The 288,358-nt window shown below is 40.9% G+C and overlaps 2 protein-coding genes and 2 long non-coding RNA genes across 7 annotated transcripts; 1 reads left to right on the forward strand and 3 right to left on the reverse strand.

The window, feature by feature from the left end:
- Positions 1 to 25,210: 25,210 nt before the first annotated feature.
- Positions 25,211 to 28,804, reverse strand: LOC119255349 (uncharacterized). 2 transcript variants are annotated; one of them, XR_008553454.1, is made up of 5 exons: positions 28,739 to 28,804; positions 28,252 to 28,319; positions 26,302 to 26,466; positions 25,583 to 25,714; positions 25,211 to 25,400 (listed from the first exon to the last, which is right to left on the reverse strand). It is a non-coding gene; the product is annotated as an uncharacterized LOC119255349 (long non-coding RNA). The 2 variants fall into 2 exon arrangements; XR_005127446.2 differs by having other exon boundaries at positions 28,252 to 28,804.
- A 3,030-nt stretch (positions 28,805 to 31,834) lies between these two features.
- On the reverse strand, positions 31,835 to 120,948 carry TTC17 (tetratricopeptide repeat domain 17). Of its 2 annotated transcripts, XM_037522432.2 has the most exons (25): positions 120,751 to 120,948; positions 100,791 to 100,880; positions 97,077 to 97,246; positions 96,545 to 96,656; positions 96,183 to 96,314; positions 92,418 to 92,527; positions 91,202 to 91,346; positions 90,658 to 90,797; positions 89,077 to 89,237; positions 87,557 to 87,669; positions 85,550 to 85,696; positions 84,095 to 84,210; positions 83,774 to 83,939; positions 82,613 to 82,690; positions 82,253 to 82,477; positions 77,454 to 77,640; positions 62,693 to 62,863; positions 55,546 to 55,805; positions 55,291 to 55,444; positions 51,352 to 51,472; positions 49,070 to 49,229; positions 47,747 to 47,830; positions 36,208 to 36,327; positions 34,575 to 34,718; positions 31,835 to 33,000 (listed from the first exon to the last, which is right to left on the reverse strand). In XM_037522432.2, the coding sequence occupies exons 1-25, from the start codon at positions 120,907 to 120,909 to the stop codon at positions 32,869 to 32,871; spliced, it is 3,597 nt and encodes a 1,198-aa protein (XP_037378329.1). In that variant the 5' UTR covers positions 120,910 to 120,948; the 3' UTR covers positions 31,835 to 32,868. The 2 variants fall into 2 exon arrangements, with proteins under 2 accessions (XP_037378329.1, XP_037378330.1); XM_037522433.2 differs by lacking the exon at positions 62,693 to 62,863.
- Positions 120,949 to 121,009: 61 nt separating this feature from the next.
- On the forward strand, positions 121,010 to 123,214 carry LOC129146577 (uncharacterized). The gene is made up of 3 exons (XR_008553455.1): positions 121,010 to 121,084; positions 121,547 to 121,744; positions 122,189 to 123,214. It is a non-coding gene; the product is annotated as an uncharacterized LOC129146577 (long non-coding RNA).
- A 2,397-nt stretch (positions 123,215 to 125,611) lies between these two features.
- On the reverse strand, positions 125,612 to 150,001 carry API5 (apoptosis inhibitor 5). 2 transcript variants are annotated; one of them, XM_037522434.1, is made up of 14 exons: positions 149,800 to 150,001; positions 144,731 to 144,892; positions 143,728 to 143,821; positions 143,184 to 143,249; positions 142,532 to 142,683; positions 141,103 to 141,309; positions 140,329 to 140,433; positions 138,846 to 138,935; positions 137,727 to 137,908; positions 136,334 to 136,427; positions 135,236 to 135,292; positions 131,882 to 131,958; positions 131,227 to 131,363; positions 125,612 to 127,726 (listed from the first exon to the last, which is right to left on the reverse strand). In XM_037522434.1, the coding sequence occupies exons 1-14, from the start codon at positions 149,866 to 149,868 to the stop codon at positions 127,644 to 127,646; spliced, it is 1,575 nt and encodes a 524-aa protein (XP_037378331.1). In that variant the 5' UTR covers positions 149,869 to 150,001; the 3' UTR covers positions 125,612 to 127,643. The 2 variants fall into 2 exon arrangements, with proteins under 2 accessions (XP_037378331.1, XP_037378332.1); XM_037522435.2 differs by having other exon boundaries at positions 125,612 to 127,721; positions 149,800 to 150,000.
- Between the last annotated feature and the right edge of the window lie 138,357 nt (positions 150,002 to 288,358).

The raw sequence follows: 288,358 nt of genomic DNA on the forward strand, positions 1-288,358 counted from the left end.
CTGCTCCCGCTCCGCTCGTGACTCTGCTTCGTGCTGGCAGAATTCCGCAGCGTGCACTTGGGGTGGGGCCAGGGGGCAGCTTGGCTCCTAGCATTGCCCCCCCTGAGCATTGCCCCCCTAAGATTGCCCACCCTCGGGCGGGGGGCCAGGCTGCCGGATACCCCCCCTTACCTGCCTCCTTCCCCCAAGGTCAGGTCATTCCCAGGCCCGGCCCATTGCACAGGACACTGATTTGGGTCTCCATCGGGCACCTGGCCGGACTGGGAAGGTGCCCCTCGCTCCCCCTGGGCCTCCAGACCCTCCCTCAGGACACCACATGGGTGCTGGCGGCTGGGGGGCATGTTGAGGGCAGTGGGGCAACACTGAGTCCGTTCACATGGCCCCTTGAGCGGTGGGCACCCTGTTGGAGCAGGGCAGTGGAAAAACAAACAGGAGCTGTGCGGGAGTTGGTGGAACTGAAACCCCAGTTCCTTTCCAAACCGACCCCCTCAATGTTGATCACCCAGCACGTGCCCGAGCCCAGGGTAGATATTGTGGTTTGGTTCTGCTCAGCCCTCAAAAGACACGCTCGCTCGCTGCCCCTGGTAACTGGGCACGGAGGGCGCTTTCTTCTGGGGGATGCAGTGCTGCTGACGCAGGGTCGCGATAAGGTGGTGTGTGGGGGGCACATGGAGAAAGGCAAGGTGAGAAAACAAACAATATGAAAGCAAGAGAGACTCAGAAATCAGACTGTGTCTGCCCAGTTGGTCGCACCCTGCACTCGAGGGTGTGGACGTCCTCCTTTGTCTGAGGGTGACAGTTGTGTGGATTCTCCCCTAGACACAGACCTGGGTCCTCTCTTCCAAGAGGCAGTTGCCTGGCCTGAAATTTCCCCTGGAGAGAGGCAACAGGGATGGATGTCTGAGCTGGGTGTTGACAGATGCAGGCTCCAGAGGTAGCATTTATCTAAGAGCTTGACCTGATTAGACTCTTTAAAACTGTCTTGCCAGCAAGTTCCATCAGCCCCCAAAGAGAAGTCTGAGCAGATGACTCAGTTTCCCTGGGTCCCTGCTGTGCTGCAGGACTCCATTGACTTTCAACATTAGAAACTGGGAGAACATCATTCAGAAATGATATTTCTGAATCATTCAGGCCATCTGCCCCAGAATTCCTCTTACTCCTGACAGCAGTTTTGCAGCAGCGTTTTGAGTTAAGTTTGTCACCTGATACCACCTTGAAGGATTTATGTAAATGTCCAGTTCACTGACAATAGTCAGCATTAGCCAGTTATTGTTACAATAATGCTTCATAACAATCCACCCCCAAACTCAATGGCTTACAATAATTAGCATTATTTTTCTTTTTCTTACTCATAACTTTGTGGGAAGGCTGGGGCATCCCTGCTTCAAGCCACTGGTTGACTAAGCCTGGTTCCAGGATGTGGGCTAGATTCAGGTCTAATCTATTTTCTCTCATCCTCCTAGAAACAGGAGCCACCTGGGGCACAGTCTTTACGGTGAATGTAGGAGTGCATGGGAGGGAGCAGAAACACAACACACTTTTTAAGACCTTGACTCAGAACTGGCAGACTGTTAGCTCTACCCACATTCCTTTGGCCACAACACTCACAGACCAAGTCCAACATCAGTGGGGCAGAGAAAAGCCCTGAAAAAATAATTGAGCTTACCATAGTATCCCCAAAAGTGAGGTCAACAACAGGACTAGGGGGCTCCCTGGTGGCCCAAGGGGTTAAGTCTCAGCACTATGAAGCAATCTGCAGCCACTGCAGCATGAGTTTGATTCCCCCACAGGGGAGCTGACCCACTTGGCACAGCAGACTTCTCCTGTACCACCCGCTGCTTCCCCTCAGCAGTGTATTTCAGTCAATCCACCTGTCTGTCCCCATTCTGTCTTTGGTGAATCCTCTCAGCCCCCTGTACCTCTGGCCTACAACCCAATTCTTGTATGCATAAATAAATAAATCTTAAAAAAAAACCAACTCTATAGGATTAGAATGGTCTGTTCCAAACTCCATCCCTGTGGATTTGTTCACATTTGGCCCATGTTCACATGAACATGTGTGAAAATCTTCTTCAGAGAAAATCACTCACAGAGGGTCTACTGCCGGCCTAACTTCCCTTCCCCTGCACCTGGCCTTCAGGTTTCCTCTAGATTTTCTTTCAGCAATTCCGTGATTCCCTTTACCTGTGTTTGAGACTGCAAGGGAGTTTGGGTGTCAACAACCCATGAATGCCCACCTGCCTGGAATGTTGTTGAAGGTGTTCTTGTGTGCGGGCCACTGGATAAGAAGAGATGGCTTCTTGGGCCTTTTCCCATTCTATAATACTCCAACCCTGGGTATCCTATGTCACTATCTGACTTATGTTGCTGTATTTTAGGATATAGGGTGTGACCTGTGAATCTTTCATCTGTGTGCTTCCAGCGTTCTCAATCTGGGATCCATTGGGACTTGAGACCAGAGCAAGCTCATCCACCTGGAAGAGCTCAGTTCTGTAGATGCTGGTCTTCTCTCCAGGGGGAGTAGATGTTGGAAGAAGGCAAGCTTCTCACCAGCCACATTTCTTTAAAATTCTTGTCTTTGCTTCTGGACAGCTTCAGAGCCATTCCAGAAACATTCATCTCCCTCTTCTTCCTTCTTTCTTTCTTTCTTTCAAGATTTATTTATTTATTTTTGGAGTGTAGGCCATGGATACGAGGAGGGTGAGAGGTTCACCAGAGACAGATTGGGGAGCAGAACAGGCGGATCTACTGAAATACACTACTGAGGGGCGCAGCGGGCAAGACAGAAGAGGTCTGCTGAGCCACATGGATTAGCTCCCTGGCCAGGGATCCAACTTAGTCTGTTGGGATGATAACTCTGAAACTTAACGACTAGGCCACCAGGGAGGCCTTTCTTATTTATTTATTTATTGTTTGACGAATCTCTAAGAAAGAAAGCACAACTCTACATTCTCTAGAATAGTCACCCAAAGTCCTCAACCTCAGGAAGTTCCGCTTAATGTCTAACTTGATTCACCATGCTAAAAGGCCACCCTTTCCCCTTTCTAATCTTTTACATCTTTGCATATGGTGGAATCCATCTCTAATGTTGGTGTTATGAAGACCTGTTTGCTTTGTGGTTTCAGAAGAAACAACTACTGCTGTTTCACATCAACAATTACTGAATGAGCGTGATTGTCCCTGTGAGCATGCAGTGTTATGAGGATTGCCTATGGAGCCAGGATATCCTTGTTCCATATCTGGCTCTGCCACTTACTAGGTATGTGACCTTGGACAACTTATTTAGCCTCTCTTGTTCACACTCTTTGTCTATAAAACGTGGTTATAATAGTAACTCTCACACAGGGTTCTCATAAGGGGTAAATGAGTTAATACATGTAAAGTGCTGAGAATAGTGTTTGGCACATATGGGCTCAATAAATGTTTCCTGTTATTGAGATGTAAGACTTAACTGCTGTCCTCAAAGAACTCAGACTCCAAAGGGGAAAATGGCACTGACCACAATGGGGTGTAGCTGTTGACTTGTCTAAGATGGTGAGGGGATGTGGGTGGTTGTAGTAATAGAGTGAGCGAAGGTTACGTGGAGGTAGATTTTTATTTCAATCAAGATCTTCCAAATAATTATAATTTATTAATAAATCAGTAAGTAATGAGTTTCCCTGCCCCAGACAAATCCCAAATACCATCCAGATAGATGGTACATGAAGTTCTAGAATTTGAAGAATAGATTTTGCAAATGAGTTGTCTATGGGCTGAATCTCACCTGCAAAAACTTTGTTTGGGCTGCAGTGCATTTTTCAGAAATCCCAATGAGTCACCAGAAGATCGGGAGATTTTTTGGTAAGCAATGTAGATTTGGAGCTTTTCGTTTCTTCTTTCTTTCTTTCTTTTTTTTGCATAGAGTTGGAAGATCTGGTAACAAGTGAGTCTATAATCCTGCATATCAGTCTTGTCACTGGACTGTGCCTCTTCCTTAAGGTACAGCCTATTTTACATATAGGTATGTCTTCTGCCCTCTTCTGGGACCTCCTCTTTCACTATGGAACTAACTCACCTGGTTGCTGCATGTTTTGGCGTTACCACCTGTTGTAGAGGGTTTGACTAGTGGGTGGGAGGCTAAATCTAATGAGATCTCCTTTAGGATGACCTGATCCCATGAAATCCCACCTAATTCTGAGAGCCTATACTTGTGTAGGACAGAGATCTGACCCCTGGCACTCACCATTCATTACACAGGCTCTGCACACCTACTCCTTGCTAAGCCCTGTGACTCATGCTAGGAATGCTAGAATACTAAACTGGACTTCAAGGGGTCCTATTTTAAACATTGACAGGGAAACACTTGTTTCTTTTACTCACTGTTCACTGAATACTTTTCACACCAAATGTGTAGATTTTTTTCCCCCACCCAGCGATTATTCACCTCTCTGGGCACCAGCTAGGTGTCCTACAAGTCAACTCAGTTCTGACACTAACTGTGTGTAGTTAGCACAGGCCAGAAAGATTAAGAGCTCAGGTCACAAGACTGCTTTCCCCTCAGCCTCCATCTGCTAGTCCAGGTTGGCACCTGGGCTTCTAACCTTCCAGCTGTTACAGAGAAAAATCTCCATAAAAGGGGAGTGCCATGTTTCCAGCCCCACCTAATAAAGGGTGGAGCTGAGCCTCTTGGGGAGAGGAGAAGATTTGGAGAGAGACTTGGAGCAGAGAGACATGTGGAGAAGGGCCTGCTTGCTTCTCAGCTGGGACATGCACCAGGGACTTGGGGGATATGGAAGGAAACATGCAGTAGAGAGATGTAGAGACGCTTGGAAGAGACATGTGGGTGAGGGTTCAATGGGGAGACTGACAGTGGTGGTCTTTTACTTTTATTTGTACTCTGATTTTGCTCCTTTCATTCCAGACTTGCCTGGCCCCTCTTGCCTCTTTCTTATGATTCCCTGCCAGAAGGTGCCTTAGACTTATGGCCATCTTTGAGGCCTCAGCAGCCCTGCTTCAAGCTGACCCTGTTAGGCTGGACATGTCCCCATGAGGGGATGGGTAACTTTGGGTGTTTCAATGGGAAACTATATCCATTCTCTTTTTCCCACTCAATGCACAATCATTCTATTAAAAATCTTTCACACTAAGAGTATGCTTTGGGGCTTCGCTGGTGGCGCAAGGGGTTGAGACACAGCCTGTGAAGCTGCCCGCAGCAACTGCAGCACGAGTTCGATCCCTGGCCAGGGAGATGCCACAAGGTGTGGTGGGCCTCTCCTGATTCGCCCACTGCTCACCTCAGCAGTGTGTTTTGGTCACTCTGCCTGTTCTGTTCCCTGCTCTGTCTCTGTTGAATCCTCTCACCGCCCCCCCACACCCCCCCAGCACCTCTGGACTATACCCAGCTCTTGTATGCATAAATAAATAAATCTTAAAAAAAAAAAAAAGAGTATGCTTTGTTTTTATGTGGCAGATAGCCACATAAAAGAGTGAAAGTTTGGGGGTCCTGGGGTACCCCTCAGTGTGCCCATTAACACAGTTATGAAAGGTTTCAGTCAGAAAGTGCCAGATGTAAGAGAGCCTGGGGCAAGTTTATGTGAGGGGCTAGGAGCTTCCATGCTCTCTGCAGGGGTACTCCTTTCCCAGCACCCACATGTGTTTGGCATCGTGGACACTCCCAGAGGCCTATATGATTGCATTTTTATGGAGGGTTCATTACAAAGCACAATGAATTAAATCATTGACCTTTGGTGATTAACTCAACTTCCAGCCCAACTCCCTCTCCAGAGGTCAGGTCTGGACTGGAAGTGCCAACTCTATAATCACGTGATTGGTTCCCCTGGCAACCAGCCCCCTTCCAGAGGGGCTTTCCAAAAGTCACTTCCTTTACAAAATCAGGTGTGGTGGAAAGGGGCTTACTATGAATAACAATAGATCCTTTAACCTTTATCTCTCTTATCACTTAGGAAATTCCAAGGGTTTTAGAAGCTTTGTGCCAGTGGGCTGAATATGTATTTCTTATTATAAATCATAATATCACATATATATTTGATCTTTTCATGGTAAAATATATATAACATAAGATTTATAACAGCCATTTTTAAGTGTATAATTCAGTGGCATTAAGAACTTTCACAATTTTGTGCAAGCATCTCCACTATCCATTTTCAGAACTTTTTAATCCCAAACAAACTCCATGCCCACTGAACAACTCTCCATTCCCTCCTCTCTTAGCTCCAGCCCCCAGCCATTTGTAACCTCCATTTGACTTTCTTTTTCCACAATTTGCCTGTCCTATGAGCTTCAAATACAATATTTGTCCTTTTGTGTTGATTTGATTTAGTGTGATGTCTTCAAGTTTCATCCATGTTGCAGCATGTGTCAGAATTTCATTCCTTTTTATGGCTGAGTAATATTCCATTGTACATATATGCATTTTGTTTATCCTTCATCTGTTGATGGACAATTGGGTTGCTTCCACCTCTTGGCTATTGTGAATAATGCTTCTGTGAACGTTTGTGTACGCCTATCAGCTGGAGTTCCTACTTTCAGTACTTTGGCATATATATATATATATATATATATATATATATATATATGGTCCTATTATATACCCCAAAGCAAACAATAGACTTCCACCTCTTTTTTCCTCTCAGGGCTTCCTAATGTTAGGGGGAAAAGGATGTCCTAAAGCTGATTCCATACAGGCTTTGTGGACTCCACCCCCACCCCAGGCCAAAGCCAAAGACACTGGGAACTCCAAATGCCATCACCACCAAAGGGAAGGTGGCTGGGACCTGAGGGTGGGGTTAAGCAGCCAGGTTGGTATAATGGCAGACATGTGGGCTTTGGAGGGGTCCCCCATTTTGGCTCTCCGCCAGCTCGCAGGGTCCGGCCAGCTCTGAGAGTGCCTTTGGGTTTCCAGGTCGTCGGATCAGGTAGGACGCATTAAAGACTTTATTTCCCTATTTTCTCCCTGAGTTGTACATTTTCCTTATTTCCTTTTCCCTTGTAAATAAACCTTTTATTAACCTTTTGTGTGTGCCTGTAGTGGAGTATTCATAAGTCCCTTTAAAGCGCGTGGGTGAGGACCCACAGCCAGGCAACCCGTTCAATATTGGGCCTGCCCTATAACACTAAGGCAACACAAAGTGTCCAGTATTTCCATTTTATGGATGCAGAAACTGAGCAGGAGATCAGGCCTGGAAGCTAGCCCTGGAAGCTAGGTCCCTGGTGTATAGTCTTTTGCAGTAGACTGACACCCCAGAGAACAAGGTTGTGTCTGTTATCCCTGATGTGGTCCCAGGAAAAGTGACAGGATGCAGTGCTTTCCACTGTAGCAGAGCCTCCGGAACAACAAGCTCCTGGTGTCTTGTAATACTTCTTCCTCTCCTTTCCCAAATCTCCCTCCCAAAGAACTTGGGCAGAGAAGGTACTTCCCATGCATCCTTTCTCACAAGACAATTTCCACCAGGGTCAGGATGTAATAGGGTGGTCCCGGCTGCCTCTCTCCCTGTCCTGTAACAAGAACAGAGCAAGGCTGTTTCCCAAAGTGCCTTCTTCCATCCACAGCCCCACAAAGATGACTTTCCCTGCTTCCGTGTGAGGCATCATTGAGCTTCCCCCCAGTTTGCTGCAATTCAGGGAGCAACTGGTTCCAGACGGGTGTGTGAGACCCGCGGGGTGCCTCTGGTGGTGGTGGGGGCTGGGTGGGGTGGGGGGGACATGGGGCTATAACCTCTTCCAGGGAGGTTTAGTCAGAGCTCCTCACCCTGCTGTCTGAGAGCAGGTCATCTTTATTCCTCAGTCCGTTCCTGGGGGTTGGCAACCTCACACCAAACTCCCTTTCAATTTTGTTTAAAAATTGAGAGCAATGTCATTTTCATAGCGGGGTGGAAAGCCTGCCCTCGGTCAATGATTTTGGCATTTGCTTTAGAAAATGGGGGCTCAAAAGGATCCTCAGAGGAGCCTCGCTTCGGGCTCACCGAGGAGGGAGGGGCGTGGCTTACACCATCTGGGGTCCTTTGTCCACTCGCCTCCTGCCCACTGCACAACAAAAGCTGTGCTTAATGGCACCGAGACGGGCTGCAGAAGGCGCCCCGACTCTCTCGCTGGTGGGGAGAGTCTGTGGGAGCAAGAAGCACGTGAGGGGCAGAACACAGAAGCCCCCGGTCCAGGTCCCCAAAGCAGTCGAGCCCACCTGGGGTTCGGTTTCACCCGGGAGGACACACCCCCCCCCCCCCCGTGTAGGAAGGAGATGCTGAGACAAAAGATTTGGTAGGGGCAGGGAGGTGGGGGTGGAGGTGAGCTCGTGCAGGTGCAGCAGAAATAGAGCGCTCGGCCCATCTATCTATAGTCCGCCCGAGGCCGCGGCCACCCTCGGGGCTGCAGGTGGGCAGGGCGGGCGCGCGGGCGGGCGAGCCGAGGGCGGCAGCTTCCCGCGGGCAGCGGAGGGTTAACCGCTCCGGGCGCCCAAGGACGTCAGAGCCAGCTCTTGTCTGTGGCTTGGATCGAGAGCTTTTATCCCTTGTTATTTTTCCTCATGTCTTTGCTTCTTATTGTGTTTGGATTTTGAGATGTAGCCTTTTCTTTTTAATGTTTAAAATATCTAGAGGGGAAGAAAAAAAAAATTACCCCAGGAAAAGGATAGGAAAGCCAGCAGGCTGGAGGGTGGGGTTGGGAGGGATCCTAGGGAGTCCCTGATTGAGATGAAGTGCAGGGGAGCCATTCTAATCTGGTGCCCTCCCTGCCCTATAGTCCCTGAACCCCAAAGCCCTCAGCCTGGGCTAAGGGGCTTCCTGCTGAGGGGGCCCATTTGTTCACTCGTCTGCTGTGAGGACAGCTGTTATTAATAGGGAGCACGACTCTGCAGGCCCTCCTCCCAGACGCACCGTCCTCTTAAAGAGCAGTCTGGGCAGGGAAGCAAGGCCACCCCCTGTCCCTGAATCCTTTCTCCTCTGCTGATCCAGCAGGGAAGGGCATGGGAGAGAAGGACACTGTCTTTCAGTCTTTCAAAGCGGGGAGGGAAACGAAGCTGCCACTGAGGAAGATGGAGATCAGATCCCAGAAATGAGTTCTTCAGCAACAGTTTAGAGCTTCTTGACAGGCATTTGTAAAAGGAAGTGTTAACACTCAGCTCAGGAGGACATATTCAGAATTTTCCATAGCCAGCAGTCTTCAAGTCAGAATTGTTGGTCTCAGGCAAAAGGCACTGAACTCCAAGGTCAGGTGAGAGGAAGGTCAGTTGGCCTGGCCTGGGCGTGGCAAAGGGGAGCCAGAAACTGAGACCGAGCCCCTTGGATCCCAGAATCTTGGAGATGGAGGGGAAGCGTGAGAGTGTCTAGGGAAGACCAGAGCAAGAATTGGGTTGGCCTGTTGCCTTGAAATGGAAGCATCCAGTGGGCTTGAGCCCTCGGGAGGTGAATAATGGATGCTTCTCAATGGAATTTTGTAATTGGGAAGCCCTGGAAAGCCACAGGGATTGCAGTGGGGGGAGGTGGGAGCTCAAAAGGCAAGACCAAATAGTTTGCATCTCATACACTTGCATGTAGTAACTGGGAAATGATCAGCTAGTGTCATAGAACTGGGTCTTTCTGAATGAAGACATGCTAAACTTGGACTTCCTACCAAGGACAGAGTCCATCTAAAGGGGATCATGTCCATGGTGCTTTGCAGGAGAATCTCCCACCTGATCAATGTAACTGAAAACTGACATTTGAGAGAAAGAGGGAGGGAATATAGCCACATGCAATGGAAACTGGGTATTGCAGAGAATGAGGTTGACATCCTGAACATTGAAACAAAGGGTCTCAGGTAAGTAACAATGTTGATATAGTCTCAGATTTGAGCTGGATATCATCCCTTTCTGGTCTAGGTCCTCTCTCCAGCCATTCACCATTCCGCTCTGTGTCCTGGAAGTCTTGTCTTTATGGATGCATCGCTGCTCAGGCCCTCTGGACGCCTTTGAGTTCAATCCCGAAGAGACCACAACTTTCGTCAGGTGGTGACAGGCTATAGGAATTCTCTTTAGATTCTGGTGTCTATTCCTCCCACTGGGTCTTGGAACAGTAACAGCTCCCCATAATTGTTAGTTCCATTCCTTGCTAGTTTTCCCTTAGCCCTGCCATGCTGTTTAACCAGCCCCTTTACTAAGGTCTCAGCTACCCTGTCTGAGAATACACCCACCTTCTGCTGAGCTGGGTCAGTGCAATAACCTAATTGTACCGAGTATCTGTGGCGTGCCATACACTACATTAGGGACGGCAGTCAGAGGTGGGTAAAACAGAAGCTAATCCAGCTTTGAGTCTTTGTAATCTAGTAGGGGGAGAAAAGACACTGATCACAGAGACGAAAATGTAAATGTCCAGATAGAAAGTAGGATTAAATCTTGGCAAGATAACTACACGTTTCTCTGAGAGGATCTAACAGGAGGCTACTAAGGGTGGAGCATCAGCAAAAGCTCCTTTGAGGAAGTGATGGTAAAAGACAAGGGAAGGGAGAAGACCCTATGTAGAGGGGAGCACGTGGACACGATCCTGAGGCTGGAAGGGTCTCGCTGGTCTCAGTGAATCTAGGAGGAATCTCCACAGCAGGTTGAGATGTGGCTTTAAGTTTAATGGGCAAGCATTCAAATTTTTGAGCAGGAGAGTAGCATGATTTAATGTCCTAAGTGCCGGTGGTGATACTGTGGGTGATGATACCACTGGTGGGGCTGAAGGAGGAACAGGGGATGTTGCTTGGCCTTGGCCACCAGTGTTGTGATGCTTTTCTTGTCCAGGAAATCCTGACTCTAGCTTACACGCAAGATTTCAGCTGGACTCATGGGTGCAGCCATTAAGTGCCCTGTTTTGTCATAAACATTGTAGTGGATTAAACTCTTCACATGACACTCTCAGACAGATGAGAAAGCAACTTGGGGAGCTGTTATTTGGCACCTAATTCTGACAAGCAAGGTAGAACTTGTTGGTAAGGTGGAAATGTCTGGAGGAAAAGAGAAAGTTCATGGGAGCAAAGAGTATGTCACCTTACGGGGGTGTGGGTAAAGAGAGAAAGAGAGAGAGAGAGAAACAGATATGCTAGAGAAACCAACCTTACAGACTTCTGAAACCAAGTGGGATTACTGGCTTACGGCTAGAGAGTCAGAGAGAGAAAATGACCTAACAGGCACAGGAAATATGGCTGTATTACTTCTCCAGAATGCCATCACAGAGTATCACAGACTTAAACACCAGAAACTTACTGTCTCACAGTTCTGAAGTCTGGAAATCTGAGAGCAAGGTATCAAAAGTGTGGGCTCCTTCTGAGGCTGAGGGAAGGGTCTGCACCAGGCTTTCTCCACTAGGCAGTAGACAGCTATCTTCCACTTTTGTCATGTGTGTCTTTCTGTGTTCCCAAATTCCCTCTGTATATAAAACAGTAGTCAGGGGCCTCCTTGGTGGCTCAAGGATTAAGCGTGAGCACTATGAAGCAATCCACAGCTACTGCAACGCTAGTTTGATCCCAGCCCCAGGACCCACATGGCGCAGCAGACCTCTCCTGTCACGCCCACTACTCGCCTCAGCAGTGTATTTCAGAAAATATGCCTGTTCTGCTCCCCGCTCTGTCTCTGGTGAATCCTCTCACCCCCCTGCATCTCTGGCCTACACCTTAGCTCTTGTATCCATAAATAAATAAATCTTAAAAAAAAAAAAAACACTAATGGGGCTTCCCTGGTGGTGCAAGGGGTTAAGACGCAACCTATGAAGATATCAGCAGCCACTGCAGCATGAGTTCAATCCCCGGCCAGGGAGAAACCCACATGGCATAGCAGATCTCTCCTGTCTTGCCCCTGCTCCCCTCAGCAGTGTAGTTCAGTCAGTTTGCATTCACACAGGTTTTCACTTGAGTAAAACATCCAGTAGCCATTTTCCTGTTGTATCAGGTTCTTGCTATGTTCCAGGGTTATTCTAAAAGTTTTACTTACCATAAAATTCATTTTAGCCTCACACCTACTTGAGAGTGTAGATACTGTTACTTTTCTGATTTTAAGAACTGGGAAACAGGGCCTCCCTGGTGGTGCAAGCGGTTAAAATGCAATACTATGAAGCTATCTGCAGTCACTGCAGCACGAGTTCAATCCCCAGCCAGGGAGCTGACTCACATGGCTCCGCAGACCTCTCCTGACTCTTCTGCTGTTCCCCTCAACAGTGTATTTCAGTAGATCCCCTGGCTCTGCTCTCTTCTCTATCTCTGGTGAATCCTCTCACCCCCCCCACACCTCTGTCCTACACCCCAGTTCTTGTATTCATAAATAAATAAATCTTCAAAAGAAAACAATATTCATATTGGCTTATCCTAATGACCTCACTTTATATCTTGACACTCTGTAAAGACCCTGCCTCCAAATAGAGTCACCTTTTGAGGTACAGTTTTTAGGGGACCCAATTCAATCCAAAACAACTACTACATAAAATTCAAGCAGAACTACTTATCCATCAAACATACACCAGGTATTTACTCTGTGCTGGGCACTGCTAGGTGGGTGGCTTTGGCGCCAAGGGAACACCTGAACTTGTAGGAGCCTGACACGCAAAAATCATGTAATATAGATACACAGAAGAGAGGTCATGCAGTATTTGTCTTTCCTGTCTAACTAATTTCATTTAGTATAATGGCCTCCATGTTCATCCATATTGTCACAAATGTCAGGATGTCCTTGGGTTTTTTTTTTTAATGGCTGAGTAGTATTTCAGTCTGTCTACCTATCATCTATTTCTATATCTACTATTTACCTTTTTATTTATCATCTATCTATATCTATCACCTCATATCAAAGATTTATAGATGTAGCTATAGTTACAGATATACACACATCATATTTTCTTTATCCATTAATCTGTCAATGGACATTTAGGTTGTTTCCACATCCGAGGTATTGTATATAACATACATTCATCATCCATCTACCCATCCATCCATCCATCCATCCATCCATCCATCCATCCATCCATCCATCCATCCAACCATAGTAGGCATCAGAGGGTGTATTGTTATGGTATAGTAAATGGACCAGATCTAGAACAACAACTACAATTGAAGTCACAATCTCCCATCATGCTCCAAGTTCAAGATATATCTTCACCAACCAAACAGGTAAGTTCAATGAGGCCAGGATAGGGATCACCCATGGTTGCTGGTAAACTGGTTCCCAGGAAGAAAAAACAATCCTTAATTTGTGGTGTTTGCCAATTTCCATGTTTTAAATAGTCCCACCATGACCAAGGTCAAGCTACTGAACTGATGTCACTGACAGAGAAGTTGTGTGATAAAGGTAACAATATCATCATAATTCTCATGAGCCAGTACAAACTGATTCCAACACCAGACTGGGTCACTGACCTTGAATATATCAAGTCTTCCGTGGTGGCATTCATCTGTGATTCTTCTAGAAATGTGGTGTTGGTTTTGGTTTTACTTTTTGTTAGGGAGGCTTCAGCAGGAGTTTTCACTTGGTCCTCCTGTCTTGACAGACCTTGACCCACTGGTCAGGCAGGACATTCTGCCCATCACCAAGCATGTCTATTCAGCTACATTCGGGACCTGGAGAAGTAACAACAGGGTGACTATGAATCCATTTGGCCAAACTCCATTTTTTTCCCTGACTCCCACTAATTCCCATTCAACCCATGACCAGAAATTAACATTAGCCCAGAGCTGGTAATAAGCCCTGGAAAGTCTAGTGTTTCTCTTTCCACAGTATATGCTCACTCTACTAAATGACCGATTCCCTTGGGGAAAATTGGGCGAAAGATTAACAATATAAATTTGCAATGTCATATGGTACAGAGTACACAGTTTTTCTGTTCTCCCATCTTGAGTCTGGGAGTTTAGTGAGAACCTATGACCCTCTGATGTCCTGAGACTTTGTCAGCTTTCTAAATTTTTCTTTTTATTCTACAGATCCAGTAGGACCTTATATTTTTGCCTATGGTGTGCATGATCAATTAGGCATTACCAGAGACCCTTTTGTGTCCAAAAAAAAAAAAAAAATGACATTCTGACTGACATTCTGGCCCTGCTAACTTCTATGTCCACTTCTATGTCTCTAAGTGTTCCTGCAGAGCCAATCCTGGGATCTTATTATCCCCATTAAAACCCAGAAACACTTTTTGATGGCAGTCTCTTCCATCATCACCCCAGTATGTAGAGGACTGTAGTACTGTTGAAGGGCACTGAGGCTCTCCTCATCACTGCCTTGGTGAAGAGTCCTGGGGTCTCTCTCAGGGGATGGGGTTAAATCATGGACAAATCAGTTGCTTGATGAATCTACAGCAAGGTACCTAGCACTTTAATTCTCTGGCTTTCCCCTATATTACACCTAAGAATTTTTTGGCATCTTCCTTTCCCTTGATCATCACTGAGTCCTGGCTTCAGTTTACCAACTGATGTAACAATAGAACTTTTATCAGATGCTAGAGCAGGCACACCAGCTGCAGAGTCTCTAGTAGGCACAGCCATGCTGATAAAATCACCAAATGTAAAATTATTTTCTTTTCTCCCTACTCTAGCATGGTTAGAACCTATTCTTATGAATACTCCCCAGATTACATTGATGAATAAATTTGCACATTTGGGCATTTAAGCATCTACTAAGTTCAACTTTATAACTGACTTCATGATTGCCCAGAGATTGTCTTTAACCACAGATCTAGGGGGATGTGTTGGGCTGTGGTGGTGGGGGAATAGTTGTAGGGTCTCCAAGCCAGTCAGACCAGCCTGCTTAGATGGGGCAGAAGGGATTGTTTCTACTGGTGAGAGAATCTGGTGGAGTTATAGGCATCAGATTCTTTAGACTTAACTGGGTTCTCCTAAATATCACCATTCTAACTTGGGGGACTCTGGCCTTTCCTAATAACTGCCTTAACTTTCACATAAGAAACCTGATGAGGGCCTCCCTGGTGGCACAGGCGGTTGAGCGCCGCACTGTGAAGATATTCGCAGCCTCTGCAGTTCAGGTTTGATCCTGGCCTGCTGGCGAGAATCGAGAATTCCACATGGCGGGGCAGACCTCTCCTGTCTCACCGCTGCTCCCCTCAGCAGTGTATTTTGTCAGTCTGCCTGTTCTGCTCCCTGCTCTGTCTCTAGTGAATCTTCTCACCCTCCCGTGCATCTGGCCTGTATCCCAGCACTTGTATAAATAAAATAAATCTTAAAAAAAAAAAGAATTAAAAAAAAGAGAAACCTGCTGAGACTGAATTCAATCTATACTGTAAATCAGCAACCTCTGGGAGAAGAATCTATATCCAATTTTTGGGCTACATATAACTCACTAACTATAAGAGATAAGATATTCTTTTAGGGCAATCATAAAATGTTCTCTTAGGAGAACATCTTCCCTGACTATATCTTGAGCCATGAACTTGGAACCCTGAGCTTGTTATTCTTAAAACTCTCTTGGGTGATTATAAGCAACCGGCCCATCTCAGAGTTCTTATATTCCTATCACATTATAGTATGGGCTTTGTCATTTGTTCTGCCAAAGCCATTCCTTCAAAAGCCCACTTTATTCCATGTAATCATCGATGATAAACTAGGACAGAAACTACCCATGAATAGTGAGGACAGAATTCCAACTTGACATTTAGTGGTAAAGGAAATAAGAGAGTTAGGCAACAGTATGATTTATGAAGGGCTTTTAGAATAGAGATATCCTAATGATAGCCTAATAGAATGGAAGAGATGAAAGAGGCAAAGAAGCTGAAAAGTAATAGAAGGAACAAGTCCTCAGAGGGAACTTTGAAAAGGAAGAACAGTTCAAATGGAGAGATATGGGTGGATGGTCTGGAGGGCGGAGGGAAAATATCATGAAATCAAGGAGCAAGTTCAAATGGAGTGGATGGATAATGGAAATGAAAGGCTAAGTCATTATATGGGAGAGGGATATTGGGAATCTGAGCTCTCAGGGGCAGAGCAGTTCTGAAGGATGACGAGGTCCTGATGTTACCTTGGTTACCTTGGACTGGCTCGAGCACAGTGTGGATAAAGTATCGATTGGAGCCGAGGCAGTGCAAGCTGATAAGTCCTTGACCTGCCTGTGGAACTCTATGAAGCTGAGAACAGGGCAAAGTGTGAAGATGGATCCTATGAATAAGCCACGTATGCATGTACTGGAGGAAGGTTGGGTCTTCCTGTAGGATGTAGATAACATAGAGGAAGATTGATGACATAAGTGGATGACCTGGTTTATGAGGGGGATATCCTGGCAGAGGAGCCTGGAAGTAGTGATGGGAAGCCAAGAAAGACCCTAACCTTCCTAATCTTTGGCACTGGGCTTAGTGCAGTGACCAAGCGGTCAACCCTCAGTAAATGTTATATCTGATTATCTGATCATCATAATTAATGATAAATGGGAGGAAGAAGAGATTGGCTGATGAGGGTGATAGAGGGGGCAGAGCTGAGTGTAATAAGAGGACAGGGAGAAACAGCACTGACTGTGGTTTTGTCCATCACAGGGTTGACAAAGAACTCTTCCCTTCTACTCCCTCCTCCTCTGCCCGGTCATCTTCTCCTCTTCTCTCTCTCTCTCTCTCTCTCTCTCTCTCTCTCTCTCTCTCTCTCTCTCTCTCTCTCTCTCAGAGTTTTATTATCAAGATATAACCCACAATGTAGAGGATGGCCTGGGCCACCTTACAGTCATCTCAGGTCTGTGCCCATACTTTGACAAACACAGATGGGCCCTGGCCTCTCGCTGCACAGGCTGCTCTGTTCACCTGCAGGGGCTGCTCAGACTGAAGGACAAGTCACTAATTTAAATTATATACCCCAAAGATTTTTTGGCATGTGCACATAGTTGTGCAGCCATTACAACACTCCATTATAGAACATTTTCATCACCTCAAAAAATAACCAACACGGGCATCCCTGGTGGCGCAAGGGGTTAAACACAGCATTATGAAGCAATCCGCAGCCTCTGCAGCATGAGTTCAACACCCAGCTGGCCAGGAAGCAACCCACATAGCGCAGCAGACCTCTCCTGTCTCGCCCGCTGCTCCCCTCAGCAGTGCATTTCAGCCAGTCTGCCTGTTCTGCTCCCCACTCTGTCTCTGGTGAATTCTCTCACCCCCACACCTCTGGCCTGTACCCTAGCTCTTGCATGCATAAATTAAAAAAAAAAATAGCCAACTCGTATTCTTTATTTCTCTTCAAACCTCTAGAAAACCACTAATCTACTTTCTTTCTCTTTATATTTGCCTGTTCTGGACATTTTTTAGGGTGCTTTATATATATATTTTTTTCTTTTTTTAAATTGCATTATTTTTATTGAGGTAACAATGGTTTACATCACTGTATATGATCTGGGGGCACAGGTTCATAACTCTTCAGATGTATGACCCACCACCAAAACATGTGGACCTAATGGGTCTAGATTTGATTCAATTTTTTTTATAATAAATTTTATTTTTATATTCCCCATACAATTGCAACCCCCCCATTCTGACCCCAATCCCTCCCCTCCCGTCCCCCACCCCCCAAAAAGTGTCTCTGGTTCATGGTTGTTTGTTGATTTTGATTTTCACTTTCTTATAGTTATTCATTTTCCTGGTCCCTTATTTAAGTTTTCTAGATTCCTGCTATGAGTGAGACCATCCGGTATTTTTCTTTTTCTTTTTGGCTTATTTCACTGAGTATGATCCCTTCCAGTGCCATAGGGTGCTTTATGTTTTAACTGGAATAATACTTCAACCAGCCTACCTCCTAGCTCTTATAAGCAAAGGAATAAAGCACTAATAGTAGATTCTCAGGTACTAGCAACAAGAGTGAGTAACTGAGTGTGAGAGAGAATGTTTGTGCACAGTGGAGCATATTTGGAGACTCAGATTCCCCTTCCTCTGTGAATAATGCTAGTCAGTTTGTTTTGCCTCTTATAACATGCTTGGAAGGGAAAATGTCAAAAGCTGACCAGCTGCAGAATCAAGGAGACGACCAATGAGTCACCACAGTGACTGAGGCCCTGCTGAGCATTGCACACAGGAAGGACTGGGGGAATCTCTGCCCTTGGGGCTTCCCTCTTGAGGGATAAACCAGCTGACTCTGTGGAGGAACCGGAGGGAATAGACCAACCAGCTGGTCTGGAGGTGGCAGGTGTGGCAGAGAGAGGGACGCCATAGTCGAGCCCACTGCATTGCCCCAGAGGACTGCACAGAGAGGTACCTCCGAAGACCCACCTGTCCTTCAGTCTGAGCAGCCCCTGAAGGGAAACAGCCTGCACAGCGAGAGGACAGGGCCCATCTGTGTTTGTCAAAGTGTGGACACAGTCCTGAGATGACTGTGAGGTGGCCCAGGACATCCTCTACGTAATAGGAAATCACCCACTAAGATCAGTCGCTCCCCCTTTAATTCTCTTTCAAACCCTTTAAATCAAAGGGAAGGAACCAACTTGGTGCCCATGTTTCTTACACCTCACTGATACTTGCAAATTTCCCTTTTAAATAAGAGAATGGGTCTTAGAAACGGGTCCATGGCAGTAATAGTACCTCCTCAGAATTTAATAACCTCGTTTTATTTACAATGGTTCTTCCATTTCTAGAAGTGATTATAAAGTTTCCATCTTCACATATATTTTTAAGAGCTTAATAAATGAGTCAGTTAAAGAAATATATGAGTGAAATACTCACAGGTGGTTGACAGAGACAGCAAAAACGGGGCAATGACCAAAGCAGAGAAAAACGGTGCTGGAGGATTTTATGATCCATTTCAGCTCAGATGGTCTGTGACTCATGATTCAGAACACGAGAGGATGCCATTGAGCTCACCTGGCCACTCCCCTTGGAGTACTCACCCACTGCCCTCCATGGGCAGGTCACTTGTCTGACTATTACATGGAATGAGCTCTCTGCCTTGCTTTCCTACGGGCAGTTCCCAATGCCCAGCAAAGTGCCTGGCACAGAAGAACTTACTTATGGAATGAATGTACAAATGAATGGATGAGTGAATGAGTGTCTTCAGGTTACTGTCAGCACTGTCAGAATGAGTGTCTTCAGGTTACTGTCAGCACTCTGAGTAGTTCACCTGTATAGGTCCATCCATCCATCCATCTACCCATCCACCCATTCATTCATCCATCCATCCATCCATCCACCCATACACCCATTTATCCATCCATCCATCCATCCATCCATCCACCCATCCATCCATCCATCCATCCATCCATCCATCCATCCATCCATCCATTTCTCCTTCACCACATACATATTAGGCATTTATTGTGTGTAATTCACTTGCCCTTAAACTTCCTGGTAGTAGCTTTGAGTCAATAACCAAGCTACATATTGTGCAGAGATGGGGAGAATAGCACCTCTTTTTGACTTAAAAGTGGTGATGTTGAGACGGAGTCCTGCCCCTGATGTCTAATATTTTGGGCACTTGGACCATTTATCTTTTTGGGGTGAGAGTTCCTCCGGTGATGTGGTTTGAACAACATCTAGCAGGCAGGAAGGTCAACCAACCACAGCGAGTGTTGTTGAATGAATGACGTAGAGGCAAGTGAGCGAGGGAATGGATGAGGGAAGGCTACAGCCTACTCCTCTCCCACAGCTGGGACCTGCCTGCTGACTGCAAATTCAGGATGGGTAAGAGAACGCCTAAGGCCCCAGCTTGGCTTAATTAAGCAAAAATGGAGCAAACTGGGTGGAAGCTCTGAGAGCTCGAGAAAACTCCAGAGGACTGTAACTGGGCCCTTAGGCAGGTGTCCCAAGGGACAGATGAGCACTCCCTAGACTGCTGAAGGTCCTGCAGCCCCCGCCCCTCCCCTCCCCCGAGGGATGTGGGCAATGTGATGTTGGCATGGTGACCAGTCAGCCTGTCTCCCCCTCCGCTGCATCCTGACGTGACAAAGAGGCCCCGAGGAGTAGAATGGGGCCCTGCTGGCTCCAGTGACTCAAGAATGGTAGGGTGAGCCGGGTCCAGGAACCCAGCGTCGGGCTGCTAAACTCCAGCGGCGGGAACAATGGAGCCGTTGTCCTGGCAACCAGGGGCGGCCTCTCCCTGGGCCTCTGAGCTGAGTCTGGGAAGAGGTGTCCTAAGAAAGGGAGGTGGGGAGCAGAGGCAGCTGTGCCTGTTCTCAGAGCTGTCTGCTCCCAAGCAGGGTAGCAGGGGCCCCCTGCCAGAGACGTGGAGTCTCTGGGGCCTGTTCTGCAGAGGAATCCAAGATGAGAGCAGTTTTCGCCCTGCACAGTGGAGACCCTGCTAAGGGGCTGCCGACGCTTCTCCGCAGGATCTGATGAGGGACCTCTTTCTTCATGCCCCTCACGCTCCAGTCTCCTGAGGGCTGGTCGAGGGGTCCTGTGAAGTCACTATCTGGAGTCTGAGGGCAGGCGAGACCCTCCAACCTGGGGGTTGTCCTGCAAACTCAGGGACATGTGTGGATGTTGTAGGTGCAGGTGGGGAGTGTGGCCATAGGACTGAGGCCGCCTTCTCCAAGCCTGGGGGTGGTGGTGGTGGTGGTGGTGGTGGTGGGGAGTTTATAAAGGTGTCAGCTTCTGGAGCAAGACTGCCCTGGCTTAGGTTCTGGGCGCCATCTCTCCTGGCTGTGCCGCCCTGAAGTGATTTAGGGGAGGCTCAGTTCCCTTCATTGTAAAGCAGAAATGCCAGCTGCCTTCTCGGGTTCATTAGGAATAGGGGAGTGGGCCCCTGTGACGCACAGCGGGGCCGCAGAATGACGCAGGGTAGACTCGCTGCCTTCCCTTCCCTCCCCCTCCAGGCACCTGCAGCCAGAACCCTGGAAATATTTCCCCAGCTCTCCATGAGATACCCCATGGATATCAATGCACCCCCATTCTCCCTGAAAGCACCCCTTCTCATCAGCCTCCCGAGGAGCAAGCTCTGTTAGGGCCTCAGGCTGTCTGTGTTCCCCTATTTTGGTGACCAGGCTTATCTCTGAGAACTGCTGGTTGGTTACAGGTGGTGTCCTTTGCCCATCTGAATTTTCTCTTTTTCCTCTTTGAATTGGGTTGCTTGTGCCATAAAGAAAGGAAAAAGTTAAGAGGGGATGAGGCACATTTTATAAAAAACCAGAACTCAGGGGTTAGGGGTGGCCCCCCTCGGCCTGGCGGGGATCCTGGGCCTAATGCCCAATGCCCCACCTGGGAAGAAGCAGGTGGCTGGGGGAGAACCTGCCTTAGCTGTGGCCACCTGAGCCCGGGGCCGCGGCTGGAGGGAGGCCCGGCCCTGCACTGCCACGCTCTGTCCCCTCCGCAGCCAGCGCCAGCACCACCCTGAAATGCGTGGGTGTGGGGGAGAGGGAGGCGGGAGTCACGATCCGGATCCCAGCCAGACGCCTTGTCCTTTCAGAGCAAACGGGTGGGTCCCTCTGGTGGCCGCGAGGCCTCATGGCAGCCCCTCCCTCCCCGTGCCCTTGGCGGTTGCCCAGAGCCCGCCGACAGGTGCCAGAAGGGAGGGCACCCGGGACTGGGGATCTGGCCTGGCCGGGCCCTAAGGCGCCGGATTAAAGCTCATTCCTGACCGGTGTCTCCACCGGCCCGATTAGAGCAGCAGTTCGATTGCTCCTGCTTCTTCCCAAGCAAGAACCTTGCAGAGGATAAAATGCGGCTGTTCTGAGGAGACTGAGGGGACATACTGGCCTCCCGGTTCTCACCCGCAAGGGCAGTCCCAGAGTGAGGAAGAGCTCACAAGTCGTTCACCTGCTGTTTCTGGAGGCTCTCCGGCGCCATAGCCCTGGCTGGTCTCATGAGATGTGCAGGCAGAAGCCCCCAAAGAGCCTGAGGTTCTCAGTGCCAGCAATCTAGTTAGGCAATCACTCCCCACATAAGTTCTTACCTGAGACCCTTTGACTGGCCTCTTGGTCCACAGACTCCCCGAAATTATATGCAAAACATGGGTTCATGAACATTCTTTTTTTTGGAGAGAAAATCCAAGAGTTTTATCAGATTCTCAAAGGTCTTGGAAGAAAAAGAACCACAGAATAAGAACCAAATTTAAGTAAATGAGCCCAGAATGTTCTCACCCAGCCTGTGTGAATGAGAATAGATACTTCCTCATCAAAATATAAAGTGTGTCTACACAATAGTGACTTCAAAATAGCCAACTCTGAGGGGGGTAGATGTGTGTAGATGATACTCTCTGCTTCCGCCCCAGCACCATTGGGGGTGTCCTCAGGGATAGCTTTAAGGTACAGAGGAATCAGGCTTATTTGTAACTCATTTTTTGGCCCCAAAATGGCCCTGCTTGATCACCTACCTTAGTCATCAGCTTTGGAACCACTGACTGTCAGCTGTTTGCACAAATTCCTTAACAAGGCAGAGATTTGTCACCCTCAAGAGTATTCAAGCGAACATGACAGTGTACTGAAGGAGTTCCTGAAACTTCCTTCGGAACTCAGAGTGGGAAGAGTATGGGAAGACATAGGCTTGTGAGCTGACTACTTTGAAGAATCTGATAGGTGACTTGGTAATGATGGTTTGTAAGTATGACAGATGAACTAGCAACACGCAGAAGGGGAGATAAAAGTTCAAAGAAACATGTAGAGGAGGTCAGAGCCTGGAGAAGTCGTGATGGCCGGGTCGTGATGGCCGGGACTGTGCCATCTCTCGCATCATTCCACAGGCATTTGTTGACAACCACATGGGGCCCTGGATGACTAAGACAGGAGTGCCTGGGTAACAGAGGAAACAACCCACAAAGAACCAGCTATCAAACTATGTGGGATATGTTATAACTCGTAACTGGGGAAGTAACTCCTCCAAATTCCACCCAAAGTGGGGTTAGAATTCACCCCCGAATGCCACCAAATTCTTCCAGTGCTGGGGCGGGAACAGGGAGCAAAGAGCAAACATCCTGCTTATCAGGTCTATTGAAAGCTAGACTTGCAAGAAGTTGGTAGTGGACTCTGCCTGGCCCTCGTTCCTCTCCCTGGCCTGTATCCTTCCCTTTGTCATGTGTGACTTACCTGTTCCCCACAGAAGGCAGGCTGTGATTCCCTGCCCTGGACAATGGATATTAGCAGACGTAGTGCAAGCAAAGTGTTTAAAAGTGCCTGCATCTTTAGGTGGGTTTTTCAGTGCCTATGCCATTGCCATGAAAAGAATATTCTGAGCTAACTCATTGGGGCCAGAAAAAGAATGAGAGACATGTGGGGCAGAGTTGCCCTGACTGAAGTTCCCAGCAAGCCCAGCCTAGAGAAGTACCCTCTAACTTACCCCCAGATGCTGAAGTGACCCAAATGAAGTCAGCAGAAACCCTGACCTCCATTTGAGCACAGTCTTTATTTCTAAGATTTATTTATTTATGCATACAAGAACTGGGGTACAGGCCAGAGGAGTGGGGGCTGAGAGGATTCACCAGAGACAGACTGGGGAACAGAACAGGCAGACTGACTGAAATACACAGCTGAGGGGAGCAGCAGGCGAGTCAGGGGAGGTCTACTGTGCCATGTGTCTCCTCCCTGGCCAGGGATCGAACTTGTGCTGCAGATAGTTTCATAGGCTGTCTTAACCCCTTGTGCCACCAGAGAGGCCCCTGAGCCCAGTCTTGATCAGCCTCCATCTAGTCAACCCAAAGACAGAGAAGACAGACTCATAAATGACTGTTGTTTTTAATACCTGAGTTTGGGGTACTTTGTTTCACAGAGACCGTTGACTGTTGTGAAAGTTCCTTCAGAGTTAATCAGTAAATTTTTCCTTGTCTAGGAATCTGAAATGCCAGACACTGATCATAAAGAAAAACATACTTGTCATTCGGTGAATATTACTGAGCTCTTACCAGCTAGCGTGTTCAAAGCACTATGGCAAGTATAGTGTCTTTAAGAAACTTGAAGTCCAGTAGAGGAGATGATGTAAGTATAGAACCACAGAGAAGTTAAAATGTGATTGAAGTATCACAAAAGGGGTTAAGAAGTTTAGAGTAATTATTTCCAGATAGTTGGGAGACAGTGATTGGGAAAGAGATGAGAATTTATTTATTTATTTTGTATAGAAGAACTAGGATGTAGGTTTGTGTGGTGGGGGCTGAGGGGGGGCGGTGTTGAGAGGATTCACCAGAGATAGAGTGGGGAGCAGAACAAGCAGATTTACTGAAATACACTGCTGAGGGGAGCAGCGGGCGAGACAGGAGAGGTCTGCTGCTCCATGTGGGTCAGCATCCTGGCCAGATGGAACTCAGGCTGTAGAGGTGATAATGCTGAGGCTAAACCCCTGGGCCACCAGGGAGGCCCAGAGATGAGAATCTTGAAGAAAGTCTAGGATTTAATAGGCAGTGAGTTAAAGGACACCTCTGAAAACTAGGCCTTGGGAATGGAGGTGATCCCTTAGGCAGGTCATTCACATCTGGCTGTCTAATTAGCTCCTTCCAGAAGCCGTCTACTCCCAGGCAGCAGACTTTCCTTCCAAAAGAACAAATGCAGATGCTGTTCAAACCTCAGAGAAAGGGCCCCTTCAGCTGTTCATTCACCCAACAATCCTTGAACGTACACTGTGCAAGGACCCAGGACTCAGGCATGACAAGAAGAGAGGGATGGACATGGTTGAGAGCACAGTATTATCTCAGTGTTACCAGAGCTGAAGCCAAAGTGGAAATAAGACATTGCAGGAACCCAAAGGAGAGAAAGCTTGCCCTATTGTGCTGGTTGAAGGCAAAGTGGGCTTCCTGGAGGAGGTGACACGAGCACTGAACCTGTGAATCTTGATGAACCTTATTTTCCAGGCAGAGCCAGGGTGATGGATGAGACAAGAAGATAGTTGTTCTCTAGAGCTCTGTCCTCCACCATTGTTTTTTCTTATTTACTTGCATTCCACTATCTCATTAGTCTCCAGCCTTCAACTACGCCCTATAAATGTATAACTCCCCTGAGTTCTCTTTTAGCCAAAAAGTACCAGGGTAGTATCCCATTTCGCACTCATTTTCATCTGGATCCCTAAACCCCAAGTCCTGTCCAGCCTGGAGGAGAAATAATGATTTCTTAAGAAGGAGTTGGTGAGGAGAGGTCTGTTTCAAGGGGCACATGCCTCGGGGCCTTCTAGATGGGTGTTCTGTAGGAATGAGTTCTGCTTGGGGTTCCTTCTGGAGGCTTGGGGTGGGTGTACTTGGAGCTCTGGGTGGAGCTCACTGTCTGGGGCAGTGTTCTTCCATGGAACTTTGTGATGATGGAAATATTCACATCTGCAATAGCCCCGTGTGGCTTGTGAGCACTTGAAATGTGGCCAGGCAAACCGGGGAACTAAAATTTCAGTTTTATTCCATTTTAATGAATTTGAATGTAATGTCCATAGGCAGATTGGTTACCAGACTGGACAGCGTGGGTCTAGGGGCTTCCTGCACCTCCCTCCAGCCTCTGCAGAGGGCTCCCTGATTGTGAGCACCTGGAATGCCATGGGGTTCGCCTCTTGGTTGCCAAGTTTGGTCCTCAGATGCTCAGCCTTGTGTCCAGCTGCCACCTGCAGGATTTGGAGAGCAATGGACAGAAGTTGGCCTGACAGCTTATTCCTGGGTCTCCTGATTCTTTCTAATCTCCAACCCCAAGGTGCCTGACTGTAGAGAGAATGACTGGTGACATGTATGCTGGACACTGTCTCAGAACTCTTTGAGAGCCCTTTGTGGAGAAGCCCCAGGTTCCCACCTGCCATTCTTTTGAAGTCAGCATGTAGTAAGGGTCTGCCTGGGCCTCATTTTCATCAGGGGTCTGGGCTTGTTTTCAAATCATAAAAAAGCTGAACATTCTCAGAGAAGCTGGACTTTCCATGAGCGGCCCCTGCAGAGATTTTGGGGTTGGAGGTCATGGCTTACCTCTGGAGGATATGAACATCAGACCAAAAGGGAGTCTACCCTGAAGCCAGTGTATCTGAGTGCCTTTATCTATTTCAGCCTTTATAGAGGATAAGTCGTGTCTATCAGTAGCAATGCTTCTCACCCAGGTGCTCATGGCCCCTAGGGGAAGGTTCTAGATTTCTTGAGGGACAGCTCATGTGTGGTATAGACCTGCCCCTCTGCATATCCAGCTTTCGAGGCACATGAAACACATGCATGCAACTCCCCTACCACGAACTCCAGCACACACAAATGTAGGATTTAATATTTTAAAATACTGAGTGAACTCAAAATCAAGAAAAATTACTAACTGCTGGCAATAGAGTGGGAACTACTGCAGGCCCCCCATAGGGCCTGTGAACTACTACAGGTCTGAAGAACTATGATCTTAGGCTCCATGTAGGGACTGAAATTAAGCCTCATGGGACAATATAGAGATAGATTTGGTTTCTGTATAAGGAGCCAGGGACAAGACCCAGACAAGAAATTCCATGTTAAACAGGTAAAATATTAGGAACATGAACCTCCTACCTGTAGGAAGGTGGAGCACTCATTCATATTCTCCATCAGTATGGAAACCCCAAACTGAGAGACTAACTTAAAAAAATGTGTTTGACCTATGGTTCCAGTGGAGACCCTCTCAAAACTTCCCCATAGGGAGATGTCCTCAATCTCAGGTAATTGATTGCCTTCATGCTGAATAAGGACAAAAAAATATAAAATACATGAGAAAGTCAAGCACCATCCATCCATCCATCCATGCACCCATTCCAAAGTTTTCTCTGGATATCTACTGTGTACCAGAGCTAGAGAGATATGAGGGTCCAAAACAGACACAAATTCTGTATTGTTATAGCTCATATTCTGGTTGGTAGTGAGACAATAAATAACGTACATAGTAGCCCCAGTAATGATAAGAGTTAGAGAGAGAAGTAAAACAAGAAATAGGATTTTAGGAAATTGTGGATGCAGACGTTACAACTGAAAATATCTTCGTCAGGAAGAAAGTGGTAAGGAAGGGAGCCAAGTAGATATTTGGGGGATGCGTATTTCAGATAAAGCAAACAGCAAATGCAGATGCCCTGAGGCGGAAGCATGTGGGAAGTTTCAAAATATAATCCAGAGGCCAGTGTGGCTAAAGAGGAATAAACAAGAGGGAGATATTATAGAAGAAGAGGTGAAACCAGAGAGGTGAGCTAGATTATTTATTTTTTCTTTTCTTCTCGAAGATTTATTTATTTATGCATACAAGAGCTGGGGCACAGGGCAGAGATACAGGAGGTGAGAGGATTCAACTTAGACAGAGTGGGGAACAGAACAGGCAGACTGACTGAAATACACTGCTGAGGGGAGCAGCGGGCGAGTCAGGAGAGGTCTGCTGTGCCATGTGGGTAGCTCCATGGCTGGCCGGGAATCGAACTCATGCTGCAGAGGTCGTGGATTGCTTCACAGTGTGGTGCTTAACCCCTTGCACCACCAGGGAGACCCCCTAGATTATTTTTTTTGGCAGGTTTTATATGCCTTTGAAAATCACTGGTGTTAAGCAAAGCAATGACATAATCTGACTTGTGTTGAAACAAGGATTACTCCAGCATGTTTTTGGTCCTGATTAGTTGGAAGGAGGCAGTTGCTACTGACTCAGATGGGAAGACCAGGGCCTCCCTGGTGCAATCTGTGAAGCAATCCATAGCCACTGCAGCACGAGTTCGATCCCCAGCCAGGGAGCTACCCACATGGTGCAGCAGACCTCTCCTGTCTTGCCCCCTGCTCCCCTCAGCAGTGTATTTCAGTCAGTCTGCCTGTTCTGTTCCCCACTCTGTCTCTGGTGATCCTCTTACCTCCCCCACTAACACCTCTGGCCTGTATCCCAGTTCTTATATGCATAAATAAATCTTAAAAAAAAAGATGGGAAGACCAAAGTTAGACAAGAATTTGGGGGAGAGATAAGGAGTTCAGTTTTGTACACATCATGTGAAGATATTGAGTAGACAGTAGGATAAATGAGTTTAGGGTTAATAAAAGACATATATCTGGAGTTAGAAATTTGGAGGTCCTAAGCATGGAGTTAGTATTTGAAACCATGTGACTAGATGAGAACCCTAAGGACATGAATGAAATAGAGGATATTTAAAGATAGAGAATGGGGACATTTTCAACAGTATGGAGTGAGACTGTTCACATACCTACCAAGCATAACTTATAATGCAATTTGGAAAGTTGCTTAAAAAGAAAAAAATAGTATCTATAAAACAAGGTGCCAACATGAAATATGAGTAGGTAGATATAATCAAAAAGAAACATAAAGTGAAAAATATTCTTGAAATAAAAATCTCAGTGGGTATCTTCAACAGAGTAGACACCATTGAAAAGAGAATCAGGGGATGGGAAGATAGAACTAAAGAAATCCACCAAAGTGAGACACAGAAAGATAAAACTTCCTCAGATATTTCTTTAAAGTGCTGTCATGGGCAAGCTCCTTACCTTCCCAGCGGGGAATCATTGTCTCAAACAGTCAAGATTTTCAATCGTGGTCCAAAAATGGAAGAAAGCTGTTAACAGAAAGGAACAAGTAATTTATTTCTAGAAATGGAGAAAGATTTGGTGGCAGAATTGAAGCAGTGTGTGCCTGTCCCTGTTCAGATCACTTTGTAAGGATCAGGAGCAGTGAGTGGGAAGGGGATCTTGAGGGAGGGCCTGAGAGGCCAGGAGGTCCTTCTGTTGGTTCAGAGCAGCTTTTCCTTGTGTCCTCTGGAGTTCTTCCTGATTCTCTCCCTCTCCTTTTCAATAGCATTCTACCCCCAGTGTCTTCTCACTAATGATGTTATAGCTTCTCAGGGTATGGCTGGGCCTTTTCACCATTAATTCAGTTGCTCAGTAATTTTTATCAAGCAACTTTTTCCTGTCAGGCACACATGTGGTGAAAGTAGGGGGTATAGACATAGGTCAGACATGGAGCTAAGCAACTGACTTGGTACTAGACACATAGTCAGCTCATTTTCACACAGCGCGATGTCACCAAAGGGGTTATCACAGGTGCTGTAGGAGCAGTGCATTCTGTGACGTGAATAATGCCTCAGAAAACTGGTAGAATTAAATAAGAACAAGTGGTGGTGGCACCCAGGTAGTGGCAACAGCTGGATTCCAGGCATAGGGATATGCAAGTTTGATACATAAGGGAAACACTAAGTTGCAGCTTCAAGTGCAAGTGGGGGAGTGACTCTCCATATCCTTCAGGATAAAGCCTGAATTCCTTAGCTCTGCTTATGATGTCTTTCATGATCCAGCCCCAGCCTCATCCCTCATTACCTCCCTCACCCACTTTCTATTCTCCCACCAAAGATAATTACCCTGCAGTGGCTAGCACTGTACCTGGCTCAAAGTATCCAACATATGTTTGTTGAATGAAAAAGGGAAGGTAGAAAAAAAACACTGGAAAGGTAGGCAGTGCTGAGCCCTGGAAGGTTCTGCTTGTAGTGTCCAAACCCAGGTATGTGCACCTAGGAAAGACCACACCATCCCCGGGGTCTTGGATAGTGAATTCGAGTCAGAGAACTCTGTTTCTGGTTCTTCAACATTCAGGATTCTGTTGGAATGGACTTTGTGCTCTCTCTGTTCTGCTTCAACTGTATTGTGACTCTTTTAGGGCCAAGGGATGTCTAATGTCTCATTCACACTGTTGGACATCAATAGGTGTTAAATTAGGTCTGTTTATAGATATACGCCTGTTACATCTCTACAGAAAGGGAAAACATGAGACGAGATATAGAGAGGCCTTGTTTGACCATTAGAATAACCACAAAAGCTGAAGCCAGAAGTCAGTATCCACTGATGATTCAACCACTGCTTGGAAGACAACAGCAGACACAGTCGTCAGGGGCAGAAGAAAGGGGAATTACACTCCCATATCTGGCTGCACCAAACAGGCCCATGCACTCCTCAGCCTGTGGTGGAGGGCCTTTGGGCAGGAAAGAGTAGACTAGGTTTCCCCTATTACTTGTTATCCAGATTGAGAGCAGGGTATCTGAAGCAGAAGGACAGGTGTGTGTTTCTCTGTGCATTTGTTTGCAAGTTCCACTGCAGAGAAGCAAGATTCTTCGCTTAGAATGGTTTTCTAAAAAATTGTGAGATGGGGGTGGAAAGCCCTCAGAACTCCAGAAAGGAGAGGAACACATCAATGGCACTGTCAATCACTCAGCATCCACTAAGTAATTACTATAAACTAGGAGCCGCATTCAGCTGGGAGACACACATGACATGTGAACACATGAAGGACAAGATCAACACATCTGAAGGCAAATATGAAACAATTAAGAGTGAAGTACTTACTAACAATCTCCACAATGAAGGATAGCAGAGTGGCTGAAAGCATTCACTTAGGCAAAAGTGAGCTTGTTCGAAACTGAACTCCACCACATATATAATTACAAAGCAGTTATTTCACCTGTAAGCCTTGTTTTTCTCATCTGTAAAATAAGAATAACATCTACTCTATTTTATAGTTGTGAGGATTACATGGAATAACTGATGAATTTAATATGGTATTCAGAAGTCCTGGCTCAACAATTAAGGCTGTGTACGTTGATACGTTGACTCTATCACTTCCCAGCTGTGGCCTCAGCCAAGTTACTCAATCATGGTCTGTTTGCCCATTTTTTAAAGATTTATTTATTTATGCATACAAGAATGGGGTTATAGGCCAGAGGTGTGTTGGGGGGACAAGAGGACTCACCAGAGACAGGTGGGGAACAGAACAGGCAGATTGACTGAAACACACTGCTGAGAGGGGCAGCGGGCGAGACAGGAGAGGTCTGCTGCGCCATGTGGGTTTCTCCTTGGCTGGCCGGGGATTGAACTCATGCTGCAGAGGCTGTGGAATGCTTCATAGTGCAGTACTTAATCCCTTGCACCACCAGGGAGGCCCTGCTTCTTGTATCTTTATTCATAATCTCCAAAGGCTAGAAGCATTTAGTGTCCTCCAACAGGCAGAAAAACGATGGGGTTCTATTCAGCAATTGAGTAACAAACTACTGATTCATGCAGCCACAAGCATGAACCTCCAGTGCATTATGTTAAATGAAGTCAGACTCAAAGGCCATATACAACAGAGGTCATTCATAGGACATCATGGGAAAGGACAAACTGTAGGGCTGGTGAACAGCTGAGTGTTAAGGGTGTTGTGTTGACTTAAAGGGTCAGCATGAAAGCTTCTTGGGGGTGATGGAGGTTTTGTACCTTGTTATAGCATCTGTGTGGCTCTATGCATGTCAGCTCTCACAGAACAGTACATCAAAGGGGGAATTTCATTGTAAATTAAAAAAAAAAAAATGCCCCAAACCAGTTTATTTTTTATTTCAGGGAAAACTAAATGCCAAATTGTGGAGAGGTGGGGAAGCAAGGAATACAGGGCACGAATTTATCAGGATCCCCTAATGAGTGAAGGCTAACTTTATTCAGCAAGAGATGAGCTTGTTCTCAGAAATACATCTGATAAAAGTTGTCCGGAATTACTCTAGCTGTGCGAAGGACACTGAGAGCTCGCAGGTAAGTCCGACTGCTCGCCTGCTTGAAGAAACAACATCGCCTGTGCTGGAACCAAATGCTCCAAGTTCAGAGATCCAGTACTTGACACGACTGGTGTCTGGCAGTGTTCTAGGAGCGTCTGCAGACATCCTGTCTTCTGTGGGCCCCCAAGTGAGTGCTCAACTTTATATTGGTCTGATTCTCACCAAGGTTCCCCACGAAGCTTACCTGCACAGCTCTGGATGGGTGCTCACCGGAGGGGACGTGACTCTGTGGCCAGGTTGTTCCTCCTTTTCTGCGAAGGTCAGTTACATCCCAAGCGCTGATCCTCTGCTGAGTGTGCATATTTCCCAGTGAAATGCACCACACTAATGTGCTCATCAACCATAAAACCTAGTGATGGACGGTCTCTCCCCTCACCTTGCTGGTGCGGAGAGAGGTGAAGGCAATCTAAGGCCTGAGATGGTCGGCCCCAGGGTTACAGCCAGGCATCAGAACTGTCCACAGGAGCCCGGCTCCAGAGAAAAACCACACGCCAGACCTATTTTGCTTATAAACAACTTTTATTTTTGTTCTCAGTATGTGCCCTTGAAGATTCCCAAATGTCTGGAGTCTCTGATTCTCCTGGGACCAGAGGTAAAAGCATTGAACGGAGTTGCCCCACACCTTGGCTCATCACTCTCGCAGGAGCTCAGTCTGAAGGCCTCAGAGAGGGAGTTGAGACTCACACCTTATTCCAAGGTGGGTAACACAGTGAACAAAGAATTAGTAAGACACAGACTCAGTCTGTAGAGGGCTTCAAATATACATATTCTATATATAAACCTGTTATATAGGATTTCAACGTATTGGTTTCCTTGTGATTTGTAACTAAAGTACAAACGATATAGATGTTGTACACTGCTGGTGTCCCCTTCTTAGCCCCCCTCCCTCCCCAACATAAATAACGTTACAAAGGTCAGGTGATCCTAAGAGTTTTGTTGTTGTAAATGTTTTGTTTTGAAAGTCATTTCCCCTTCCTCCCCTGCAAACTACCTCTGAGAGCTTGTAACACAGCAGCATGGGACGGACAAGACAGCACGGGGATCTAACGGCGCGAGCACGGAACGTTGCTTCTCACTGACTGGCACCAGATGGGCTTTTGCATTTCCACTGACAACAGAGGCTACGACAGGAAGCAGAGAATGTGCAATGCAGTTTCTGCCTCCGCTGGAGGAGGAGGCTGGCAGGACCACTGAGAAAAGCCCTAAAGGCATCGAGGTTTGGAGACAGAGCACAGCTCCAGAAATGTCTTGGCTCAGTATTTACACAGTATCTTTAAGCTGCATTTTCCTCTTAAGGAATCTGTGTTTCTGAGGTTGGCTGGGGGAAAGAAGGAACTTAAAAACAGAAACAAACCAATTCCCACATATGTAAAAGTCCTGTTAAAAGTCTTACTCAGTTATTTTCACACACATCATTAAAAATAGATACTGACAATGATTGGTTTCTTTTCTTATTCCTTTTTAAAGGGTGGGGGGGGAGGGAGAGAGGAAAGGAGAGAGGAAAGAAGAGGGGGAGCCACAGGCGAGGCGTGCACTAAGGAGAACGCCGAGCCTTCTTCAGCATTAAGTGACACTGGATGGTCTGGATTCGGTTCTTGGCCGGGACAAACTCGGGCTGCAGCTTCAGGGTTGATTCATACCACACCAGAGCTTTTTCAAACTCTTCCTGTGAGGGGCAAAGGGACAAAGACGAGAGGGACCGCATCACCAGGCTGAACATGCCCTGTCCTTTTCTCTTGAGAAGTTCCTCTGTGCTAATGACAATACTGCGGTATTTTTCTCAATGGATCTGAATCTGAGGAAAAGCCTGAGGTCTGGGAGGAAACAGCTGCTGAGATCCCCCAGGTACAACATCACAGAGGCAAGAGGGAGATCAAATTTACCCAAGATCTGCCCAACAACAGGAGTAACTGTGGTGACAACGGTAAGCACTACTGTTACTGCGTACCTGCTGGACGCAGGGCACCATGCTGACTGAGATGAACTTCGCCATTCAACCCTCACAGAAACCACCAGAACTATGCCTGGCACATGTTCATTATGCAGCTGCATGAACTTTCTACCATAGATGGAAAGATGGATGTCAAATCGGCTATCTCACTCAGACCTGCAAATTTTGAAACAGATCTGTGTTCTCGCCAACATTTAAACATAAAGTATATGGTTTGAAAATGGTCACTGCCACAGTGAAGGTGCTGACCTTTTAGACTAATACTCTCAAAGAGTGCAAACCACTGGTTAAACGATTCCTTCTAGCCAAATGAGGGGTAGACGTCCTCATTCACAGTAGCAAATTTCACATTTGCTGGGGATGAAAACAGAGTCTTCAAGTTTAAGAAGCAGAAAGGGGAAATCTGCGTACTCAGCAATGCCTGCCTGGCCAAATTACCCTTCCTGCCTTTGAAATTGAGGATGACACAGAAAACTCACAGCCTGAGGCTGCTTATTCTATCAACCTTTATTGAAGGGTGCCTTGGGAAGAGCCCTATGAGGGACACCCAGCTTCAGATCAAAGTGGATGGTGTGATTCTCATGTTAAATTCAGCTATGACAGCTTCTGGGAGGGCCCTGGGGAGTCTAAATTCTTAAGTCAGTCCTTGTTTCTGACCAGAATGAGGGTGTGGATGATGATTTTGCAGTTTTCTCTGTAAATAGTATTCCATCAAATTGGCAGCATTTCATCATCTGTTAAGTGCTTGGTGAGCACCTACTATGTACCAAATGTGTGGTGTGCTGGGAGTAGGGACATGGAGGAGTCTTTTGCCTAAGGAACTTATTCTAGGGGGAGAGACAAACACTTAAACAAAAAATTGTCAAAACAAGGTGAAAATACAGCATGAGAAATCGGCACAGCACTAGGAAGGCGATGACAGCTCCCGGCCAGCGTGGCAGTGAGCATGAATGCGTGTGCGTGCATGTAGGGCATTAGGTGGGCTTCTGTCCAGGTTATGTCTCCAGAAACTTGTGGGTCAATCTGACTCTACGTTTACATGTTTAAAGTCATGGTGAGGAACTACAGAGTTGTAAATACATGCATTAGAGAAATCTCATGCATTAGAGAAACTCACAAACCCCCATATCCATAGACTCCATCTTTGGGGGAACTCGTGATTTTAGATGCAAGACTTACAGAGAACTGGAGGGCACTGACACTGATGTCAAAGAAGTTTGACATCAATGATGATGAACTGCTAAGAGAAAGAGCTGAGGTGGTATGCCCTGCCCCTGTGCCAGCCTCACCATCGCCACGTAAACGTTGCCCAGGGTGAAGTGGTTCACAGCAAAGTGGGGCGCGATCTCCACGGCCATGGTGGCCACGATGACAGCGTCGTTCCAGAGCTTGGCGTTGTGCAAGATGTTGGCCAGGCTAATCAAAGGCACGTCCTGGGAGAGGAAAGGAGAATGGTGAGGAGGGAAGAACACTGGATTTGGAGCTTGTACCAGAATATTAATCAACACAGTACTTCTTTCATTGAGAAAGTCTTGCCTCATACAACGAGACAAAAATGTCAGCTGAGTAAAGCCTCTGCTGAGACCGTTGGTTTACATACTGGCGCAAGCTCCTTGTCCCACTGCGGGCCGGTGGTACTTTGTGGACTGACAACCATCCACAAACCACTTTGAGTCACAGGGCGGAAGTATTTTCTGCAAGGTCTCCTGTATCATGGGAAGCAGGGGCAGGAAAAGTTCAGCCCACAGGCCCAATCCAGCCTGCCACCAGTTTTTGTAACTTTTTTCTGGAATACAAGCATTGCCCTGCCTCGATGTACTTGTGTGCTGCTTTCATGCTGCCGTGGCAGAATTGAGTGGGTGCGACAGAGGCTGTTTGGCCTGCAGGGCCTAAGTTTCTTACTAACCGGCCCTTTAGGGAAAAAGTTCTCTGACTTCTGAGTTAGAGCCTTGGTCATTCCCTATTGTTTAGCAGTACAGACCACAGAATGATGGGTTGAACTTGTAGTGACATTATTAGTATCATAAATATTTATTCCCTTTAAATGTATCCCCTGAGCAAACTCTGTCTGTTATATTGCATTGGGAGATACAGAAGAAGAAGGGAAAAAAGGACCCATCTTTGTCCTTCTGGACACCCGGGAAGGGCATACCATTCCCTGAAGCCAGAGAGGTTCAGTAACTCACCTAAGGATCCTAACACTAGGAAGAGGCAAAGCTGTGTTTAGAGCTTCCCCGCCAGTGCAGATACTGGCCTTATGAACAGAGGAGACATAAGCCACATCTTTAGGTAGGGTGAGATCTGGAGCTTAACGCAGAACTTAGCACAGAGAGGTATGAATGTGCTGTTTAAAAGTTGGATATTCTCAGTCATCATAACAGTAAGTGGCTTTTTTGGGAAAGACTGATGCTACACAGGGTCAGCTGGTTTTCATTTCTGTGTGTGGAAAAAGTGGAGTCAGACAAAGATCTGGACGGGACAACTTACATGCAGACGGGGAAATATGCTTGTTTCCATGCCTGGAAGCAAGTGTAAGTCAGGAGTATCACTAAAGAGTCTAATGGGCCTCCAGGCCTGGGTGTGGGGGTGGGGGCGATGGTCCACGCAGGCCACGGTGTGCTGGCCCCTGGGTGGCTCCGATAGAGCAGGAGGGATACTAGACAATGTGACATCTGAGAGGGGTTCTGAAGATGCCTTCCCTGCTTGGTGAGGCAGAGGAGGCTCGAGAGTGGGTGAGGTTCACAGGCCTGGAGTGAAATTATAGCGGGGTCATGGGTTCTTCCATTCCCAGCCTCCTGCCACTTTCTCACTGGCTGTCCATGGAGAAGTCTAGTCGGAGAAGTCCAGTTGAAACCTCAGAATAAAACACGGGGCTACGGAAAGGACGAAGATACAGAGATGTGCACCTCTAGTCCCGCTCACCTTCATCTGATGCGGCGCATAGTGCAGGGCCTGGCGCAGGCAGTCGATGGCCTTCTTCCCTTGGCCTTTCACCCTCCAGTAGAGGGCAGCCATGCTGGAGAGGACCCAGGACGTCTGGTTCTGCAAAGGAACCGGCCAGTTAAGGCTGAGGTCTCTTAAATGACGTACCAATTTACTGCCACGACTAAGAGTTCTAACACGAGTTAACCATCACTTACTCCTCTATTTACTAGGTGCTGGCACTTTGCTCCCTGATGACCATCTTCTCCCAGGGCCTAATAACAGCACTGAGAGCCTGACGCTACCATTACTGCCTCTGACAGATGAGAAAGCTATGATGATTCAGAGAGGTCGAGTCCATTCAACAACTACTAAATAGCAGAACAGTATTTGGTGTCCACGTTCAATTTAAACTTAACTTCTCAAACAGTAATTCATTCACGTTTCAAAAAAGCAGAAAGTACACAAAGTCATACAGTGAAAAGCCTCCTTCCCACCCTTGTTTCTACTTTATAGAAGTAAATACGAGCTTTAGTTTATGGAACTTTCTAGATTTTATCCTTTATACAAGCAAATACAAATGCAGACTTATACTCCCACCCCCTTTTTATATGTGCTAACCCTATTATTTATACAAGAGGTAACATTCACATGCATTTTGTTATTTTCACTAAGCAATACACCACAGGGCTTTCCTACTCAGTGCCTGGCTTTTTGGGAAAGTCTCATTCTTTTATTATCAGCAGCACAGTATTTCATTGTTTATTTTACTAGATCCTTATTAATAAATACTCTGTTCTCCAAGTTTTTACTAATAGGTTGTTGGAAAAGTCATGATGCATTTTTGCTTGAAAAACATAAAAAAAATTTACATTATGACTTCCTACAACCCAGTATTACATACAATGCTGCAAACATAATCTTGTGTGGTGTAACTGTGCATATGTGCAAGTGTATTGGTGGACTTGTTATGTCAAGGGGATACATACGAGTCATCTCATAGATACCACCACACTGCTCTTCAATTTAATCTCCTACCAGGAATATAGGAAGTGTCTCTATTTCCTTACAGTCTCAACAGAATTTGAGACTACTATTAAACTACTGAACCTTTTCCAATTTGATAGGTGAAAAATGAGTGAAGTTGATCATCCTCTCATGTTTAACAGTCTTCTGTATTTCTTTACTGTGATGTATCTGCTTTTTTGTTTTTTTCTAGAAGGTCTTTATCTCATTTATTTGAAAAAAACCTGTTTATTAGGGAGATGAGCCCCTTGCTTGTGATATAAATTATAAATACATTTCCCCAGTTTTCTGAAGTCTGCCTTTGGAAGTAGGGTGTTTTGTGTGATATACAAAGTTTTGATTTTACAGTTTGTTTTATTAATTTATTTCTTGATTATCAGTTCCGCAAGGTTATCAAGAAATTTTACTGTTTTTATCTCCAGAACTTTTATAGTTACATTTTTCATATTTCAATCTTTGATTCATTTGAAATTTAACTTGGTGTACAGAAAAAGGTAGGGTCCCAACTATTTTTTTTCCAGATGGCTACTAAATTGTCCCAATGGTTAATGAATAGCTCATCTTCCCCTTACACCAAGAGGCTATCTTTACCTTATACAAAATTCTAGTATCTGATTTAAGGCTACTTTTAGATTGTTCTATTTCATTTGAAACATTTGATAGATGATTTCTAGGCATTATGGATGAGGCAATCAGAAAACGTTGCCTACTTCCTAGTATTTCTATCTTCCAACCTAATTTTTTCGGTTATTTTACCCTTAGATCATCAGGCCATCGGGTATCTTTATCCTGTTTTGTCACCATGTCTCCTACCTTTATTTCATGCAGGTTCTATAGTTAAACACAACCACTGGTCACTGACATTACTTCTGAACTGTGCTGTCTCCAGATTCATGTTGAAGTCCCTACTTTTTGTATCTCAGAATGTGACCTTTTTGCAGATAAGGTCTTTAAGGAGTGATTAAATTAAATGAGGGCATTATGTGGGGTCCTAAAGCAAGGTGACTGGATTTATACAAAGGGTTTAGAGAATAGTTAGAGGAATATCAGGCCCATGTACACACGTGAAGAGGCAGCAAGAGGCCACAGTCTGCAAGTCAAGGACAGAAGCCTCAGAAGAAACCAACCTGCCAGCACCTGGAACACAGACATACTTCCAGAAGTGTGAGAAAATAAATTTCTATTGTTTAAGATACCCAGTCTGTGGGATTTTATGGCAACCTTAGCAAACCGATAGAATCATGTTTAAAACTTTGTTTGCAGCCTTCAGACCGAAAGTAAAGAACATCCAGCTGGAATGACACCCCTGGCTCATTCTTTCTTCCCTTGAAAACTGTGCTGGCACTGCCTACTGCCTCCAGTGTGTGGATGGCTGCTGCAGGCAAAGCTGAAGCTAGCCTGAATTATTCTCCCCTCCAGTGACTTGAATCTTTTGATTGGCTTCCCAAAAGTATTCCTATTTTTTAAAAATTAAATTATCTTTATTACTTGATATATTAGTATTTAATATACAAAATAATATATTTATGTAATTATACATGATATGTAACTCTATAAAACATACACATGCTATAAAGCGTAAAAGAATAAATTTTTCAGAAACAACTGTACTTCTCCAATCAAAAGGCCTTTGGACACCTTAACTCTGATCATCCCACTCTCAAATGTACATTCTCTTTTATGCAGTCTTTCAGTTTAGTCATTTCCTCTAAAATCCCACAAACTATTATTTTCTGCAAACAATGTTTGGGTTTGCACGCCTCTTTATTGTCCTGTTGGCTTGGCAACTCATTTTTGGTCTCAGACAACCTTCTGAGGCCATCAAAGGAAAAGCTCCTTTAGGGTGAGGCTCTTGGTAGGAAACTTTTTCTAGCTCTTTCTCCTTCCAGTTCTGTGTCTTGGGGGCCCAGTACACTCTCAACACCGCGATGTGACTTTAACAGTTGCTATGAAGTAGGCTTTCATTCCAGCCATCATTCCTCTGTAGGAGATCTGTCTTCTCTATCCTGACAAGGGCAGAGATTTTTGTCTACATTTTTCTTCACTGGTTTGTCTCAAGCACTTAGACAATATTCAGCAAACTGTAGGTCATTACTGCGTCTCTGAATGAATGGATGGCTGTTCTGAATTTATTAAGCTATTGTCTGTCAGGTGCAAATCCAAAATTCTGTCGTCTGCTTTGTGATCCTATGCTTGGAACTCCTTGGTGAGCAGCCTTCTTGTTAGGGTCTGCAAAGCTGTGCACCAGGAGATGGCAAGGGAAGGCAGAGAAGGGCTCTTTCCCTCCCTTACATATTGCTCCCATCGATGTCATTCTGCTCTGGCTGCACTGGCGGCTCCAGTTCCTACCAGCACTCCTCTGAAAACCTCAATATCTAGCCTTCTTCTCTCATTCCAGGGGAGGGGAGCTCTTTCCCACCATTGGCATCGCTGGTTGACCTCAGCCCTCCCCAACCATGTAATCAATTCCCAAAATTAAATTTGCTCTTCTGAAATACCCAATGTTTCCCATCCCCAAAAGTATCCTACCTGAAAAAATGCTTTTAGAATTATGTCTTTGTTTTCATAATTTTACTCTAAGTATCTAGATGTGAATATTTTTCTTTCAAAAATTTAATTCGTGTTTTCAAAGCCAACGTCCAGAAACAGTATGGAAAAAATCTGTTCATGACTCAGTTTTACAGAAGTTCCTAATGGAGTGTGAATATTTATTTTGATGTATCCATCACTTATTAATGATGAGGTGGTTAAACTGATGGAATTAAAAAAGTACTTTTTCAGACAAAAACATCTCATTCTGAATCTGCTGCCTGAAGTGGAGCCAGTGGTCACAACACTGTCACTGGCTATGAATCACCCCGTCCCTCTCCAGGGGGCACGCTGGTCTTCCCATTAGGTCATGGAGGGTCCTCAGATTTGGCACCATCTTGGATTTCTCTGTATTTATCCTGCTCGGGATACAGGGTGATTTCTGAAGTTTGCTAGCTTGTCTCTGTAATGTTCCAGGTTATTTTTAATACAAATCTTGCAACTGACTGGCTGTGAATTATGTCTAATCTAACTTATCCACTAAGTATTTGAACGTAAGCGTATTTTTTTATATAAAATGTGTCTATTTTTTAATTTACTCATTTCTGATATTTCATTTGCTCACTCTGAGATCAACTCTTTTAAATATTTTATAATGAAAAATTTCAAGCAGTGTAATAACCGCCCATGTGCTCACCACCCAACAACTTCACTATCAACTCATGGCCAATTCCATTTTATCTAACCTTCTGCCATATTAATTCAAGGCAAATCCCAGATTTCCTCTCATTTCACCACTAAATTTATCAGCGTTTTATCTCTAAAAGATAAAAATTCACATTTAAAACTTAAGTTTAGTAAATTATTCCTTACATATTGAAAAATCTTTAAAAATCTTTAGTATTTGATTATTCAGCTGGTTTTCTTCTTTTTTCCAATGGTCTTATTAAAAGTTTGCTTTGCTTTTATAATTTGAATCAAAATCTAACAAAGTCCTTTCACTGCAACTGGTTGATGTATTCCTTAAGTATCTTTTGATCTCTAGATTCTCTCTTCATCTAAATTTTAAAATTAATTTTTGTAGAAGAAATATGGTTATATATGCAGGTTTCTGTTGACTGGACCCTGCTGATAGTATCTTCAGGGAACCATTTAACTTGCTCCTTTGGTCTCTCTATTGCCCAGAAGTGATAGTTAAGGCTTGACTGAATTCAGAGTTGACTTGCTCTGGGAGTAAGGGGTGGGGGGGTAGGCAAAACTATTTGAGAGCCACACTGTGTGTCTATGATGTTAGCAGCCAGTAAGCTAGTAGTGACCACTGTTAATGGGCTAGGGGCTGCACAGAGGAATATTTTATCACTCCTAGTTTATTAGCTGGAATACCCCTAAGCAAAGAGACCTTCCCTCGTCAGTTATTTGCTTACCCCAAAGTACAGTTCATTTACAAAGAAAGAATTCATGCTTTCCCTTTCTAATTATTTACATTACAAAAAGACAAGCTGTTCTCATACATCCTCCAGGACAAAATCTTCAAAGTGAATTCAGGAATTCGACATATATGTAGTTTAATATATGGGATATGTTTCATTTGTTGCAGTTGTTTTATTGCTTTTTGTTGCTCAAACTGTGCCATCTTTGGCCATTGGGAGTGCATTCCAGTTAAATCAGAGTCCTTTGAACACAGCCTATGCTGTCCTTTGGAATTTCCTTGCTTTTCCAGGCTTGCTAAGAGCTGTTTCTCCAAGAAATTCTGGTTCCTTTTAGTGGAAAATGGCATCTAGAGATCATAATGTGTGCACTAAGGGTGCTTGTTAGTATGAAGCCAATCATTAATTATAGCTTTTCAGTAAATACAGCTAGGAAATGTGTAAATATACTGATAAAATATATAAAAAATTCTTACTAATATTTACAGTTCAAGACTACAGATGTCAACTAACAATATTCTCACATTTCTATGTCCTTTCACCCCATCCAAAATAAGTTGTCAATATTCCCATCAAAATAATGTATTTTTAAATACATATACCTGCAATCTTAGAACAGTATCAATATTATTAACAATAGTACTATTGAAAACATATAAGGTTTTCTTTGTTCTTAGGATTAATCCCATCAGGGATACACACACACACACACACACACACACAAAATGTCGTGAAGTCACGTGGAACAGTTCCTCTTGATGTGCTTATACCAACATTGAATACACAAACTCATTTAACTAGGAATCTCCTAATTTTTTGTAATTATGCTAAAATTTGGTTTCAAAGTAAAACTGAAAAAAAAAAATGTTGATTCAAGGAAATGTGATTCCCTTCCTGTCTCTGCCATTCTATTTCCTTCTTTTCCTTCCCTCTATGGAAACCATTTAAAAATATTTAACGTCAGTCTTCCATTTTAAAAATGTTTGTTTCTCTCTACATATTCTCTCAACCTTGTATTTTAAGAATGGATAAATAATGCAATTTCCCCATCACTTTGTCTTTCTTCACTTTCTATATCCTGGAGACTACTCAAAGAAGTTTACGGAGATGGTTCTCAATCTTTTTGACAGCTGCAGAAGTTTCCATTGTGTGATGTTCAACACAATGAATGTCTTCCACTCCCAATTTGGTTTGTTTCCAACCTGTTACTACAATCAGGCTACAGCAGACAGTCCCATCCATAGGTAGGTTTATAGTACCTTTTTGCCAGTGTGTCTTTAGGAAAGATACCTAAAAGTAGGATTGCTGGCTACATGGGTAAAGATTGTTTAATTTTTCTAGATGTGTGCAATTTCCTCCCTACGGAGATAATTTCGTTTTGCATTTTCACCAGCAAAGTATGACAATGCCTGCCCCCGGCTTCACCAAGAGTATCCTATTGAACGTCGGGATTTTTGCCAATGTGATGGGCAAGAAATAGCTCAGTGTACTATTAATTTGTTCTTTTTCTAACTTTTTGAGGTAAAGGCACAGACCACTGATTTTTGTTTTTCCTTTAACTACTATGTCTATTTAGGTCTAAACTTTCCCTCAAGCACTGCTTTAGTTACATCCCACAAGCTGACCCAGGGATTATTTAGAGGTATACTGCTTAATGTCACCAAAATAGTTCGGGATTTTGTATCTATCCTTTTGTCTCTGATTTTTTTTAAGCTTAATTCCACCATGATCAGAGAGTAAACGATTTCAATGTTTTAATATTTATTTATTTATTTTAAAGATTTATTTATTTATACAAGCACTGGGTACAGTCAGAAGCATGGGAGGGTGAGAGAATTCACCAGAGCCAGAGCGGGTAGCAGAGCAGGCAGAAGGACCGAAGTACACTGCTGAGGGGAGCAGCGGGCGGCAGGAGAGGTCTGCGTGCCATGTGGGACCCTCCACTGGTGGCCGGGGAGCAGCCGGGGATTGAACCAACACTGCAGATTGCGGGCAGCTTTGCAACCCAGCGCTCAACTGCTGCACCACCGGGGAGTTCCCAATGTTTTAGTATTTAATTGAGGCTTATTATTCAGCTTATGATCAATATGGCAAATGTCCCATATACCTTTTTTTAAAATGAGATTTTTTTTCACAGTGAATATAGCATTATATAACTATCAGGGCAAATTTATTAGTAATATATGCTATATTTTCACTTATTTTTTTGTCTACTTAGTTCTAGCACCTTTTGAGATATGTTAAAATGTTTTGACTATAGATTTGTTTCTCTTATTAGATTTGTCAATGTACAATGCTTGCCACACATAATTTGGAACTACACTATTGCTACATATAGATTTACACTTTTCTATGTTCCTATAGAATAACCACTTTGCCATCAGGAATGTTCATTTTTATCTAGAGTAATGCATCTTGCCTTAAATTCCATACAATCTGACACAAAGGTAGACACATCAGCTTTCTTCTGATTGCTGTTTGTATTTTCCATCTCGTTTCCACCTGTTTTTTTTTTTTTTTTGACTTATGTTAAAGTGTTTCACTTGCAAACATCACATAATTGGGCTCAATATTTTAACCCAGTCTGATACTGTTTGTACTCTACTTGGAGTCCTTGATCCTTTTATTTTGTGATTACTGATATACAAGTATTCCCCAGTTTTTGAAAGTTCACGTTACGCCACTTCACTTCCATGAGAGACCTACATCAGTTCGGTCATTCCTCAGTTAGAAGAAGATTGGTTTCAGGATATCCCCAGAACCCGTCAATATGGAGGGCTGACTGTATCTACTTTCAGTGACTGAAAGAAGACTAAAGGGGATTTTTGCTTTCACAACAAAGGTGAAAAATGAAAACAGTACTCAGCATTTGCTTTGCAGGGAGCCATTACAGAGGCAGCACCCCAGGTAGTGAGAACAGCACCGCCAAGCTTCCTCACTAGCTTGTGAAGTACCTGTCATGTCATTCCTGCTCACATTGGATATTGGTATTATTTTGGGTTTTGTGTGTTATTTTGGTATGATTTGGTAGCTTATTTTTCGGATCTGAGAACACTCAAACTTTTCCATATAAATTAATGGTAATTGCTTCTTTGCTTTATGCCATTTTGTCTTTAGAAAGGTTTCATAGGAATGCTGTATTTTCAGCTAGTGGGAGAAATTTGCATAGGGCTTATCATCTTACTATTTGTGTAATACTTCAGCCAGCTGTTTTATATTTCTTTTGTCCTCCTTTTTTGCCTCTTTTTTTTCATTAGTCAAATGTTTTTATTCCGTTTTCCTTTCATTATATATTCTTTGACTTTCCTTTTGGTGATTAGCCTAGAAATTGCAATATACATTTTTGAATTATAGACTAAGACTATAACCTAACACATTGCCCATGTGTATTCACAGGAAATTAATCTCATGTTAACTTTGTAGCTATGTTCCTCTGGAAACCTCATAATGTTAGAACATCAAGCATGTGAGCTTGAGACTCCATGTTTGCGACTCAGTCTGTATCTGATGGGGCGGGTGGTGGGGCGGAGTTGTGCGTCGGCTCTGAACCAAGTTGAGTCCGATATGGAGCCAATCAGTACACAGTAGTGCCTATGAGCCCCCAACCCCAGGCCTGGGAAGTGGGGAACATACATGGGAGTACTACTTTGCACCTGTCCACAAGGTCAAACAGGACTACATGGCAACCTGGATACAAACTGGCTGCAGAAACAACAGCAGCAGTGTGGAACACATCTGGGGCCTTGTGGAAAACTTCTTACAGAGGTTTCTAAGCACCAAGAGAACTCAGCTGCAATTTGGGCACTGTTCAAAAGTTTCTGAAAGTACATATTGATTCAACCCTTAAAATGGAGTATCATCAATATCATCTTCTGACTGTGATAATTAATGGCAATGTAAACTAAAACCTCCCGAAGGGGACAAGTGGGCTTTTGAAGAAATAGTAAAAGATAACGATGTGAGTGTTTTTAAAGTTGAAGCCAAGAAGATAGGAAGAGCCTGTTCTTTTGTGAATGGCAAATGCAAGAGGCACTTTTGCTTTGTCATCACTGCCATTTTTAAGGCAGTGGTTTCAAAGTGTTGCCCTCAGATCACCAGTATCACCTGGGAACTTACTAGAAATGTAAATTCACAAGCCCAACCCCAGACCTACTCAATCATGGTTCTCACCATGTGTCATGTCCCATTCTAGTAGTCTATGCCTGGGGGCTATCATAAAAGACACTGGTTCTTCTGTGGAACTTGATGCATCTGTCCCGGGACAGTTTCCACAATGAATCATTCCCTTGCACATGAACAGTCACTTGGCAGGAAAATGAGGGCTCACCCTGGAGGCACATGCCTGCTTCTGCTTGGCTTCCTGCATCTTTCTGAGGGAAGCTCATACCAGCTAGGCTGACTGCATGGGTGTGAAATGTCTAACTGGGCCAAAGAGTACCCACAGTGCTCAGTGCAGCTCCCCTGTATGTCGCTATATTAAGTGCAGAAGACACTACCATTATTATTTTGTATAAGCATACTCATATCTACTCTAACAGTTGCTCTTCCTGCTGCTCTTGATTCTTTCTTATATTTCTGAGATAGTTTTCCCTCTGCCTGAAAAAAATCCCTTTAGTGATTTTTAGGGCAAGTTTGTTGGTGACATATATCTTTCAGTTTTTAGTGTGTCCTATTACCAATGTATGAGAGTTCTGGTTGCTCCCTCACATCTCCAATATATGTCAATATCAATTTTTTTCATTTTAGTCCTTCTGGTTCTAATAATGCCTTGTTCATTGAAGTTTATTTTCCTGATAGAAATGGAGCTATGACAGTTTTCTTTATAAAATCTGTTTACATAGTATATTTTTCTATTGTACTTTTTATACTTCAATATCCTAATATTTGAAGTGTTTATAATAAGCAGCATATAGCTGGATTTAAAAAAAATCCATACTAAATACTTAAGCTATACATAATCTATTTGTACTTTACTGATATTCCTGAAAATATATTTACTATTCATACTTTATTTTTATGTGTCCTTACCTTTCTCGATTTTCTTTGGATTAATCAAATGTTTTACATTATCCCATTTTCTTCTATTAAATTACATTTTAAAACCATTTTTAGTAGTTAGCCTAGAGCTTAAAACCTGCATTCTTACTTATTACAATCCAATGCAAATGATTACTTTTACTACTTGGCTGATACCAATTAAATATTAGGACTTTTAAACTCCATCTATTTCGCTCCCATCATTTATGTTATTACCACGACTTTTAGTTATATAGAAAATTGAAGGTCCTCAGGGTACCACAGTTATTATTTTTGTGTAATTACTGTTCATTTATATTTTTCTTCCCAGTGTTCTTCATTCCCTCTTGTATGTCCATATTGCTATCTGGGATCATTTTTCTGAAGAATCCCTTTAGTTTTTCTTTCATGACAGACCTACTGGTGCCAAATTCTCTGTATTTTTGTTTGGACACAACTTCACCCGAATTTTTGAAGGTACAGACTTCGAGGCTTAAGTTTTCTTCTTTCAGCCTTAAAGATGTTATTACACTGGCTTCTGTTTCTACCTCTTCTGCTGAGAAGCTGTCAGTCTCATCACTGATCCTCTAAATTCTCAAAGTCGATAAGGGACCTTCCTGAAGAGACCTGTGGGTGCAGCTTCTGTTTGATGAAGTGGTTTATAATTTCAAAGTTTATAATTTTTTTTTTTTTAAGGAGTTGTGTCAGGGACACAGACAGGCAGAAAGCAGACTGAGTAAGTTATTTAGCTGCACATAGAGTATTTCTTATGGAAAAGAAAAGACAGCTCAGAGAGAAGAGCCAAGAACTGAGAAAAGAGATTAGGAAACCAACCACAGAGAACCAAAAAAGGCTCTAATCAAGGAATATTCTCTACCCTGGAATCGGGGGAACAGGCCTCACAGACCAGACAGAGCCAGACCTGCTATGAACAGGGACTGCTGTGCCCCTTCCGCACCCTCTTAAATGGATGCGATTCTCCTATCACTACGGCGCTGTCATTTTTATCCCTGGAAGTTGAGCTGACTCTCTAATCACTTAATACCTCTTCCGTAATATACAGTAAACATGTGGAGAGATTCTCAACCATAAAGTAATTAAATGTACACAAATGTCACACAGAGTTGAGCAGATGGACAGACTCAATGTGTTTCTCATCCAAAACATCATCCAAAACACCACAGAAGCACACCTGACTTACTTCATGCACCCTGGCTCTGCGGTTCACATGACCACCGCCTCTATTACACCCATAATGGAGTAAAGGAGAGAAAACTGCCTAGGTAAGTTTCACCACAGAGGGTGAGCAAAGCAGCCAAAAAAAAAAAAAAAAAAAAAAAAGGACTGGTTAAGAGATGGAAAAAGTAATGGAAGAGTGACTGAAACATTCTGTGTGGGGTTATTCCATGTTCGTCTCTAAGAAGAGTTTAGTCTCTAAGAGCTAGGTAACTAGCAGAAGGGGCGGGAGCCACGCAGCGGCAAATGATCTGGAGTGAGGGATAAGAAGGATGAGGCTTCCAGCTTTCCTGCAGGCGACTTACCTTTTCCAGAACTTTGGCAATCCGGGTGCCAATCTGTTCAAGTGACTGCTGTGGATACTGGTCTTTTCCAAGATTTTGTAATACCTGGTGTAGGGAGGAAGGTGGTAGATCAGAGGAGTGGAAATGAGGAGGGATCTAGATGATACTGCTGAGGTCATGCTGGGTACGACCACACCAGCAGATGGCTTCTCTGGGCCTCAGGCTGTGGCTCTGTTGGCAAGGTGTCTTGTGGAAGACACAGTGTAAGGCCATTTTACCACCTCCTCCATCCTCTTCCACTTAACAAAAATTATAGACATGCAAAACACATTCATTATAGCAACACTGGAAATCAGTGAGGAAAATAAAAACTATTTGCTATTTGTCCTGTCACCCAGACACAAGCACTGTTACTATCTTTATATCATTCAGATACTTCTCTATGCATAGAGAAGTATGCGTCATTTTTCCCACAGAGTCTGGGATCATAGTATTTACTGTCATCTGCATTTTCACATAATTTATGCCGAAAGTTTCTTCATGCCAATAAATGAATTTCTATTACATTTTTCTTAGTGGCTCCATTGTATATTATCTTATATCTCTACTTATATGTGCATATATATGCTTATATGCATGTATATCAGCCTTTAACGAAGCCTCTACTGTTGGGTACTGTGGCATGCTTCCCCGATTCCTCTAGGGACAGTCTTTGCTAGGTATATACTGAGCCTGCCCGCCTCCTTCTCCTTAAGAATGCCAATAGGACAATCAACTATCCCAAGTCTTTTTTTTTTTTTTTAAAGATCTATTTATGCATACATGAACTGGGGTACAGAGAGGTATGTGTCGGGGGTGAGAGGATTCACCAGAGACAGACTGGAGAACAAAATAGGAGGACTGACTGAAATACACTGCTGAAGGGAGCAGCGGGTGAGTCAGGAGAGGTCTGTAGCATCATGTGGGTTGCTCCCTGCCTGGGGATCGAACTCGTGCTGCAGTGGCTGTGGATAGCTTCATAGGTTGTGTCTTAACCCCTGTGCCACCAGGGAGGCCCCCCCAAGTCTTTTTTAAAAGAACCTCTGTCTGAAGGCAAACAGAAAGTTCTCCATCTTGAAGAATGAATCAGAATGAAAATTTACTGGTAATTAAAAAAAAAAAAAGCATGAGCTCTGTCCCAGGACTTGAAAGAAATTAGGCTTGGCCTGAGGTCACCTAGATGACAATGAGCCAAACAAAAGCAAAAAAAAAAAATTCCCTGGCTACTTGGGCTTTCTGCTGTCAGGTGCAACCTAACTATGCGGTTAAAAACCATAGAGAGGCTGAATAAAGTGGGGTACTCACCTCTGTTAACTGACTTTCACCCGTGTAATGCAGGCTGGCTCGGTGGGACACCCCATGCAGGTGGTCCAGGGTGTGCATGCTTGTGGGGAGGTTGCCATTGCAGAGAGGCTCCATTGCTGGCTGCTGTATCGGAGTGGCAAAATCTATGTGTTCTGTGATGCTGGAAAACAGAGATCCCACATTAGCCATGGAAAACTGGAGTGGGTGGAGAAGAGTGAGAGAGAGCGTGTGCATTTACAATCAGTTGATTGTAGTATCAATATATTACAAAGACGGTCTGGAACCTTAGAACCTCAGACTCGGAGACCTCAGATATTATGTAGTCTGATTCTCATTTTACAGGTGCAAGGACTCCAGGGCCTGGTAATTATTTTTGTCAAATGTAAGAAGAGAGGTCAACCCCATGTCAAAGTAGCAGTGATGGGATCTGAGTCCTGAACTTAGTAATTTTCCCTCCTTTCCACGCACCATGGTGTCTAGTTTGCCCACTGCTGCTGGTCACTTTTTCTCACTGGGGTAACTTTAAGCTGGCTGAGTTTTCTTCCAGGGCTTCTTTTTCCAGGGTATATATAGTAATAAATACTATCCCTTTATGCACAGAAGCACATGTGTCCTTATAGACAAAGTCATCTAAAGTTTAGACAGTAAATTGTACGTATTTTATCTGTGTATAAAATATAAGTAATTCCCTTCATGGCCCACTAATGGTCATTTTCCTGCTATATACAGGCAAAATGTTACTTATATACTGACATGACAAATTGGCATCACCTAACTTTATTCCTAGCTGTTAAAAAAAGCTTAACATATATTAGATGCCCATTCATCATTTACTCAGTGCCTATTACAGTCAGATACCGGCTCTAGAATAATTAACAAAACATACCTGGTCCCTGCTGTTATATTGGTCATAGTCTTGTGAGTGATTCAATTACTACTGAGGTGATAAGGTATAAAAGATAAACACACGGTATGACGTCAGTACCCCTGTAGGAGGGTTTATATTTCCTCTGTGCTGACGGAGGAGGGGGGTGGTGAGCGCAGGATTCTTTGAGGAAGAATTATGTTGAGACCAGAAGGAGGAGTACCAACACGAAGCAGGTAGGGAGAAGGGGGTGAGGACACCACCACTGGCAGACGAGACAGCACGTGTGGGCTCGACGGGAGGGTGGGCAGAGCTGAAGATGGAAAACAGGCAGGGGCAGATCAGGAAGGGCCACTATAAATATCAATAAGAAGTTACAAGAGTACTTGAAGAATTTTTTGACTTACATTTGAGGAAGAATTCTGAGTACCGTGGAGAGAATGAATTGAATAGAACAAGAGGTCCAACTCGGAGGCTACAGAGGAATCTAAGTGGAGATGATGGTGCTCTGGTTTAAGCAGGCAGCGTGGAGATGGAGAAAAGCAGATGGTTTTGAAAAATACTCAGAGGGTAAAGTGATAAGAATTGATAAGAGGCTGGAATAGGGGCAAGGAGAGCAGTGGTTAAGGATGACTCCCAGGATTCTGGTCTAAGCACTGCTGGAGCTACTTACTAAGAATAAGATATGGAAACAGACAAAACAAGTGTTTCTTTGGAAGGAGAGTGGGCAAGGAAATTATTTAGTTTTCCTGAGTCTGGGATGCTGAAAGAGATCTAGGCAGAGAGGTCAGATAGATAAGTGGACAGATGGGTTAAGGACCTTGAAGAAAGGTCTGGCTTGGAGTTGAGAATTAGGTTGTTGTCAACATGTCAGTGGGGATAGAACTTCTTGGGAGAAGATCAGTTTGACGAGGAGTGATTATAAAATAAGAAATCTTAGTGGTAAATCTTGGGGAACTCCAATACTTAAGTAAGACAGGGGCCAGCAAGAGAATTAGAGTTCAAGGAGCAGAAAGCAGTTATCAGAGAGACAACGCTGCTTGGCTTGTATTTTGGTAGCTCTAAATCCAGATTTGCTTTGGCTCCTTTTCAAGCATACAATGTCAGTGAGAGACCACAAGCTTTGTGCTTCTGTAGAGAGCATTCCAGTTTTTAAGTTAAGTAAGTTATACAAGACCTCTGGACAGCTTCAAAGGGTGGGGGAAGTCATGAAGAAGTGGGGTGTATTCACTGTTTCAGTGCACTGGGTTGAGTCTCTCTGCGGGCTAAAGCCAGTGGTGGTCATCCTCTGAACCCCCAAACCCTAGAAAGGAAGCGTCTCCTAGTGGCTGCTGACCAAGAAGGGCCTCTCTGAAGTCAGCTGAGGTCCCGTGGATTCCCCGGCACACAAGTGTCATGAGAGGTTTAAGATACTCACTCAATGTTTTTTGAAGAAACTGCAAGCCAGGTACTCACGATGGCTGTCAGTTCTACCCAGCGGAGTTTGACGCACTCATCTGGGCTGGGCCATCCCAGACTCTGGTAGTCACGCTTTTTTCCTGGAAGCAAAGTATGTCATCTATCAGCACAACGGCAAAGGAACAGAATCCCCAGTGCCTTATGCCCTGGGGATGACTTCACCCACATTTGTGTCTGCAGGTGCCAGTCATACTTCTAGACTTTAGAATGTCTACCATCTAGAGAACTAATTAAAGCCTTGTCATTCACAGCAATTTTACTCAAAATCACCTTTGAGTAAAGCCATGCTCTCCAAGATAGATGGTGAAGTAAAAATAAATGAGTTCTTCAATGGATTTAAGGCAGATCAATGCGAGATAAGATTTAAGACATTCTTCATTGTTAATACTCATACCAAACTTAATTTTTACCCTTCTACATTTTGACTTTATAAAGACAACTCTAACTTAGGGAGCAGAAATATCTATCGCCAAGGCAGGTTTCTCCAGCACTCCTCATGCTGCGGGCTGGATGAGACTTTGTTGTGGGCTCTGTCCTGAGCAGCGCCCCTGGCCTCCACCTGTTCCTCGTCAGTAGGACCTTCCTCCAGATGTGACAACCAAAAAATGTCTCCAGATATTACCAAACATTGCCGGGGACGGCAAAATCATCCCCGGTAGAGAACCACTGCTGTAAAGAGAAGCGGCAGGATGGGGAATAACAATGATAATGAAAGGTTTCCATTTATTTTACGAGCTCTCACTTTGTGTTCTGGGGCTAAGTGATTCACAATCTATAATCTCATGAGGCAGGTTTTATTATTTTTAAAAATTTTTTAAAAGGACATTATTTATTTATGCATACAAGAACTCGGTGGGTGGTGAGAGGATTCACCAGAGACAGAGCAGGGAACAGAACAGGCAGAATGACCGAAATACACTGCTGAGGGGAGCAGCGGGCGAGACAGAAGAGGTCTGATGCATCATGTGGGACTCTTGCCAGCTGGCGGGATCAAACCCGCGCTGCAGAGGCTGTGAACAGCTTCACAGTGCTGCGCTCAACCCGGGAGGCCCATCACCAGGCTATTTAAAGTTGGGTTTTTAAAGCTTTGTTTATTGATGTCATTTATAAGCACTCACTTTTATGTACAGATCCCCTTTCCAGTTCCCAAGAAAAGATCAGAACTAAGTCTTGAATGGGAAGAGCTCTCCTAAAGGAATTACAGTGGAATGGACAGGAAGGAAAACTGGTTCTGTATATTCTTTTCATACTGCAGGAATTTAACAACAGGAATTACAGGCAGGGGCTGAGATTTGATCTTGATAAAAAGAAGTTTGGAAGAGTCTCAAGTTAACCCTGTTTTAATTAACAACTTGAAGAACTACACCATAAATTTCACAATAAATCTCATTTTTATAATAAAAAATTCAATTGAAAAAGTTATTGAACATCTATTATGAGTCACTGAGGACTGTGTAAGATGCTGGGAAACAGAGAATTGGACCTGCTCTTGAGCTCACAGCAGAGAGCAAATAATTCCACCGGGAGTACCGAGGAAGAGATGGCACTTAAGCTTGAGCTTGAAGTTTAAGGTGGTTTTTTAGTGTTGTTGAGGCAGGGGGAACAGCATGTACAAAGGCACAGAAGCGAAGCATGGCTGGTTCAGAGCTACCTGGTGGCTAGCATGGACATTTTTACTATGGTCAGATCTCTACTACCTTTGGCACCTGTTGGATGATTTACTTAGAAGAAATGACAAGTAGGATTGTTGGTATATTTTTACATTTTCCTAATACATCCAGTCAAACTATCTCAACATTTGTTTCACTAACATTCTCTGTGTATTATACATGTAGAGACAATTTGATAAGCAAAGAAGGTATCTCACTGTTCATGCTTTGACGTGAGTGAGGCTGAACACTTTCTTGCATATTTAGTGCTCACTTGTGTACAGGATTCTGTGTGTGCATCTGGCAATGAGCCTATGAACATTGCACACATTTTATTGAAATGTTATTTTTATATTGATTTATAGGTGTTCTTTAAATGACTTTGATATCCTGAGTTTATCATGTATTCTGTAAATATATACAAATATTCTGCAAACATTACTTTGTTTTAGTCCTTTGCTTTTCTATTCGGTGATGTTTTCTGGTACCAGAATTATGATTTTTTTCCCTCTTTCGCTCTGATTTATAAGTCCTTCTGCACCTTAAAAGTATGTAGGAATCCATCTAAATCTTCTTTTATGATTGCATCATATTTACTATGCAGTCCATTGGAATTTTCATTTTTATGAAGATGTTTTACAGTTTGAACACCTTCCTCTGCCTGCAGAAGACAGACCTAATAGGGAAAGTGCCATTTCCTATAATCTGTTCACACATGCTCTCTTCCTTAAATAGTAAAATCACTTCATGCTTTTGACTCCAATCATGACAAAATGTCCTTTTTGAAGTCCTGATTATTGTCACAAGTCATGGTTCACTCTGGGATTAGCCAAGCTGATCCCCTTCTTTATATTTTATGCTGTGCCTTCTCTTTCAGCTTAGGTAAATGCTCACAGCAAATTAATAAGACACATTTTATGAATTTACCTTAAATTTTTTAAGTCTGAAGCAGTGGAAATATCCTTTTAAAAAGGAGATAATACTTTTTTTTTTTAATAGAGGCATGTTTTTATTTATTTATTTATTTTGTTTTGTTTGTTTGTTTATACATGCACTGGGTACAGTCAGAAGCGTGGGAGGGCGAGAGAATTCACCAGAGCCAGAGCGGGGAGCAGAGCAGGCAGAAGGACCAAAGTACACTGCTGAGGGGAGCAGCGGGCGGCAGGAGAGGTCTGCGCGCCTTGTGGGACCCTCCTCCGGTGGCCGGGGAGCAGCCGGGGATCGAACCGGCGCCGCAGAGGCCACGGGCAGCTTCGTAACCCAGCGCTCAACCGCTGGGCCACCGGGGAGGCCCCAGGAGATAATACTTTTTAAAAAGACACTCTGTTACTATTTAATTATGGCAAAAGAAAGTCCAGTGGACTCACAGCACTGGGTCTGAACCTGGAATCAAGAGACAGGCTTCAGTCACCTGTGAGCTCTGAAAAGCACACACCAGATTTTCAGGTAAATGTGCTTTTCCAAAGTATTTATGCACAACTTATGGAGACATCTGACACACAGAAATGTCACAGGAGAGTTAATGTTTATTGATCCCTGTGTGTCCTGTTTATTTAAAGCATTTTAGGGCCTCCCTGGTGGTGCAAGGGGTTAAGATGCAACCTTTGAAGCTATCCACAGCCACTGCAACAGGAATTTGATGCCCAGCCAGGGAGCTACCCACATGGTGCAACAGACCTCTCCTGACTCACCTGCTGCTCCCCTCAACAGTGTATTTCAGTCAATCTGTCTGTTCTGTTCCCCACTCTGTCTCTGGTGAATCCTCTCACACCCCACACCTTTGTCCTGTACTCCAGTTCTTGTATGCATAAATAAATAAATCTTTAAAAAAAAATAAAGCATTTTACATGTAGAAATTCACATAATCCTCATAACTACTCTGTAAAGTAAATGATAACTATCCCCATCTTGTAAATAAGCAAAATGAGGCACAGGGAAAAAAATGGCTGAACGGTGTTTGAACCCAGGGAGTGTGTCTCAAACCCACATTTTAACATGTGAAATTGGACTGTTGAGCTAAGAAACACTAGGATATTTAGGTTCAAGATGATCAGAAAATGATTCAAACAGCCTATGTTAGTAAAAAATATCAAGTAAATGTCAAGAAATTTTATACCAATCAATGGCGTCTTGCTCACTTGACCAAATTACCTTCTCATCTAATTTACTTCAAGTAACGAACACATCCTTTGTGAGAACAGATACCATGAAATCTGAAAGAAACTGGCATAGCGAACGTTCAACTTTACCTTGTGGCCCAGGAGATGCCACCTTTGGACCGGTGATCTCTAGGTTTGTTTGGTAGCGATGAACATTTTCTGCTTGATTTGATTCTACCTTTTTCCCAGGTGTTTTCTTATGATCTCCTTTGGGTTTCTTTACACGTTTGACCTGGAATGTGATCTGTGAAACAGAAACAGGTTAGGGATAAATAAGACCAATTATCCAATCTGTCAATGGCTGTGGGTATTGGTGGCTTTAGGAACAAGACTGCAAACTCTCACCCATTCTGTTGCTTCATCATCTTCGCTTCTGCAGTCTCCATAGCAAGAGCTTTTGGCCACTCCATCCTGGGGACCTTTCTTCAGAACCCGTATGCCCTGCAAGTCCAGACGCCGCCCTTTCATCTCTAGTGCTCCCCCAAAGCCTTCCAGAGGCCATGCCTGTTGAAATTCATCCACCAAAGCCAATATCTCTTCTGACATTTTTGTTTCATCTGAATTCTCCATCTCATCAGAACCATTGCTTTCCTCAACCACTGTACCTGAAATTCAAGGGCCGGCATGTTATTAAAAATTACATAGTACTCAGTCAAGTACTCGAGGGACTCCAACATTGTCTTTTTAGAAAAGTTTTGGTCCTGCTTAGAGGCTCTCCTATAGCCCATCTTCATTAAAAAATATAAAAATACAGCATTCTCAAAATTCATAATAAAATTATCATCTTCATCACCTGACAGCAGTTTGAGTATACCACTGGGGAACATGAGGACAGTTAAAAATGTATCTGATATATGCAGCTATCTTATATATGTAAATAGGTATATATTTTGTTTGGAAAACAAAACAAAACAAAACAATCCATCTAGACATAGAAAACACAGATGTCAAAGATGATGTTAATTATGATGTTATTTATGTAGTATGTGGGATTCTTATAATCAAATAGCGTGTGAAATATCATAGTTGCATATCGAGATCTTATAGTCCAATTGCTTTAACTGAATGATTTGTTAAATGGGAAGTTATCTTAATTTCACATGAAGACCTACATTTTTACTAATTGCTAATATAAGAAAATAGCAATATACTAATGTAATTTTTTTCTAAATGGTTATCAAGATATTTGTTACATAGCTCAAGTTCTTTATGTAAAGACTCATAGATTTCTCTCAGTACAATGAGGCAGTAAAAATTCTCTCTGGTGAAATCAATGTTCCCATTTGATACAAGGAAGGTTACGAAAACCCACAAATTCCCCTCTATGCTTAGATAAGTAGGAAATTTAGGGCAAAATTAGTCTGAGTTTCTTAATAGAATGTTTTCCTTTTTTAAATAAATGTTTTACTGCTTAACTTTTGCTATTTATTTTGAATTAATGGCTGAGTTATATTGTGTGTTCCATGAAAATCATCCCCAATTCTTTTTGAAAGTAGGCAGAATACAAAAACAAAAAACCAGAATGGAATATGAACTTCTATGATATGAACCCAGTGGGTAACCTGCTCACAAAATGCCAGTCTACGTTATCCTACTTATGCCAGACCAATAATTTCCAATTGGTAGTAACTGGCTTGCTCAGTGATTTCTAATATGGTATTAAGGAGGTCATGGTCAGGAATATCACATCCATACCAACAAGACCTACCATCATAGAGAGAAACCCATCTTAGAAATGCTTCTGAAGAAGCCTGGGATGTGGAAGATGGATAAAAACAACTTCAAGTTTCGAGTGCGACTCACTGAAGGTCTCATTGTCACTCTTAGCTCTGGTGGCATATCTCCTGTTCCACTTTCTACTCCTGAAAGTGGGACAGTCTATTGTTAAGCTAGGAGTACTACTAGAAAGCTCTATTATTCTTCCTTGAAAAAGTTACAGGGTTCTTCCATTTGTTAATGAGTAACTATAAAATGTATTACTGTCCTTTCAAGCAAGTTCCTTTTAGGTTTTCTGAACCAAACTGTTGGCTTCTATTGCTTAATAATTACTATTAGTAGAGTTCCAAGACAGGCATAAATTAAGATGGCTTGCAAAAGCTTTTTCTTTAGGATATTCAGATAGGAGTGGTGGTTATTTGCCTAAATTGTTCAGCCACTAGTATAAATGTAGGGTTGACAAAGAGTTCTAATTTTTAGTTTCTATCTTATTCCAAATGTCTAACATTGTGTCTGGCACAGAGCAAGTTCAAATAGCTGTAGAAAAAATAGGAACTCAAGAGTAATCTGGTTAGTGAGGTTCCCAAGGATCTGCTGTTCCTGCCTGTGTCTTGTCCTGCTAGTGATCCGAGATTTTTTAAACTCTAAAGTTACCTTGTCATGTATTAAGTTACTGTCACCCTAGCTGAATGGTAAACAACAGAGAGGCAGACGCTCTGCATGCCTTAGCATGGTGTCCAGCACGCTGTATGATTTATAAACTTTTCAACAGCTAACCCAAGAAAGCAGCTGGACATGGTTGCCGCAGAGACCCCAAATAGCAACTTAATTAGAAAAACTGCCTGGCATCTGACTTGTAGCAACAGATCTGTCTCTAGATATTCCTCATGTTAATTTAGCTTTCTCTCCTTCCTTCTCCTATGGCTACCATGGGATTCCTTGCCCTTGGTTCTGAGACGGGAAAGGATTTTTGATAGATTTGGTCATAACCAAGAATATGGGCTTAAAGAAAAGCGGCTTTTGCCAAAGGGAAACTGTAGGTAACTAATTCCCCAGTGTACAGTTAGACCAGCATACAGACGCTGTGTCTGAAAGTCTCATTTCCATTCAGTAACTGCATTTAGAAAACATTGGTGGTGTTCAGTTGCAAAGAGTTCTGCAAGCCCAGTTCCCAAAGTTTAATGCTTCCCTGTGACCTTACCGTATGGTGATATATGTCCTTATTAATAAGTTCTTAGAGAATGGGGCTTTTATTGATGGAAATCAACATTTACATTAAGAGACAATGGAACTTGCTGCAGACTCCCGTTGCCGGCAGCCATTAGACCTTTTCAAAGGGGCTTGGGGTGACACCATTCCTAAAGGGCAATACTAAACAAAGGAGAGGAAGGGGCAGGTCACAGGTGTGTGCTATGAGTTAGAAAAAAACAACCAATCTTTATGTATTTAAAGCCTACTATGTGCCTACCTCCAGGTCATAAGCTACATTATGTAGGTACAAAAAAGCATGTGAACCTAAGCAATGTGACGCTTAAGAATTGAATGTCAATTTACAATTAGGGGCCTTCCTGGTGGCGTAAGGGGTTAACTCTCAGCACTATGAAGCTATCGGCAGCCATTGCAGCATGAGTTCAATCCCTGGCCAGGGAGCTGACCCACATGGTGCAGCAGACCTCTCCTGTCTCACCCACTGCTCCCCTCAGCAGTGTATTTCAGTTGATCCCATTGTATTTCAGTTGATCCCAGTGTATTTCTGTATCCCACTCTGTCTCTGGTGAATCCTCTCATCCCCTATACCTCTGACCTGTACCCCAGTTCTTGTGTGCATTAATAAATAAATCTTTAAAAAATGTCAATTTATAGTCAATTTGGAGACACAAGACTCTATCTGTCAAACGATGAGAGAACATTTATGTTTTTTCTAGAGGAAAAAAAGCACTTGAGTGTACTCACAAAGTGCTTATGAAAGGAAGGCAGATGACCGGAGGCAGGATTTGAACAGAGGGCCAGCAAAATGAGACAAACAAAAGGGAAATGCGTACAGTATAGTTATGTTACATGCACACACATCTAGATACTCACATGTTGGTATCTACTTTTGCGAAAGACTGACTTTTACTCTGAGATCATCACTGTACTTTTTTGACATTTGACAAAGATGTCTTTGTTTTATAAAATAATGGTAAAAGCAGATGGTAGTTTCCTTTAAAAATGAACCTTACCAATGAAAAAACTAAGTTCTAATCTATCAATCCATCTAATCCCTATTTCTGAGAACCACAGGCCAAGGACACAGTACATGGGATGGGAAGACATGAGTATGGAATGAGCTTAGTTATGCCACCTGCTGAATATCTTAAGATTCTCTGATTCTCAATTTTCTCATCCATGAAATGGGTTTAGTAATAATATCTATTTCATAATGTTATTATGTAATTCATAATATTTTATAAATTGTAAAGCATCACAAAAAATAGAGCTTATCATAATAGCTTATGGTTACTGGAGAGGTTTAACTATTTGTATTTAAATTTTTTCCAAAAATAATTTTTGAAAATTCCTATGGTCTATGCTTGACTCTTTATAACTCACTATTTGCACTTAACAATGGAGCTTTTCTGACCCTGAGAACCACATTGTAGGAAGCCTGCTGGTAGGAATTTGGACTTGCTATCAGTATCCAGGAGAATAAGGTACTCCCAGAATACAGACAGTAGGTAAAGAGAATGTGGTACCTGAGAGTAAAACTAATAAGAACAATTATTATACTTTGGGTTAATCAGCAGTCTGCAGAGGAACCCACTCTAAGGTAGTCTGCATGGCCTTGAAGGGCCTGGGCGACACCTAGCCCCACACAAGGCAGCTGTGCTGTGGCCCCAGGATGCAGAGTGAATGGATCTGGGCCGGGGGGCGGGGGGAGACACACACGGTCCTGAAGAAACTGGAGAGTCGGGTTATAATCTGTCTCAGGTGTTGATGTATTCAAAACACAAGGAAAGAGGGGCAAGGTTTTGGTTGGGTTATATTCTGAAGTGTCCTAGAAAAAGACTAATTTGGTGATCACAAGCATTCTGGACACTATGGAGCTATACTGGAATACAGCAGCTTCCATAAACTGAAACAACCCTGACTATACTCAATTTCACTGGTATTGATTCTCATTTTATCAAGCAACCTCATGGTGTACATTTGGTTGGGTGGGAGTCTGATGGCTGATAAAGACATTGGGCTGACAGGCACCTGAGAGGAGTAGCACCATCATTTATGAACAAATTGGCCATCCTGTCTGAGAATCAATCTCTTGAGTTAATAAGTGGGAATGAGTCTTTTTTAAAAATCCAATAATTTCTGGCAGAAATGATGAAACTAATTTTCTAAACCTGCAAAGGTAAAGGTCACAACTCCCCTTTGAGGTCTACTTTGCTTCTCTTACACATCATTTTTTTATATACAAAGCCACTTAGAAGGAAACATAAGATCCTATAATTGCTAAGTATGTTAATCGAACCCACACAGGAAGGCAAATGCCATGTTTCATTACTTTAACAAATATTTACTGTACAGAGGAACAGAAAGTGATATAGGTCATGGTGCATAAGCAGCTCATCATCTGAAGGGAGACAAAGATACACAAGCAATTAATACTGTATGAAATATGCCTTGATAAAAAGTAGGAACAAGACATCATATGAAGCAATTCAATGCTTGGAGACCTTTATGAATGCTTCACAGAGGAGGTGACATTTGAGCTGGCTCTTGGAGATGTATAGGAGTTACCCACAGAAAGCTAAGAGGAAGCATGGGCCATTCCCAGGTTGGTCAAAGACACAGAGACTCAAAACAGTGTGGCATGCAAGGGAAATGTAAAAAGGTTGTACTTCCGCTGCGTAGGGTACTAGTAGTAGGTGGTAGAGGTGGAGAAAAACCAAGGGATGAACTGCTTCATCTCCCACACTATGACATACAAGTAACAGAGAACTACTGACAATTTTAAACATAAGCCACTTACCTGATCAGATGTGATTTTATTTTTTAAAAGATTTATTTATTTAAATATCCTTTTTTTAAAAAAAAGATTTATTTATTTATTTATACAAGCACTGGGTACAGTCAGAAAAGCGGGAGGGTGAGAGAATTCACCAGAGCCAGAGCGGGGAGCAGAACAGGCAGATTGACGAAGTACACTGCTGAGGGGAGCAGCAGGCGACAGGAGAGGTCTGCACGCCATGTGGGACCCTCACCCTGTGGCCGGGGATCGAACCAGCGCTGCAGAGGCTGTGGGCAGCTTCGCAACCCAGCGCTCAACTGCTGCACCACCGGGGAGGCCCTATTTATTTATTTATACAAGAATCGGGGTACAGGCCAGATGCCGGGAGGGTGAGAGGATTCACCAGAGACAGAGCGGGGAACAGAACAGGCAGATTGACGAAATACACTGCTGAGGGGAGCAGCGGGCGAGACAGGAGAGGTCTGCCGTGCCAAGTGGGACCCTCGCTGGCCGGCCGGGATTGAACTGGCACTGCAGAGGATGCGGGCAGCTTCACAGCGCTGCGGTCAACTGCCTGTGCCACCAGGGGAGGCCCTAGAAACAACTCTTTGGACACACAAGAAATTGGTAATGGGGGCTGTACCAATTACAGATCTCTCTCTCATTCTCTTTTACAAGTACTCTGCATAATACACAGACTGAAGTAGGAGGCTAGATATGGTGAACTCAGTTATGAGTTTATTGTAATGGCCCAGACAGAAATGAAGAAAGTCTGAATTCAAGCAGTGGGAGACGCATTAGCAAGAGATTATAGATTCAACAGGTCTTAGGACTGGCTGGCTATTGTAGTGACTGAGGAGTTGTGATGCCATAAACAGTGTAGGAATATAGGAGTTAGAAGCAGTTCAGGAAATGGCAAAATTTGGTATGTTAAATTTGAAATGGCTTGTTGAATATCCTGATAAAGAGACCATTAAAAAAAGTGGAAGTAAGATCTGGAGTTGTAGAGAATGTCTTAGCTGAAAGCAGAGATTTGGAGGTACTGGTATACACAAACGTATCTGAAACACCAAGAAAGAACACAGAGGGGTAAGGAAAGAAGACTGAAGTTAAGATCCTGGGAAACCCAACAAATAAAGGGCACAGTAAGGAATAAGTCAAGAAAAATGAAAGACATTCTAATAACAACAGAAGAGGCAAGAGCAAGTGCTCTGCCAGAGGCAACAGAGGAAGGAGAAAAGCAGCTCAAGAAGTGGGTATTTGTGTACAGTTCCAAATGCAGCGACGTGGTTAAGCAGGATGAGTATTAAAAAGAAGTCATTCATTCTGACTATTCTGAACTGAGAAGTGATCTTAACCAGACCTGTTCAGTACACCATAGTTCAAAATGTGATCATAAAATGGAAGGGCCTGGGAGGTATGCTCATGATTCCAAATCTAAATTTTATTGGGTTAGTTTAAGTACAACATATTTTCCTTTTTTTTTCGATGACTTCAATAGACTAATGACCTTAAGAAAACAGAATTTATTAATTAATAAATTAATCAAATCTGTTCTAGCAAAAGAAGACAGCGAGGTGGAGAAACAAGAAAGACGTGTGAAGAGCATTTTCACATTATAGCTTGTCTTCTGCCTCACCCTCTGAGGGGCACCCTCTTGATTCTGCAACAAAATGCATGACTGTCAAAAGGCGGTATAACAAACTCTTGAAAGTAGAGAAAAGCCTAAGCTTAAAGCTTGAGAGTTGATTTTACCCCAGAAGCACAGCTCAGGTCAAATCAACTTACTTTCAAGTCTAAGGGCATCTGAGTCCCTCCCTGAATTCTCAACAGAGAGTACAGGGTCCTCCACTGCTCCTGTCTCAGGGGGCTCTTCTTCAGCTGCATCCAGTGACTGTGAGTTGTCAAAATATTTCTGTTTGTCATGGCTGTTGTCCAGGGTTTTCACATGACAATTACCTCAATGACAAGAGACACAGATACAGCACATTAGAAACTTCTCTCTGTGTATCCCATAGCTCATGGTCCCCAAGTATCAAGAAGAGCAAAAATGGTGACACTGTTAGTTTTTGTCAGGCAAAATATCCAAAAATCAGTGTGCTGGAGTGCCCGAAGTCAGATCATTATTGTGATTCAAGAATTTACAGTTAAGTTCAAGTTTCACCTGATAGGCTATTGTAAGAACCAAGTATTGGGGGGAGGGGAGGAAACTATACCAAAGATCAAGCCCAAGATCTCATTTCATTCATAATGAAAGACTGAACTTTTTCTGTGAAAGTCAATAACATAAAAAAGGTTACTTTGAATGTGCCTTTCAAAGGTGAGAAATGACAGATCAGTACCTGAATAAGTCTGGAGATAGAAGAATTATAGCAGAGAAATATACCATTCTCACATCATACCTTAAAATGAAAGATACATCAATAGGTAAGGCTTTATAATTTAACACTGAAGGACTTACGAGGGGATGGTGGTGGCAGAGAATCCACATTTAAGACGGCAGTAACACAAAGGTGCTTGCTTTACTTTTGGAAAACAAGTTCTGGTCTAGTAGATAAAGATCTACCAGAGTGTCACTGTGTTTCCAGCGCTCTCTTATACTTTTGGACTATGTACAGGGAGCCTAAACTCTGCTACAATTTTGCCAGTGAGCTGAAGAGCTTGGACCTGTAGGGTCTGTGTGTTTACATGGACACTCTCCAGTTCCACCTGGTGGCCATTCTCCCAGCAGAGAAGTTTATTGTTGAGCTGTTAGGGCTCATGTGGCAGTGATGGGGTAGCTCCCAGGTGTCCTCCTGTTCTCTCACGTTCTGTGGCACTGAAGACACATGCTCAGTGGAAGTCCATGGCTTTTCTATTAGAAGGCAATTCTTTTTGCTTGGTTTAGAAGACAACTCGGTGGATGAAAGTGTATATGAAACTTTCCTCCTTTACCAGAACAGTCAAACATGCCCGAGAAGACTGTTTAGGCTATTGTCTCAAAGACATGTATGCGCTTTATCAGCTCTGCGGCAATGTAGTGACTCCTTTTCAGATTCCAGAAGTTTAAGAAAGCACTTGTCAGGCCATTTCTCTCACTGTGCCAAGAAATTGCAACAGACTCAAAACCTTTCCGTCTTATTGAGTTTAATAAAGGGGGTCACACACAGAGAGTCACTTTCCATTTCTAGCTACCACACAACTGGGATAGCATGTTCAACAAGGCTGCATCAGAATGTAAGAGTCTTTGTTTCCAGAGAGCTTTAGCTCTCAAGCAACTTGGGGAGACAATAAATCTAAGAAAACAGATAATAACGAGGTAGTAATAAATACTTCAGAGTAAGATGTGAAGAGGCAGAACTTAAGATTCTGAAGGGTAGGGTTTAAAAATGGGGAATAGGAAGGGGCTAATATTTGTTGAAAATCTTTGTATTTTTTCTTCCATTTCACCCTCAAGGAAAATTTTGTGAACTATTATTCAGAGAAGGAAATGGATTCTCTGTGAAATTAAGTGGCTTCTTGAGGTCAAAGAGTAAGTGGTAGATCTGGGACTCAAATCAGCTCCATCTTACTACACAGCTTCTTGGCTTTGCACTAGTCAATGCTACTTTTTCAGCAGAAAATGTAGAGAAGGCAGCTTTCTAGGCAGGAAGGAATGATATGGAGCACACAGGAACAGCAACGGGAATTCTCGTTTGCATTTGGGAGGCAATTTGACAGAAAAAGAGACCCCATGTGTACCTACAGAGGGCTAGAGAAAGAAGCCAAACACAATGGTAGCTGCTGTCTTTCTCCAGATTCTTCTGTGAGCAGAGACCGCTGACTTGTCTCCTCCACTTCTACCTTTATCATCTAGCATGTGCGGGTAACGTATCGGGAAAGGAAGCTTAAGAACATTAAAACAGAGCAATAGCGACTCTGCACACACCTAATGGACTAACATTTACGATGAAGATCATACTTCTCAGAACCAATTCCTAATTGGGATATAAGTAAGCATGATTATTAAAAGCAGAGAGGAAATAATGGTGATAATGCTGATAATTTTAAAAAACAAGTAAACAGTGAATAGTCTGCTTTCGGCTTTGGTGAAATTGCCTCTTACGCATTTTTCACCTCGACACGGGATGAGTAAAACTTTATATTACAGGGCCTCCCCGGTGGCGCAGCGGTAGAGCGCTGGGTTGCGAAGCTGCCCGCAGCCTCTGCGGCGCCGGTTCGATTCCCGGCTGCTCCCCGGCCACCGGAGGAGGGTCCCACATGGTGCGCAGACCTCTCCTGCCACCCGCTGCTCCCCTCAGCAGTGTACTTCGGTCCTTCTGCCTGTTCTGCTCCCCGCTCTGGCTCTGGTGAATTCTCTCACCCTCCCGCGCTTCTGACTGTACCCAGTGCATGTATAAACAAAACAAATGAACAAACAAATAAATAAATAAATAAAACATGCCTCTATAAAAAAAAAAAAAATAAAAAAATAAAATCTTTAAAAAAAAAAAAAAAAAAAAAAAACTTTATATTACAAAAGCAAAGGACAAGTCCTGAAGACTGGAACCTGGTGTAGTTCTAGCTGTTTCCTGCAGTTGACTTCCTCCTCCAACCTTTGCATCTCTTATTTTTCTCTCCCACTCTCTTCCCACTATAAAAATTTAATTGGTTTCATCTTTTTAAATGTCTGCAATACTGAAAACTGCTTTATAGGTAATTTACAAGATATGATGTGCATAAGATCTTGACGCTAAAATTAGTCCTCCTGCATGACCTCAAACCCAGACACCCTCTGGAAGCAAGCCTGTGCATTCTAAGAATGTCTTGTCCTCCAACCCAGGAAATCGAGGTCAACATCTCTCAGAGGGAGGGCAGAAAAAGGGATCAGGGAGAACTGGAGGAATAAAAGGATGAATAAGAAATTTGCATTATTTCTTGGAAGCAGAATGAAAATGATGAAGTAAAAACTGCATGCATTAAGATTAGAACTGTTAATATTTTGTTGTGTTGAGTTAAAAACAGACTCGCTGAGAGTGATTTACATAAATAGGCTAAGAATAGAAAGTTGAGTTGCCTAATTTTTAATTAAACCTTCCAGTTGAATGAGGGAGAACTGAAGCACCTTAGAAGGAAAGTTTCTGTTCTTTGGACTACGGTAGTGATACTCCGGCTCAAAAGGGAACTAAAAAAAGTTGCCTATGTGGAAAAATATTACTTGTCTTCTCAGCAGAGGTGCAGATGATGTTCTCATTAAAGAAACACAAGGCAAGGTTGGAGAGGGGAAATGGAAGACGTCATCTTTCATGTATGTGACTATTATTTTTTGCTGACACAAAAATGAGAATATTCTATGCCTTGATCTAACCTTGAAATTACGCATTTTTTACAAAAAGCAACTACATGATTTAAATGAAATGCTTTAGATAACAAGATCCCAAGTGAAAATGGAAATACTTTTCTGTGCTTAATGCTGTGTATTTGCTTGCAAGGCATTTAGCATCTAATTCATTTAGCATCTGGTAGTTTGGTTTTTCTTAGGCATAAGACATTAAAGCAATACCAACTAACGATAAAACTCCAAAGAGGGTATTTCTGATTATGGAATTGCTACGAGATCGTAGACATACCAACATCCCTTTCTGTGCTGAGAGTCCTGTCTACAGAAATTGAATTATTAATATTAACCTGTCTGATCTGGATGTTATGGAAAATAACTAAATATTTAATAATGCTTGTCAAATCATAAGTCTCCTAAGGGATAAAGGAACAATTTATCCTGTGGGTAAAGAAGTTTTCAGAGCTCTCAGGAACTCCTATTATTATTAATAAATAAACATTTATTTTTATCTTCTAACTAGAATTGGGTAACTAATAGTTAGAATTCTTACCCTCTGAATCTAATAAGTTGGTAAGAGATAACTGGTTGGGTATCTTAGGATTCTTTAGGGTTAATTATAATAATTTAAAAAATGCCACAAATAAGTTGAGAGCTACTAGAGTCAATTAAGTAAAATTAACCATGAAAACTAATCACAGGCTCCTGTCATTCCTTTAGTCTAAGAGCACAGTGGGTAAAGGCAAAAACTGGAGTCAGGCTAAGTGAGCTCAAATACTGTTTCTACTGCTTTCTAGGTGTGTGGTGAAGGGCAAGTTATTTTTAACTGCTTTGTGTAGCAGCTTCCTCATTTGCAAACTGAGTGTCATAATAGTGTCCACGTCATTAGGTGTTGAAATTAAGTGCAAAGAGCGATACCATTGCCCAGAACATGGAAAATGGCTATTATTACTCCTGTCTCCCTGAAAAGTTGCAAAGAAGTTATCCCAACATAATTTATTTTAATAAGGCCTTCTAGCTATAGCCAACACAGAATCTCTACATGTTCAACTGGCTCTTAGAACTGATAAAGGTATTAATCTAATTTCCAATGTATGTGTAATGGTAGGGGAGGGGGGATATGCTGGAGGCAGTATACAGTTTATTTCTATCAGTCTTTTGGAAAAAAATAGCAATTAATTCAGATTAAACTTCTCAGCATATCTGTATCCTGAAATATTTAGAAATTATATAAAAATACCCCTAACAAACGGAAACAAAAAACTTCAGTCAGCTCTATGCTTTCTAAATGACATTTTTGGGTACATGGTGTGAATTCATGCCATATACTATGAAAACAGACTATAATACTATGTCAAGTTACATCGACCCTTACCTCTTTTTGTTCAACAACTCCCTTTGGGTTGCTACTTTTGCTTCAGTCTTTCCCCCAAATCTTTCTCTCTCTAGCATACTTTTTTTCATATGACAAATAAAGTGAAATACTCCTATACTGCCTATTATTTAATGAATTCCTAAGACATAAATAAAAATTAAACTGATTAGTAAAGGGAACTAGAATTCAAATTTGCATTTTATTTGCCGAAGGCAAAGGAACAGATGTTAGAAAAATGGTCTTCATGAAAAGTGAAATATTCTAAAGATATTATTGCTGCTCTAATAGGATTGTATTATACTCTGAAGTCTCCTTTCTTCTACCTTTTAGAAAAGTTACCTTATAGGACACATCCTGACACATTCAACCAAGTAGCAAGTACCTGGAGGGAAAATACAGAAAACACTGATCTTTTAATCTTCCTACTCAACTGCACTCAAAATTATGCTCATAATTTTGAAACTAATGTTTTTTGTAAATAGGTAATTTAGAACGAACATGTGACTATGTTACTGTATGTTAATCGTAGCTACCTCATAAGGTAAGGGTATTTCTCCAATGAAGGATAGCTTTAAAAACAGGTAGCAGGGCCTCCCCGGTGGCGCAGCGGTTGAGCGCTGGGTTGCGAAGCTGCCCGCAGCCTCTGCATCGCCAGTTCGATCCCCGGCTGCTCCCCGGCCACCGGAGGAGGGTCCCACATGGTGCACAGACCTCTCCTGCCGCCCGCTGCTCCCCTCCGCAGTGTACTTCGTTCCTTCTGCCTGCTCTGCTCCCCGCTCTGGCTCTGGTGAATTCTCTCACCCTCCCGCGCTTCTGACTGTACCCAGTGCTTGTATAAATAATAAATAAATAAATCTTTAAAAAAAAAAATAAAAACAGGTAGCAAAACAACTCATGAGGTGACCGAAAGTTTCTTTCAGTTGCTCACCAGTGTTTTGCAAAATTTCTTTAAAATATCACCAGAAAGACCTCGCTGGAAGTGCAGGGGTGAAGTCTGAGAGCTGTCAAGCTATTGCCAGCTACTGTAGTCTGAGTTCCATCCTGGCCAGGGAGCTGACCCACATGGCAGCAGACCTCTCCTGTCTTGCCTACTGCTCCCCTCAGTAATATATTTCAGTCAATCCGCCTGTTCTGATTCCTACTCTGTATCTGGTGAATTCTCTCACCCCCTACTTCTCAGGCCTGCACCCCAATTCTTGTATGCATAAATAAAAATTTTTTTTTAAAAATGGAAAAAAGTATCACCAGAAAACTGTAACTGTGGGTGGCATGTGAGACTTGGGTACCACGCAGAATAAGAGGTACCCTTGAGGAAGGAAGAAACATTGCAGGTAAAAGATACCTTTACGATCTCCACCTTCAGAGGTGTGATAGTCCTACAGTAGCCAGCGCAGCTGGCCCATGAGGAACACAGTCCACGGTGTGAGTTCAAACCCTGCCTTAGCTACAGCCTGACCAGTGAACACGGGCAAATCAACTTCTCTGTGTCTATGCTGTTTATTTGAAATGGAGAGATATGCATCGGCCCTACTGTGAGAAGATTCTTGGGATATGCCATTAAGGAAATCAAGGCTACTGTCGGCATATGGAACTAGAATTTGAGTGAAACCTAGGTTCTGAGGTTTCAGGGTATATCACTGTACCCAAGAGACAAGTGAAGATGGCTCAGATCCTCTGCCCTGTGTTGTCCTCTCCTTAGGAGAGATAAGAGGAATTATTTTGACTGAAGTAATGGCTCCTAAGGCACGTTCTCATTCAGCAACGATTGCTCAGTGAAAATCCTTGCAGGAGCCTTTAAAGTCATGGTTATGTAATGATTGACCTTAAAGTACAATGCCAGACAGAAAACAGGCCATACTAAAGGCCTGAAATTGGCAAACTCAGGATGACATCGGCATGCCCTCCTAGTGAGCTGAATCAGTCAGAAGTGAGTTTGAAAGAGAAAAAGAAAATGTGTATTTCCCTTTTCCTACATGTTCTGGAGATTAATTCTATGCCAGGACCACTCTGTTTTCACATGGTAAGGATTCTGCTCTGCCCAGGAACCCAGAGCTGTTCTGGCTTCTATAGATCTGTCTCCTGGCTCCTTTCAAAGGAGAAATAGGTGAACTGGCAGGAAATCTGGTCTCTTTTCATGTGGCCTTCTCTTCAGTGACTAAAGCACAAGGGAGCTAAGTCAGTGCCAGCTGAGACAGACACATGACATGCAGACCGAGCAAGAAAGGACTCTCGTGATGGAATCCACGCTCGTGGCGGCTCTAACTTCCTCTAGGAATGTGAAAAATCAGGCTAGATCTCTAAACAAAGGAACTGAAACATTCACTGAAAGTTTACTCCAACGGATTTCTCCATGTGGAAACTACATTGACCAAGAAAGAAAATTAGGGCCTCCCCGGTGGTGCGGCGGTTGAGCGCTGGGTTGCGAAGCTGCCCGCAGCCTCTGCAGCGCCGGTTCGATCCCCGGCTGCTCCCCGGCCACCGGAGGAGGGTCCCACATGGCGCGCAGACCTCTCCTGCCGTCCGCTGCTCCCCTCAGCAGTGTACTTCGGTCCTTCTGCCTGCTCTGCTCCCCGCTCTGGCTCTGGTGAATTCTCTCACCCTCCTGTGCTTCTGACTGTACCCAGTATAAATAAATAAATCTTTAAAAAAAAAAAAAAAAGAAAATTAACTGTCATAGTGATGGTGGTTATTTATTATTTTTGTGATTTAATTTGAATCTCTGGCTGACTTCAGTGTAGGGAAATTTGTTTCATGCAAAAATGATGGGGAAACAAATTCAACAGATTCTTCCAGAATTACTCACAAATGTAACTTTTTAAGTGAGGGTCAACAATAACATTTGTTTGTAGCTTTTACAAAAAACAGTGCTGATAGGAGGTGAGAAAATCAAGGCTACCTATTACGTATGTCAGCTTCTACTGGATCAAACTACTCCTTTTTCCTGCACCCTCCATGGTTTGGGAGCTATGGACCTTAAAAGTAGATCTATATTTAGACATGTGTGTTGAATGGGCAAGCATTCTGGGTAAACACTGGACAGAAATAAGTTAATTGCTCTTTATTACTAGGTATTCTTAGTAGTTCAAACTCGAAATATCAGCTAATTTGCCATTTAAGTCCAATCTATATCTTAACCATTACAGAGAGCTCAGAGTACGCAGTTAGTCAGACCATGATCATGAAAAAAAGACAGAGCCTGTTGTTTTCCATCTTCTCCTATCTCCAGCACCCCTCCACTCTTCTCTCTCATTTGACAACTCCCATCTTATATCACTAAGAAACAATCAGAAATCTCACCATTCAGCCTTTGGACATGCCCCCACCTATCCTTACATTGTCCCTGCTCCTAGGTAAGGAGTCCTACACGTGGCTCTCATTGCCTCCTATCCAAGAATGCTGCTGCTATAATCAGTTTCTCTTTTCTGCATCTTCAAGTCTCCCTCTCTACTGTATCATTCCTATGGAAGCAGGCTGCAATGCATTTCATTTTTTGAACAACAAAACTGGAAACAACTATCTTCAATCCCACATTTTCTCTGATGACCATCACATTTTTCTCCTCTTCAGTATAGCAAATTCCTGAAAAGGATTGCTGGTCATTCCCACATCCTCACCTGCTTCACAACCCATTTTGTACTGGCTTTTGCAAGACTGCCAACAACCTCCTTGGTCCTAAATCCAGGGGTTTACTCTTTTGTGTTCCTCCGAGTCTACCTCTCAAGATACGTACATATGTTACGACAAGGATTCCATCATTTCCTGAAACTCTTGCTTCACTTGGCTTCTGGGACAAAACATTTGTCTAGTTTCCTATTTTACTGGCTACTTTTTTACTGTCCTTTCTTTTCTAGACTGCAAAATGTTGGCTGGAATACCCTAGGAATTAATCTTTGACCTACTCTGCTTTTTATGCTATCGATGAGGTAACAGCAACCAAGTTTGTCATTTTAAAAACTATTCATATGCCCATGACATACAGATGATCATCTCTAGCCTGGGTTTTGCTGTCCTGTCCATCAGTACACCTATACAGCCAAATGACTACATATCACCTCCACTGAACACTGAATAGGCAAGTCAAAGTGAACACAACCAAAACAAACTTGTTTTTCTCCCTTCCTCTGTGGCTTTCTATTATTACCCCTAGTTATTAAAAAGTCTCATTAAATAACACCTGGTTGCCAGAGTACCAGACTTAGGAGTCACCACCAACTTCTTTAATTTTCTACATGCCCTCTATAGAGTCTCACTGGTTCTACCTTTAAAATATATCCCAAACATGATGACTGCTTCTCACCTTCCCTCCTCCCATGCTGCGGGCACCAATGAAACCACCTTTCAGCTATATGTCTGAAACAGCAACCTCACGAGTCTTCCTCCTTCTGTCCTTACCCACCACAAGCAGCTTCACAGAGCAGCCACAGGCATTCTGTTAAAGTGTAAATCAGATCATATTTTCTCTCCTGCTTAAACCTTTCAAATCATACATCTCTCTCTTAGAATAATAGTTCAAATTATCAGAATGTCTGCAAGGGAGAGACGATGTGGCTCTACCCTCCTCCTATTCATCTCTGCTGTCACTTCCCATAACTCTAGTGCATCCATACAGGCCTTCTTGCTAGTCCTTGAATAAGCCTTTGCAATCACTATTTTCTCTGCCTGAAATGCTCTCGTTCTATATGATGGCATGGCCCACCCCTCACCTTCTCCAAGCATTTGCTCAAATGTCACTTTCTCAACGGGGCCTCCATTAACAAAGCAATTTAAATCTCAACCGATTCTCCCATTTCCCCCACAGCAGTCATCTTCTAACACACAAACATGTTAACTACCTGCTCTCTGCTTCCCTCTACCAGAATGTAGCTCCACAGGGCCTGGAACTGTTCTGCTATTGGTTTTCAGTTCCTAGAACTGTGCTTGGGACACAAAAGGTATCAGTTAAATGAACAAATAAGTAAATAAGTCACACCCAGGTTCCTCTCATTGAAAGAAACAATCTACTGCTTTAGAAGATTATATCCAGTACCAAAGTTCACTTTTCTTAAATAATATTTAGAGAGGTTAACAATCTATAATCACTGGAGGATCACTGTGGCAAGATCTTAGGCAGGGGCCAAGAGGCTCCTTGCTCAAATATAAACAAACAACAATTTCTTATCATCAGACAAAAAGTTCATATTAAAAACCAAGAAGCATTTAAACATATTGGAAATCTTTCAGAGGCTGATGTGTAAAAGCACTAGAAAAAACCATGTGTAAAACCATAACCTATTGCCTCAGGTTGTGGTGAAAAACAAAGTCACCAACCCATTTTGTTGATGAAAGTGAAATGCTGAGACTCTCAAGAGATAAATGTTAGCTGCTGAGCTTACACAAATGTGGCCAACAGGGCCGGTGTGGGTGCAAGGCTGTGTGGCAATCTAGCGATGCAAAATTCGGAAGAGACCAAGGGGACAAGCTAAAGCAGAGAAGAGATCATTTCAGGTGTGCCTTTAGGATTTACTATGACTAACATGATAAGACTCATGTTTTATACGGGGATGTATCAATCTCTCCTGAGGAATGGCATAAAATGTGTAGTGATTTTACCACTTTGATAAAATGCCTCAAGAACCTACAAATTTGAATTCTTTCAGTCATGGCAATAGGATAATTTATGACTTCTTGGGAATAAAAGAATTATGTGTGGGAACCACAATGGCCTTGGAAGACAGAGAACTCAGAAACAGTCTCAGCTCTTCCATGGACTATTCTTGACTTAAGTGAACAACCTTTCCTTCTAGAGTCACAAAACAAGAACTTTTCGTATCCCCACCTCTAATACAAAGAGCTTGTCAGAGGATTATTTGCTAGCCAAATGATGAAGAAAAAGCTCTTTTCAGTAAAAAAATATATATGTATATATATCCAGACATTTATTAATATAGAATGTTACATTTGGCTTTGCTGAAGGATATCCCTGCATTACAGAATTTTGAAATCTATTATAAATGAACCAAAGTTTAAATTCTTTTCATGGAAATAAATGGCAGCAACTTATTAAAAATACTACAAAAAACTGGGTTGTTATAATTGTATATAAATATTTTTAAAGCAGCTATCCACTAATTCTTATGAAAAATGTGATAAATCAAAGGTCCTTAATTGCAGGCAGCATAAGCTGGCTAGCCCACTGGAGGGCAGCAGAATATACAAATTTCTTTCCCCTCCCCTCTCAAAATCTGAACTTCATGTAAAATTGTTTTAACCTACAATTATAAATCTATAGAAAATAAGGTTGAAGAGAGTAAAATGAAACTAGAGACAATGAAACAAGTTATAAAAGGAGATGTGATTTAGGTGATAGATACTTTAAATACAGTAACACTGTGAAAAAACACAGGTCAATTCTTCTGCATATTGGAGCTGACATCAAAGCTCATTTACATGACTTGGAAAATTATTTTTTTCTTAAGTGGTGAAAGCTTCAAAACATGTTATAGAGAAATTTGTAACAACAACAACTGAAAAATGAAGGCTACCCAGATATTGAAGTCTGAGTTCTATAAAACATTTATTCACAATTTCTAAAGATCTGGGTCAATATTTTTAAGTGGGGATGTATCTCAGTGAATTAAGGCCAGTGTTCAGAAATTCTGGGTTTGATAGCTTAAATGCATTTGGTAAATATCAACCCCACTGTTAGCAGCATACCTATAAGCATCTCATGTAAATGAAATTTCACAAATATAAAGCTTACTATTTTTCTTATTTTTTTCTAATATAAGAAAAATAATACTGAATGGAGAGGGCACAATAGACTATGATAGAGGAGTAGGGATGCCTTGGTGGTAGGCGTTGTGTGTGACATACATCTGAATCATATACAGTACTGTAAACCAATGTTACCTCAATAAAGAAAAAAATACTAAAAATAAAGTATAATTATATTTATGAGAGACATAATAGACAGACAATATAGACGTTTAAGTAGTCAAAAATATCTTTGCCAGATAAAATTTTTTAATTTCCAAATAGTGAAGGTGAAGGATGAACGTGTTAGAAAATATTTTTGTATAATAAATGCTTATAAATTTCACTATCATGAATATTAGAGATTAGTATTTTCAGGTTTTGATCACAACAGGTAATTATTATTGTTTCATGAAGTTTATTCTGTTAGCTTTTTCCCCTTTCTTTTCTCCTTTTTAGTGCTGAACACTTAAGCAACCTTGCTTATACTCAAAAAGTATTATACATTTATTTAATAGATCCATTTTACTTTAAAAGCTGTCAAGTATGCCATTAGTGAAAAGCAAGTTTGTTAAAGAGACCCATTCAGTTCTATTTAAGTTAAATCAAATTGCAAAATGCCAAGTTGTGGACAAATAGCATTTCAAAACAGCCAAAATACAATATTGAATCAAAATGAAGCACTAGTTTCTCCAATAAGATTATTAGACTCAAGACTGGACACTTAAAAAAAGTCAACCTATAAAGTTTTCCTTTCCAGCATCCTTGAAATTGTGGTGGCAATAAAAGAAAAGAATTTATTAAATATTATTCAAAGTACATAGATGATGATAATAAACAGCTGCTATAAGAAAATACGCACCTAACAAATGGCAGTCAATAAAGTTATTTCCAGATTAGTAAAAGTTTGGGAAAATTTGCAGATAAAGAATTCTGACACCCCTTTTTTTAGTTATAAACTTTACAAGTAGGAAAATTTTGTGAGTAAAGTTCTTAGGCTGATCAAATCAGTATTCAAAGGTAAAGGTAAAGGAATATATTACCTGTGTAGCTATTCCAAAAAACATAAACTGAAAATCTGTGTGAAAAATTCTATGCTTATACATGAAACATCATGAAATTTTTTATTATCATTAAGTTCCTATCACCCAAGACATATGTTATGGTTGCTATAAATGTAGTTACTAATATGGATCTTTAAAGAAAATAATTTGTGGATGATCAGTAATAGTGGTCAGAAAAATTATTTTAAAAAGATTTTCCAAAGTAGTTTTGATCTTGATGGTATAGAATGTTAATCATTATTCACAAGTTTTTGTCTTTTTGTTTTCATCAACTGTTTAGTAAAGCTGAGAGAAAACTGGAGTAGATGCAATTGCTTAGTTTTCAAATATAAACTCATGGTTTCAATAGAGGTGTTTATTTCCTTCAAGTGTCAGCTTTCAAAGCTGGAACTCAGCAAAGTTAACTGCGAATAAACAAGATTATTGTGGAAATAAATAATGCAAAAACATGGTCAAAGAAAGATTCAATATTGAAATTATCTCAGTACTGTCAATGACTTTGTAAACCCAGAAAATGCTATAGCATGCATTTCCATTAGGAGGTACTAGTATTTATTGAAGGGTTTGTAGACATCGGATTTTTTGCTAAACTAGTTAATTACAAAATAAAAAGGTCAAATGTTTGTATTATCAATGAGCTTTCTCTGAAAGAGGTAAAAGTCAAATTATTTCCTTTCATTGTATCAGAACCAGTAATTTTTGGGACATTGTGGGCTTCATATACTATGACTTTAAGAAAGATCTGCTTCAAATTACTAATTTCCTACACTATTTGAAGTTAGGTTCTGGAGGAAAAATCAAGACAACGGAATTTCCTCTCTTGACATGAGTGACACAAAATAAGGATAAATTTCAAAAAATTGAAACACTAAGCAAAAACATGTAAAATAATACTATGGGAAAGGCATTGTAGAAAGGGGGTACTATATACATACAAAACTCTTCTTTCCAATAACAAAGAAATCAGGAGAGGTGAGGGAGATGACAATAGGTAGAGAAATTAAAAGACTCTACCAGTATAAGCAGCTTGTTGGAAAAAAAAAAAGAAAATCCTGTTTAAAAAGGCTATCTTTATAGACGTTACAAAAATTAAAGAACACAACATACCTTCTAGAATTAAGTAAGAAGATAAAGACCCATAAGACTTAGCACCATATAGTTTGAGTATTTTGTATTCATTATGAATTTCTAATGGCTTATTTTTACTCAACACCTACTGTGTGATAAGGATCTCATTAACCCTCCCAACAAATATATGAGATAGATTTGTCTTTCATTTTATGGACACTTTCTGGGACTGGAAGGGCAGTGAGGGCAGAGCTGGGCTGCAAACATGAGTCTGTGGGGCTCTTGCACTGGTTGCTCCCAGCCTCCACTGCCTTGCTAGAATACTATCTCAGGCCACAGCATTCGTGCAAAAACTCTAGCTTAGACTGTGCAAATTGTTTAGCAAGTAAGTAAATAACCAAACGTCTTGGAACTCTTAGAGGAGACAGTTCTAGTTGAGGAATCCACAAAAGTTTAGATACGAACTTAATTGTTTTTTGACTCAGGTTGATACACTTATGCACATGCATATATACTCCTGGCTGTGGCAGAAAGTAGAAGGCAGCTGAGAGAAACCATTTAATGTCAGCTGACTGTTTTTAAAGGTGAAGAAAAGGTCTGGATCACTTTCACTGAAAGGTAAGGTGCTGTATTTTGGTAAACAAGCACAGAAAAACTGCCTCAAATTTCATTACCGTTTGACTTCATGGGCAGAAAAAAAACATCCTTTACCATTAATATCAGTCATTATAAAAAACACCAAAGATTTTAAGGAGAAAAAAAAATAAATCTCATACTTTTTCAGTCCAATTGTACATATTTTCTCTTAATGAGTGTTCTGGGAGAGAATTAAGTCTAATAACTAAAGACATCTATATAGGAAGTAATGAATTAATTTCTTTGTCTTATATTAAGATTTATACTTATTATATAAAATCCTTGGGGAAGACTGAGAAATTCATTTTCTGCGTTCTGTGGATCAGATAGGAATCTTGGTTGAGCTCATTATTTTGACAGCATTTAATAGCTGCTTACCACTGCAAACAGAAGAGGTGATGTTGTACAGAAAAGGATAAAACTGCATACAGCGAATCAACTTCAGGCTGTTTTCACACTCTGGGCATTTGGTTGTTAATTTCAAAGCCTGTCTAAAGGCCTCAAGTGCCCCACTGATATTCTTCAGAGCAAGGTAAGCATTTCCCAAGCTCAAAAAGGTCAGGGGCTGAAAAGAAAAAAAAAAAAAATCAGCAAAATGTTAATTATTATTTTTTTAGAATTTAAAAACCATTACTGTATATGTCTCTTGGTTGTTTTTGATTACTCCAGAGAAGTTATGGCTAACTGTGCATTTTATTTACATATGCCAATTCTAAACTGCAAAACAGATATAAATCTATTTTTAATTTTTTTAAACAATGATGAAAAATACATAAAATGTATAATGTACACTTGCATATTTATGGGCTTGCAAGGAGGCAAGTGAGGCTAGCATGAATGAATAAAAGGGTGATTTCATGGAGATGAGGTCAATGTACCATGGCCACGTGGGTCCTTCTATACCACTACAAATTCTTGTCTTTCACTGTGAGTTACCTGACAAGTCACTGCAGAGATCTGACCAGACAAATGGCAATATCTGACTTTTTACAAGGATCTTACTGGTTGCTGTATTTTAAACAGACTTTAGGGGGACAAAGGCAAAAAGCAGAGAAATGAGTAAGGTTATTGAAATAATCCAAATAAAAGTGAATGGTGGTTGGATCAGATAGCAGTAGAGATGGTATAAATAGTGGAAAGCTGGTATATTTTGAAACTAGAATCACCATCATTAGCTAACAGATCAAGTTTGACCTGAGAAAAGGAAGGTATCAAAGGATGGTTCTGAAGTTTTGCCCTGAGCTACTAGATTGACTAGTAGGGGAAGACTGAGCAGAACAATGGGAAAGACTGAGAAGAACAAACTGGAATAACATTAAGGAGTTTAGTTTTTGGCCTTTAGTATTAGAGTGTTTTATACATCCAAGTAGACATATTCTTGGATAAAGAAGTCTGAAGTTCAAAGCAACAGTGAGAGGCGATTTAATGGGGAAAGGATGGTATTGTCAAGTCACTGTGCAGGAATGACTGGATAGCTATTTGGATAGAACTTTGATCCCTACCTCCCATTACTAAGAAAATTTAACTTCAAATGGATCATAGACATAAATGTAAAATCTAAAACAATGAGAAGACAACATAGGAAAAGTACAAAAGTACAATTTTGTATATTTGAGAGGCAACTATTTAAACATAAGCCACAAAAACAAGAACAGAAGTAATTATTTTCAGACGTCTTATGAGGCTACTTTAATTCTAGTAACAGAAGTCAGAAGGGAAAAGAGGGTTAAACTTAAAGGTAACTTTTAAAAACTAAGATAAAAAGACAAAAGAGAGAAGATCTTTTGACATAACATGGAATTAAAGGCTATTGTCTAGAGAATTTGTATAAAATAAATTCTAAGAAAACCAGAAAAAATGTATATATATAGGTTTTTTACTTAAAAAGTCCTTACTTCAAAGATAAAGAGTAGTGCCATTTTTAAAAGTAAACTTGTTTTACAAATGTCAATTCAGAGGTGCTGTAACACAGCTGAACAATGTGAGCTCTGTGGCCAGATTCCCTAAGTCCGAATCCAATCTCAATGACTTTCAGCAAGCCTCTTTAAGTGTCTTTATCAATCAAATGGGTAAATCCTATTTCATAGGGTTATTGTGAGGACTACATAAGTTATTACTTGTAAAGTGCTTAGGATGGTGCCTGGCTCTGGTTAGCAATCTATAAAAGTTAGCAGTTATTTTAACTGATCAATTTTGGTGAAGATACAGATTAAACAAATATTTTTAGACCTTGAGTATGACAATACACACACACACACACACAGAGAATTGTTTGGCATTTTATAACAGTCATCAAAAGATTCATTCTCATTCCTGCTTAATTCCACTGCCAGCAATCTTTCTAAAGATAATTTATCTGGACTACAGGAAGGCCTTATACAGAAAACCATCACTGAGAAATAGCTAAGCACTTTTGGCAACCTAAATATCCAACAACAGAGGAGTAGGTTGAAATATATTAATTCATCAAAACTTCCTATAAGCATTTAAATTGAAGGCTGTAAAAGCTATGTATAAAAATTTCTTTATATATAGTAAGATTTAAAACTTACTGGTATAGTAGAGTTGCAACACTAAAATATTTTCATAGAAGGAAAACTTTCAAGGAAATACTTCCAAATGTGGACAGAAGGGATGGGGTGTATTTGGGAATATCTACCGATATCCCACTGCTTTATCTTTTTTTTTTTTTTTAAGATTTATTTATTTATTTATATAAGCACTGGGTACAGTCAGAAGCGCGGGAGGGTGACAGAATTCACCAGAGCCAGAGCAGGGAGCAGAGTAGGCAGAAGGACCGAAGTACACTGCTGAGGGGAGCAGTGGGCGTGTCAGGAGAGGTCTGCACGCCTTGTGGGACCCTCACCCGTGGCCGGGGATCGAACCACTGCTGCAGAGGCTGCGGGCAGCCTCAGAGCCCAGCGCTCAACCGCTGCGCCACCAGGGGAGGTCCCATTGCTTTATCTTTTTATTCTTGTTGCAATACCACAGTATTAAACCACTAAAATTTTCAATATAACTTTTGGACATCAACTGCAGAGATGGATTTGGGGATACAACTCCAACAGCAAGGGAAATAAAAGCAAAAACAAACAAATGAAGCTACATCAAATTAAAAAGTTTCTGTACCTTGAAAGAAACCACCATAAAAACAAAAAGGACTTGGAGAAGATATTGGTACATCACATGTCCAACAAGATGTTAATTCTCAATATATATGAAGAAGTCAAACAACTCCACAATAAAAAACAAATGACCCAATCAAAAAATTGAGCAAAAGGCCTATACAGACACTTCTACAAAGAAAACACTCAGATGACCAACATGCTCATGAAAAAATGCTCAACTTTACTTATCATAAGAGAAATGCAATTGAAAACCACAATGAGATATCACCTCACCCCTATGAAAATGGCTTCTATTGGAAAGGTTAGAATTAACAAATGTTGGCGAGGCTGCAGAGAAAATGCAACGCTCATCCACTGCTGGTGGTAATGTTGAGAGGTCCAACCTCTATTGAAAATGGAATGGAGATTCCTCAAAAAGAAAGGAAATACCGTATGATCCAGAATACCACTGCTAGATATTTACCCAAAGAATACAAAAACACTAATTTGAAAAGATTTCTCTAGGCCTATGTTGCCAGCAGCATTATTCACAACAGTCAAGTCATGGAACTAACCTAAGAGTCCACTGACAGACAACTGGATAAAGAATTATGGAATATATATGCAATGTTCTCAATTATTAAAAAGATGAAATAGTGCCTTTTGGGACAAAATGGGTGGATCTTAAGATAATTATGCTAAGTGAGGTAAGCCAGAAAGTGAAAGACCATTACTAAACAATTTCACTCATTTGCTGACTAAATAACCAAAGAAAAGAAACAACACAGCAAAAATAACTCTTAGATTACAAAATATTGTGGCTACCAGAGGAAAAGGCAGGGAGGAAGGGGTAAAAAGGGGATAAGGGCATTGACACAGAGCTTTGGTGGAGGGTGAGTGAAGCACACACACTTACGGAGATAGGAAGTTGTACACCAAATTACATACTTAGGTAAACAAGAGTAAATCAATAAATTTGTGAAAAAAATTTCAGCCTAATTTTCACATAAAGGCAACTAATCTTTAAAAAAGCTCTTTTTCCTCCAGAAGACTACTGCCAAATTCTCTTGCTGGTGGCAATAGAAAGCAAAGCATGAGAAATATGAAGGGAAATACAGTTGTGCTGAACCTGCCACTTGGGTGTCCACTATCACAACCCATATAAAGCATCTGTTCCCACACACAGCACAAAGTGAGTGCTTGATAAATATCTGATGCACTTCTTTGGCAACTTGGGCTATTGTATAAAAATTGTAAACTTTTACTTAAAATCCAGTTATAAGCTTTTTGTATTTCAAAGTGAACTCTTAATATTACTCATATAATACTCTCTTTTCATACTTAAAAAAATTAGTTTTGGGATGCCACAAATAAAGCATTTGGGCACACTTCTTTTAAAAAGTTTTTTTGAGCATGAAACACAAACATTTAGTTACTAGGCACAAAAGCAATTTACTTACATCTTTATAACTATAGCATTAAACCTTAAAGGTCATCAATTGTAACAACCTGACTTCAGAGATGTTAAAGTGTGAAAGAAAAAAAAGAAGTGGTATCTTAGAAACCATGAAATAGAGCAATTTAATTACCAAATAGTGACCTAAGTCTAAGGGCTGCAAGTGGGAAGTTCATGGCATGATTATCAGTCGAGTGTTGTCAAAACAATCTTTAAACTGTGCTCTGGCTTAGTTGGTATAAAGTTATCTATGAAGTTGTAAAACAGTGTAGTATTAAGCACCATGTATGCTGTCATGAGTAGAACAGAGAAAGAACAGAGGTTGCAGACTGACACAAAAAATTTAGTCTGTTTTTAGCAGCTATGTCATTCTAGTTTAACTTCCTAAAAAAAATAGCAATAGAATTGTAGATTTTACTCATTTAAAGTAACACATCAAAATTAAAACAATACCAAATCTTTTCCAGGCTCTCTTTTAAAATATGCAAATTCTACTCTGAAAAACAAAGGATGAGATTTTCTATGCCTTCCCTAGGAAAAAAACCACACATGGTACTCTGAATCTGAGCTGCCTGGTGTACAATATGAAGCTACAAAGAAACATAAAGCCTCACCTCAGAGCTATTGATGGCCAGAGCTTGAAGTAGCAGCTTAGTGGCATCAAGATGAAGACCATAGTGAATCAAAAGGTTGGCCAAGTTAACAAGAGGAACGTCCTGGTATTGAAGTGGAGCCAAATTCAGAGCCCTCTGAAGACAAGCAATAGCAAAGGTGCTGTTTCCTACTGCTCTCCAGTAGAGTCCAGCTTCATTGAGAATCAGCCAGACAGGAGCATTTGGCTGAAAAAATCCAAACACTTCAGTTAGTAAAAGATTACAATACTTGTTCTAAACACGATTTTTAATACATATTTTTAAACTTTTATTACAATTAGTAAGTTTTCAAATTTCAAATATCTGAAGTAGATGACTTACCTTGTTAATAGCATGAAATAAGAAAGACCCGATTTCTTCTTCTGGAATAGTATAGTTATTAATACGGGAAAGCAAAATCTGAAAACATCAAAATGAAGATTAACGCCATTAAAAATAACAAGAAAGACTTTTGAAAAAAAATTCTACAAAGTAGTCTCTACGCTCCTCAGGAAGAGCTAATATGAACAGATATTTATAATCATGTATGTAACATGAGGTCATCAATATATCAATAGGTGTTAACTTGCTTACATGTATGTCTTAAGACACCTTTAATTAAAAAGTTGAAAGATATATATACCCCCATACACATATCCAGGTGATCTACGAAACTCTCATTAAATTTAGCCTAACCATCCAGAATCCAAGAGAAATGACTCAAAAGACATGCAATACCTGATGGGGTAAAAATATGCCTTTTCCTAGATGGAAAGCCACCAGCTCCTCAATCTAGTTTATGATCTTGTGGCATTTAAGTAACTGTGAGTGACTCTAATGTGGGAATTATGGTCTATATATCTTTGTATTCCTAGCACTCCAAACAGTGCCTGGAACACAATGTTTTCTGCCACAGGAAACGCTTTTTGAACGTTCAGCAACAACAGTTTAGTCTTAAAATGTCGTAAAGAATCTTATTGTGATGGCATGTTTTCTCTGCAAAATGGTCATTTTTTTCCTCATCAGTCTCCTTGAAATGGTATCTATGATAGAATTTATACTTAGTATATAATAAAAATTTCCTGAGAGGAACAGATCCTAGTAGGAATGAAAGAAGACAGTCTAACAATTTATTCACAATGTTTGCAAAATGGTTATCAAATTCATAGAGTCCTAACGATCTTATAAAAGGCCAAAGCAGGTTTGACAAGGCCAGTGAAAGAAAACCTCCAAACATCCAACTTATCCAAACTTCTGGAAGCTTGGTGATGTGGTTTAGGCAAGGCAAATGTGAGCCCAGGGGTCTATGTAAACAGAGAGCCAAGGAACACCCTCCTGGCATGCTTTCAATGGAATGGCAGACTTCTCAGTGACATTCTTTAATCCTATCCTGCATTTTTATAAACTTAAAGCTCAACAACTGCCTTCTATCTAATTTTTGTTCCATCCAAGAGGCGTGTGAGTGAATGGACGGCATTTAATATCAGCCTAAGCGAATCTTACTTTTCGTGCATGGTCATCTGGCATTTTGGCTTTCAGATCCATGCGGACCTCTAATTCTTTGACTAAGTAGGACAGAGTCTGGCTTTTTCTGAAGTCAGTTATGGAACAGTCAGGGGTTTGGCCCTCTTCTTCTGAAGAATAATCATCACTGTTGAGTTCGTGGATCCTGGTACAAGAAAAAGGAACAAGATTCATATTTTCAAAGTCAGGGTGACTTCAAGATTAAGACTTAACCTTTCAAGTCCAAGCCTGGTGTTCTCAAAGACCGCCAGTTGACAATCAAGCAGAATCAAGTGTTTTTCCAAATCCATCAGCACTTGCCTGAGTCCTTTGTTTTCTGGAGGCAGAAAATAAGTTGGCAATTCCCCACCAACAGGGACTCTAGGGTAGCTTTCTGCACAATCTGCTCTTTTAGGCCACAGAATATGCTGTTTGTCCTAACAGAGAAAGAAAATTTCTTTGGATTAAATATTTCAACAAGCTAAATGAACTTTTAAAAGAATGTAAGTATATTAAGATAACAGAACAATTTAGGATTTTAAGACAAATGTAGACACTGCAGGTTCTCTAATATTCTTTCTTTTAATATTCTTTCTGCAAAACTATTAGTCCAAGTCAGTAATTCTACCTGCTTCATTACAGACTTTAAACGGTAGGACAGGCCCAAGCCAGTTGTGTCAAGACACCAGGAGAGGCTAGTTTAGGGCTCTGGGGAAAAAAATCAGTCTCAGTCTCTGTTACATAGGAATAAAAACCATATTGCTCCAGTTGCTGCTGGTTGTCATCTTCTGACCATGAGGAAGATGTACTTTTAGATGAAACCAATACTGTAAGTGGCAGACTGAAGAATAGGAAAAAAAAATGGGCTATGGAACCAAGCAAACCTGCCATTTGCCTCTCCCTGGATTTCCTGTGAGAGGTGGCAAATTTTCTTTTGTTTATGCCAATTTAAGGTAAAGTCTGTGATCTGCACCTGAAAGCATACATGTTTCTAAAACTGATATGGAAAACTACCTTTCCTAAATGAAGACCCTCTCTTTGCCAATGCCAAAATTTAACAATTGTTTCTTGATTTGTAAAATGTCCATATTTATAAATGTAAATAACACATACAAGAGGCTTACTAAACTTATATCCCTTAAGCTTAAGGTACAAAACGCTGGGGAATTTATTGGGTTGTTGGAAAAGTCACGATGCATTTTTGCTTGAAAAATAGAAAAAATATGTCATGACTTTCCCAATCACCCAATATGTTACATATAATGAAACTTAAATGCCTGTATTCATTCTGCAAGATAAAAACTTGATTAAATTATAAAAGTTTAATAGTGAATAAAAATACATGATCTGTGTCCTCATACCTATTGACTAGCATACCATTATTTCTCAGTGAGCCCAGAAATGTGCATTTATTAGCTTGTTTACCAGGGACTTGTATACTAAATTCCTAGTAGCAGCATAGTACAGTTGGGAAGTCAATGAAAGAATGATGATTAAACACATGAAATATACACAAGCATAGACTGAAGTCAAGTTTAGAAACTTGTTAGGGTTCATATCGCCTCTACCTGATTGGAAGGAATAACTCAAGGCAGACCCTTTGTTGCTTATCTACTACCCAGTAGAACGCCTTCCATTTAATAGAAGTTTAATACATGTTTGCTGAACTAAGTAGAACAGACTTAGGAGTCACGTTAATCAGTGATGTTGAAGGTCGCTACTTTAAGAGCTCTTGTCTGTGTGAGAAAACTCCTTCTTTATCCTCTATTCACTTACCCTGTATGCGTCAGAATCCCTGCCCCAGATCCAGAGGATAGAATGGGCTACGGGAGAAGACTTGACCAAGTCACTGACATCACTCTGATTTGCCTGAACATCAAAGTTGACAGACATCATACTGGAGGTTGATGAATCCTCACCAAACTAAAAAACGAAAAGTTCAGTCAAATTGGAAGAAGAAAAGGAGTAGTGACTAAGATTTGACTCAACTCCAACAATGTTAGTGAATACTCAAAATTGGCAGGAAGTCAGAAAGTAGGTTGGTAATGAGGCAATTTAATCCTCCGATGCCACCACCGCATTTTCACACAGATAAAGCACAGTTAGCAAACTTCAGTCAGCTTTGCGATTGGTGAATGAGAGACATGGCATGGGTTGTTTTCTTGTTCTGTATTTGTTTCCTATGATTGAGTTTAAGTGTAATGATTAGCTGCTTTAGAAGTTTGGCTCATTACTCCCTTCCCCTATGTAGGCTAAAATAATCACCATAAAATTAGTGTGTTGTGGGTGGAAGCAAGGGAACTTAAGGATTAATATAGCTGACATTTAGGCATTATATAGACTACTGTCAAATCAGTTCTAAATAAAAGCTTCAGAAGTGAAAGGAGAAACTAGGAGATCACAGGCATACAGACTTTCTTCAAACCAAGGTGAAACAATGCTTGGTATTTTCACAAGATACCAGAGCTCTTGTTTATTTATTTTATCTAACTGCTTTATGTATTTTATCTTGTTTAACCTAGTTAGATAAGGAGATGGAACAGGATGGGAGACAATAGGAGAGACACAAGAAAAAAGGAAGAATATGGTGAACTTGTAGTTTTATGCATTTATGAATAGGAATGGATTCCTCCACTCTCCAGTGGAGATATGGTTTATGGAGATATAATACTGGGAACTACCCCAGTGCGAGGCAATCTTCCAAGTGGTCTGTCTTGAGAGCATAATGATGTCCAAATGTTACAACAAGTTTCAGTCTATTTCATTTCTACACTGTCTCTTTTTCACCTTAAAATGCTTGGATATAAGTCAAAGATCCCAGTGGGTGCCAGTGGGTGCCAGTCTGATCCTCCTTAAGCTTCTTGTAAACTAACCATGGGATATTGCTGGAGATGGTTCATAAGAATCATAGGAAGCTTTTGGTCTCTATTACTACCCTCCTAACTGTTCTCTGAAGTTTGGCTTCTTACTCTTTCGAATGCAGTCTGAGTGTTTTCACACTAAAGAGTTCTAATTTTTTATGATTTTTTTTTTTCTCCTATAGAAGCTATCCTGATCTCTCAATTATTTTAACTGATTACCTTTGGAAATTTCTGTGTTTATGCTTAAGGGTATAATGGGTTACCTTATTTCCAATGTCCTTTTGGATGACAGATGGAATGCTGGTTGTGCTTACTGACTATATCAACGCCAAGTATATGCTATTTGGTATCATTATATTTAAATATTATTTTTTCCCAAGTAGACACCCCAGGTTTGTATGTATGTCTGTGTGTGTGAAAGAGAAAATGTTTGTGTATATGTACATGCATATGTGTGCATACATACAGATTCAAAAACAAAAAACATGCTCACCTTGGTGCTTAATACATGTTTTCTGCTGACAATGATCATTTTGATGGTGTTTTTGGTTGAGGCAACATATATGGACTGATGACTTCAAGAAAGAGCATTGCTACTCTCCCCAATTTTAAATTTTAAGGGGATGGATGTAGGCTTTGCGCTAAATAGTGATAACAGTGCAATTCTAGCTCTCATGGTAAAGAACAGAATGAAATACATTTGAATACACACATACAGAGAGTACCCTGGGAAAAAATAATGCCATTCATGGAGTAACTGAGTGCACTCTATGAAATCTGACTTTATAACAGGTATTTAAAACCTTAAATTGACAGTCACATATTTTAGAATTCAAATATACAAAGAATCAAGCAAAGAAAAGTGTTACTATTCTGAGACATGTGGAAGTTTGTGAAAACTGGAAGAGACTAAGAAAAAGACCTGAACATAGTCCACATTTTCAAAGATATCACCACGATGGTAGCGCACAGGTTGGTCCCACTGGCAATGTAAACTATGCTGCTGGTTGACCAGACGGCATATCTGATGATTCCCTGGAATAAGAATGGAAATTACAATTGTTAAGAAAGAACACTGATGCCAACAAGATTTTCTTAGTTTCAACTATATTCTTCAGAGCCTGGCAGAATATTTACACAGGGGCACTTAAACAAGTGAGTTTTCATTAATGATTAAAGAAATCAAATCATTCTAAAGAAACCTCAGTTTCTCCACCTATTAAACAAAGGGGATACTAGAAAATCAATGAGGTATGTTCTGGCAATAACATTCTGATTGCGATATCTACTGGTTACATAATTTTAACAGACTTTAGCTATCTCTATAGAGAGTACTTGCTTTATATATACCATATTTGTTTCAAATGTGTAAATAAGAAACATGGCTGCATTTCAGCACAGACTGAGCAGTAAATAATCCCAAGGACTAAACATACTCTTTACACTCAAAATAGCAAAGAAAACTTGTTAGGTGCATTTTAAGACAGACCATGGTCACAGTGAAGATTCAAGCTTTCCAGATTCATGTATGCATCAAAGGACACGGGTGTAACTTAAGGGAGTCTATGAATTTATTCTCTGATGCCAACTTGTCAAAGGTTCGACAATTTCAGGTTTAATCAGAAAAGAAACATTATGTATATAACCAAATCACTAATCTTTGGTGACAGTAACTTCCTCCAGAGCAGTGGTTCTATTTTTGGGTTACACAGACTGTAAGAGATTTTAATAAAAGCCATATACCCTCTTCCTACAAAAACAAAAACAAACTATACATATGCCAAATTCTGCATATAATTTTGGGATTTTGAAAGTCCCTAAAATTAACCCATGAGCCTGGTTAAGAATTCCTGCCTGAGACATATTCCAGCCTAAAATCTTACTTCTAAAATAAAGTGTTCATTTTTAAGGGATTAAAAAAACAAAAGGGAATTTTAGCCATATTACCAGTGTTGGCTGAAGTGTCTGGGTGTTTTGTTTCTAGGGTACCTGGCTTGTGCCAGTTGTGCAGGGCTGCATTCCTCACTGTGTGTTTTTAGATCAAACTTTAAATGGGAGATTGTTAGAAAGGCAGAATCTCAGGTGCCACCCTAGGCCCACTGAATTAGAATCTACATTTTAACAAGATCTCCAGGAGACTGGTGTGCATATTAAAGTTGGAGAAGCAACAATACAGGCCACAGAGGGTAAACACAGGAGACTCCTAGGATGATCTTATTTTTTAAGCTTTGGTTTTTACTTTAAAATGTGAATTTAAAAAAGCAAGAGGGACCAAGCCAGATCCCCAGGCCTGCTGGCATACCCACTGCGAAGACTCTAGATTTTACGATTGAGGGAAGTCATAAGCACAAGTTTACACCACTTTATGGTTACAAGAAAGTTATGAAAGTAAGCATGCCAAAAGTGTTTGACTGGCTCCAATTACTTGGGATGAATACATACCTAATTGTGCCTCTTTTGCCATTTGTGTCTCATGGATGATATTTCTTAAGATTTGTTCCTCCTGAATCAGCTTATGTTTTTCTAGGATCTCCTGCTGTCTCAGGTAGTGGTCATGTTGCTTTTGATATTCTTTCAACTCATTCAGTGTTCGCTGGAGGGATCTTAACATTTTTTTTTTATTTTAATACCAGGAAAAAGTTATAGAGCTTTACAATTAGGAATTTTTAAAACCACTTATATGTCTAATTTTCTGGCTCTCGGTAATAAAATTGCTAGGTTTTTCCCTTTTAACATACAGCCACTGTACCACAAGTTCAAGAATGACAGGATTAAATAAATGCTATTGTTTTATTAAAACCTGGGGGCAAAATTCTCCCTTAATTATATATATCTTGACTTAAATGATGTGTTGGACTTTTCAGTGTCAAAAAAGAGAAACAACAACATACTTTAAAACTACACATTTAACAACTCTACTTCCCTCCACAAAGTTTGCTTTAGTTCTACTGACATTCAAAGCCTTTCTACAGACTTTTTTTCCACCTTTCCCTCTGATTCTGTCTAAAGACAACGTTAAGAATAAGGAACATAGTGCCTTGCTTTCTCAGTCTAGATTTTGGGAAAAACCATAGAAACTCTGCATAAAAAGGAATGTTCTCTACTACTTGATATCAATAAATCATCTGCTTGATTACATTTACCTACAAAAATCATTATTGCCTGTATACTATAACACATGGAGATTTGCAATCTGTACAGAATACAAAAGAGAGAATCAAAAAATTCTTAAGAGGTCAATATCAAAAGAAGTTTAGCCAGGCAAGTTTTGATCAGGTATAACTAGGTATAAAGAAAGAAACTGTCATTCTTTTCACTTTATGTTATGGACAGATTGGGAAACAAGCAAATACAAAGTTGAATGAGTTCCAAATCTCCATTTAAAGCTCAAATAATCAAAGCATACTCGAAACATGAAGGCTAATTCTATGAGCAATTCACTTCTGAGTTGTGTGAAGTTTCTTAACTGGCCTTATTCACAGAAGGAAATATCAATATATTTTCTTATGACGCATACTTCAAGAACCAAGTACAACACAATTCCATTACTGCGTCAATGTGGGCCAAATAATGTCTCTCAAATAATGTCACTTAACTGACATAATAGGCCAACTGCAGGAGTCAAAAGGCATAAAGATGAAATATCTTGTGCCGGAAATTTTACTGATTCGTTGTACATAAAGAGAAATGTAATCAATAGCATGAATATATGACAGCACCCTTTCCCCCACTCCAGTTGAATCATAAAAGTAATCAATGGTCAAAATTTTAAAGAGCTAAATGACAGCATTTACTGCAAACATTCTCTAGTTTCTGGAATCCAGGCTTTTAAAGAGAGTCCCCTACAGTGTCACTAAATTGTGCTAAACCTCCTGGATTTGGAGAAAAGGGAGTCAACAGGCAATAATGAAGGGGTGCTTTTCTTAATTCTAAGGAAGAAATCAGAACTGATCATCACCCTACAAAGGTCTAGTCTAAGATTTGATGGTGCTAGTGCCGCAGTGACATTTTTTTCCCTATTACCTATGTTGAGCTTCCAATTTCTGCTCGAGTTTTTGCTGACATAGCACGGCATGCTTCCTCTTTATAGCTTGCTCAAACCCAGGTTTGGCCTGTAAAGCATGGTCGTAACAGAGCACTGAGTGGTTATACTCCCCAAGCATCTGAAGAGACAAAAACAAACACACACATATACACACAGGGGGGAAAACGTTAGCCACAGCCTGGTTACATCTGTCCAACCCCCTAATGGCTTATGAGGTGACATCTACAGCTTACTTTGCACTCAACATTATTTTGACTGTGGACAAATTTCCATGATATGAAGGCATGCATATTATACAGGATGGCTTAGTTGGAAGATGCTGCTATCATAAGAGGTATATGCTGTAGAAATTTAATACTCCTATTAATTTATTTCTTTGTCAAGAGATTAGGTCAATTAAGACATATTATCGTGTTGAGGTTATCTTTCCCCCAAATTCCTTCTTTCTCATTCTCTTTCAGACCAAAAGAGGAAGATAAATAGCAACTGGTTTGACTCATTAAAACAAAAAGTTGCATTTACTGCATATATATTTCCCAGAGTGTAATAGCTGGTGAAGAAGTCACTGTCATCCAGAGCTGCATGGACCACGACAGCAGCATCGGCGGAGAAATGCGCTCTGTGCAGAACATTTGCCAAGTTGACCAGGGCAATGTCCTTATTGTGCCTGAAAGAGCAGGAGAGGCACAATCAATATTAGGAAAGAAAAGTGTCCTTCATGATTATGCATAAGCACTTGACCAGGGAAATTTAAATTCAAGCTTAGTGAGTTTAGGCCTTTCAACCAAAACCACATTCTTCCAATAAATACCAAAGTGGCCGACACAAAGGACAGGCACCTGCTCTATGTTCTTTAGACCTTTTAGAAAACATGCAACTGCTCCTTTGTGAATCAACGAGAACAGTGATAGTGTAGACATCCAGGGGATGGACAGTGATCAAAACGGCATATTACCATGGCGACAGTGGAAGAGTCTATTCAGTTAGCATTGTTGTAAACATTCAAAGGGCAAGATTCTTGCCAGGAGAATTAATGTTTATATTGGGCATGTTAAGCACTCTAAGAGCTAAGATAGCTTCCTGAAACATGTAAAGGAAGCCAAAGAAGGTATGGGCTCAGCTGAAGCACCTGTCCGCTCCACTCAGAGAAGCACACTTGGTGAAAACCAATAGGAAGGAACCAGAGTTGGTGGAACCTGTTCTATAGATACCTGGCATGACAGGTGTAATACAAATAAACGACCCCTGGGCTATTAAAAAAAAGTTACTGAGTTAGGAATACAACTCTGAGTATACGTATAGATATAAGTACATACTAATTTAAGAAAATCATGTTTCATTTTTACACTACTCATGGTACTTAATAAGATAGCTACAAATTTTGTACAAAAATAAACTCTGGCCAACATTTTATGATTTTAAAAATATATTTAGGGCTTCTGTTTAGAAAAACTTTAATTTATCATAATTTCTCCAGATGAGGTCCTTGTATTCATATTTCAAGCAACTGGAGGATGTCCATGTTATGTACTTTTTCCTTAATGAAAGTCTTAAGTATATTACTCAATTATCCCTCTGAATTCCTCATTTTTTTATGATGGGACTCATTTCTGTGAATAAGGATGGAGGAGAGTATAAGTACAATGCCATGCTTTCTTATTGACTTCCTAAGAATTGTTACTGTAACAGTCCTGAGCTATGTGGAAAGCCAGAAGGCCCAGAAGAGGAGGAACCTTACCTGGAAGAGAAGTGAAGTGCTCGCATGGCACATTCCACAACCTGATATGGCTCATTCTTTATTCTCCAGTAAAATGAAGCCATATTATACAGTACCCATGAGGAAGAATTCTAGAAATTAACAAAATGAGATCAATCAGGTATAGTTCAAGGTGGTTTAACTTAGAATGTTCAAAATGAGCTACTTTACTACTCTGTCCCTTCTGAAATTCCAGAAGAAGAGAAGCAAGACTAACTGTAGCAGTGGTTAGGCAGAGGACAAACTACACCTGGCAAGAGTCTCCTGCTCATCTGCTGAGCAAGTGCATGAAGCTGCAGAAACCTCCAATTCTGTGCTATTGCTCTGAGAGGGAAATAAAGCTGAAAACTCCATCAAGTGCTCACAACTCATCAGGCCTTTCAGGACTGTAAAAGTATGGACCTAACGTTGATAGAAGTGTCAGTTGTCCTGACTTAAAATTCTAGAAATTAACATATTGCAAACTTCCTATTAAGTTTGTGAAAGATGAATTTTTATTCATAATTTTTTCATGTGTTTTCACAATCTAATTCCAGTCCTCAAAATGCTAAATACCGAATCTTTGGTATATATAATATTATCTAGGCAAGTTAAACAGAAATTCAAATAGGTCTGCTCCTTTTGTGGCTTAGATTTTTCATCTTCTAACATATACTGAATTTCAGCAAAATAGAGATCAAAACATTAAAATGGATCATGCCCAAAATTCAATGTAAATAAGTTTAAACTCAAGGGAAGGAGGTTTCAAAATCTGCATGAAAAAACAACTAGGGTCTCCCCTGGTGGCGCAGGTGGTTGAGTGCTGCGCTGTGAAGCTGTCCACAGCCTCAGCAGCATTGGTTTGATCCCGGCTGGCTGGCGAGGGTCCCACATGGCATGGCAGAACTCTCCTGTCGCGCCCGCTGCTCCCCTCAGTCTGACTGTTCTGTTCCCTGCTCTGTCTCTATTGAATCCTCTTACCCTCCCGCGCATCTGGCCTGTACTCCAGTTCTTGTATGAAATAAATGAATAAATCTTTAAAAAAAAAAAAAAAGAAAAAACAAGTAGTAAAATTTAAGGTAAACTAGGAAAAAAATATATATGAGAGCCAAAGTTTTATGAAAAGCTCATAACACTTTAAATAGAAAGACAAAAAGCCTTGTGCACACAGGGTCAAGAACACAGAAAATTCAAAAATTTGAAACAGTGGTAACTAGCAAAGGAAATGATATAAAACTTAAAGAACAGAAGTTAAAAAGATAAAATTTTCCCTTTACAAATTGGCAAAAATGTAAAAGAATGCCAATACTCACCATTAGCTATCCTCCATATTAACTTGAGATATTAACTGTGAAAATGTTAGGTGAGTAAAGCATTTCTGGGGACAATTTCCAACATATATGTTAAAAAAAAATCTTAAAAACGTGAGTTCCCTTTGATCCCCACAATTCCAGTATTAAAAATTATCCTATGAAAATAATCAAGTCTTAACTCAAAAGGTGTGTAAAAATAAAAATGCAAAAGATACATTATAAAAACAGCACTGAATTTTTAAATTTAAAATTTCACTTTTCCTTTCATAGACTTAAATGTTTGCATTTTTACAAGGACCAACTCTTTTCAGATGTGATTTTTAAGAATAAACACTAAGTATAGTTCTGCATTAATCATGCTTTAAGTATTCTATCCTCAAGGAGAGTAGGACTTTTGACTGATGCAATTAACAATTTTAGCACAATATGTAGCTAAAGGGGTACGATATTCTTTCACAACAGACATAGGACTTATATTCTATCCTCAAGGAGAGTAGGACTTTTGACTGATGCAATTAACAATTTTAGCAATTTCAATTAACAATTGAATTTAGCAATTAACAGTTAACAATTTCTGTCTCCTTTTTGAGAAAGTTTTCTTTCAAATCAATAAATGCTTTGATTTCATCTCTTATTTTCAGACTTTACATTATTAACTGGGAGAAAGACCAATGAAAAATTCTACATGAAATACAGAAAGCACCACAATAAGCAGACCACTCTACATATCAGAGTAAACTGAAGGTAAGAGAAAGATAAATGTTCAGAGAGAAATCTTTTGTAAGAATTCTCATAAGCACTCCCCCAAATCTGTAAGTGCTCAAATGTCACACTAATTACGCTCTCCTTCTTTTACACACTTTTCTTTTTCCCTTAGTTCTTAGGAAACCACATTTCTGGACACCAATTTTGGTCTCTTTTGCTGGTGCTTGCCCCTCATTGAGCTAAATGTGTGCCCCTCATTGAGCTAATCCAGTACCAATGCTATAAATACTCCCTAAGTATTATTCTTTTTTTTTTTGTAACTATTATTCTTTATCAAATTTAACATGGCCAAAGCAAAACTTTACCTACTCCTCTCCAACCCCAACTCTACTCCTTCAAGTTGCTCAGGTCAAAAAGTGGGGACTTGGGCTGGATTCCTCTTCTTCCCCCAACCCCTACATCAGACTGACCTGACTAATACACACTGAGCTCACTGAGGCTGCAGAGCCTAACGCTCTTCTAAGAGCTTGGACTTTCAGTTCTTTCCTGACATTCAGGTATCTGCTTAAATTTCATATTTTCCAAGAGGAAAACCCCAACTGCGCTGTCGAAAGTAGTCACCCAACTACCCTCAATTTTAGTTTTCTAGGGAGCAGTTACCACTATGATCTATTTTCAATGAACCATTCTCTGAAGGATATTTTAAATACCAGGTCAGTTTTCCCTTACTACTCATTAAGTTCTGGGGATGCAATGTTTTACATTGCCTTCAGAAAAACAAGATGAAGATGATAAATTAGCTACAAAAGCAATCACACATTTTATTGACCATATAAATCTATTACATTATATATGAATAAATTGTATATAAATATTATAATTATAGGGCCTCTCCGGTGGCGCAGCGGTTGAGCGCTGGGTTGCGAAGCTGCCCTCAGCCTCTGCAACGCCGGTTTGATCCCCGGCTGCTCCCCGGCCACCGGAGGAGGATCCCACATGGCACGCAGACCTCTCCTGCCGCCCGCTGCTCCCCTTGGCAGTGTGTTCCGGTCCTTCTGCCTGTTCTGTTTCCCGCTCTGGCTCTGGTGAATTCTCTCACCCTCCCACACTTCTGACTGTACCCAGTGCTTGTATAAATAAATAAAAATGAATCTTTAAAAAAATAAAATAAAATAAAAAGAATTAAAATAAATAAATAAATAAACAAATATTCCAATTATACATTTAACTTAATACTATAATACTGTTTAGAAACTACCTTGCATTTTATGATACTCCTTAGGCACAGAGAAAAGCAAAAAAAAACCCCAAAACTTAAATTTCCTGGGTCCTGTTATATAATTCCCTATTTCATTTTGAAAAGTAGAAATTCCCTTCAAGATTTTATTGTTGGTAGTGATTCTTTTCCTTGTCCAGACAACAATAACCTATATTGTGTAGATAAAACAAAGACATTAACACTGAATTTCCTTTCATACTAAGAATATATCATCTAAACTATAAACCTTGTTTACATTAGTTTACACTTTTTTTCATGAATTACTTCAAATAAAAATCTTTGGCCTCCCCTCCTGGTAAAGGGAACTGATCTATCAAATGTTTCTCCCGCTTTGAACTATTTAGTGTGTGTTAATGGAATCATGATTTAAAAATCACTCTCTACATAGAAACAAGCTGGCAGATATTTTCTGAGAGAAAAATACCCTCTGTTGACACAGGCTCCTGGCTTGTGAAGTCACGGGTGACGTACCTTCTGTAGGCCTTCATGAATGAGGTGACCTATGTCATCTATACTCCTTCCTAATCGCTTAGATAAATACGTGAAAATCGGATCTTCTTTAGGTAATAAAGGTGCAGAAAGATTAATTCTCTCTTGTACACCCTGAGGAGGACAAAATGAAAAACACACAGAAAAGGAGATTGTGAGACAAAAAGAGCATGAATAATTTGATATCTTATAGTATCTACCTTGAAAGAATTTTAATACATGCTTGTAAAATTATAAAGCTGTTAGGAAGGAGAGGAAAAAGAGTATTTATAAACAAGAGGTAAAATAAAAAAAAAAAAAATGCAACCCTCCCCACCTCCCCGGCCCCAAATATCTCTACTTACTCTCAAGTGCTGAAAAGCATGTATACTATATGGAAGTTCTAAAATTTTAGTACAGTCGGGTTGCTCAGGATCTGGAGGGACAGGAGATTCTGTGTCTATATAATCTTCAGGACTAAAATCAAGGAGCAGAAAGAAATAAATGAATGAAAGGTAAAAAATGTCAAATTTATCCCGAATTGAACTATATTGTCAACTTTATCACTAATATTAATCGACATTCATACCTTCCACATAGCTGTTGTTAGTGTCAAATATTTTGGAAGTTCAAATTAAAGGAGATAAATCAAAACAGAAAATAGTAGTAGTTTACAGAACATTAAGATCTAGACTTTTAAAAAGCTGATATGATTCTGCAAAATTTCTTCTAAAAATGTTAAAACAACACTGTTCCACATTAGTATATATTTTAAACTTTTGGATTCTAGTAAACTCATCTGTGATTAATACTATCATTAAAGGAATAATTTTTTATTGATTTGAGAAAGATCTGCTCAGGAAAGTAAAATTTTATTTTTGGAAAGATTTTTTTTACCTGATATCTTTGCTTTCCAAAGTTATATATGTGCCATCGTACAGGTCCAGGTCCCCTAAGGGCACCTTGGCTTTGATGCAGTCTGGATCCTCCTTATTATGTCTCTGCTCCAGCCCTGTATCTCTGTCCTCATTCTCTTCTATATGAATTTTTTGAGCAACTAATTGCTTCTGTTCAAAAGAAAATAAGCATTTTCTTATTTTCAATAGATTTTCTAACAGTCTAGATACCACATAAGATAAAAAAGAATTACATGAATGTTGAAGAATTTATGGACTCCTTGTGAAGGAAGACAAGGATTCTGATATATGCACAGTTAACTTAGTTGACATAAGTAAAAGGTTCTCTAAAATGGTATCCACATACAGAAAGTAACAGAATGTGACATTTATAATATCAGCACATGAGGGCCTTCATAATAGGATGGCTGGCTACCTATAAAGTTGCATTTATCATCTCTGTTCCCCAAAATCAAATGATTCAGTGACTAACCCTACCTTGAACTGTCCAAACACATCATATCTCAGTCCTTCCAGACGATCAGCATGCTGCTGCTGCTGCCTGGAATAATCTCCACTAGTGCCCTGCATGCCAGGTGAATTCCTGCCACTAGTAACCTTTTTTTCAAGCGTATAGAGGAACTACTACATAAATACTTTATTTCTGCCATCCATCTCTATGATACCATATTATGACATTTTGGCATACTCAACTTCCAATTTTTTTTAAAAGGAAAAAAAAATAAGTTAAAGACCCTCTTCACTGCTTTCAAGATCCCTCATCTCCTTTCCCAGAATTACCACTATCCTGGCTTTGTTTATGCATCACTTCTGTGTACATTTTTATAAAATATTATACTTTTTCTCTTAAAATAATACTTTAAATAATTACACACATATACACATAATAAACATACAGTAATAAACATACAGTACTGTTTTTCAAGTTTTAAAATTTTATATAAATAGTATCATACTGTAACATTCTATATATTTTTCTTTTATATATATATATATTTTTATATCATTGTTCCTCTCAGGTGTAATCCCCATAATATTCCATGTATTTTTTTTTAAAGATTTATTTATTTCTATAAGAACTGGGGTACAGGCCAGATGTGAGGGAGGGTGAGAGGATTCACCAGAGACAAAGCAGGGAACAGAACAGGCAGATGGAAGAAATACACTGCTGAGGGGTGCAGCAGGTGAGACAGGAGAGGTCTGCCACGCCATGTGGTTTGCTCCGCGGCTGATGGGGATCGAACCGGCACTGCAGAGGCTGCAGACAGCTTCACAGCACTGTGCTCAATTGCCTGCGTCACCAGGGAGGCCCAACATTCTATGTATTTAAAAAAAGTAATGTTTTTGAGATGTATTTACAGCGGTTGGTTTAGCTCTACATTGATCACATTTAAAGGATGTATAAAAAAGCATTTACCCATTTCCTATAAACCTTTAGGTTGCTTAAAAGTTTTTATTTTTTGCTACCATCAGTGCTTCAACAATCTTGTATTTCCTGTGCATATGTGTAAAAGGTCCAGCAGGGTTAAAAGTATGGGATTGTAAGGTAGGCATATTTTCTATTTTCTTTAGACTCTGCCAATTTACTCTTCAAAGAATTTATAACTAGAATGCTACCAACAGATTTGGTTAATACCCATATCCCCACAGACTTGCAACATTTGGTTTTGTCACACCATTCAAGGTATGCCAATCTGAAGGGAAAAAGATGTTAACTTGTTAAAATTATTGAAGCAAACTCTATTACTACTATTTTACTGCTCTTCCATGAGAGAGGATTATACATTATTGTTCCTGTTTCACTTATATGTGGTCAATATAACTTGCTTTGGCCAACATAATATGAGAGGTGCTGTCTGATTCTTCTGGAGGGATGCATTTTCAGATACTAGGAATGACACCATTCCAGATGGTGCCTCTGTCATGACATGTATATTGGAGTGACATATAGTATGACCATTATTCCCTCATGCCATGAAGATTACTGGGATGTTACTAAATTATGTTTCCAATAATTTGTCTCCCCTCCTCCATATTACATGGCTCTAAGACTCATGATTTGGCCATGAGACTTGCCTGTTTAGAAGTTATCTATTATGCAATATTTTGTTATAGCAGCCTAAAGTAACCAAGACATTTAGATTTTTTTATGTAACTAGAAAATGAATAGTTACCTGGCTTAGCAGGTAGGTTATCTTCTTAGACAAGAGATAAGGCCTTTGGTTCTGTCACAACTTGTTTTGCATAATTAGGCAATTCACTGTCTTTAGGTCTAATTGTTCCCTTGCTTCTAAAGTGAGAACGATTTTTTATTTATTTATTTATTTATTTAAAATTAATAAATTTTATTTTTATATTCCCCATACAATTGCAATCCCCCCATTCTGACCCCAATCCCTCCCCTCCCGCCCCCACCCCCAAAAAGTGTCTCTGGTTCATAGTTTTTTGTTGATTTTGATTTTCACTTTCTTATAGTTATTCATTTTCCTGGTCCCTTATTTAAGTTTTCTAGATTCCTGCTATGAGTGAGACCATCCGGTATTTTTCTTTTTCTTTTTGGCTTATTTTGCTGAGCATGATCCCTTCCAGCGCCATCCATGTTGCTGCAAATTGCATGTGTTAATCTTTTTTGAATGCTGAGTAATATTCCATGGTATATATGTACCACATCTTCTTGATCCAGTCATCTATTTTTGGGCATTTGGGCTGTTTCCAAAGTTTAGCTATTGTAAACAGTGCTGCTGTAAACATGGGGGTGCAGGTGCTCTTTGGAGTTGATGTTTCTGTGTCCTTTGGGTAAATACCTAGGAGTGGAATTGCTGGATCATATGGAAGCTCTATGTTTAGTAGGTCCAGAAATCTCCACACAGCTCTCCATAGTGGTTGGACCAGTTTGCACTCCCACCAACAGTGCAGAAGAGTTCCTTTTTCTCCACACCCTCGCCAACATTTGTTGTTGCTAGTTTTTTTAATATGTGCCATTTAAAGTGAGAATGATTTTTATAATTTCTCTCAGCTCTCAAAGATTCTGATCATATTCTTATTAAGCTTCTTTTACAGCCAATTAATTTTCTAAATCTAATTTTGCAAACGGATTTACTTTTTCTACAATTTATCAAAATTTGGATTCAATTTACACTGTAAATTAGTATTACTCAGAGATTTTGTGAGAGAAAAATCCTAATTCTGCAAATAACTAGTATTGTTTGTTATTGAGCAAAATCAATCTATAGGAATAGGTGATAAACAAAAAAATTCAGCATTAGTATTAATAAATTTAAAGTGTTCAAGGTACAAAGTCATTAATGCTCTTCACCTCAATTGTAACATGATCTTAGTTTTAATACTGGGGAAATAACAAAAATGACATTTTTATAGGGTATTAAAGCCATTCTTCCATTTCAAAATTTACTCAAACTTTGCTGACAAGAATATCCTTAAAGATTCTTCCTTTTTCATGCTTTATGGAAAAACTTACACATTTTGTTCACAGATAAAATGAGTCAAGGATCAGGCATAAGCCCCAGGTTAGAATACTCTGTCTCTCAGATGTCACTATGATAAAATGTTATTTTACAAAACATAATCTAAAAGTAGTATATTCCTATGAAAGTCAGAAGAATCAGGCTTAAGAAACAACATTCTTTAATTTTTTCTTCAAATACAATACCCTTCACATGCCAAGTTGCCTCACCTCCAATTCTTTGAGGTAGTTAACTGTTGTTTCTTGTCTCATTAAAATAACTAAGTCATGGGGATGTTTCAAGTTCATTGGTGAATCCACCTGCAAGCACAGCAAGCAAGCAAGGAAGAATAAAGGTCAGGTATAGTAACATTTGTTTGGCTTGCTAAAGTTTACTTTAATATGCTTTAAATTATTGTTCAATCACCATTATAATCAGTGCTAGGTGTTCAATAAAACTCAAAAGGGTATTTCAGAATTGACCACGAATATTTCAGCAAAGAGAATGCCAGGTTCAATAGCTATCCCTTAACTCCAGCTCGACAGCAAGCTTTTGAAGCAGATTTTATGACTGTATGATATTAAAAGAAATAGTCAAGAAGAGAAGTATTTTTTGGGCAACAAATGATAAAGTAAATTCCTTAAAAGATATTTCATACCTGTAATAATAGTGAAAAAGGATTGCCTTGTCTTGATAGCATAAGAAGCTAGGAAGGGAAATACTAGAAGCACCTATTTTTGAAGGCTATTTGTAGAAGCCATATATCAAAGATAACATAAAAAACCTTGATAGGTATTATTTACAATTCATGTTCACTGTATCATAAACAAGTAACTGTTATTGAAACTGTAAGAAAAATAAACCCTCGAGCTGGAGGCAAGCAGGCTTACAAATTTGTTCTTACTGTTTGGAGGGTCCTTTGACAATATCTATCAAAATATTAAAAGTGCACATATTTTATCCAGTAATATAACTCTAGGAGACTCTCCTATCGACATTCTCAAGCAGTTGGCAAAGACATATATACAAGGATGCTCAGTATAACACTTTAAGCTACAAAAGAAATCAGAAATTAAGTCTGTCATTGAGGGAATAGTAACACCCATTGTCCAAACGAGTAGGATACAGAAAAACTAGATTTACTGTCATGAAAAGATGTCCACAATGTATAAATTAAAAACAATAAAGAATAATAAGCATACTATGACTTTTTATTTAAAAATCACATGTATAGATTTTTATAGATATAGAGAAATACATCTGAATATACACAAAACTAAGAATGGTGGTTTTTTGGGAAGTGGGATTAAGAGAGGCGCATTCATGCTTTAACTTTATACACTTGTAGGTTTTTAAACTGTTTATGATGTACACAAAAGACATTTATAGTAAGGAAAAAACAATATACACATATATACACATGTACCTATGGCTTTTGATTTTCAGAAAAATCAAAGACAGTAGCCATGATACCTATGGGATGCAAAGTTCCTGCTATTCCACAATGTTAGACTGTCAAGTTACATATCAGTCCTTCAGGAATTTCCTGTGAGAAGAAACTGTCTTTTTGTAATTTCTAAGAAAATGACATCAATTAGCTGATTTTAGAACTGGCCCTTTAAGTGCAGAAGATAGCTTTGCTTATTCCCTGGAGAATATGATAACCTATTCTTTTTAAAACTTTAAAAAGAGTAAGAAAAACATGAAATAAACTTGGATGGTTGCTTTCATAATATCCATCTTAGCAAATGGACAGTAGTGAGTGACTACAGGGACAATTTATCTGCCTTTTTTTATTCTACCATCTCAGACGTGCTAGAGAAAAAAATAGATGCTGGTCCTGAGTAACTTCCATCCATATATTGCAATTACCTTTACTATAAAACTGTCATTAAAAGTGGACTCTGAATTTAAAAGGCTCTAAAAATATAATATTGCAAGGCTTCTACTTGACCACCTAACCACCCCAGATTATATATATCTCTACTATCAAACAATCAAACCTAGCAAAGGCCGACATACAAGTAAAATGCTAGGTTTATCTCAATAAGAGAGGGAACATTTTGCTTCTCTTTTCATAGTATTTGCCCTTATTTCCAACAGTTGGGCAGGGAAAACTACCATAATGGATTGAACATGAACTGATTTAACTTCAATGCCCACCAATCTCTTTTTTTAAATAACAATATGACATATTATTTGTGACATATTAGAGCACATAAAATTTTGCAAGTGAAAATGTAAAAGCCACAGCTGGTGGCCAGGGTGTGGAAGAGCTCTACATAAAGGAGGCCAAGTGAGTATGCTTCCCATGCAACTTCATCCAGATCTCAAGAGGCAGCTATTCAGTACATAACTACTGTGCAAGTAGTTTTAATTAAATAAGGCTTTAAGGGAAAAGTTAGGGAAGGAGGAATCTAAGAGTATGACACGCCCATTCAAAATACTTAACCAGTCTGTTTACCTGACTGATATTTGGAGAACTGTAAGAGGAATCAAAGAGACAAATGAAGATTTACAGTAGAAGAATATTTATGTGTAATTTTAGTTTTAGATTTAAAAGATACTAGATAACTGGGGCTTTATTGTATTTGAATAGCAAAGGGTTGGCCAACATTCAATTGTGAAAAAGTACGTTTCATTTCCTTGACACATAGTTCAACAAAGAAACAGCAGCTAGAGGAGATATAAAGGTAAAATTATTAACAGAAGGAAGGGAGTCTACTGACAGCTGCGTGCTTTCTTTCTGATGTGGCAGCAAATGGCAGAGATCTGTGCCAGGTAAGTGTTGGTTACAGAAGATCATAACCTTGTTATAGGACAGGGAGAGGGGCAGCCCAAACCCCGCAAACCTGCCTATTCTAAATGGGTTCTGCCATCCGCCGCATCAACACAAAACACATGAGACTTTAATGGGAAGGAACTTTAATAAAGCTAGGAAACAATACAGGTAAGGCAAAGAGTCTAATTTCTAAATGAAGCACCCAAAGTTACCCGTCCCCTCGTGGGTAAAAGTCCATCCATATGGGGTCGGCCCAGAGCAAGGCCCCAAAGCCTGCCACAAGTCTAAAACATCTTCCAGTGGGGACCCACAGAAAAGGGTCACAAACAACCAGACAAGCCCGGAAGGAAAAGAGCAAAATCAACATCAAGATAAAAGCTTCCATTGTCACCTCCCCACGGGTCTCACCCACATCTGTGTCACCTAGTCCACGACCAAAAGACAAGCGCAGTTTCTTCACGTGTCTCTAGGCTCCATGCGCCTCCTCCAGGTCTCCTGGCTCCATCCTGCTTCCTTCCTTCCTCAGTCTCTTCTGCAGCTTCTCCTCTTCCTGCTCAGCTCCACCCTCCCTTGGGTGGGGCAGGGAACCTCCCCCTTTCCTGGGAACCACCCTGTTGCAACCTGACATATATTTTTTTATTGAGGTAGCTTCCAGTTCTTCAATTTTAAGACTTTATGGTAATTACCTTTAGTAAATGCTTAGCAGCTTGAATTTCTTTCCTGTAGAATACCTCTCCTCCTCAGAGAACTAGGAAAGAGGGTATGTTTGACAACTTTGCAAACACTGCAAAGCATTCATTCAACCAATAAAGATTGATTGTCTGTGAACCAGGTCCAGCAAGGGCAAATTTGAAGCTCATGTAGTGTGAAAAGGAGTGGTACTATGCCTTCAGAGTCTAACATTTTGAAGAGCAAAGAGTGACAGGAATTAGAGAGAGGTAGGTTAAAAGGACAAAACACATACACAAGATCACAGAGAACTTTATGGTTTTTTCATAAGAGGCAAATAACCCTGCATTTCCCACTCCTACCTAACCCAGTAAATGATGCTTACAATGACCGGAGTCAGAAAGAAAGGTGGAGTTATTGTCAATAACAGAAGATAAGGGAAATTTATACTGCAGGGAAAAACTGACCTGGTATTTGGAAATTAGCTATATGAATTCTATTATATTGAATGATTCTCTAAGAGTTCCAGGTAAAATTTCACTGTGACTGCAGCAATTTGTTTTAATAAAGAAAATGAAAAACCATATATATATATTAATTTCTCTTTCCTTTGAATATATAATATAAATGCATGTATCTATATATAACAGCAGTAAATATATCAAGTTCATTTTCATATATTTCATTTACTGATGTCTCTAATTTGGCAAGATATTATTAATATTTATATATCTAACCCTGAGCCCGATCTCTGTGAAATCAGTAAATTCACATAACAGATAGAAATGTCACTACATATGGGTAATTATTTTACTGCCAAATCAGATACAGGGTGAACATTTTAAACTTTACCAACCTAAGGGTATAAACATTTTTGAGTTCTATAAAAGCACTTTCCAATGATTTGAATCACTTTCCAATGGTTCTTTATGATGGGAAATTGAATATTTCTATTGTAACATTAATTCTGCCCTCACATTTGGCTTATTCTTCACATAAGCTGAATATTTGTAAATGATATTCAAATGAATACAGAAAATTAATGAGGAACTCACTCCTCTCCCAACAGCAGTTTGAAAATGATATTATACTGTGCTCATTTTCATATTTTAGTTTTCCCCATGAATAGTTAATATTTTATTGAAAAATAGAAACAAAATCTAGGGGAGTTAAGGAAAGGAATCAAAGATGGAATGTAAAAAATGTCTGTGGTCTCTGTTCCCATATCACACCAAGTTTTGGCAAGGACATGAAGAGACTAGAACTTTCCACACAGTCTTTATGAGAATGTAAAAGGGTACAACCATTTTGGAAACTATGACAGTTTCTTTTAGAAGAGCATACAGAAGACAAAAATAAAAAGTGAGTTCAGCAAATACTAATTTTTTTCCTCAACTATGCTCCAAATTTTTATTGTAAATACAGTTTCTATTACCAAAATCTCCTCCTTAACACGTGAAGATTTCAATTACTACCCCGTCACTAATGATGTCATTTTGGAGAGGTACCGGGTTCAGAAAGCGGGGTCCTTGGGTTACCTCTGAGAAAAGTTTCACCAGAGTTCCCCTTCAGTGGCACAGAGTTTCCCCAGGAGACAAAGGTGTTTACACAAATACAGGCAGGCAAGGTCACATTTTAAAAGGACAGGTTTATTAGGAAAAGGGGAAAGAAAAAGAGAGTCACCTGCATTGTCACAGGTGGGCAGGAGAGCGGCTATGCTCATTTAAAAAATACCCCCAAGTTAGAAACTAGGGACAGAGTATTTGAAATCTTTTATTCAAAATTTTAGATTATTGAAATACTGAGACGATATGATGGAAAACATAAAGAAGAATTTTCAAAGTAACTAAAATTTCACCTCCATCTGAAATGGTCCCACATAGTGGGTATTTGTGATATTTACTATCCAGGTTCTGCAATTCCCTTTTGGGGGCAAGAGCATTGACATGTTTGCATCAGCCTCCACCTGAGACACCATCATCAGTGGGTCCCTTCCCCTTGGTCATGTGATTATTTCCAAGATGCAGTAACCAAGTGGTCAGTTGCTACTAAAGAGACTCTAATCCAGAACTTTAATTTGAGCTATTGGGGGCTAGCCATCCTGCATCCATCCACAGAGGGCCTGAGAATGGTGATAAAGCAGCAGAGAAATGAAGACAGAGAAAAACCTATCCTGGTTAGATTGAAACCTGGATTAAACTGCATTCACAGCACTTAGAATTTGTCCAACATTCCAGTGAAAACTGTCAATACAGAAAGTCCTGATGCTATTTCTAAGTATCTAATTTTCTTAGGCTCTCTACCTAGAATATCTTCTCCTTGTGTTAAGTCTCTGGCCCTTTGCACATGTTAACTCCTCTCCTTGGAATGCATTTCTATCCTTATGCTTTTTCCAAATGACTGGCTAAAAAAACATTTCTTTTGTGAAGTCATCCTTCTCTTCAGCTCCCAGAGTGCTTTATACACTTTAAACATTTATTACATCATTTAGTTACTGTATGTCTTTCAAATAATTTTTTTTTTGTATTTGTTCTATAATCAGTACTTAAACTATGCTTTCAGGTAATGTTGTTTGATAAAGGTGTGTGTTGTCCTAAGGAAAAAAAAAAAGGTGTGTGTTGTCCTTTTTATTAGATATCTCCACCCCCTATGGCTTTATCATTCACTGATGACTATCTGGAAAGAATGTGAGTGGCTGCACCAGGAATCAGGAAAAAGCAAGTCCCTGAAGGTCTGTGTGACCTTAAGCAAATTTCCTACTGTGCCTGGGCTTCATTTCCTCATCTATAATCAGAGGGAACCCACCCTAATGACTTTTAAAGTTCCTTATAATTTTCAAATTCTAACTCTATAAAAAAAAAACAAAACACTATCACATAAGTACCAGCTTAGAACCACACCAAATGAAGCAACCTGATATTCAAATGAATGAAATTATCATTCCTTCCCTATGAAGCTGTACTTGTTCTAGACAGGGACTATTTCCAACACTGCAGTTGAAAGTTCCTTTTAAACTGTTCATTCTTCAAATTACATAACTACCCAAGCCTGCAATTAGCAGTGGTTACTTCTGAGCACTTAAGTTGCTCACGGTATCATAGGCAAAGTTAGCCTTCTGTCCTTAGGGTACTTAATTCTAACAAAGTTCAACCTAAAAAATCTTTTCTGCTTTTTAAGTTAAATATAAACGCTGAAACACAGACAATATGAAATAAAAATTACTTGAAATCTCATTGTCAGAAATATCTATTGTTAGACACATGGCTTATTTTAAGATAACTTCCACACACGTATATTTTATAAAAATGGGAGGATAATACATCTACTACAATGTATCTTTTCCTTCTCCATTCTTTACTCTAAATTTTACCAGTCTTCTTCCCTAGAAAATAGAAAATTAAATGGTCATACTTAGTGGCTAATATATTAAAGTTGCTTACCTAGATTCTTACTAACCAATTTTTTTTTTTTTTTTTTTTTTGTGGGACCCTCTCCGGCGGCCCGGAAACCGGGGAACCAACCAGCGCCGCAGAGGCTGCGGGCAGCCTCGCAGCCCAGCACTCAACCGCTGCGCCACCAGGTCAGGCCCCCAAAATTTTGGTTTTTAATTATTCTCTCTCTTAAACAACAGTGTGATGAATATCCTTACACTTACATTTCTCGGGTAGTTTTGTAATTATTTCCTTCCTAGAAAGAGAATTATTAGGTAAAAGGGATCGTACTTATATGTTTTTTTGATAGCTTTTATCCAGAATAACTGAGTCAACTTAAATTCCTAACAACGATCCATACACTCTTAGGACCCCACCAAAAAGACTGCGTAAAATTTAAACTCTTTGTTGGCTCTGTGTGTTTCTTTTTTGTACTTATAAAAGTCTTACTTCCCATTTTCAAATCCATCTGACAGTCTATATATGATATTTTATAAATGGTGGTTTCTAAGTAGTATTGGTTTATAACATTATATAAGCGTATATATATATCTATATATATATATATAGATGTATATATACATCTATTTGCCACCAGAATTCCAGTTTCCATCTGTCACCACACAGCAGGCCCCTTTTGCCTCATCTATATTTTCTGATTTATGTCACCAGAAAATATGGAAAGAACAATGAATAAAGTAGACCATTTACAATTTTACAAGGAAAGAAAATGAAATGCTGGATCAAGAATCATGGATATTTCTCATTTGTATACTGAAATTGTTTTGTAAATATATTTAGAATAGTCTAGTTGTATAGTTAGAGATGTTTTGCATGTAACTCAGAAGTGACACTCATTTCAATAGTGAATATTTATTGAACACATAATAATGATGTAACAAAGATGTCCATGTCGTAATCCTCAGAGTCTGGGAATTTATTGGGTTACATGGCAAAAAAGGAATAAAGGTAACTGATGCAGTTAAAGTTATTATTAAAATGATCTAAGTTAAGATGTAGAGGATAATCTATATTATCTGGGTGAATCCAGTGTAGTCATAAGAATTTTTAAAAGTGGAATATAGAGGCCACAGGGAGAGCTACGACCAAAGAAGAAAGGTCAGAGAGATACAAGGTTGTTGGCTTTGAAAATACGAGAGGGCCTCCCGGGTGGCAGCGGGTTGAGTGCAGCGCTGTGAAGCTGTCCGCAGCCTCTGCAGTGCGGGTTCTATCCTGACCGGCCAGGGAGATATCCACATGGTGCAGCAGACCTCTCCTGTTGTGCCCGCTGCTCCCCTTAGCAGTGCTTTCGGTCCGTTTGCCTGTTCTGCTCCCCACTCTGTCTCTGGTGAATCCTCTCACCTCCCGCGCCTCTGACTGTACCCCCAGCTCTTGTAAAAATAAAAAATAAATCTTAAAAAAGAAAATATAAGGAGAGAAAGTCAAGGAATGTGGGCAGCTTCCAGAAACTGCAAAAGTCTCTTCCCCACAACCTCCAGAACCTTTTAGCCTAGTAAATTATAGTCTGGACTTGTACCTTACAAAATTTAAGTTGTTTTAAACTACTAAGTTTGTGGTTATTTTTATAGTAGCAACAGAAAACTAATAGCACCCACAAGGTCCCAGGCATAATAGTGATGAATAAAACAGGTATGAGCTTAGATTTTTAGTTAAATGGGTGCTCTGGACTAAACCATGTCTCACCAAAATGCATATGTGTAGAGTAAAAGATTGTCAGGCTTTTCTGCACACCCACCATTAGGATTGATGATGGATCCCTGTGGTTCTGAATGCATGCCTGAGGGGGCACCTGGAGTAGAGTGTGGGCATCTGTAGGTTGGTTCACCTGGGCTGAGACTGGGCTTATAAGGGGGGGCATCAGCAGAAGAGAACAAAAAGAAACCCAGAAGGAGAACCAGCAGAGAATGAGAGAGCAGAAAAGAAAGAACGAGACCACGAGAGAATGCGAGAGAGCCCAGTAAAAAGTGAAGATTCACCGGGGGCTGGCCCCCAGGTACCCTTGCCTGCCATGTACCTGTTAAATCCCACCCAATAAAACCCTGAAAAAGCCACCGAGGGCTCCAAGACCCTCCTTTACCTGTCTGTTTGGGTCATAGAAAACCTGCTCTTTGGCCATCCTGCCACAATATGTTAAGTCCTAACCCCCAATGTGATGGTAATGAGAACAGGGTCTTTGGGAGATAATTAGGTTTAAGAGATGTCATGAAGTTGGGGCCCTCATGATGACATTAGTGTCTATAATAAGAGGAGATACCAGAGAACCTGATTTTGCTTCTCTGCCACACAAGGACACAGCACACTGCAGTTATCTGCCAGCCAGAAAGATAGTCCTCGCCAGAACCCAGCCATGCTGGCACTCTGATCTTGGACTTCAGCCTCTAGAACTACGAGAAAATAAACTTCTGTTGCATAAGCTACCTAGTTTATGGTATTTTGTTATGGCAGCCAAAGCTAATGTAGATTTGTTAATCATATATTGGAAAAGAGACACTAAAATCAGTGCTAGAAAATGAACCTTAGCAACTTTATCATTACTTAGGTGATGACAGGCTCAACAGCCAGAAATTTACTCGATTATTTCATGCTGGAAATTGTTGATTTAAAAGAGACAACTGGGCCTCCCCGGTGGCGCAGTGGTTGAACGCTGGGTTGCGAAGCTGCCCGCAGCCTCTGCAGAGCCAGTTCGATCCCTGGCTGTTCCCCGGCCACCGGAGGAGGGTCCCACATGGCACGCAGACCTCTCCTGCAGCCCGCTGCTCCCCTCAGCAGTGTACTTCGGTCCTTCTGCCTGCTCTGCTCCCCGCTCTGGCTCTGGTGAATTCTGTCACCCTCCCGTGCTTCTGACTGTGCCCAGTGCTTGTATAAATAAATAAATAAATCTTAAAAAAAAAAAAAAAGAAAAGAGAAAAGAGACATTAAGAGACCCTGGAGCAGAAAAAATTAATTAATAAATAAATAAAAAATAAAATAAAAAAGAGACAACTGAATAAAGTTTAACTTGATTACTCATCAAAACAGTACTAGTATCAACTGTGGAGGACAAAAAAAGATCAGCTTGGGGGCCTCCCCGGTGGCGCAGCGGTTGAGCACTGGGTTGCGAAGCTGCCCGCGGCCTCGGCGGCGCCGGTTCGATCCCCGGCTGCTCCCCGGCCACCAGCGAGGGTCCCACATGGCGCGCAGACCTCTCCTGCCGCCCGCTGCTCCCCTCAGCAGTGTACTTCGGTCCTTCTGCCTGCTCTGCTTCCCGCTCTGGCTCTGGTGAATTCTCTCACTCTCCCGCACTTCTGACTGTACCCAGTGCATGTATAAACAAAAACAAACAAACAAACAAATAAATAAATAAATAAACATGCCTCTATAAAAAAAAAAAAAGATCAGCTTGACTACAGCTTTTACTGCAATCCCACCAGTGTGAAATAAACATTAATAACAAAAGTTGAGTTTTCTATGAAGACAACACTAAACTGAAGGTTACATACTTCCACTGATGTTTCCAACACTAGCTAGTGGCAAAAGATGGAATGAACAGTCTTTCACCAGAACTGGATGATTAATCATGGTTTTACATATTCCAAACACTGTTTGGCATTTTCAAACACTCCTGATGCAGTCCTTTAAAAGGACAATTTGGCACTAAGAAAATGAAATATAATGCTTTCTTAGAACCAGGCAATTCCTTTCCAAAGAAGTCATCTTACAGATACACAGAAACATGCAAAGATAAATATACAAGCATGTTTATCCACTACAACATTCATGATGGTAAAGACCGGGAAACTATCCATATATCCATCATGACGGAAGTGGTTAAATAAATTCACCGAATATTGTGCAGTCTTAAAGGAGAAGGGTGTAGCTTTTTCTGACATGCAGTTGTCTAGTGTTAGTGATTGAAAGTTAGTGATGAAACAAATGATTCTAGTTGTGTGTTGTGTGTTCTAAAAAAAAAATCTAAGTTTGCAAATGCATAGAAATGTTTTGGAGTAATACACAAGTAACTCTAAATGATTCCTGTTAAGGAGGACGACTGTGGGTAGTTACAACACTTTTGATTTTAAAACATACAAAGTAGCTTAACATTTTTTTCAGTAATGACCGTGCATTTTATAGTCTTTTTTTTTTAAAGATTTATTTTATGCATACAAGAACTGGGGTACAGGCCAGATATGCAGGGGGTGAGAAGATTCACCAGAGTGGGGAACAGAACAGGCAGACTGACCGAAGTACACTGCTGAGAGGAGCAGTAGGTGAGTCAGGAGAGGTCTGCCTCACCATGTGGGCTGCTCCCTGGCGGGCTGGGGAGTGAACTCATGCTGCAGAGGCTGTGGATTGCTTCACAGTGCTGTGCTTAACCCTTGCGCCACCAGAGAGACCCCATATTTTATAGTCTTATGTGAAAAATTTAAAGGACTTTAAGAATAAAAATTTAAATCTTGGTAAGTCTATAAAAATATTCTCATATTGATAGCAATGTTTAGCACTAGAGAAAAGAGAGCAGAGTTTAGAATCAGATCTGAGCCTGAGTACACAATCTGCCATTTCCTACTGCATGGTCCTGGGCAAGGAGTTTAAACTACATTTAACCTACATTTCTTTAAGACAGAGATCAATACCCACATCTTACTGCAGCTGTATGATGACAACATGAGATAATAAAAAAAATTTGATAAAGTACCCAGTGGAACTCAAACATTAAACTGTTTTCGTTATATAATAGAGGAGCCCAGCAATGGCCTGGCCAAAATGCAAAAACAAGTAAGTGAGTTAGAAGACAAAGCAATAGAATTCAACAAGATAAGAGTAGAAAAGTGGAAGAAGAAGTTATAAAACGAACAACACCCTAAGAGACCACTGGGAATATTCACATTATAGGGGTCCCAGAAGGAGAAAGAGAGAGAGAGAGAGCACGCATGTGCGTGCATGCATGTGCATGTACACATATGCCAGAAAAATCATTGGAGGACATAATCATGGAAAAACTTCTTTATTCTGCAGAAAGAAGCAGACATCCAGATACAAGAAGCCCAGAGAGTTCTAAATGAGGAACTCATAGAGACCCACGCCAAGACACATTATAATTAAATTGGCAAACATTTTCTTCACAGCTGTGTAATACTCCTTTGAGAATATGTGCCACAATTTCTCTACCCATTTATCTACTGAAGGGCATTTGGGTTTGTTTCATGACTTGTCAGTGGAATTGAAAAGTGTGAGTATACTCATATCAGACAAATCAGACTTTAAAATAAGACTTTAATTTTTTTTTTAAAAAGGACATTATATAATGATAAAGAAGATATCCATCAGGAAGCTATAACAATCATCAATACATATGCACCCAACATAGCACCAAAATATATATAAAAAATATAAATGGATCTAAAGAGAAAATGACTGACACAACAGTAGGAGGGGGCATTAACACCCCACTTACATCAACAGATAAATCCTACAGACGGAAGTTAGGAAACATCAGTCTTAAGTGATATATTAGACCACATGGGCATTACAGTGATATACATACAGAACTACTGAACATCCCAAAGCAATAGTACATACATTTTTCTCAAGTGCAAATGAACATTCAGATCTCATGTTGGGATACAAAAAAATCTAAATAAATTTAAGATTGAAATCATAACAAGCAATTTTTCTAACCACAATGAGAAGAAGTCAGAAAGCAACTACAAGAAGAGAAATTGGGTCACTGAAGAAACCAAAATGTATCTGGGGAGGAATGACAGGGATATTACCAGATACTAGAATCTTTGGAATGCAACAAAGTAGTACTAAGAGGGAAGTTTATAGCAATACACTCCCACCTCAAAAATAATCTAACCTTATATCTAAAAGAAACTACAAGAAGAACAAACATCCAAAGTCAGTACAAGAGAGCAAATAATAAAAATAAGAATGTAAATAAAACAAAAAATAAAGAGCAATACAAAAGATCAATGAACTGAAGAGCTGGCTTTTTGAAAAAAATCAACAAAATCAACAAACCCTTTGGTCAGACTTATTAAGAAAATAAGAGAAAAAATTCAAATACATGCAATCAGAAATGACAAAGGAGACATTAGGACAAATGTCATAGAAATACAGAGGATCATCGAGGCTATTCTGAACATCTGTATGCTAACAAACTGGACAACCTGGATGAAATGGACAAACACCTTGAATCATACCCTATCCCTCAGGACTCAACCTTCTGAGTCATGAGGAAACAGAAAGTATGAACAGCCCTATCACAAGTCCAGACCTTAGAACCATAATCAAAAAACCAAAAACCAAAGTCCAGGACCAGATGACCTCGCTGGTTAATCTACCATTCAAAGAAAACCAGACAGAGGCATCTTTCTCAAACTCTTCAACAAGATCAAAAAGGAGGAAACACTTCCTGACTCCTGTCAGGAGCATAATGCTGACACCAAAACTAAACGAATCATAGGGATCTAGAAGAAAAACCAGGAGAGTATGTCCAGGAAGTTATGTAAAAAATAGTTCAAAGAGGTCTGAGGACAAATGCTAGGGTGCTAAGAGGTGAAACAAGGTGCCTGAGAACTGAGAACTGAAAATGACATATGGGAGGGCCTGGGTATCTTGACAACAGCTGTGGGGACAAAGGACTGATTGGAGTGAATTTAAAAGAGGTCCAATGTGGGAGACTCAGTGAGCACAAACAACTCTTTCAAGGTGTTTGACTACAACAGAGCCACACAACAGAGGAAGTCCCATTTGCCTTTGCTTTTGCTATCAAAAACATTTTTTTTTTCATCAGAAGCAAAAAGTGTAGGGAGCACAAACCTAGCCCCCCATATGGTTAGAGTGGAAAGCTGTTCTAATTTTTGACCTGAGGTGTTGGCCTGTCAAAGTACCTGTTGTTCATTTCTACTAGTGTTTCTTCTAATTCCCAACATCTGCTGAACCTCACAGCTGACCCTAACCCCTCTACAACAGTGCAGGCGCCATTGTTCATCTATTTCACCTCTGCCCTTCGGATTCTTTGAAGTCATTTTTTCTTGACCATCGTTGCTTCTCACACTTTTTGATGTCTGTGCAATAAAGGTGACCTTTAAACATAACATTTGCAACAAAGAGGATGACTTCCCTCATATATACAACCTGACTACAGCAGAGAGGCAAGAGTAATCTCTGAAATCATGGCCCTTTCACCTTTCCTGAAGGTCTAAGGGCTGATTCACCCAGGGGCTACTCAGAACTTGAAAGATCTTCTGGAAGTGTGAGGCTTCCTTTTGGTTAGTCTCCAGATGACTATCTCACTATTGAGTACTATAAGGTTTCATTCAGACAAGGTAAACTCCTAAAAGCCAGGAACCACTTCTCACACTTTATCATCTATTCCACAGATAAGTACTGTAGCCTATGTGATTAGGAATGTGAGAGATACTGGAATCTTAGAGAAGAGGAGACAGTCATACGCCCTTCAGGGAGCATGTAGTAATCTAGTGAACAGACACGAATGGTATGGCAAATGCCTTCATAAGGAACCAGAGAAAAAGTCTGGTCATAATAGAAACTTCCCTGAGAAAGTGATGTTTAAGTTGTAGAGAATATGAGTTAACCAAATTGGGGCAATTCAGTAAGAACAAAATGTGCAAAGGCCCCAAAGTAAATGAGCACATATTTAGAGACGTAGACAAAAATTAAGTATCATATGTGTGTATATTTGTGGTGAGGACGGGGGATTCAAGCATGAGCAGAGACAGAGCTAGAGAGAAGAGACAGCCAGATCACAGACATGGCAAAACATTTGGACCATATCCGGGGATATGCATCAAATTGCTAAAGACAGTTTTCTTTGGGGATTGAGACTGGGTAGAGGTGGGAAAACTTCACTTTCTTTCTTTAACTACTTTTGTAATGTTAGACATTTATTTTTACAATGTCATGGACTGGTTCAAAATTTTCATTCAAACAAATCAAAGAAGGTTGCAAGATTACTTTAATTACACCACAGAGAATGGATTAGAAGCCAGACAACGGCCTCCCCAATGGCGCAGTGGTTGGGCGCTGGGCTGCGAAGCTGCCCGCAGCCTCTGCAGCGCAGGTTTGATCCCCGGCCGCAGGGTGAGGGTCCCACATGGCGCGCAGACCTCTCCTGCCGCCCGCTGCTCCCCTTGGCAGTGTGTTTCGGTCCTTCTGCCTGTTCTGTTCCCCGCTCTGGCTCTGGTGAATTCTCTCACCCTCCCGCACTTCTGACTGTACCCAGTGCTTGTATAAATAAATAAATAAATAAATCTTTAAAAAAAAAAAAAAGCCACACGAGACTAGAGGCAGGGGAAACAGTTAGGAAGCTGTGCCAATAATTAGATGGCTGCATTAGAGTAATGGTAGTAGCTATGGGAAAAAAAAATAAGCTATAATTAGAAAGTAAAACTGAAAGATCTGAGGGAAGCAGGGAGAGATAGGATTAAAGACGACATCTACATACCTGACATGAGAAAATAGGTGAATATTGAATAGTGGCATCTTAATAAATTTGGGAAAACAGGGCATGATACAGTGTAGGGTAAAAATAAGTTTAGACTTAGTCATTATGCACCTGAAGTACCTAGAGAACAGTCACATGAAATTAAGGTAATATCGAGGTCTTGAATCTCTGGAGAAAAACTGAAACTCTGGAGAAAAATTTTGAGTTGCAGAAAGAAATGTGGATATTCTTAGCATCTATATGGTAACTTAAATACTGAAAAAGGGTCAGAATGCCCTTGGCAGAGAGTAAAAAGAAAAGATGGGCACAGAAGCTGGAGGAAGAGCAACATCTAAAGCTGAGTTTTTCAGAATGACCTGTGAACCACCTGCATTATAATCTCCTGAGAGTTTGGAGACTCTTGGGTCCATCAACCCACTGAATCAGAGAGTCTGAAAGGCCTAGGAATCTGCGTTTAGGGAAGCAAACCCACTCCCCAGATTATTTGTGTGCAAAATAAAGCTAGAGAACTACTGATCTAGATGAGTACAGGAAAATGAATCCTCCTCACCAAAAAGAAAAAAAAAGGCTAAGAAGGAGCTGTACTCCACTCACCCGTCACTGCTCCCCCACCCCAGGGAAAACAAGAATTTCACATCATAATATCCAGTGGAAAAGAACATACCATCAAAGCAGAGTGAGTTGATGAAATTAGGCAGTCACTAAATATTTACTCAATAAAAAACTGGGGAAAGATTTAAAGTTAGAAATTCCCTACATTCCCAAGCTCCTATATTACCTCTCTACAAGATAAACAAAGTTAGTATCTGGGTATAATCACAATAGTGGGAGATAGCTAAAAAGGGAGGCTGAAATGGGAATCACTTGGATGCCAACAGCTAGGACCAACTGCAAAAATTTAACAGGTACTTAGTGAGTAAGTGAATAACCACCATGAGCCCTCCCATCTAGGGCAATCTCTGACACATACAATCACACACACAGCGCTATGGGATGAAAAGATGTTGAAAACATTGAAATAAAGGTGTCTGCTTCATGACACATATAGATACTCTCGCTCAGATGAACCGTCTCACCAAACACCAAACTAAAGTAAATCACCCCTTCCTTTAAAAAACAAAAGATAAATATTTATCCTGTGGGTCCAAATACATGTGGTATCATTCCTTAGTCATAGTTGCTGAATTAGTCACTTATCAAACAGATCTTTGCCAAAGTGGCCAGGCTTCAGGCAACCAGTTTTGCCGGAAACATCATTTGTTCTGAGCAGTGAAAAGGATCTGTATCTAAAGGCGTTTACCTGAGGAGGAAAAATGATGGGTAGTCCCCACATGAACTCACACCTGCTTGGGACCCTGCCCGGTCCACACACTCCCATTCCGAAGTTACCATATATGCAAAGTGGAGAAGAGAAGAAATTTACTTATTTAGCCCCATTTTTCCTTTATTTTTCTTTCTATTCCTCCATCTGTGCTATGTGAGGGGGAAAAACACTTCAAGCTCACTGAGCACAAAGTGCTCACTCGCAGGTGGCTGCAGATAAATGCATGTTTACTGTGTGCCCGTGTGACTCTGGGTGACTTTCTCTCTTCCAAATGTAATAGTCTATAGTTCTAAGATAGATGAGGGGAACAGCAGTCAAGAAAATAAATGTTTTAATGCTATTAGAGTTTAAACTTTTGAGATCTCTACTTATGAAGAAGGACACTAACCAGAGCTATGAACCAAGTAGTAGAAGTACAAGCTATGAACCAGGTACTAGAATTCTGCTTAATTAAGTCTATAAATAATAAATGGGAATGTTTCAAAAGTTCATCTGATAATTTAGAACAGGAACATAAATTTGTTTTTCAGAGAAAGCACATGATATGAGGTGGTTAGGCACCTAGGCTAACTCACAAAACTTTATTTAACAAGTCCATGCCAGTGAACTGCTGGAAACTTTTTTTTCTTTAAAAGATTTATTTATTTATTTATTTATACAAGCACTGGGTACAGTCAGAAGCGCGGGAGGGCGAGAGAATTCACCAGAGCCGGAGCAGGGAGCAGAGCAGGCAGAAGGACCAAAGTACACTGCTGAGGGGAGCAGCGGGCGGCAGGAGAGGTCTGCGCACCATGTGGGACCCTCCTCCGGTGGCCGGGGAGCAGCCAGGGATCGAACCGGTGCTGCAGAAGCTGCGGGCTGCTTCGCAACCCAGTGCTCAACCACTGCGTCACCGGGGAGGCCCTGCTGGACACTTTTGATTAAAGAAAAAAAGATGGTGCCATTATAGTAATTAATCAAAAAGAACATCAAAATAAAACAGAAAAAAAAATACTGTTTTTGAAGCCTACTCTTTATAATGAAGTCAACCAAAAGACCCACTGACCTGATTACACTGTAGGTCCTTCTATGAAGCAGAGTATTACAGCCCATTCCTCAAGTACAAGGACCCAAGTTAAGATCCCCCCTTTCCTGAATAAAGCGAGAGAGCAGTCACTCGTTTCCAGAGGGCCAGAAGTATGCCAAGGGGGGAGAAAAGCACAGAGGTGAAAAGGAGGAGGGGAATCTTTTTTGGCAGATCCCATCAGCACTATGGGGAAGTTCCGGAACTTAGTGACTGGAGCATCCCTTCATCCCAGCGCCAGGATCCCCTGGCCATAGTCCTGGGAGTTCAGTGGCAGCAGCTCAGTGAACAGTCTGAAAACATGGCAGGCATGCTTCTAGTTAAGGCAGGGGACGTGCAAAGGAAGTACCCGAAGCCGGCATGGGTAATGCAGGCACATGTGTGGCTTTTCTCAGATTTTCCAACTTCCCTTCCCTAGCTGCTTATCATCACACCAGAGACACCAACTTTATTTCTTCTGGTATAATATTTTGTGCTTTCCTGACCTTATCATTATAAAGGTTACATAGCAAAATATGGCCAATTCACTGATAAAGGTCATTTAAAAAGGCATGTGGAAAAAAAAAATCTTGCTTTCCTAACTTTAAGCCTAACTACTTACAGCAGGGGTAACTTGGCAACGATCCTGAAGATTCTTCAGCTTTCTCCCTTCCTGAGGCATATTACTGTTATAGGACAGGGAGAGGGGACTTCCCCCTTTCCTGGGGACCACCCTGTTACATTACCAGTAACCTCTACCTTTCCCATCACACATACACACATATGTATCTCTAATGTGCAAAAGGAAGAAATTAGTCAAGAAACAAAAAGCAAAGAAGATTCTACTTTCCTATTGCAATGTTCAGCATATAAATAATACATTTCTACCAGCTTTCACTTTTCAGATGGGCAACTTTCTCATCTGAGTGGCAGGACACATAAATGGGAAGGAGAAGTCAATGTCACAGAGTATAAATAGCTGTGGCCAAAAACAATATTGCAGAAGAGCCAATGGGAGAAAGGTTCCCAAATTGCAGCAGGAGTGACTTAATTCCATGTCTCCCTTCACAAGGCCTCAGGGAGAAGATCTTCAGGAAACGAAAGAAGGGTGGATGCTACCACGACTCACCTAAGATTCCAATCTTAAGTAGAACTTGCAATGTTTCTAGGGTTTCAGAAATATACACAACACATATGTTACATTTCATCTGGTATGACCATGAAAAGGAATTTTTTCCTAAGGTAAATTAGAGAGAGAAAAAATGCCACTCAAGAGAAGGTCAATCCTTCCTCACATACTAGTAATGATTCACCAATACCAATGCTGATTTTAAAACTATGTTTGTTAACCTCACTCATACCTGAGATAAGATTTGTCATCACATGGCAAATCTCAATTTGAATCTCACATCCAAGTAAACCTTGCATTAATTAGCTTCCTAGGACCCTGCCTTACATACAATCTAAAGGTCCAGGTAGTTTCACAGTGGTTAACTCATCTGCGATCAATGGGCTAACCTTCCTGCAGCACACACTTCACTTTTCACAGGTTTCCAGACTTTTCAGAACTGCTCTCAGGTGTGGAAAGTCATGCCAGCTGCCAAATTTTGTAGAACACACACGTATCCTTCTGGCATCAGCAGCATTCACACAGCGCAGGCAATCATAAAGTTATATAAGAAAAGCAGTCTCTCTCTGAGGAATTAGTTGAGACATCCAAGAATACAAGGATCCAGGAAATCGCACATCCTCTCTGCGGGGCTGGGTCACAGGAACTAGTTACAGAAACAATGCAAAGTACACTGGGAAACCAGGGCGGTCACAGCTGAAAAAGATGCAGGCAACGCCACAGAGGCATCTGCAAGCGCTCCTTGGGAAGGAGGGTGTGTGCTGTCTCTAAAGAGCCCCTGTGGACCTGAGTAACGGTACAAACTGAAAGCACCCCAGCCCGACACGAGTGTCAGCTTGTAGGAGGGGAGGCGAGGGCAAGCGGCATTAAATGACCCACAGCCTGGAGGTGCCGAATCTGTCACCGCCCTGGAACTCGCGCACCCCCGGCACTGCCACCTGCTTTCTACTTGCTCGGGGAGGGCTGGGGACGCGTGGGCCCGAGAGGCACCAGAGGCAGGGATAATGAATGTGGGGTTCCCACAGCCCGAATGTGGGGTTTCCACAGCCCGAGCAGGAGAAACTATCCCCAAGGCCCGACCCCCCGCCGCCGGGCGACCCTCTGCGCGCGGCGCGCGGCCCCAAGGGTGGAAGGTAGAGAACTTGCGGGCGGCGCAGATGAGGGCCAGGGGGCCCGAGGGGAGGGGGCGGCGCCGGGGTCGCCCAGGCCGCGACGCCGGGACCGGGAGGGGAAGGGGGCTGGGGGCGGGATCGCGCGGAGCCAAACAGCCAGGGACCCGGCCGGGGGACCCCCCGGGGCGCGGGTGGGCGCGGGGCAGATCGGGGCGCCCTGGCCGCTACCTGCTGTTGGATCTTCCCGTCCTCCGTGACGACCCAGTGCGTGGTGGCGAGGGCCCCTCGAGCCGCCACGCTCAGCAAGGCGGAGAGGCTGAGGAGCCAGCCTGGGCCGGAGCAAGGCGGCAGCTCGTACCGGCCGCGGACCCCTACTGCCGCCGCCATGTTGCCCCCCCCCCCGGCCCGGCCACTCACACCGGAAGCGGAAGTGAGCCCCCGCCGCCCGCCATCTTGGGGAGGTCGGCGCTGGAAGAGGAGGAGCCGAAAGGCGCTGCCCGCGGACGGCCGCTGTTAGGGCGGCGGGAAAGGCGGCCGCAGGCCCTCGCCCAGCGGCCCTCAGGTGGGAGGACGCTTGTCGGGTGTTTTCCTGCGCGCGATGCGGTCGGGGAGTGTGGAAGCCGGAGGGGACGAAAGTACTGTTCGAAGCCGAAATAGGAGGGATTCAAGAGTGTGTTTTTATTTTTATTTATTTATTTTTTTGGTGGGACCCTCGCCAGTGGCGGGGATCGAACTGGCGGTGCAGGGGCTGCGGGCAGCCTCGCAACCCAGCGCTCAACCGCTGCGCCACCCGGGGAGGCCCGAGTCTGTATTTTTAACGACAGCTCGGCTCTTGTTTTATTTGTATTTCTAGTGTGTAAACTACTTGGGAAATAAAAAGTATGCGTTCGAAACCCTTTGGGGAAGTCATGGGTTCTCTGATTCTTAAAGATTCATATGAAATCTTTACAGTTAGTGAGATTTTTTTGGAACCAGGTCTTTGAAAGCCGTAGGTATTTACACTTAGAGCTCACTTAAATTCCAGCCAGCTGTCCTGCAGGGCTTGCCGCTACCTGTAGACCACCTGGGCAGCAGAGAGCTAAGCTGGAGGCAGAGCTGTGCAGACCAGCAGCATGGACATCATCTAGCATCTTCTCCCCGCCTCCCCATCAGATGGTACCATGTACCAAGCGCTCTAGCTGACCTGCAAGTACATTCAAGTTTGAGAAGCACTTTTTGTTAGGTAACCAGCAGGCAGGCCAAGCGACCAGCATTGCTTTTCTTTAGCTTTATTTTTTAGTATATTTTATTTTATATAATTCTTACATCGTTTTTCATTTATGCACTATGTATGCATTTTCATTTTGCTTATATTCCCTATACAATTCCCACCCCACTTATTTTGACCCTAATCCCTCCTCTCTTCCCCACCCCCTCAGGGACTCCCCCCAGAGTGTGTCTCTGGTTTATAGTTGCTTGTTGATTTTGATTTTTTTCTTTATTATAATTAGTCTTTTTCCTGGCCCCTTATTTAGGTTTTCTAAATTCCTGCTATGAGTGAGACCATCCGGTATTTTTCTTTTGCTTTAAATGTCGTTTCTGGTATTTTCTGGACTGCCTTCTGGCTTTGTGTGTCATTTTATATTTGGATTCGTTATGCTTTTGTTTTTCTCTCCACTCTGTGCAGGTGTATTGCAGGAAAACAGATCACCCCTAAATGTTTAAAACATCACTTCATGCTGTGGAAACGATGACCACCAGCTCGCTGTGGTCTTTTATCTCTTCCGAGAGCAGCTTTTCTTAGAAAACTGGAATGACTTTTCATTTCATTAAACATGTCTTACTTATCTGCTTTTTGCCTGGTAGACTTGGGTATAGAAATCGGACTGCTGAGCAGTGTGCAATCTGGTGGGATATTGGCAGGTTAACAGTTGAAATTAGGGCAATAGAGCATGTGTGGAAGAGAATGACCAAATCAAGTGAAAGCCTTGGAGCAAAAGCGCTGGTTCAGGCAGATTAAGCAGTGAGTGTGAAAGGTGAAATTGGTAGCCGGTATTAAAGGCTTCCTTAATGCTCTCAGCATCTCATTTTAGGCATGTAAGTCAACCCTCTGTATATAAAGTTACTAAGTAATCGCAAAGGTCATGTTAACAATAGTTGTGTTGTATTTCTTGTAAACACTGGCACTGTACAGTTTCTGTGAAGCTTCACTCACCAGTAGGCTCCTTAAGTAATTTGGCCAAGATCATATAGTTAATGAGCAGCAGAGGTCAGATCTACCAGTTTCTGGAGCCTGAGCATGAAGGATGAGTTTGAGAGAAGCCACATCACATATTTTGACCACCAGCAATTTCTTCAACACAAGTTCATCTGTAAAGGGGCAGAATCATACTTCTATGGCTTTACTGAATCACCCATCTCTGTTTTCCCTAAATGATAGACTGAATCGTATGTTCATTTTCTATTGCTGTGTAACACTGCCACAAATTTAGCAGCCTAACATACACTTACTGTCACAGTTACTATGGCATGGTTTGTCTGGATTCTCAGTGTCTCATAGCTGATGGCAAGGCTGCAGTCTCATCTGAGGCTTGGGAGTTCTTTTCCAACAATCGCTTTCAGGTTCTTAGCAGAATTCAGTTCCTTGCTATTGTAAGACTCAGGTCCCAGTTTTCTTGTTGGCTGCTGACTGTGGTCACTACTTTTTTTTATTTTTGAGTTTTTTTTTTTTTTTTAAAGATTTATTTATTTATTTATACAAGCATTGGGTACAGTCAGAAGCACGGGAGGGTGAGAGAATTCACCAGAGCCAGAGCGGGGAACAGAACAGGCAGAAGGACCGAAGTACACTGCTGAGGGGAGCAGTGGGTGCGGCAGGAGAGGTCTGCCCACCATGCGGGACCCTCACCCAGCGGCCGGGGATTGGGCCAGGGATCGAACCGGCGCTGCAGAGGCTGCGGGCAGCTTTGCAGCCCAGCGCTCAACTGCTGCTCCACCAGGGGAGGCCCTTTTAGATAAAATCTATAGAAATTTAAGATGGTAGTTGAGAAGGTGGTTGAAGTCTCTATAGTGTGATCAATTCTTAATTGAATGAAAACCCATGTGATTTTTAAAAACATTTTAGCAAAATGTTTTAGTCCTTTATTTACTATCATTATAAATTAAGATTTTTTCCTGGGCCTCCATGGTGGTGCAAGAGCTTAAGTCTTAGCCCTATAAAACTATCAGTAGCCATTGCAGCACAAGTTCTATCCCAGGCCAGGGAGCTGACCCACATGGCACAGCAGACCTCTCGTGTCTCGCCCACTGTTCCCCTCAGCAGTCTATTTCAGTCTGTCTGCCTGTACTGCTCCCCACTCTGTCTCTGGTGAATCCTCTCATCCTGCTGCACCTCTGTCCTACACCCTAGCTCTTGTATATATAAATAAATCACTCTTAAAAAAATAGGTTTTTTCCTTTTAATAGTCCATGTTTATTATAGCACACAAACATCTTCTATGAAGCTACTGCTCTTCTCTGCCCACAGGCTGTTTCTTAAATAGAAAAAAAATAGCTTATTGCAGATTTCCCATTGTCTGTACTTTGATCCTGCTATGGCTGGGTCCTATACCCAATTTAGGAGAAAAGAATTTTCATAGAAAGTGAAATCTAGTCTCACATCAACCAGATGAATGCATGGATTCGGGGAATAATTATTTTGTACAGAAGAAACATGCCTCAGTACCAGAAGGAGAATGGTGCCCTCTGAGTTACTGCAGGTAGCTCACTATCATAGATGAATTTAGGAGTTGTGGGGGTCAAGATTGGGAACCAAAGACCCCATTCTTTAGCAAAAGCTGGCACATTTGGAAATCTCAAATGCTTTTCCTTGTGGTCAATCCCAAATGTTTTTCCTTGCGGTCTATGTATCAGGCTGGTTTTCAGCTCAAATTAATCCCTCAGACTTTCTATGCTACCTCTCTTACAAATCACGACATTCAAATGCCTCAGGGTCCTTGTAACACTGATTGCACTTTGAAATTGGCTTGTTTCATCAGCCTCTGCAAGACTGAATGTAAACTCCATGAATTTGCATGTCTTGTTCATATATTCTCAGAGCCTTGAACACTGCCTTTGGATTTATTTATTGAAAGTTTACTAGATGGCAAGCACTGGTTTAGATGCTCAGGATTACCAGTGGGCAAAATGCAAAAATCCTTACCTTTATATATTTTAGCCATATTACATTCTAGAAAGGAGAGACAGTAAACAACAGTATGTTAAAAGTTGCCAAATACTCCAGAGAACACTTAGGCTAAGTGAGATCTGGAATGTTGGCAGGGTATTGAGGCATAGCAATATTAAATAGGATTTGAGAAGGTAATCATTGAGGATTTGAAGGCTTTGGAGTTATACAAGTGGATGTGAGTGGCTATTACAGAATCAAGTCTGGAGACTCTAAGGCAGAGGGGAGGCTTTGCCTAGCCTTCCTGAAGCCAATTGACTTGGACAAAGAAATCCAGGGTGAGTAGCAGCTGAGATGAGACATTAAAAGTCATGGCAATATTTCTCATTTTCATTCTGAAATGGGCCATTCAACAGCTTCAATTAGAGCAATGACTTTGCTGCTGTGTTTAGAACAGGCTATAGGGTCATGTTCTCAGCATATAGATATTAAAGTCATAGGACTAGATGTGATCACCAAGGGAATTTAGATTATCTTATCCTGACCCATTTATGCATTGGCTTTAGGATACTCTTAACCACCCTTGGGTTTCTTCACTAAAGCATTTTAATAAAGGCTGGTAGTCAAGAAGTTTCAAGTTGCTTAACATCATGAATTTGAGGATAGAAATTATTTATTTTATAATGATTTGGCATGTATCTGATTATTTTGCTGTGATGAAAAGAACCAAATCCTTTTTTCCCCAGAAATATATTTGCTTCTAAAAAATAATTTCAAACAGATAAAAATAAAAGATAATTTGCAAGACTGAACTCCTTGAAGACAAAGCAATGTCTTGTCTATCTCTGTTTTCATGGTCTAAAACACAGCTTGGCACACGAGAAGCAATCAGTAATAACCAAGAATCTGAGGCTGTTATAATCACAACACATCAAGACACAAAACAAAATTACAAAAGGAAATTTATTTCAAAAGCATAAGGGAACATTTACATTTGAACAAGGTGATGAACAGGTGTCTTGCAAAAGAAAAAAAAAAAACATGGCATCAGTTTTTCATTCAAAATTTTGAAGCAAAAATAACTCAAGTTGTGCACTATTGCTCTAGGAAAGAGAAGGAACGGAGCGGGGGTCAAGGATGGAACAGTCAACTCAGTATCAAATTTGAGAAAGCAGTTGCTTCTGTTCAGCTTTGAGTTTACAAATATGCTTTAAAAAAAAAAAGGAAAAGTTACATTTCATGTTCAAATTTATATAACTGTAATCCCAATACAGTTTCTATACTTGAAATGGCTTTAGGCCACTGGCTGATCTGCCTCTGAGGTCCAGACTACCTGGTCACAGTTTTCAAATGGCAATTCCATGTTCCTATGTCTATTCAGATCCCAAGGGAGCTTCGGTTCAGCTCATAGTCTTTTGGAATGTTTAGAGATTATTGCCACCACTCCAGAGTCAAGCTGACCAACTTCTTTTGCTCACTTGTATCATTCTAGTCTTTAAAAAATACTTTTCCATAAACATGTACTGTAATCCTAACAAAGGGGTTTGCCTTTTTCCTAATGGAGAGGTAACAGTACTGAAGACACCTGCATTGCAATCACAAACTATTCCTCAAAAAAATGTCAAACTACTAGAAAATGTCATTCAGGAATTGAATTTGAATAGCAAACATAGGGAAGGAAGCTTAACTGTGAAACAAAAATATATGAAACATTCAAATGCAGAGCAAATGGCCTATGCTACTAAATATGCCCATGACATTAAACACTCCACAAACCCCCCATCTGTTGTTTTAACCTAAAGATTCTATTGGCTAACTTATACAATAATTTTGATTAATAACCTGAGAAGTTAAAATCTTGAAAGTGGCAAAAGCAAACCAAGAGAGCATCCCTTAATGGTGTACCATGTTATCACTTTTTGCGGGTTGCCCTGGTTATTAAGTCCTCAAATTCTAAATTATTCTATCACATCCTATAGAAACCTATATGTACATCAGATTCAGTATTTTGGCTGTATTTCTCCAACAGGGTTCTACAAATTTAGCTTTGAAAATGCAGCCTTTGTTTAAGTTTTAAATAACAATAATCATGTAAGTGCAACTGACTCAAAATTCCTCACTACTGGGAGGAAAACCTACCTAACAAGTTAAGAATGGATTCAACCTCAATAGGATAATCACCGTGTCAAAGACTACCCGTTCCTGGAATTTAAAAAAATGATTTATGTCGTGTAGTCAAGTTTCACAGCATGCATATATATACATACACACACACACAAGCTTATGTATGTATGTATACTATACATACACATTTCTATTTGAATAGTAAGATCCAATATTCAAAAGTCTATAACAACATATGGAGAAGAGTTAAGTAAGCAGTGCAAAGCAACTTACCTCCTAAAAATGAAATGTCATTTCTGTATTTTAAGAAAGTTGCTAAGTATTTCACTTTCATGACACTAGGTAGGAACGCTGCACCACTGCCTAGCAGCTTTATTAAAAAACAAACAAAAATTGTTAAGATTGACCATCACTCTTCTCCATATATTGGGTAAAAAAAATAAGACAAATAGGGGAGAGGAAAATTAGTAACCTTTCAAAACTGATGATCTTTACCAGTCATCAGAAATGGACTGAATTTCATTACATTTTAGACTTGAATTGTTCTCAGTAACAAATTATCAAGATGTTTAAAAGTAAAAGATTCACAATATGAAGTCTGAATAATGATACTGCAAAAACAAGTCAAGTTTGCAGACAAAGCATCCAAAAATATCGCTGATATCGCTGTGATTTTTACCTTGGACACAACCATGGTTTGTTACAAAAGTAGATCATACATACAAAGGTATAAAGAACATTAAGTTTTTAGCTGAAGGCAGCAGTCCTTTTAAAGGGTCATCCCCGGCAATCCAATGAGTAGTAGAATTTAAGTATAGTAAGCTCATGACAATGCTGAAGAATGTGATGAGATTCAGTAGAGTCTTCCTCGACTACGATTTCCTCGTGCTCCCCAACCTCGGCCACCTCTACTTCCCCTGAAGGCTCCTCTCTGCTCTATGAAAAATCGAACAAGGGTTTAGGTCTTGCTCAGGACTTTATGGTACAACAAAAAATATAAAAGGAATATAATTCGCAGCTCTGAGTATATAGTGTAGGCTCCCTAAAAGCAGGATTGGTATTCTGCTAGTCTGGCTACAAATTCAATCTGTACATAAAACCAGGGCAATATATATACCAAAGCACATACTGCACAATTATAGTAGGCACTCATTTAAGTGTATATTGTCAACAGGGATTTTTCAAGGTGACAATGTTATGATTACCTTTTTTCCTAGTCCATTTTTTTTTGTATCCATCACTACCAAAGCTAATTAATGAAACTATAAAAATTTCTATACTTAATATAGAATTAAAAAAGCCACTGGGCTTCAAAAGTTAGTGCCACCTAATGCAAAATATCTTAAGCTATCAGTGGTCAATTTTGAAAAATTAAGCTAGACTGAAAAATGTTCTTTTCAAATGCAATGAAAAGGCAATTTGTTTCGGTCACAGTATTTCAAGCACCTGCATTTGCATAAGGTAGATATAAATGCCAACAGCTTTCCATTGCTTTATCAGCTTCAGGAGCTGCTGAGTGCTGCTAAAAAGGTGAAATGTATACATACAGTGTTTGAGTTACTGAGTAAATCAAGTGTATCTTTCACAAGTCACTTATGTCATATGGCAGAATGAGTCTGATTCATTGGTCAGTCCTTCTCATAGCTTCAGGGAAATATTCCTCAAGGGACTCTTCCCAGGAAAGACCTGAAGTTATCAGCAAGGCTGGACTTTTCATTATATATAAATGAATTAAAAGTCTCAAAACAGATTCTAATTCCAGAGATTAACTCTCTTCAGTGAACTTCAAACTTTCTCATTCCAGTAATGTTGTCATCAGCAGAAAAAACCATTTTGAACCACAGTGCTGGAGCCATGAAAAATTACTGTCAAGTCAATATTGTAATCCATGTAATCCAATGTTTGCCATTATAGCTAGAAATACAGTTATTTGAGTTTGATTTTTTTTCCCGCTCCAGAAGGAAGGAAAAGCAATTCAACTCTCAGAATACTAATTAATTAGACCTTTCCCCAGTGTAGTTCATTTTATCTGAGTGACAGAATGGGATTTGATTCAAAGTTAATTCTCATGTCATGATACATTTTCTAAGCTGATTAGTATGCAAACCACTTAAAATGTTTACTACTTGTTTACTACTCTAGTGAACACATTCAGAAAATCAAGTGGTCTGAGGGCAAGATGCTACCAATGATAAGTGCAGTGACCATGCGTGCAATCAAGGAGTACAGTCACCTTGATGTAACTTGTAACTCCTCATCCAACTGTTTGACACTTCATCTATGCAGATGCCTGCACATTTCCCTCTAATGTAGTCATAATAAAAACCTTCAATTGTCAGGTAATTCAATGTCATCAACACTTAACAAGTAATATAGATATCATTAGCTATAAACTAACAATTACTAAAACCTCTCCTTTCAATTTTTAATATGACAAACTGAGTTACCCTCAGCTGCTCAACTATACCTAAAGAACATATGAAACACATTCTATGAAGGTATTCCTTTGATGTGCTTATGCTTCTATATTGACTATTTCTTTTTGATTTGGAAGTGATGGAATAAAATGATGATTTTGCCAAATGTGAGTAACAAAACATTTCTTCCAATTTGAAGCAACACTGATATACCAGAAAAAAATAAATGTCTTTTTTTCTTCCTGACCCATGGTCATTTCCCCGGGAAGGACACAACAAAGATGAAAAAAAAATCTGAGGTAGACAGACCCACCAATTCTCATGTATAGTTCCAAAATGGGTAATGCAGAATGGGTAAAAGCCAAGAAAACTTCAGATTTTACTGAGACTATCTACAACCTGTTAACATTCAACTCCCAAATGTAAAATACCAGCAGAAATTTCATTCCTACTTTCCAAAGGGAGGAATCCTAGTTTAGTTCACTTTTATGACAAACACCCCAATTATACTGATGACTCCTATAGAGATATTAAAACCAATATGAATACCAGACACAAAAAAATTCACAGGCTCTTCTGTTACTTTGATGACTACAGAACAACTGGAGCTGTGACTCCTGGTTTTTTGTCTTTTTTTTTTTTTTTTGCATGTTGAGAATTTTTAAAAAATCACTTACAATCCAAGCTCTGCATTTTTTCACATTTCTTTCCCACAAGCATTTTATCATCTGCTTCTCATTATCAAACAGGCAATGAATTTCACATGGCAGGATATTCATGGAAACAGAGTAAGTGACTTACCCAAGCAAAAAGGAAGACAATTCTCTATCGCTGCCATAGCTTTTGACTGTTTTTATTTATGTCAAATGAAGATAGTATCTGAGATGATCGTTGCGTGTTTATGATAGGCACCACTTTAAAGTGACAGTGGGCAATATTTTGCACAATGAAGTCACAAAATCTTTTCACAAATATTTGAGGTATGTTAAAAAGCTAAGAGGCTCTTTACATGTAGCCTGCTATTAAGATGCACACTTACAAATTTTACATAACTAAGAGTTCAGTGATCTTGCCCACATTGAAGTTGCCTCGAAGAGTCCAACAGAGTAGAAAGGTTCATTTCACAATCTAAATTGCCTTTTTATAACTTGTTTGCTTGGGTAGTACAGGAATTAAGTGACTGTAGGAGAAATTTATTTAATGTCACAATTATCTTAGAAACAATTAGCTTCAGAATATACCCTTTGCGAACTAATTACTGCAGAATTAATTCTGACTGGTAATCAAGACCAATCGCAAACATGTTTAGTTGCTAGTATCATTACACTTGGACTTAAGCAAGAATCAGTTATATTTTTGTCATTCCTCTTTAAAAGGACCTATGAAGATATAAGCCAATGATTCAAATTCCTGAGAGAAATGATGGCTCTCTTGGCATTAATGGTGAAAGGTGATAGGAAGACTACTTTGGGCAACTGGGAAGACTACAATGTACACATTCCATGCCAAATATTGCTTCACTACCTGACTCTGCTTTTATAACTTGTTTTGAGGTAGCGCAGATGATGAGTACAAGCAGTAGGCTGACAAGGACCAAGAAGGATCATCTGCCAGAAGCTCGATCTATCCGTGAGGGAGAATGAACAGAATGTCTTGCCTTGATGTTGGCATAGGGAAAACCAGGAAATGGCTCATGCCAACTTCCTTACTTTGGAAGTTAGGAAAACCAGGAAATGGCTCATGCCTTCCTTCCTTCCTCTGTCCTATTGGCTTCTCTGAATATAAGAGGCACATTTTTATTTTTTAAGTTCTTAGTGTTGCATGCTCAGTTTAGTGAGGTCACAAAGGTCAGTCAGAAAGCAGGGGGCTAAGCTGTTTACCCAGTAGCTCTAGTCCCACAAGGTGACTCAGAAAAATCACCTGAAAGAACTAGCATATTAGCTGTAAAATGCTAGTAATTGCTAAAATCAAGTATAACATAATTTCTCACAATACTTATACCCAAACGGAAACGCTCACCATAATTAAAGTTGCCCAAATTGCTGCTATATTTCCCACTTGGAGGATTATAAATCTGCCTGGCATCCCTTTTTGGTCCTGCTGGAGATTTCTTGGGTGGTGAACCTGAAGTTGTATCTTCATTGGTTCTCTTTTGCCTGTAAAAGTAAGAACAGCAATAACATTGTATTATATCAGAGGTTATCAACACATACACAATTTAGCAAATCAGTTATGAGAGACACGCTAAAGATGATAGTCACATCAGAAAAGAGAAAATAAAGTTCTGATGTCATCAGATTTACAGTGCTATGTTATACTGACTTTGTGAAAAGTATTTACAAGGATTTAAAATTACAAAAAGGGCTTTAAAATGACCTTAAGTATGAAGCTATAGGCAAATTTGTAAAACATCTCAGAAAAGTGTAGTTATGCCCCATGAGTACAACAAACCTTAGAATTTCAGGGTTTATTCTACCAGTTTATTTGATAAATACTGGTATCAGATTTTGTATTTTTAAGTAATGCTTCTCATAGTGATCTTTTAACATCCTTTAAAAAATCATTTAACAATATCATTTTGCAGAATATTTTGAGTATTTGTAGGTAATTCAGATTTTCATGTTTACAAATTGAAAATATTAAAACACCTGTATCTCTGGAATATATTTCTTACCCGATTTCAACCTTCTGTACAGGTTTCCATGATAATGTTACTGTGCTCTTATAAGAAGGGGGAATGTGGAAGAGATCCTGAGGAGAGAAAATCAGACAAGACTGCTATTGTATAATGGTGGTGGAGGGAGTGATGGTGAGTATAGGAAAGAGAGACATATCTTAAAAATAAATTTTAAGAGGAAGCTTTGATTTATTCTTCTTGTCCTTGAGCTGGTAACAAAATAAAGACCTAAAACAGCTACAAGAGAAAAGTAAAGTGGGACAATTTTGTTTACAAATTACATCTCTTACCTCATTAGTGTCATTTCATGCACATTACACTTAACCTACAGGTAAGTGTTTTCAAAGTCTTGGGACAAGAATCAGTATCAATTTTTATTTTATTTTTAAAGATTTATTTATTTATTTATACAAGAACTGGGGTATAGGCCAGATGCGCAGGAGGGTGAGAGGATTCACCAGAGACAGAGTGGGGAACAGAACAGGCAGACTGACAAAATGCACTGCTGAGGGGAGCAGCAGGCGTGACAGGAGAGGTCTGCTGCGCCATGTGGGACCCTCGCCGGTCGGCGGGGGCCGGTGAGGATAGAACCAGCCCTGCAGAGGCTGCAGAAAGCTTCACAGAGCGCCACTCAACTGCCTGACCACCAGGGGAGGCCCATCACTATCAATTTTAAATAAAGTCAACAAACAAGTATTTTCTTCTGCATGGAAGCAATCACTGAAGTTATTTGCAGAAAATACAACAGTACAATGTGCATTTGATTTCACATTTTTAAGTGCTTCAAAATTACAATACAACTAAAGGCCTGGCTAATTCTGTTTTTCTTCCCCTCAAATATCTATACATTGTCAATAAGGGAAACACCAACAAGATTTAAATACCAAATTATCAATGTGGTAATGCAAATGTTAGCTGAATTTAAATCTTAAAATAATCAAGAACTGAAATAATTCAACCTCACAATATTCTCAAAACTATGGATTCCTAAACATATTTATTGTTAGCATTTTACCTAACATTTCTTACCACCTTCACTCTGATTTTTTATGAAAGTAACTATTTTTTCCAATAGCAAAAATGAATATACCAGTAATAGTCACTTCTTACTATATAAAACTTAGGTCATTGTACCAGATCAATGCAGGGAATTAAGTCAATATAAAGTTTTTGGATCAAATGCTCTTAAGGCTTCCACTTGGAATGATAAAGTAAATGTTATTAACTAAGAAAAGGGACAAGAACAGCTAAGGGGAAGGCCTTACATCTCAGGTGACAATGGGAAATTGGAGTATGGTTTGTTGATTTATTAAAGTAAAACTAAATTTTGCAGTTAGATGAATCTGCTTAAAGAACTAACGACTGTGACGAAATGGCAAGGATGAACCAAAGCACACCAGTTTTCTTTCTTCCTTGTGGATTCCCTAAAACAAAGAACTGACCATGTCACACACTTCTATTCCGTTTAAAAATATTTCAGGATTCTGGGTCTCCCTGTTGGCGCAACAGGTTAAGAGGCAGCACTATGGGGCAATCTGCAGCCACTGCAGCAGGAGTTTGATGCCACCCCAGAAAGGTGACCCATATGGCACCACAGACTCCTGTCTCTCCTGCTGCTTCCCTTAGCAGTGTATTTCAGTTGATCCGCCTGTTTTGTTCCTGTCTCTGGTGAATCCTCTCACATCCCACACCTCTGGCCTGTTCTTATATGCATAAATAAATCTTTAAAAAAAAAATATTTCAGGGGGCCTCCCCGGTGGCGCAGCGGTTGAGCGCTGGGTTGCAAAGCTGCCCGCGGCCTCTGCGGCGCCGGTTCGATCCCCGGCTGCTCCCCGGCCACCGGAGGAGGGTCCCACATGGCGAGCAGAACTCTCCTGCCGCCCCACATGGCGCGCAGAACTCTCCTGCCGCCCGCTGCTCCCCTCAGCAGTGTACTTCGGTCCCTCTGCCTGCTCTGCTCCCCGCTCTGGCTCTGGTGAATTCTCTCACCCTCCCGCGCTTCTGACTGTACCCAGTGCATGTATAAAACAAAAAACAAACAAATAAATAAAGAAAGAAAGAAAACATGCCTCTATATATAAAAAAAAAAAAAAAAAAAAAAATTTCAGGATTCTATACACTGGTTGCTAACCGTATTCATAACTCTCCCTTATACATTTTTCTACTACAGTCATCTTTAAATCATTATGGTTTCCTGAACAGGAAACTTTTTCATCTCCATATACTGGGTCACAGTATTTTATCTGCTACGTTCAAAAAGTTCTAAATACCACAGTATAAATTGTATGGGGAATATAAAAATAAAAATACCACAGTATATTGTCAACGTAGACTTAGGTCATCAGTTCAAATAATCTCACATTTTACTAATATATGAATTCATTCTGAAATTACTGCTTACATTTAATTTTGAAATAAATTGTAGGCTATTAACAAAAATTTTCTTAGGAGATGAGCGTATTCTCACCCCTTCTGTTTTTTAAAATCTCTTTTTACTTTCCACTTGGGAATATAATATTCAGCCCTCAGTGACCCATTGTTGTTCTTTTTGGAAAAGCTTCCCTTTTTCAGATAAATAATAATTGTTCCATGGGATTTTTTTTTTTACCATATTAGTTTTAAGTCACATCATATCCCAATTTTGTTACTCTCAGGCTTGTGCTCCAGGTGTTTCAAATATTTCTTTTGTTCATCTGGCTATAAAACTGTTAAATTATGGTAATAATTGGTGGTTACTTCATTGGGATTTTTCCTTTGCTCTCTCAGGTTATTTTTTGTTTAGGCTAGTAGATACTTGGAAAGGTAAAGAGAACTGAAGGGTACTTAATGTCTTTATGGTAAGGGGCACCTTAGCCTGTAACACAGAAAGCTCTCAATTTATTACATGAACAAGTTAACAGAAAAGACCACTAAAAAACTTTTCAAGTGCCACATGGGACTAACCATTCTTACTGTAAGCAAAGGAGGGTTTTATTGGTCATTCAAAATGCCCCACTAGCATTTTAAGACTATTGGAACTTAAATCAGTAGAATTTCTCAGTCTAAATATATCAGCTATGTTTTATATAAAATTACCATACTTCCTTTCACGGTATCTTCTTCAATAACATTTAAATTAAAAAAAATGCATGATTTTATAATAGATACACAAATTATAATCAATACAATGTACGATTTTGTAGCAGCTACAGAAATTAGTATAAAAAGCACAAAGTTTTAAAAGGCCAGCCATCTGTAATGTAATGCCATCTTCTCTTAAAGAATACTATCACAAACCTGAGCAAACATGAAAAATTTGTTATATTTTCAAAGAGGTAGCTAGGAGAATTGGGTAAGAAAAAAGAGACTTACCTTGATTAAAACATTGATATTGTTTGTTATTTTCAATGCAACAACTTTAATTTTGTTCTACAAAAGGAAAACAAAATTTTGTTTTTCAATAAATTTGTAATGCACACTCCCTTCCCATATAGAACTAGAGTAATTACACTTCTATTTCAGAACCATTTCTAGTTATAGAATTTCTTGTTTCACATTATCACACAGATAATGCTTATTTTATTTCTCTCTAAATTAGGGTAGAGATGACAAAGAAAGAAAACAATATTTATATTCCCTTGACAGGCTAGAACATTGAAGTGTTACCTACAATTTACCTGGATAGTAAGTAAGGGGCAGGTCATATGTACAAAGGAGTTGTATTAAAAGAAACAGTCTACACTGAAGGATAAAATCATAAGAAATCGAATGTATTTCTTTATGATCAGGATGAAGATTGCACAAAAAGGGTGAGACCAGAGAAAACCAAATATTCCAACACAAACACACATGTAGTTTGACAAAGAATTGACAGTTAAATCTTTTTTTAATGTAAATTAATTAGTTTTCAAAAAGGTGAAATTAAAAATATCACAACCAAGTTTTGGCACTGTGAAGCTATCGGCAGCCACTGCAACACAAGTTCGATTCCCGGCCAGGGAGCGAACCCACATGATGCAGCAGACCACTCCTGTCTCACTCCGCTGCTCCCCTTAGCAGTGTATTTCAGTCAGTCTGCCTGTTTTGCTCCCTACTCTGTATCTGGTGAGTCCTTTCACACCCTGCACCTCTCATCTATACCCCAGCTCTTGTATGCATAAATAAATCTTTTTAAAAAAAAAAAAAAAATCACAACCATCAATTATTTAAACAAAATGTACTGCTGAGACCCTAGTTAAAGATTGTATATGTCTAAGATTAGTAATGAACATCATTCCCCCAAATTGGAAATATACAAGATATTTTAACAATGACAAATCTAAGTTAGCAAGTAAGAAAATTTGAAGATGACCTTCTAACATATTTTCAATAGACTTCAAGTAAAATTGAATGTCATATTTCAAAGTATGAATTCAGTATGATCTGTAATAAATGGGGTGATTACCACTAGATGTGACCCATTTTTCTTACCTCTTCTGTTTTTAAGGCCTCGCCTGTTTTGCCTTGGAGAGCCAAGCGAAGTTGTCTGATATAAACCTGCAGGCCTCGTGCAAAGTACTGCAGTCTAAATGAAGAAAATATTTGTTAATTATCAAATCACATCACTTCATTGTTTTCAAATTCTATTTGAATATTAGAGTATACTTAGTAAATAATATTTTTAGTACTCAATACATAATATTCTATTATGCCAAAATGACCTTTACCAATAGAGTAATTTCGAGGATTTAAAGAAAATCACCAATGTTTGATCATGAGGAGGTAGACAGAAAAGTAAACTAAAAGCAGTTTTCCTTTCTTAGAAATGGGAGTAAATCCACACTGAATATGGCAAGAGGGAATTTAGCACTGTCATAGATGCTAAATTCCATAAGGAACCTTCCTTATGTTAACCCACAAGGCATGTGTCTAAATCAAAGTGAAACACAGAATCAGAGTGCCTGGGTTTTACTCTTCTTTGGGGCTAAGTTAAGGTCAAATGACTTCAGACCCATATTTTAATCTCTGTATGTTTATCTTAACAAGAGACAGTGTTTGACCTGTTGGCACCTCAGGATCCAGTTAAAAGTAAAACAAAATTGCAGATTTGAGAATTTATTATAAACTCATCTAAGTCTCAAAGGGTCCTGAATGATCCCTTTTCAAGTTTGTTCCAGGTATGTGTGAAGAAAGAGGGTATCATCACTCCATCCTGCTGACTCTGAAGAACCTGCTTAACAAGGTGTTTCTGGCTTTTTATTTTCAGAGTAATTTCTGAAGTTGTCTGCTTCTAACCAAATGTTTCACCAAGCATTAAATCTTTGTTTTACTAAAGAATAAAGTTATAAATGATATAATGGCCAAGCATTTCCAAATTTAAGACGTGAATTTGTTAAATGGAATGATTTGATATAAAGTGTCTTCATGAACACATCTTATTGATTTCCCTACTGATGCTCCTCCCATGTCACTACGTAAGCAACAACTGCAGCTACAGAGTTTTGAACAGTCTTGGTGTGCCAGGCATTGTGCTCAAAACGGTACATTTACTGTGTCATTTACTCTCATAACTCTATGAGGCAGGTGCTCTTACAACTAAATATAACAGTTGAGGAAAATGTGAGGGGTTAGAGGTTAAGGAACCTATCCCAAGACCACAGTTAGGGGAGAGTCAGAGTCTATTTTTTAAAAAGCTCATTTTTGACCTCATGGATTGGTTGTACCATAGCTGTTATGTATTTATACTAATTCCTGTTTTATGGATCTTCTATTCTGTTCCACTGGGGCAAGGCAGGGTGAGGAATAAGCTCTGGTAAAAGGAAAACAAAGCCCAGGGATAGCTTCCACCTTTGCCAAAGACTGGGCCACTTCAATCACACTTCACCTGATTTTGAAATCCTTGAGCTTCTCTGCATTCAATTTAGCTGTTAAGAAATCTGGAAGTTTTCGGCCCAACTGGTGAAAGCTATATAATAAACATTCCACATAACTGAACTGTAGCTTGGGTTCTTCGTTACCAGCATTCTCCCCGTTTTCTGCTTCTTCTGGAGGGAGAGGCATGTATTCCTAAGAGACGAAATGTAGAGGTGTTTGTAATCTGCTCTAAGTACTCTAATTATAAACATATACTCAAGTAAATTATAGGGCATGTTTTTAAGACAGGAAGCATTAAAACTACCTAGGTAAACTATCCCTTTTACCTATTGGATCAATAATCTAGCCTACCAACGCTCCATATTAACCTGTTATATGTTCCATTACTAATAACAATGAGAGTGAAAGTAGCCAATATTTGTTAGATATTTATGAAGTGAACGAAAGAGAAAATGGTGAAAATGTTGCTGCATGGAAGACAAGATCCAATCTAGGTTTGACATCAGAAGTTGATGCTCTGAAACATTATATTATGCTAATTCCAAAAACCTCCTCTGAACAGCCATCTGTACTGTCTTAAGTATTAGCTTTTGTTACAGTCAAAATACTGTAAATGGCATTCACTATCAGTGTTAACACCCCTAGGTATTAAGGATTGGGAGAGCACCAAATGTTGGATGATCCAACTGATGCTATGGGCCTAGTGCTTAAACACTGTGTCTGTTATTTAACTGCTCACATTCAGCAAGAAAATCACCTGGTGCTAATGGTTTTGTCAGATGGCCTATTTTTTCTACAATTACATCTTAAAAGACTATTTCCTGGTTGTTACTGCTACTTGGCCTTGGACCGCAACTTGGATGTCCTAGAGCAAATGTAAAACATAGTTGGATAAAGGAATAGCAGAAAGATTATTATTACAAATCCTGTATTATATTTTATGCAAAGCATCAACAGAAGAAAAGCCAAAGATTAAAATAGTTTAAAAAAATAAAAGTAAACAACATTATGGCCTGAGAGGCTGATAACACTTGCTAGATTTATTGTCTTTCATAATCTAGAAATTAATACTACCTATTAGACTTTGGGGAGACATACTGACTATGCCATACAAGAAAAAAGTTCTTACCAATAACTTATCAAACAGTTTCCTTAAATTTGTTTCTAATTTTTCCATGTCACCACAAAATGAGCTCATCTCTGCCAACAGTTTCAATACCTAAAATAAAAAATTCACTGTTATTATAGTATTAATTTTTTCCAATAGTCAAGGCTATAAAATAAGCTCTATTTCACATAACTAGTTTAGACTGCTTATTTTTCAACTATGATTTTACAGAATTGTTTGAACTGGGGAAAAAAATAGAGATGTAGCCCCATCTTTCACTGGTAAGGAAACTGAAGGTTAGAGAGATTATGTGACTTGAGACCCAGATCTCATGAGTGAATATATCTGTGAGAAGAAATAAAGAAAAAAATATACATGAGACTTTCTGCTACAGATTAATAGTGTACTATGAGGTGACATTGAGGAAGAATGCTTAATAATAAAGAATTATTTACTAATAGTAAATATGATCTCACTGCTATTTAATTTAGTAGATGTATTCTAACTCAAAGTATGGGTGATTGTCTCTATTCTTTTTTTTTTTTTAATATAGACGCATGTTTATTTATTTATTTATTTATTGTTTATACATGCACTGGGTACAGTCAGAAGCGCGGGAGGGTGAGAGAATTCACCAGAGCCAGAGCGGGGAGCAGAGCAGGCAGAAGGGCCAAAGGACACTGCTGAGGGGAGCAGCGGGCGGCAGGAGAGGTCTGCGCGCCATGTGGGACCCTCCTCCGGTGGCTGGGGAGCAGCCGGGGATCGAACCGGCGCCATAGAGGCCGCGGGTAGCTTCGCAACCCAGCGCTCAACCGCTGCGCCACCAGGGAGGCCCGATTGTCTCTATTCTTGAATTTCATCTCTGCTTTACTACCAGTTTCATAAGCCAAACCGAAGACATGGGGGCAGTAAACCACAAAGTCAGTGTATAGTGAGATTCCTCTATCCTTATGACCTGTGTGGGAAAAGGAATTTACATTTCATATTTCAGTTCTATTTAACAATCATTAAGTGCCTTTCAGAATTAGGCTCTGCACTAGATTCTGGGGATACTAAGAAGAATCATATTAAATATAGGTAGATAAATAAATGTATTGCAAATACTGTGGAAAAAATGTGTATGTACATTACAGTTGAAATACAAAGGAGAGAGTAATCAATTCTATTGGAGAAGAGATAAAGAACTTTTTGTGTTAATCCTGTTTAAATCTGATTCTATTAGTTATGGAGAGATAGGAACTGTCATGAATTAAACACCTTATTTAAAATAACAAGATTACAAAAGTAAGATGGACTATGGTGAAAACTATAGGCAATGCTTTCCTACTGCAGCCAACTCACTGAATCCATAAAGCATTCCTAGGTAATCAATCCTGGGTAGATTACTAGCTAGCCATCAACAGACCTCTTTCTTGATTAGAAAGCAGTCTAAGTTAGTGACTTACACTTATGTTAAAATATGGGAATGCCTTTTCAATGCTCAATGCAGACATTATTCTCTTACCTCCAACTGTATATCAAGACCCTCCACTGGGGTAGTCAAGGAACTGAGGTTAGGGAGAACGTGCTCGCAGAAATAAGTCACAAACTTTGTGGAATGCACATTTTTCTGTAAAAATTCAAAGAACAGTGAGTCATCAAAAAGAAAAAGTGGTATCTCGAATACAATTTGTCATTCAACAAATGCTAACTGAGTGCCACAGCATTAAGTAATGTGGCCACAAATACAGTATGGTGCATAACCCAAAGGCAACCCTGGTAGACAATACATAATACTTCATAGCAAAATAATGTGGAGCATTGGGACATCCTTTTATCTTTGAACTCTTCCTTGAGCCTCATGTCAAAATTTGGGGGAAATTTTAGTGTTGAAACTCATGCTATACATTCCTCAATAAGGATACTTTAAATGGTGTTTTTCAAATTATGCTATACACACCTCAGAAGCTCGTGGTCAGAGTTAGCACAAAGCCAGAGATAAAAGGTTTATTTACTAGAAAATAATCTGTTAGAAATATTTTTTTAAAATGTAAATTACTAAACCAAGTGTTTTAGAAACTCAAACTACAAAGCAAAGCAAAATTCAAAAAAACTTAAATCTCTAAGCAAGACTTTAAAGAGATTTCTTGACTCTTGGGCTCTCAACAACTAGCTTACTCAGGCCTCCAAAAAGTAAATACTCACTAACTTTTATGCAAAGGTTTGAGAAGACTGCACAAGTATCTATAGCTATGAAATACTATAGGGTCACAAAATAGCTATATAAAACAGAGCTCACAGAGAAAAGTGGTACTGCCTGCCGGGTGCACTGTAGGAGCCTGTCCACACAGTCAGGATCCGAGGGATTGAAGGTTTGTTCCAGGTCAGCCTGTTCAGCCACCAACTCTACTAGTTGCTGTCTTCCACTCACTGTCTGTAAGCTTTTTAACCCAGATAATATTTTCATAAACAGGACAAATTCTTCACCAGTCACATCTTCTAGGACCTGGAAAGACATTTCAGAATAGTATCTTTATTACTTAAATAAGAGAGAAAGATCAATATTGAAACAGTGTAGCAAATTTATTTCAGCTTCTAAAGTCAGTTTACTGATTCTAAAATTCTGATGAAAGGACATCTTCGTTTGTTAATTTAGCTAAGTAGTAAACTATGCATTCTCAATGCCATGCTACTGAAGGCAAAATATGGTTCCTGGAAAATTTTACTTTTACATGAAAAGCACAGTTAAACACACAGGACATAGACAGATATGTACTATGTCCATGGCATTAAAATTACATGGGAGAGTGACTAAGGGAAAAAAAAAATCAAAAAAGACGGCTGGGGGTCATAGTGGAGTTAAAAAAAAAAGGCAAATCCCACAGTGAACTGTTAAATTAGCTTCAGTTTTCTTTAAGTTAAAGCAGTTTCAATCATATTAATAAGGAACTGTATACAAAGTAGGAGACCATGCAAGTCTTATTAAGAGTTCCCTATTCATGAATCTAAGTCTTTCTGTTCATTGACCAAAGGAGCAAGTAATCATGACATATTCCACCAGACTACTAGCTGAGACATAGGAAGACATGCTGATATTCCTAGCCAGAGTTTTGCTCCTTTTTCTCTCTCTGAAATCTTATCAGAAAGCAAGTGAGCGGTGCTATTAAGAAAATTTTGATTTTAACTAAAAATATGAAGAAAGTAAATTTTTTCTCAAACTTTGGGACTTCATGAGTGCAAATTTAATTGTGACATACCTTGACTGTTTTAGCATCCATAATGGAATTAGATGCTTGGTGCATAGACCAATAAGCATGGCCTTTTGAGCTTACAGTGTGTCATGGGTTAGGATCAAAAATATAGGTCATTTCAATGTGATCTTCATTTTCATTATGAAACAGTCTAGAATACTACTGGAAAATACGTATAATTAGGGAGTGCTGGGAATTAGGAAAAATTTTCTAAAGAAGGTAACTTGTAGAGAATTTTGAAGAATGCATAAATCCCTAAGGCTAATGTCACAAAGTTTAAACGTGGTATACCCTTAAATGAACATTATGATTCATCATTACAAGTGACCAAAAGTGCAAAACACTATGTAAGAAAAGCTTTAGGTTCTATGGTAGTTCTTATTGGTTATAATCATATTGTACAGAAGCACTGAGGAATACTGTCAATTTCAACTGTCTTTTGCTTTAAAGAATTTCTAAACAATGACCAAAGCTCACCTTTTTGGATTCAGTTAGTATAAGTTCTTCTACTTCCTTTGTTAAGACTTCATCTGGTAAAGTCTTAAGCTTTGTAGAAAGGAATTTGATTGCTCGTTCTCTCACAATGTCCTCTCCTTGAAGTATTTGACTGAACAAACCACCTAAAGTACCTGAAAAAGAAAAGAGAGTTGTGTGTAGCAAGCCAATTCCATACTATACTAAAGTTTTTTAATTTAACTCAATTTATAGCGTTTCTTTCCAAGTGAATTACTAAACATCCTTGATAGTCATTAGTTTAAAAAATTCAAAAGTCTCAATCGTAAGACTGAGCATATCCTTTGTCTATGGATTCAAAATCAGCTGTGTATAACTTTTCTATCATTTAATAGTAATGTATAAACACAGGTATTTTGGGAGGGTTTTTTTTTTTTTTTTTTAATGTGGCAAAGGGAGTCTTTCCAGATTTCTAATGGAACACTGTGGTCCATTTTTGCAATATTTCTGCTGTATTTTTGAATCACAAACATTTGGAGCTGAATGGTTTTTAGAACACTTAGAATTTTATGAAATTGACCCTTGGACGAATCCCAGACTTTATTCTTAATGAATAATACCAAGCTTCTCAACTGTTTAAAAGATACCAAACACAGTTCAGAAGAAGGGGACTTACCTTTTGCATCCATCTTAAATATACTTAACAGGGCATTGTTGACTAAATTAAATTCTGCAGAGTCATCTAGATTAAAAAAAAAAAAGTGGTACAAAGCATAAAACAGATGAAAAAATCATCTATTTCTTCTTCAAACTTAAGATTCAATATTGTTTCTCAGAAATTACACTGAGGGGAGCTATAACTAAGCATTTCTCTCAAGTACTAAGAAAATATATCTTCCTAATTATTCAGGGTTGAGAACCCGAACTAGCATACCTGGAATGTTTTTATGTTAAGATGGCACACTTAAAAAACTATACAAAACAGGGTCGGGGGGCTTATGATGCATCAAAATTCCCAAAAGAATCCAGTCACTGTAGTTTTATAAATAGCGTTAAAAATAAAACCACCCCAAGAACTAGTCACAAGTCATTAAACTTCAAACTACTGAATGAGAAGAATTTTAATTTCTACCAGAGGTAGCACCTTCAGGAAAGAAAAAAAGCTGGAACAGTAACTAACTCTGAAACATTAGATAAAAGGATAATATAAAATTCCATACCTGTTTGCAAAAGCTGAGTTAGTATATCAGCCACCCGGGGAAGATTTTCTCCAGTGGCAAATTGAGGCAGCTCTTTAATTGCTTGCCGTCGAATCTGGATATGATTTCAAAGAAAAGAATTAACCAAAACATTATCATCAATAAAAACAACAAACCTAATCTTCAAAGAAAACTAGAACTACAAAAAAAAATCATAATTATGGGAGTATGAGTCAGAAAAATATAAAACATAAGATTTCTAGCAGTTTTAGGAATAATTTGCTCCAATTTAAGAACAAGCTTCACAAAATAAACAAAACATGGTGGTAAGAATTGTTAAGCACAATTATCTGATGGGAATGGACAGTCTTGACATTATAAACAATGGTTCATAAACTGATCATATACAACTGCTGGGATCTTTACTACCTTCTCTCACAGAACAGAAGTTAAGGATGGTTACAGTTGCAATTTCCTATTAATAACTATATACTCTGGAATGTTCAGTATGACTACTCTATACATTATGTGTGAATATAATTTATGTACTTCATTTTGAATATGTGGTATTGCCTTATTAAGTTTAACAAAATGTACTATAGTCATAGCTAGCAAATTCTGCATGGAATGTTGGCAATTCATAATTTTATTTGAAAAGATAGAGCTGATGTTGAAAATTCTACTAGTTCATTCTGTTCCAAGGAAAAATGATTTCTTCCTACTTTAGTAATCACATGCAAATATTACATAGACCAATTATTTTTCTGCTCTGCAAAATATATAGGGGTGATGAAACTATTAAATATTATTCATATTTTAAATATCTGAGCAAGTATAAATGATTGAAAACAAACATTTAGTCTAATTTCATGCATACCATATAAGAATCTTTGAAAAAGATGTCAGAGACAACCTATTTTTAACAGTGGATAACATGATCGGTATTTCAATTACATGAGTTGCACACTGGAAATGGTAAGAGAAACATCTGAAAGCTTGTTGAAAGCATCAGTCATAAACTTACGGACACGTCTTCATCCTCACAGAGGTCTAACTGTGCATTGATTGCAGAATCAGCCAATTCTGGAAAATGCTTGAAGAATTTTGGAATAAACTGAGCTGCTAATCTTTTTTCCTTTGTACCACCTTTCACGCCATCCAATATCACTTGATAGGCATCCTTATGCTAAAAATAAATAAATAAATAAATAAATAAATAAATAAATAAATAAATAAAACAGAAAAAAACACAATATTGAAGGATGGGAAACTAAACAAACTTGTATGGTCTGTTTAACATTAGCAAAATTTTACATAGGCTAAGAACTAGGGCTTAGTTTTGGAGTTTTATTGCTCCAGTTGGACACTGACCTTTCCACAGCCTGGGCTCCTTCTCCCCACCTTAGTCATTTGTGAATTATGGCAGAGAGAAGAATGGCTCAATTTTAGGTGGAAAAGCAAATAAGTTTGTTGAATCACCATCGTTTCTTTATTCTAGTGATTACTGACCCTAACTTGTGACTCTATCATGCTTAACAAACTAACGAATAATACAGAATTCTCAAAGAATTGTGTAACATCTATTTAAATATATTTACCTGCTTCTAATAAACACCTTGAAGGCAGGGAAAATACATTCTTGTAATCAGGCAATTAATTTAAGCTTTATTATGCCTCACATTTTAGGATATGAAAATAATTCACTGTGTAAGGCCAGCCAATTTTTAATGAAGACAGAATCTAATGTCACATATTTAACTTTTATTATAGATCAGTACACTTAAAACTCATTTGTTTTCTTTTTAATAAAAATTCAGAACTGCTTTCCCACACACTCATAATGTGAAAGGGTCAACAAGTTCCCAATGCCCCTTTACACATGTGCCTCAAAACCAATCCTTTTATTAAATGTCAGTGACTGAGCTGGTGAACAACAGTAATAAGTATCAAGGCTGTGTGGACATATGGATAACATTTTTAACTACTGGAACACTTTAACCACTGTAACAAAGATACCAAACTTAAGTACTGAGTAGTGTTTATTCTGCATGAGGGACTGCTCTAAGTACTTTAGATTTGAGCTTATTTCATGCCACAAAGAGGGGAATGACTAATAATACCCAATGAACTGTAGAATTACTTAGAATTACTAAAAATTCAATTTCACAGTAGTTTTTTTCCATGTTAAGTGAAAAAAGTAAAGCAGGATATAAAATTATAAAAGCATAGTGGGACCTCAATTAAGGACTTTTTTTTTTTTAATAATCAGAAACTGTTCCCTGTATTACAAAACTTGATCACACTGGGGATCACCTTGGGGAGCTTCCAGAGCTCCAGGACAGACCTGGGCTGGCTGGTTCGCCCCTGTGCTCAGGCAGCCTTGGTTGGCAGTCTCCCACCCCAGGGAGGTCACCACAGCCTACAAGGAAGGACACCACATGGGCATAGTGCACTACAGTCCAGACCTCCCAAGCTCAAGTGAACCTCCTGCCTCTGCCTCCCAAATTACTGGGATTACAGGCACAGGCCACCACGCCCAGCCTAGGGTCACAAACAGATCTTTTAAAGGTACAGATTTTAAGTTACTCCACACAATTACCAGATTACTTCAAGTTAGACTGAAACAAATTCCATCACTGATTAGTAATACCCCTTAATACCCCCTTTTAATATCATAAACACAATACCAACTCCCATGTAACAAAAGTTTCTGGGAATAAGGTGAGCTCCTTATGAAATAGACATAAAAATCAACCTTTGGACCTAATACTTCAAAAGGATATATTTTTTAGTGCAAAGATTTGAAAAATCATGGCTGACTTTTCTACCGCTTTACATTCCTGTGGTTTGCCTCATAGCTTCTAGACAGACTTCATACTTTTTTGTTTTTTAACTTTTGCAGGGTATCAAAATGTAGTTTCCTTTAACTCAAACTTAAAAATTTTACTTATAAATTCTTTTGAAGAAACTCCTTACATTGTCTGCAATTAAACAAAGAATCTCTACTTGCAATAAGTCATCCTTCTGCCAAGAAAAAAAAATCTGGAGTAGAATCAAAAGGAATCATTTGCAATACTTATTGAAAGCCTACCAGGGACTGAATCTACCGTGTGTGTATGCCTCACAGTAATTCCGTGAGGTAGGTGTTATTATCCCAATCCCTGTTTTTCAAATGAGAAAATCAAGGCTAAGTCAGAGAGGTGAAATAATTTGTCTACAGCTACACACAGATCCAGGACCTGAACATTGTTACAGGGGCTGTAAAATCAAGATCTGTGCCTAATGCAAGTTTTCTTTTTTTTTTTTTTTTTAAAGATTTATTTATTTATGCATACAAGAACTGGGGTACAGGCCAGAGATGAGGGGAGTGAGAGGATTCACCGGAGACAGAATGGGGAACAGAACAGGCAGACTGACTGAAATACACTGCTGAGGGGAGCAGCGGGTGAGACAGGAGAGGTCTGCTGCGCCATGTGGTTACATCCCTGGCCAGCTGGGGATAGAACTCGTGCTGCAGTGGCTTCGGATAGCTTCACAATGCTGTGCTTAACCCTTTGTGCCACGAGGGACGCCTATAAGTTTTTTTTAAAGATTATTTATGCATGCAAGAACTGGGGTGTAAGCCAGAGATGTGGGGGATGGGGGAAGTGAGAGGATTCACCAGAGTGGGGAGCAGAACAGGCAGATCTACTGGAATATGCTGCTGAGGGGAACAGTGGGTGAGGCAGGAGAGGTCTGCTGCGTCATGTGGGTTAGCTCCCCCGCCTGGGATCAAACTCTTGCTGCAGTGGCTGGCGATAGCTTGATAGAGCTGTCTTTAAACCCTGCTCCACCAGGGAAGCCCCTAATACTACAAGTTTTGTTAATTGTAATCTTTTAATTACTGTCTGAGCTAATAATAAACAAATTAGTAAGTATCATAGTAAGCATAGCCCACCTTCAGTTCCCCCAGAATTCACAGCTCCAGGTGAGCAAACCCCTATACTTCATTACAAAGGGATCTTTATGTCTTATGCATAGTTGCTTGATAGCTCTGTTACAGTGCCATAAAAGTAGCCCTAATCCATCAAGCACAGGGAATTGCACCAAAATTCTAGCAGTCAGTTGTCTCTAGTAAGCAACAACTTCCACCCTATTTTATTTATCACTGGTCTTCCTCACTAAAGGTACATTTGGGGAGAGCACCTGTTTTTCCATCTTGCACCTCCAGTGCCCAGGACAGTAACTTTGAAGTGTGATAGGCACTCAAAAAATGTACTGAATCAATGAAATCATGTGCATGAAGTCTGCATGAAACCCCTCCCCTGGTTTTCACCAACTTCTGTCTCCTAAGTCACTCTTTCTAAATTAATAGCAGATTTTTACCTTGAAAGACATTTTTGATCTCTTGGGGGAGAACTATCAACCTAATCTGCTACTTATAATTAAAGATGACGTAAGGGGAAAAATGCAAGCTACTCTCAATTATTCATGGTATATAAAGTCCAGTTTGGCTTTTGTTTGCTCTAACATACACTAAAGAAATGATTGTCAACTTTTTAGTACTCCAGAAAAAAAAGAAGGGTGACAGTATGCACAACACTACATACATGATTTCAGCATTTCCCTAGAAGATCCCTGACATTCCTCTCTGGGAGAGCATCATTTACAAACTGACTGAGAAGCACTAGCCCAATACGCCCTCATTGTGCAGTAAAATCATTTTTAGGTAGAACAATTTGTTCCAGTCTTCCCAAACTCAGTCACTGAAAAATGACAATGAAGGAAGGCATCTTCATTACTAGTTCCTTCTAGGAACACCAACAAAACCTAACTTTAACCGGCCATAGTTTATTCCACCTTGTTTTCAGGCGTAGAAAATGTCTCCTTCACATTCAACCTAAGACAAACATTTACAACAGATTTACAACAGATTGTACATTTACAACAGATCTTCAACACATTCAATGATGTCAACATTCCCTACCCAAAAGGGAAAACGTAGGGAAGGAAAATCATCTGATACTTGAAACGGGCCTAGTTTCAGTTCTAGATAAAACTAAAATAAGGCTCCCACAACGCACACTTTTTTGTTCCGCTCAGAAAGGTTCTACCTGAACAACACACTGCAAGACGGGCCGGGAAGGGCACTGCCACACCTTTGTGTTGCTGCCTTACAGGACAGCCTCCCTCCTACTCCAAGGGATGAGTAAAGAGAACCACATGCAGTTTGCAGCACTTGTAAAAGACAACGGGATTTCTAAAACAGTGAACAAGACGACCTCGGGAGGCCCTGGCTCTTGTTCCCAGGAAACATTCACACAGTCACCCAACAACACCTCCAGGTCAACGTCCTCGAGGACCTGAAAACTCCCCAAGCAGCCATGGTCTGCATGCACAACTCAACCACAACCAAACTGCGACTCTGGAGCAAACCCTGCCGAGTCCGGCTCTCGCCAGGCAACACTATTCACCGTTGTTCTCTCCCGCTTCCCCTCAATACCCGGTCCTGCTCCATTTTCAATGGAAGCCAGCAGCCCTGCCTCACCTCCCTAGTTATCACTGACCTTCCTCCTCAACGGGACCTTCCGAGAAAGTACCGCCCCCCCTCCCGGCCCTGCAGCTCCAGCGCCCGCCACAGCGCGACAGGCGCTCAAAAACGTACCAAATCAACGAAACCAGGGGCCCCCCAAAGTCTGCACCAAAGCGCCCGATCGATCCCTCTCCTGGCTTTCCCCAGCGTCCGTCTCCTGAGACACTCTTCCCAAGTTAATTAAAAAAAATAAATGCCTTGAAAGACCATCCCTGGCCTGTTGAGGAGCAACCCCCCCCCGCACCCCTTTACCACAGCCCTGGCCGGCGTGAGCGCCCCCGAAAGGGGAGCGCGCGGGGAAAGCAAGCCCGTCTGCAGGGGCTGAGCCGGGGACGCCGCGGGGAGAAGGGCTGACGAAAGGGCGGCAGAGGAGCCCGGCTCCAGGGCCGCGCTCTCCCCGGGGACGCGGCGGCGGCCCCCGCGGCTCGCGGGCGGGAGCGGCAGCCGCAGCCTCTCCCCGCCGGGCAGCGCTGCCCCGAGGCCGCGGAGCGCCGGGCCCTGCAGGCCGCTGGGGCGCTGACCTGGCCCACTTGCTCCGTGGCGTCGGCCAGGATGCCGTAGTTGCGGTAAAGTTCCTCCACGGTCGGCATGGCGAGCCCCAAGCCCAAGGCCCGCTCCAGCTGTCCCCGCCGCCGCCCGCGCCACCGCCGCCGCTGAAGTTCTCCGAGCCCGCGACCCGCACTATTACGCTTCCAGCTGCCGCCAGTGTCGCCGCCAGTCACCGCGCACAGGACGGCTCCGCCCCCAGCGTCTACGTAAGGGCGGGCGCGTCGGGAGCGGCCTTCGCTGACCGCCAATGGGCCCGTTAGGGTTTAGCGCCCCCTCGCGGTTGGAGGTGCAACAAGCGCGCCTATTTAATTTAATGGCAAAGACCATTAAATTAGCACTTTGGTTTTTTTTTTTTTTTTTTTTTTTTTTTTTTTAAAGATGTGTTTATTTATGCATGCAAGATCTGGGGTACAGGATAGAGGTGTGTGTGTGGGGTGAGAGGTGTTGTGCCCATTGTCGACCAGTGCAGCCCCCAAGGACACACAGACAGCCGCTGTAAGATCATAAAGGAGTTTATTACGGGCTCGAGTCCGGGCCCACAACACGCACCGATGCAACGGTGGAGGTCGGGAGCCCTGAACAAAGGGAACAGGGATCTTATATAGGGTTATAAGCAGATCTCTAAAAATTAAATCATGTTGGCAAACATTCATTGGTTACACAGGTGCATTTCCTAACAGCGGTGGGTGCACAGATTCAGTTTTTGAGCTGATTGGTCACATCAAGATGCAGCTCTATTTTATGGCTAGTTTGACCCTATTAGTGGCCTGAATTGCTCAGCTCCGCTGTGGCTAGCCGACTGAGATAAGACCAGAGTGGGGTGGGGGTCGAACTCTGGAATGCAGTCTTTTCCCGGGACAGCAAGACCTGAAATTCTAAAATGGCAGTTACACACAAAATGACAAAGCAATGGCTAACAATATTTATGCTTGGTTCCACAAGAGGATTCACCAGAGACAGAGTGGGGAGCAGGCCGGGCAGACTGACTGAAATACACTGCTGAGGGGAGCAGTGGGTGAAACAGGAGAGGTGTGCTGAGCCATGTGGGTAGCTCCCTGGCCAGCTGGGGGTCGAACTCGTGCTGCAGAGGCTACGGATTGCTTCATAGTGCTGTGTTTAACCCCTTGCGCCACCAGGGAGGCCCTGTTTTATTTTTTAAAAGATTTATTTATGGGCCTCCCCAGTGGTGCAGCGGTTGAGCGCTGGGTTGTGAAGCTGCCCGCAGCCTCTGCAGCGCCGGTTTGATCCCCAGCTGCTCCCCGGCCACCGGAGGGTCCCACATGGCGTGCAGACCTCTCCTGCCGCCCGCTGCTCCCTTCAGCAGTGTACTTCGGCCCTTCTGCCTGCTCTGCTCCCTGCTCTGGCTCTGGTGATTTCTCTCACCCTCCCACGCTTCTGACTGTACCCAGTGCTTGTATAAATGAATAAATAAATAAATCTTTAAAAAAAAAGATTTATTTATTTTGTGCATGCAAGAGCTGGACACAGGCCAGAGGTGTGTGTGGGGGGTGAGAGGATTCACCAGAGACAGAGTGGGGAGCAGAACAGGCAGACTGACTGAAATACACTGCTGAGGGGTGCAGTGGGTGAGACAGGAGAGGTCTGCTGCGCCGTGTGGGTCAACTTCCTGGCGGGGGATTGAACTCGAGCTGCAGAGGCTGCCTGAGGTCGTTCTTAGGAACCTGGAATATGGTCTCTGCACTTGGGGACTCACAGGACTGGTGCTGGGTAACAGGTGGCAGCATAGTGGTGGTGACCATGTGGGACCTACTTTCCTTCCCAGATTTTTCTGGAGCAAGAGGGTAGACGTGATTTGCTTGTAGCAAACAGGACCACATAAACAAGCAATTACAGATCCATTCTGACTCCTGCTCTAGGGGGTCAGGGCAGAGTGAAGAAGCCCCCCCCCACCCATCATCAATGGCAGCAGTAACTGTTGGTGATTGAGAGCAGCATATTAGCACCTGTGAACATTATTCATAATCTCATTTAGATGAAGTTTAAAAGAGAGCACCCCACATTCATAAAACAGGCAACTACATGACCCAGCAAGCTTTGCATTTCCCGAGATTTCCCTTTCGGGTGGAAATGGGGCGGTGGCACTGCAGAGGTTTCATGTGGGGAGAGCATAGGAAGTCCCTATAGCTCCTTCCAGGAGTACATTAAGTCAGCTGGCTCTTCCCTTTTGTTTACAAATGAAAGCTGCTTGTTGTTTAAATGGCTGATCGAGGATGTCGATGAGTCCTTTGGGAGTCCCAGCCTCCCCCAGGCCTCTACCAGGTCAGAGAACTCGTGTAGTGTGGCTCATTCCAGACCTTTCCTGCGCACAGTGTCTTTTCTCACAAGGCCCTCTCTGGGCATCTTCCTAGGGGGGCTCAGAACCCGCCTCCCCGGCCGAGTGGGGGTGAGAAGCAGGAGGGCCAGGTGGAGAGCAGGCCCCAGCAGCAGCAGAGAGCTGACTGTCAATCAAATTTGGAGTTTGGGTTCTCTTGTAGGACTGGACATTTTCATTTCTGCATTGAGGACTATCTCTTAAGTCAGAGTGAACAAAAAATTTATGTGTCTGCCCAAATTTTTCTCTAGGGCCAGAATGAGATTATTCTACCCGAATCCGTTTTAAAGAGAATGGAAGACAATATGAAAGTGTTTTGGCCGCACCCCCCAAGTTAGGTAGTCTTCGCTTATCTGCAATTTGGCTTTCTGTGGCTACAGTTACCTTCGAGGTCAACTGTGGTCTGCAAATAGTAAGAGGAAAATTCCAGAAAGAAATAATGGATCGTTTTTAAATTGCACACCCTTCTGCTCAGCGTGATTACCGGCTCTTACACTGGGGGGTTCTGGCCGTGATTCATGCCAGGCGAGGACACTGTCACATAGCCTACTCCTTAGTCACTTGGTAGCCACCTCTTATCAGATCGTCTGCGGTGGTATCACACTGTTGCGTTCAAGTCGCCTTCTAGAAATTGAATAATGGCCCAAAGTGCATGAGTGGTGATGTTGCTGTGCGAATATGCCAAAGAGAAGCTATAAAGTACTTCTTTAAAGGGAAAAGATGACAGTCTGAACCTGGGGGAAAAAAATCATATGCTGTGGTTGCTAAAATCTATGATAAGGATGAATCTCCTGTCTGAATTTGTGAAGAAGGGAAAAGAAATTTGTGCTCCTTTTACGTCGCACCTCCAACTGTGCCCGCTCACATCATCACTGGAAGGGTGAGTACAGTGTAAGCTGTTTTGAGGCAGAGTCACTACATTCACGGAACTGTGTTTATGATACAGTAAGTCCTTGCTTAGGATCAGTTCTTGGAACTGCCACTTTCAGTGAAATGCTGTTTAACAAAAATGTCCAATGTGGGAAGGGATTTTGTTTCCTTATCAATGACATAAGGAAGTGATGTTATATCGTTTTAATTGTTCTATTTTATTACTAGTTATTATCAGTCTCTTACTATGCCTTGCTTTATAAATTTACCTTTTTCATAGGTAGACATGTATAGATGAAAAGAATAAAATATGTAGGTTTCGGTACTGTTCATGGTTTCAGGCATCCATTGGGGGTCTTGGACTGTACCCCAGTGGGTAAGGGGGGGGACTCCTGTATTCAGTGTAGTGTTCAGTATGTGTTTAAAACTAGAGAGAAGGAACCCGGGCAGGACGAGGCCATATGTGTTCAGGGAGCATTGCTTTGCCTTCATCTTTTAATCCATTACAGTAAGAGTATATAAATACATACATGTGGTACATATATATATGTCTATGTAATTTTATATATTAAAAATTTTAACATAAAACTAAAAAGAGGAAAAAGACTCCATAAGTGTTTCTCTGTTCTAAAATCTAGCCAATCACACAAATTCCTTCCAATTTAATTTTTTTAAAAAAAGATTTATTATTTAGGCTGGATACAGTCACAGGCGCGAGAGGGTGAGAGAATTCACCAGAGCCAGAGCGGGGAGCAGGGCAGGCAGAGGGACTGAGGTACACTGCTGAGGGGAGCAGCGGGCAAGGTCTGCGCGCCAGGTGGGACCCTCCTCTGGTGGCCCCCTTCCAATTTAATTTTAACTCACTACTGATGCAGTGTGTGCTGGCAGCAACACTCAGGCTTGGGAAATGTTCTTGGAATTAGCCTAGACAGATCAGGACAGTCTCTGATTTAGCACTTTCCCTAGAAATCTGCAGCGAATATTTCTCCCTTTTTATTGTTCTTCTGCACCACTCAGATCTCTCTAGTCTGTACTGAAGTTTGTATACAGCATCGCTAGATAATAAAACAGGAACAACTTATCAATGTCCAATAAATGCTAAATAAATGAAGGGATGAACTAAGGAATAGTAAACAAATTCACAGTTTCCTGACAGCATTTATTATAGATGGTAAGAGCTGCTACCCATTTCTTTGTGGTAGAAATTTCTTATTTTGTTTTTATTGTTATTATGGTGTTTTTTTAAAAAAGATTTTATTTATTTATTTTATGCATGCAAGAACTGGGGTGTAGGCCAGAGGTGCCGGGGGTGAGAAGATTCACCAGAGATAGAGTAGGGAACAGAACAGGCGGCTCTACTGAAACACACTGCTGAGGGGAGCAGTGGTCGAGACAGGAGAGGTCTGCTGCTCCTTATGAGTCACCTCCCTGGCTGGGGATCCGAACTCATGCTGCAATGGCTGGCTGTAGCTTGGTAGTGCTGAGACTTTAACCCCTGTGCCACCAGGAAGGCCCTGTTATTATGTTATTTTAGAAAATAATTCTTTCTTACTTCTTACCTCCACCACTATGCTCCCCCACCTACCAATGAGTGACTTTTGTCCTAGTAAATGGTGACATTTTGTGTGCTGGGACTGTCTTTGAAGCAACTTATTTGTTTATCTATTTTAAGTCTATTAAATATATGTGAAAGATTTAAAGAACCGCCCCCTCCCCTGCCATTACTTGAGAGGCCTGGTGTTTTGGATCCCTTTGCTAGCCTGCATTCTGAGAGCTTTTATTTTCATCCAATTTCTTCCAAGGAGGCCCTTTTAATTCCAGCAGAAAAAAGATCATGACTCTCTAGAAACAAGAGAAATAGGTTAAGGTCTAGCTGGGTCTTAATTGAACTAATGATGATAATAATAGCAAATATCCATTGGGTGTTTAATGTGTGCTTAATAGCATGTGTGTTACAGTAATAGCTGAACCGCACGGGGTGGCTGCTGTCTGCCAGGCCGTTCTAGGTACATTCACCATCAATTCTTGCTGCAAGCCTTCAGTTGCTAAACTAATTGGCCATAAGGCAATTTTGCCATAAAAAAGAATAAAATTATGAAAAATAAAAGAGGAACATTCATTTAAAAAGACATAATGAAATAACTCTCTCTTTGAGCTAACGTTTCTTCCTTCATTAGGAGAGGTGTCAGTTTGCAAACACCAAGATGCCTATTTGTAACTGAGCTTTGCTCTGTATGGTGAAAGCTGCCTATACTTTGCTTGACAGACAGGGATGCTGCTATCTCTTATCATTATCTGCACCTTGTGTAACAGCTAGTGCATATCTGGATGACATTTCCATGTTTCATCATATGCTCAGTCCTTATACCTCATCGAGCCATCTAAGCCCGATTCTGTGCTAAATACCAAAATTCATGTTCTCTGCTAACTAAAGAGCCAAAAAAATCTTTTTCACCATTTTCAAGAAACTTATACTCATCAGGAATCATGAAACCATTTGTCTGGGGGAGAAACTTGCTCCTTCTTTTGTCTTCTGTCTTCGACTTTAGTATTGAAGGATAAATAATGCAATAAAGAACGGCATAAAGGACAAGTTGTTGGAATTGATAATTAATGTTCTCGAAGACGGTTGTGTATTACTAGCTGCCTTTTTAAATATTTGTCATAGTTTAGTGAACTTTTGGTTTTGACAGGGGAGAGGGATGGCTGTGTTCACTGAAGCGTTTGCAAATTGATAGCATTTTCTAGTATAATATGCAATCTGGCATTACATTCTTAGTTCACACCTCTGGTGAATTCTGTTGCCATACACGTGTGTGTGTGTGTATGTGTGTGTGTGTGTGCTTAGGGTAACAGTTTACAACAATGTATAGGTTCCAAGATTACATTTTCTTACTATGTCTGACACCAAATGTTGAGTTACCAAACAACTGGTCCTTTTCTACCCATTCCCTGCTTTTTCCTTCGCCTCTAGTTACCACCATTCTGTTGTCAGAGTCTAAAGGTTGCTTTTGTTTATATTCCACAAATCATATAGTATTTGTCTTTCTCCTTTTGACTTATTTCACTTAGCATCATCCCCTCGAAGTCTATCCATGCTGTTGCAAATGGCAAGATTTCAACTTTTTAAATGGTGAGTAGTATTACGTTGTGTATATATCTATGTCTATCTATCTATCTATCTATCTATCTATCTATCTATCTATCTATCTATCTATCTATCTATCTATCTATCTCATCTTCTTCCTCCATCATTGGACACATGGGTGTTTCCGTAGCTTGGCTATTGTAAATAGTGCTGCGATGAACATAAGGAATCATACATCTTTTCGACTTAATATTTTTATGTTCTTCGGGTAAATACCCAGCAGTGGGATTGTGGATCATATGAAGTTCTGTTACTGGGCAACCTTGCTCTAAAACAGGTTGCCTGACTGTGGGTCCTCACCCACATGCTTAAAAGGGACTTACACTGCAGGCACACACAAAAGGTTAACAAAGGTTAACAAAGGTTTATTTACAAGGACAGGGGAATGAGGAAATGTACAACTCAGGAAGAAAAGAGGGAGATAAGTTCTTAAATGCGTCCTACCCATTCTGCCAACCTGGAATCCTAAGTGACCCACGGAGACCAAAACTCCCTGGCCAAGAACACGAGCCAAGTGTGCCCGACCCCACTAACAGGGCTGGTTTTTATTTACAAACAGAGAAAATGGCTGCTTAACCCTGCCCTTAGGTCCTCACAACTTCCCTTTGGGGATCCTGGGATTTGTAGTTCCCAGTGTCTTGATGGAGTGGGGGTGGCATCCACGAAGCCTATATAGAATTAGCTCAGGACATCCTTTCCCCCTAATAGTTCTATTTTTAATTTTTGGGAGAACCTCCATATTGTTTTCCCTAGAAGCTGCACCAGTTTACATTTCTGCCAACAGTGTGTGGGGGTTCCTTTTCCCCCACATCCTTGCCAGTATTTATTATACTTGACATTTTGATAATAACTGTTCTTACAGGTGTGTGGGGAACCTCACTGTGGTTTTGATTTGCATTTCCTTAATGATAAGTGATGTTGAGCACCTTTTCTTGTGACTATTGCCCACCTGTGTATCTTCCATGGTGAAATGTCTATTCAGAACCTCTACTGCCATATTTTTATGATATAAAAATGGGAGTGCTGCATCAGTTAAAACCAAACTCGAAACCAAACTGTCTCCGAGTTATTTTATCTTGTATGACAAAATTTCCCATCAGTTACACTATGAACATGTTTGTGGGAAAAAATAACTTGTGGCAAAGAACTTGCAGGCCTGGATATTCAGCCAGGCTTTGTCTTAGAAGTTTGACCTTACAACAGTCTTAGGGAAGGCAAATACCAGCATTATCCCCATTTAATGGATGAAGAAAACAAGGTTCAGAAAGGTTAAGTACCTGGCTAGGATCACAGGCTGGTGAGTATAAATTTAGGGATTCATCCCTAAGTTCTGATGGCTACTTCCCCACACTACTACACCAAATTATCCTCTTGGTTACATGTGTTTATTTTGTAAATGTGTTAAGTCCCTTCTGGAGCCTTGCAGTAACTTTTCAAGGCGCACACAACCTTTGAATCCAATTTGGGCCTTGCTCAAAGTGTCACATACTTATTATGGAACCTACTTTAGAAGAGTTGTGAGGGTTTGAAATAACAGAGGGCAGTGCCTAGGACAGTGCCTGGCTCATAGTAAGTGCCCAGTCGGTGTTGACTCTCTTCTGTTTTAAAATCTTATTCATTTACATTTCGAGAATGAATAAAACTTAGTTATTGCAAATTGCTCTTTGGAGGTTAATTTGCTCTCTCTGATTGTATCCCAAATACTAGAAATGGGGTATATATATTATTTTCTATTACTCTCATAACAAATTACCACAAACTTGGTGATGTAACACAATAGAAATTTATCCTCTCCTTGGAGGCCAGAAGTCTGAAATCAAGTTGTCAGCAGGACCACGGTCCCTCCGGAAGCCTCAGGAGACATTTTGTCCCCTGCCTCTTCCAGTGTCAGGTGGCTGTTGGCATTTCTGGGCCTGTGGTCATGTCACTCTGATCTCTGTCCCATCTTGAGTGCCTTCCCTTTGTCTATCAGCCTCTCTAGTTGTTGCTAATAAGAAGCTTATTAGCTGATTAAGGGCTGCTCAGATAATCCAGGATGATCCAGGATTACATCTTAAGATAAAATCCTTAATTATATCTACAAAGATCCCTTTTTCCAAATAAGGCCTCTCTTACATGTTCTTGGGATCACTTTTGAAGGAAATGGACATATTTGGGGGCTACCATCTGTACGAAAGATGCTGGTGAATCCAGTAGCCCTAGTTCTGGCCATGTTCCTTACTCAATGGTTACAAAGTAATAGTCTATAAAAGAGTTTTTTTCTTCTTACTAATCAAAGGACAATCACTCCTTTCCATCCTGAGGCTGAGACGATGACAGCTGGAGCTGACATCCTTTCCCTAAGACTACAAAGGGTTTGCATTAGAGTTCTTCAGAGAAACAGAACCAATACACTGTGTCTACATACAGAGATTTATTATAAGGAATTGGCTTGTGTGATTATGGAGGCTGCCAAGTCCAAATCCAAAGTGTGGGCCAGGAAGGACAAGATCCTGGAGAGCCACTGGTGTGCTTCCAGTCAGAGGGCAGTCTGCTGGAGACGTTTTTCTTACTGGGAGAAGATTGGTCTTTTTGTTCATTTCAGGCCTTTAACTGATTAGCTGAGGCCCACCCACATGATGGGGCAATGTACCATCCTCTGCTGATTACAATGTTAATCTCATTCAAGTAGCAGCCATAGATGTTACCCAAGATGGTAGCTGGGAGAGAGAGAGAGAGAGAGAGAGAGAGAGACAGAGCGCCAGTAGTGGTGAACAGCACAGGATTGAAAACCTGACAGAGGGGACCAGTCAAATTTGTACTCCTGTGACTGAGCAAGTTACTAACCTGTGCCAAACCTCAGCGTTCCCTTTCCTACTACCTGCAGCTGCAAGGAGCCACAGTGTTGGAGCTGGCCCAGTGGGACCCCATGTTCGTCCCTGCAACCCTGAACCACCGCCACCACTATCATCACTGACCTTTGCCTGCTTGCAGCCTGAGCTCCAGAGGGGCCACTGTTGTGGCCCTGTAAGCAGCTTCTGGGGCTAAACACTGGAGTTCTGAGGAAGGGTTAGGTCTCCAGTTTCAGAACCCAGTCATTTGGAGAGTGCTGTAGAAGGAGGACCTATTTCTGTGGCCAACTTAAATTCAACATGTCTTCACTGCAAGAGAATCAATACAAGTTTTGCTTTTGTGAAAAATATATCACCAAGTGGATCTTGGACAAATCACTGGGCCAATGCTGTGACTCAGATCAGGCTCCTCATTCACCAGGGTGTGGGCGTGCGTAAGTGGGCACAGTTGAACTGAGAAACTGGCATTTAAGGGCAGCAGCAGAGAACAGAGGTGCGCAGCAGCAGAGGTCCTTGCAGCAGAGTGCAGTAGAGACCTTGAGAGAATGCCAGAGAGCCCAGAGAGCAAAGATTTGCTGGGGGCTAGGAGACCTGCCAGCCTTCTGCCCCCCTGGCTCCACTGCCTGCCCTGCACCTGGTTGCCTCACTACAAATGGTGCAGAAAGATCATTAAAAGACTGAAAAAGCCACTGAGGGCTCCAGGACTCCTTTACCCGTCTGCTTGGGTCCATAGAAAACCTGCCCTGTGCCTTGCTGGCACTACAGATGTCATGCCTTTGACCCCCTGGGGTGGAACACCCTCTTTTTCAGGCCTGGTCCTAGGGAAATGAGAAATCATCAACCTGTGTCTTCAGCTTCCCTTGAAGATTCTAGGAGGGTCAAAGGCAATGCTCCTGGAAGAACTTGTCACTGAGAGTGGAAGGTGCCAGCTCCTAACTTTCAAATGAATGGGGGAGATGCCCTCCTTCTGTCCCCAGACCCCAAGACTCCATGAAGTCTGACTAGGATGAAGTCATGCTTCAGAAGGGGCAATGGAAGAGAGGAAGACAAAGCCTCCTAGTCTGATAGTCTCATCCTAGCATTAGAGACTCAGCTGTGCCCATCAAGTCGTGACTTCTGACCCACCAATCCACATACTGCCGAGAAGCTTGTTTTCCTGGAATTTCTAGTAGAATTCCTAGAACTCTAATGATCTTCAGAAACCTCATTGCATAAGGAAGGGTTAATCATCAAGGAACCTGAGAACCCCACCCTGTTATTATTTCAGGCTAGATGGCTTTGTGTCTGGGGGTGAAGCTGCTTAATAATGACGTGACCTTGGGCAAATCACCACTCCAAAGCCGAGCTGCCTCAATTGTAAAATGGTGGTAATAACAGTATTTACCTTTATGATTTTTGTGATGATTGAATGACACAATCCATGCAATGTGATTATCACCGTGGCTGGCACAGACTAATAAACTATAAATTGTGCTATTATAACTGTCAATTCAACAGTTACCTAATTCCTTAGATTCTTATAGAATATTCATATTTTCTCAAGTGTTCTTACCTACATCTCTCATTGATTTACCCAAAAAAAAAAAAATTGGAAATATGTAGCACAGGAGTAATTAATCTCAATTTAAAGGGAAAGAAAGTGAGGTTGATATGTTAAGTATTTTTACAATTGTCCTAGTTATCTTGTTTTTTGCCAACTGGTAAGAGAAGCTGGTAAGAACCAGGTATACTTGTTGTTCTGGAAGGTCCGTAGAGCCAAGTGGGCGCTGAAGACCAGATCCGAGCCCTGTCTCACCTCGGAGCCGGCCTGCTTCCCGCCTTGCAGGACAGACCCATTTCACAGTGGTGGACTGGACTGTTCCTGAGATTAAATGACTTTCCCAAAGTTCTGGGCTAGTTGAGGGCAGAGTTGGGGTGTGCACCTGGGCCTATGGGATGCTTTTCCTAGGCGCCACGCTGCTTTGCAGAAATAAAAAACTGGACAGTAGGAAAGATGAGAATGACCATTGCATGGTGGGAATACAAGGCTGCTGAGGTGAAGCATAAGGTTTCTGAATTCAGTTAAATCCTGGGCGCACCAAGGGTTTTCCAGACGGGTCCAAACAGCAGTTTATGGGCTATGAACTTTTTGCTAGGGTTCTCCAAGAAGCCTTTAGAAAATAACCGCTTTGTTTTGCTTGCCTCCTCCTGCCTGCTCCATACTCCAGCATCAGCCTGTGGAACTCGGACGGGACTTGGAGGACATGGGAAGCGGATGCCGAGAGAGCCTGGGGTGGCACTATTGGTGCTAAAAAGTCGGGGTACCTTTGAGCTGTTCGCGGCGCTGGGCTTTCAGCTGAGGGCCACTAGGTGGCGCTCGCCCTCCACGCCAGAGGCTCCTGTTCGCTGCTACCTGGCTGGCTGGCATCGTCCTCGCTGTGCACTGTATTAACAGTCCTAATCGCTAATAGTTCTTGAGAAGTTACTACGTGCTAAGCGCTTTACATAAATTATCTCATTTAATCCTTACCAGAACTCTTTAAGGTAGGCATTGTTAACCTGAACTGACAAGGGAGGGTAAGTCACTTACCCGAGTAACAAAGCTGGTGTTGGCTGAGGCAGCCAGGTCACCTGACTCAGAGCTTTGACTTCATATTCTCTCCCCCCAATGGTTGTGTAAGGATGGCCCCTGAGTGCTGACCACCTGCCAGACGGTAGGCTAAGTGCTTCGTGAAGTTTGCTTCATTTAAATCCATCATGCTCCCTCCCCCTTCCTGCACCCCAAATGTAGTGAGGTGATGGATGTGTTAATTGACTCAGTGTGGGGAAAATCCTTTCACAAGGTACACGTCTATCAAACCATCATGATGTACATTCTAAGTAACCTACAAGGCTGTCAACTATACCCCAATTAAAAAATTCCTAAGTCCCTATGAAATAAGTATTACTATTCTCCCTCATGTTCAAAACGATTGTAGCGGGAGGAAGGCACAGTGCAGGATCTCTAGGATCCGGGAAGACAGGTAAGGGAGAGTCCTGGACCCTTCGATGACTTTTCAGGCTTTTATTACACCTTGTACAAAGCAGAGGGGTCGGGGGGTGTGGGAGGACGAGGTGGCTGGCAGGTCTCCCAGTCCCTGGTGAATCTTCACTCTTTCTGGGCTCCTCTGGTGTTCTCTCGTGGGCTCTGCTTCTCTGCTGGTTCTTCTTCTCTTTCTGCTGGCATCCCCATGACGCTGCCCTTATAAGCCCAGTCTCAGCCCAGGTGTGCCCACCTATGCATGCCCACACCCTACTCCAGGTGTCCACCATCACGCTTTCATGTAGCATCACAGGGATCCATCAGTAATGCTAATGGCATGGGGGCGGGGGATGGAAAAGTCTGGTCATTTTCCACTTACCCTACAATGAGAAAACTCAGGAATGGAAAGGCTAAATGCCTCAATAATTGTTCAGGTACAGCAAGTACGTAGTGACCCCCAGACAAGAACCCAGATCTCCTAGGCCGTGACTCTCAAGTCGACTCATCTTCCAGGATGTACACAAATGAGAGTATGGGTCTACTTGGGGTCCGTGGTGCTCTAGGATTCAGGAACCACACTCCCGATTCCTCTTAGCACTTTCTGCCCCATGGAAAACTCTCTTCCCAGTGAGCATACCCTGCTGGGAGACAGCCCAGGCGCTGAGTCAAATCCTGACTCAGATTTCAGCTGCTGCATCATTTGCTGGCTCTGTGTGATATCAGTCTCCCTCTAGAGTAACTTCTCTCAGCTATTGCCTCCTCACTGCAAAATCACAGTGATCACCATTGCATCCAGGGGAGGGGCACTGAAAAATGGCCTCCAAAGCAAGAGCAAACAGAAAATCACCTGTGTAAGCTGCAGACCCTTCGATTTTACAGGCTTGGTGACTGTAACTGCACCCTGACTCTAAAGATATTGCAGAATCTCCTGTTAAAGTAAGAGTGGCCCAACAAAAATCCTAAGACTCAGGCCAAAGTTGTTCTAGACCTTGACTGCCTTTAGCTGAGCAAGGAGGTGTCTGTGTTATAACCTACACCATGTATGTGCCTTACCTGGAGTTACTCTTTTGGAGAACTTGAAACTTAGTTATATAAGATCAGCGTGAGCTATTTGGTTTAAAAAAGGTGACTCCTTCATTGTGTCTTTAATTGGTATGAGTTCTGGGGACCCTGTTGCTGAAGCCTAATTCCCAAACATTGGGATCTCTTTATAGTTTTAATGATCCCTTTGCACCTTGTACTCACAAAAGCCATAAATACATACTTGCAGCTCCTGACCGCCCAATACAAGATCTCCCTGACACTAGAGCTTCAGGGAAGGGCTGACTTAAGGAGTGTGAACCCAAAGTCATGATCTCAGTGGCCTGTGAACATCACCCAGGAGATCAGTGAAAACTGTGAGAAGCTGAGAGAGATGCTGAGGCCTTAAGTTTTGATCAAAATTCTCATGCTGAGTGTAATATCAAGAGAGAGGAATTGTTAAACGTGGAAAAAACCAGGCCCCTAATGCAATCCTTCATGCTACCTATTGTAGTTTCTATCTCCCCCAAAAATCTAATCCTAAACTGATCAACCTGGGGTTTTCTGATGAGCACAGTGAGGCCATCTGCATGATAAACCCCCTTCCCTCCCCTGGGAAAGACCACTTGGCTGGAAATAACCTCCTCTGTCTATAGCACCGTCTATTTTGTGTGAACCCTTGCTGTGTCTAGATGGAATGCTTGCTGTAGGGTAAGGTAAAAAAGTGTCAGGTTTTTCTGCCCTCCTACCATTAGACATAATAATAGATCCTTGTGGTCCTGAATGCATGCCTAATGGCGGGCACCTGGAGTAGGGTGTGGGCCTATGTAGATGGGATTCACCTGGGCCAAGGCCAGGGCTTATAAGGGTGGCACAGTGGAGTGCAGTGTGGTGGTGCGGTGCAGAGGATGGAGGAGTGCAGTAGAGAGTGACGGAGTGTGACGGAGTATGGAGGCCACGAAGAGCGGAGAGCATGAAGACAACATGGCTGCTAGAAACGGTAAAGAATCTACCCGCTCTGGGTTGGTTGGGTTACACTCGCCAATCCATTAATCTTTTAATAGTGCGTACTAGATCTCTTCAAAAAAAGAAAGAAAAAGAAATGGTTCCCCCTTCTCAGTCCCCATGGTGAAGGAGGCCCAGGAGGAGCTTTAGGATGGCCACAACTTTACCGAAGTGGGTCAGAGGTCCCTTAAGATTGATGCTAAGAGAAGCAATATTTATTGCATTTATTTGTGGCCATGCTCAGTGCATCTTTCTCCTTCGTCATTGGCGTCTCTCAAGAACTTTTTGCAGTGAGGGAAATGCTCCGTACCTGCCCTGTTCAAAAGGGTAGCCGAGAGTTGAATGTTGCTTGAGAGAACTTGAAATGTGTCTTGAGACGGAGCAACTACATTTTAAATTTTATTTGGCCTTAATTATTTTAAATTGAAATAACCACATGTGGTAGGTGATGGCCTCATTAGACCACTAAGATTTCGGTAGCTGCCCTCAGAGACTGGCATTGCGTATGTTCTGGAAAAGTGCTGAAAAACATACTGTAAAAGGCTGAATGCAGATTATTCACTTGAGTCTTCTAGACCTACTTGAGGCCTAGAAGGCCAACGCATGTAGGAAGGCTTGGTGTCTGAGCTAGCCAGAAGTTTGGTGAATGTTGTCTTCAGGAAGGAGAGGAAAAGAAAAAGGAGACCCTGAGCTTTGCAGCTTCAGCTAAGAGAGGGCGTGTGAAACAACAGGCCAGGGGCTGGATCTGGGATAACATAGAACACTGGTCATCACCCCAGTTCATTGTATTTTATTTTTCCTTCAGTGATTAAAAATCAGATTCTTAAAGAGGGAAGGCAAGGACCCCAAGGAAGGAAGGTGCTGGAGAGACTGTTAGCACTCATTACACAGTAGACTCTGAGAGAGACAGATCCTAGGAGGTGGACCAGGAGGCAGGAAGATGGCAGGCCTCTTGGGCTTGTGTGGGAGGGGAGGGAGCAGAGATATTTCCTTGGGGAGTTAACAGTCTGAGGCCACCAGGTGCACATTAAGTTACCTTCATAATCTCTGCTTTGAAGATCAAGCCAGAGAGCTGAGAATATGGGCTCTTGCTATTTTGCTGTCCATGGAATCTCACTGGTCTTTGGCTTCAGTTCCCCCTCTCTCTCACTCTCCCCTCATCCCCATGGGCCAAGAGGCCCAGCTTAAATTCTTCTTCTTCTTCATCATCATAATCATCATCAACAGTTATTGAGCAGACTCTGAGATACAGGGTCTAAGTGAGTTATATCATTTAATTCTTTGAAAGAGAGCTGAGGGAGATGTTTTTAGGTAACATTTATTTGTGCACCATGCTTTTGGCATGCAGCAAGCACTCTCTACCTAAACACTCACAGCTACTCCACTCCCTACCAGTAGGTGTAATGATCATCATCATTATCCCTTAATTTACAGATGACCCCCCCCATGTCCCAGGGGGGTTGAATAACTTACCCAGTAACCACACAGCTGGTCAGCAGCAAAGCTAAGATTCAGATCACAGGAAGCTGGATTTTCGAAGCGCCATCATATTGCCAGGTTCTGTCAGATACCTTGTATGTATTAAGTCTCTGAATCTTCACAGTAGCCCCATGAGAGCGGGTATAATGACCACCATACCCACTTTATAGGTGAAGAAACTGAAATTTAAGAAGCTTAGATAGCTAGTCCAAAATCCTACAGCTGGTTAGAAGTGGGACCAGGATTTGAACCCCGGTAGTTGGACTGTTAGAGCTCAACCAAGGGGCATCTGGGACCCCCAAACTGCCAAGCTCTACAAGGGTCCAGCCATCCATGCACACAAAGACAAAGGAGACTCTTAGTATGAAAGGGCTTTAATAGAATTAGCGTGTCTATATAGAGAAGAAAGGATATTAACACCCCACTTACCATCCCCTCGTGGATAAATGTCCAACCAAACACAGCTGGTCCACAGCAAGGCTGCTGAGACCTGAAAGCTTGCCACAGTCTAAGGTACCTTCTGTCAGGGAACCACAGGGAAGAGGTTCTGAAGCAGGTCTCAGAAAGCTGGGACAAAGGAGTTACCACATCAAGGTAATGGCTGTCATTGCCATAGCCTCCCCACCTCCCCGATGTGTCTCTTCCAAGTGTCCCCTCTAAGTGTCCCAAGTGCCAGGGGTAAGTTCAATGCCCAGAAGGAAGCAGACCCTTCTTCTCCATATATTTGCACGTGAGCGGCCCCCCCCCCAACTTCTCTCTTAGCTTCACCTGGCCGCTCAGTGCCACCCTCATTAAGGGGTGCAGGGAATGTGCTGCTCCCTTAGCAGGACCTCAGTGGCTACTCTCAGGAAGACCAGAGTGGATGCACTGGGTTGAATCGTGTGCCCCTCCATCTATGTTCTTCCTAGAACCTTAGACTATGACCTTATTTGAATATAGACTCGTTGCCGATATAATTGGTTAAGATGAGATTATAGGTGTGGGCCTTTACTCCATGGTGACTGCTGTCCTTATCACATAAGAAGAGACTCACAGACACAGGAAGATGACCATGTGGATGTACAGGCCAGAGAATGCCCGAGGTTGCTGGCCACACCAGGAGCCAGGACACAGCTGGACGCCTCCTGCCCTAGAGCCTGTAGAGGGAACATAGCCCTGCCAACCTGTTGCTTTCCTTGCTAGTCGGCAGAACTGAGAACACGTTTCTGTGGCTTTAAGTTACCCAGTTTCTGGCATTTTGCTTCGGCAGCTCTGGAGGCCTAGGATGGAGGAAGAATTGGCCACTTTGTAGCTTGCTGACCAGCACAGAGTAGCCCATATTTTGGAGTCTTTCAAAAAGCTGAGGTTGAGAATATGTTTTGATGATGATGCAGGAACAGGTAAATAGTTAGAAGGGTCAGCATGACTCCCCACTCAGCCTGTCCCTTTCTCACACCACCAGGAAGGGTTGGGTTGGTTGGCTCCATGCCTGCCCAGAGAACACTGGACAGGTTCAGGCTGTGGAGGCAAAGAGACCCAGGTTTACATCGAGGCACCCACATGGTGACCTTAAATAAATACCCCAACTTTTGTAAGCATCAGTTCCTTCTCTGCAGAAGTGATGATCACAATGCTCTGTGACTTAGGGTTGTGGGGGATTCAGTGAGATAATGCAAATAATATAGACACACACAGACATATCATATATTATGTATATATTATATATACCATATATATATATATAACATGTATGTATCACTGTATATATGTACATTATATCTTATGCATGCACAGTATGTATTATACGTGTATGCATATGTATGTCTATTAAGCTCTCTCTGAGATATATCCTTTCTTCTGGGGTCTGGCAAAGAGACCCCAGACATGAAGTCTGGGTGGTTTATGTTCAGGGATGAACTAACCAGGGAGGGAACTTAGTCTCCAAGGGTTTTTGCACTTCTAGAAGTCCATCTTCCACTTTCTGGCCCTTCTCAGATTCAAGAGCAGGAACTGAAATCTTGTATTGTGTTGGTGACTTTTCTTTGCTAATCCAGCAGGTGGCGATAAGTCTCCGTCATTTGTCTTTATCCAGAATGTATGACTCCTCAGGCCTGTGTACGCTGTGTGGTGGGTGGGGGCTTGGGGAGTTGTTGAAAAGATTCAGACGGAGGGGGCTCCTTTGGGAAGCGCTGAGCACACCTTAGGGTACAAACAGGCCTTCCTTTCCACCCCCAGGGACTTCTCTAAACCTCTTTTAATGGTCTTCATCCCCCAGACAGCAAGCACAGATACAAAATTTATATTAATAACGAAAAGGCCTCCAGTTTTGTTCCCAGAGCAAGGATACATTAGATCCTGAACCCCAGAGGGAACACTGTCCTTATGATTAAGGAGTGAACCCTGTCTTCCTGGTAAATTTCATGTCCCAGTGAATTCTGGACCAACAACCTGAGCCTTCCCAGACGCTTCTTAGAAATGCAGAATGTCAGGCCTCATCCCAGACCTGTTGAATCCGAATCTGCACTTTAATGACCTGGTGACTTGAGTGCTTCTAACAGTTGGGGAATTTCTGGCCTCCAGGCCCTCCTGAGAGCAAGGCCCAGTTAGTCAACAGGCTTCGAGTCCCTGCTTTAGGCTTTGCTTCCAGGGGGCCCCATTGGAGACCAGTGCCCTGGATGAAACTCTTAGATGAATGTTGTTATCATTTCCCAGGAGCCAGGAATTAACATCCCATTCTCCTTGCCTTTACCATGACTGGGCACTGCAATTCCATTTTATTTTTCCTATCATTAATCTAGGGGTGCTAAGAATGGCAAAACTTTTCCCCAAGCACATGGACCGATCACTGGGCTGAGACTGTCTGGACACACCCAGGGGGAGGTGCTCTGTCATCGCCACTGGCCACCTCTGATGTGAATGCCAACCTCTTCGCATTGTCTCCACCCGGGACTGCTACAGGGCTTCCTTGCTTCACGTTCACAGCCCATTACTTGGGGCTCAGTCCATTGCATAGAGATCAAAGTCAGTTTTGCACCAGGAACAAAGGTTAGGAACAGTTGTTGGCTCAGCCTCACACACTTGCACCTGTCTGTCCCCAGGTAGACCATGCACATCTTAGCCCCATCCACAGCATAATAGCTACTCTTTAGTGAATGAGTGCATGTCAGCCAGTATACAGTATATATAATGATGACCTGGGTATTGGTTCTAGCCCTCTAGCTCCAGTTACACTTTTTTTAAATTTTTTTTTAGGTTTATTTATGCATACAAGAGCTGAGGTGTAGGCCAGAGGTGTGTGTATGTGGGAGAGGTGAGAGGGTTCACCAGAGATAGAGTGGGGAGCTGAATGGGTGGATTGACGAAATACACTGCTGAGGGGAGCAGCGGGTGAGACAGAGGAGGTCTGCTGTTAACCCCTGGCTGGGGATTGAACTCCTGCAGCAGTGGCTGCCCATAGCTTCTTAGTGCTGAGACTTAACCCCTTGTGCCACCAGGGAGGCCCCTCCCAGTTACACTTTGAAATGGAGAGTGGCGTCCTCGTTTTATTAATGAGGTGCAGAAGGTCAAGGTAGTTAAGTCATTTACTTGTGGTCATGAAATATTGAGTCTGACTCTGAACCACCATCATCTGGTAGGGGAACCAAGCACACCTCTCAAGTTTTTTATTGAAACTACATTTTCTATAAGCACTCAGGCCACAAACCACTGATTTTCTCCCTGTGAATAGCACTTTTAATAGTTGGTGTCCTAGTTCCTTCTCAGCAAGGTGAATTGATATCTTAACTCCTTGAACCTTTATTTTCATTTCCTCTCTAGCCTATGTTTAAAGTCTCCTCAAGTCCTTTTACTTCTACCTGCCACATGAAGCTTCTTGAAGCTTCTGCACCAGTATTCCTGCTCTACTCCCCAGCCCCCACACATCCTAGTCCTCAAGCCCTAGGCAAATTCACACATATTATTCACCCATTTCCTTCTGTCCTCAAGATTTCAGTTTCTCTAGTATTCCATTTATGTCACTCAAGTTCCAATTAATCATAAAATTTGCATTTTCAGACCTACATTTAAGTCAAGGCATGTGAGAGTCTTGCTTGACATAGACATTGAGAAAGGGGTGTCTTCGTCCTGTCATTTATCATAGTTTATCTATAATGATGCCTTGGGAAGTCTTCATTAATCAAGCTTACAAATAAAGCCTCCTTTCTCCTCTTCCTCCTCCTTCTAGTACCCCAACCATTCATTAGAACTAGATTATTATTTTTTGAAACTTCTAGGAACTATTGGGACTTTGCAATATATCCTTTGTGGCTTTTAATTATTTTTTAAAATCTTGCTGCTTTTCTGTGCTGTATTTTGGAAGAATAAGATTAGTTTGAAATCACCACTTGTTAGCAACCTGTGGCAGATAGATGCCTGAGTGACTTAGCAAATCATTGCATAGAAAGACTTTGTAAATGGAAATATCCACTAATATACTCACCACTTAAAGTGGTTCCCAGATAGCCTTACTTGATCAGCCTCTATCCCCTTGTCTTTGTGGGTGGGTTTTGACGATTTGTGAAGGATAAACATAGGATAGGCTGCAATGCAAATTCATGCAAGTCCGTTGCAAAGTGAATCTGGAAATCCTGTGCAGGGTATAGAATTTCCGTGAAGTCAGTGCAACTGATGTGGGGAGGCTGTCTGATTTGCATGCACGCTGTTTGGCAAAACGGGACTGGGAAGAACCCTTAAAAATTGAAGCAGTAGACAAAGAGGAGAATGCCTGAGCTTCTGCAAGAGAGAATGATTAGAATAGCAAATGTGTCAGAGAGTCCTTTGGGGGAAACTAAGGAAGAACAAATATTTTTCAAAAATGACTCTCCATTTGCTTTTGATGTGAAAGTTCAATATAAAGTCAAGAATTCCCTATTGGGCCATCGGACAATCGTGGAAAAATTATGCGAAAAGGATTAATACATGTTTTAGTCTTTGTTCTGGAATAATAATGACCTAAATTCTGTTAAATGGAAGCAAAAACACTTCAATTTTCATTCAATTTTTAATAGCAAGACCCCGATAAACATGATTTTCACTATTCATTGTGGCATTTTGCTCTTTTCAAAGCATATCCGGTCCCTGGCATCAGTTACCTTTGGAGACAAGAGGTCCTGCCCACAGGGCGCTTCTGATCTTATTGGTGAATTTTCCTAACACCCTGGGTCAGGCCAGTGATGAAGGAGAGGTGCCCTTTGCCAGATGACAGCTAAACTCAAGCCGGCGAGGAGGAGCTAGGGAAAGGCACAGGGCAACCTCTTCCCTTCTCGTCAAGATCTGCAGTCTTGTGCCTGGTCCCGCCTCTCTTTCTTTGGCTCCCAAGACTGCTCCCCTTCCATACAAACCCGCCTGCCGGCTGCTGTCAGTAGCGTGTTGACAGGCTTTTGTCGGCTTCCTCAGGGAGCTCCTGAAAAGCACGTTGGGAATCAGCAAAGCACGGGGCTCTAACTGCTCCTGAATGAGACAGAATTAGAAAATGACTTCAAATTGAAAACTTAATTTTCAATTAGTGTACATTCAGGCAGGAGTGGGAGGGATTAAGGGATGGCAGCTTGTTTGGTTAACACGCTTTTTAGAAGGCATGCTTGCAAGCTATTAGTTCGCTTCCTCCCTCTGCTCCCTCCCACCGTCCTAAGTGCTCCTCTGTGCAATTTGGCAGCCGCTGCGCCTGGCCCGCTGCGCTGCTGGGTCCTGCCTGACTCAGATGCAGATGGCAGGAGCGCAGCCACAGGAAATGGGATGCAGCCTGTCACCTCTGAGACGGGCTTGTTGTGTGTGTCATCCTTGCTCTGGACCCCGTCAGGCCACAAGTGAGCTTTTCACCCTTGAGGATGCACGCCCTTCTGATGGCTCTAAGAAACACATCCAGAAAAAAATAGAAATCTTCCCTCTCTGAGAGACATGGGTGGCTGTATCTGACCTCCAGTGCCTTCCTTAAAACATCTTTGCACACTTCTCCTTTTTCCTCTCTGTCTCCCTCATCAGAAATACTAACAGACCCAGTGCTGCAGCCACTCCTGCCCCCTCCGCTTGCTTAGCCCTGGTTTCCCCTGCTCCCCAGCAGTGAACCGTGGCACAGCCATCACAGCCATCACCGGCTGCCTTGATGAACTCGTGAACACTTGGCGCGGTGTGTTTACAGATCCCGTAACTGGAAATCATTAATTTAGTCAGTAGAGCAATAACTTCATGAGAACTCCCTCCTGTCATTAGCAGACTCGAGGAAGAGCACTACAGTGATTCACCCTGCGGTTTCAGACGTCGCAGGCAAGGCTGCAATCGCTGTGCAGATGCTGCTTTTCATCTTTTCATCTTCCTTCCAACTCTTCTCAGATACAGCCAAGCTGGCTGCCAACGTTGGAGTGTTTCACTTTTCTAACAGACATGGCCGCTGGCTCCTCAGATCTGTCACTGGGGTTTTCCCAACTTCTTCAACCTTGGCTCACATCCCAGCCCGGAGCTCCTGGTGACATCTACTCCCCAAGATTGTCCTGAACAGATTCCAAGTGCCTTTATTTAAGGCTCTGTCCCTTGGTGAGTGCAGCCCTAGACTCATTTCTGCAACCCTTTCTCGAAGTTACCAGCAGGCTGAAGACACTGGCTTTGGATTCTGTGAAATCCTTCCCAAGGTTAAACTCTTCTCCAGAGAAGTGATCACCACACACTGTTTCTTCATTAGTCTTATCACGCCAATGAGCCTCTCTTGTTAATCCTCTTTCTCTCCCATCCAAGCGGTGGCCTTCCAGCCAATTTCTGAGAGTGTTGGATTTAATTGAAGAAAGGATGAGCGGAAGAAAATTCGTGGCTCAAATGCTAACACAAGCTTCCAGACCAACAAAAGGGGAATGGAAAAGAGAAGTTTCAAAAAACAACTTCTGCTAGACAAATGCCAGCGAAAACTGGTAGCACAGAGGCAATAGAATGAGAGAAACGAAAGGGAAAACTAGAATTTGGGCACTGGAAGGTGTCTTAGAAGTCTCAGAATTCAGACTTCTCATTTTATAAATGGGAAAACTTTGACTTAAAGAGGCTCAAGTCTTGCCTAAATAACTAGCTAAAGAATGTTCAGAAAGGTCTCCAGTCCAAACCTGACACTCTTCTGCTTTCTACTTTATTCTAGACATGACACAGCCTACATCTCATTCCCTTTGTGAAAGCAATTGAGAAGGTACTTGGTGAAGGGGGTCAGAGAACACCTACTTAGAATTTTTAAGATGCCACTCTGCTTCTTTCCAGGATTTAGGGGCATATCCGTCAGTGTTCTTTTGGTTACAAAAGAAAGAGACAACCCAGAAAGGAGAATTTATTAGCCATGGCAAACCAAATCACTGGAATCTGGGATGCAGGGTAAACTGGAACAGGGCTGCAACATCCTTAGCCCTTTCTTTGCTTTTTACGGTGTCGTCTGCTTATTTTCCTTCCTGGACTGCTTATTTTTCTTTATTTCCTATGGAGGGGAATTGTTATTAGCAGTTTTATGTTTTTCAGCTCCTACCACTGGAGAGGACTTAATCACATGATTCATAGTCTCAATACTTAGAAAGTATTTGATTGGCTGGGGGGAGTCAGATGGCCACCTCTGGGCCAATTAGTTGTGGCCACGGGGCTGGGATCTTTTGATTGACCCTTCAGGAATCTGGAGCCCAATCCAGGACCAATCAAAACTGGTTTGAAGGTTAGGATCTGTCAGAATGTGGTTACTCCTAATATAAACTGTGTAGTACCATGTATATGTGGGTAGGGAGGTCAGAGTATGATATTTCTACTAGAAAGTAGGTTGTGGGTAGATGGAATGATAGTAATCCCACTATAAGGAGTAACCCTGTCTTCTTTAATGAATTCATTTTCATCTTGATGTTCATCTCTATGTAGATTCCGAGATCACACTTATTTAATAGAGGCACATTTCTGGTTTTTCAGTATTTCTAGCCACTTATCCACATGTAAGGTAATAGAAGTTGGCAAAAATATAACGCCAAAAAATGTTGAAAGCATTTCACTGGATTGAACAAATTTGAAAAGGGAGGAAATAAATTTATACCCTGCTGCAATTTAATTAATTAAATCCTTGAATTTAAAAATAGTAACATATTCTTTACTGATGAGTTTGTTCATCATTTATGAACATTCCTCCTGTTCCCCCACCCTAGTTCCTTACAAGCCTTTCCATCAGTCCATCCGAGAGCAGCCAGATGTCTTAAAGTGACACTCACACTTTTACATCATTGGTGGGGTTAGAGATTAGAGAAAACTCTTTTTTTTCTTTTCATAAATGACTCCTACAATATTGCATTTATCATATATATGTTATTGTTGCTATGAGGCTATAAACATTCCCTTCCTTCTCCAGGTTTTTATTTGTGGCTTTCCTCATGCAAGCAGGTGTGCTTCTGGTTCTACTGATTATTTTATCCCTTTATCAGTAAAGGTACAATTAGATCAGCAAGTCAGTAGAATAATTTTCATAGTAATACCAACACTCGTTGAGCAGTACATGCTTAATGTGCCATTGCTTTTAGCTTTACATATTTTAACTTACCTGCTCCTCGTAACAGCCCCAGGCATTTAGCAAAACTAATATTCTTCCTTTGTAGATGGAGATAGTAACAGATAGTTCAAGCATTTGCCTAAGGTCACGTACCCATCTGGGTATGTGATATGTGCATTAGACTATGACACTATTATGGGACTTAAGCACTTCCTGAAGGCCTGTTTTGCTTCCTCAACTACTTTACCTACCAATTGATTTAATTCAAAGTATCTGTTTTTTAAAATTTTTTTAAGTTTTTATATTCCCCATACAATTGCAACCCCCTGATTTTGACCCCAATCCCTCCTTTTTTTTTTTTAACCATTAAAACTGGAAATAATCCTGGCAATAACTTTCTATTAATTTGATTAGCAAGTTACCCTCAAATTCGCCAATGTCTTATAAGTGGCTACTCTGTGCTCTAACTCTGCTGTATCAGTACCATGACGTAGGTGATATCATCTCCATTTTAGAGGCGAGGAAATAACACTTAGCTAGGCTATGTGACTTGCCAAAGTCATGTGGGAAATAGCATGGAAATAAAGTGGAAATTGCCAGGATTTGAACCAATACTGTGGGGCTTAGTGCTTTTTATCATACACCTGAGTGAAATGCATCTATCAATATTTGCTGATTGGTGGATCTGATTTTAACTGAGAAGACAGGTGCAAAGTGCATGGCATTCAGTCCCTGCAGGGGTACAAGTGGGATCTGTTGAGGGGTTTGAAGGGATCAGTGGATAAAGAAAAAGAAGGGCAGATGTGACAGGCTCTCTTAGAAAGTTCTAGTTCTCTCATTTTGCTGCCCAGGGAGAAGGGAAACATTTACTCAGCTAATGTTTTTGGAAGGCTCTGGCAATTAGGGTGTTAATATTCTGTGTAGTCACAATTATGCTGTAACTACCAATTATGGGGAAACTCATCATTTTACTGTAATGTAATTACATTAAATAGCACCAGTCATGTCAGCGCAAAGACTGGGGCAGCCTCTAATTATCCACTGTACCCAGACACCTCAGCCTGGTTCAGGAATAATTGGCATAATGCAGTTTTGCACTGTAGAGTTGGCCCTGGTTTTCCTCAGGAAGCTTTGCTTGCCTTCGATCCTCCCTGGTGTGTGTGATTCAGCTGTGCCTGTGATCTGGAAGCAGATGAGATGTTAACATCCCCAATCTAGATGTAACTTGTGTTTCCCTAAACAGGAAAGGATTTGGGAGGAAAGTTTCTCCTAGAGGTGATAGGGTATCTCTTCTCTCACTTCTGCATGGGATAGATATGAGAATAACATATCCTGGTATCTTCATAGGCTGGGAATGTGCTCTGTGCTTATGTTTCATTACTAATTCTCAAAGCAACCTTATAAAGGAAGTTGTAGGGATGGAGAGGAAATTTCCCTCTATCTCCTGGGTCCTTCTCTGGTCGAGCAATCAAATTAACATCAAATGGATCAGTACGAGAGAAAGAACAAATTTAATTACATACTTACGGAGAATCTACATGGCTATAAATTCTGGAGTAAATGGGACAAAACAGGGTTTATATCCAGAGATAAGAAACGGGATACAGGACTGGGGTTTCAATTAGATCTCATGTAACTAGCTAGATGTTTGCCATGCCATACAGATAGATTTCTCCCATACAAAAGTTTTTGTTTGGAGATAACCCTCAATTGGGTGATAGCTCTAATTCGTCTTCCAGGTAGTTTAGTTAATGGTCATAGTTCCTCTTACAGCCCACAGGGCTGTGATTGACCTTAATTCAAAATAATCTACATGCCAAGGGGACAGAACATCTTGGGAAAGTCTATCCTTCAAAGTATTAAAGGGTCAGAGAGATGTGCAAATCCATAGAGCTGGAGGGGGAGAGCCAGCTATATTCTTTTCTCAAATTCTGTGCCCTTTGCTTTGCTTCCTAGTAGGTAACTAACATCTATTGCATGAAAGTGGAGCAGGCTACATCCATTTGCATGTGAGCATGGCTTTTACTTCTGTTCTATTTTATCAACCCTTTTAGAATTCTCTCTTTGGTTTGGTTGCTTTCCCAAAACTCTCCTTTCCTTCTTATGTGACAATCCAAATTCAGTTTTTTTCAGTATTTGGAGAGCGCCTTCCAGTCTTGGTTTGTGTATGTGTCTCTGTGTGTGATGTATACATTAACAACAACAAAAAAACCCCCTCAATCAATTGAATGAATAACCTCAGGGAAGACCCAAATCTTAGAAGGAAAAACTGAGCTGCTGTAAGATGAAGAGACCCAGAGGTATGATAAAGCTCAAAATGGTCTTATTTTTCTTCTTACTTTGATGTTTAGATTTGGCAACAATCTGATTTAAAAGTTAGGGGCGCACAGCAGATGGTGTGATTTACATCCACATATAAAATGCTCTCCCCAAGTGATTTGGAGGCTCTGGTGGGTTTTTAAAGTTATAATAGCTGTGATTATTTTGTTGTATTTTATAGACTCCTAGTGTTTTGGTCATCTCTGATTGATTTCTCCTTATCCTAAAAGCAAGAGCGGTAAGACTAGGCACCCACATCTAAGAGATGGGGGAAGTGGAATGGAGGCGATGATTAAAAAGTAGATTTATCTTGGGAGGCATTGGTGTAGGTCACTGCATTGTGAACTGAGGCCCCAAGAGCTGAGTAATGGAATTTAGTTCATCTGTAGCAGAAACAGATATTATTACAGTGGATGGTGTCTTCTGACAGGTGCCAACTGCAGAATTTGGAGTGTCCTGCTGACTGGTGAACCTCACCTTTTCAAATGAATTTTCTTTGCTTTTATTAAGTCTTTTCATAGAGACTTTTACTGGTCGCAGTGAAGTCAGAGAAGTTAGACTTTTCTGTTTGGACTTTCTGCTAGTAAGCAACCCTGCTACCAGACTTCTTAATTAATCTCTAGAAGACAGAGCTGTTACTGTGGAAGGACCTCCAGCCATTTTATATAGAAGGTTGACTGGGGTGCTGGGAGGTACCTACTCTTCTACCAGGAGGTCCTGAGGAAGACGAGTCTGAACTACTTCTGGGGGTGGGTGGGGTGTGTATGTGTGTGTGGGGGCATTTTAGGAAAATGCAAAGTATTAAAGATGACCCAAATAATGCTCCCAGCACAGTAGCAGACTCTGGAATAAGCAAATATCAGGAAATGGCAAACTAAATGGGTTAATGAGCTAACAAAACATCCTGCATATTGTGATCTTAACTATTGACTATCTAATTGAAAATTTTCCTTCCTTTTACTCCTGAAAGTAATCAATATTTATGATAAAATTTAAACAGTCTCAGGGGACGAAAAATAAAAGACTCCCACATTCCCTCTGCTCCCTCATCCCTTGCTCCATACCCTTTAGGACTAGCAACTATGAATGGATTTGTTTGGATTATCTAAAATCATTTCAAATGAAAATGGGCATCTGTTTATGTGTGTGAACCATACTCAGTATCTGCTTCTGCAACTTTAAAAAAAATTTTCATTTAATACTATACCTTGGACATTGTTCTGTATCATCAACTATAGATTTACCATGTTCATTAAATTATTCCAAATTATTACAGTGCATAGGTACTCTGTTAGGTAGTTGACTCTTTTTTGATGGACATTGCATGGTTGTTAGGATATTTTTTTCTCTATCATTTTTAAAAAGTATTGTCACAGCGCACCATGCTACCTTACACACTCTTTTGTTCCAGTGCCTTCTAGAAACTTAAACACTAGAACTAGAACTATCTTCAGAGCATCAGCAAGTTCAAGTTCATTTATTTGCACATGGGAAAGTTGGGGTCGAAGAACAGAAGTCACTTTCTCAGACTTCTGTATCCTTTTAGGGTGTAGCCATGAATATAATCCTGATCTCTTGAGTCTGGAATTGTCAGTTTCCCACAATTTAAATACAATATAAACAATTACTGAGTATTCTTTGAAATAAGTAGTCTGTAGGCTGGATTTGTCTCTCTTCCATTATACAGTTTTTTGTTGGGGCAGCTGTATACGATGTGTACCACACAGAAGCACCCGGATTAAGAAGTGGCTGAAGGCTGAAACCCAGACTACACTCACTTGCTAAACCCTGCAACTGAATGATTTTCCTAGTCTGGACATCTTTCTCAAACACCATTCTCACCTTTCCCAGAAGCACCAAATGGGCTGGCAGAAATCCTCATTTCTGGGATAAATATGTTTAACTCTAGAACAACAATGCAACATGATGCATTCATGATGCATTGAGTCATGATGCATTCATTTTCATTTCAATACAAGTAGAATTCCAACACTAGACATGTTTTCTCATCCTACCTTATGACTGATAGTTTGCATTGGATAGACAATCTTGGGGGATTAGGGAAATGTTGGGGTGATTGTAGAGAAACAGGAGTGGAGAAAGCAGGATCCTGGCTGCCAGGAGGAGCTGATCAAGGCTGCAGAGAGCGACCTTGTGTAAAACTGGAGAGCTGTGAAACTTGAGAAGAGGCACAAAGGCATTGCGGCATTGGGGTGCACCCAGGGAAGAGAGGAGCCGAAGTTTGAAGACTTCCTAGGAGAAGGGAGTGAACAGGGTCAGAAAGCATCAATGTGTGGAGGCTTTGGGGGGCTGTAGATAGGTATCCAGCCTGAGCAGGTGGCAAACCCTGGGCTTTGCTTTCAAGTGACAAAGAGAATTGGAGAGACAAAAAATAGAGACACATGAGAGAGAGAGAGAAGAGACAGAGGAGCAGAGAGAGGAAGAGATGAGAGCTCTGATGGCAGAAAGGCCATTATGAAAAGACCCCAGAAAACTCTGATGTTTCTTTGGGTCTTGCTTTGATAATTTTTTTTTTTAAATCAAAAGTCATTAGTATTAAGACAAATGGGTTTCCTGCTTTGTGGCTCTAGGCTGGATGGGAGACCAGCCTAGTAGATTTTGGGAGTCCAGCTTCTTCTGGTTCAGCTAACTTGGATGCCCTTTTTGACACTCAATAAAATGACAAGTCAGAAAGAATGTAAATAGGAAAAAAATCAGTGTTTTACTTCATAGAAATATGGTAGGACCCAATGGGTTTGGGGATCCTGCTACTCCTGGGCTTGGGAAGTGGGTAAAGTACCCTGCCTCAGTTTCCCTGTGTGAAAATAGCCTGCAGTTCTTCCCATTCTTGCTGGAGACAGAGGAACCTGAGTGTGGGGAGAGTGACATCAACCTGCTCTCCAAGAGGTTATGAAGAATTCTGTCCCCCACTGCCCACTTCTATCATGGGAAAAATGGGGAAGACTTGTTGCCATGCCATTTGTGGTTCTGTGAAGGGGGCTCCTTACATTTAAAAGCTTATGTTGTCCAGGTATATTTTTAAAGGTGGCTACAAACTGTCATGTCTCATCTTTTGAAGCCAAAAGACCCCCAAAGACCACCAAAACCAGCTAAAGACAAAAATAAACATTTATATTTTAGTCTGCAAAGGGAAAAGCCTATTTTGTTTTCCACGGGCCAGAAATCAGCTAAAGAAAGAGACTCATAGCCATTCGCATTTTTGTATCTTCAATTTCCATTATCAATTAAAAGACAGTAAACTCTTATCCTGAATAGAAGTGCAATTAGATCCAATAATGAAATCATCAAGTACTACTGAGGTGGAACTTGGCAGTAATTAGTTTTTTGATACATAAATACAATTTCCAAATGCAATTTGTCCCTGAGCCCAGGCTGCTGATTCAATTCACCGTGTTGGCTATTACAAGGGAGAGCGCGGTGAGGTGGATTCCAATTCCTCAGGGCTTGTCTCTCCTAGGAGAATGGAGCAAACTGGCGAATGTGTGAAATTACTGGTCGGACTTGGAGCGGAGGTGCTGTGCATCTCTCCTGGGGCTTGGGAGTGGAGGGTGTGTCCCCAGGATGTCATTGGCATGCGAGTCTCACCTTTGGGAGGCAAACTGATTCTGTCTGCCTCCTCTGTTTCTGTGTTTCTCTCTCTTCCCCTTCTTTCTCTCCCTGACACTGTCCCTTCTTTCATTTGTTTATGTGCCTATCCATTCAGAATTTATTTATTTTTTCTAAGATTTATTTATTTATTTATACAAGCACTGAGTACAGTCAGAAGCACGAGAGGGCGAGAGAATTCACCAGAGCCAGAGCGGGGAACAGAACAGGCAAACTGACGAAATACACTGCTGAGGGGAGCAGCAGCGTGGCAGGAGAGGTCTGTGCGCCATGTGGGACCCTCACAGGTGGCCGGGGATCGAACCGGCGCTGCAGAGACTGTGGGCAGCTTCGCAGCCCAGCACTCAACCTCTGCGCCACAGGGGAGGCCCATCCATTCAGTATTTATGGGCACCCACAGTGCTGTGTTAGGTGCTGGGATATAGCACACAGAAATGATCCTGTCCTCGAGGAACTGCTGGTCTGGCATTCAATGTTAAAGAAATCTGTGTTCAGTTATAATTGTGGTAGCTTGAAGAAGCCTAAGAGACTGTAAAACCAGTCTCTCTCCTACTCTGGGGTGTAAGGAAAATTTCATTGAAGAATTCACATTGCAGCTTTTGCAAAGGACATAGGCAGAGCATGTAGTGAAAGCTATTTGGGCAGAGAAAAGTCCAGAAGGACATGTGGTACAGTAGAGAAACAGGGAAGATGCCAGGGAGGCAGAAGGAAAGGAAGTAAGCAAAGGTGAATGACATGAGGCTGTGTGGCAGCAGAGGCCAGATCCCTCAAGGCTTGTTGTTCTTGTTCAAGGTTACCGATTAGGAATTCTCTAAAGATTTTAAAAGTGAAGGAGCAATATGACCCTACTCGTCAGTCACCAGGCTCCTCTAAGTTTCAATAATGATGCACCTCTTAATCTGAAGCTCTGTTTGATCCCTCCTAAAATCAGTCACCCCCAACCCTTAATGTTTTCAGAGACTCCAGCTAGAAGGGAAGAACAGCAAGTGACAGACTCTCCATCCGTGACTTGTGAATTTTAACGCTTCAGTGCGATGTAGTCCCAGCAATTGTAATCAAAAGCACTTCAGCAAAGGCTAAAGATTCATGATGTGGATCCATCAGCTAAGAAAAAAATACAAGCTTCCATATGAATGACTATATAACCCCCCTTTTACTGAAAAAGTCTAGTTTATAGCAGGTTCCAGCCAAGGATGGGGAGATTTATTGTTAACCTGGGTTTGGAGTCTGGAATATTACACAGGACAGGAGACTAGAATTACTGAGCGGAGACCGTGTTTACAGCTTAATTAAACCTAAGATTCCCTGAAATGAGCAGGAATGTCTTGGGATCTACTTCAAATTGTATCCAGAGCATTCTAAAGGGATACTGGTTTGCAAAGTAAAATAAAGTTGCTAATTACATTCCCTGGGTCCTGTTTATTTACCTATTACCATTAACAGTGACTGAAAAGTCACTCTTCAAGTTGGAACCTGTCATATATGTGACTGCATTTAATCACCAGAATTGAGGAAGGCATATATAAGTTTCTCTTAATGTTTGAAGCTGAAAGATTATTCTCACCTTAATTATATTAGAGGCATGAAGGAGCTTGACCAAATTGTACTTCAAGGAAGGTGGTGGTGCTTGTGGGAGGGAAGTGCAGGAGGTAATTTCATTGATGTTTGTCTTATTGAAAGAGTCATTTGCAGAATCCTAGACAGTGATTCTATGGGGCAGAATAGAGTCTATGGGACAGGATTCTATAGAACAGAATCCTATGGACATTGCAGGGGTAAAGTGAGATTCAGGGCTGTAGTGGTATACTACATTTCCATGTCAGTGTGTTCAGAGGGAGTAACTGAATCTCTGTGGTGGCTGAGAGAGTCAGACATATGTGTGTCCCCTCTCTGCAGGTGATTTTTTTTTAAAAAAAGATTTATTTATTTATTTATACAAGAACCAGGGTACAGGCCAGATGCGTGGGGGGTGGGGGGGAGGCGAGAGGATTCACCAGAGACAGAGCAGGGAATAGAACAGGTAGACTGACAAAATACACTGCTGAGGGGAGCAGTGGGTGAGACAGGAGAGGTCTGCTGCGCCATGTGGGACCCTCGCTGGCCGGCCGGAATCCAACCGGTGCTGCAGAGGCTGTGCACAGCTTCACAGTGTGGCGCTCAACTGCCTGTGCCACCAGGGGAGGCCCTGCAGGTGATTTTTTACAGCACTTCACATATGATATGTTTACAGCCATATCATATTTTTTCATAATAATTAATTTTCATGAATTTTTCCTTGCCAGATGGGCACATTCCTTCAATCTAAAGCTTTTGCTTTATTCAATTTTTATTGTGGTCTAATGGACATATAACATTATCTTAATTTCAGGTGTGTAATGTAACACTTCAATGCATTGTGAGATGATCACCACAATACATTTAGTTAACATCCATCCTGATAGATAGTTAGAGAAAATACGTTTTTGGTGTGACAAGGACTTTTAGGATCTGCTCTCTTAGCGACTTTCAAATATGCAGCACAGTGTTATTAACCATAGTCACCCTTTTATACATTACACACCCATGACTTATTTCCCTTCTAAGTGGAAGTTTGCAAATTTTGACTCCCATAACCCATCTTGCCCAGCCCTTATCTCCCACCTCCAGCAGCCACCTGTCTATTCTCTGATCTACAGCTTGCTTAGTTTTGTTGTTGTTGTTGGTTTGTTTTCTAGATTCCACATATAAATGAGAACATAGGGGTCTGCCTTTGACTTCTTTCACTTAGCAGATTGCCCATCCATGGTGTCATAAGTGGCAGGATTTCATTCTTTCTTATGGCCAAGTGGTACTCCATGTACAAATAGACCACAACTTCTTTATGCATTCATTCATTGGTGGAAACAGATAGTTTCCATATTTTGGCTACATTAAATAATATTGAAGTGAACATTGGTATGCACATTTTTTTTAATTACTGTTTTTTGTTATTTTGTTTTTTATTGAAGTAACATTGGCTTACAAAGTTGTATAAGATTTAGAGGTTATAGTATCTCCTCTGTTCGGTACTGTTGCCACACCATACCCATCACCCAAATGCCCAGTGCCTCCACCATAATCCACTGTGATTTCTTCCTACTCTGTTCTCCCTCCTGCCCCTCCATCTTTGGTAGCCTCAATTCTGCAGTTAGATTTGTAGGGTTTGTTGTTGGTTTGGCTTTATCTGGCCCTTTGTTTTGTTACTCTATATTCCATGTAGAAGTGAAACCATCCAGTATTTGTCTTTCTTCTTCTGAATTATTTTGCTTAGCAGAATTCCCTCCAGTTCCATCCACGTTGTTGCAAATGGCAAGAGTTTATCTTTTTATTAAATATATATAGCTGAGTAGTACCCCATTGTGTATGTACACCACCTCTTCCTAATCTGCTTGTCTCTCTTTGAGCACTTAGTTTGTCTCTATAGCCTGGCTTTTGTAAATAGTCCTGAAAAAGTGGAGTGCATATATCCCTTTGAATGACTGTTTTTATATCCTTTGGGTAGATACCTAGGAGTGGAATTGCTGGATCCTATGGTAGATCTACTTTTAATATTTCAAGAAATCCGCATACTGTTTTCCAGAATGTAGAGAGGATGGGCCTGTCTATATTCCCACCAATAGTTTACAAAGGTGGTTTATTCATTGTTATATCCAGTAGCAATTAACACAAGGCAGACATTTAATAAGCATAGAATAAGCAATTTATTGAGCTAAAGCCCTTCTCTTCAAGGAATTAGCAGTGTACATTGGGGAAACAAACACAAAAGTTGTAAAATAGTATGAATGGTATAATTTCTGTTAAGGAATATGTGTGTGTGTGTGTGTGTGTCAGTAGTTGGGCACAAACAATCTGAAGAAGTGTGCAAAAATGGTTAACAGTGGTTACCTTTGTGAGATCAACTAGTTGGGGGCAGGGAGAATTTTTCTTTTTTGTGTAATGTAATCCTAAAAGCAAGCCAAAGTATTTTAGCTATTTAGCAGTTCAGTATGTAATTATGGAAAGTATGAGGAGTGAAATACTGTGGATGGTGCAAAGTTGAGTGTGATAAGTTTTAAAATGCAACAAGCAAAACAGTTCAGAACTTCAGACAATGGACAGAGGTAGTCAGGGATGCGTCCAGGAGCAGACTTTTGGATTTTACTTATTATTCAGGACTTTGAAATTTATTTCCAAAAGGCACCCAGTTCTGATCTTGCCATTTGCTTTAGGATCTTGTTCCTTTTAGAAATGCTAATACCATCTGTTTTTGGAAGCTGGCACCCACACTTGCTTGTTAATTTGGACTTCTAAACCACTTTAAAAATTAATGGCTTTATAAAAGGTCTGCAATTCCCTCTTAAGAGTTTAATATCATATTTATAAACTCAGTCCTTGTTGAGTTCCAGCATATTGCAAATAATTTACAGTGTTGTCCTGCTCAGAGTATAACTAATGTGGATCCACAGCTGTGCAGATAACTTTTCCTATCAGCAGATGATAAACTATAAGTGGCCCCATTTGGAGGCAGGGAAATAGTCCAGACTTTAAAGCTGCATGGGTGCAACAGGGTGGGGAATTCTACAGTTGTGGCTTCTCTTACCTAAAAACCATCTCAATAGTAATAATTGTAGCCAGCCTCATTGCTATCAATGATCATCCCTACGAAGAGTGGGCTGGTCATAAAGTTTATGGCTCTTTGGTTTGCTTGCACAAACACTTTCCTGAGCAGTTGCTAAATAGTTTGGAAAATGTGTAAGCCAAACTAGGGGCTCTTTTTCCCTAAAGGCAGTCTGGTATGACCGAGTAGTTGGACTAAGGTTTTGGATCTGGGTCAGTTATTCCATAAGGATGAAACACATAAAAGGGTATGTTTGTGTCTATCACCTGTGCCTCAATTTCTCTTTAGTAATTTCTCAGGTAATTTCAGGATCCTGCAAATCATCTCTGCTCTTCCTAAATAAACCTGGGTGAAGCCCTTGCCTTAAGGTCATGGTTGCTGGGCAAGACTCATTCTACCTGCCTTTTTTTTAAAAATTTTTTTTAAAAATTTGTTTATACAAGCACTGGGTACAGTCAGAAGCTCAGGAGGGTGAGGGAACTCACCAGAGCCAGAGTGGAGAGCAGAGCAGGCAGACTGATGAAGTACACTGTTGAGGGGAGCAGCAGGCGGCAGGAGAGGTCTGCGCACCATGTGGGACCCTCTCCTGGTGGCCGGGGATCGAACCGGTGCTGTAGAGGCTGTGGGCAGCTTTGCAACCCAGCGCTCAACCGCTGTACCACCAGGGAGGCCCTCTACCTGCCTTTTAAGAGGCTTTGTTATGTTGACTCATTGGGGTGAAGGACTAAGGGTGTTTGAAGCTCAATTGAAATTGTGGACCCAGCTGTAAATTTTATGCATTGCTCTGTTCAGTTAGGGTGAGTGGTGTCTTCACTGTGATATTTATTTATTTCTTCAAACATTGATTAATGAGCACCTACAATGTGCTAAATTTGTTTCTTGGTGCTAGGGAGAAAATATTCACCCCATCTTTTGTTTATCAGATTCTCTAGCTTAGAATTTCCTCCCCACTTGTGAACCTAGTACTTTGATATTTCCAAAGGCAAAATCACTTGATTTTGTTTTAAAATTGTGTTGTAGGGTCCTGGTTTCTGATCAAGTGCCCCAGGAGTCACACAGAAGGTTGGGGAGAGGAATTTGGTTGTGAAAGAAGATTCTGGTCTCGTTCATCCCAACCATCAACCAGGGGAGCTATGGTTGTTGCTGTTGTATATTTGGAGTCTCTGAGAGAGTAGATTTTTTTTTTTAGGGGGAGGCAGGTATTTCTTACTTTCCCTCCTCTGCCTCCATGGGATTAGACGTACCCACATACTGATGTTTGGCTTGTATAAGTTTTGTTTTGGCCAGTGGAATGCAAATAGAAGAGACAAGGTACCATTTCTGAGCCTTTGCCTTAAAGAATCTTTGCTCGTTCTACTCACAACACTGGGAATTTATAAACTCAGCCATGAGAAGAATATGCCCAGGTAGCTATTGCTGCCCCAGGCAGACTGGAACAGGAGGCAGAACCAGGCACATATTAATAATAAACACTTTATTAATGATACCCATATATTTGTAGTTGTCTTTAATGCAGTAGCAACTGATTGATACGAACTTCTAGTTAAGATCCCATTTGGATTGAGGGTTCATTCATCATTCATTAATTCATTTATTCAAAAAATATTGAGTCTCCTACTATATACAGAATACCTCTGGCATAAATAGTTTTAAAAGTCTACTGGCTTTGCTTATCTTTCTGACTATTCTTTGATATGAAAGGGTTTACGATCATTTATACTTTATAGACTATGAGAAATAAAATCACGACACACTCTCTCAAAGGAAAACTAGTATTCAAGTATCAATTTGAGAGGTGATAAAGAACTGAAAGCAAATTAGTATCAATTATGTGCAAAAACTAGTATTAAAATATCAATTTGAGAAGAGATAAAGAAGTGACAGCAAATTAGTATCAATTATGTGCAAAAAATAAGCAAGCCACAGGCAAATACATACAACTCCTCCAAACTATCTTCTGCAGAAGAGGTGCCCTATGATGAGAAATGGCTACCAGGATTTATTATTCCAGTGCTTGCTCTGGGAATTGTTTTCCAAAGAAACCCAACAAGAATCCTTGGTAGTCTTAGAGGCAAAGAGGGGCTGATATGAAAAAGCTAGCTCTCCTCTGCCCAATGAGATGGGCTCCTATCTTTCAGGCCTGGGGAAGGTGCCAGAGCTAATCTGAATGTATTCAGAATGAATCTTATTAATGATCTGTCAAGTTCAGTGGAATTGCCAGACCTGGGCTTTAATAACTTCCTGGTTTTTAGTACCTGAGCCTATAAAGATGATCTACGGGCCACAGCGGGCACAGAGTAGCCCAGAGTGCAGGGAAAGGGTGGGGGCAGGGGAGTTGGAGCTGCCATCGCAATAGGTGGCATGTGGAGACAGTTACATCTGGGTTTTTTGGTTGCACACCTGTTTTTGCAGTTGGAGACAGGGGATAGAGCAGGGAGAGATGGAACAACGAGAGATGGTACCAGAAAAAAGACCAAGCTTGCATGTGGAGTCTTCTGGCCTCTTTTTAAAAATTCTTCCTGAATTCCACCTTCTCTTGCTCCCATATTCACTCCATCTCCTACCCCCTTTCAATCTGTCCTTTTTTCCCCTCAAAGGCATTGTTCCATCAGTTGTCTTAAGCTTCACAGTATTTTAGGATTGATGGTGTTTTAGAATGATAAGGGGCATCAGTCCAGACTTCATTTATAGATCGGGAATCTGGGGCCCCAAATGGACTGGCCCAGTCAGTCATAGACCCAGTATTGGGTCCCAACATCATACAATGCTCTGTCTAGTCCTCAAGTGGGAATTAATACCTGCTCAATGCTTGAGACATTGTCATCACCCTGAGACTCTAAAGAAAACAAATATAAGGAGATTCAAAAGGATGAAAGTCTAATCAAGAAATGTCATGTTCCACACACAGGCAAGCAGGAAAGACATTTCTGGACTGAGGATCTCTCGAGTGAAGTTCTGTCCAATATCTCCTGTTCTGCCTGGGGAGAAATCTTTGTTGTGGGGAAGCATCCAAATCTGCCTGATGGGAAAGAGAGACCGTCTTTCCAGAAGTTCAGTACGTGCTGTCACTATGAGTGTTCTAAGTCATTATCAAAGTCCCATATTGGCAAATTCTGCCACAGCAAACAAATATGATTGGACACTATTTTGAATATTTCTCTATTTATCTCCCATTCCTACGCTTCTCCCCCTTCCATGGATCCTCTCTCCCCACCCCATTCACTCAGATAAGGCATTTCATGCCTACCACCTTGGTGATGGGCAGACACAACAGAATCCTATTAAAGTAAATAATCTTGGTCTCGGGCCTAAACGAGTGAGGCCAAAACTTCCAACCATAGCCTCGATAAGACCTTTGGAGTAAGGTGAGGAAGAGAATTGGAGAGGAAACAGGAAATTTAGAAAATGGGATTTTCTTTGGGCTCGCTACTTTATCCACCCTTTCCTGAGCTCTGGAGCAGAAATAGCCCATAGATAGTGTTGGATCTCTGTCAGGAGTGAGGAACAGGATGACGTATTGGTGAACCATTGCTGCATTACAAAATATCCCAAACAATGAGCATGTACTTAACTCATACATTGGTGGGTAGGCTGAGACCTGGCTGAAATGGACTGGTCTTCGCTTGATGGTTTTCCTGACCAGGTGTCTGGGCTAGGGATTGGATGATTTTGCCTGGACTCCCTAGAGAAGCTTGGTTCTGCTCATATGTTTCTCATCTTCCTCAGGTTAGTGGTCTAGCCTGAATATATTCTTCTCAGAACCATAACAGTGGTGTATGAGAGTGAGTGGAAACATGCAAAATCTCTTAAAGCTTCTGCCAGGAATTATTGGACTGTCCTTTTCATATTACTCAGTTATCCCAGTCAAGTGTGTGGGCAAATCCAAATCAGGGACTAGAGAAGTATAACCTGTCCCTTTAGAAGGAGGAACTGCAAACTCACATGGCAAAAGGTCTGAGTATAGGATTTGAAGATTTGGGCCAATTATGCAGTTTCCCATACTTCTCTTTTCTGTGTGGAACCCAGAAAGACAGCAAGACCTCAGCCTGTCATGGGAGCAAATACTTCTACTATTTGTTCGGAAGATAGCTGACCTGCAAGTAGTCTTACAATCTGTCTATATCTCGTAGGATTATTTCCTGGGATGTTGGCCATGGCATAAATATAACACAAAGAGCCGGGCTGGGAGGGGACATTGAATAACTATAGCCTAGTAAGGACTCACTGGATTAAAGACTGAGAGACACATGGAACAACAGGTGCTCACAGACCAGGCCCACATAAGAGTAAGGCAGCAAAAGGCTAGTTGCTTTCTTGATGCCAAATCTTGCCACCATGAAGGTCTTCTGGAATCTAGACATAGCTCAGCACTGTGAAAAGATGCCTAGAAAAGATGATGATGATGATGAGTGTGTGTGTGTGTGTGTGTGTGTGTGAGTGAAATGAGAGAGGTGAGAAGCCGACCCCAAATTGGCTGTCTTAAAAAAAAACTTTACAAAAACAAACAACAATGTAAGAATAAGAAACAACTTTGGCATTTACTAAAGCATCTTATAATTCATCAGTTTTTTATTATTTTTGAGTTCTCCAGCAACAAAGTATCCCAAATAATATAGACTGGCACTCTCCAATAGAAATACAATGTGTATTTCTATGCATTAGTGATTTTAAGTTTGCTAGTAGTCATATTAAAAAAATGTAAAATGAGACAGGTGGAATCGATTTTAATAATATATTTTTATTTAACCTAACATATCCAACATATTAAGAAATTAAGTTTTTACCACTAGTTGGAATAGGGGATTGAAATAGAAATTAAGTTAAAGTTCACATTTCTAGCAGACCTGAATTTCTGGTTTACAGTTGATACGAGCTAGCTTCCTCTATGTATTCCCATTCTTTAATGTACCCACAAGTTATATTTTCTGACAGAGTCATTGCTTTCTAGACCTTTTCCCAGTATCAGCACTAGTAGTTGGCTATTTTGTCACCAAGCAATATTTTCCTTTTATGACTCCGTGAGAGTCACTGAATACACAAAACAAGCGGTGGCCTGGAGATGCAGAGGTGAGATGATCAATTAAGCTCACTCACTAAATGACCCGGTCCAGAACACCCGTTTTGCGACACATGATAGAAATTCCTGCTGAATGGTTTTAAGAGTTATTCTACGCTGGCCCTGTATTGCCCCCAAATATTAACTCTAGGCGCATGCATAGTCTACTGTGAAAATTGTCTAATTTGAGCTTCTCCCACCCACTTCACAGTGGAGAAAGTCAAAGGTAGATTGGGAAGTTTTCTGTGAATATTTAAAAGGTTTCATGTTTTCTACCTTAGGAATGTTTATTGCTAACACTACTGAAGTTTCAGTGTTGTTAATTATCCTAATACAAGATTCAAAAACTGAAAAACAATTTCTAAGTGCTTACTTCATGTTCAGCTTTATAAACAAACTATGTTGGAGCTCACTCCTGGGAGGATTGAGGTTGACTTTCAGCAATTAAAGAGAAAAAGGCATTGGTTTATTTACAGATGGCATCAGCTAATATTGAGGATAGATTTGTTAAATTGAATTATATTCTTGGCATGGAGTGGGTTGTCTTTTTCTCTTAACTGGGCTATGCCACTACTTTTTTAAAGATTTATTTTTTTTATTTATACAATAGCTGGGGTACAGGCCAGAGGTGCAGGAGGGTGAGAGGATTCACCAGAGACAGAGTGGGGTGCAGAACAGGCAGGCACACTGAAGACATTGCTGAGGGGAGTAGCGGGCGGGGCAGGAGAGGTCTTCATAGCACTGCACTCAACCCGCCATGCCACCGGGGAGGCCCTGTGCCTCTATTAATGAAGCAGAAATAAAGGAGGAAAATCCTCCAAAGTGGAGCTTTTAAATTGAAATAGGTTGGGTGATCATATCCTCCAGTGCTCCTTTTATGGAAGTAAAATTGAAGCTCACTTAGTTTCATTGTTTTCCCTTGCCATGAGGCCTAAGACGCAAAATGTAGGTTAATATTTGTTTTTTTTTCCTGATTCTGTCATGATACGTCCACCAGAACATTTAGCTTTTAGGTCTGGCCCTAACTAATAAATACACTGTGAGCAAAAGACCCCAACAAACTGGCCATTTAAATTTAACCCTGAGACTTGGGGAATCCGAGACATGGACTGTATAGTGCAGGAAGAAGTAACTCTGGACCCCTCATTGTCCCTTGCTGTTGCTGAGTCCTCATTAGGAATGCTGAGTCCAGAACTCAGGCAGTGGCTGGATTTTGGAGGGTTAAGGGTATTAACTCAAGTGATTAAAGTGGAGACAGATTCTGGTTCCATTAGAGCTCAGCCTAAAAGCACTTTCTTTCCTTTAAGGGAAGAAAAGAGTAAGTGAAAGACAGTTGCCAGACCTTTCACTGTTTCCTAGAAGTTAATGAACCATGAAGGGATGATGTTCATGTAGTTCTAGATGCAGCCAGAGAGGGTCAAGACTTTAGAGATGAATTCAGAAAAACTTGCAAGCGAGATCCGTCTCTCTTGGGCTGTTTTGAAGGCGTACCCTTTGTAGTTGCACAGTCTCAAGTCTTTTAGGAGAAATTTTCAGAAAGTAGCGAGCAGAAGGAAACTAGAACTCTAACTGGGTAACATCTTACAGCTTAATTGTGGGTGGAGAAGTGTATGACTTTTGAATGGAAAAAAGAAACATGATCCTTATAACATCGAACTGTCCTTTGTTTTAAGTGGATAATACTTCTGATGGCTGATTGGTTTTCTCATTGTTGGGTTGAATCCAACACTGCCAAGGTGGGTGTAGTTGTGATGGCGTATAACAGCCTGTCTGGGGAACAGCCCTCTGTCTCTTGGCCTGATTATTCCTGGGATCAAATCACAGAGCTATGACATCCAACAGAATTAACTGACCATGGTGCTTATTGTGTTGCCTTGAGCTTCTGTGTGGATATTTCCATAAAATGGAAACTTTTCTCTTCAGACCCACAGTGTTAACCCTGATAGCTGGCATTTCTTCTTCACAGTACAAATGCCTGACTTAAGCTTTGGAGTCCAGGCATCCAGTTCAAAGAGGCTTCATTTAAATAAACAGTTTGCCAGCCACATGACTAGATAAAGAGCCGGTGCCTCCCCTCTTGGAGACACGTGTTTTTCAGATTCCGGTTGATTTAGATAACTGTCCATTGGGGCATCCCTTGTCATTTTTTTCTCTCCCTCCCTCCCTGCTTTCCATTTTCTTTCTGCATTTTACATCCCAACCGTTATATCTTACGTTTTAATTTCACCAATAAAGATAAAGTCTTTGAAACTCTAGGCTCCTTTTTTCAACCCCAATAAAAACAGAACCCAGCCCTATTCTCTGTCTCTCTCCTATCTCCTTTGGTGACTGTGTAATACACAGGTCGTGTAAGTAATAGACCTTTATCTTTTCAAACCTGATGGTTATTGCTGAAGAGCATCTTGGAATCCTAATAAGAACTGCAATCATGGGTCCAGTCATAACATTGGTTATTGGTAACCTGAAATAGGGACAAAGCCAGGCCCTACACATTTTCTTTGGAGCATTAGCTGCAACAGGAGGGAGAGCACTGATGGAAGAGCACAAGGTAAAGAGAAGACTGTCAGGAAGAGATGACTGTTTTTATTCTGTCTGCCTGAACAGAGAGCTCTTATGATACATTAACTCCGAGAAAGCAGGTGAGACCTGATGTTCAGATGAGAGCTAAGCTGTGAGGCTGTCACCCAAAAGGTCAACTGCTCATTGTCTTTGTATCTTGGAGAGACTGATATTGACTACACAGCTCTCTCATTTTTCGGTCCTTTCCATCAAACTGCTTTTATCCAAGAGCCATTAGCCCCAAGCTCTTCCTTTCTTGGCAGGCCAGGATGAGAGTGCAGGTACCTTTGGAAATAGAGGCTTTTGTCAATCTATTGGCTCTGGAGTATGAGGACTAAAAAGAGGGGAGCACAGTTCTATCATCAACTCTGTCAAAACAACAGCACTGTCACAGGTGAGGGAAAAGGGACCTGGCCCCCTTTTTCAGGACTAATGGAGTGAGAGTGTTACCTTTCCCTTCAGTTGCTCAGTTCTCTCTCTTTCCTCTAATGAATCTTTAAAGCAGAAACGACCAGTTCAGAGCTTCTGTTGGAACTGGATTTTGCTCCAAGAATTGTGTCGTCTTCTACATATTCCTGAGTTCTCTTTGCCTTCCCTAAACTGATCCTCTTGGGCATTCTCTAGATTCAAAACTTTCTCCTAAACTCTGTTCACCCCCAATCCTTTAAAATTACTTCTAAATAAAATGAATCTCTCTCTTCCCTCTCAGGTGTCTAATGGGTACTTTCTTTGCAGGTATCTCCTGGTCTAGTTTTTGTCCATGTCCCCTGTTACCAAAGCCCAGAATTCTCTATGGTTCTAGATTTGCTTTTTAAAGGAACAGAAAAAATGTAATTTTGTGTGGTCTGCTGCCTATAAAAGTTTTGAAGGTTTATGTTGACTTCTGATGGTTCTGTTTAAATTATAATTTATAAGACTGAAATAAATTGCTTTGACAAATGCTTTGGGGAAGTGTTGCTGCTGTCAGAATAATCTTGTTCTCTTTAGGGAATCAACAGATGAAGCTGTAAGTAGAAATAAAAAAAGGTGGTCATTTTAGCCCAGTTCTCAAAGGCATTCTGGGCTCTCAGAATTTCCCGATGGTTGGCACCATCAAACTGAAAAAGGGTGTTGACATGAGACCCCCCAGAAGCCTGCAGTCAGGCTTTCTCTGGGCAAGTTCTACAAGCATGTGAAGTATTATTGAACTGGGATAAGTCACTTTGCTGGAGAACTTGTAATTGATCTCTTAGAAAAATCACCTTAGTTGTTCTCATAGCCATTTAATGAATATAAAAAAAAAACATAAGAATCTAGCCCCCTCTGACAGCCACTGTATTGTGATGTGAAATGATACCCTTTGCACCGGAAGTACTGCCATGTCTTGGTATTATTCACCCACCTTCAGAAGGTGCTTACTCTAATTTCAAAAGTCAGCCCTTCACCCAGAAATCCTCCTGCCAGACTCAGGGTCATCCAAGTTGCAAACTGGAATTTGTTTTTAAAGCATCTCTTCCTGAGGTGGCATATCAGTCAGCTCTTGCCGGGGAGCAAATCACCCCAAAACATTGTGACATAAAACAACCACCACTTATTTACCTTACAGTTCTGTTGGTCGGGAATTTGGTCTGGACCTTCCTACATGGCTTTTCTGTTCTCTGCTGGGCAGACTCATTTGTCTTCATCAATTGTTGGCCAGTCTTATGGCTGGTAAATTGGATGGGGAAAACTTATCTCTGCTCAGTATGGACTGTCACCCTACCTCAGGTTACCCAGAGTTGTTCATGTGGCCACTGGGCAAGGCTCTGAGCGAGCAGAGCAGCTGCAAAGCTTATTAAGGCTTAGACTCTGGAACTTGTACATAGTCTCTTCTGCACTCTGTTGATCAAAGCACGTCATTGGTCAGTCCTGATGGGTGGGATAGGGAAAGAAATTCTACCTTGTAAGGAGCACATTGCAAGGAGAATGGATGGAGGGAAGGGAACAATTGAGATATGTTTTTCTTTTTTTTTTTAAATAAATTTTATTTTTATATTCCCCATACAATTGCAACCCCCTTATTTTGACCCCAATCCCTCCCCTCCCCACCCCCCACCCCCAATAGAGTGTCTCTGGTTCATAGTTTTTTGTTGATTTTGATTTTAGCTTTCTTATAGTTACTCATTTTCCTGGTCCCTTATTTAAGTTTTCTAGATTCCTGCTATGAGTGAGACCATCCGGTATTTTTCTTTTTCTTTCTGGCTTATTTTGCTGAGCATGATCCCTTCCAGCGCCATCCATGTTGCTGCAAATTGCATGTGTTTATCTTTTTTGAATGCTGAGTAATATTCCATGGTGTATATGTACCACATCTTCTTTTTTTTTTTATATTAAATTTTATTTTTATATTCCCCCATACAATTGCAAACGCCCCATTCTGACCCAATCCTTCCCCTCCCGCCCCCACCCCCCAACAAGTGTCTCTGGTTCATAGTTTTTTGTTGATTTTGATTTTCACTTTCTTATATTCATTTTCCTGGTCCCTTATTTAAGTTTTCTAGATTCCTGCTATGAGTGAGACCATCCGGTATTTTTCTTTTTCTTTTTGGCTTATTTCGCTGAGCATGATCCCTTCCAGCGCCATCCATGTTGCTGCAAATTGCATGTGTTTATCTTTTTTGAATGCTGAGTAATATTCCATGGTGTATATGTACCACATCTTTTTGATCCAGTCATCTATTTTTGGGCATTTGGGCTGTTTCCAAAGCTTAGCTATTGTAAACAGTGCTGCTATAAACATAGGGGTGCAGGTGCTCTTTGGAATTGATGTTTCTGTGTCCTTTGGGTAAATACCTAGGAGTGGAATTGCTGGGTCATATGGAAGCTCTATGTTTAGTAGGTCCAGAAATCTCCACACAGCTCTCCATTGTGGTTGGACCAGTTTGCACTCCTACCAACAGTGCAGGAGAGTTCCTTTTTCTCCACACCCTCGCCAGCATTTGTTGTTGCTAGTTTTTTTAATATGTGCCATTCTCACTGGTGTAAGATGGTATCTCATGGTAGTTTTGATTTGCATTTCCCTGATGACAAGTGATGTTGAACATTTTTTCATATGCCTGTTGGCCATTTGCATTTCCTCTTCAGAGAAGTTTCTTTTTAGCTCTTCTGCCCATTTTTTGACTGGATTATTTTCTTTGTTGTTGAGTCTCATCAGCTCTTTGCAGATTTTTGTGATCAGTCCTTTATCATTAGTGTTGGGTGCAAAAATGTTCTTCCAGTTGGTGGGGTTTCTCTTTGTTTTTGTTATTGTCTCTTTTGCTGTGCAGAAGCTCTTTAATTTGATGTAGTCCCAGCTGTTTATCTTTGCCTTCACTATCACTGCTTTGGGTGATGTGTCTGTAAAGATGTCTTTGATGTGCATATCACGTAGCGTTTCGCCTATATTTCCTTCTATGTATTTTATGGTTTCAGGTATTATGTCTAGTTCTTTAATCCATTTTGAGTTGATTTTTGTGTATGGTGTGAGGTAGTAGTCAAGCTTCATTCTTTTGCATGTAGCAACCCAGTTTTCCCAGCACCATTTATTGAACAAACTTTCTTTTCTCCAATGCATAGTCTTTGCTCCTTTGTCAAAGATTAGTTGACCATAAATCTGTGGGTTTATTTCTGGATATTCTATTCGATTTCATTGGTCTGTGTGTCTGTTCTTGCTCCAAAACTATGCAGTTTTGATGATTATGGCTTTGTAGTATAGTTTGAAGTCTGGGAGTGTGATGCCTCCATTCCCTTCTTTTTTGTTCAGGAGAGTTTTGGCTATTCAGGGTTTTTGGTGATTCCATATGAATTTCATCAATAATTGTTCTATTTCTTTGAAGAAAGACATTGAAATTTTTATTGGAATAGCATTGAATCTGTATATTGCTTTTGGTAGGATGGCCATTTTAATAGTGTTTATTCTTCCAATCCATGAGCAGGGGATGTCTTTCTGAGATATGTTTTTCAAACTGTATTTCACAGCCTGGAGGAGACTGTGTTTCACTTGGGGTGTTTTTTTTAAGCTGATAGAGGCTTGTCTTCGCAAATGCGAGGAAAACACTAGACTGAAATTAGGAATTTCAAAAGAAAGGTCTAGAGTTTAGCATGTCTGTGCAGCTGAGCAAAGTAGCTTCCGTGTTTTTAATTTCCATTCATTGTCCTACACAAGTGCTTTATGAGGCTGCATTCCTGCAGACAGTCTTCTGGCTGGAGACCACACTAACATAAACTCTGTTGTGTGGTTCTGTCCTCATACCACTAATATGAACTGTTGTCAGAGGACATCACACCCAGATCTGCGTTGTCTGTGTCTTGATTCCATATATTTTGATTTATCTGTGGTGATTCACTTAACTTGCTCTGTTGACATTTCTGTATCACTTCATTTGTACTTACCATGCATGCAGATTTTCAAGGAATGAAACTATTACTGCTGTGGGTAAATGCAGCCTGGCTTACACCATTCTCTTTGAATCACTTATTGAGGATCTGCTTAGGTTTCATGTAGGAGGAGATATAGGTAAGATGCATGGGCAGGATTGTCCTGAGTCAGGTTTCCTATGGGAAATACATTAAAGTCCCTTTCCCTGAACATCCCCTATATCTGAAGTCAATGCAAAGGTCATGACAAGTCTGAGATTTTTTTTTTTTTCACTCTTGTGAACTATCTGCCTCTGCTTTCCTTCCCTAGATGAATAATTGAGGATTGACTGTGTCATTCATGTGTGGTAGCTTATTTATGGTTTTAGATAAGGGCCTCTTGCATGCTTCATTGTGTTTTATGAAACTGTGATCTATTCAGAATATAAATCTTTTCTTCTTTTTGGAAGCAGATTCCTATAGGACCCAAAATGAAGCATTAAATGGCAAAGCCTTAAAAATATATCTTGGGGCTTGAGTTAATCAACTCTAATAATGAGACAGGTATTGCTTCAGCACTTGAGATACATGAATACATAAATAAATAATTCTCATTGTAGCCCCTCATTGGTCATCCTTATTTCATATATGAGGAAGATAAGGCTCATAGCAGTTAAGTAAATTACTTAGAAGAGCACAGAATCACCATGTCCAATCAAACTGGGAACCAAGATCAGCCTGACTCCAGAGTCAGTTCTCTTTACACTGTAATTGGGATTCTTCTATTTTCCTTCTTAGGAGCCTATAGATAGTTTCTCATCTTCAAATCAATGAGAAGACTGAGGAGGCTTTGAGAGACTAAGTGATATCACTTAACATCACAAAACTAATAATAGATTTATTTATTTTTTTAAAAAATGAAGTGCCATTGTTTTACATCCTTGTTAATATTTTGACAGTATGGAATTTCCCCCCTCAGGTGTGATCACCCTACCTCTCCCACCGCCAGAGCACCCATAGTCCCCTGCCATAGGCCATACAGTGGAATTCTTTTTAAAATTCTTTTATTCTGTTATCTTATAATTTTTATGTAGAAGAACTGAAGTGTAGGCCAGAGGTGCGAGGGATGGGAGGACTCACCAGAGACAGCACTCGGGATGGGAAGATCAGATTTAGAGAGAAACACTAGAGAAGCGTCACATAAAGATATTTTCCTTTGAACAGTTTTACGGTGATAGGAGCACTTAATAGGAAATCTATCCTCATGAAATTTTAAGTATTTGATACATTATAATTTACTCTATGTACATGTTAGTCAGCGTATTTCTAGAGCTTATTCAACTGAAATTTTATGCATGTTGTTTACTAACTGCACAGTTTCCTCTCTCAGCTCCTGGAAACTGCTGTGGTGGTCTTTAATTTTAGTATATGTTTTTTTCTAATACATTGGGACTCTCTCTAGTGTAATAGGGAGAAGAAAGCCAAACTTGGATCTGGGGTACCGATGGGAAACTACATGACTCTAAAGTGTAATAAAATCACATTGTATAACATGGCAATCTTAAAAAAACACACACACATAAAAAAATGAAGCATATTAATACAATTTTAAAACTTCAAAATTGACCTAAAGAATGTTAATTTGCATAAATCTATGTAAAGCATTTAGTGCTTTCAAATTTAATTTTAGGCTTAACAGTTTTGCTCTAGAGAATGTCTTGAAGTGGAGGATTATTTGAATCTAACAGATACCCTTTTCAACAGTCAATAGTATGGAATACACAGGCCTCTTTTTATTTTTCAATTTTTATTTACTATTTTTTTCACAGACCTCTTTTGCTTATGGGTCCTTCTGTTTGTGCTCTGTGGAATCTTCAGAATTTTAGGTCTGAATAGTGACTTTGGCTTGAGAGATTGAATGAAAGGCACAGGAAAGTAGAGGAAGGAAATAAAAATATGAACTTACACAAATAAAGTGACACATTCATGGTCCCACATGCAAATTTAGACAAAGTATTCGGGAGATATAATGATTAATGCATGAAGGAAGCAATGTTAAAATATTGGGTTGTTAAAAAAATCATGATGTATTTTTCTGTTTTTCAAGCAAAAATGCATCATGACATTCCTGACATCTCAATACATTCATTGGAGTACACAATGGGAGACAAGGCAATTACAATGGTCATATCTTTTGGAGATATTCATGTCTTTCCCCTCATTTATAAAACTGTTTTTTAAAAAAGTGGTCCTATAAAATTTTGGAAACAAAACTCACTAAAGATGAGAGTAGGGTTTTTCAGTTTTTTTTCTGTATTTTTCAGATTATTCCTCATATTACTTCTAGTTTTTAACATTCCTATTCTGCCTGGTCTTCTCCATTAAAGAAAAAAATTTCTCAGACCAATTTATACCAAATATATCATTGATTGATTGATGATTAATTCATACAACAAATACTTTTTGAGCACTTACTATACACTAGGCACTGTTCTAACTCTGGGAATGTATAAGCAAAATATATAAGAATTTCTGCCTTTATGAAATTATATTCAGGTTGGAAGCAGGAAGGAGTTAGAAAAGTAAATATAAATATTAAGTCATTCATTTGTCAGGGTGGTAAGTGTTATGGAAATTTTTTTTGGAAAAATTAATAAAGGGGCAGGATGATGGTAGAGTTGAATTTTAAATAGTATTATCAGGGAAGATATCAGTGACATTTGAGCAAAGGTCAGGAGATGAAGAAGAGAGCTGTGCAGACATCTGGGGGAATGTACTCTGTTATCTTTGCCAGAGCACTGGGGGGAAGGAAATGCTCAACTCAAAGAAATAAAATGTTAATAATGGCAGTTCAGATATTAGAGAGGTGGTTTTGGTGCACAGACTTTCCTGGAGTCCTGCAAATCATTCCATGCAAGTCACTGCTAACACTGCTGCTGGAAAGACCAGTTCAGGACAGGAACTTGAGCAATTCCTTAAGAACGTGAAGTCTTAGGGGCCTCCCCTGGTGGTGCAGTGGTTGAGCTCTGGGCTGCAAGGCTGCCTGCTGCCTCTGTAGTGCTGGTTAATTCCCCCGCCGCAGGTGAGGGTCCCACAAAAAAAAAAAGTGAAGTCTTATCTATCTGGCAGGTGACAACCAATGGAATGGACTGGCTGTAAAATGTCGATGGTACCTAGCAATATGGTAGGATGCCAGAAGGCTTCTGAACATCATTAAGAAGAGAACCCCCTCCCTGCCAGTGATTCTTTGTTTCTCTACTGAGTCATTTTCTGATCCTTAATTTGGCTTCCCTCAACAGTGCCTCTTTAGACCTTTCAATCTGTGTAGAATCTGGGCTTTATTTGACTCTTCACAGATCTAATAAAAATCCTAGGTCTTCATGAATCAGAAGTATAGGAGGTCTATAGAGATTGGTGGAAGAAGGGAGAGGGAATCAGGAATGATTTCTAGTATTTTTGATATTCTTCTAGATCTCCAATCCTTTCTTCATAATTCTAGGTAATTGTGACTGACACCAATGTGAAGTGTTAGGTGATGGCAGATTTTCTTGTCCTATGTAGTGCTTGTATTTCTTATACTTTGTCAATATTCATGGTCTGAATACCCCCATTGGTTTCCCAGAGTTGCATGTCATTTGCTTAGATGATTCTTTCATCCTCTGATCTCCAGGGCAACCAGATGTCCCAATTCAGGGCCTTCATGTATGCTCTGCAGCTAGTGCCACACCCTCAACATCTAATCCAGGTATAAAAGTGTGAACAAGACCCCACCTGGGGTCTCACCCATTTGCTCACCCAGCCATGTCTCCTGTCATGGAGCACACCCATCTGAGAAAAAGAGGTGTCCTTTTCTAATTCACCCAGAAGCAATCTGTGTTAGCATGCCATGTCACCTTAGAGCTACAATGATCCCAAACGGGTGACTTTTTCACGTTGGAAACTTGGGGGCTAAGAACACCTCAGTTGCACTTGTTTTCTGAGTTTTATTGATTTGCCAGTCCATTTCCAGTTTTTAATGGCATATCTTCAAAGAAAAGGTCTCCCTCTTTATTTTTCTCCATGCATGAACAGACATACTCATCAAATCTTGTACATTTGTGTGGTTACATGCACGCATGCATCTCTTGTCTGTAGTTAAGGAAAAGTAATTTTGTGCTTCAAGTTCTGTTTCATCAAAGCTGTAGGCAGTAGTTGTTCTGGGAACACACCAAGGTATTGCCCATCTGACCGCTTCAGAATGAGTGACTAGCAATCACTGAAATAAAATCAGACCTGGTTTTTATTCCCTTTTAAATCTGAATTAATTGTAGTCTTATACGAAAGTGTTTACTTAAATCATTACAAATGGTTGGTTATTTTCCACAGGGTCAGAAAAAAATGTTTTGGAGTGATGAGCTGGTTGAGGCTGAAAGCTAAAGTGAGTGGAAGACACCAGGCAGGTCTGCAACAGGAGCAGCTGGCCCTGCTCCTGGGCAGTGCAATGGACCCTTCTGATCCTTTGTGAGAGCTCAGTGGACCTCATTGTTTTAATGTTAAGAATAACAGCTTTGGAGTCAGATTCCTAAATTTTGAATTTTTTTTTAAATAATAAATTTTATTTTTATATTCCCCATACAATTGCAACCCCCCCCCCATTCTGACCCCAATCCCTCCCCTCCCGCCCCTCACCCCCCAAAAAGTGTCTCTGGTTCATAGTTGTTTGTTGATTTTGATTTTCGCTTTCTTATAGTTATTCATTTTTCTGGTCCCTTATTTAAGTTTTCTAGATTCCTGCTATGAGTGAGACCATCCGGTATTTTTCTTTTTCTTTTGGCTTATTTCGCTGAGCATGATCCCTTCCAGCGCCATCCATGTTGCTGCAAATTGCATGTGTTTATCTTTTTTGAATGCTGAGTAATATTCCATGGTATATATGTACCACATCTTCTTGATCCAGTCATCTATTTTTGGGCATTTGGGCTGTTTCCAAAGCTTAGCTATTGTAAACAGTGCTGCTGTAAACATAGGGGTGCAGGTGTTCTTTGGAATTGATGTTTCTGTGTCCTTTGGGTAAATACCTAGGAGTGGAATTGCTGGATCATATGGAAGCTCTATGTTTAGTAGGTCCAGAAATCTCCACACAGCTCCCCACAGTGGTTGGACCAGTTTGCACTCCCATTAACAGTGCAGAAGAGTTCCTTTTTCTCCACACCCTCGCCAACACTTGTTGTTGCTAGTTTATTTAATATGTGCCATTCTCACTGGTGTAAGATGGTATCTCATGGTAGTTTTGATTTGCATTTCACTGATTACAAGTGATGTTGAACATTTTTTCATACACCTGTTGGCCATTTGCATTTCCTCTTCAAAGAAGTTTCTTTTTAGCTCTTCTGCCCATTTTTTTTTTAATCTTAAATTTTATTTTTATATTCCCCCATACAATTGCAAACGCCCCATTCTGACCCCAATCCTTCCCCTCCCGCCCCCCACCCCCCAAAAAGTGTCTCTGGTTCATAGTTTTTTGTTGATTTTGATTTTCACTTTCTTATATTCATTTTCCTGGTCCCTTATTTAAGTTTTCTAGATTCCTGCTATGAGTGAGACCATCCGGTATTTTTCTTTTTCTTTTTGGCTTATTTCGCTGAGCATGATCCCTTCCAGCGCCATCCATGTTGCTGCAAATTGCATGTGTTTATCTTTTTTGAATGCTGAGTAATATTCCATGGTATATATGTACCACATCTTCTTGATCCAGTCATCTACTTTTGGGCATTTGGGTTGTTTCCAAAGCTTAGCTATTGTAAACAGTGCTGCTATAAACATAGGGGTGCAGGTGCTCTTTGGAATTGATGTTTCTGTGTCCTTTGGGTAAATAACTAGGAGTGGAATTGCTGGATCATATGGAAGCTCTATGTTTAGTAGGTCCAGAAATCTCCACACAGCTCTCCATAGTGGTTGGACCAGTTTGCACTCCCACCAACAGTGCATCTTCTGCCCATTTTTTGACGGGATTATTTTCTTTGTTGTTGTTGAGTCTCATCAGCTCTTTGCAGATTTTTGTGATCAGTCCTTTATCATTAGTGTTGGGTGCAAAAAAGTTCTCCCAGTTGGGGGGGGGGTTTCTCTTTGTTTTTGTTATTGTCTATTTTGCTGTGCAGAAGCTCTTTAATTTGATGTAGTCCCAGCTGTTTATCTTTGCCTTCATTATCACTGCTTTGGGTGATGTGTCTGTAAAGATGTCTTTGATGTGCAAATCACGTAGTGTTTCGCCTATATTTCCTTCTATATATTTTATGGTTTCAGGTCTTATGTCTAGTTCTTTAATCCATTTTGAGTTGATTTTTGTGTATGGTGTGAGGTAGTGGTCAAGCTTCATTCTTTTGCATGTAGCGACCCAGTTTTCCCAGCACCATTTATTGAACAAACTTTCTTTGCTCCAATGCATAGTCTTTGCTCCCTTGTCAAAGATTAGTTGACCATAAATCTGTGGGTTTATTTCTGGATTTTCTATTCGATTCCATTGGTCTGTGTGTCTGTTCTTGTTCCAATACCATGCAGTTTTGATGATTATGGCTTTATAGTAGAGTTTGAAGTCTGGGAGTGTGATGCCTCCATTCCCTTCTTTTTTTGTTCAGGAGAGTTTTGGCTATTCGGGGTTTTTAGTGATTCCATATGAATTTCATCAATAATTGTTCTATTTATTTGAAGAATGACATTGAAATTTTGATTGGAATAGCATTGAATCTGTAGATGGCTTTTGGTAGGATGGCCATTTTAATAATGTTTATTCTTTCAATCCATGAGCAGGGAATGTCTTTCCATTTCTTTGTGTCTTCTTCTATTTCTTTTAACAGTGTTTTATAGTTTTCTTTGTATAGGTCCTTTACCTCTTTTGTTAGATTTATTCCCAAATATTTGATTTTTTTTGTTTCAATATTAAAAGGGATGGTTTTCTTGATTTCTTCTTCTTCAGATTTATTGTTTGTGTATAGGAAGGCTACTGACTTTTGCGTGTTGATTTTGTATCCTGCCACTTTACTGAACTGATTGATGAGTTGAATTAGTTTTTCTGTGGAGATTTTGGGGTTCTCTATGTATATTATCATATCATCTGCAAATTGTGATAGTTTGACTTCTTCTTTTCCTATTTGGATTCCTTGGATGTCTTTCTCTTGTCTTATTGCTCTGGCTAGGACTTCCAGTATTATATTGAAGAGCAGTGGTGAGAGTGGACATCCTTGTCTTGTTCCAGATCTTAATGGAATTGCTTTCAGCTTTTCACCATTGAGAATGATACTGGCTGTTGGCTTGTCATAAATGGCCTTTATGATGTTGAGGTATGTTCCTTGTATCCCAAGAATTTCAAGGGCTTTTATCATGAATGTGTGTTGCACTTTGTCAAAAGCTTTCTCAGCATCTATTGATATTATCATATGGTTTTTATATTTCTTTTTGTTGATGTGTTGGATAACGTTGATTGATTTTCGGATGTTGAACCATCCTTGTGTCCCTGGAATGAATCCTACTTGGTCGTGGTGAATTATCTTATGGACACATTGTTGGATTCTGATAGCTAAAATTTTATTGAGGATTTTTGCATCAGTGTTCATTAGGGAGATTGGCCAGTAGTTTTCCTTTTTTGTGTTGTCCTTGTTTGGTTTTGGTATTAGTGTAATGTTGGCTTCATAGAACGTGTTTGGTATTGTCCCTTGCTTCTCAATTTTTTGCAAGAGTTTGTGAAGGATAGGCACTAATTCGTCTCTGAATGTTTGGTAGAATTCGTTTGTAAATCCATCAGGTCCTGGGCTTTTGTTTTTGGGGTGGTTTTTGATTACCATTTCAATTTCGCTGCTTGTAATTGGTCTGTTTAGGTGTTCTATTTCTTCTTTATCTAGCTTTGGGTGATTGTAGAGTTGTAGGAATTTGTCCATCTCCTCTAGATTGTTGAACTTGTTTCCATATAACTGTTCATAGTAGTTACTGATTATTCTTTTTATTTCTGCTGTGTCCGTTGTGATTTCTCCTCTTTCATTTGTGATCCTGTTTATTTGTGCTTTCTCCCTTTTTTCCTTTGTGAGCCTGGCTAGGGGTTTGTCTATTTTATTGATTTTTTCAAAGAACCAGCTCTTGGTTTCATTGGTCTTTTGGATTGTTTTTTTAGTTTCAATTTCATTTATTTCTGCTTTGGTTTTTATTATTTCTTTTCTTCTACTGGTTTTGGGTTTTTTTTGTTGTTCTTTTTCTAGATCTTTGAGCTTCAAGATTAGGTTGTTTCTTTGAGTACTTTCTTGTTTCTTGATGTGAGCATCTGTTGCTATATATTTTCCTCTTATTACTGCTTTTGCTGCATCCCATACATTTAGGACATTGGTGTCCTCCTTGTCATTCAATTCAAAGAATTTTTTAATTTCTTCTTTGATCTCCTCGTTAGTCCAGTGGTCTTCCATAGTGTGGTTTTTAATCTCCATGAGGTCGGAAAGTTCCTTGCCTTCTTTTTATGGTTTATTTCTAGTTTGATGCCTTCATGGTAAGAAAAGATGGTTGATATGATTTCAATCTTGGTGTATCTGTTGATGTTTGTCTTGTGCCCCAGTATGTGATCGATCCTGGAGAATGATCCGTGTGCGCTTGAGAAAAATGTGTACTCCGTTTTTTTGGGGTTTAGTGTTCTATAGATGTCTGTTAAGCCCAATTGCTCTAGGTCCTTATTTAGAGCTTTAGTTTCTTTACTTATTTTTTGTCTGGTTGATCTATCCATTGTTGATAGTGGTGTGTTGAAGTCTCCCACTACATATGTGTTTTCTCTGATGTCTGTTTTCAGAGAGGACAACAGTTGTCTGATATATTTTGGTGCTCCTTCGTTTGGTGAGTATATGTTAATGAGTGTTATTTCTTCTTGAAGTATTGTCCCCTTGATCATGATGTAGTGACCATTGGGGTCTCTTTTTTATTTTTTTGAGTTTGAAGTCTGTTTTATCTGATATAAGTATAGCTGTTCCTGCTTTCTTTTTTGGTCCATTTGCTTGTAGGATTGTTTTCCATCCTTTAACTTTGAGCATATTTTTATCTTTTGTAGCTAAATGTGTTTCCTGGAGACAGCCTTTTGGTTGGATTTTGTTTCTTAATCCAGGCTGCAACTCTGTGTCTTTTTATTGAAGAGTTTAGTCCATTTACATTTAGAGTTAATATTGATATGTTAGCATTTGTATTTGCCATTGTGTTTGTCTTTCCTTTGATTTTATTTATTCTTTTAATAACTTTTTTTTTTTTTGGCCTTCTTTCATTGTTATTCGTCCTTCTGAGGTTCTGGCTTTAGGATTCCTTGTAGTATTTTTTGGAGTGGGGGTTTAGTCATAATGAAATTCCAGAGTTTCTCTTTGTCTGGGAAGGTCCTTATTCTTTCTTCATAGAGGAAGGAGAGCTTTGCGGGATAGAGTATTCTTGGTTGGCATCTGTTTTCTTGGAGTCTGTTGACTATGTCCCTCCACTCTCTCCTTGCCCATAGTGTTTCTTCAGAGAAGTCTGATGTCAGCCTGATTGGTTTTCCTTTGAATGTTATCTGTTTCTTCCCTCTTGTCAGCTTCATTATTTTTCCCTTGTCCTGCATTCTTGGGAGCTTTACTATTATGTGTCTTGCTGTATTTTTCCTTTCGTCGTGGAAGTTTGGTGTTCTTCTTGCTTCTTGTATATCAATTTTCAGCTCCTTCTTCGCGTTTGGGAAGTTCTCTTCAATTATCTCCTGGAATATTTTCTCTGTTCCTACATCTCCCTCCTCTCCTTCTGGAATTCCTATAACTCTTATATTTCCTTTCCTCATGGAGTCAGATAGTTCCCGAAGTCTTTCTTCGTTCTTTTTCCTTCCTACTTCTATTTCCTTTTCTGTTTTGGTTCTTTTTATTTCTGTGTCTTCAAGAGTACTTATTCGTTCTTCCATTTCATCTATTCTGCTTTCATTGCTTTTCCCAGAGTTCTTTAGTTCCTCCATTAATTCTTTGATCTCCTGCATTTCTTTTGCTTCCCTCTTTAGGGACTCAATTTCCTTCTTCTGATCATTGTTTTCCTTTATGAGTTCTGTCATTATTTTAATCACGGCAATTTTAAATTCTCTTTCTGGAAGGCTCAGAAGTTCTTCCAAGTTACTGTCGTTGCAATCTGGGGGGTGGTTTTCTTTTTGTGGTGTGCTTTTTTCGTGAGGAGTTGCTAGGTTGTGTGTGGTTCTTCTACTCCCTACTGTCTGTTTTCTAATTTGTCGTATGCATTGGGACACTGTGTTGCTGGGACTGGCCGGCATCTTGGGTGAACTTCTCCGCTCCCCTCTGGCTCCTCCAGGAGCCATCTCTGGCTTCTGAGGGAGCTTTCTGCTGGTTTCTGGAAGACTTTACTGAAGAAATGTCCCTGTTCTAAAATGGCAACGCGGGACTCAGTCCCTGAGCATCCGGTCTCAGGCACACTCTTCTGCACGCCCGGTCTGCCCCGGCCGTGGGTGCCTGTTCCCTCTGTGGGCTCAGACTGCTGGTCAGAAGGGGCCTGGTGTGGGCTAACTTCCCAGCTGGCCACTGTCTCCTCCGGGAGCCTTCTGCCTTTTTCAAGCAGACTTAAGAAATTTCCCTGTTTTATGGGGTGTTAGTGACTTTTTTTTTCTGGTCACTAGGTGGAGCCAGAAATCTCTCCTATTGTCCTTGGGGGGCTGTTTTTCGCCCCCCCCACCCCGTGGGACAGGGAACAGAGTGGGAATGGTAGGGTAAACCTCAACGGCTTTGGGGTGCGGTGTCTGCCTTGTGCCCCACCGTTGTGGAGAACCCACGCCCCGAACTTCGTGCCCCGGGTCTCAGTTCAAAGCCCTCAGGTCCAGGACGCGGGCTGTAGCCCAGTTCAGTGGCGCGGGAATGGCGCCTTTTGCCCGCTCCCGTGCCTGGGCGCCTGGTTCCTGCTTACTCAGTGAGGGACTCTCACCCCAGTGAGGGCCTCTTCGCGTCTCCCCGCAAGCCTAGGTCGCAGGCGCGGGGACCTGGGCAGCCGGGATCCCGATCCGATCCGCGTTTGCTTTTCAAGCACGCTAAGCCGCCGCTTTCCCGCGCAAGCTTACTGGCCGGCCCGGGGCTGTGTGCGGGTCTCCTCCAGAGTCTCTTTGTTCTCTAATGGCGCCCGGAGCCGTTCGCTCACCGCCGAGGCGAATCCTGCAGGGTTTTCCACATCTCCCGTTCACGGGGTGTGGTGTCTGCCATAGTTCCTTTCCAGTCCCAGTCCCGCTTGCTGCGTAGTTTGTTCTTGTTGGTCGTTTTAGTTTGTTTTTTCCCTTCCTCTCTGCAGGTCGGAGAGTGCCGACTCTGTGGGTGGGGGAGGGGAGCAGGGTTCTGTGCTTTCCTCCCTTCTGGTCCTCTTTTACGGCCACTTTCTTCTTCGGGTACTTTGCTGGAGTCACCCGTTTATCTTCCGTGTCCCAGTTCTCACTGGGACCTGCCGCTTTTCCTCCCTATTAACTTTTTTTAATGGGAGATCTTACTCGCAGCGTCTCCTCGCCGCCATGTTGCTCCGCTCCCTCTCTCCCTAAGTTTTGAATTTAAATTCTATCTCTTCTCTACTACATTAGCTTGATCAATCCCCTGAACTTGCATGATTCCATTTTCTAATCTCTGCTGTTAACATCTTCCTTATCATCATAGCTATCACCCCCCACCCCCAAATGCCAGCACCATCGTGTAGTTCTGCTCCCCATTCCTCAAGTGGCTGTTACTACAACTGGACATTGTTCCCCTTTTGTCTACATTTCTTTTCCTCCCTATATGCTCCTGTGCTTGCCAAGTTATTCCCAAGCACCAGATTGGGCTTTCCTCAGTGTCTGGGTTCCTCCCGAGGAGACATCCTGATTATCACCTGGATACAGGCTGTTTTAATTCACTTGGCTCCAAAGTTAACAGACTGTGTTCCCCACAGGAGGACAGAGCTAGGAGTTTAATGTGTTCAGAAAAACAAACCTGTAAATTGCATCAAAAGAAAATATTCCTTCTAACAATCTTGGTGAATTTATTTGGATTAGGATTTGGAGAAAATACGTGTACCTAATGTCCATTGTGAAAATGACAGTTAGCAATTTTGAACTTATACTATGTCCTAGGTTCAAGACTGGGTTAAAAAAATGAAGATCTTAGCAATCCTGCTAGATGGCTATTCTGATGAGAAATATGAGGAAACTGAAAGCCACAGTAAAGACATTTATGAAAAGCAGTGCTAGCTTACCCTCTTGGAAACAATTTTATCTCGTATATTGGTTTTATCATTTTTTTTCTGACTCCTGGGATGCTCTATTCATACATATGAAACATAACTCCTCATTGATGGTAAAGCAACTTCCATCAGTTAACATGATTATTTTCTTACTATTAAAGTAAAACATAATTAATATACAATAGATAAGTAATTTGCTTAAGGTTATGCTGATCTGATAAGTGGAAGATTCCAGGCTCACCCTTCCTGAGAACTTCTGTGCCCAGTCAGTTTTGTATGAAATGATTTCCCTTTGGTGCATTCCTTTGGCTGACGCATACACAGGGCCAGATTCATAATTATTTGATATACTGGCACATCTTAGTTCAGGGCATTTGTTTGTTTTGCACATTCCATCTGTCTTTGACATAGGTTAACAGTATGGAACTTCTCTTGGTCAAACAGGTAGCCAGTTTGGGGGATAGTAACATTCCCATGATAGTAAACATAACTGGAACGGTCAGTTGTGCAAATGGAATTGTTATCCATACATGATAAACTGGCTCCTTTGAAAGAATATCTAGTGATCTGTAAAGTCAAGTCTAGCTTGTCAGCAGTGCTCTCTGTTATATTTATATTGGTGATTTTTTTTACAAGCTATTTAACTGGGGGAGGTCCCCCGTCACCTGTTCCATTACTTGTAGTTCCCCAAACTCTATTATGCTGATGGGGATTTTTTTTCAGATAAAATTATTCTTTAAGGTGATACTGGATAAATGCATCATCACTTTTAGTTTTCTTGACAAAGGTTAGTTTACTACTCTTTTTAGTCACAATTAAATGCATTATAAGCCCTCTAAAGTGACAGAGAAAATAAGTAACAGCCTCTCCTATCTTTCACCCTGAATATTAAGGCTTATGTTATATGATAACAAGACTTTCCCATCTCAGTTGCCTTAAAACATTACACTAGTTTCCTCTGCTCTTGGATCCTGAATAGAATGTAGGTGCAAGTGACAACTGTTCATCATGCATCTTCATGGCACTCTTCTGAGGCAGCTTGTTTTAGTAGGTGTCATAGGAAGTACGCTGGAGGCAGAAAAGCTTCTTTTGATTCCTGGTTACTCTTCTTACTAATGCATGACCTTAGTCATGTTATTTAATTTCTTGGGGTCTACATTTTCTCATCTATAAAATGGAAATAATATAATGTTCCTCAGTGTTTTATTGTACATGTTAAATTTTAATGTTTCTGTAATATCTACTGCTCAATAAATCTAGGTCCACAGTCTAGTTATAAAAAATGTGAAGTTCAAATGTTGAGAAAAGTTGTTTTCTTGAAACCCTCTTGGTGGTGAGCCCTCAATTGTCTGATTTCACCTGGCAAAAAATGATTTACCAGATCATGTAAACCAATTACTGGATTATGTAAAGCAATTTTAGTCTTTATCCTACTCTCTGTGAATATTCTAAAGTTTTGCTACATGAATATGAGTTTGATTATTCATACTCTTAGTTCCCTCTAAAATATTACATGGTATCTCTAAAATGTAAAATTCCTGAATTCTGGAACATACATGGCTCCAAAGATTTATGATAAAGGACATATGTTGCCTTCCTACTTTTGGAATGGAGGAATATAAAAATATTGTAAAATAGTGGCTTATTATACTTAATATTTCATGCAGTCATTTTGATTAAGTAATCTTTAGGCTCTTTCCTATCTTTTTGAAAGGATACTTTCAAGTTTTCTGAATAAGATTTGTGATTATAGCCTCACAGTTCAGACTTGACAAAGACCTCAAGAAAAAGAACTCAGTGGGTCTTATTATAAAATAAAATATATTCCTAACTCTGGTCAAGTTTAAAAGAGGCCCCTTTGCATTAGTTTTAGTTGCTTAATAAATATCTGTTGAGAAGACTTGACATTCCAAGAAATGTGCATAGCCTTATGATAGTATGACAGTAGATGGAGGAAAAAATTTAATAGATTCTTAGCTTTTTTGAAGATTCTTCGATTGGACATCTTTTCAAGAGTATAATTTCTGCAGGGCTTTAACATGTTTGCCTTAGCTATGGGTATTATAGAAAAGTTGCAGTATTCTCTTGATTATTAACTACTTACTCACACACAAATGTTATTATTCTACACTTAGGATTGAGTTTCTGTATTTACTGCTAGGAATTATGGAGGCCTGAGAAAGTTGTAAATATTTTTATATGGCCAGTGGTGGGAGTCAGGCCCTATCCATGGTCCTGAAACAGTCTGCTTCTGTTGCCAAGAGCAGAAACCTCTTACTGAACAGTAACAAAACCAAATGATCAATTACCTGAAGTTTCTGTAGCTCATTTAAAACAAATTCAAGGTTCAATTGAGCTTGTATCAAATAGATCATCCTGTATTGAAAGGATATTTTGTGGCTTAATATTTGCAAGAGAGACAGTCAGTAGAATTCCATGTACGTGGTAAACAGACCAGTGTAATTCACATGCTACTAAAGAGAAATTACTTTGTAGGCTACATAGTCACTGGGTAAAAACCTAAAGTAATTTATTTAATTACCCTTCAGAGAGCTCTCTACATTATTTTTATGAATGCAATAGAAACTTGAAAAGCCGAAGGAAAAATAGGAAATTAACTTATATGAAAGTTGGCTTATTAATTTTCCCTTCATGTACAAATGTATTTTATTGTATTTAGAACAATGTAATTTCAGAAGCAATGAAAGTGTCTTAACTCATGAAAAGAAGCAAACAGAAAATGGGGTCAGAAAAAAATGTACTCTGGGCCTTTGAAGAGATGGGAAATGTGGCATGTTGAGGTGCTTGATTTCGGTTCTCAGACCACTGTTGGTATAATTGTCTTCTATGGTAGAGAAATGTGTGTGGTTAAGGGCATCAGGGTGAGTGTTGGGTAAAACTGGGAAGCAGTTGTAATGCCTCAACTTTATTCATCCATTTCCCCATCTGTGGAGCATGATATCCTTCCTCAATCCTCTTCCCTCTCCTTTATCAAAGCAGCCCTGCTAGGAATGTTCCAATTTGAAAGTTTTCCTTGAATTATAGAGTGAACATCCTTTTTGTGTTTAATATGATTATAGAAGCTGCAGATCAGGGGGTTTTCTGGGCAAGAGGATTATCATGGTGCCATGAAATCACTCAGTGGACTTGCTAAGATCATGTCAATTATGACACAGAACTTTCTGAGCTCATTTTCTGTAGGAAAATCTAATAGTGACAGCACTCTTGCACCCTCTTTTGCCTTTCAACAATTCATTTTTCACAGTGAGTCAGAGAGACGTTTTAAAATGCAAATTACTTCTGATTGTCTCACCTATTTAAAACTGTACAATGCGCACCCTTTCCCCCACCTCAAACTAAAAACCCAGGCTGATAACATGTCTTATGAGGTTCTGTAATAATATGAACTCTCTGTACTTCTCTCTAACCAATGTAGTTCAGAGACACTCTCCTTGTTTTGGTTCTTTGAAAATACAGAAAGTTAGAGACTATGTTTTATTCACCTAACTCTATTATGACTACATAGTTCAGTGCCATGATTGAAAAGTATCTCTTAAATATATATGAATGAAAAAGTAAAACATTGGGCCCCCCCGGTGGTGCAGCAGTTGAGCGCTGGGCTGCGAAACTGCCCACAGCCTCTGCAGTGCTGGTTCCATCCCCGGTCGCTGCCGGCAAGGGTCCTACGTGGCGCACACACCTCTCCTGCCCCACCCGCTGTTCCCCTCAGCAGTGTGCTTCATCAGTCTGCCTGTTCTGTTCCCCGCTCTGGCTCTGGTGGATTCTCTCACCCTCCCGCACTTCTGACTGTACCCAGTGCTTGTATAAATCAATCAATCAATCTTAAAAAAAGTAAAACATTGATGTCATTCTAGTTAGTCCAGATAAAACTACTCCCATTTCTGCTCTTGCCCCTCATTCCACAAATATACATTGAATACTTACTATGTGGCAGGCACTGTGCTAGGCACGGTTAAACAATTACAATGTGTAGTAACCAAGTTGTTGAGAATTAAGTGTGATCTCTTAGGGAAGGCTATACTTTCAGATAGATTTGGAGACTAGATGTACGGAAACAGTAGCGAGCATAACTTTAAAACTCTACCTTGTTCTCTGCATTTAGACTAGACAGAAAATTTAATCTCCAATGAGAAAGAAATGTGTTTAGAACAGAAATGAAATATGTCATTTTAAAAAGAATAAATTAATATCAGCTACTAGTTATGTTTGGAGAGTGAAATGTGAAGACATACATATGTGTTAGCCACCCTAAGGTTCTTAATTGAAGAGACCTGAGGTTACACTTATTTTATGATCCCTAATAGTTTCTTCCTGGGCACAACAGGAATGATATCATAGTCTGTTCTGAAAGCCTGTTCCAGGTTTGAAGGCATTAGGTTCCTTGCTGTGTCACCTTATAAATGGAGTGCTTAAGTTTTCAAAACTTCTTTGGCAAATAGTGTCCGAAGGGGTCTCCCTGGTGATGCAGGGTTGAAGTCTCAGCACTATCAAGCTTTGGTCAGCCACTGCGGCATGAGTTTAATCCCCGGCCAGGGAGCTACCCATATGGTGCAGCAGACCTCTCCTGCTTTGTCCACTGCTCCCCTCAGCAGTGTATTTCAGTAGATTCACCTCTTCTGTTCCCCATTCTGTCTCTGGTGAATCCTCTCACCCCCTCGTACCTCTGGCCTGCACCCCAATTCTTATATGCATAAAAAATATTTTTTTAGAAAAGAAAGTGTCAGAATAACCATCTTTTCTGAGGGAGTTGGTATATAAGGAAGAACTTAAGTTAGAAGAGATCCACTTCTATAGGGAGTTATCACTGCAGGAACAACTTAATATTGCTTTTGGATTAGCAGGAGATTTATATCTGTTGCATAATTTGATTCAAATTGATTTTTGGAGGGTTTTTAATTCCCTTTTTTGTTTTAATAACATGTGGTTGCAGCAGATAAATATTTGGAGGCCTAGTATACATATATTTGCACTTAGATTTGCTTCTAAAAGACAACTATCCTGTATATGCAGTTATTTTTTTCTAATACTGGTACTAAATTCTTACAGAGCTGGTCATTCACATAAGGTATTGTGTCAAGACAGAAACATAACTTTATAACTCCAATTTGGAAGTAGTGTTTTGAAATTTTAGGGCAGAAAATTAGGAATTAGGGCAAAATTTTTTTCTAGAAAATAATAATTTGCAGAAAGTGTCTTTACGATAAATCACCCCTTTTGTCTAACTCTTGGACTGTATGCAGCAATATCTCCTCAAAAAGACCTTAATTCTATTGAGTTTTATACAAAAAGAAGCCCAGATTCCTCATCTATATTAAGGGCTATAATTGTCTGTGCCTTTTAGTCAACTTCAGATAATTTAACATTATAAACACAGTCCTGGGAGGCTGTTCTCTCAGTTAAATTATCTAATGTTCAAATATTATGCTGTTTTCTCCTAACACATAAACAAACATAACCAGAGCCATAGAGGTCACAGGTTTGCAAGGTCTCTTTGCACCCTGTCTTTTATCATCTGGTTAGTACATTTGTGGGTAAGTGTAAGCTTTGAGATAATCATCTCTTTGGATCACATACAACAATTTTCTAGTGACTCCCAGTGTAGAATACTAGTCTAGAAGGTTATTCTGTGTTAAAGGAATTTCCAAACTATGTTCTTATTTGGGGAATACTACATAATATAGCACTCCTCTTGGAAACCTGCAGTGCAGATGAACAGGTTAAAGTCTGTGTTACACATGCAATTTGCAGCAACATGGATGGCGCTGAAAGGGATCATGCTCAGAGAAATAAGCCAGAAAGAAAAAGAAAAATACCGGATGGTCTCACTCATAGCAGGAATCTAGAAAACTTAAATAAGGGACCAGGAAAAAGAATAACTATAAGAAAGAAAATATCAAAATCAATAAACAACTATGAACCAGAGACAATCTATGGGGAGTGGGGGGTGGGGAAAGGAGGGATTGTGGTCAAAATAAGGGGGTTGTAATGGTATGGGGAATATAAAAATAAAATTTAAATAAAAAAAATAAAGTCTGTTTTACACAGAAACCAAAAACTTGGGTTCTATTTCCTTACCCCAGAATTTCCTAAACTTTGTTGGTTTTTGAATCCCTTTCAGTAACACCAACAACTTGGGTTCTATTTTCTTACCCCAGAATTTCCTAAACTTCGTTGGTTTTTGAATCCCTTTCAGTAATACCAGTGCTCCACTTCAATAAGTAGCTCTTCTAGATCAAACTGTTGACTAGAGGTTCACCTAATACTCATAAATCAGGGAATGAGGATGTCTGTCAATTCCTGATATCTATCACTCTGTGGAGAAGTATCCCTGATGCTCTGATAACTCAGGTATGGAGTCTGTTCTTTCCACAATGCTTCGGGTCTGAAATACCCAAAATACCTGAAATACATAGTTGAGAGGAGCAGCGGGCGAGACAGGAACAGTCTGCTGTGTCATATATGGGTTAGCTCCCTGGCTGGGAATCAAACTAAGGCCTTAGCAGTGATAGTGCTGAGATTTAACCCCTAGGCCACCAGGGGGATCCTAATCCATACATTTTCATCTTTATCTGTAATGTATGTTTCTGGGAAACTTCCATCACTGCTTGTCTTCACAATATGCCCTGATTTAGCTTTACTGTTCTCAACAGTAAAGCTGTTCTCAACCTTCAGTAAGCTGTTCTCAACCTTCCTTAGGCTTGATGATCACCTCGGGGTTGGTTCTATAGTTTAGTGAAGAATTTAGTGCCATAATCATCTGTGTATCAGTTTCCACTTCTGAAGACTTAAAATACTCGCCATGTAACCATAGACCAGAGACATTCTGTAGGGGAGGAGACGGGAGAAGGATCATGACAGGGGTGGGAAGAGCACAAGGGAATATGGTGATGGTGCACGGGTGAATTGGTGGTGGGAATTTCTTTTCTTTTTTTTTTTTTTTTTAAAGATTTATTTATTTATGTATACAAGAGCTGGGGTACAGGCCAGAGTTGCAGGGGTAGGGGGGGTGAGAGGATTCACCAGAGACAGAGCGGGGAACAAAACAGAAAGATTGACTGAAGTACACTGCTGAGGGGAGCAGCAAGCCAGTCAGGAGAGGTCTGCGCCATGTGGGTTGCTCTCTGGCCTGCCGGGAATCGAACTTGTGCTGCAGAGGCTGCAGACAGCTTCATAGGTTGTGTCTTAACCCCTTGTGCCAGCAGGGAGGCCCGGATACTTTAATAAATATGCCTTAAAAAGATTTTATGGGAAGAAGTATATTCTCAAATCCCTGTCCTTTTTGAAATCAATCCCTAATGAATAGTTTTTTTTTTAAATAATAAATTTTATTTTTATATTCCCCATACAATTGCAACCCCCTTATTTTGACCCCAATCCCTCCCCTCCTGCCCCCCACCCCCCAAAAAGTGTCTTTGGTTCATAGTTTTTTGTTGATTTTGATTTTCACTTTCTTACAGTTATTCATTTTCCTGGTCCCTTATTTAAGTTTTCTAGATTCCTGCGATGAGTGAGACCATCCGGTATTCTTCTTTTTCTTTCTGTCTTATTTCGCTGAGCATGATCCCTTCCAGCGCCATCCATGTTGCTGCAAATTGCATGTGTTTATCTTTTTTGAATGCTGAGTAATATTCCATGGGGTATATGTACCACATCTTCTTGATCCAGTCATCTATTTTTGGGCATTTGGGCTGTTTACAAAGCTTAGCTATTGTAAACAGTGCTGCTATAAACATAGGGGTGCAGGTGTTCTTTGGAATTGATGTTTCTGTGTCCTTTGGGTAAATACCTAGGAGTGGAATTGCTGGGTCATATGGAAGCTCTATGTTTAGTAGGTCCAGAAATCTCCACACAGCTCTCCATAGTGGTTGGACCAGTTTGCACTCCTGGTGGTGGGAATTTCACAGGGAAATCATACATTGTACAAAAATGAAGGATGTTTTAATATATATATGTATAATACTTGCCATGGTGATAGTTCACGAATGACTTGGTGGTGGGAATTCTGCGGGGAATACACCTGAGAGGAGAAATCAAGCATGTATGAAAATGAACAATGATGTAAAAAAATATATATCTAAATATTAAAAAAAAATCCTCCCCATGGTATTAGTGGAATGGAAATGCTTTTTGCTTGCATAACTTACTTGGATGAGTCTAGAGCACATTCTTCCTGGTCATATGCACTGCCTGATCTCTACCAGGAGGAGAAGTGGCTGTTCTCCACCACATGCACCTAAAAATGCTTTTCAGAGGGCCTCCCTGGTGGTGCAAAGGTTTTAAGATGCAACCTGTGAAGCTCTCCACAACCACTGCAGCACAAGTTCGATCCCCAGCCAGGGAGATACCCACATGGTGCAGCAGACTTCTACTGTCTTGCCTGCTGCTCCCCTCAGCAGTGTACTTCGGTCAGTCTGCCTGTTCTGTTCCCCACTCTGTCTCTGTTGAATCCTCTCACCCCTCCCAGCCCTGGCCTGTACTGCAGCTCTTGTATGCATAAATAAATAAATCTTAAAAAAAATGCTTTTCAGAAAGACAGTCAACACCTGTGACAGTAAAGCCACTGTAGAACTTAAACAAACTGGTTTGGGCCCCTTAGAGGAAGTAATTTGCACTGTCATGAATGAGAGAGAATGGCTTTTCTGTAGGAAAGAGCTTGGATGGCATAGAGAAGATAAATGACTCTGAATGGAAAGGTGAATAAAAGCCTCGACAGTTTGAAATTCCTTTGGAGGAACCTGGGAGTTAAGCATTTTCTTTCTTCTCCCTTTATCTCTTGTCTGTCTCATATTTCAGTTTTATTGCCCCTCTTTTGTTGCCCATGGTGCTGAATTATGATGAGCCCCAGACTTGGTTTAACCTTAGCTATTTCCTGACCCACACTTTCTTTTAAGGAAGAAAATGACTCAGATTACTCCTTTCTCTATGTTTTCGTTATGCTTCCCTTTCACCAAGGCACCATGCAGTGTGTCTGGCAGGGAGACCACAGGCACATTCTTAGGCTAAAAACATCCAAGGTTGGAAGTAAGACACAGAAAATGTATTTATTCAGGGAAGTGTGCTGTGGTGGTTGAGTGTACACGTGGAGGCCTTCTCCTTTGCAGAGATCACCCTCAGAGGGACATGGGTTCAGGTTCCTGCTCTGAATTCACTAGGCAGTTGCTTATTCTTACTTTCATCTTCTCATCTGTCAACTGAAGGATTGTCAATCCCTATTTATCATCTCACGGATCAGGAAATGCTGAGCATTCTGGCTCCACCTCCCTGGGATTCTCTTTGTTTCATCTTTCTTGGCATATGGCTTGATTTTCAAGTGGGTAGAAAGATGGCAGTAGCCGTTTTGGGTGCCACACTGGCATAAAATACCTAAAGGAAGAAATGACTTTATTTCTGTGTTTTTTCTGAAGGACTAATTAAACCTTTCTTAAAAGCCCTACATCAGACTTCTCACTTTAATTGGCCAGGCTGCCATGACCATTGCTAAATTAGTCAAGATGGGAGAGTCAGATTATCATGATTCATTCAGGCTGAAAAGATCTGCTCAGGGAACTTGAGATGAGGCTCACACTGGATGACTCGATGGAGGAGTGGCCGCCTGGACAAAGTCTTGTGCTCTGCTGGGAAGGAAGAAGGGACAGATGCCCAAAAGTATGAGCTGCAACTTGCTAGCTCCTTTGAGCTCCACGTATGTACAAATTTTCCATCTGTATGGTGACATCTACCACTTATCCAGAGAGTGCGGAATGAAATAATGTATCTAAGGCACTCAGCACCATACCTGTTACAGAATAAACATTTAGTAAAGTGGCATTTATATTTGGCCATCGATATCTCATGTTTATTGGCCATAAGGTGGATTCAAAGCTCTTGCTGCTTTGTGTGGCCGGCTGTCCTGAGAAGCTTTCTGAACTTCTCCTGACTGATTAAGAAATCAGAACGATCTTCAGACTGTAAAGTCTTTCAATAATTCACTTTTGGAGGGTTGAGTCCAGATGGTGATGTTATGGAAGATGCTAATGTTAGAGATGATGGCTTTTGGTCCATTTCATATATAAATTGAATTTCCATTGACAAATGGGAAAATGTTTAAAGTCAACTATTGTGTGTGTGTGTGTGTGTGTGTGTGTCTGTCTGTCTGTCTGTGTACATATACTGTGATTGTATATATATTGTCCTAGTTTTATTTTGTTTCCAAGCCACTTGGCTGAGCATTTCAGCCGAGCATTTCATTATTTTAAAAGAAACAGTAAGAAATAAGGAATATTATGAGAAGGCAAGAATGTGCAAGGAACTGCCACACAGTATAACTCCAGGCAGTGTCATTCGCCTAAACTCCACACAATGACCCCAGGGCTGTGTCCCTGTTTGACAATGAGCTTGTGTGGCTCTGTGTGACACCCCAAGTGTCAGTAGCTTTTGGAATAGGATAGCAGATAGCATGGGAGAAGAGGGCACATGGTTTATACACATTTGATTAGTTCTCTTATACTTAATTAGTCCTTTGTTAAATGTGTGGAATATGAATTCTTTCCTATTTAATAAAAGGCAGAATGATTCACTCTTTATCATTTTATCCAGTGCATTTTATTAGCGTATAATGGGAGCTACAATACTATGATATCGACTCTCTATTGAAAGTCTTGGCTACTCTGACAATCAGAAGTTACTTATTCTTTTTTTTTAATAAGTAGGGCAAGTAATTTTTAATAAAATATAGCTCTGCAGAAGAGTTAATGGTTTAGCCCATCAATTCTGGTAAAAGACAGGCTTGTTTCAAATATCAGCTACTTAAATGTGTGTCTGTCTTTTTGTTACCTTTGTGTTATTACCACAATAAGAAAAAAATGAAAGTTATCTCCAAACCTACTTATAAATATAGTAACAATGAAACATGGAAGGGAGAGATAATCAATGAATACACCTTTTTGAAAAGGATTCCACCTGAAAAACAAAAGTTAGTATCTTCTATGGCAGAGGAAAATAATTTCTATGATGTATACAAAAGTCTAATAATTTAATTTCATTATTATTTTTGTTGTAAAAAATACATGATACTTTTCTTTAAATAAAAGAGTTAAGTGTGATCATTACTGTCATATATCTTTATTATAGAATTTTGGTATTTCTGTATATTTGTTGCAATTTGTGTTTTTTTTTTTTAAAGATTTATCTATTTATTTATACAAGCACTGGGTACAGTCAGAAGTGTGGGAGGGTGAGAGAATTCGCCAGAGCTGGGAGCAGAACAGGCAGAAAGACCGAAGTACACTGCTGAGGGGAGCAGCGGGCGTGGCAGGAGAGGTCTGTATGCCACGTGGGACCCTCGCCTGTGGCCGGGGATCGAACCGGCGCTGCAGAGGCTGCGGGCAGCTTCGCAGCCCAGAGTTCAACCGCTGCGCCACTGGGGAGGCCCTGCAATTTGTGTTTTAATACCAATATGGCATTTTAATTTGTTAGTTATTTTTCATTTGTAATTGTCTCTTAAATTTTTTTTTAATTGGGGGGAATAAGTTCATATCTCCTAATAAACATGTCATTAGACCACACCCATCACCAAAGCATCCACAATCCTTGACCCTGGACCAATGTGCTTGCTTCCCTTTCCTGGTTCCCAACCCCTCCTAACCTCCCCTTCTAGTAGCCACACTTTTGCAGTCATATTTCTAGGGTTTGATTTGGTTTAGTTTTGCAGTTTCCTTTATTTTATTTTTCTGTATTCCACACATAGGTACAATCACCCAGTATTTGTCTTTCTCCTTCTGATTTATTTTACTTAACATAATTGCTTCTAGTTCTATCCACGTTGTTACAAATGGCAAGAGTTCATCATTTTTTATAGCTGAGTAGTATTCCATCATGCTTGTATATCACATCTTAATCTATTGCTCTGTTATTGGACGTTTAGGTTGTTTCCATAGCTTCCTATTGTAAACAATGCTGAAATGAATGTAGGATGCACCCATCTAGTGATGTTTGATTTTTTGGGTAGATACCTAGGAGTAGAATTGCTGGATCATATGGTAGATTTATTTTTAACATTTTGAGGAAACTACCTGCTGTTTTTCATAGGGGCTGGGTCAGTCTACATCCCCCCAAATAGTATACTAGTGTTTGTTTTTCTCCATATTCTCACCAGCATGTATTTTCTTTGTATTTTATGGTTTTTGGCCATACATACAAGTCTTTAATCCATTTGTTCTGCTGCAATCTAGCTGTGAGCATGTGAAACATGCTTACTGATGTTTTACTTTGAACTGCGTGCTTTTTTTCAGTGGCATTTTCATGTCTAGTTTTTGTCTTTGTGGCAACTTGTCAGCAGGTAAAACAAATAATTATCTGCACTCTATTATAGTATTTAACCTTGTAGTACTTTTTTACTGATGTGTCTGCCTCCTCTACCAAATGGAAAACTCCCATTAGTGCAGTGTACTAGTTAGGAATGCAATTAGCAACAAACAACAGTAACTTAAATCATAATGACATATTTATTTAGTAAAATCTTCAGGCCTCAATAATATTACTTGGGACTCAGATGTTTCTATCCTCCTGAATGGATTGACTCATTTTCTTGGGTATATAACCTCATGGTTACAAGATAGCTGCCACAGTACCACACACCACATCTCAAGCATTCCAAACAGGAAAGAGAAGAGTATGTGGGCAAAAGGTTTTCTTTGTTAGTGAAGAAAATTTATTTAAGATGCCCACGTGATACTCTCTTATGCTCCATGTACCCACTCTTAGTTGCAAGGGAGGCTGGAAAGGAGAACTTTTGGTAAAGGGATGGAATTTATTATGATTCATAAAGGAAAATCATGATTTATTCTCTTAGGAGCAAGCATATTGAATGAAGCTTGAAAAAAATAATTCTCTTTCTTAAATCTGGAAAGACTGTGAAATAGAAGGTTATAGGAAACTAGCAGTGTCAACCAGGGGCAGGGATTGTTTCTGGCTGAGTTTTTCAAAAGTGCCTGAGCCTGACACACAAAAAAATCCATAAATATTAAAATAAATGAAACTCTCTTCAACAGATAAACTGAGGCCCAGGGACCAGAAAGCATATGGTTTTCCTGAGGCTATGAAGCAAATTGGAAGAAAAAGTGGAACTATAACTCACCTGTGTTAGCCTCTTGCCTGGAGATCTTCCTATTAGCCAAGCCACATTTTGTTTTTTTGGTCTTATTTTGGAAAACTTGATGCAATAGTTTTCTTTTCTGTTTGTTGGGTGTTTGATAGAATGACTTCTCTTTTACAGATGGATGTTTCTCTTGGAATTTAAGGAAAGGAGAGCACAATGACATGCCTTTTCTCCTAAGATTCAATCCATTATGCCCCTCTATGAATGATCTAGATTGTAGAGTAAGATTACTGGCAAATAATCTACAATTCAAAGTCACACACACTGATCCATATTATTTTATCTGATTATTATTAAGATTTTAAATATATTTTTTGAAACATGAAAGTTAGCATATACTTCTATAATATTTAACAAATTGTAATTTTCTATATAAGATGAAACTAAGGGTACAATAATATATAAATATTCTCCTACACAAACATTAAAAAAAAATCTCACTCATATGTCATTCCCTTCAAATTCTCCAAGTTATCAGGACTATAAAATATTAAGTAGAGATACCAGAATTTACAGAAATAATACTGAGACCTATTATTTACCACACATAGTGCTAGTCATTAAAATATAATTTAGATTTTTTTATTTTGCTGGGGAGGAAACAGACTAATAAAAGTAGTGACTGCTAGAAGTTATAAAACTGTAAGTAGATCTGGGATTCATATTTTCAAAGTTGGATTTCAAAATGTGTGTTTTTCTCGCTGTCCCAACCTCCTGCCTAGTGCTTGGGGGCTACAGCAGTCAAGTCCTAGTAACCACTCACTGCATACTCAAAAGCCCCTAACAGTTAGACAGGGCCTTGATTTATGTGTGAGCACTTCTTTGCTTCTGAGTTGTTTGGTAACTAACATTTTAATATTTTGCATATAAAAATGCTTTGTTTTATAGATGGAAAAGTTTTATATGACTATCCATTGTCATTATCCTTGTGTCAAAATTCATGTTAACTTTCTTGGAATTTCAATGTAGGCCTTTAAAAAACTTTGTACAGGATTTTGAATTTTTTGCATTAACATGAGGAAGTAAAACACACATTATGAGTTGTTTAAAGATTCTAGCAGCTATTATGCATCATAATGTGTACTGAAGTTAATTCTAAAGCATATCTATAGCTCATTTTATTTTATGCTGTGGCACCTTGTTTATAGTATAGTATATTTATGGGTTAGAATGCCATTAAATATTCTGGCCTTATGTGGTTGTTTTTTTCCTTCCTGATAAAATTTTAAAGTGACATTTAATGTTTTAAGAAACATTGTATTTAAGGTGCAAAGCTGTTTTATTATTTTGCTACAAGTTAGCTTTTTTCACTATCATCAATATCTTACTAACCTGGTTTGTGTTAAAGATTCATCCTTCTGATTTTATGGCTTTTAGCTTGTAGGGGTTTGTAGTTGGAATAAGCAAAGTAGTGTGTTAAGTGTAAAAAGTTTTGAGTGTAGGTCTTTATAAACTAACACCTATAACAATTAGTCTTATAATATTTCTATTACAATGGGAGTACCTCCTCACAAGTCAAAAGTTTCTTGTTGAAGACAATTCTCCATCATTACTTGCATTTCCGAAAATGTCATGAGCCAAAACATGGGTTGCTTTTTCTTGGACTATCATTTTAAGGATACTTATGTAGCAATTAGGCTTGGAAGATAACTGCTCCTCCTAAAACAAAGGGTAGATTTGCTTACAGCCTTGGACGTTAGTGTCCAGGTTTAACCATTAGGTTTTTGTAAGCTCAGTGTTATTCTCCTATAAAACAACCCTTTTTGTAACTACCATGAGATACCATCTTACACCAGTGAGAATGGCACATATTAAAAAAAACTAGCAACAACAAATGTTGGCGAGGGTGTGGAGAAAAAGGAACTCTCCTGCACTGTTGGTGGGAGTGCAAACTGGTCCAACCACTATGGAGAGCTGTGTGGAGATTTCTTGACCTACTAAACATAGAGCTTCCATAGGATCCAACAATTCCACTCCTAGGTATTTACCCAAAGGACACAGAAACATCCATTCCAAAGAGCACCTGCACCCTATGTTTATAGCAGCACTATTTATAATAGCTAAGCTTCGGAAACAGCCCAAATGCCCCAAAATAGATGACTGGATCAAGAAGATGTGGTACATATATACCATGGAATATTACTCAGCATTCAAAAAAGATAAACACATGCAATTTGCAGCAACATGGATGGCGCTGGAAGGGATCATGCTCAGCTAAATAAGCCAGAAAGAAAAAGAAAAATACCGGATGGTCTCACTCATAGCAGGAATCTAGAAAACTTAAATAAGGGACCAGGAAAATGAACAACTATAAGAAAGTGAAAATCAAAATCAACAAAAAACTATGAACCAGAGACAGTTTTTGGGGAGTGGGGGGCGGGAGGGGAGGGATTGGGGTCAGAATGGGGGGTTTGCAAATGTATGGGGAATATAAAAATAAAATTTATTATTTAAAAAAATAAAAAATTAAAAAAAACCCCTTTTTGTATTGCCCTAAGGAGAACTGAGATTTGGGGGGACTGATGCAAATGCTTTTAATCTGGCTATCCTAGTACCCTGAATCACAAAGTCTTTTGTTTCTAGCCCAGGGGTCTCCTTTCTCCATGCAAGAAGCTCTGGAACATGAAGTAAGAGACTATCGCAGGCCCTTTGTACCTTTAGACAATTTCCAAACTAAACTATCTGGACCCCACCTGCCTAGCTTAGCAATTTTGAGACAGACTAACTGTTCAATTTTTTTGGTATAAATTGAAGAGGATTTAAACTTCAGAATATTTCAGACTAGTATAGTAAAACACCACCATTTAAAAAAATAAAATAATTCTACATTGCCATTTTCTCAGGATATTTCTTCCTCCTCCCTTCCTGAAGGCACTCACTATCTAGATTTTTGTATGTGAACTTACAGCCTATGAGTTAATACTTTCACTATATATATGTACACATGCACACAAAAGTAATATAGTTCTAGCTTGTGTTTTTAAAAAAATGAATAATTTGTTTCATAGAGTATGAATTTTCAACCTCTTTTCTCACTTAATGTTGATTTTAGATCTATTCTCATTGATAAATAATCTGATTTGTTAATCTTTTTTTTTAAAGATTTATTTATTTATTTACACAAACAATGGGTACAGCCAGAAGCGCAGGAGGGTGAGAGAATTCACCAGAGGCAGAGCGGGGAGCAGAACAGGCAGAAGGACCGAAGGACACTGCTGCGGGGAGCAGCGGGCGGCAGGAGAGGTCTGCATGCCATGTGGGACCCTCCTCTGGTGGCCGGGGAGCTGCCGGGGATCGAACTGGTGCTGCAGAGGCTGCGGGCAGCTTCGCAACCCAGTGCTCAACCGCTGTGCCACCGGGGAGGCCCTGATTTGTTAATCTTTTACTTGATCATATGAATATAACATTTTATTCCTCTCAACACTACTGATTAGAGATTTGAATTGTCTCTAGTATTTTGATATGAGAAACAATGTTGTGATGAACATCTTTATGTCTTGGCACAGGGAGGTCAGGATTCTCTAGGATGTCTAATTCAATGTGGCAGAACTGACACGGTGCCAGTCTGGGTCTAAGAAAACAAGGCAAGTTCTATTTTTGCTCTTTGGATGAAGTCAACCGCTTTGTGAGAGATCCAACTAGTTGGAGACTGCCATGCTGGGAGGGAGTCCAAGGCAGCCAAGTAGTGAGGCTGTGGGGGTGGGAGAGGAAGGAAGGAGAAAGAGACAGAGAGAGAGGGAGAGCGAGAGAGAGATAGAGAGAGATCCCTCCAGCCTCCTGCTACTCTAGCCACCCTCTCTGAAGTGCCAGACAAGTGAGTGAAGGAGTCACCTTGGACATTCCAACTGAAGCAGGTGTCACATGGGACATACACAAGCTGTCCTCACTGTGGCCTTGCCAAAACTGCAGAATCAAAAGCAAAGAAATGATGATTGTTGTTTGATTCACTATGTTTAGATAATCAGAACACCCATTTTTTCTTGTGGGTATATATGTATATATACATTTTTTTTGAAATGAGAAATTATTCATTATTTACTATGGATACCAAGTCTTAACGTTTTAAGTGAGAACTCTCAACTCGTCAAGATATCAACTTACATGCATTTACTTTTTCCATTAATTGCTACTTAACTATACTATGTTGAGCCTCCTTTTTCACGCCTATTCCAGCATACTATCTCAGAATCTTCATTGTTTTGTAGTCACATTTTATTGTTAGAACAGATCGGCAGCATTTTCTAAGGTTTATCCCTGTGTGTTTATTTTATTTTATTTTTTAAAGATTTATTTATTTATTTATACAAGCACTGGGTACAGTCAGAAGCGCGGTGGGTGAGAGAATTCACCAGAGCCAGAGCAGGGAGCAGAACAGGCAGAAGGACCGAAGTACACTGCTGAGGGGAGCAGCGGGCGGCAGGAGAGGTCTGCGCGCCATGTGGGACCCTCGCCGGTGGCTGGGGATCGAACCGGCGCTGCAGAGGCTGCGGGCAGCTTCGCAACCTAGCGCTCAACCGCTGCGCCACCAGGGAGGCCCTATCCTTGTGTGTTTTAAAATCCAAATCTCATGATTAATTAAAAAGCCCTCAAGATCTCCCTTTGAACAGGTGAGACTTGTGGCACTTGGTGTATGGAGTGAGGTGTGTGTGTGTGTGTGTGTGTGCATATGTGTGATGTTTGATCTCACACACCATGGGTGTTGGGCAGTCAGGAGTGAGAAGTTAGGTGGATTCTGCCCTGTTTCACTGATAAGAACCCGCAAGGCTTTGCTCTTCCCTTGGTTGATTCTAAATAGTGTTTGAGCTTCATGTCTGTGAGCGCCACAGGGCAATAATGGCTTCCTTCTCAAGCAGCCCCTGAAGACATCAGGGGTTCCTTACATGATTGACTACATCTTCCTCTCACCCTTAGCAGAGCATTTTGGGTGCCGCGTTGCCTCAAGAGGATCCATCACCAGCAAGATTGTAGCCCCAAATCTGAGCTTTCTTGGAAGCTTGAAACCTAAGAGGAATTCTTGCTTTTCTTCTCTTTGCCCTGCTGAAGCCCACCTTGCCATTGCTCCCAATTCCCCCCTTCTCCTACTCTATTAGTGTGAGACAGATCATTAGATTTTGAGGTTAAATAAAAACCCCACCAGGAAGCAAAGTAGCAGTATGACCTTCTGGCAGACATCATCAAACTTTGCTTATCATGGTCAGTTTCCTGGAGAGGAAGCCCCACCCTCCCTTTCTTCAGAGAGGGGGTGGGGAAAAGGGAAACATCCTCTAATTATAAGCAAAAGACAACTTCTAACTTCCTCGCAACTATACATAAGTCAGAGGCTTAGGGGATATGGTGGTGTCAATTCTTTTATTTATTTATTTTAAAAAATTATATATTTTTTACATCATTTTTCACTTTTGCACAATGTATGCATTTTCATCTTGGTTATATTCCTCATACAATTCCCACCCCCCTTGTTTTGATCCTACTCCCTCCCCCCCCCATCACATAGTGTTTCTATGGTTTATGGTAGCTTGTTGATTTGATTTTTACTTTATTATAATTAGCATTTTTCCTGGTTCCTTATTTAGGTTTTCTAAATTCCTGCTATGAGTGAGACCATCCGGTATTTTTCTTTTTCTTTCTGGCTTATTTCGCTGAGCATGATCCCTTCCAGCGCCATCCATGTTGCTGCAAATGCATGTGTTTATCTTTTTTGAATGCTGAGTAATATTCCATGGTATATATGGACCACATCTTCTTGATCCAGTCATCTATTTTGGGGCATTTGGGTTGTTTCCATAGCCTAGCTATTGTAAATAGTGTCACTATAAACATAGGGGTGCAGGTGCCCTTTTGAATTAATGTTTTGGTGTCCTTTGGGTAAATACCTAGGAGTGGACTTGCTGGATCATATGGAAGCTTCATCTTCAGCAGATTGAGGAATCTCCACACAGCTCTCCATAGTGGTTGAACCAGTTTGCACTCCCACCAGCAGTGCAGGAGAGTTCCCTTTTCTTGGTGGTATCAGTTCTGTTGAAACACAAACTCTCTGCAAGCTCTTAAGGACCTGGTTCTCATTCCAACAGCTGAAACTTTCTGATCTTGAATATATGGTTTAGGGTCTGTTTTCCTCAGCTTCCTAACAGCACCCTTTCCTAGGGTTTATGTGTGTATACATATATATATAATATATTACTTTATTATATATTATGTTATATATACAGTAAAGCTCTAACCCCAAACTATTCATTGGCTTTTAATTTTGTTTTGTGTGTTGTGTTTTAATTTGGTCTTGCAGTTAAATTTCGATGTGGTCAAGTTTACATGTTATCTAAGAAATTCATCCCTATGCTGAAGTCATAAAGATGTTCTCCTTTAGATTTTCCCTAGTAGTTGTAAAATTTTGTTCTTTACATTTAGGTCCATCTGGAACTTATAAAACTTAATATATGAGGCGATGAAGTGATATAATTTAATTTATGTGGTATACCAATGCTTCTGACATAATTAATGATTTCCCAGGAATCAGAACTACCAGTTTTATTTTTGTAATCATGTTTTCTGTAGGTGCACAGCTCAGTTTCTGGCATCTTTATTATGTTTCCCTAGTATATAATGGTCCTTTTTGAAGCAAAACTGTACTAATTACTTTGACTTTGCATATATTAATATCTAGCAAGGCATGTCTCCCATCCTTGTCCTTCTGTTCTTCCAGGATAATTTTGATTTTTCTTGGCCCTTTACTCTTGCATATGAATTTTAGAATTGACATATCATTCTGTAAAAAAAACTATGTTGGAAATTTGATTAACAATGCATTAGATTTATAGATTAATTTGGGCATCAGCTAACTCTTTAATGTAAAAAATGAATTAGGTAGTTTCTTAGCTGTCTAAATGCATAAATGTTTCCATTTAGTGTATAACTAATATATCTTTCTTACTTTGCAATATTATTGTGTAAAGCTTCATCTGTTGTCTTGATCAATGCGTAACACAAAACTTATTTCAATAAATATTTGTGGAATTAATGAGTGGACCATCTGTAGACATTTGTACTAGACATTTTGTAACTTAGACAGAATGTGTTTTGGGAACTCTATGCCGTTAGCCATAAATTTTCCAAATTACAAAAATGTTCTTCATGATTTAGTATGACACTGTAGTCTCTCGACTAGAATCCCTAATTTGTAATTATTAAAGCTCTGCTCAGTTAGCATTTTACATTGTGTATGGCCCCATCTTAGTGATAATTATATTTCTGCTTATTTGTTGAGAATGGTGGAGTGAACTGTAGCTTCAGATTTTATTTTTAAGGCCACTTTATTACGTATGATCGATACCAAAATCTGTGTATATTTAATGTCTACATGATGAGTGGAGGTAATGCTATATCACCACTATCTATGGCATAAACATATCCATCACCACAAAGTTTCCTCCTGCCTTTTGTGTCATAACAACAACAACATAATAGTGTTATTATTATTACTCTTGTGATAAGAACACTTAACATAAAACCCACCCTCCCAGCAAATTTTCAAGTAAATAGTACAGCACTGTTATCTAAGGGTAGGTACCATCCTGTGCAGCAGATTCTGGTCTTACTCATCCTGTCTTCCTGAAACTCTGTACACTTCAACTAATACTTCCTCTAATCCACCCTACCCTAAGGGCCCTGGCAATCACCATTCTACTCACTGCTTATAAGAGTTTGCCTTTTAAAAAAAGTTCTTCATATAATTGACAACATATAGTACTTGTCCTTCTGAATTTGAATTGTTTTGTGTGTGGTCTAAGATAATGGTCCAGTTTCATTCTTTTACATGTGATATAAGTTTTACTGACACCATTTATTGAGAGACTATGCTTTCTCCATTGTGTGTTTTTGGTACCCTTATTGAAGATTAGTTGACAATTATATGTGGGTTAATTTCTGGCTCTCTCTTCCATTGGTCTGCATGTTTGTTATGCCAGTTCCATATTATTTTGATTACTGTGGCTTTGTAATATAGTTTTTATAATTTTATTGAGATATAATTTTCAGTTTTTTTGAGATATACATATATCATTTTGTGTGCTTAGGATGTACCATATCTTGTTTTGATATTCTTATGTATGGCAAACTAGCTACCATCATAGCTTTAGCTAACGTCTGCCTCAAAACACATAATTGCCATAGCTATTCTGTGATGAAGACATTTAAAATCTACTCACTTTGCAACTTTCACATATAAAATACAGGAGTATAAACTATATTACTATGCTGAACATTAGATTCCAGAAATTATTCATCTTATTCCTGGAAATTTGTACTCTTTGACCAACACCTCTCCTTTTCCCCAGCCTCTGTTTAACCACTATTCTAACCTTTGTTTCTATGACTCTGGCTTTTTAGGATTCCACATGTAAGTCCTATCATACAGTATTTATTTCATTTAGCTTAATCATGTCAAGGTCCATTAATGCTGTTGGTTGTTTCTGGTTGCGTGTGTGTGTGTATCACCATGTTCTTTATTTCTGCTGATAGACAATGAGGTTGTTTTCTATATTTTGACTATTGTGAATAATACTTCAATGAAAATGAGAGTGCAGATATCATCCTAAGAACCAGTTTTCATTTCCTTTGGATATATACCCTGAAATTGGATTGCTGGATTATATGGTGGTTCTATTTTAAGTTTTTTGTGGGCCCTACATAATTTTTTTCCATACTGGCAATAAAAATTTATGTGCTTACCAACAATACAAAAAGATCCCCTTTTCTCCAGTGCTTATTAAGCACATTACCTGATGCAGAAAAAGGCAAAATATTAGTTCAATGACTATTTTAGGTGGTAGAATTTAATAACTTAAGGTCTGGGATTTCTGTTCTCTTTTTATTATGGTGACACCTGATATTTAACCCAAACTCTAGTTATTTGGTTTCCCCAAATAAGATACTAATTTTTTGACATGCTTTTGATAAAGCTTTAATTCAGGCTAATGGGAAAATGTGAAAGAGAAATAAAACTAGGCATTGCTTTGGTGATCATGTATTTGGTGATCTGACCAAGGAATTCAGTCTTTAAACATTAATTAAGACATTTTTATTTAATTTAGGAATCAGATTAGAGATTGAAGCAGCTATATTTAAATATTCTGTTACCTGCTTTAATTTGAATTTAAAAGTGATTGAACACAGGAGGTCAGTAGATGCATGACTGCACATTCTAACACTGTGAATTCATGTTGAAATCTGATGCTTGAAAATAAGTTCACTTAAGCTTTGGATATGGTGTTATAGCACATATTTATCTTTCCTTTACTGTTACCCATCATCTTGACTTTCTAAGATTGAGGAATCTCCCTTATTTCCATTTTGAATCTCATTAGGGGAGGCTGAGTTGTCTTCTACTATAGAAGCTGATAACATCCTGGTCCTGTCCTCACTTTCCTAGCCTTCCTTCATTGTGGTTTAGGAATCTTGAAGAACTCTGACTGTAGTGTGGCAGGGAGCTCAGAAGCTGCAGGGATAACAGTGGCAGTATTTGATACCAGCTCTGCTTGTGATGCAATGCTGTTTTGGTAGAAGTGCTTATGGCACATTCCCCAGACTGATGGTGTTGCATATTTTGTACATTGCTTCTGGCTGCATAGTTTTGAAAGGGCTACCATTTTCCACAACATACATGACTGGTCTTGAACCTGGTTCTTCAGGGGATATCTGAGATACACACTACCCTCTAAGTATATTTCTTTCTCTGCTTAAATCAGCCAAAGACAACTTCTTCAGTTTGCAAGAAACTTGACAAAATAAGAATGTTCATTATTTAATTGATCCACCTATAATATACCTTTAGATCCATGAACCAAAATAAATTGCCAAGAGCCATGTATGCCATGAATATTAGTCTTGCACTTCAATTTCTATGCCAACTTTGATTTCTATTCTTTTTATCATTTTCTAAGTCTCATTTCATTCAATAAATATTTCCTAAGTGCCTCTGTGTCAGTTTCCTATGGCTGCTATAACAAATTACAACATAAGACTGATTATCCAGCAAAACAAAGCAAAAAACTGAGTATGATCCAATTTCCAGAAGCACCTGTCCATTATTTCCTCCCATCTTAGCCTCCTAGACTTCCCTAGCTTCTGTTCTTTTCCAGTTGTGTTCTTAAAGTTATTATTTTTTGTAGTTTTTGATTGAGTTATTTTCTACCTGAGACAAAAGGAAATATTCCATTTTAACATTCTTTTGCAAAGTGATATGATCAAATGCCCATTATTTGCATAATTTTAATAAATACAGTATGTAGTCACCTTACTTCTCCATCCCCCTACAAAACAAATAAAAACAATGGCCATTCTTATGTAAGGAAATTAGAATTTTTTTCAGTTGGTACAAATATTTCCCCATATTTTATTCTTATTCTTTAATCTTGTTTATTGAGGTAACATTGGATTATAACACTGTATATGATTTAAATTGGAATATTTTATAACTATGACCAGATTTGAGTTCTTTTGTCTTAGATGGTATTAAATTAGTCAAACAATTTCTTCTTTGATATTATACAGGAAGTGAGGGGCCCTTTATGTTCCTTTGGTTTAAAAAAACCCAACCAACTGTGAAATGCTTGACTGTGGACCAAACATTTAAATATTCAGTGGAAATTTGGATGTATTGCATAAAGCACTCAGCAAAGTGGAAAGTCCTCTGACCACTTTCAAAATAATCCAAGCAAACAGCAATTAGGGAGATATTCTATTTCTCTCCACTTCTTTCTATTTGTTCATAGCTCACCAGGACATAACGTGAGCCCCCATGCATATTGGGAGGGAAATGGACAGCACTTAGATTGTTCCTTCCTTTGATATGTGACTGTCAGGGTTGCAAATAATGTGCCTGTGAAAGAAAATTGCCTCCCGGTGCACCTGAAGATGGAATTTTAAAAAATGTTTCTTCCTCCTTCCTTTTCTCTTTCCATTTACTCAGCATTACGTGACTTGGGTGTTAAGCACCTGAGGAGGAGAAGTAATTGTTCATGGTGTCCCCAATGGAATGAGTTGGACCAAGAGAAAGTAGGCAGCATAGCAAAGAAGTGTTTCCAATATTTATTTAGTAGATATTTATTAAACACCAGTTGGGCTCCAAGAACATAAAATAGGATGCCTGCCTGCTAGAAATTTTTTATCTGTTTGTGAGGATAGGATATGCCTGCACCACAAGTTACACTCAAGGCTTGGAATATTGAAGGCAGAGCCATCCTTGCTGTGAACCTGGAAAAGTCACAGCCCAGAGAGGGGTAGAAGCTGTATATATAGAGGGAGATCTGGGCTAACTCTAAGTTTCTGACAGCTGACTGATGATGACTGGGGCTGCTTTATTGAGAGATGTTTAAGTCAATCTGGGTGAGCACTTAGCAGGAGTGTTTGTAGAGAGAACACTATTGCATCTGACGAGTAGTTAACCTAGTTAACCTTTTAAATGCTTGTATGACTTCACAATGCTTTGATTCTGGGTCTTGAGGACAGCATGCATGCATGTGGTTGTAGAATGACCAGGAAAGAATTTATTGAGGTTGAGGCATGAAAGAAGCAGATGTGGGAGAGAAAAAGGAGGGAGGAGGGAATCCAGGCACCAGGAATTCTGTGAGAGTAAAGAAAGGGCTGGGAATTTTTCTTGTCCATATATTGCAAAAGGTGATTACATTATCTCTAACTGCATTTAGAGGAAAGTCACACAGGAGTTTAAGAAACAGCATCTTAATGAACGTTTCTTCTCTGGCTGAAGATTCAGAACAGTTGACCTATAAAGTCAAGCTTGAGGGATGGGTTAGGGAGTTCATCCAGCTCATTTAAGCAACATTTTGCTGAGTGCCTACTGTGTGGTAAACATCAGGCGCTGGGAGAGAAGAGATGAAAGGCTGAGACTTAAAAAAAAACTCATCTTAAATGTTTCCTGATGAAGACCTACATTAAATTTCCCCAAAGTTTTATGAGCTCTTCAGTCGTAGCTGTATTTGAGGGCTAGGTACAATGCTAGTCTCTTTCCAGTTCTCATGACAACCCTTCAGTGTAGATAATCTGCAATCTCTGTTTTCCACGGAGGACAGTGAAGCTCAGAGTGGCCAATATATTACCAAGTTATTGATGAGTGGCCAGTTGAAAATTCAAACAGTCACTAAGTTAATTGAGTGCATAACATACAAGGTGCTGTACTAGATGCTGGAGGCAGAACATTTTATGGATTCTTCACACCAGGAGAGTGGGACTACTGTTATTTCCAGTTTATAGTCAGGAAAACAGAAGCCCAGTAAAGTTACATAAATTGTCCAGAGGGTATACAATTAGAGTTATAGACCAGTTTTTTGGTACCATTTCCAAATTCCTATGTTGAAAGCCTTACCTCTCAAAATGATGGTATGTAGAGGTAGGGGTGCTTGGGGGATGGCTGATGAAATCACTGGGTGGGCATTTTATTAGTGCCTGAAGTTTAAGCCCTCCTGGCTAGAAGGGTTTTGTTTATTTTAATGCAAGCAAATACCTGATGCATTTCCATAAAATGGAGAAGGACCAAGTTCCCTGCTCTACTTAACTATGGGTGGAGCTGAGTGATGGTGAAGCGATATAACATGGAGGGCAGGTGGGCTCCAGGAGACCTGTAGAGAAGGGCAAGCTTACTTCTTGGCTTTGGACTTGCAGAGGAGGCTTGGGGGACTTGGAGAAGACTTGCGGAGAAGAGGCATGTAGAGACACTGGGAACAACTGATGGCTGAGAGACATGTAGGGAGGCTGATAATGACAGCCATTACCTTGATTTGTACTTTGACTTTGCTCTTTTCATCCCAGACTGATCTTTTCACCCCCTTTCCTGTGATTCCCTGCCAGAAGTTGCTTTAGACCTGTGGCCAACTTGTGTTCCTCAGCAGCTCCACTTTGTTGGGCATTTATCCACAAGGGGATGGGTAACTTTGGATGTTTTATTTGGGATATCCCTTCTTCTATTCTCTCTCTACAGACACCAATTCTATTAAAGATCTTTCACATAAAAGTCTGTCTCTATGCATGTGGATAGCTGGACCCCTTTAGAGTGCTCAAGTTTGTGGGGCTCCAAGGTATCCCTTGGTCATATGCTAACAACCCCACAGAGCTCCCTTATCCTTTCCCGCCATGTGAGGGTGCAGAGTGAACATGGCCATGTATGAATCAGGAAAGGGAGTCTCACCAGACACTATCTGGTCCCTGTTGGTGCTTTGATCTTAGCTTTCTTGGCACCAGAACTGTGAGAAATAAAAATCCTAGTTATATATAAGCCATTCAGTCACTGGTGCTCTGTTATAGCAACTGAACTGAAGGACACACTTAATGCAGAGCAAGGATTAAGCACTAGTTTGCATGGCTCCAAATTGGACCATCTTTAACTACCACCCAACCCTCCTCTCCCTGCTGTGCTGAAGAGTCCAAGCTTTACTCCAGCCCTCTCTTCCTCCTCTGTTTACCAAAAACCAGAGTGAATGACAAAACCATCTTGAGATGTTTTTCTTGAGAGGCCAGGAGTGAACTCAACTGGAGCTCCCATTAGAATTCTCAGGCTCAACATACAGCAGTGGCCCCAGAGAGGTAAAAAAGTACCATTTTAATTAAGCACTTACTGAAACTCTTTATTAAAACATGAGGTTGCAAATGCCCCAAAATAGACGACTGGATCAAGAAGGTGTGGCATATATACACAATGGTATATTATTCAACAATAAAAAAAGATAAACACATGCCATTCCTAGCAGAGTGGATGGAATTAGAAGGAATTATGCTCAATGAAATAAGCCAGAAGGAAAATGAAAAAATATCAGATAGTTTCACTTATAGCAGGAATATAGGGGAACCAATTAAGGCATCAGTATAAAAAAATAACAGTACAAAACACAACAAACAAACAGACAATTATAAACCAGAGACATACTGCAGGGAGGAGGAGGGAGAGGGATCAGAGGGAGGGAGGGAGGAGCACAGAGGACTGAGGTGATGGTACACGGGTGCAAGGGTGCATTGGTGAAGGAAACTCTTATGGGGCTTCACCTGAGGGGATGGGGGAAGCAAATATTGTTTAACAATGAACAATGATGTAAAAAATAAAAAAAAAATAAAACTAAAACAAAACAAAAACATGAGGCTACCTTTCTAAGAGAATCCTTGAAATAAATGGTTTCTTCAGTTTGCCTTGGAGCTGGTTGATCAGAGACTAAGAAATTCACCTACTGGAGAAGTGATGGGGAAGCAAGAATGGTTTCATCCATTATCTCTTTAGAGCTTTATAACCAGTCTTTGGAGATATATGAGGGAAAATTTGATTTGGGATTTTAGTGATCAGCTATCAGATCTCTCTTTTTGAATCCTGGATCTTTAGCAAAAAAGATAACAATAGTCAGAAATTTCAATGTCATGTTTACTGCTTAGATTGGATCTCATATTTGAGATCCAAATGCCCTCCCTCAAACTTCCCCCACATCCTTCTCAGGGCTGGATCTTAGGATCTGCATTTAGGAAAGATTGAGTCTGTATCTAACTGAATAGAGAAATGTAGTTGCCTCATACCAAGTAAACCTGTTAGTTCATGACTGAGGGGTACCCAGGGACTCCATGCTGTTAAGGCGTGCATGCTCTGGAAGGGATTCAGTCTCTTTATGCACAAAGGCCAAGGAAACAGGCTCTTAGTGTGATAGTTTTTTTTAAATAATAAATTTTATTTTTATATTCCCCATAATTGCAAACCCCCCATTCTGATCCCAATCCCTCCCCTCCCGCCCCCCACACCCCCAAAAGTGTCTCTGTTTCATAGTTTTTTGTTGATTTTGATTTTCACTTTCTTATAGTTATTCATTTTCCTGGTCCCTTATTTAAGTTTTCTAGATTCCTGCTATGAGTGAGACCATCCGGTATTTTTCTTTTTCTTTCTGGCTTATTTCGCTGAGCATGATCCCTTCTAGCGCCATCCATGTTGCTGCAAATTGCATGTGTTTATCTTTTTTGAATGCTGAGTAATATTCCATGGTATATATGTACCACATCTTCTTGATCCAGTCATCTATTTTTGGGCATTTGGGCTGTTTCCAAAGCTTAGCTATTGTAAATAGTGCTGCTATAAACATAGGGGTGCAGGTGCTCTTTGGAATGGATGTTTCTGCGTCCTTTGGGTAAATACCTAGGAGTGGAATTGCTGGATCATATGGAAGCTCTATGTTTAGTAGGTCCAGAAATCTCCACACAGCTCTCCATAGTGGTTGGACCAGTTTGCACTCCTACCAACAGTGCAGGAGAGTTCCTTTTTCTCCACAACCTCACCAACATTTGTTGTTGCTAGTTTTTTTAATATGTGCCATTCTCACTGGTGTAAGATGGTATCTCACAGTAGTTTTGATTTGCATTTCCCTGATGACAAGTGATGTTGAACATTTTTTCATATGCCTGTTGGCCATTTGCATTTCCTCTTCAGAGAAGTTTCTTTTTAGCTCTTCTGCCCATTTTTTGACTGGGTTATTTTCTTTGTTGTTGTTAAGTCTCATCAGCTCTTTGCAGATTTTTGTGATCAGTCCTTTATCATTAGTGTTGGGTGCAAAAATGTTCTCCCAGTCAGTGGGGTTTCTCTTTGTTTTTGTTATTGTCTCTTTTGCTGTGCAGAAGCTCTTTAATTTGATGTAGTCCCAGCTGTTGATCTTTGCCTTCACTAAGTGTGATAGATTTTTAATAGAATTTGTGTGTATAGAGAGAGAGAAAAAAGGATTTGAAAGAATAGTTTCCCAGTAAAATTCCAAAATTACCCCTCCTCTTATGGATGAATGCCCAGCCAAACAGATTTGTCTTGAAATGGGGCTGCTGAGGCTAGAGAGTCTTGCCACAAGTCTACCTTCTGGCAAAGAACTATAAGAAAGGGGCTAGGCAGGTCCCAGAGAACTGGGATAGAAGGAGATACCCAAATTCAAAAGATAACACATCAAGCTAACTGCTGCCATTGTCCCTGCCAAAGACCAGGAGCAACTCCCCATGTGTCTCTTCCAAATATCTTTTCCAAGTGTCTCTACCTGTCTCTCTTCCATGTGTCTCCTTCCAGCAGTACTTGGGAGCAAGCTGGGCCACAGAAGCCAAAGAGTAAGCGTGTGCATATGTTCAGTTATGTATCAGTCATGCATAACCGTGTTCCTAGCTCCCAGCAACTCCCTCCACCCTACACTCCGAATTTAGGAAGTCGGGTTCATGGCATGCTGGGAGTTGCAGTTTTTGGTGCCTGAGATCTATTCTCAGCGTGGAGATGAGGGTGGAGTCTGCAAGAACACCAGGGGATGGATTGATTCTCTAACTTACAGGGATCCTACCTATAGAGAGGAAAGACTTTCATGCAGGGAGCTGTAGTATGTTTACCAATTGAGATGTGTGGGTGACTGAAAGTCTGCCTCTTACCATTTCACCTGCTAGATGAATCATTCTTAATCCTGTGAGGAGAAGCCAATGAAACTGTGGAAGGCAACAGTTTCTATCAACTACACTCAAGAGATGACAAAATCATAGTAAATGAAACATATGGTTTTTCACTACACTCCCTAATCATGTCCTTTCAGTCTGTTGCCCTTTTCCAATTTGACAGATGGAGAATTTGAGGCACAGAGAAGGTAATTTGAAAGTCATACTTTAGTGACAAACTGGGGACTAGACTCTTGAAATCCTATTGTTGGAAAAATATGTGACTACTCAAGATCAAACTGCAAGAAGCAGAAACTCAAGGCATCTGATTCCTTCAAGATGTCTTCCCAGTGCATCACAGAACTCTCCTTCCTAATCCAGTTATTTTGGCAGGTGGTCATGGTCTTTGTTCTGTTCCTGAGCCTCTTTGCTCAAGTATGAAATGATGATTATAGAGGTAACATCTCCCTCTCTACATTCTTATGAAAACCAAATAGGCTGGGTCTGTGCAAGTGCTTTGTGATTACAACACACTGTACATAAATTGGGGCATTATTTTAGAGATTGTCCCTGTCATGTGTTTCTCTGAAATGGATCTCATTCAGGCCTGTTGGGACACAGATGGCTCAGGAGGAAACTGAGCTGATTGAAATAATCCTTGAGGTTCTCTTGAGAAACAATCCTTTTATGTTGTGGTTCTACCTGGAAAGTTAAAAAAAATATGTATTGCTACCTGGGCATCATCCCCAGGCCAATTAGATCAGAATCTCTGGGGGACGGGCTTCTCACTGATTTATTTATAAAGTTCCCCAGGTTGAAAGCAACAACCTTAGTGATCTCACACTTTTGTTTTACAGTAGTGACATACTCGTGGCATGGAGAAGTGATGGGAAATTGCATTTCCAGGGAGCTCATCTGTCTATTAAGACTGGGAACCTAAATCTGCACCTTAGCGGGACATCTTCTGAGCCTCTTTACCTTACTCATGACAATTTTTCACCTGTGAGTAGAGTTTGCCTTGTCTTGATGCCATTTAATTTTCACCTTTGATTTTGACCTGTCAGGTCAATGATTAATGACTTCATTTTACAAAAAGGGAAAACAGGGTTCCTACCCAGCTCTGCGTGGAAGCAGTTTTCTGTGCTACTCTTTAGAAGAGAGGTTCACACCAATTGTGTCTTTATTCTCTGTTTCAATGATTATACCCTCCCAACTGGGAATTCATGGGGAAAATCCTTGACCAGGTGTGCTTATTGTTAACACCCAACCAGAACTGTGGTTCAGTTCACAGGTTGTGCACTGCCCAATCTTGAGAAATGTCAGTTGCATTATAGTTCATGTGAACAGCACTCCTTGCTATTAGGCAATAAATAGCCTCACTGAAGGCTGTGCCCACATATGTTTAAAGAAGTGCTCTTTCTCTAATAAGATCTAAAGGATGCAGAAACACTACCCAAGTCCTGCCCTTTCACCATAGGTCAAATGCTGAAATAACAAAATCAGAGTATGAGCTACTTCTTTAACTAAACATTATCTTCTCTGGGCTTTTTCTCATTTTAAATACTCATACCCTTAGAACAAGACACTATCCTCTTATATTTTTTAATTGTTTTTCTCTTATGTATTAAGAATAGGGGTTTACTTTTTTCAAACAGCCTTCACATTGCCCTCTGTGATACAGGTATTATTATTATCTTCCCAATTTATATATGTGCCAATGGAGGTTCAAAATGGGCTACCCAGAAATTAAGAGCTTGAACTTATTTTTTTCCAGATATAAGACTTTCCTTGTTGCCCTTACTGATGAGAATAGGGTTTCACTTTTATTCTCATTCACCACATGCTTTTAAGAAATGTGTGCATCAAAACAAATATTTGAGCTGATTCTGTCACTGCAGACCTGTCTGCATCCAGTAGGATCCTTTGGGGTAATTTTTCCAGTTCAGACGCACTGTCACTTAAATCATTTATGCTCTGTTCTAAATAAGAAACTTTACATGATGGATGAATGTCTTTTCTAAATTAATATGAATGTTGAGGTAATGATATATCTTAAAATATCTTAATTTTATGGAAAAACTTTTCTTTGAAGGAGAGAAGGGAAATGAGTATTTTTGTTTATTGAATATAGGCAGTAGAGTAGGGGAAAGAGTATGGATTTAGGAGTTAGAGAGACCTGCTTTTGAACACAGATTTCTTTCTTTTTTTTTTAAAGATTTATTTATTTATTTATACAAGCACTGGGCATAGTCAGAAGTGCGGGAGGGTGAGACAATTCACCAGAGACAGAGTGGGGAGCAGAACAGGCAGAGTGACGAAATACACTGCTGAGGGGAGCAGAGGGCGGCAGGAGAGGTCTGCGTGCCATGTGGGACCCTTGCCGGTGTCCGGGGATTGAACCAGCGCGGCAGAGGCTGTGGGCAGCTTTGCAACTCAGCGCTCAACCTCTGCACCACAGGGGAGGCCCTTGAACACAGATTTCTTGCTGGTGTCTGTGATTTCTAGTAAGTTGCTTAACACCTCTTTACATCAGTTTCCTCATCTATAAAATGGAAAAGGGAATCAAACTTACCTTGTCGGATAAAATACCAACAGCATGTAGCACTAGGAAATCCTCAAAAAGATCTCTCAAAAATGTTAATTTATTTACATTCCTCTTGCATTAGGAATGTGTTATCTGTTAGTAAATACAATGTATCGGTCTCATTATTCCAACCAGGGGAAGTACTTTTATTATTGTTCATTCATTATAATGAGGGGAAAAACATTCACCTCAATTGCAGAAAAGCCTGCGTAGAGGGGCTGTAGCAATGTTCATCATTCATAAATTCATTCATTCATTCACATACTAATTCAGTCACAGAGAATGATCTTTCCAAAACACAAAACTTACTACTTATTCCTCTACTAAAACTCACCAAATGCTCCCCATGACCTAAGTGAAATCCAGACTCCTTACCCTGGCATCCGGGACCCTGCACCTCTCATCCAGGTGTGCTTCCCTGAATAGTGTCTTTCCATGAAATCATGATTTCATGCTTCTGTGCTCCCTGGGTCTGCAAGCTCCTTCCCTGGCTGCTTCACTCACCAGCCTCTCATTCTTCTCTCCTGCGCGCTGTCCTCCCCAGAGATGCTTCTGACCCGCCTCCTTTTCGAACAACAGGCATTACTGTCTCCCTTGTCTTTCCACTGTGCTTTGCACATTCTTCTGTATAGCAGGTCCCATAACCTCTTCTAGACGCGAGGCTCCTAATGGGCAGAGCCAGCATCTTCATCTTTGCTGTCTGGTGCCTGGCCCAGAGCCTGGCCAAGAGGAGGTCCCGAGAAACTTCAGCTGACGGTTATGATGCGAAATGCTAAGAATCTTACTGGAGGCTGGTTGTTCAGAGGAGGAAAAACGCCCAGCTCCTAAATGTACCAGCTGTGTGACTAGGGAAAGTTATGTCACTTCTAGGAACCTCAGTGTCTGACGGAACAATAGTATCTACTTAATAGAGTTGTTGGGCAGGAGAAATGTAAATCTTCAGTGTATGTGAAGCACTTAGAACAGTGCCTGGCATGAAGTAAGTGCTCAGAAAACTGTGGGCTGCTATAGTTATTTTTTTTAAAGATTTATTTATTTATGCATGTAAGAGCTGGGGTGCAGGCCAGAGTTGTGGGGGGTGAGAGGATTCACCAGAGACAGAGTGGGGAGCAGAACAGGCAGACTGACTGAAATACACTGCTGAGGGGAGCAGTGGGCTGCACCATGTGAGTCACCTCCCTGGCTGGGGATAGAACTTGTGCTGCAGTGGCTGCGTATAGCTTCATAGTGCTGAGATTTAACCCCTTGTGCCACCAGAGAGGTCCTAATGGTTGTTATTTTTTATTAAAAACTACACATGATTATAAAAATAAAAAAAATATTTTTCGCTGTGACTACAGCAAAAGCATGATCTCACATATTAGCCTCATAGATGTTATCCGGTAATCTTATGTTAGTTTTATTCTTCCTATGTTATAAATGAAGGTGCAGAGGATAAGAGAAGCTAACAAATTGGAGTGAGGTTTGCAGGTCATCAGACATCAGGTTGGGTCCTCTCTCTGTTCTACCATAGCTAGATCTGTGCAACATGCAACGAGCTGCATTATCTTCTCGCCACTCCACCCTTGGGGAAAGCTTTTTTCAAAGACTCCTGCTGGAATTCCCACCAAGAAGAAGTCACCTGTTCAGCATCAGCACCTATTAGCACATCACAGTGGTGTCCTCACGTGGGCAGAGCGGAATTGTCAGCCCTCATAGCCAGTCAGTTCTTGTTGAGGTCAAGGAAGTCCAAGGAGAAGGTCCAGGCACTCAGGATCCCACCCAGCAAGGGCAGGTTTGGGTGGGGTCTGCAGTGGTTGGAATGGGGGGAGACTTTCTCTCTTACCTAAAAAGGCAGGAAAATGGCTGCATAACAGGGCTGTTATGAGAATAAAAGGAGTTAACGAGAATAACATTTAATAAGCAATACCATCTGTGCATACTGCCTCTCCTAACAACAACATGAGCTAGTTACTAGCGTTATCCCCATTTTACAAAGAGGACTACAGAGAGCTTGTGTTTTTCACCTGACAGCTCCAAGGTGGCAGAGTCAGCGCCCAACCTCGGGGTTCTGAGATAGCATATGAAAAATCCCTGGTGAGAGGGAAATTGACCCCTCCGTTTCCTATCCAGTTGTGGAGTGTACTTTGCATTTATAATTATGCAATTTTTTTTTTCTGAAAGGGCATGTGAAATCATATAAATTTCAAACAAACATGGGTCTGCATAGGAAGCTGCCTATGTAGTGGGAATTCAGAAGAAATGAGCTTCTGTCCTAAATGGAGTGTTCTTGAGCAGTGGAAGGAGGTAAAGCAGGAGAGGAACACCAGGGTGGGTGGTGGTAGTGGGGATGTTAGCTCCCTTCCTGGCTCACCCCCTTCTTCTCACAGGTGTGTTACCCCTCAAGAGGCTCTGTCAAAGCAGGGGCTGGAGTTTCTCTTTTCAGGGGTGTCTGAAAGCATCCTTGAGCTTTGCTGACTTCCTGGAGCTTAATTTACAGCCAGCCAGTGAGTGGAGCCAAAGCTTCAGAGATAGCTGCTTGTCCAGCAGACCTGCTGGGAATCCTGCAGGACCATCTCCCTCCTGTGTGTCCAGCTCCTTCCTCACCTGCGCAGACAGTCCCGCTGAGGAGCTGAGCTCAGCCTGGGGGTGGGGGTCACCCTTGCAGATAGCCTCTTTGTGCCGTGCTCAGCCCGTGCCTCCACCACTTTCTTTCCTTTCCCAGCCATGGCCCTGGCATTCTCAGGGCTGAGTCCACACAGCAGCGTCCGACAGGTTTTTATTATACTCCCTGCCTTGGAGAGAAATGGAGCTGAAGAGATCCTTTTTCTTATTCTAAGGCACAAAAGAATGAGCACACGCAGGCATTTTAACTCCTTAGCTGGCAGGTTGTTTAAACCAGGGGTTGCAAACTCAGATGCCTATGGGGACAGGCATTACTGGGAGAGAATGATGGGGGGATAATGGCAGAGTGGAGAGTGTGGGGCTCTCTCAGAAGGGGTCAGTAACCCAGGTCCTATCATGGCAGGTAGGTGGGATGCAGGCTGAGGGCTGCCTGGTCCTCTGATGGTTTAGGAGAAGGTGTAGAGCTGGATTTGTGTGAAATCTTCCACTTTAAAACCACTTTCTGGGCCTCTCTGGTGGCACAAGGGGTTAAGTTGCAACTTATGAAAGCTATCTGAAGCCACTGCAGCACTAGTTCCATCCCCGGTCAGGGAGCTACCCACATGGCACGGCAGACCTCTGCTGACTCTCCCGCTGCTCCCCTCAGCAGTGTATCTCAGTCAATCCGCCTGTTCTGCTCCCCACTCTGTCTCTGGTGAATCCTCTCACCCCCTGCATCTCTGGCCTGTACCCCATCTCTTGAATGCATAAATAAATAAATCTTTAAAAAAATTAAAGCACTTTCTGGGACAAAAAAAAAAAACAACACTTCTATGGACTTGTTCAGTGTGTGGGCTGCATTTTGAGAACCCGGATGTCAGCTGTGAGATGTCCTGGCCCTGCATATGTTGCTCAATTCTCTCTTCCTCTCTTCCCTGTTTGATTTCAACACAAGTGGCTGTTAATCAAGAGACCTTGTTGTTGGCCTAAAGAAGAACTATTTGGGAAATATTTAGACCTTTCTCAGAGAAACTTGAGCATGGCATTTGCTTGTTCTTTCATCACACCCACTTAAAAATCAAACAAGTAAGTCAAAATGTAATCCTGTTTTGCCCAGAGTTTACTTTCCTAGTCTCATCTTCCCCGACACGACCACTTTTGAAAAAAAAAAAATTAAAATCATTTTCTCTCCTCCCATTCTCAACTATACCAATATGGTGACAATGAACATCACCTTGCGCACCCTGCTCTGGGACAGGTCAGTGATGGCCTTTGAAATTAATCAATCCAATGATCACTTTTCAGTATTGATGTTATTTGGCTTCTCCATACACTCTCACTCCCAGACACTTTCTGACTCCCCTCATTACTTCTCAGCATCCCCTGCACCCAGAATCACCTTCCTCTTCTCATCTGTAAATACTGGAGTTTCCCATGATTCTTTCTTCTACACAGTTTCTTTTCCTATGTTCATGACCTGTCTTGTCTGGAGGAGCTAATTCACTTCCTTGTAGCTGCTGGCTGCACTCCAACAAATTGTATAGATTGTTTTCACTGTCTTGTGATTATAATATTGCTGGTGAGCATCTTTATGAATCAGGTTACTTCCAATTTTATGATGATTTCATTAGGCTAGTTTTCTGAAGGTGGAGTTGCTGGGTCAGAGACTTTGAATGGGTGAAAGGTTTTTGACACATGTTCATTGGCAGTTGCTGCAGGGAAACTGCCTGAAATGAACTGGAAGAACGGGTGCTCCAGAAAGTTGCACTTGGGACTCTAGGAATGATCTTGAATGGAAAAGGCTGTAAAGTGGAAGGGTGAGCGACTGTCACTGAACCTTAGTTAGCAGGAGCCTGAACAGCAGATTCCTGCTGAGACTCAGTCATGGGGCAAGCCTGGAATCCTGGCTGAGAAGCCCAGGGCTGGGGGCTTAGTGTTCCTGTGTGGCTGCCTGCTCAGTAGTACTGCTGAGACTCATCCTAATCTGTGTCCAAGCCTGGGCTCTTTTTCCCTTCCCTGTTTCAGGCCATTTTGTTGAAATCTGAGTAAATGATTGATTGCTTTAAAGCAAGGAACAAATGGACTCGCTGGGCAATCAGACCTCCTTCCAGCCAGTGCACATTTGTGCACCCAGCAGTGGGTGCAATGTCATCAGCATATGATGGTTGGAATTTTCTGTGCTGTGACAGGCAGGGCCATCTCAGTGGTGTGTCTGGGCTGCTGCGAAAGACTGAACAGGAGCAGGCTCAGGGACTGGATTGGTCCCTCATCAAGGCCAGGAGTCCCTATGCACGTAGACTCCCTATGCATGAGTCCTCAAAGGGCAAGTGCTGATGTAGGGGAGGAGAGTGTGAACCGAATTGGTGGCTTATTTCCCCAACACAGGTTAGAACCTGGCCCTTACTTGCTTTCTATCTTGAAAATGATAGCAATCTCTTTCCCATGAGTAATGACTAATTGAAAATTACCTCCAGCATCACCACATCTGTTGAACACCTACTATGTGCTGGGTGCTGTGATAGGGTCATTTTTTCCATTAACTCATTGAATCCTATATTAGCATTTATCTCTGTTTTGAGGATGAAGAACCTGAGACTCAGAGAAGATTCTAGCTGGGAGGGGTACCAGGGCTTGAATTCAAGTGTATGTGTGCTTACATTGCTACAGGATCTTTGCTCTTACTCATGAGAGGCTTTTTCATGACTCCACTTAAAAATATAATCCAAGGCATTTTCAGTTAATATCTGCTCTTTACCAAAAAGGTGTTTCTCTCCTCTTTTTGAGTGCACTGCTAAACTATACTTCCCAGCCTCCCTTGCAGGTGGATGTGGCCATGTGACTGAGTTTTAGCCAATGAAAGATGAGCAAAATCAATGAGCATCAAGTCCATGTGCTCTTCTCCTTGTAGCTAATTGTAGGAGATTTTCCTCCCATGGTTCTGTCACTGTAGTTCCCTGGATGACTATGTGAAATAGGACCATGCCTCCATACCTCCATCTGCACCCACAATCCATTTACCCACTCATACTTATTTTGTAGACAGTGGATAAACTTCTTTTGTGTGATGCCAGGGCACATTTCTGGATCCTTCCCTCCCCACCCTGCCTCAGGTATTAGGCTGCCCAAATAATACAAAATGCCAACTCCTTTGTCTTAAAAATTCAAAAGGACCCAGTAGGACTGTTCCAAGTTCAGGTTGGGAGTAGGTAGAAGGGACTTGCAGATGGAAGCAAGATACCTGGCAGGGGGTGTGCTGGCATTCAAGTGTGGGTGTGCTGGCTGGAGGTGTGCTAGCTGGAGGTTCCAGGGCATGGAAAAGCCTAGGGAAACCAAAGTTACAGAGAAAGTAGATGAAGGTCTCTTTGTCCAGTGATTTTTTTTTTTCTTCACATAAAAAACTTCTCCTAGACATACTAAAAGTTTTATTTCCCATTAAGTGAATCATCAGCTTTATTTGATTGTGGTTGGAACTGGGATTATATTAGGTCATGCTAATGATTACTTTAGAGGTAGAGGATCCCAGAATTTTTTTGATCCTTTGCCTTTTAAAAACCTTCTGGGGTATTGAAATGGAGCCTGAAGGCAATTTGGTGTCTCTGTGAATCCTGTTGATATTATAGTAGGTGGCAAATTAAGAGGTTTATTGGAAAAGGGGATGGTTTTGGTGAGCTTACAGATTGCAATCACAGGGTTGGGTTTGGTAAAGACTTTCCTGAGATGACTTAGGCTTCAGCCAGGTGTTTGGCTAGAATTTATTCTGTATGTCTTAGCAGAAGGGCTAACTGTTTGGGGGTTTTATACCATCTTAAGTAGGTAGGGGGAGATGGCGGAAATACCATTCTTTCTTTATTTTGTTCCTGGTGGTTCTTGAATGTTCCAGAAAGTGTTTGTGGGTATGGTGATGGTGCTACAATGAACAGTGCAATGAGGAGGGCCCAGAGACCATGCAGTGCTAATTCGCTGTGATCATATTTGAAGTAGTTTTTGGGGGCACAATGACAGTTGAGCAGTTTCTTTTTTAAATGTCATTAATTACAATAAGCTCAGTTTTTTCCCCCCAGGGATTTGCTCAAATGTCATAGGGTCTATGTTTTCCCTAATAGCATCTCTCTTCCTCTTTCCCCAAGGAATTGGTTATGTCCCTCCATATGCTTGCCTTACATTAAGTAAAGATATCTAGGATAACATTTTTATCAAATTCATTAATTAAGTTAATTCACCGACTTGACAAAAGTTTATTGAAACCTATTCTGTGTCAGGCACTCGGAGGATACTATGATGAATTGGATCAAGTAACTCACAGGATGGTAGGGGAGACTCAGAAGTGAATCAACATTTTCAGGAGTGTGTAATGTGTGTTAGGGGTAGAACAAGCACAGGGTGGGTTGAGGGTTAATAGAGATATCTAAACCATACTGCAGAGAGTTTCCAGGATTGTCCAGGAAGTGATCTATAAGATGAAGTAAGTATATCAATGGAACTGGGAAGTACCTGGGCAAAGAGAGTGCTGTTTAAGTTAGGGGAGTAGCATAGGTAAAGACATGGAGGTAAGAAAGAGCAAGAAGCATTTCAAAAAAATTAATTTTTGTTGGGCTTCCCTGGTGTCACAAGGGGTTAAGATGCAACCTATGAAGCTATCCAAAGCCACTTCAGCACGAATTCTATCCCCAGTCAGGGAGCTACCCACATGGCGCAGCAGACCTCTCCTTTCTCACCTGCTGCTCCCCTCAGCAGTGTATTTCAGTCAATCTGCCTGTTCTGTACCCTATTCTATGTCTGGTGAATCCTCTCAACCCCTGCACCTCTGGCCTGTACCCCAGTTCTTGTATGCATAAATAAATTAATCTTAAAAAACTAATTTTTGTTGAAGTTGAATGTCAGGGAATGTAGACAACACTTTGTCATTGTTGGGTGTTTGTATCTGTCTTTCCTTGCTAGTTTTGAGTTCAGGGATCATGCTTTCTGTACTTTTATATCCCAGTATCTAGAACACCAAGGTGTTCAGTTAATTCTTATTGACTGAAGAGAATTGGTGAATATCAAGGCATTAGCATCTGCTGGTCTCAGCTCTCTGCGGGCTGGTCTGATGTTCAGTCCTGCAGGTTCTTGAGATGGGATGGGTATGGGTCCCTCCAGCTATGAAACAGCTGGTAGCTTCTTTGCAAATGACAAAAAAAGAGTGCTAAATATTTAATGCTTAAAAGTTAAATATTATTATAAAAGTAATTTAATATAAATGGCTTTCAGCGAGTCCTCATCCATATTTCATGACTTCAGTGGGTGTCTGGGTTCTAATGTTTGTGAGCAATTAATTTTAATGGTTACGTACTCTCAATTTCCCTTTATTTTTCTCTGTAGCAGATCCCCGGGTCCATCAGGAAAGTGATACGCTAGACATCAGGTGTCACTGTGGACAGAAAGAGACACAGACTTCTGAGTTGAGGTCTCCAAATGACAAGTTAATAGGCATTTGGAAGTTGCTAAGTGGTACATAGCTGTGATGCTATAAAACCTTAAAATATGATGTTGACTTGGTGACACCATGCCTTTCTTCCCCCACTAAATAGTTCCACAGAGTTAGGTGTTTTCTTCTCCAATACCATAATATCTTCATCATCTTTCCTTTTTGTTATAATAAACATGGCTAACGTGTGACAGTAGCTCTCAATCTTTGAGCACCTATGACTGTTCTTTTTTGAATGCCTACTATGTGCCAGAAGTCACACTGTGACCATTATATGCTATTATGCTAATAATGGAAAATTGACATTTTATTTTCCATTTTTCTGATAAAGAATGTGAGGCTAAAAGAGTGAAGTGACTCAAGTTTTTGCAGTGTTTTGTTACATGTATCAATAGGAATCTCATCCTATTCTCCTTGGTGACCCTGGTAGCATAGTGAAAGGAATAAGGGTTCCCACTGGGTGGTCTATAAATGTTTGTTGAATAAAGATAAGAACTAGTACTGTGAACTTATTATATTAAGCACTTAACTATCTCACAAAAATCTTTTAAGGGAAAAATTCCTTCTGGGAATGGAGGGCTACATTTCTCTAATGCATAGACTCACAAACTATAGATACTCTTTTGGTACTTTGCAAAGGGTTTAGCATGAGAAAGTGAGCCCTGTGTCTTCCTCTTCAGCAGTCTTAAGTTTTCATAGTAGTGAAAGGTTAGGGGTGAAGGTAAGGGATGCTGATTAAGTGTCTTGATTTTTGATCTTTAATTCTGACCTAGGCTTAGCCTCCTTCTCACACTGACAAAAATCATTGTTTTGATGCTATGGAAGTTGCAACTTTGACTGAGATGGGACGTGGGGGGAGGGTTGTATAATTACATGGCTTTTTAAAAAATATTTATTTATCTGTTTATACAAGAACCAGGGTGCAGGCCAGATGCACGGGAGGGTGAGAGGATTCACCAGAGACAGAGCGGGGAACAGAACAGGCAGACTGATGAAATACACTGCTGAGGGGAGCGGCGGGCACAACAGGAGAGGTCTACTTCACCATGTGGGACCTTCGCCGGCCGGCCGGGATCGAACCTGTGCTGCAGAGGCTGTGGACAGCTTCACAGCGCTGTGCTCAACTGCCTGTGCCACCAGGGGAGGCCCCAATTGCATGACTTTTTAACCCTTGCATTATATGTTGTGGGGAAATACTCTATCTTTGGTATTCTACATCTGCAGCTTCTTTGCCTTGAATAAATATATCATAGATTGATGCATAACATATGCAAAGTTATGCAAATATAGTCAATCCTCCTAAATGAGGCACTGCGGTCATGCAGAAAACTTGCCCTTTGCAGGTTTCCACTGAGTGGTCCTGGTCGCTCCATAGGAGAGATCAATGAGGGTCAATGTGGCTCTTGCTGGGAGGGGTGTTATTTGGCTGAATGCCAGAGCATAACACAAATCTCCAAATTATGTGCCACATCTCAGTAGGAGGCCATCCTATTTGCTTTTGAGAGCTATTCATTCTTAAGGGAGGAAGTAAGGGGGAGGGAAGGGCTAGGATGAACAAAAAACTCTTTACAGAAAAGGACCTGGATTCAGAGAGGTTAAATAACTCACCCCAAGTCATATTAGGGGCAGAACTGGGACTGAACCCTTTGGCTTCATAAGGGGCAGTGTTACAATAGGGATGAAGAACATGGAATTGGAAGAGCTGGGTATGGACCCTGATCTTTCTCTTATTACCTGTGTTACTTTGGGCATGCTATCTTATTTGCTACTTCTGCACAGGATGGTTATAAGGGTGAAATGACATAACATTGGCAAGACACTACCTTGCTAGGCATTAGGTGAGCATCAAATAAATGGTAGCCTGCCAGAGTATATTCCTTTATCAGAGTTCCAACATAGGAGCAAGGGCTGGGAAGAAGGAAGACCCCAGGGTCCTAAAGTAAGTTCTGCTGTGATAAATAAGGCCTTTGGCTTAGGCTCTGTGGATCTCAACCTTGTCTGCCCATTAGTATTACTTGAGGAGGTTTGAAATCATAACGATCTCTGAACTCTACCCCCAAGTGATTTGTTTTTATTTTTTATTTTACATCATTTTTCATTTTTGCACAATGTATGCATTTTCATCTTGGTTATAGTCCCCATATAATTCCCACCCCACCCCTTGTTTTGTGTAGTGTGTCTCTGGTTTATAGTTGCTTGTTGATTTTGATTTTTACTTTATTATAATTAGTCTTTTTCCTGATCCCTTATTTAGGTTTTCTAAATTCCTGATGCTTATCTCTGCAACATTGTTTTAAAAAAGCAACTGGTGATTCTGTGCAACTAGTTGGAGCATCACTGGGTTGGATGCTCCTGAGAGGCAGGTGACTTTGAGGATAAAACACTGTCTACCACCACCTGCATCTCCGTGTTACTGGGTTCCCAGCCATAGTCACGAATGAACGTTCTGTAATGGACTCTTTATGGTAATATTGACCCATTTGACAGTGTTGACAGTGAAGTCAGGCTGCTAACTAACCCGCAGCCATGAACTCTGCCTTAAAGGGGCATGTTCAAAGAAGCAATGCTGAGGTCAAGACTGAGGTTGACGTGTGGTGGCGAGAGATGACAAAGACAATAACAGGCTAGGAGCTGATGGCAGAGTTGTCCCAACAGGGCCAGAAGTGCATGTATGGAAACCCTGGGCACGTATGTAAACCCTAGGTCTCTTTTCAGCCTGCTGGGCCAGGGCGATTTGCCCCAGGACAGCAATTCCCAGCAACTCCATCACTGCGTGCTTGTATGCCTTAATCAGGAGGACCCACATTTTGTTACTATAATGAAGAACACAGATTTGCAAATGATTTAGTAAACCCTTTAATAAAAATATATATTAGAATGAAATGGCGTTATCTGTACTTTTTTTCTTTGCCTCTGCAACTCGCCAAGGGCAGAGCATTTGCGTGACCGAAGGCCCCTGATGCTCTTGAAAGTCTATTGTTGCCTGTCCTTTCATTCTTCACCCAGCACCCAGAGTCATTTTTTTAACATGTAAATCTGGTTTAAATCTGCTGGTGCTTTCCCCATTGCTAAAAATAAAATGTAAATGTCTCCTGCATCCTTAAGGCCCTGCTAAAAATGAACATACCTTCCCTTTGATCTCTCTTTCTCTATGCCCTGAACCATGACCCCTGAGCTCTTGAAAATACTGAATGCTTCCTCACCTTAGGAGTTTGGGTTTTCTGTTTCCTCTGCCTAGAATTTCTTCATTCTGGGTTTTCCCATAATGGGTTCTCAAAAGGTGTCTTATAGGGGGGGGCCTTCCTTGCCTACCTGAGCTGAAGTAGCTCCTGCCCTTGCTATAGCTGGTCACTTTCTATCACATCACACCCCTGGACTCCCCCATTGTTAATGATTAAATCTTATTTTTTACTTACATATCAAGGTACAATAGTTACTCTCCCTGGTATAACAGCAGCCATAAGATCAGCAACTTGTCTGACTCATTTACTATTTTATTACCAGCACCTGACATGGTACCTGACACTCAGAGAACATTCAGTACATATTTGCTGAAAGAAAGAATGAATAGTCCAATAATCCTGTCACTTTTCTTACACACACATTCTGCTAGCTAAAGAGGGAAAGGCAGGGCTGATGTGGTCATCATTTTGCTCTAAGTTGCATATAAGCTAAGTAAGGCAATGGGACATTCATTTATTCAGACAATCAATGCATTTTGAGAACTTGCTGTCCCCGGGGCATGTTGTGGACATTTAGAATAATGTTAAAAAGAGATGCCAAGTTCTGTGATCCTAGGAAGTGTATAACATTTATTTGCAAAAAAACAAACAGGATTTTTGCCCAAAGCAGTTAAGTTCTACATAGGATTTATTCATAAAAGGTTGATGTGGTCAAGATTGATGGGAGGGGGGTCAACTGTAGAGAGAGAGGGTGGTTGGGGAAGGCTAGACAGAGGAGGGGTCATTTATGAGGACCGCACAGGAGGTGCCTCTTATATGGATGTCATAGATCTTGTGTGTATGAAAGAAAAAAAAAAAAACTTTCAAAGTCACTGCTCTAGGAGATACTACTCAAATTTTAATTAGAATCCACTTAAGTCAGACACCAGTTTGTTCCCTAATGGTGATTAGCACTGTCTTGGGTAATTAACAGCTCTTAGGTTTGGAGGGGGAAATAACTTAATTATCTGCCTGACCTTGATTTTGTGAGTGGTAAGGAATGAAAGGGGCCAGGATCTAGCTGGGTAATGGAAACAGATGCAGACCAAGCTGATTACAGAGGGATCCACTGGGAAGTGGGGGATGGATTTCCTGAAGGGAAGCATGATTCCAGGGACAGGGTTTGTTGGCCTGTTCACTCTAGATGTTGTGGACCAGACCACTGGGGTTTGCTTGACTTCACCCACTAGAGATTAGAAAAGAAGTTTCATTGCAATTAACTCCTGCTTGCTTTCCGCTCCCCTGGCAAAGGGAGGCTTGGTCAACATCTGAAGCTAAGGGATGCCCTCCTCATGAAAGCAACAAATTTTTCACATTCCTCGTTTCCTCCTCCTTGTATCAGTGTCTCCTGAGCTGCAGAAAATCAGACTTTGGAAAGTTGTGGATGAAAGAAACTGGCATTTTGTTCAAAGTCAGGCAAAACGTGTGCTCTTTCTTTACCCTGGTGTCAGCTCCACTTCCTCCTCCTCTTCACCCCTTCCCTTCCGCTTCCATTCAAGTCTGTTTTGCATTAGCGTTTCAGATCAACTTTTAATTCTCCTTTAGCAGACTTTTAATTATCCCGAAGCCACACTGTGAGGAGGCTGGTTCAGAGGCTCCAGGTGGCTTTGGTCACATCTGCAGATCACGTAGGTATAATCTCTATGGCAACTGACCCATGTTGGGTAGTAGCAAATAAAGCTCAGAACCAAAGGTTAATTGCTGCTTCATTTCTCCTTTTTCCCCCTTTGCAATTCCAGCATTGTAGAGGGAGGTTCTAATTAGAATCAAATTATTAGCAGATTGAACATCTTCTTTATTATTTTGGTGACTGAAAAATGACTCTGATGATTTGGAAAGGAAAGTGATGGATGCTTTCTTTTCCACTTTCTGGGGGGATAGCCAGTTTAGATCTGGTTAAATGACCTGGATCTTTGCAGCACCAGGTGTAGCATGCTCCTTGATTCTTACACTGTTTTCATAGTAATCATATTACCGATGGTGTTGACCATTTATTGGGAAATCCCTTGTGCCAGGCACTCTGCTAAGCACATGTGCACATAGGACTGCGGTGAGTTAGAGATTCTTTTTTTTTTTTAAAGATTTATTTATTTATGCAAATGAGAACTGGGGTACAGGCCAGAGGTGCAGGGAGTGAGAGGATTCACCAGAGACAGAGTGGGGAACAGAACACGTGGATTGTCTGAAATACACTGCTGAGGGGAGCAGCAGGTGAGTCAGGAGAGGTCTGCTGTGCCATGTGGATAGCTCCCTGGCCAGCCGGGGATAGAACTCGTGCTGCAGTGGCTTCGGATAGCTTCATAGGTTGTGTCTTAACTCCTTGCGCCACCAGGGAGGCCCAGTGAGAGAATCTTAATCCCATTTTACAGATAACCAGCCTCAGAGATATTGAACAGCTTGCTCATGGTCATGTAACTAGTAAGTTGCAGAGTTGCGTTTTGAATTCAACTTATTTGATTTGAAAGTTCTTAATCATAAGTCAATACCCAAATAGGCTCAAGCCTATTTGGTGAAAGAGACTGAGAGATTCATAGAGAAGATCCCTCGCCTTTTCTTTTTAGCAGCCTCAATTCAAATGTGCTTAGACATTTGGCTAAACTCATTCTCTTCACATTAGTGTTCTGAAGCAGTAATTACAGAACAAGGGTGTCATGGTACACATTAAATCTTATATACAGTTTCTCTGTTTCCCTACAATTAAAAAAAATCAATATAAGGTCTTTACTCAGGCACCTTAAATGTTGTGTTTTTGCCTTTTTGCAAATCTTCTCCCTTCCTGGAATTCTGTTTTTTCCTGGATACCAAAGGAGAGCTCAGTAGCCATAGAATCCTTGGTGATTTTCTGCCTAATGTTATTTATGAAAGTTGACCCTTTCTTCCAGCTCTCTCTTTTGTTAAAAAAAAAAAAAAACAAAAAAACAAGCAAATACAAACAAACCCATAAAGTTCAGAGTCATTTTATTTTTTTTTTTATTTTTATTTTTTTTAATAATAAATTTTATTTTTATATTCCCCATACAATTGCAGCCCCCCAATTCTAACCCCAATCACTCCCCTCCCACCCCCGCCCCCCTAAAAGTGTCTCTGGTTCATAGTTTTTTGTTGATTTTGATTTTCACTTTCTTATAGTTATTCGTTTTCCTGGTCCCTTATTTAAGTTTTCTAGATTCCTGCTATGAGTGAGACCATCCGGTATTTTTCTTTTTCTTTTTGGCTTATTTCGCTGAGCATGATCCCTTCCAGTGCCATCCATGTTGCTGCAAATTGCATGTGTTTATCTTTTTTGAATGCTGAGTAATATTCCATGGTATATATGTACCACATCTTCTTGATCCAGTCATCTATTTTTGGGCATTTGGGTTGTTTCCAAAGCTTAGCTATTGTAAATAGTGCTGCTATAAACATAGGGGTGCAGGTGTTCTTTGGAATTGATGTTTCTGTGTCCTTTGGGTAGATACCTAGGAGTGGAATTGCTGGATCATATGGAAGCTCTATGTTTAGTAGGTCCAGAAATCTCCACACAGCTCTCCACAGTGGTTGGACCAGTTTGCACTCCCACCAACAGTGCAGAAGAGTTCCTTTTTCTCCACACCCTCGCCAACATTTGTTGTTGCTAGTTTTTTTAATATGTGCCATTCTCACTGGTGTAAGATGGTATCTCATGGTAGTTTTGATTTGCATTTCCCTGATGGCAAGTGATGTTGAACATTTTTTCATATGCCTGTTGGCCATTTGCATTTCCTCTTCAGAGAAGTTTCTTTTTAGCTCTTCTGCCCATTTTTTGACTGGATTCTTTTCTTTGTTGTTGTTAAGTCTCATCAGCTCTTTGCAGATTTTTGTGATCAGTCCTTATCATTAGTGTTGGGTGCAAAAATGTTCTCCCAGTTGGTGGGGTTTCTCTTTGTTTTTGTTATTGTCTCTTTTGCTGTGCAGAAGCTCTTTAATTTGATGTAGTCCCAGCTGTTTATCTTCGCCTTCACTATCACTGCTTTGGGTGATGTGTCTGTAAAGATGTCTTTGATGTGCAAATCCCGTAGTGTTTCGCCTATATTTCCTTCTATGTATTTTATGGTTTCAGGTCTTATGTCTAGTTCTTTAATCCATTTTGAGTTGATTTTTGTGTATGGTGTGAGGTAGTGGTCAAGCTTCATTCTTTTGCATGTAGCGACCCAGTTTTCCCAGCACCATTTATTGAACAAACTTTCTTTGCTCCAATGCATAGTCTTTGCTCCTTTGTCAAAGATTAGTTGACCATAAATCTGTGGGTTTATTTCTGGATTTTCTATTCGATTCCATTGGTCTGTATGTCTGTTCTTGTTCCAATACCATGCAGTTTTGATGATTATGGCTTTGTAGTAGAGTTTGAAGTCTGGGAGTGTGATGCCTCCATTCCCTTCTTTTTTTTTCAGGAGAGCTTTGGCTATTCGGGGTTTTTTGTGATTCCATATGAATTTCATCAATAATTGTTCTATTTCTTTGAAGAATGACATTGAAATTTTGATTGGAATAGCATTGAATCTGTATATTGCTTTTGGAAGGATGGCCATTTTAATAATGTTTATTCTCCCAATCCATGAGCAGGGGATGTCTTTCCATTTCTTTGTGTCTTCTTCTATTTCTTTTAACAGTGTTTTATAGTTTTCTTTGTATAGGTCCTTTACCTCTTTTGTTAGATTTATTCCCAAATATTTGATTTTTTTTGTTTCAATATTAAAAGGGGTGGTTTTTTTGATTTCTTCTTCTTCAGATTTATTGTTTGTGTATAGGAAGGCTACTGACTTTTGCGTGTTGATTTTGTATCCTGCCACTTTACTGAACTGATTGATGAGTTGAATTAGTTTTTCTGTGGACTTTTTGGGGTTCTCTATGTATATTATCATATCATCTGCAAATAGTGATAGTTTGACTTCTTCTTTTCCTATTTGGATTCCTTGGATGTCTTTCTCTTGTCTTATTGCTCTGGCTAGGACTTCCAGTATTATATTGAAAAGCAGTGGTGAGAGTGGACATCCTTGTCTTGTTCCAGGTCTTAATGGAATTGCTTTCAGCTTTTCACCATTGAGAATGATACTGGCTGTTGGCTTGTCATAGATGGCCTTTATGATGTTGAGGTATGTTCCTTGTATCCCAAGAATTTCAAGGGCTTTTATCATGAATGGGTGTTGCACTTTGTCGAAAGCTTTCTCAGCATCTATTGATATTATCATATGGTTTTTATATTTTCTTTTGTTGATGTGTTGGATAACGTTGATTGATTTTCGGATGTTAAACCATCCTTGTGCCCCTGGAATGAATCCAACTTGGTCGTGGTGAATTATCTTATGGATACATTGTTGGATTCTGATAGCTAAAATTTTATTGAGGATTTTTGCATCAGTGTTCATTAGGGAGATTGGCCTGTAGTTTTCCTTTTTTGTGTTGTCCTTGTTTGGTTTTGGTATTAGTGTAATGTTGGCTTCATAGAACGTGTTTGGTATTGTCCCTTCCTTCTCAATTTTTTGGAAGAGTTTGTGAAGGATAGGCACTAATTCGTCTCTGAATGTTTGGTAGAATTCATTTGTAAATCCATCAGGTCCTGGGCTTTTGTTTTTGGGGAGGTTTTTGATTACCGTTTCAATTTCGCTGCTTGTAATTGGTCTGTTTAGGTGTTCTATTTCTTCTTTATCTAGCTTTGGGTGATTGTAGAGTTGTAGGAATTTGTCCATCTCCTCTAGATTGTTGAACTTGTTTCCATATAACTGTTCATAGTAGTTACTGATTATTCTTTTGATTTCTGCTGTGTCCGTTGTGATTTCTCCTCTTTCATTGATGATCCTGTGTATTTGTGCTTTCTCCCTTTTTTCCTTTGTGAGCCTGGCTAGGGGTTTGTCTATTTTATTGATTTTTTCAAAGAACCAGCTCTTGGTTTCATTGATCTTTTGGATTGTTTTTTTAGTTTCAATTTCATTTATTTCTGCTTTTGTTTTTATTATTTCTTTTCTTCTACTGGTTTTGGGGTTTTTTTGTTGTTCTTTTTCTAGATCTTTGAGCTTCGAGATTAGGTTGTTTCTTTGAGTTCTTTCTTGTTTCTTGATGTGAGCTTCTATTGCTATATATTTTCCTCTTATTACTGCTTTTGCTGCATCCCATACATTTAGGATATTGGTGTCCTCCTTGTCGTTCAATTCAAAGAATTTTTTAATTTCTTCTTTGATCTCCTCATTAATCCAGTGGTCTTCCAGTAGTGTGGTTTTTAATCTCCATGAGGTAGGAAAGTTCCTTGCCTTCTTTTTATGGTTTATTTCTAGTTTGATGCCTTCGTGGTCAGAAAAGATGGTTGATATGATTTCAATCTTGGTGTATCTGTTGATGTTTGTCTTGTGCCCCAGTATGTGATCGATCCTGGAGAATGATCCGTGTGCGCTTGAGAAAAATGTGTACTCCGTTTTTTTGGGGTTTAGTGTTCTATAGATGTCTGTTAAGCCCAATTGCTCTAGGTCCTTATTTAGAGCTTTGGTTTCTTTACTTATTTTTTGTCTTGTTGATCTATCCATTGTTGATAGTGGTGTGTTGAAGTCTCCCACTACGTATGTGTTTTCTCTGATGTCTGTTTTCAGAGAGGATAACAGTTGTCAGATATATTTTGGTGCTCCTTCGTTTGGTGAGTATATGTTAATGAGTGTTATTTCTTCTTGAAGTATTGTCCCCTTGATCATAATGTAGTGACCATTGGGGTCTCTTTTTATCTTTTTGAGTTTGAAATCTGTTTTATCTGATATAAGTATAGCTGTTCCTGCTTTCTTTTTTGGCCCATTTGCTTGTAGGATTGTTTTCCATCCTTTAACTTTGAGCCTATTTTTATCTTTTGTAGCTAAATGTGTTTCCTGGAGACAGCAAAAGGTTGGGTTTTGTTTCTTAATCCAGGCTGCAACTCTGTGTCTTTTTATTGAAGAGTTTAGTCCATTTACATTTAGAGTTAATATTGATATGTTAGCATCTGTATTTGCCATTGTGTTTGTCTTTCCTTTGATTTTATTTATTCTTTTAATAACTTTTTTTTTTTTTGGCCTTCTTTCATTGTTATTCGTCCCTCTGAGGTTCTGGCTTTAGGACTCCTTGTAGTATTTTTTGGAGTGGGGGTTTAGTTGCAATGAAATTCCGGAGTTTCTGTTTGTCTGGGAAGGTCCATATTCTTTCTTCAAAGAGGAAGGAGAGCTTTGCAGGATAGAGAATTCTTGGTTGGCATCTGTTTTCTTGGAGTCTGTTGACTATGTCCCTCCATTCTCTCCTTGCCCGTAGTGTTTCTTCGGAGAAGTCTAATGTCAGCCTGATTGGCTTTCCTTTGAATGTTATCTGTTTCTTCCCTCTTGCCAGCTTCATTATTTTTTCCTTGTCCTGGATTCTTGGGAGCTTTACTATTATGTGTCTTGCTGTATTTTTCCTTCCGTCGTGGAAGTTTGGTGTTCTTCTTGCTTCTGTATATCAATTTTCAGCTCCTTCTTCACATTTGGGAAGTTCTCTTCAATTATCTCTTTGAATATTTTCTCTGTTCCTACATCTCTCTCCTCTCCTTCTGGTATTCCTATACTCTTATATTTCTTTTCCTCATGGAGTCAGATAGTTCCCGAAGTCTTTCTTCGTTCTTTTTCCTTTGTACTTCTCTTTGCTTTTCTGTTTTGGTTCTTTTATTTCTGTGTCTTCAAGAGTACTTATTCGTTCTTCCATTTCATCTATTCTGCTTTATTGCTTTTCCCAGAATTCTTTAGTTCTTCCATTAATTCTTTGATCTCCTGCATTTCTTTTACTTCCCTCTTTAGGGACTCAATTTCATTCTTCTGACCATTGTTTTCCCTCTCTAGGGACTCAGTTGCATTCTTCTGATCGTTGATTATTTTTCCCTTATCATTGTTTTCCTTTATGACTTCTGTCAGTTTTTTAATCACGGCAATTTTAAATTCTCTTTCTGGAAGGCTCAGAAGTTCTTCCAAGTTACTGTCGTTGCAATCTGGGGGCTGGTTTTCTTTTTGTGGTGTGCTTTTTCCCTGGGGAGTTGCTAGGTTGCGTGTGGTTCTTCTCCTCCCTACTGTCTGTTTTCTAATTTGCCGTATGCGTTGGGACACTGTGTAGTTGGGACTGGCCGGCATCTTGGGTGAGCTTCTCTGCTCTCCTCTGGTTCCTCCAGGAGTCATCTGTCAGTTTCAAGCAGTCTTTACTGGAGAAAGGTCCCTGTTCTAAAATGCCGATGTGGGGACACACTCCCTGTGCGCCTGGTCTGCCCCGGCGGTGGGTTCCTGCTCCCCCTCTGGGCTTGGACTGCAGGCCAGAGGGGGTCTGGCGTGGGCGAACTTCCCCCGCTCACCTCTGGCTCCTGAGGAAGCCTTCTGCAGGTAGTCTTTACTGAAGAAATGTCCCTGTTCTAAGATGGTGATGTGGGACACGCTCCCTGTGCGTCCGGTCTCAGGCACACTCTTCTGCGCGCCTGGTCTGCCCTGGCTGTGGGTGCTCGCTCCCCCTGTGGGCTCAGACTACTGGTCGGAAGGGGCCCGGCGTGGGCTAACTCCCCAGCTGGCCTCTGGCTCCTCTAGGCGCCTCTGCTGGCTTTAAGTCGCTAGGTGGCGCCAGAGATCTCTCCTGGAGCCCTTGGGGAGCTGATTTCCACCCGTGGGACAGGGAATAGAGCGGGAATGGTAGGGTAAACCTCAACGGCTTTGGGGTGCTGTGTCTGCCTTGTGCCCACCATCGTGGGGAACCCACGCCCCTAGTTTCGTTGCCCCCGGGTGTCAGTTCCAAAGCCCTCAGTTCTGGGACTCAGGCTGTAGCCCAGTTCAGTGGCGCGGGAATGGCGCCTTTTGAATCCCGCTCCCGTGCCTGGGCGCCTGGTTCTTGCTCACTCAGTGAGGGCCTCCGCGCGTCTCCCCGCAAGCCTAGGTCGCAGGCACAGGGACCTGGGCAGCTGCGATCTGGATCCGCGTTTGCTTTTCAACTGCACTGCTTTTCCGCGCGCTATCCCGATTCCGATCCGCACTTGGTTTTCCAGCGCGCCGCTGTTCCGCGCAATCCTGACCGTGATCCGCGCCTGTTTTTCCAGCGCGCCGCCTTTCCGGGCAAGCTTACTGGGCAGCCCGGGGCTGTGTGCTCTCAGAGTCATTTTAAAGGAAAGTGTTTGACAGTCTCTAAATAGGAGAACTAGCAATGTCAAGATTTATAGTAATTATAGCAATAACAGTCATCCCTTATTGAGATAGTGAGAGCTGACTGTTTCTCAGGCACTGTGCCAAATCTCATTACACATTATCTCATTTTGTTCTCCCAAGAACCTTCTGAGGTGGGTCGTTCCTATATTGTGGATGAGGAACAGAGGTCCATATTGTTTAAGTAACTTGTCCAAGGTCACATCCTTATAATTTGTGGAACATGGTCTCAAATACTGGTCTGATTTCAAGGTCAGTTTGGCCCCACCCTGATTCCATCTCCTCTGTTTACCCAGGAGTAGGTCTGGGCACTAAGAGGCATTAGCAGCTGCTATATTTCTCTGTAAGAAAGAGTGTTAAGAATATGGGTCCTGAAGTCTGAACGCCTGCCTGGAATGTGCTACTTACTAACTTGGAGAGCTTGGAAAGGTCTTTCCAACTTTTGAGCCTCAATTGTCTATGAGTAAAATGGAGGGAAAGGTAATACTTACTCATGGATTTCCAGAGGAGTAAGTGACCATGTGCTTGTAACTTGCTCACCACAGTGGCTGGCAGATAGAGTGTGCTCAAAAAAAGTTAATTTTATTTCCATTAAAAAAGAAGATGAGCTGTCACAGTTCTGCTAGGGGACTGGTCGTGAGAGGCTACCTCTGGGCAGGTAGAGTTATATTCTGGGCTCTACTACCCAGAGGGTACTCCAGCAGCTTCTCGAGGATGACATTATCAGTGACATGAGGACATGAACTCCCACATAATTACCCTTCCCATTTAATCTCAGTAGCAAGGCATCTAAGTAAGTAAGTAAGTAAGTGTGTGTGTGTGTGTGTGTGTGTGTGTTAGGGCAGAGGTAAGGAAGGAAGTAAGTGGGTTTGAGTGCATAAATAATAGGTGTTCTAATTTAATTTGTTTATCATTTAGGTTCTTATTTCCTGTTTGGTTGGAACCCCCACCAACTTAGCCCAACACTGAGTCCTCAGGGCCACTGCTAGAAGTATGAATCCATAAAAGAACTGTATTTTCCCTGTTGAAATTTGCAAATGCATTCAGGGAAAGGATTACTTTTTCTTCATTTTTGTCATAGTGTCTTTTACATAGTAAGAGCTCAATGAATTTTTTTTATTGTTTGATAATGATTCATGGAACTGTGAATTAAATAATTCAGCTTTTTGAGTTTGGCTAATTTGGGGACTGAGAAGAACTTTTTTCAGATTTACCCCTCCTTTTTTTTTTTTTTTTTTTTTTTTTAATATTAAATTTTTATTTTTATTTCCCCATACAATTGCAAACGCCCCATTCTGACCCCAATCCTTCCCCTCCCGCCCCCACCCCCCAAAAAGTGTCTCTGGTTCATAGTTTTTTGTTGATTTTGATTTTCACTTTCTTATATTCATTTCCTGGTCCCTTATTTAAGTTTTCTAGATTCCTGCTATGAGTGAGACCATCCGGTATTTTCTTTTTCTTTTGGCTTATTTCGCTGAGCATGATCCCTTCCAGCGCCATCCATGTTGCTGCAAATTGCATGTGTTTATCTTTTTTGAATGCTGAGTAATATTCCATGGTATATATGTACCACATCTTCTTGATCCAGTCATCTATTTTTGGGCATTTGGTTATTTCCAAAGCTTAGCTATTGTAAACAGTGCTGCTATAAACATAGGGTGCAGGTGTTCTTTGGAATTGATGTTTCTGTGTCCTTTGGGTAAATACCTAGGAGTGGAATTGCTGGATCATATGGAAGCTCTATGTTTAGTAGGTCCAGAAATCTCCACACAGCTCTCCATAGTGGTTGGACCAGTTTGCACTCCCACCAACAGTGCACAAGAGTTCCTTTTTCTCCACATCCTCGCCAACATTTGTTGTTGCTAGTTTTTTTAATATGTGCCATTCTCACTGGTGTGAGATGGTATCTCATGGTAGTTTTGATTTGCATTTCCCTGATTACAAGTGATGTTGAACATTTTTTCATATGCCTGTTGGCCATTTGCATTTCCTCTTCAGAGAAGTTTCTTTTTAGCTCTTCTGCCCATTTTTTGACTGGATTATTTTCTTTGTTGTTGCTGAGTCTCATCAGCTCTTTGCAGATTTTTGTGATCAGTCCTTTATCATTAGTGTTGGGTGCAAAAATGTTCTCCCAGTTGGTGGGGTTTCTCTTCGTTTTGGTTATTGTCTCTTTTGCTGTGCAGAAGCTCTTTAATTTGATGTAGTCCCAGCTGTTTATCTTTCATTTCACTATCACTGCTTTGGGTGATGCGTCTATAAAGATGTCTTTGATGTGCAAATCCCGTAGTGTTTCGCCTATATTTCCTTCTATGTATTTTATGGTTTCAGGTCTTATGTCTAGTTCTTTAATCCATTTTGAGTTGATTTTTGTGTATGGTGTGAGGTAGTGGTCAAGCTTCATTCTTTTGCATGTAGCGACCCAGTTTTCCCAGCACCATTTATTGAACAAGCTTTCTTTGCTCTAATGCATATTCTTTGCTCCTTTGTCAAAGATTAGTTGACCATAAATCTGTGGGTTTATTTCTGGATTTTCTATTCGATTCCATTGGTCTGTATGTCTGTTCTTGTTCCAATACCATGCAGTTTTGATGATTATGGCTTTGTAGTAGAGTTTGAAGTCTGGAGTGTGATGCCTCCATTTCCTTCTTTTTTTTTCAGTAGAGCTTTGGCTATTCGGGTTTTTGGTGATTCCATATGAATTTCATCAATAATTGTTCTATTTCTTTGAAGAATGCCATTGAGATTTTGATTGGAATAGCATTGAATCTGTATATTGCTTTTGGTAGGATGGCCATTTTAATAATGTTTATTCTTCCAATCCATGAGCAGGGGATGTCTTTCCATTTCTTTGTGTCTTCTTCTATTTCTTTTAACAGTGTTTTATAGTTTTCTTTGTATAGGTCCTTTACCTCTTTTGTTAGATTTATTCCCAAATATTTGATTTTTTTGTTTCAATATTAAAAGGGATGGTTTTCTTGATTTCTTCTTCTTCAGATTTATTGTTTGTGTATAGGAAGGCTACTGACTTTTGCGTGTTGATTTTGTATCCTGCCACTTTACTGAATTGATTGATGAGTTGAATTAGTTTTTCTGTGGAGATTTTGGGGTTCTCTATGTATATTATCATATCATCTGCAAATAGTGATAGTTTGACTTCTTCTTTTCCTATTTGGATTCCTTGGATGTCTTTCTCTTGTCTTATTGCTCTGGCTAGGACTTCCAGTATTATATTGAAAAGCAGTGGTGAGAGTGGACATCCTTGTCTTGTTCCAGATCTTAATGGAATTGCTTTCAGCTTTTCACCATTGAGAATGATACTGGCTGTTGGCTTGTCATAGATGGCCTTTATGATGTTGAGGTATGTTCCTTGTATCCCAAGAATTTCAAGGGCTTTTATCATGAATGGGTGTTGCACTTTGTCGAAAGCTTTCTCAGCATCTATTGATATTATCATATGGTTTTTATATTTCTTTTTGTTGATGTGTTGGATAACGTTGATTGATTTTCGGATGTTAAACCATCCTTGTGCCCCTGGAATGAATCCAACTTGGTCGTGGTGAATTATCTTATGGATACATTGTTGGATTCTGATAGCTAAAATTTTATTGAGGATTTTTGCATCAGTGTTCATTAGGGAGATTGGCCTATAGTTTTCCTTTTTTGTGTTGTCCTTATTCGGTTTTGGTATTAGTGTAATATTGGCTTCATAGAACGTGTTGGTATTGTCCCTTCCTTCTCAATTTTTTGGAAGAGTTTGTGAAGGATAGGCACTAATTCGTCTCTGAATGTTTGGTAGAATTCATTTGTAAATCCATCAGGTCCTGGGCTTTTGTTTTGGGGAGGTTTTTAATTACCATTTCAATTTCGCTGCTTGTAATTGGTCTGTTTAGGTGTTCTATTTCTTCTTTATCTAGCTTTGGGTGATTGTAGAGTTGTAGGAATTTGTCCATCTCCTCTAGATTGTTAAACTTGTTTCCATATAACTGTTCATAGTAGTTACTGATTATTCTTTTGATTTCTGCTGTGTCCGTTGTGATTTCTCCTCTTTCATTTATGATCCTGTTTATTTGTGCTTTCTCCCTTTTTTCCTTTGTGAGCCTGGCTAGGGGTTTGTCTATTTTATTTATTTTTCAAAGAACCAGCTCTTGGTTTCATTGATCTTTTGGATTGTTTTTTTAGTTTCAATTTCATTTATTTCTGCTTTGGTTTTTATTATTTCTTTTCTTCTACTGGTTCTGGGTTTTTTTGTTGTTCTTTTTCTAGATCTTTGAGCTTCGAGATTAGGTTGTTCTTTGAGTTCTTTCTTGTTTTTTGATGTGAGCTTCTATTGCTATATATTTTCCTCTTATACTGCTTTTGCTGCATCCCATACATTTAGGATATTGGTGTCCTCCTTGTCATTCAATTCAAAGAATTTTTTAATTTCTTCTTTGATCTCCTCGTTAGTCCAGTGGTCTTCCAGTAGTGTGGCTTTTAATCTCCATGAGGTAGGATAGTTCCTTGCCTTCTTTTTATGATTTATTTCTAGTTTGATGCCTTCGTGGTCAGAAAAGATGGTTGGTATGATTTCAATCTTGGTGTATCTGTTGATGTTTGTCTTGTGCCCCAGTATGTGATCGATCCTGGAGAATGATCCGTGTGCGCTTGAGAAAAATGTGTACTCCGTTTTTTTGGGGTTTAGTGTTCTATAGATGTCTGTTAAGCCCAAATGCTCTAGGTCCTTATTTAGAGCTTTAGTTTCTTTACTTATTTTTTGTCTTGTTGATCTATCCATTGTTGATAGTGGTGTGTTGAAGTCTCCCACTACATATGTGTTTTCTCTGATGTCTGTTTTCAGAGAGGACAACAGTTGTCTGATATATTTTGGTGCTCTTTCGTTTGGTGAGTATATGTTAATGAGTGTTATTTCTTCTTGAAGTATTGTCCCCTTGATCATAATGTAGTGACCATTGGGGTCTCTTTTTATTTTTTTGAGTTTGAAGTCTGTTTTATCTGATATAAGTATAGCTGTTCCTGCTTTCTTTTTTGGCCCATTTGCTTGTAGGATTGTTTTCCATCCTTTGACTTTGAGCCTATTTTTATCTTTTGTAGCTAAATGTGTTTCCTGGAGACAGCAAAAGGTTGGGTTTTGTTTCTTAATCCAGGCTGCAACTCTGTGTCTTTTTATTGAAGAGTTTAGTCCATTTACATTTAGAGTTAATATTGATATGTTAGCATCTGTATTTGCCATTGTGTTTGTCTTTCCTTTGATTTTATTTATTTATTCTTTTAATAACTTTTTTTTTTTTTTTTGGTCTTCTTTCGTTGTTATTCGTCCCTCTGAGGTTCTGGCTTTAGGATTCCTTGTAGTATTTTTGGAGTGGGGGTTTAGTCGCAATGAAATTCCGGAGTTTCTCTTTGTCTGGGAAGGTCCATATTCTTTCTTCATGGAGGAAAGAGAGCTTTGCGGGTAGAGTATTCTTGGTTGGCATCTGTTTTCTTGGAGTCTGTTGACTATGTCCCTCCATTCTCTCCTTGCCCGTAGTGTTTCTTCAGAGAAGTCTGATGTCAGCCTGATTGGTTTTCCTTTGAATGTTATCTGTTTCTTCCCTCTTGTCAGCTTCATTATTTTTTCCTTGTCCTGGATTCTTGGGAGCTTTACTATTATGTGTCTTGCTGTATTTTTCCTTTCGTCGTGGAAGTTTGGTGTTCTTCTTGCTTCTTGTATATCAATTTTCAGCTCCTTCTTCTCATTTGGGAAGTTCTCTTCAATTATATCCATGAATATTTTCTCTGTTCCTACATCTCTCTCCTCTCCTTCTGGAATTCCTATAACTCTTATATTTCCTTTCCTCATGGAGTCAGATAGTTCCCGAAGTCTTTCTTCGTTCTTTTTCCTTCGTACTTCTCTTTCCTTTTCTGTTTTGGTTCTTTTTATTTCTGTGTCTTCAAGATTACTTATTCGTTCTTCCATTTCATCTATTCTGCTTTCATTGCTTTTCCCAGAATTCTTTAGTTCCTCCATTAATTCTTTGATCTCCTGCATTTCTCTTACTTCCCTCTTTAGGGACTCAATTTCCTTTTTCTGATCTATCACTTTTTTAATCATGGCAATTTTAAATTCTCTTTCTGGAAGGCTCAGAAGTTCTTCCAAGTTGCTGTCGTTGCAATCTGGGGAGTGGTTTTTTTTTGTGGTGTGCTTCTTTCCTGAGGAGTTTTTAGGTTGCGTGTGGTTCTTCTACTCCCTACTGTCTGTTTTCTAATTTGTCGTATGCGTTGGGACACTGTGTTGCTCGGACTGACTGACATCTTGGGTGAACTTCTCCGCTCCCCTCTGGCTCTTCCAGGAGCCATCTCTGTCTTCTGGGGAGCTTTCTGCTGGTTTTAGGCAGTTTTTACTGAAGAAATGTCCCTGTTCTCAAATGGCGAAGCGGGATGCAGTCCCTGTGCCTCAGGTTTCAGGCACACTCTTCTGCGCACCCGGTCTGCCCCGGACGTGGGTGCCTGCTCCCTCTGTGGGCTCAGACTGCTGGTCGGAAGGGGCCTGGCGTGGAATAACTTCCCGGCTGGCCACTGGGTCCTCCAGAAACCTTCTGCCCTTTTCAAGCAGTCTTAAGAAATGTCCTGTTTTATAGGGTGTTAGTGACTTTTTTTTTTCCTGGTCGCTAGGTGGCGCCAGAGATCTCTCCTATTGTCCTTGGGGGGGCTGTTTTTCGCCCCCCCCCACCCCGTGGGACAGGGAACAGAGCGGGAATGGTAGGGTACACCTCAACAGCTTTGGGGTGCTGTGTCTGCCTTGTGCCCCACCGTCGTGGAGAACCCACGCCCCGAATTTTTCGTGCCCGGGTCTCAGTTCAAAGCCCTCAGTTCCAGGACGCGGGCTGTAGCCCAGTTCAGTGGCGCGGGAAGGGCGCCTTTTGCACCGCTCCCGTGCCTGGGCGCCTGGTTCCTGCTTACTCAGGGAGGGACCTTCACCTCAGTGAGGACCTCCGCGCGTCTCCCCGCAAGCCTAGGTCGTCTCCCCGCAAGCCTAGGTCGCAGGCGCGGGGACCTGGGCAGCAGCGATCCAGGTCTGCACTTGCTTTTCATGCTCCGCGAGCGCGCTGCGTTTCCGCGCCAGCTTACCGGCAGCCATATGGCGCCAGGAGCCGTTCGCTCACCGCCGCAGTGGATCCTGCAGGGTTCGCCTCAGCTCCCATTCACGGGGTGTGGTGGCCGCAATAGTTCCTTTCCACTCACAGTCCGCTTGCTGCGGTGTTCTTGTGGGCCGTTTTGGTTTGTTGTTTCCTCCTCTCTGCCGGTCGGAGAGTGCCGCCTCTGTGGGCCCCCTCTCTATTTTTTGAAAAAGTTTCTGACATTTTACCCAAGGACTCAGTTTGCCAAATCCTTTCCATTCCTATAGAAGATCCATTATTTATTAACTGCAAAATTGTAAGTCAGTCAATTGATGTGTATAAAATGGTACTAATAATGAATTCTTAGGCTGTTAGGACAGGCCCGGAATTTTTCCAATACAAAGTAAAATACTGCCACTCCCTCCTTCTGCTCCCCCTCCCCTGCTCTTTCTCTCTCTCTATGTTCCAGAAATGCGGACATTGACATTATTCTCATTGCATGGGTTTTAGGGCCCTTATTAAGAGGTCTTTGATATCTTTCACTTTAATTATCCCAAAAAGGTTTGCCATATATTTTCCTCTCTCATAGGGCAGAATTTCTTCATGTAATTTGTTGCAATTAAAAATTCTTTTGGCTTTCCTGCAGAGCTCTGGGGATATTGCTTTTTCTTGGAGATCTCAGTGGAGCGAATTAATCTACATTCAAGCAAAATTAGAGATTCAATTACATGATAACCTTTAAAAGGATAATTATGTTCTTAATGCTTCAGCTTTGTTGTTGGAGCTGATTTCTGAACATTCCCCCACAGTTTGGCCTCTAACTGTACTCCCTGGGTCAGTGGTGATTCCCCCCTTATACTGTGTGTTTTTCATGATTTGTAAGATATTCTTGTTACTATCAGGAAGGCATTGGGACACCAGGAGGCTTGAGACATTGACCATTAACCTACATGCTTCAAGATGATAGATTGAGTAAGAACAAGTGTAAGGAATGGCAATTGAGGAAAAGCAGCTCTTGCTAAAATGTCAAACCAAGAAGGAGGTCAACTGGTCACCTATTACTTCTTGAAAATCAAATTACAGGGGAAAGGGACTAACATTTCTGCAAAACCTAGCGTGTGCTATACACTGGGCCACATGCTTTAAATTTGTCATTTTATTTACTCTTCACAGTTAGTGCCATTTCATATGTGAGGAACTGAGGTTTAGAAGTACTCTTTTTTTATAAAAAAATATTTATTTATGCATACAAGAACTGGGGTACAAGCCAGAGGATTCACCAGAGACAGAGTGGGGGAACAGAACAGTTGGACTGACTGAAATACACTGCTGAGGGGAGCAGCGGGCAAGTCAGGAGAGGTCTACCATGCCGTGTGGGTAGTTCCTTGGCTGGGGATAGAACTCGCGCTGCAGTGGGTGCGGACAGCTCCATAGGTTGTGTCCCAACCCCTTGTACCATCAGGGAGGCCCAGAAATACTCTGTATGTACTATGTGTATGGTTACACCTGTAAGGGGTGGATTTGAACATGGCTCTCTGACTCCAAAGCTGATGATCATTTTAGTTGGACTTGCTGCCTCATGTGGGTGAAATAATCTCTAGGATGTGAGATTAAGATGGATTAAGATGCTGCTTCTAGAGGGGAGTTTAGAAAGATGGTGTTGAGAATCTCACTCTCTATTTCTTTCATTTTTTGATATCCCAATATATCTTCCTCTTTTGAGTCAATGAATTGGCCTACAAGTTGCTAAGTGAAACTGAGGCCTTGGGCTCTGTGGGCATCCTGGCAGAGTTAACGGGAGCAGGGTTTTCTGTGTCCTGGGCTAATATCTAACTACCAGTGACTGAAAGCCCCTAAGCAGGGATTATAAAATGGGAACAGCTTGGTCCAAAGAAATCTGTGGACTCGGGGAAGAAATTTGATGTCTCTCTTTCTCTCTCTCTCTCTCTCTCTCTCTCTCTCTCCCCACATGCAAGATCTCTATAGCACCTGAAATGCCAAGGAATAGCCCAAAGTATGGGCTTAATCATCCTTGCCCTTGATGAGCTGGGAGGTGCCTGCAGAGAATCAGTGTTTCTTCTCCACCATGGACAGCAACAACATGTGCGTGCCAGTTAGCAGGAAAAACTACCCTCTATCCAAACCAGGGACAGCAAGTTCCAGCCAGGCATGCAGGACACAGCCACAAAAAAAGCTGCCAAAGGAGACATGACAATTTGGACAGAAAAACAGTAAGTGCACTTACAAAGATTCAAGGGTAGTTCGAAAGGATTTCTTTTTTTTTTTGAGCTTAAAAAACACTTCCTACATCCATAGATGAATGAAGGCAAAATGACCACTATTAAGGCAGAAATAGCTAGCCTGGAGGAACAAATGGAAAAAGAAATTTCTTTCCAAGTGCTGACAAAAAAATGTAAAGAAATGGAAAAATATAAACAATTTAGAGGACAGAGCCATGAAACCTGAGCATAATAGATGTTCCAGATTAGTAGAAAAAGGGAAGTCAGGAGGCAGACAAATAATAAATATTTCTTTAAGATCAGGAGGCCCTGAATCTACAAACTAAAAGGGCTTCCGGAATATGTATGTGTGTGTGTGTGTCCTCTCAGACTGCTGTAATGAAATATCATAGACTGGGTGACTATTCTCAGTTCTGGAGGCGAGAAAGCCAAGATCAAGCACTGACTGTGAGCCTGTTGCACTGTGGCTCACAATGGTGCAGGGGAGAGCTCTGGTCTCTTAAGTACCTATGAGATACTAATCCCATTCTCGAGGTCAATATCCTAATGACCTAATCAGTTCCCCAAAGTCCTTCTTCCAAATATATTGGGGTCTTAGGGTCTCAACATATAAATTTTGGGGAGATGCCAACACTCAGTGCATTGTAGTGTGTAGTTTCCTGGTCTTTCTTTGGCTTTACCCTTAGTCATCATTTTTTCCCCTGCCTTAATCATCCTTTTCCGGCCAAGCTGGTGATTTCTGACTGGTGAACCTGAAGGAAGAACCCGGGCATGCTTGGCACAGCATCTTCCAGTTTTGACGTCAGCACATCTGTAGGGTATATGTGTTCAGACCTGCCCTTGCATACCCTCAAGTGTAGGCCTGTGGTTGCTCAGCTCTCCTCTAACAGAATAGGCTAATTCTAAGGTGCATTTCCAGCAATTTTATTTGACTGCACATCTAAGTCACTTTCTTCAAAATAAAGAGATTTTGTCACATTTTCTGACTATTTGGTTATGTCTCTAGATCACCCAAGAGACTGTTTCAAAAACTATTAGAATTAGTAAGAGAATTTGATAAGAGGTTGGATGAATACACAGGTATTAGTAACATTTATTTTATCAATAACCTCCAAAGGAAGAAAGAAAAAGATACAGTCAAAAAAGTACAAAAATTATGAAATGCTTATAAAAAAACAACAAATAAAATAATAAAAATGCTATAAAAATTTCGGTGCTTACATGTACACTTTAGAGATGTGAGATAGTAAATTTTTTGATTACATACAAATACTATACATAATATGAACAGTCAATAAAGACAGCTTTCAGAAAATAATTGTAATGCTGATGAAAGACAGATGATTTGGCCTCCCCTGTGGGCGCAGCGGTTGAGCACTGGGCTGCAAAGCTTCCTGCAGCCTTTGTAGTGCTGGTTTGATCCCTGGCCGCTGGTGAGGGTCCCACATGGTGCGCAGACCTCTCCTGCCGCACCCGCTGCTCCCCTCAGCAGTGTATTTCAGTCAGTTTGCCTGTTCTGTTCCCTGCTCTGGCTCTGGTGAATTCTCTCGCCCTCCTGCACTTCTGACTGTACCCAGTGCTTGTATAAATAAATAAATAAATAAATCTTAAAAAAAAAAGACATGATTAATATTCTAATATATCTAGAGTTTTTACAATTTGACCAGAATGGGACAAAATACCCAAAAGGGAAATAAAGGGAATGCCTAAATACATACATAGACACAGAATACAGGTCAAAATACCCAAAAAACACATGAAAAGAAAGTAAAATTAAATCAGAATATATGGAAAATGCAAATGAAAATGGCAATGAGCTATCACTTCTCAGAGTTCAAAAAAATTTGAAAAGACAGATAACATTTATTACTGGTTAGGATATAAGAAATGGGCACATCATACAGTGTGATGGAAATACATATTGTTATGGCCTTTGTGAAGAACCATGAAACAATACCTATTAAATTAAAATACAAATAGCCACTGAGCTCAATATTCAACACTTGGGAATCTATCCTATACAAATAAAATCACCACAACACAAGCACGAATGTACAAGATTATATATTGCCATGACACGAGGTGCTGAAAAATTGGAGACCTAGTAAATTTCTATTATTCAGAGGTTGTCCATGTATATTACTGTAGGTTCACAGCATCGGACTGTTACATAGTTTTTGAGGTGCATGGATGAGGGCTGTACTATATCTTTTGTTGTGGGAGGATTTCCATGAAGCATGAGTAAAAATGTATGTGGGAAAACATAAGCATTTGTGTTTGAAATATGACCAAGAGAAAAATATGCTATGCTAGTTTTTGTTTTTAAAAATATTTTTATTGAAGGAACATTTCTGCACAACATTATATAGGTTTCAGATGGATGGAAATCTGTACCTAGCTCATATCTTTATTCCTGTAAATATATGTCTCAATATACATATACCACATTATACTCATCACCAAAAGTCTGGTTTCATCACCATGCAATTGACTTCTCTCACCCAATCTTTCTTTCTTTCCTCCTTTCTGGTAACCACTATTTTATTTTGTTCTCATCATGTCTAAATATTTGCTTTTGTTTGGTTTTGGTCTCTAATTTGTTTTCTTTCTTTACCTACCACATATGTGTGAAGTTATATGGTATTTGTCTTTCTCCATCTAACTTAATTCACTTAGAATACTACCCTCTAAGTCCATCCATGGTGTTGTCAATGACAAGAGTTCATCTTTTCTTTATATGGTTGAGTAGTGTTCCAATGTGTGTGTGTGTATAATCTTTAGGAACTCATCTGTCAATGGGCATTTAAATTGTTCACAACTCCTGGCTGTTGTGAATAATGCTGCATTTACACATGAGCGTGTATACATCTTTTTGAATTAGTGTTTTCATATTCTTTGGATAAACACCCAGCAGTTGGATAGCCCGATCACATGATATTTTTAATCTAAAGATTTGAGGAATTTCCATACTGTTTTCCATATTAGTTGCATCAATGTACATTCCACCAATGGTAGATGAAGTTTCTCTTTCCTCCCAGTCTTCCCTAGCACTTCTTTCTTTCTTTTTTTTTTTTTTTAATAATAACCATTCTCATATGTGTGGGGGACTATCTTATTGTTTTGATTTGCATTTCCCTAATGATAAGAGATATTGGACATCTTTTCACATGCTAGTTGGCTATCTGCATGTCTTCTTTAGAGAAGCCTCTATTTAGATACTTTGTATAATATTGCACAAGTTTCTCTGTGACCTCCCCTAATTCAGCACAAGGCGGGGATGAGCATTCTCAGGAACATATCTTCAGCTTGTCTGAGCTAACCACACAAAACTACCATGCACCCCAAAAATGTTTTAGCATAATTACTTCAGCTTATAAATGGGGCAATCAAGGTTTAAGGGTTATGTAACTTGACTAAGGTATATGCTTGTTTATGGAACAACCCCAGTAATGGGTGTAGAGCTCAGATCTGGGTGACTTTTTTTTTTTTAAAAGGATTTATTTATTTATGCATACAAGAACTGGATTGTAAGCCAGATGTGTGTATGTTGGGGTGGGGGTGAGAGGATTCACCAGAGACAGTGGGGAGCAGAACAGGTAGACTGACTGAAATACACTGCTGAGGGGAGCAGCGGGTGGCAGGAGAGGTCTGCGTGCCATGTGGGTGGTTCCCTGGCCAGCCTGGGATCGAACTCATGTTGCAGTGGCTGCAGATAGCTTGATAGTGCTGTCACCAGAGAGGCCCAAATCTGTGTGGCTTTTAACCTGTGTCCTTACCCACTGCATGACATCATACACTGATTTTCCTCTAAGTGGTCCTCTGGGCTGCTTGTGTGGAAACTGAGGGCACTGTCGTAAAGTAAGAGGCTTCACATGGGACTCTTCCATCCCCAGTGCTTTTCTCATATGTCCTCATTCCCTAGACCTGACCTTCTTAGCCAGGGAGCTGCAGTTGCATTACTGACCTGCTCCGGATGGGCCCACAGCAGCAGGCGTCTCTGGTAGGGTCATTTCTGGCCTTTGGCAGCCTCCTCCATGGACTCCAGCAGGTGCCACTACTTGAAGACCTCTGATGGTCTCCCAGGATATGACTCAGCTCACAGAGATGGAATTTGTTGGCCCCTGGGAAATGAACCCGAGAGGAAAGGGGAGAAGTGATGTGCAGGCTGTTAGTATGAGAGACACCGGCTGGAGCTTGCGGAGGAGAAAGCTTCTGTGACGCTGTCAGCCTCTCAGGTGGCAGCCAGGTGTCTTGCTTTTGATTTTTGTTTTATAAACATTTTTTCCCCGCCTGTCAGTTCTCCAAGTGGAGACGACCTCATCTCCTTGGCAGCTGAAGCGTAAGAGCCCAGTGAATGTGTCAGAGCTGAGACGAAAGCTCCACTCCAAAGCAAGCATAAAAGGGAGAAAAGAAAGAGGTTTGCTCTTATCAGAGAGGCTGGACAATGCCGAGGGGGAGAAAATCACATAACAGAATGTTAAATGGAAAATGTCTTGCTCTTTCTGGAGTGTCAGCTGAGGTCCTAAAGCCTAGGACTTTGGTTGATAAAAACTCAAACCCTCTACTGAGAAAATCATCAATCACATTTATGCAAGACTTGCTAAGAGATGGCCAGTAACTCCTGTCACGCTTAATAGGTGCACTTAAGAAGAGTCTAGGGGCCTCCCTTTGCGGTGTATGTGGTTGAGCGCAGTGTTGTGAAGCTGCCTGCAGCCTCTGCAGCAGCTTCTGCAGCGGCGGTTTGATCCCAGCCGGCTGGCGAGGGTCCCACATGGTGGGGCAGACCTCTCCTGTCTCGCCTGCTGCTCCCCTTAGCAGTGTATTTCGTCAGTCTGCCTGTTCTGTTCCCCACTCTATCTCTGGTGAATCCTCTTACCCTCCCGTGCATCTGGCCTGTACCCCAGTTCTTGTATAAAATAAATAAATCTAAAAAAAAAAGAGTCTAGCAATTCAGTAAGACAAAGCAGAAATTTCCCTTAACCTGGGTTATCTGTTCCAGAAGCAGAGCCCTAGCCATGCAGAAGTAATTTATTTATTTGTTTTTATTTTTTACATCACTGTTCATTTTTAAATAATATTTGCTTCCCCCACGCCCTCAGGTGTAGTCCCCATAGAGTTTCCTTCACCAGTGTGCCCATGCACCATCACCTCAGCCCCCTGTGCTCCTCTCTCTCTCCCTGTGATCCCTCTCCTTCTTCCACCCCTGCAGGATGTCTCTGATTTATAATTGTATCTTTTTGCTTTGTTGTGTTTTTGTACTGTTATTATTTTTTTTTACACTGATGTCTTATTTGGTTCCCCTATATTCCTGCTATAAGTGAAACCATCCGATATTTTTCTTTTTCCTTCTGGCTTATTTCACTGAGCATAATTCCTTCTAGCTCCATCCACGTTGCTGTGAATGGCATGAGTTTATCATTTTTGATTGCTGAATAATATTCCATTGTGTATATATGCCACATCTTGTAGAAGCAATTTATTAAGGATGTGCTTTCAGGAGAAACTAGCAAAGGAGTGGAGGGTGGATAGGAAGAGGAAGATGCAAGTGAGGGTACTATTTCGGCTGAGATCCCTGGGTCCGAGTAATCCACCGGGAACTCTGGAATGTAAGTTACAGCTCAGCATTTGTTCTGTCTTCAGGCAAAGGCTCTGGACTTCCGCACTCCCACACAGGGAGCTGTCAGTGCCCAAGGGCGAACTTTTGAAGGTGATGGTGCCAGCTTAGCAGCAAAGCATTGCATAACTGCGGGGTGAGTTGAATATAGGAACTTCAAGGAGCTTAGGTTCAGCAGCAGCAGCAGCAGCAGTGTATTTGCAGAGGGAATTTGTAAAGAAGGAGGTACTTCCTCTCCCCACCCCAGAGTTCAAGCCCAAAAGAGAGGGTCAAGAAAAACTCTTATGGAGACCAGGGCTGTCTACATGTGGGGAGCCTGGCTTGTCCCACATCTCTGCTCTAGTCTGGTGGGGTGCTTGCTGAGCTGAGGGACTGCTCTGCCCACATCATGCTGCCACCAGGACAGAGTGGATTGTGGTGAGACTTTGGGAACTTAATTTGTGCCCACTTTGGTGGATCTCAAGGCTGGGGAATTTAGAAGGCAGCAGCAGCTCACAAGGGCAGGCTGGAGAGCCGGACAGGTAATCAGTGTTTCTCAGAGTGAGGCTGTAAGTTGTGGTGGTCAAGGGTAGATGTCAGAACAAGGCTACTCAAGTTCTAATGTTGTGTCTGTCATTTACTAGCTGTGTGGTCTTGCCAAGTTACCTAACCTCTTGTTTCTCATTTTCTCCCTATGTGAAATAGGGATAATGCTATCACTTTCCTTATGAGTTGTATTAAGAACAGACCTGGCATATGGTGATATTCTATATAACATACACATATAATGCATGTACATATAGTATATATATATATATATATATGAAATAGAATAATATATACTAGGAACTATAGAGCAATAGCTTTGCTATTGCTAATTTTGTGTTCAAAATCATTCTGTTTATGGCAGATCTGGAGTTCAAACCAGGCATTTGACTCTAGAACCTATGGTCTCAATCAATGAGTCATGCTGATTTAAGCAAAGTTTATACTCTAAAGGATGAAATAGTGAGCTCTGAGGTCAACCAGCTGGTTATCTGAATCCCCACTCTACTGTTACTATTAACTATGAGACCCTGGCAAACTGTTGAACCTTCTGAGATGAAAATAGTATCTCCACTGAATTGTTAGGATTACATGACTTAACATAGGTAAAGTGCAGCGTGCCTAGCACAGAGTTAGTGCTCAATAGATTATGATCATGTTCATTCCCTGGGTTTGATTCTAGCCCTGGTCCTATCTGCATGTTCATCCCTCAGTTGGGGCTTTCTGTCCATGTTGAGAAGCTGCAGGCTTGTGATGGGGAGAAGGGGGAAGAGCCAGGTTAAAGTTAAGGAGGGCATCTCTTCATGATTGGGTATAAGATGAAAAAAGGAAAGAAGAAAAGGAGTTGGCAGTGATGGAAATATCACTGACTATGCATCAGAGCCTTGGGACTTCACATATTAGTCATTTGACTTTCCTTTTGTGTTTTATTTATTTTCTACCCAGCGTCATCAAGCCCTGAGTTAGGTTTTAAAATTGAATGAATCATCCCATTATCCTTGAGAACTGAATCAGGGACAGAAAGTATTATCCTCATTTCACCAGTAAGAAACTGAAAAACACAGAGGCTAAGTAAGTGGTGCAAGGTCATAGGGCCAGAAGCAATATCTGTGATCCATGTGTTAGTCTTGCTGCATCTCCAGGTTACAGAACACAAGTTTTTAACAACAAAGTAGATATATGGGCATGGGAAAAATGGGGAAAGAAGTTATATTGATAGATCGCTTACCACATGCTAGCTGCCATGCAGGAACTTTTATATTAGTGATCTGTCAAACTTTCACCACTAACATAAACCAACACTAGACCCAATTTATGGATGAGCAAACTGAAACTTACGTTGGGATTGAAATGGTCTTTCTCATCATGTCAGGCTGCTCATGGATATTGGGTCTTGTTTCTGTTTCCAAAGGATCCTATATTCCTGTGAGGTTACTTCTTGGGCACTCTATTTAGAGCCCAAGAACTCCCCTGCTGCCCACCCCCTGGCCCTGCTCCCACCATGAAAATATCCTGTAGCAATAGGATATCCCCAGTTCTGTTTGATTGCTGCTGCTTCCTTCCCTACCCCTAAAACATGAGAATTGGAAGGACCTTAATGATGTTTTCTGGGAATGATAAACCCTGGTAACCTTGGAAGTCTGCAGATGATGGTTATTAGATTCACAGTGCAGTGCATGTCTATAGATATTTATTGGCTCCTTGCTCAGGCCAATGCATTGTTAGATTTATTTCTTTATCTCTGGAAACTGGAAAGCCCCCAAATCGAGCACATAGATCCATTCAAAGAAACACACCTTCTAATGATGATGATGGGTATGAGAACATACAGCAGACAAAGGGATTCATACATATGTCATTGACTCTGCAGAAAAACCTAGCAGAGGTATTTACCCAAATGACACAGAAACAGTAATTCCAAAGGGCACCTGCACCCCTATGTTTATAGCAGCACTGTTTACAATAGCTAAGCTATGGAAACAACCCAAATGCCCAAAAATAGATGACTGGGTCAAGAAGATGTGGTACATATACACAATGGAATATTACTTAGCAATCAAAAAAAGATAAACACATGTAGTTTGCAGCAATATGGATGGAGCTGGAAGGGATCATGCTCAGCGAAATAAGTCAGAAAGAAAAAGAAAAATACCGGATGGTCTCATTCATGGCAGGAATTTAGAAAACCTAAATAAGAGACCAGGAAAAAGACTAATCAATGCAAAGTAAAAATCAAAATCAACCAGAGACACACTATGGGGTGGGTAAGGGGGGAGGAGAGAGGGGCAGGGAGAGGAAGAACTAGAGTCAAAATAAGGGGGGGGGGTGCAATTGTATGGGGAATATAACCAAAATGAAAATGCATACATTGTGCAAAGATGAAAAAAGATGTAAGAATTATATAAAATAAAATATTTAAATAAAAACATTAAAAAAAAGAAAAACCTAGCAGTTGCTATGTTTGTTCTAATTTTACAGGTAAAGAAAAGGAGTCAGAAACATTAAATTTGTTGACTAGAGCCACCTATGTAGTAAGAGGAAAAGCTAATTTGAATACAGGTATTTTCAATTCCAAATCCTCTCTCTTTAATAACTTATTATCTTGTACCAGTTAGTGCTTGCTGGGTAACAAACCATTCCAAAACTTAGAGGTTTAAAATAGTAACTGCTTCATGCATGATGTGTATCTGCTGGAGTAATCCACTGGGAACTCTGGATTATAAATTACATCTCAGCATTTGTTCTGTCTTCAGGCAAAGGTGCTGGACGTCTGCACTCCCACACAGGGAGCTGTCAGTGCCCAACGACGAACTTTTGAAGGTGATGGTGCCAGCTTAGCAGCAAAGCATTGCATAACTGCGGGGTGAGTTGAATATAGGAACTTCAAGGAGCTTAGGTGCAGCAGCAGCACCTAAGGTTTTTCTAGTCTTGGTCACATCAGTGGGTCTCTCCTGTCCTGTCTCTTGTATCTGTGACAAGTTGGCAGGTCATGGAAACTGGGTGTTCCAGGATGCCCTTGTTGCATATCTGCTGTTCAATGGACCATTGGCTGGAGTGCCCTGGTTCTCCTCTACTCAACCTCTCATCCTCCAGGCTCATTTGCATGGTGGCTTTGGGGTTCTCAGCACTGTGGGAGAACAAGTCCCAATGTGCCATTCCTTTCCCTCTCTCAGATCTCTGTTTGCCCCCTTCCGTCGCCCCTGCTAGCCAATGGCTTGTTGGTTAATATAAGTTATGGGGCCAATCCAGGTTCCAGAATGGAGAATTGGTCTCCATCTCTTGGTGGTAGGAGAGATACTTACAGCCAGTATTGCAACCCACTACATTTGTTTTCTGCCGGGTCTCACAGTCTGGTGTGGCAGAGAGAAATCAAATAGATAAGTGACAGGACATTTTGAGAACTGCTTATAAATACGGAGACTGACTATTTCATTGGCTTCTAAAATTCTCTGAGCAGCATGGAACTTGGGACTTCCCTCAAGAGCTTGTGATTTCCTGGAGACAAGAGCCATGCAGGTTCTGGACTGCTTGAGCACAGGGTGGGGTAAGTGGGGGAGAAGATACTGTGGCTATAGTGGCCTGGGCTTTAAATCCTTCATTTTTTTTTTCCTGAGTAAGACTTTGCATCATGCCAGCATCATTGCCCTACACCCCCTCTCTCTCCAAGGAACCTGGCCCAGCTGGAAGCTCAGCTGGGTGTCTGTTTTAGGAAACTTGAAATTAACTTTATGGCCGGAAAGTGCCAAGCATGGCTCAGTGTGGTTTCTATCTACTTTGGGTATTTAACAGCCCAGACCCAGCTCAGCTGTCTTTTGTCACATTGGGAAAAATGTCTCTTACATGATCATGCCCTTCAAAGGCAATTTATTCCAGATTATTATTTCTATAAGTGAGCAAGTGAGCAATTTATTCCAGATTATTATTTCTATAAGTGTGGGGGAGGGAGACACAGCATGGGGAGTGCCTTGAAACCCCAATTGTTTCCCTGGTTGGCTCTAGTTCCACTTGTCACTTCCCTTCCACTGTATATGGGGGCAGAAGAACGTGGTTAAGTATGTAGGTCCAGATCCTGGCTCAACTCTTACTCTTCTGTGATTGGGATAAGTTACTTAAGTTTTTGGGTTTCAGTTTCTTTATCAGTAAAATGAAGCTAGCTATATTAACAATGCATAACGTTATTATGAGTATGATGTGAGTTAGACTCATGCCAGGCATGTAGTGAGGCTAAATAAACACAGCTGTTGTCATTACTAATAACAACAAAAACTCTTGCTAGGATTAGTATCGTCCCTCAGCTATGTTTCTAAACCCTAGAGGCATATCAGCATTAACTCAGAGAGGTTACTAAAAATACAGACCCTGTGCCATACTCCTGGAGATTCTCATTATGGGATGCCTAGGAATCAAGAAATTTTGTCAAGGTCAGATGATTTTAAAGCACCAAGCGCCCAGGGCAGCATGTGAAATCATTGCTTACCTTGGAATGCATGGTGCATTTCCTTCTATGCTCAACGCATGGAGATACTAAGATCCCTTAGCAAGTCTATTTGGAAAGGCCTGTAGGTAAAATATTTTTAAAGATTTATTTATTTATGTATGCATATAAGAGCTGGGGTACAGGCTAGAGGTGTGGAGGGGGGTGAGAGGACTCACAAGAGACAGAGTGGGGAACAGAACAGGCAGACTGACTGAAATACACTGCTGAGGGGAGCAGCAGGAGAGACAGGAGAGGTCTGCTACACCATGTGGGAATCTCCCTGGCCAGCCGAGAATCGAACCTGTGCTGCAGAGGCTGTGGACAGCTTCACAGTGCTATGCTCAACCACCTGCACCATCAGGAGAGGCCCTCTAGGTATTTCTTTTTCTTTGCCCTCAATTTCCATAATAATGGAACCCCAGATTTAGTTCTGCTTCTATAGATAATAGATTCTGAGTTGCTGAGAGAGATACATTTGAATTGATAACAGGTCCTTACAACATTGTATACAGTCTGCTGGTTACATTTTTAGTGAAGGCTCAGTTTGGAGCTCTAGGGGTCTAGGCTAAATGATTGTCAGGCTTCTCTGCCCTCCCACCATTAGGATTGATGATGGATCCCTGTGGAGAATGCATGCCTGATGGCGGGCACCTGGAGTGGGGTGTGGGCCTATGCAGGTGGGTACACCTGGGCTGAGATGGGCCTATAAGAGCAGTGTTATGGGGACGCCAGAGGAACAGAACCAGCAGAGGAGAACAAGCAAGAGTGTGGAATGGAAGCAGAAGAGAAAGAACAAGGCCACAAGAGAACACTGGGGAGCCCAGGAAGAGTGAAGTTTCACTGAGGGCTGGGAGGTCTGCCAGCCTCCTGCCACCCACCCCCCGCCACACCCCTGCCTGCCGTGTACCTGGTAAACTCAATAAAACCCTGAAATAGCCACGGAGGGCTCCAGGACCCCTCCTTCACCCATCTGCTCAGATCATAGAGAACAAGCTCTGTGCCTTCCTGGCACTACAAGTATAAATGGAATTTCAGGCTTTTTTATGCCACTGGCCTCTGTGACTATCACCTGAGGCCTTGATCGTGTTGATGCAGAAGGCATTTGGGGTACACGTGTCTGTTGTGGACACGTGGAATATGGGTGTGGTCATGTGCTAGTGTGCACACCTGAGCCTAGAGGCCGACAATATAAGGATGGCGTCACTCAGAGACAGCCCATGGCTATGAGAGGACTACAGGAGAGGTAAGACCATGAGAGAACGCCAGAGAGAGCCTAGAGAAAGAGCGTGAAGATTTGTGGGGGGCTGGGAGGCTCCGTTGCCTGCCTGACCCACCTGCCTTGCCTGCCTGCCCACCGGTTCTGCAGCTGGTTGCCTGCAACAGGGACTTATTCAGTAATGGTTTTAGTTCTTGAGATACATTCTGAGAACTGCAACTCATTGTGAATATTGGAATAACTTGATTTACATTTAGTCAAAATTTTAAAAAAGTGATGATGATAATGGGTAAATATAATGCATGCCCACAGAGCTGATGTTTATATATGCATTGTCATTTAGTTCTTACTATAGTACCATAGGGGAGGTAATGCTATTTATTATACCATTTTCCAGATAAAAAGTTGTTGGGAGCTTTATAGCTGTCATACTAACTGGGTTTCTCTCTACTTCACAGGGGACAGAGGAATGGGGAATAAAATGTGACATTAGGTACTGTTCTTAAAGTGCTTCCCTTACATGTATATCTTGAGTGCATTACATTATTTAATCTTTACAACAATCTGATGAACCAAATCTTAGTACCATAGGGATGAAGGAAATGGTGTCACTCAGAGACAGGGGGCCAGTACAGGAAGAATAGCTTTGCTATGTTTACATAGCTTAGAAAAGTCACAGCCAGGATTCAAGTTCAATTCTGTTTGTCTTTAAGTCCTGCTTTCTTTAAACCAGCCAGCTATGCTGAACTTATCCCATTAAGATGCTTCTGATTACCAAAATGTAATTCCTAATAACATGAGATACTTAGGGTGGTTATTTTTAGGGTTTTTGTGTTTTTAGGGTTCCAGTATTATTTTATAAAAAATGAAATCAGTGGAGCTAAGATATTCTTCTATATTGCTTGTTTGATTGTTACTGTATGAATGGTCAAACTTAGCTAAATATGAAAAGATATTAACTATGATCTAATTTGCTTAATGCATCCATTTAGGGTTCAGAAGATTGACAACATACACAAACACAATCCAGGAAGAAAGAGGCAAGAATTCTCAAAAGGGATCAATTAGGAGAATCATATGTGGAATTCAGCAATTGTGATAAACGCTTATTAGAAAATGAAACTTAGACAGATGTGCCCTTAGACTAATTGAACAAAAATCCTTGAAAAGCTCAGTGATAGGCATAACTTGAAAAGACAACTGAAAGAATGAAAAGAATACACAAAAGGAATTATGCCCAATGTTTTATGTACAAAATGCATTGCACTCGTCAAACACTTAGGAGCCATATGATATAAAAGTGAAAAATCGAGAAAAGGTCTTGAACAATGCAGAAGAAAAAGAAATCTAAATGAACTTTTTCAAAGTGGGTTGAAATTGTGATACCGGTTTTGTAATGCTAGTTAGGTTACTAAGAATTTGAGACCAATACATTATTCTGAGAATTGGCTCCAGGTGAATCGTTCTACTCCCCATTTGCTTCTCAATCTCTCAAATTTTCCTCTTGCTATCTGTGCTACTATCTAGGCTTGAAACGTTCATTATTCTTAGAGCAATTGTCTACCTGAGCTACCTTTCCTCTTATCTATCTTCCTCATTTTGAAAGAGGGATTTTTTTTTTTTAATGCAAGATTACTAGGTTACTACTTTTCTTAAACTCTCATTGTGGCTTCTTGTCACATGATAAAGTCTGCCTTATTCTTTTTTTTTTTTTCATTCTAAAAGAACAGATTTATTAGGAAATAGAGAAAAAGAGACACCTGCATAGTGACAGGTGAGCAGGAGAGCTCTAAAGTCTGCCTTGTTAGCTCAGCAAAACAAACGAACAAACAAAAACCCCCCCCCAAAACACCCCAACTTTTTGCATACTAATTTGAAGGGATATATGCACTTCTATGTTCACTGAAGCTCTTTCTACAATAGCGAAGTTATGGAAACAACCTCAGTGCCCAGGTCAGAGGAGTAGATTAGAAAAATGGGGCGTGTGCAAGGCTGCGTGTGCGTACACCTTGGAATACCACCCACTTAGTTATGTATAAAAAAAGATGAGCTCTTGCCATTTGCTACAACATGGATGGAATTGGAGAGGATTATCTTAAGTAATATAAGCCAAAAGGAGAAAGACAAATACTAGCCGGTGCTACCTACATGTGGAACACAGAAACAAAACAAAGGGCCAAATAAAGCCAAACGGTAACGCACCCTAGAAATCTGACTGTAGAATTAAGTCTGCCAGAGTGGGAGGGAAAGAGGTGCACGGTGCACCTTGGTGATGGATGTGGTGTGGTGACATGCTTCTGGGGAGGTGTGAGCCTGTGCATCTGAACAGATACATTGTTGTAAACCAGTTACCTGAATTAAAAAAAATAACTGGCAATGACGATTTCCTGTTCCCCTGCTTGGCTCTATGCTGTGTGTAGGGGCATACGGTAGCTACCCATGCTCTTGTACACAACCTTAAGGAGCTGCTCTAGACTCCTGCTCTTAAGATCAAGTACTGTATCATCTGAGAGGGAACTTAACAGACACCAGGTCTTGTAAGTTATAATAATATAATTTGTAAATGCATTGTTGGATTCCAAGAGTTGAGGATGAAAGAGTTGATAGTTGAGAAGAAACACAGCAAAGAAAAATACTGAATGGTTATTCTGGCAAATCTGAAAACTGTTCTAGTTTGGACGATAAACAATCATTTTATTAATAGGCTGTCATTTAACCATTTCATAACCACTGATCTTTGTTCCCGGATTATTCCCAGTTTGAGATCAGTGGGTTTTCAATGCTCTTTCTGTTCCGCTTCTCTAGTCAGCTGATTCCACACTTATAAGCTTATTGCTTTCCTTCTTCTGGTACCATCTTCACCAATCTGAAAACAAAGCCAAAACGCACATTCCTTTAAATAGCAGATTTACACAATAGGAAGTTTCAGACACAAGTTTGGCTGATTTAGCAATTTAATGCTATTGTTGATGATCCAATTTCCCACCCTCTCTATCCACTACTTTCTCTCCCTTTCTTCATTCCATTCTGCCCTTTGCCCTGTCAGCTTCATCCCAGACTGGATCTACCATCTGCTGTTAAAAAGGCTGGAGCAGTTATATGGAAACAAGTTCAACAATCTAGAGGAGATGGACAAATTCCTACAACTCTACAATCACCCAAAGCTAGATAAAGAAGAAATAGAACACCTAAACAGACCAATTACAAGCAGCGAAATTGAAATGGTAATTAAAAACCTCCCCAAAAACAAAAGCCCAGGACCTGATGGATTTACAAATGAATTCTACCAAACATTCAGAGACGAATTAGTGCCTATCCTTCACAAACTCTTCCAAAAAATTGAGAAGGAAGGGACAATACCAAACACGTTCTATGAAGCCAATATTACACTAATACCAAAACCGAATAAGGACAACACAAAAAAGGAAAACTACAGGCCAATCTCCCTAATGAACACTGATGCAAAAATCCTCAATAAAATTTTAGCTATCAGAATCCAACAATGTATCCATAAGATAATTCACCACGACCAAGTTGGATTCATTCCAGGGGCACAAGGATGGTTTAACATCCGAAAATCAATCAACGTTATCCAACACATCAACAAAAAGAAATATAAAAACCATATGATAATATCAATAGATGCTGAGAAAGCTTTCGACAAAGTGCAACACCCATTCATGATAAAAGCCCTTGAAATTCTTGGGATACAAGGAACATACCTCAACATCATAAAGGCCATCTATGAGAAGCCAACAGCCAGTATCATTCTCAATGGTGAAAAGCTGAAAGCAATTCCATTAAGATCTGGAACAAGACAAGGATGTCCACTCTCACCACTGCTTTTCAATATAATACTGGAAGTCCTAGCCAGAGCAATAAGACAAGAGAAAGACATCCAAGGAATCCAAATAGGAAAAGAAGAAGTCAAACTATCACTATTTGCAGATGATATGATAATATACATAGAGAACCCCAAAATCTCCACAGAAAAACTAATTCAACTCATCAATCAATTCAGTAAAGTGGCAGGATACAAAATCAACACGCAAAAGTCAGTAGCCTTCCTATACACAAACAATAAATCTGAAGAAGAAGAAATCAAAAAAACCACCCCTTTTATTATCGAAACAAAAAAAATCAAATATTTGGGAATAAATCTAACAAAAGAGGTAAAGGACCTATACAAAGAAAACTATAAAACACTGTTAAAAGAAATAGAAGAAGACACAAAGAAATGGAAAGACATCCCCTGCTCATGGATTGGAAGAATAAACATTATTAAAATGGCCATCCTACCAAAAGCAATATACAGATTCAATGCTATTCCAATCAAAATCTCAATGGCATTCTTCAAAGAAATAGAACAATTATTGATGAAATTCATATGGAATCACCAAAAACCCCGAATAGCCAAAGCTCTACTGAAAAAAAAAGAAGGAAATGGAGGCATCACACTCCCAGACTTCAAACTATACTACAAAGCCATAATCATCAAAACTGCATGGTATTGGAACAAGAACAGACATACAGACCAATGGAATCGAATAGAAAATCCAGAAATAAACCCACAGATTTATGGTCAACTAATCTTTGACAAAGGAGCAAAGACTATGCATTGGAGCAAAGAAAGTTTGTTCAATAAATGGTGCTGGGAAAACTGGGTCGCTACATGCAAAAGAATGAAGCTTGACCACTACCTCACACCATACACAAAAATCAACTCAAAATGGATTAAAGAACTAGACATAAGACCTGAAACCATAAAATACATAGAAGGAAATATAGGCGAAACACTACGGGATTTGCACATCAAAGACATCTTTACAGACACATCACCCAAAGCAGTGATAGTGAAGAGAAAGATAAACAGCTGGGACTACATCAAATTAAAGAGCTTCTGCACAGCAAAAGAGACAATAACAAAAACAAAGAGAAACCCCACCAACTGGGAGAACATTTTTGCACCCAACACTAATGATAAAGGACTGATCACAAAAATCTGCAAAGAGCTGATGAGACTCAGCAACAACAAAGAAAATAATCCAGTCAAAAAATGGGCAGAAGAGCTAAAAAGAAACTTCTCTGAAGAGGAAATGCAAATGGCCAACAGACATATGAAAAAATGTTCAACATCACTTGTAATCAGGGAAATGCAAATCAAAACTACCATGAGATACCATCTCACACCAGTGAGAATGGCACATATTAAAAAAACTAGCAACAACAAATGTTGGCGAGGATGTGGAGAAAAGGGAACTCTTGTGCACTGTTGGTGGGAGTGCAAACTGGTCCAACCACTATGGAGAGCTGTGTGGAGATTTCTGGACCTACTAAACATAGAGCTTCCATATGATCCAGCAATTCCACTCCTAGGTATTTACCCAAAGGACACAGAAACATCAATTCCAAAGAGCACCTGCACTCCTATGTTTATAGCAGCACTGTTTACAATAGCTAAGCTTTGGAAACAACCCAAATGCCCAAAAATAGATGACTGGATCAAGAAGATGTGGTACATATATACCATGGAATATTACTCAGCATTCAAAAAAGATAAACACATGCAATTTGCAGCAACATGGATGGCACTGGAAGGGATCATGCTCAGCGAAATAAGCCAAAAAGAAAAAGAAAAATACCGGATGGTCTCACTCATAGCAGGAATCTAGAAAACTTAAATAAGGGACCAGGAAAATGAATATAAGAAAGTGAAAATCAAAATCAACAAAAAACTATGAACCAGAGACACTTTTTGGGGGGTGGGGGGCGGGAGGGGAAGGATTGGGGTCAGAATGGGGCGTTTGCAATTGTATGGGGGAATATAAAAATAAAATTTAATATTT

This window comes from Talpa occidentalis, unplaced genomic scaffold, assembly GCF_014898055.3.
Source record: "Talpa occidentalis isolate TD23 unplaced genomic scaffold, MPIMG_talOcc4v2.1 talOcc4.3, whole genome shotgun sequence".
NCBI lineage: Eukaryota > Metazoa > Chordata > Mammalia > Eulipotyphla > Talpidae > Talpa > Talpa occidentalis.

Excerpts from the sequence above, each read along its gene's own strand:
- TTC17 (XM_037522432.2), bottom strand. The coding sequence starts at position 120,909 with ATGGCGGCGGCAGTAGGGGTCCGCGGCCGGTACGAGCTGCCGCCTTGC. Across the intron at positions 83,940-84,094 it reads CCAGAAAACAAAGGACTCAG|GATCCACGAACTCAACAGTG; the intron begins GCAAGTGCTGAT and ends TTCTTGTACCAG. Across the intron at positions 55,445-55,545 it reads ATGATGAAGCAACAGAATGG|ATCACATTCCAGGTCAAACG; the intron begins GTGAGAGTTTGC and ends TCTGTTTCACAG.
- API5 (XM_037522434.1), bottom strand. The coding sequence starts at position 149,868 with ATGCCGACCGTGGAGGAACTTTACCGCAACTACGGCATCCTGGCCGAC. Across the intron at positions 142,684-143,183 it reads ATTTAAGATGGATGCAAAAG|GTACTTTAGGTGGTTTGTTC; the intron begins GTAAGTCCCCTT and ends TTTCTTTTTCAG. Across the intron at positions 131,959-135,235 it reads ATATCAATGTTTTAATCAAG|GATCTCTTCCACATTCCCCC; the intron begins GTAAGTCTCTTT and ends TTCTCTCCTCAG.